The 288,358-nt window shown below is 43.9% G+C and overlaps 4 long non-coding RNA genes and 1 pseudogene across 5 annotated transcripts; 2 read left to right on the top strand and 3 right to left on the bottom strand.

Annotated features, from left to right (window-relative positions):
• The first annotated feature begins 54,845 nt into the window (after positions 1-54,845).
• Positions 54,846-54,942, top strand: LOC144688153 (U6 spliceosomal RNA; annotated as a pseudogene).
• A 26,576-nt stretch (positions 54,943-81,518) lies between these two features.
• Positions 81,519-82,636, bottom strand: LOC144687112 (uncharacterized). The gene is made up of 2 exons (XR_013578064.1): positions 82,414-82,636; positions 81,519-82,011 (listed from the first exon to the last, which is right to left on the bottom strand). It is a non-coding gene; the product is annotated as an uncharacterized LOC144687112 (long non-coding RNA).
• An 8,108-nt stretch (positions 82,637-90,744) lies between these two features.
• LOC144687657 (uncharacterized) lies at positions 90,745-200,715 on the bottom strand. 2 transcript variants are annotated; one of them, XR_013578185.1, is made up of 3 exons: positions 200,566-200,715; positions 133,076-133,154; positions 90,745-91,315 (listed from the first exon to the last, which is right to left on the bottom strand). It is a non-coding gene; the product is annotated as an uncharacterized LOC144687657 (long non-coding RNA). The 2 variants fall into 2 exon arrangements; XR_013578186.1 differs by lacking the exon at positions 90,745-91,315 and adding an exon at positions 106,526-106,601.
• Positions 119,726-142,396, top strand: LOC144687658 (uncharacterized). Its single transcript, XR_013578187.1, has 3 exons — positions 119,726-120,012; positions 139,713-139,874; positions 142,151-142,396. It is a non-coding gene; the product is annotated as an uncharacterized LOC144687658 (long non-coding RNA).
• Positions 161,176-179,481, bottom strand: LOC144687659 (uncharacterized). The gene is made up of 5 exons (XR_013578188.1): positions 179,408-179,481; positions 176,468-176,553; positions 175,781-175,914; positions 165,971-166,095; positions 161,176-162,334 (listed from the first exon to the last, which is right to left on the bottom strand). It is a non-coding gene; the product is annotated as an uncharacterized LOC144687659 (long non-coding RNA).
• Positions 200,716-288,358: the final 87,643 nt, after the last annotated feature.

Below are 288,358 nucleotides of genomic sequence, written 5' to 3' on the forward strand. Positions count from 1 at the left end.
TGTGGCCCACTTATGTATGCTAGAAGCTACACATATTCACACACAGGGCCCTGCAGACAGAAGGAATGTGTCCATGCATGGCACCAACAAAAGCTTGGGGGATAGCCATTCCCTGGTTCATTCACAATGGCAATGCCTTTACCAATCAGAGTTGACCTGCCTGATTTAAATTTAACAGAAGGTTGGCAATTAACTGTTCCCTAATGCATTCTCCATTGCAAAACCTCTACCAATCAGAGTCCACTTGTCAACCAACCAGCACTCACTTCTCATGCAGTATAAATTTTTGTTCCCTTTACCATTGGTATTCTTGCAAAAGCTGTCCTGATGAGTGCAAGAGCAAAAGCTTTGACAGCATGTCTCTCTTTTTCCAGCACTATTCTATAGCTCATTAGGAGGAAGTCACAGTCAGTGCATATCATTAAATTTTATTGAGGAGAAATGAAATCATGGCCACAATAACTACATCTGAAGTTTGCTGAAACAGTTAACTGCACAGTATTTTGATTTAAAAATATTGGTTTACCTTACAGATGAGGTGATGTCATGAGATAGCATGGCAAGTAACAAGTCAAAAAGGGCAATTGGATGCAATCTTTGGCTCCCAGGTAAAGTGCACGCTCCTGGACAATAACCCCTGACCTTCTAGTAAACATCATATCAGCTGGTTGCTGCTAGTTGAGCAACAGCTGTTACCTTCATCTCCATGTGATCTGGTTCACTGATGTCCTTTACGGAAGGAAATCTGCCATCCTTACCTGTTCTGGCCTACATGAGACTCCAGATCCACAACAATGTGTTGACCCTAACCTTGTCCTCACCAATCTACCTGTCATAGATGCATCTGTCCATGACAGAATAGGTAGGAGTGACCACTACACAGTCCTTGTAAAAATGAATTCCTGCCCTCTCAATGAGCATACTTTCCATCGTGCTGCGTGGCACGACAACCATGCTAAATGGGATAGATTCAGAACAGATCTAGCAGCTCAAAACTGAGTATCCATGGGGCTCTTAACAGCCCTCTGAAATGGCTCGCAAGCCACTCAGTTGTACCAAACTGCTACAGAAAAATAAAAAAGAAATAAACTCAGACTGACCACCTGGCATTTACTTTAGGCATCAGAATCAACAACGGCAAACCCGGCCCTGTTGACTGTGCAAAGTCCTCCTTACTCACATCTGGGCCTTGTGCCAAAATTGGGAGAGCTGCCCACAAACGAGTCAAGCAACAGCCTGACATAGTCATACTTACAAAATCATACCTTATGGACAATGTCCCAGACACCACCATCATCACCTGTCCCATTGGCAGGACAGACCCAGCAGAAGTGATGGCACAGCAATATACAGTCTGGAGGGAGTTGCCCTGGGAATCCTCAGCATTGACTCTGGAGCCCATGAAGTCTCATGCCATTAGGTCAAATATGGGCAAGGAAACCTCCTACTGATTACCACCTACTGCCCTCCATCAGCTAATGAACCAGTACTCCTCCGTGTTGAACACCACTTGGAAGAAGCACTGATGGTGGCAAGGGCAAAAAATGTACCCTGGCTGGGAAACTTCAATGTCAATCACCAAGAGTGGCACTATTGACTGAACTGGCTGAGTTCTGAAGGACATATCTGCCATACTGGATCTACAGCAGGTGATGAGGGCGCCAACAAGAGAGAAATACATACTAGTCCTTGTCCTCACTAACCTATCGCAGATGCATCTGTCCATGACCGAATAGGTAAGTGCAGCCACTGCCCAGTCATTGTGAAGTCCCGCCTTTACACTGAGGATACCCTCCATCGTATTGTGTGACCCTACCACTGACTTAAATAGGATAGATTTAGAACAGATCTAGCAACTCAAAACTGGGCATTCATGAGGTGCTGTCGCCCATCAGCAGCAGAATTGTAATCAACCACAATCTATAACCTCATGGCCTGGTATATCCTCCACTCTACCATTAGCATCAAGCTAAGCGATCAACCCTGGTGCAATGAAGAATGCAGGAGGGCATTCCAGGGGCAGCACCAGGCATACCTAAAAATGAGCTGTCAACCTGGTGAAGCTACAACACAGGACTATGGAAGGCTAAACAGCAGAAGCAGCATGCGATAAACAGAGCTAAGCAATCCCACAGCCAACAGATCAGATCAAAGCTCTGCAGTTCAGCCACATCCAATCGTGAATGGTGATGGACAATTAAGCAACTAACAGGAGAAGAAGGCGTCACAAATATCCCCATCCTCAATGATGGGAGAGTCCACCACATCAGTGCAAAAGACAGAGCTGAAGCATTTGCAACCATTTTCAGTCAGAAGTGCCGGGTGGATGATCCATCTCAACCTCCTCCCGAGGTCCCCAGCATCACAGATGCCAGTCTTCAGCCAATTCGATTCACTCCATGTGCTATCAAGAAATGGCTGAAGGCACTGCATCCTGCGAAGACTATGGGCCCTGAAAATATTCCGGCAATAGTACTGAAGACTTTTGCTCGAGCACTAGCTGCATCCCTAGCCAAGCTGTTCCAGGACAGCTATAGCATTGGCATCTACCTGCTAACGTGGAAAATTGTCCAAATATGTCCTTTAAACAAAAAACAGGAAAATCCAATTCAGTATTTACCACCCCATTAGCCTCCTTTCAATCATCAGCAAAGTGATGGAAGGAATTTTCAACAGTGTTATCAAGCAGCACTTGCTCAGCAATAACCTGCATACTGGCACTCATTTCGGGTTTTGCCAGGGCCATTCAGCTCCTGATCTCATTACACCCTTAGTCCAAAGATGGACAAAAGGGCTGAATTTCAGAGAGGAAGTGAGAGTGCCTGTCTTTGACATCAAGGCAGCATTTGACCAAATGTGACATCAAGGAGCCCTAGCAAAACTGGAGTCAAGGGGGCTTGGGGAAAACTCTGCTGGTTGGAATCATACCTCGCACAAAGGAAAATGGTTATAGTTGTTGGAGGTCAATCATCTCAGTCCCAGGACATCCCTGCAGGAGCTCCTCAGGATAGTGTGTTTGGCCCAACCATCTTCAGCTGCTTCATCAATGACCTTCCCTCCAACATAAGGTTAAAAGTGGGGAATATTCACTGTTGATTGCACAATGTTTGGTACCATTCACAACTCCTGAAATACTGAAGCAGTCCGTGTTCATATGCAGCAAGACCTGGATAACATTCAGACTTGGACTGATGAGTGACATTCGTGCCATACAAGTGCGAGGCAATGACCATCTCCAACAAGAGAGAACATAATCATCCCCCTCGACATTCAGCTGGCATTACTATTGCTGAACCCCCTTCTACCCTTCTATTAACATCCTGGGGTCACCATTGACCAGAAACTGAATTAGACCAACCATATGCATATTGTGGCTACATGAACAGGCCAAAAACTGGGGATTCTGTGATGAGTAACTCACCACCTCAAAGCCTGTCCACCATCTACAAGGTATAAGTCAGGAGTGTAACGGAGTACTCTCCATTTGCCTGGGTGAGTTTGGCTCAACGACATTCGAGAAGCTCAATACAAGTCAAGATATAGCAGCCTGCTTGATTGGCATCCCATTCGACAACTTAAACATTCACTCCTTCCACCAGTGAAGCACAGTAGCAGCAGTGTGTACCACCTACAAGCTGTACTGCAGCAACTCACCTAGGCTCCTTAGATAGCACATTCCAAATCCATGAACTCTACCACCTAGAAAGACAAGGATTGCAGAGAACACCACTACTTGAAAATTCCCCTCCAAGTCACACAGCATCCTGACTTGGAAATATATCGCTGTTCCTTTACTGTCACTGGTCAAAATCCTGGAACTCGCTCCTTAACAGCACTGTGGGTGTACCTACACCACATGGACTGCAGCGGTTCAAGAAGGCAGCTCACCACCATCTTCTCAAGGGCAATTGGGGATGGGCAACTAATGTTGGTCTTGGCAATGATGCCCACATCCCACGAAAGAATAAACAAAATCCTTCCTCAGCAACTGGTTGATTTTCTCTTTTAACTTTCGAGTATTCTGTATGGGTAATGGTCCAATCGCACAAATTTAAAACATACCGAGATGTATAGAGATTAAAATGTTAATGGTCTGGGAAATGTAATTGCAAATCTGTATAAGACCTTGTTAAGACCAAAATTAGAGTATTGAGTACAGCTTTTCCTCCACACAATAGGATGGATATTGGGGCAACTGAGAGACTGCAGCATGGATTCACTAGGATTTCATGTGGAATGAGAAAATATAAATACAAAAAAAAAGTTAAATTGGGTATATTTTCATTTTTAGGATATTATGGGGTGACTTGATAGAGGTGCTTAACATTATAAGTGACGGGGTCAATGGAATCAGAATGCTTCCCGGGAATAAGGCATTTTGAATAAGGGGATATAGATATGATTCATGTAAGAAATTTAGGACAGTGATCAGGAGAAACTGCTTTGCACTGAGGTTAGTGAGACTGTGGCTAACGTTTAAAAATAGTTTAGACAGGTGGTGAAGGAAAGGAGGGTAAAGGGACATGGGAAGAGGGTGGGAATTGAGATTAGGGCTGCTGCTATTTATGGATGATAATCACCAACATAGACTCGTTGAGCTGAAAGGTCAGTTTCCATGCAGTTCTTTTGGGCACAGAAGCAATTGGTCCTGTGACACTAGGCCAGGACTGCATTATCTGCCCCTACGTACCATAAGCCTATAAAGATTATTTTGAGCTTTCACCTCTCTTTTTTTAAAACGATGGTCATGTTTTGCTAGACTTCGAATTGGTTTGTGTATTAATTACCAGTGAGTTTAACAACTTGAACAGAAGAGTGTTGAGGAGAGATTGAGCAGAATCTTGTTGAGGCGCTGGCGGTCTCACCAGATGGCTGGAGAGCCGGTGAGAAACTCGCACCGCCTCTTTTTGGGAAGGCCCGCTGAAAAACAAGCCAATCAGGCAGAGTGTGGCATGCAGTAGGCCCTCCCCTGGAATCAAGATCCAGGGCAGAAGTCTTGCCTAGTGAGAGCTGCTGGTAAATAAGAGGCCTGCAACTCTTAGGCTTAGCAGCACCACAGGGGAGGTGGTGGCTGTTGCACAGAGTCCCAGGATCGTGGAGTGACTCAAGCCTCAGGTAAGTAATATAAGGGGTTTGAAGGTCATGGGAGAGGGGCATAGCAGCAAGGGAAGGGGGATGTCTCTCAGCGGCCTCCCTTGTCTCGATGTTGAGTTCCTCGATCAGGCACTGAGTACCTTTGAACAAGGGACCCCCACCACCCCCCAAACCCCGGAGGTGTCAAGTTTGGCTGTGCAGTTTTACCTGTTGCGCATGTTGACAGGCCCACCGTGCAGCTGGGTTAATACCAGCAGCAGCAGGTGAGGACCTTGAGTGGTTATTAACTGGCCACTTAAAGGCTTCAATAGGCAGCAGGCAGGAAGAACGACCATGAGTCCTCCCGTCGAGAACTTAATTCTGATGGAAGCGGGAAAACAGCGGGGTTCCTGTATACCACCACCCCGCCTTATTATGTAACCCCCCTGCCTCCAAATTCACCACCAGAGAGAGTAGAAGATACCACCAGTTACATCCAATTAACTGATAACAGAGTGGTTACCTTCTCAGAAACTTCTCTCATTAGCTGCCTGTCATTCTTGCACCGTAGGTAGTAGAATTTATACCTGGGGAATGATCGAGATACTTTATAGTTGCTGATTAGTATGAATTCATTTTGAAATTAAGATCACAAAGCTCTGTTCTTTCTTAAATGAATGTGACTGTAATGTTTTGTTAACTAGAGTGCAATGATTGTAATAAAGGACTGCCACAGGCTATAGTTTAAAATTTAATAAAAGGCTTCCTTAGGAATGATCAGAAGTCAGACCAGAGCTCCATATGTTTAGCCCTCTGTTAACAAAAAGGGACTTTGTAAAGTGCACCACATGCAGGTCAAGACGAAAGTGTGTTACTATCGTTAGGGCCACTTCCCCTGATTTCTTTCACTCTCAAAGCAGCCTTCAGATGACATACCAGTACCTTACAATGATTTGTCTGTCATTTAGAAGCATGGAACCATTTGCAAGGTCAATTTGACTACTTTGAAGGAGATCATTTAGGAGGAGGTGGCTTCAGTGGTAGGATCTGCTGCGGGCATGATAACCACATGCTGCATCGTGATGGTCAACTGGAATTTAAAAGCACAGTGTAGGACCGGGTTGTAACTGTTCATTACTAAAGCTGTTGCTCCTGTCAGCAGAGGATAAAACAAAACATGAATACATCACCTCCCTGAGTGGAAATATTTGCACTTGTATGAGTTCATAGGCAACTTGATCATCGCCATGGCAACAGTGACAGCCATTGGCCTTGGTATTCCCAAGCTAGGAAGGGGCAAAATCAATCAGGGTTCCTGCACCAAATGCTATCAGATGACCTTTGCTCTAAAGTCCACATTTATGGTTGTTGACTAAGGGTAGGATCAGACTTGACCGCGATGTCTCTGCAGTCAAACAGCCTCCTGAGATTTAATCTCCTATCCAAAGAGCAGGGTAACAGAGGTATATAAAAAAAGTACTTCAATATAAGATAAATTATGGAAATTTACCAATTGCATAGGGGAAGGGTACATGTATCACAACGGAAGATGTAATGGTCAGGGCAATTAGTAGATGAAAGCAGGCTAAATTGGCATTGGCTTAATTTCTGCTGACCCCATGCTCATAAAGAAGTGAGTGACCTGAAGGTTCAGTGTCATGACCATGTAAGCGGTACATTTCCTAATTCCTCTTTAGATTCACATTTGAACCGTACTTCTTGATCAAGATAAATGTTGGCTGCTTACAATCATGGAATCAGACTTGACCAAATCACTGCCTCCCGCAGAAGGAAGAAAACGAAGGGAAGGAGGCAGAGGCAGAGCAGAGGAGGAAACTACAAACAAAGGCCATTCCTGGGAGGAACTGGCGTTTAAAGCACTGGTGGTTGCTTTTTATCTAAACGATTACTTCAGAAAACAAACGGCTAACTGTGTAGTCTGCAATTTTTAATAGAGCAGTTGTGTAAATAAAAACTACCTATGTTTTGGTGATAATCATTTGGACTATTTATGAAAGGTGCTTATATATACTGTAAAGCTATAAGACCATAAGACAGAGGAGCAGAAATTAGGCCAGTCAGCCCATCGAGTCTGCTCCGCCATTCAATCATGGCTGATAAGTTTCTCAACCCCATTCTCTCGCCTTCTTCCCCATAACCTTTGATCCCCTTACCAATCAAGAACCTATCTATCTCGGTCTTAAATACACTCAATGACCTGGCCTCCACAGCCTTCTGTGGCAATGAATTCCATAGATTCACCACTCTCTGGCTAAAGAAGTTTCTCCTCATCTCTGTTCTAAAAGGTCTTCCCTTTACTCTGAGGCTGTGCCCTTGGGTCCCAGTCTCTCCTACTAATGGAAACATCTTCCCCAAGTCCGCTCTATCCAGGCCTTTCAGTATTCTGTAAGTTTCAATCAGATCCCCCCTCATCCTTCTAAACTCCATCGAGTATAGACCCAGAGCCCTCAAACGTTCCTCTTATGTTAAGCCTTTCATTCCTGGGATCATTCTCGTGAACCTCCTCTGGACTCTCTCCTGGGCCAGAACATCCTTCCTGAGATACGGGGCCCAAAATTGCTCACAACATTCTAAATGTGGTCTGACCAGAGCCTTATAAAGCCTCAGCAGCACATCCCCGCTTTTATATTCTAGTCCTCTTGAAATAAATGCCAACATTGCATTTGCCTTCCTAACTACCGACTCAACCTGCAAGTTAACCTTAAGAGAATCCTGGACTAGGACTCCCAAGTCCCTTTGCACTCCAGATTTCTGAATTCTATCCCCATTTAGAAAATAGTCTATGCCTCTATTCTTCCTACCAAAGTGCATGACCTCACACTTCCCCACGTTGTATTCCATCTGCCACTTCTTTGCCCATTCTCCTAACCTGTCCAAATCCTTCTGCAGCCTCCCCGCCTACTCAATACTACCTGTCCCTCCACCTATCTTTGTATCATCTGCAAACTTAGCCAGAATGCCCTCAGTTCCTTCATCTAGATCATTAATGTATAAAGTGAAAAGTTGTGGTCCCAACACTGACCCCTGTGGAACTCCACTAGTCACCGGCCGCCATCCTGAGAAGGACCCCCTTATCCCCACTCTCTGCCTCCTGCCAGACAGCCAATCTTCTATCCATGCTAGTACCTTGCCTCTAACACCATGGGCTCTTAGTTTACTGAGCAGCCTCCTGTGCGGCACCTTGTCAAAGGCCTTCTGGAAGTCCAAGTAGATAACATCCATTGGCTCTCCTTTGTCTAACCTACTCGTTACCTCCTCAAAGAATTCTAACAGATTTGTCAGGCATGACCTCCCCTTGATGAAACCATGCTGACTTTGCCCTATTTTACCATGCACTTCTAAGTATTCTGAAATCTCATCCTTAATAATGGACTTTAAAATCTTACCAACGACCGAGGTCAGGCTAATCGGCCTGTAATTTCCCGTCTTTTGCCTTACTCCCTTCTTAAACAGGGGGGTTACATTAGCGATTTTCCAGTCCTCTGGGACCCTCCCTGACTCGATTCCTGAAAGATCACCACTAACGCCTCTACTATCTCTTCAGCTATCTCCTTCAGAACTCTGGGGTGTAATCCATCTGGTCCAGGTGCTTTATCCACCTTCAGACCTTTCAGTTTTCCTAGCACCTTCTCCTTGGTAATGGTCACCATACTCATCTCTGCCCCCCGACTCTCTTGAACTTTGGGGATGTTACTCGTGTCTTCCACCGTGAAGACTGACGCAAAGTACCTATTCAGTTCCTCCGCCATTTCTTTGTACCCCACTACTACTTCTCCAGCGTCATTTTCCAGCGGCCCAATGTCCACTTTTGCCTCTCTCTTACCCTTTATATATATATAAAAAAACTCTTGCAATCTTCTTTTATATTACTGGCTAGTTTACCCTCATATTTAATCTTCTCCCTCCTTATTTCTTTTTTAGTTGTCCTCTGTTGGTCTTTGTAGGCTTCCCGATCCCCTGGTTTCCCACTGCTCTTCGCCGCATTGTATGCTTTCTCTTTAGCTTTTATGCTGTCCCTGACTTCCCTTGTCAGCCATGGTTGCCTCGTCCTCCCTTTAGTATGCTTCTTCTTCCTAGGGATGAATTTTTGCTGTGTCTCCCAAATTACTCCCAGAAACTCCTGCCATTGCTGTTCCACTGTCTTTCCTGTTAGGCTCATCTCCCAGTCAATTCTGGCCAGCTCCTCCTTCATGCCTCTGTAGTTGCCTTTATTCAACTGTAATACCATTACATCTGATTCCAGCTTTTTCCTCTCAAATTGCAGGGTAAATTCTATCATATTATGGTCACTTCCTCCTAAGGGTTCCTTCACCTTAAGCTCCCTTATCAAATCTGCCTCATTACACATCACTAAATCTAGAATTGCCTGTTCCCTAGTGGGCTCCACAAAAAGCCACCTCGTAGACATTCCACAAATTCCTTTTCTTGGGATCCACTACCAACCTGATTTTCCCAGTCTACCTGCATATTGAAATCCCCCATGATCACTGTAACCTTGCCTTTCTTACACACCTTTTCTATCTCCTGGTGTATCTTGTGCCCCACATCCTGACTACTGTTCAGAGGCCTGTACATAACTCCCATTATGGTTTTTTCACCTTTGCGGTTCCTCAAATCTACCCACACAGATTCTACATCATCTGACCCTACATCATTTCTTGCTATCGATTTAATTTCATTTCTTACTAACAAAGCTATCCACCCCCTCTGCCAACCTGCCTATCTTTTCGATAGGATGTATATCCTTGGATATTTAGCTCCCAGTCCGATCCCCTTGCAGCCATGTCTCCGTGATGCCCACCACATCATACCTGCCAATTTCAATCTGCGCCACAAGCTAATTTACCTTATTTCGTATACTGCGTGCATTCAGATACAACACCTTCAGTCCTGTATTTCCCATCCCCTTTCTCATTGTCGTCCCTTTATCTGATGTGCTTGAAGTTAGATTCCTAGCCCTTCCCAAACACTCTGTCCTATTTTGTGTTCTGGAGAATTTAATAGCCTCCCCTGGGCTCTCCTTTCTTTTCAGTTTTTCATAATTTTCCATGAAGTTGAATCCATCCCCCCACACGCTAACCTGCTGCTTTGTTTCCCATTAGTCATACTTCTTGGAGTTTTACCCTTCCCTTCCCCCCCACCCCACTTTATTGTTTAAAGTCCTGTTGACCACCCTATTTACCCTTTTCGCTAGAACATTGGTCCCAACGGTACGGTCTCCACCTGAATTATATATATCTGAATTATGGTGGAATGAATAGGAAATGTTTCAATCCAAGTTTGGATTGGCTCAAATCCTTGTCGAACAGTGATCCCTCCCGATTAGTTTAACAATGACCCTGTTGGATTTGTTTAATAATGTCCTCTCCAGACTGGATGAACAATTAACCCGTTTACTATCACAGACAGCCAGGGCTTTTAACAACCACAATTTGCAAAAGAAAAGCCAGTTTGCCCTTGTTAAGTTTCTGTCTGAAGAGTAGGTCAGCACAGCTGTAAGCAAAATTATTTTACTGCATGATGTATTGTGGAATTTTTGCCAATTGCAGTGAGGAGGAGTTAAAGCATTGTGACAGAAGAGTCAATGGTCAGATCAATTAGCAGATGAAAGCAGGCTTAATTGGCATTGGTCTTCTTTGGGTTTTGCTGTCTCCATGCTCATAAAGAAATTAGTGACCTAAAGCTTCAGTGTCATGTCCATGTAAGTGTTATATTTCCTAGCTCCTCTCATTTGACAATCTGCTGAGCCAGATTTCCAGACCAACAATGGAGAATACTCAGTGGAATGAGTCCAACACAAGGAAAATGTAAAAGTTCTTGACTGGGCTTTTTCTATGCTTACTTACACTTATACTTACACTTACAGCAAGTATCAGGGGGATAATAAGCTTTGTGTGCGGAAATCCATTTGAAAGCTAGGGTTAGTTCAGAGCGTTATTAAAAAGCAGAAGCAGACACCTCTGGGAGGAACGGCCTGATCCTGTGCGCTTTCTACTGCAGTATGTCTACCCGGCTGTAAAATTTATAACAGCTCTGAAAGGAGGGGAACAAAACGAACATGATGGCAATTACTTCCAAACAGAGATCCAAACTTTGAAAAAAGTTGATTACAGAGTAGCCAAGGGTAATTAAAGAAACAGGCTTCCTTCCTTACAATTGAAAAACATGCCTTAATCTTATGTTATTTTGTTTTTTTTTTAGTTTAGTAAGATTTGGATGAACTCAGCAATTCGTGGGTCTTGTCAATTTGACAGCCACATTTTGGAGATGCAGAGTACACCCGGGCACATGGTAGGCCTCAATTTATGTCCGATATATGAGGAGCTGGTGCTTGATGCTCTTCAGCTGAATGGGCGTTGACTGTTATCTTTCTCTTTCTCTCTCTCTCTCTCCCTCCCCTCGCTACATCATCATTCACATTTTGTTAATTGATTGTTAAATCGATTTTTAAAAAATCAAACTACGGGTGAAAAGCTGAACTTCCTGTAGGCATCTGTGCACAATGGCTTTTCCATTTCACTTTCATGGCAGTGTGAGTGAACAGTGCCAATAACTGCGTCTGTAATAGCAATAGAATCAATGCTGCATTCATTGGTGTAGTATAAAAGGGTTTTAATACGCATGCCCCTGCACACCCAAATTTCTTCCCCCTCAATTAAATTAAACATAAAATAGAATGGTCCAGCACCAGAAGGAGGCTGTTCAGTCCATTGTGTCTGTGCTGGCCTTTTTGGCAGAGCTAACCAATTAATCCGACTTCACTGCTCCTTCAGCAAAGCTCTGTAAATCCTTGCCCTTCTAGTATTTATCCAATTCCCTTTTGATTGTTATTGGAGTGAATAGACTTTTTGCTTACCTGCCTGCTGGTGCAGTTCAGTCTTTCTGGTTTAGATCTTATGCTAGGGATGTACCTTAATTCTGCTGCATTGGGTCTGAATATCTTAATGTTCTATATTCCTCCCTTCAATGTGTGTTAGCCTTGCCATCAGCAGCACTTCATAGTGAGAGTCAACAAGATAATAAAGATGATTAGATGAGCATGTCTGCTGTCATTAGTGCCTTGCTCTGTTCTGTATTCTTGGTCTGACTTTTCATCCCTAGGTTCATCCTTGTTGATCCAGCTATCCTATTACAATATAAATGGAAAATATTGTAAATATTCAGTAGGTCAATCAGTATTTGTAGCGAGAGAAACAGAGCTAACATTTAAAGTCCGTGACCTTTCATCGGAACTTCAGGAAGTTAGAGATTTAACAGTTTTTAAGCAAATAAGGCAGAAGGGGAAAAGAGTAGTGTAGTATAATGGTCTGGCATGTATAGGGTTAATGTGAAACTGCCCACACAGTGATATAAGAGAGCACATGACCCGAACCCAGGGTCAGTCTAATGTTTGACAGCTCTGTGTACCAGCAAACATGGGGACAACTCCTAGTTTGTACCCTTTCCTGTATCATTGTAAATAGTTCTAGGAGTCATTAAAGACTTATTTAACCTATGTATGACTGCAAAGACTTCTTCAGACCCTACCAAACTGTAACCAACACCTTACAATATGTAGAGACACATGGGAAAGTATACAAACAGTCGCTTTGTAGTATAGAGCTTGAATATTGCTGAAAAGAGGAACATGCTGCCAAAGCTTTTTGTCTTGCTAACCAATCAATACCTTTTTTCTCCTTTGATATAAATTGTTGTGGTTGTTTGAAATTTGGTATTCCTGTGTTTGTCCTGATGAGTTCAAGATGAAAAGTTTCAATAACATGTCCCTCTTTTTCAGTAATATACAAGGGGAGGTCTGTGATAGGGTGGTAGGCAGGAGTGATTAAATGTCAAAAGAGGTGATGGTGCATGGCAAAAAGTGGTGGTAATGTAACAAATAAAGAAACATAAGATGGGTTCAGAGGAGCTGTAAATGACACCAGCAGAACCATTACGTGCACCTGCTCTCCAAAAAATAAGAGCACTCGTTATGACCTGAATTTATGGAACCAGTGTTGAGACCTCAATGTTGTAGAGTGCCTAATCAGAAGTTGAGGCACTATTCCTTGAGCTTCCGTGAGCTTCAATGGCACTGTGTTAGAGGTCAAGTGGGACAGCGAGTTAAAATTTCAAGTGACCAGAAGCTCAGGGTCATTCTAGTGCACTGAACCAAAGTATTCATTCTTCCATTCAGGTGACAATGGAAAGAGAGAAGAACATTCACTGAAGTTCCCTGTTCAGGCTGTCCTGTTGTTTGGGGCAGTTTCTGGAGCATGTTGCTACACCCGGTGTGTTAATTCCAGCCCCCAAATGTAAACCTTCTTTGCCGCTGATGTTTTGAAATGGACTGGGGAAACTGCTAATGCATACTGTGAATGTAAGTTTAAGACAGAGATTTTTGAGCAGGGAGGACTTTGAAGCATAGTGGGTTCGTGAGGAGGTTCCAGGAGATCTCTAAAGGTTATTGCAGTTCCGTTTTTTCAGTATTTGATTCGTTATTTGCATATTATGTTGTATGCCCATGTTACGAACAGGAGGGAAAGACAAACAGAACTTCTTTCCTCTCACCAACTGTCCGTAAAGCAGAAGGTGTTTTTGAGTTATTTTTAATTCAGGCTGTGGTGTGTTTTTCCAAACCCTCGGTTTGTGTGATCCAATTTACTAATAATTCACAGCAAACTCAGGCAGAAGGCTAGTTTATTCACATTCAAAACTGGGGGAGGAGTGTTCACACTCCACTACGTGTACCCACCGACAGTAAAGGGGGGATAGATAAAAAGGAAGTGTGACAACTATGGATAATAACAACAAAAGAACCACAGAAATGAATACCAGTTCACGTGATTATCAGAGTCCAGTGAGGAGTTCTTTCATGTAGGAGCTTGAGTTCTACTGACTGAAGACTGGAGTCGTAGAGTTCTATTTACAATTGTCCTGATACCGCAAGATGAAATTGGTACACAGAGGCTGGGTCAGTTCTGTAGGCAATGGTAGGAAATTTTCCAGCAGAGACCGGCTTTGAGGAGCAGGCTGTTGTCCAGCCTGACATTGTCCCTCCTGGTGTTCACTGGTTAGATGTTAAACAGCAGACTGAGTATTTCTCAGTTCTTAAGAGAATATAGAGATTTCAAAATGGTACTTGAGTCAAGTGGCCCTATTTCTCCACAACAATTTCAAAAGGGATGATTACCTAGCATCTGGAACTAGCTTTGATTTAAGGACTGATAATGTCCCAGCCATTAGCTTTTGAAAGAGATACCACCCATTTTGAGGTTCTTGTATTAAGAAATCATTGTCATGGCATAGCCTCAGACTCCGCTAGAGGTGTAAGCTTATCAAGATGCAAATGGCATCCATTGTGCCATCAATGGTCCCCTTTTGAAATGGACCTGGTCTTTCCTAAGTGTGAGATGGGTCAGTTAACAACTCCGCAGGCATAAAGGGTTTTGATCTGCACGTCCCCTCGTTTCATGATTATAATGTCCTTACAATTGGGTGTAGGATTCCATGATGATGAGAGGATTATTCTTTTGTTCTTGTAAATCCTGTGGTCATGTGACTTGTAGCAGCCTTTTTTTGGTTCAGCAGAAAATCCATTTTAAAAATAGCAAAAAGCAAAGTTTTAGATTTCTTTTCATGTCTTATTGACATAACAGCCCATCAAACATGATTTCTGCAATGATAATATTGTTCACCCTTGGGTATCTGACACTGTCTTTTGAAAGATAAACTAGGAATTCCTATGTTAAGACATACAGGGAGTCCCCAGGAATGCGCATATGTTTACAGAGGGTCTCTCTGAGCGAGTATTAATATTTGACAAGGCTCCCCAAAAGTGTATTAATATTTGAGCCAGGTGCAGTGATCTTGTGTGAGACAACTCAAGTGAAATTGGTTGAATTTCTTGGCATGACACTGGTACACAGCCCAAGTCTTGCATGTGTACAGCAGAGTGGGCAGGACTATTGCTCTATAGACTTTCAGCTTGTTTGGGTAGACTTACTCCTCTTTGTTCCTAGACTGATGTTGAAGCGGTGTGCCACAGGGATCAGTGTTGGGACGTCAACTGTTTACAATTTATATAAATGATTTGGATGAAGGGATAGAAGAGACATTTGCCAAATTTGCTCATGGCACAAAGATAGGTAGGAAAGTAAGTTGTGAAGAGGACATAAGGAGGCTACAAACAAATATAGATAGGTTAAGTGAGTGGGCAAAGAACTGGCAAATGGAGTATAATGTGGGAAAATGTGAAATTGTCCATTTTGGCAGGAAGAATAAAAGAGAAGCATATTATCTAAATGGTGAGAGATTGCATAGCTCTGAGGTATAGAGGGATTTTGGTGTCCTAGTGCATGAATCACAAAAGGCTAGTATGCAAGTACAGCAAGTAATTAGGAAAGCTAATGTTATCATTTATTGCAAGGGGAATTGAATACAGAAGTAAGGAGGTTATGCTTCAGTTGTACAGGGCATTAGTGAGACCACATCTGGAGTTCTGTGCACAGTATTGGTCACCTTATTTAAGGTAGGATGTAAATGCCTTGGAAGCAATTCAGAGGAGGTTTTCCAGACTAATACCTGTAATGAGTGGGTTGTCTTATGAGGAAAGGCTGGGCAGACTAGGCTTGTATCCGCTGGAGTTTAGAAGAGTAAGAGGCGGCTTGATTGAAACATATAAGATCCTGAGGGGTCTTGACAGAGTGGATGTGGGGAAGGATGTTTCCTCTTGAGGAGGAATCTAGAACTAGGGATCACTGTTTAAAAATAAGGGGTCTCCATTTAAAACAGAGATGAGGTGAAATATTTTCACTCAGGGTCGTGAGTCTTTGGAACTCTCTTCCTGAAAAGGTGGTGGAGGCAGAGTCTTTGAATATTTTTAAGGTGGCCATTTGGCTCTGTGTGGAGTAATCCAGTCAGTCCCATTCCTTTGCTTTCTCCTTGTGGCCCTGCAAGTTTATTTCTTTCAAATGTCCATCCAGCTTCCTTTTGAAATCATTGATCGTCTCTGCTTCCATCACCCTTGTGGGCAGCACGTTCCAGGTCATCACCACACTGCATAAAAATGTTTTTCCTCATATTTCCTCAGCAACTCTTGCCCAAAACCTTAAACCTCTGTCCCCTAGTCCTTGTACCATCAGCCAATTGGAATATTTTTTCCTTGTCTACCTTAAACAAACATGTCATAATCTTGTGATTATATGGACTAACAAAAGGGATGTTATAACACGCTCACACACAGCCAGTTAGGTTCAACCTTCGCTATGAAGAAGAGCCATATGGACTCGAAATGCTAACTCTGTTTCTCTTTCCACAGATGCTGCTTCACCTGCTGAGTTTTTCCAGCATTTTGTTTTTATGTCATAATCTTGTACACCTCTACTGAATCTTCCCTCAATTTCCTTCGCTCCAAGGAGAACAGCTCCAACTCAGATCCACGTACTTTCTCGGACTTATTGGAATAAAGTTCAAAACTTGTCTTTAGCATTTAGTAAACTTTGTCCACGTTCCTCAGCATGCATGCTTATTCATTAAAGATGCTGCATGTAAAACACTTCAGAGTTAATGCTCCATAATGGGGCCATCAGGTCCAAAGTGAATTACAAACATGATTTTCTTTCTTGCCGACAAAAGACTCAAAAGCCCAGGGCCTTTTATATTCCACAGAGACTGTCAAGGACATTTTAAATGAAAATGAGTATTAAACATGAAGTACGTACCACTGTCACTTTTTTCCCCTACTTTCCACTGTGAATATTATAGGCTGCTGCCATTCTTCACTAGCACATGAGATGGAGCTTTACAAATTACTTATATCTGGAACACTTCTGGGATTTTTCAATTATGTCCTGTAGATGCTTACAAAATTCTCATAATGTTATGAAAAAGTTGTAGCACCAAACTAGAAACTATTGGGTGGAGCAGTTATTGTTATATTTGTCATTAATAGGTCAATTCTGGACTTTAGTTCCATAGTTTACCAATGTAAATGTTATGTACGATTTTAAAAATAGCCTCTTGACATCAACTGAATAAATATTAATATGTGAACTAATGTACAAAAGTTGTTTTCACTTTATCTGTGGGGAGATTGTGAGCATCATTGTTAAAACCTGTTCTGTATTTACACTAGTAAATAACTTGAGAGTTTTATCTTTCTAAGTATCACTGGGATATCATTATGAACTGTTGGAATACTTTAATATAAATAATTCCTCTTACTAATATTAACCTTTTAAAAAAAAAAGTGGAGAAATTTCCTAAGCAGCAAGAAATCCTTTCAATTTGACTTTTCCTGCATGATGCAACCTGGCCATTTTGGCTCCCCCTGCATCTTGACCAGTCTGTTAGTATTGTTGAGAGCCATCGTTGCTGGACAGAGCATCCTGCAGATTGCCATCCAAAGCCGATCTTGGATGGCAGAAAGGAAGCTGAGGGAACTCAATGTCCAGACAGTATATAGCCCTTGGACAGAGCTGCTTTGAATTGTGCCACGTGATCATTACCATTTACTGGAATGGACAGATAGGGCATCAGTTTAATTTTCACCTGAAAGGCAGCAGTTCCAACAATGCTGTGCTGCTCAGGCCTGTTCTGGAGTTTCATCCTACATTGTGATCTGTGGAGTCGTGTGAATCCAAACCTTCTATCTCAGAGGTGAAACTTTTACCAACTTCATCAGCTGACATTTCATTTTATATGTCTAAGATCCCCACTTCTAACATTTACAAGCCCAGTTTTCTTGTTTTCCTTCATAAATTAGCTCATTGACACTAGGCGTCCATTTTAGCTCATGGGCTGGAATATGCCCATACAACAGTGACAGCAGGCAGGGTTTCCTGATTTTATTAGGATTATCATTAGGATGTTGCTTGCTGACTTTCCAATAAAAGTGGTCAGCAAGCAGCCAGCAATGGTCCCTGGCCCATGTTACGAATTCCATGAGAGAAACCTTCGTTTCTGGAGCTGGAGGATTGGGCAACACCCCAAGATTTCCTTTAATTTCTGGATGTGTGCTCCTGCTCCTCCAAGCCTGCAAGCAATATTACTTTTTAAACATTCCCTTGCTGGGCCCCCGCTGGCCATGGTTGCTGTTCGCGTCAGGTTTGGCTTTGGGGAGAAATCACTGCTTCCTCAGTTGAGTTAAAATAGCAGATCGGGCTCCCATGATGTTTTTGGAGCTCGGTCTGTATATTTAAAGGGGATCCCACTGATTTTGGGTTGGTGTCCTAGTCTTCTGCAATTTAAAATTGCAGTTGGCCTGATCGGGGTGAGTAAGATCCCCATTCCATTTTTACCCACTTCTGCCTGGGTTTCTCCTGGGCAACAGGAGTTAAAATCAATCTTTAGAAATCAGCCTCAAGGCTCATCTCTCTACTGCCTTCAGAGCTTTAATGTCTCAGAAATAGACACATCGCACAGGGTGTAGTCTGACTAATGTATTGTACAGTTTAAGCGTGATTTCCTCTGCCACATATTGTAGCATTTTAACTATGTAAGTAGTCTATTTACTTTATTGATTGCTATTCCACAGTCATTGGATATGTTAAAAAACTGACTCTAATAGGTCCCTTTTGAATTTATCTTTAGCTCTTAGGACACATCTCATGGACTCATTTTCACTTCCTGTGGGCAATACTTTACATTTAATAGTGGATAGTGGGCCTTTTTGCTTCATCTGCTACAGCCCATCAGTTGAAGGGACTCCCACGACTCTGTTAGGCAGGGAGTTTCAGCATTTTGACCCAGCACTAATGAAGGAATTATTTTTTTTTGTCCAAATCAAGATGTTTGCATTATAGCAGAGTGTGTGTTGACTTCTAGTCAGTAGATTATACTATGTTTACCATCACTAAACTTACTTCCAATATTCACATCTCTATTTTACCCAGTAATGAAATGAGACTGATCGGCAAATGACCTGTTTTTGGTAACATGATTTGAAAATGTGACCATGTTCACTTATTAACTTGTGCCTTTCAGTTGGTGCAAAAACATAATATCACTGATGCAGGAAATCTGAAATAAAACCAGAAAACGTTGGAAATACCCAGCAGGTCAGGTTGTACCTACGGAGGGAGACAGACACAACGTTACTGCTTCAGGTCGATGCCTTTTCATCAAAACTGGGAATTACTGGGTAACAGGTTCTCAGAAAGTGAAACGGGGAGGATGGATTAATAACAAAAGGGAAGGTTTGTGACAAGGAAGACACCTGAGACTAAATGACAAAAGAGAGTTAGTGATGCAAGGTCAAAAGGAATGATAATGGCAATAGTAGAATGAGGGAACAAAAGATGTGTCCAGAAGAGGTGTGAATGGCAGAATGAAGAACACCTGCCACCTGAAAGCAAGAACAGAAGAAAAATGAGAGTAAAAACCAAAACCTGCAAAGAGAACGGAAACAAAATGGAGTCAGAGGCCATGGTCTGAAACTGTTGAACTCAATGTTGAGTCCGGAAAGCTGTAAAATGTCCAATCAAAAAAACGTCTAATCAAAAGATCAGGTGCTGTTCCTTAAGCTTCATTGGAACATGGCAGGAGGCTGAAGACAGACAGACAGTGTGAGAGCAAAGGAGGGTGGTGACGGAATTTCAGATCGTTTAACTTCTTACTCTATTGTTTTCATTTACTATTTTGCTTAAAATTAAAACAAAAAAGACAACTTGATTTTGATCAATTGCTGTGACTTTGTTTTAAAGTCAATGACTGCTACTGTTATTATCAAGATTATACTTGTCAGCAGCTCCATTGTAGTTTCTCATAATACGTTCACTCTGACAAGCAAACATACAGATGTATTTGTCAAACATTTACCTGCAGATTAATTAGGAAATTAATTAATACATGAATATGTTTCTCATGGATAGTCTTGAAGGATTCGTTTTTTTTTTACAGAATACGACTGAAGTAAGGCACATAATTGCTCCATTTGTTGCAAACCTATTTATATACGATTAAATAGTGTTCAACATACCAGTCTCTCAAAAATAATATTTGCTGAAAACACTGGAATTTGAAGACTTTTATTTTCATGTTATATGAGGGCAACTTGAGAGTCTTTCTTGTTATCAGCCTTAACATTATGAATCCTTACATTTCAACTCATTTCCAGCCTTCCTTAAAATATCAAAGGATACCTGTATCAAAGTTATGCTAATCAGGGAGTCAAGATTGAGTGTGGTCTTTAAGTAGAGCTGCATTAAAGGGCAAGGTGTAATTGGATCAGGATGTGCAGATGTAACTCAGACCCCATCTTAACAGACATTCTGCCTTATTTTTAACATGGTGCTTGATTTAATATTATTTATAGTGAAATTGTAAAATTTAGGACAATTTGGGATGCAGAGGTGAGGGCCAATTTTTAACCCTATTAAAATAACCTGAGGGTCGTAGCAATGCTGGTCCTCTTGTCTTCTAGTGGGCTTTGATCTTAACCTGGTCTTCTGAGCAGATGAGAGGAACAGCCATCAGAAACCAGCTGGGTCCTTTGTCATACATTCCGATTGGACTACCATATCACCTATGCCACTCCAAGCATAACCAATAAAGAGGAAAATAACTAAAAATTTTTGGATTTGTTAGACCCTTTGATAACAGAGGGGCAACAGAAGTTTAACTGCTGCTCACCTCAAAAGTTCCAAGCCTGAAGTCCTTCACCAGTGACCTGCCTGGAGATGACCAGTGGGTGTCTACAGCTCACTAGTCTCATTTAAATGAGGCTGGAAGCCCAATTTCAGGTGCACCCTGGGCCCATCCATGTATTGGCACTCCATTTGCAGTGGCAGGCCAGACAGAACAAATTTAGAGGCCAATATCTTAGAGGCATAACACATTCAGGAAAGGGTCTCCTCTTCCAGAATTCTTCACAGGACCGCCTCACAATAGACCACATTTACTTGGGGTGCTACCTATAACTGTGAAGCAGTTAATCAGTTCTTCCACTCCTGGATCCAGCTGGCAACTCATGTGCGCCTGAGGGCACTGAGCAAAGATTATTTTTAGGAGGACTGAGGAATTTACCTTCCAACAGCTGCATAATGACTGGTTCCAAAATAGCTGAGTAACCTGAGCAAAAACCACCAAGAGGCTTTCCTCACTGGTCATCTGACTTATGAATGAAAAGAAAGCCTTGCATTTAAATAGCGCTTTTCACAACCATCAGATGTCTCAAAGTGCTTTACAGCCAATTAAGCACTTTTTGAGTGTAATCACTGTTGTAATGTAAGAAACATGGTAGCCAATACACACACAACAAACTCCTACAAACTTCAATGTGATAATGACCACATGATCTGCTTTTTTTGATTCCCTTTGAGGGATAAATATTTGCTAGGACACATGGGATGACTCCCCTGCTTTTCTTTGAAATAGTGCCATGGGATCTTTTACATCCACCCAAGCAGCAATGGTTTAATGTCTCATCCAAAGAACGGCACCTCTGACAGTGCAGTTCTCCCTCAGTACTGCACTGGAATGTCAACCTTGATTTTTGTGCTCAAGACCTGGAGTGGTACTTAAACTGTGATTCAGAGGCAAGAGTGCTACCAAACTGAGGCATGGCTTATACACGCTGACATAAACTGAGGCTCTGCCTGTCCTCTCAAGAGCTTGTAAAAGAAATGGGACATTTTGAAGAAGTATAGGGGAGATGCTTGCAAATTGGCTACCTCATTACCTCAACAACTAAACTTAAAATATACTCTGAAGCATTTTGGAATGTCGTAGGATCTGTAAAGCCTATTTGAATGCAAATTTGTTTTTTCCTTCTATCTGATCACACTGATGACAGGCTGGCATCCTTGTCTGTGAACCATGTTAGCAGAAAAACTCCCTCAGAATCTTCTGAGGATTTTCACTGTGGCATGAGGCGATGGCGTAGTGGTATTGTCGCTGGGCTAGTAATCCTGATGACCCAGGGTAATTCTCTGGGGCCCTGGGTTTGAATCGCACCACAGCAGACGGCAGAATTTGAATTCAATAAAAAAAACCACCTGGAATTAAAAGCCAAATGTTGACCATGAAACCTGTTGATTGTTGTAAAAACCAGTCTGGTTCACTAAAGGACTAATGCCCTTTCGGGAAGGAAATCTGCTGTCCTTACCTGGTCTGGCCTACATGTGGTTGACTCTTAAGTGCCCTCTGAGCAAGGGCAATTAGGGATGACAATAAATGCTGGCCTAGCCAGTGATGCCTACATGCTGGAAATGAATTAAAATGATCAAGTTAATAGCCTTGAGTACCATTGTAGCTGGTTGACCATTTTACTCTAGGTCCAGCCTTATCGAGGTTCCTTGCACTGTAATACATCTTCATGCAAGCAGATTAATTGGACGTTCATCTCATTTGTTTTTTGTAGTATCTTTTGTGTGAGACGACTGTTACGCCTATTTGCCTAATAACATTTTGCTCCCTTCAAAGGCCGTTTACAGGTTGTGGAGTGCTTTGGGACATTCTAAGGACATGATAAACTGCTAGATAAATGCCAGTTCTTTATTTCTATCGTTTATATAATGTAGCTTACATTGTTGTTATAAAATATTTGTAATGAATCTAAATGGTTTTATATTCGTTTTTTTATTTATACAAAATGAAATGCATTTTAAATTATTCTTCCATTTGTTAAATAAAACTCAAGAATCATTTTGCCTCACCTTGCTTTCTTTTCGTATTATCTAGTATGACTGTTCTGACTGACCTGTATAGTCACTAAATCCAAATCGGGAATATTGGATTGCTGTTGGTGACACAATTTTCTTTCCTCAAACTGCTGTACTTGTGAAACATATGGTCAAGACAGGCAGTACGTAGCTACCTTGCTACAGTTGGAACAAACTCCCCCTGGATTCAGCCTACTTTGGATGTTCATTTTAAACTGAACATATGTTTGTTTTTTTGAACAGGTTTCCATTTTCATCTTTTATCACTCTGATTGCTGTTTTTGAAGTGTTTCCTGGCTGTCCTTACCACTTGGACCATTTCTCTTATAATATTATTCATCAGGGATTTCTCAAGGTTGGTGTTCTCCTCATTTGTTGCTTTCTGTTTGTTTCATCTGTCAGATTGCTTTGTGTGATGATAGACATAAAAATTAATGAGTCTACTTGCATGAATTTTGTATTTCTATATTATTCTTCCTTATTGATTAAATGTATGTAGTAAGCCTCTTAAAGTGGCTATTTTCTACTGTACTTATCATATTTCTCAGTTACATTGCTACAAAATGTTCTTTGGGTGCATTAATTACAATAGTTCCCTCCCATCCCATTTTATAACGTTCATAATAACATTATCACATATAAATACATAAAAATTGAATAATCGGGGGAAAAATTACACAAGTATTCATATCATCTTCCAATCAATCTAATTCCTCCCATTTCATATGGTCCAAAGCTCTGCACTAGGTTTCATGACCATGGGGAGATGGTGGCATAGTGGACTAGCATTTTAGAGACCCAGGGTAATGCTCTGGGGACTGGGGTTCGAATCTCACCACGGCAGGTAGTGAAATTTGAATTCAATAAAAACCTAGAATTAAAAGTCTGATGGTGACCATGAAACCATTGCTGATTGTCACAAAAACCCATCTGGTTCACTGCCTAGTCTGGTATGGTCTGCATGTGACTCCAGACCCACAGCAATGTGGTTGACTCTTAAATGCCCTCTGAACAAGGGCAATTAGGATTGGGCAATAAATGCATTTATGGCAGCAACACCCACATCCCATGAACAAATAAAAAAAAAATTACTGGCTTTGAGTACATAATCCCTTTGGACCACTTGGCTGCTTCAACCCAGTTAAGATCTAGTTTACTGAGACTCAGCATAAAGAATCCATATTCATTAGCCAGAATAACTTTGCATCTTTGCCCCAACTAACACCCTGAGCTTCACCACTTACTCCCCTGGTCTTCATTGCTCACTCCCTTCAGTCTTTGTTGCTCACTTCCTTCAGCCTTTATTGCTTACTCCTTCTGGGCTTCACCACTCACTCCTCCTGTCTTCACCGATCACTCCCTCTGGTCTTCATTCTCACTCCCTTTAGTCTTCACTGCTCACTGTCTCTACTCTTCACCACTCACCCCCTTTGGATCTCACCACTCATTCTCTTGGCTCTTTACTGCTCACTGTCTCTGCTCTTCACCACACAATCCGTCTAGACTTCAAGGCTCACTCCCTCCATTCTTCACCGCTCCCTCTCTGCGGGCTTCACTGCTCACTCCCTCCAGGCCTCATTACTCGCTCCTTCCAGGCGTCACCGCTCACTCTCTCCAGTCTCCATTGCTTACTTCCTCTGGGCTTCATCTTCCATTCCCTCCAGGCTTCACTGCTCATTCCCTCCAGGCTTTACCCCTCACTTTCTCCAAGCTTTACTGCTCACTCTCTCCAGTCTTAATCGCTCACTCTCTTTGGGCTTTACTGGCCACTCCCTGTGTACTTTACCGCTTACTCTCTTCTCGTTCTTTAAACAAAGGGAAAACAGAGAAACTGATTAGCTTAATGAGAAACTACATGGTATTATGGGGTAAATAGATGTTTTTAAAACATTGAGACATGTGGTTAAATATAAAGTTAAATATAACTTTACACATTTGAAAGCAATAAAAATAATCATGAATAAAGGATGGTTAGATTCAAAACAAAAGTAAACTGAGAGCATCAAGATAAATATGATAGAGATCTTTAAAATAAATTGACATGGAAAGGGAAGGTATAAGTAATCAGTGGAGAACATAATGGATTAATTTTATTATTCAGATAAATATTTTAATATGGTTGTTAATATTTTTGTTCAGTGGAAAACATGATAGGAGATCAACTACTAAGCTAAAGATTCTTTAAACCCGATTAAATAAAATTTCCCTTATGATGAAAAGTTTAAAATGTGCCACGTCAGTTATAAGCATTCTGAAGTTTGCACCCCTCTTCTGTTGTAGAGTGTCGGTTACAGTTCGGTAGTAGTCTTTGTAGTCATACATAGGTTAACTGTGAGGCTTTATGGACTCCTAGAACTATTTACAAATTTCTAAGAAAGTGCACAAGCTAGGAGCTGTATCCATGCTTGCTGGTGCACATGGCTCTGTCCAACACTAGATTGACCCTAGGTTTGGGTCATGTGCTCTCTTAGATCACTGTTGGCAGTACTATGCTCAGTCCCCCATTAACTCTCTATGTACCAGACCCGTATACTACACCTCCCTCCAAGTCTTTATTTTAAGTGATCATAGTTTACTTTATATACATTTACATTGTCATTACTACATTATCACTACCCCATCGCCCCCCTTCAAGTCCTTAAATTCAAGGGTTCAGGTGGTCTGGAAGCCTTAAAAGCCCTTCCATATCTCAGTCACACTACTGCCGGAGGACTGGTAGGCTCTGTTGCTCCTGGTTCTTTCTGTAGGTTTGGAAGTTGTTCTGGCACCTGGGCCTGTTCCTCAATATCTCTCCATTGCAAAGTAGGAATGGGCAGTCTAGGGATGAGGAGGAGATTCCTCCTGTTTCTCCTGACTGCTCTCTGTGGTGCCAACCAGGTAGGAGCGAGGTTGGTCCTCGTCCTTTTTAATGACGATACCTTTTCTCTTCAGTTCTTGAATCCTGACCTTGTCACCTTTCTATAATTGTGGCAGGTGTCTGGTGCAGTACCTACTGTTGCAGGCGGAAGCCTGCTTCTATCTGTAAGACTGCTCTGTTGCTTGGATGTCCTGGTAATCCTTGGCTACCAACCCTGGTATGAGTTTTTTTTTATAAGGATTGGAAGTTGAGTTTCCTGCCCATCAGGAGTTTGGATGGGGCAGGCTGCATTGTAAAGGGGTGGACCTGTATGTGAACAGTGCTGTAGGGAAGGAAGGCTTTTACTGTATGGATCCCTATTTCTCACTGTATGGGCAGTACTGTATTCCATCCCACATTAACCCTGTATGTGCCAGACCATTATACTATATCTTCCAGTGATATTTTCATATGGTCAATAACACTCCGTACAATGTGATAATATATTACAAGTTTTTTTTAAAACAGCTATCCACATCCCTTCAGAAAATAGCATATACATAAGGTGCTGGGTGTTCATAACCTAGTCTAATTGAGGTAGCAATAGCAATAATGTTTGTTTAAGCTTTTGTTTCGTGTAATATGACTTTAAACAAATTTGATACTGGGACCCTCTTACAACATAATTGATCAGCTTGGGTTGGTAAGTAGCAAGTAACATTCATGCCACACAAAGCAATGACCACAAGAGAGAATCTAACCATCTCACCTTGATATTCAATAGCATTACCATCATTGGATCCAACCACTATCAACGCTCTGGAGGCTACCATTGAGCAAAAACTGAACTGGACCGGCCATATAAATACTGTGACTGCAAGAGCAGATCAAAGACTGGGAATTCTGCAATGATTAACTCACCTCCTGACTCCCCAAAGCCTGTCCACCATCTACTAGGCATAAGTCAGGAGTGTGATGGAATAGTTGTTGACTGGATGAATGCAGCCTCAGCAACACTCGAGAAACGTGACACCTTTCTGGAGAAAACAGCCCGCTTGTTTGACACCCCATCCACCACCTTCAAAACTCACTCTCTGTACCAATGACACACAGTGGCAGCAGTGTGTACCATCTACAAGATGCACAGCAACAATTCACCAAGGCTTCACCACAGCACCTTCCAAACCCGCAATCTCTACCACCTTGAAGGACAAGGGCAGCAGACACATGGGGACACCATCACCTGGAAGCTCCCCTCCAACTCCGAGCCCTGGGGAACCCCACTGGAAACAGACTTACAGTCACAGAAACATCCCTACGATCACCCTCTGCTTCCTGCCTCAACCAATTTTGGACCCAACGTGCCACTTTGCCTTGGATCCCATGGGCTCTTACTTTCTTGAGCAGTCTGCCTTATCAAATCTTATCAAAAGTGTTGCTAAATCATCCTGACTTGGAAATATATCGCTGTTCCCCCACTGTCGCTGGGTCAAAATCCTGGAACTCCCTCATTAACAGCACTGTGGGTGTATCGACATGGACTGCAACGGTTGAAGAGGATGGCTCTCAATACCACCTTTTCGAGGGCAATTTACCAGATATGCCCACATCCTGTGAAAGAATAAATGCTCATGGGGAGGATATTTTGTATACTATATCTATTCTCTATCCTCTCATAGCTCTGTCTCTACTTTTCTGCTACTCTAATTGGACACTCCTGTTTTTCTGGCATCTATTTTGTCTCCCTTTCACTCTTTCAATGTGTCCTCTCTGTGTGTGTCTCTATATATTTTCTCAAACATTTTCACTTATCACCATCATTACCATGATTTAGAGGAACGAATTGCATCTAAAAGAGTCCAGATGTGCAGATAATTACAAATTGGTTGCAGTGGCATATATGAATGTGCACAAATTCAATGGGGTCTTGATAATCTGGATTAGTGGATGAAGAAATGGCAGGTGATGGGTAAATGTACGGCTATGAGATTTAAGGGAAGATTGATGTTGATTGTGTGCTGAAGACATAAGTAATTGAGGCCTTGGGACAGGGGAGAAATCTTGGGCTTTTAGTGAGAAAGGCACTAAAATCATCAGCACAATGTTCTCAATGTTTAAACAAAAGTGCACATAGACAATTGGGGTGCATAGCAATTGGCACCGTGAATTCAGAGAGGTGATTTTAAAGCTGTATTTGGCTCTGGTGAGAACATCAAAAAAGGATATTGAGTTATTGAAAGGGGTGCAAAGAGGGGCTACATAGTTGATGCCAGAACTTGAATGACATATGAGAAAAGATCAATTACCCTGAATCATTTCCCTCTTGAAAAGAGAAGACTGAGCAGTTATGTGAGTGTTTAAAACTATGAGTCGTTTGGACAAAATGGACACAAGCAAGCTTTTTCCAAGGAAGAACGAGCCAGATTCTTATCAACAAATGAGGATTCAAGGTTATTAGAAGTACAAGAAGGGAATCCTTTCATGGACCAGAGATGATCTGCCTGAAACTATTGCTTTATCATCACATTTCCTTCCTATTCACAGAATCTCAGTATTTTAACAGCACAGAAATAGGCCATTTGGCCCATCGTGTTTGCACCGGCTCTCCAAATGAGCATTATGCCCTAGTGCCATTGATCTGCCTTTTCCTCATACCCCTGCACACTGTTTCTATTCAAATAATCATCTAATGCCCTCTTGAATGCCTCGATTGAACCTGCCTCCACCACACTTTCAGGCAGTGCGTTCCAGACCCGAACTACTCATTGTGTGAAAAAGTTTTTTCAAATCTCTCATTTCCTTCTTTTGCAAATCACTTTAAATCTATGCCCTCTCGTTCATGATCCTTTTACAAGCAGGAGTAGCTTCTCCATGTCTACTCTGTCTAGCCCCCTCATGATTTTGAACATCTCTATCAAATCTCCTCTTAGCTGCCTTCTCTCCAAGGAGAACAGTCCCAACCTCGCCAATCTATCTTTGTAACTGAAGTTTCTCATCCCTGGAACCATTCTTGTAAACCTCTTCTGCACTTTCTCCAATATGTTCACATCCTCCCTATAATGTGACACCCAGAACTGTACACAATACTCCAGCTGAGGCCGAACAAGTGTCTTATATAATTTAAGCATAACCTCCTTGCTCTTGTACTCAATGCCCCTATTAATAAAGCCCAGGATACTATATGCTTTAATAACTGCTCTCTCCACCTGTCCTGCCACCTTCAATGATCCATGCACATATGCCCACATCTTTCTGCTCCTGCACCCTTTTCAGAATTTCACCCCTTATTTTATATTGTCTGTCCATGTTCTTCCTATCAAAATGCATCATCTCTCACTTCTCTGCATTGAACATCATCTGCCACCTATCTGCCCACTCCACCAACTTGTCTATGTCCTTTTGAAGTTCTACACTGTCCTCCTTGCTCTTTGCTTTGTTTCTCTCTCGGACAATCGTATTTCTCTACCTCTTTCATTATCGCAATTCTTTTTCTATGTGGTCTTTTTTGTCCCATTCACAGTTTCTATATGTAATCTCTCTTTCCACTTCCTTCTCACTGGTGGCTGGCACTAATCAGCATTGAAATTATTCATGTATGGTGACCCAAGATATGGTGCTGAGGAACATTAGGGTTCTGCACACAGCCCTGAGAAAGGAACACCATACTGGTGTATGCATCAAGTGGTGCTAAGTATCCAGAAGAAAGGCCCAGCTAAATGATGTCAACACTAGGAATGAAGCAGAATGGAATCCCTAAGTACCTGGGAGAGAGGCAACCCTGTGACTGCCCAGGTGACTACTCATAGTAGAAATAAGGGTGAAACCGAAGAGGAGGATGAGGAGTAGAGCTTATTATGGGTAAAATCACAAAAATTGCTAAAAGAAAGTGAAGGATTAACAGAATGGGGATGAGAACTGTTAGTTCCACTGGCTGTCCCAGCAGTGGACAGTGAACTGGTATCCTTTTTGACACTTAGGTTTTTTGAGAGATTGTGAAATGCACTGTGTGTGCCTTTGCTTGCTAAAGTAGTTTTTTTAATTGCCTCCTGAGAAAGCAACCAGTCAGCATACTTTGCATCCTTTGGATTCTTAGCAAACATGTGTATGTCTTGCAGCTGTATCAGATTCAGTGGCAGTAAGTGAAATTGGGTTTTATTTTTACTTATTCAGGGGATGTGGGCGTCGCTGCTAGGCCGGCATTTATTACCCATCCCTAACTGCCCTTGAGAAGGTGCTGGTATTTATTGAGGGGAAACTAGATTCACCAAAACTTACTGAACCAAATCCAAATTAATTGTAGTGGACTACAGGGAAAAAGTAGATGATATCCATTTGCCATAAGGTCAATAATTATGGTGAGGGATCGGGTAAAAGAAATGAGAGAAGGAAAGGCTTGCATTTATATAGTGCCTTTCACAGCCGTGGATAATTCCAAAGCACTTTACAGCCAATGAAGTACCTTTGAAGTCACTGTCACTGTTTTAATGTAGGAGCTGTGACAGGTAATCAGCTCACAGCAATGTGACAATGACCAGCAAATCTATTTTATTGGTGATGGTTGAGGGGAAAATATTGGCTAGGACCTGGAGAATGCCCACATTCAAAATAGTGCCATGGGATCTTTTACATCCACCTGAGAAGACAGGTGGGGCCTCATTTGAATGCCTCATACAAAAGATAGTGGGCCATAATTTCTGAGCTCCCCAGAGTCCGACTGCTGCGGGGGCATACCCCAAAGATGCACTGGGGAGCCTCTCTCTGTACTTCACAGGTAAGGGTTTGCACAGCAACTGCCCAGAAGTGCAAACTTCCTCTGGGCAATTGCCTTGTGCTGGGAACTGTCCGAAAATGTGGTTTAAATCATAAACTTCAGATGGTCTGGCTGTGTTATACAAATAGTTACTCAGAAAAGGTTTGAAGAATTAAAACCTCTACTAATTTCTGGGTTTCTATGGTAAACACCCAGACCAACCCCCCGCCACTCCATGGGTCTACCCTCACACGTCTTACTTCCCAAGGGGACTCTCTCCGACACCCCTGAAACCCCAGGGGACTCCCCCCACCCCCTGTCTAACCACGCCCCACCCCCATGGGATTCCCTCCCCACCACCTCCAACTCGACCAGCCCCACCCCTTCCGCAGGCCTGACCCGACCAGAGCACACCCCCCCGATCCCCCACCTCTACCGCAGGCCCGACACAGCCTCTACTCAACTTGAACCACCCCACCCAACCCCAACACCCCCACCACCCCCACCCACCCCTGAGGTCCGAGTCCACAACCCCCCACCCCCAACCCTTCCCCAGGTTGAGCTCCCACCACCCCCAACATCCCAAGGTCCAACACTCACCCCATCCGTGGTCCAAAAGAAATTTAGGCACAGAAGAAATTTAGAGTAAGGAATTGGGCATGGTATGGCAATCCAATGCTGATTGCCACTCCGATGAATTTACGGGCCAATGTCTCTGATAGTGCAGCAACCCCTGAGACAGAATCATTTGGAATGTGAGGTTAATGCTAACTTAATCCTTTAAGTGTCCAAAGTATAATTGACACATACAGTGTCAGGGTTGGTGTCGGGTGGGTGGTGGGGGCGGGGGGGTTGTTGTGGTACGAAGACCTCACACCCTATGTTTTTATAAAATATTTGCAAATTTTATCATGGCTAATTTCTAAAATTTTAAAACTGGACAATGACCTTCTAAAATGGCTAAACTATGTCTGTCTGTGACCCTGAACAAAACAGGCTATTTGGCAGTATCAGGGAAATTCACATCTCATTATCTGTGAAGTGACTCTAATGATCCCTTTTGGGCCGCAGAGACCAAATTCAAAGGGCGCCATAAAAATGTCACCTACATTTCATAAACCAGGACTGGCCAACCAGAGCCCCTATTTGTCTTTTAGGACAAAGGGCTCCACCACTTCCCTTTAAGACTTAATGGTTGGAGCATTAACAATCTCAGGAACCCAGACAAAGGAATACACACTCTTTGCCAAATCCAAAGTGGAGAGGCCGGAGTCACGTGACATGACCCCCTAGCTGGTGAAACCAGTAATATTGCCTTGTGGAGCTGCAAAGCTCCGTCTGCTGTCTTTCCATCTACCAAGCAGCAGCACAGAAACAGGGTTGCCTCCAGGTTTGAAAACCCAGCCTCATCTACACTCTGTGAACTGGAACTTCTGTACCATCGCCTACAAGACTGATTCATCCCTGCATGCCTATCTCATCGTAGAAGTCAACCATACTAGAAAAGTAAATTATCCAGCATCAGTTCAGCCTGCCGACCTTTGTGAAGGAATACACCATTGGAATTTGATTCTGGACTCTGGGCTCAGGCGAAACAATATTTTTTTTCCCTCTGCTCTTCACCCTGTAAATCTTTCTTTCTCTATCCCTCTTTCATTGTATGAGTGAAAAGGCGGCAAAGTTGCTATCCTCCCACATTTGTGTGTATGCAAATAAACTAACCCTCTGAGTTCATTCAATCACAAGTTTGTTTTGCGGGTTTTTAATAGAGATTGAATCATGCCGAAACTATGGGGTTGGGAAATATGCCACTTATAAAGGGGGAAGGGAATCAAAAACACTTTTCTGTTTATGGAAGGGTGGTGAGAGGAGAAATCAGGGCTGTTTAAATTAACCCTCATGCTGTCTGCAGCAACAGACAACTGCAAAGCGAATGAAGATACCTCATTGATCAACAGTTGAGCAGCCTTGAGAAGAAACAGAATCCCAGAAAAGAACCTTGTGAAAGTCACAATAATTTAAAATGTTAAGCCATTAAGGCCATCTTCACATAATGTCGAGACCAGGAATTTCAAAAAAGGACACGTTGGCCACTTAATAACAATGGTTAAGTCACAGTCAACAAACAAAAGGTTTCTTTTGTGAAATTAATGAAGTTGTTGTACGTAGTAATTTTAAGAAATTGTGTTTTTTACCCTCAATAGCCTTTCATATGGTAAATTTATGGAACTCTGCTCTTCACGGAGGCACTGCTAATGGAAGGAAAAAGACAACTTGAGTCTGGTTCTACAATCCTGAGCCCTTCTCCCTGACCAATTACATGACTCACTCCTGACGGCTTTCGTGTTGCTATTACTTGGTTCCAATTCCTTAATTTCATGAATCATTTGTGATTATCATACTGCATTATTAGTTTCCTTGTTTTCAAATTAACCCCTTGGTCTACTTCCACTAGTTTCAGACTTGGAGTGAGAACAGACTGCTTGCAATTTATGATTAGGGCACACAGTAAACTAATTCCAGGCCACCTTTCCTTTTCAGCTTTGAAAAGTAGCAAAGTGAATAAAGCAGAAACACTGTTGCCCCCTTGCCTTGGCGTGCAAGGTTTTAGTGGAAGAGTGCCAATAGGAGTCACATTGGCAGAGGTAAACTGTGATCATTATTATTCCAAGCCATTACCACAGGATTATGCAGCTGTTAATTTTAATGGGGCTGTTGTTGAACGCCAATTCAGTTTGCTACTGCTAATTGCGGTGCGGACATAGTTCCACTGGTTCATCATAGGGTTATATGGTGACTCACACCATGTAGTAGCTGTTGCTTTTCTAATTTTTAGACCTGGCAAGGGATTCGCATTCTTTAAATAATGATGTTTGAACTGGAACACCAATGGGCTCAGGAGAGGTAGCAGGCGTAGTCTTTGAAGAGGCGATAACAACAGTATTAGGAACAAGGCCATTGCAGGAATTTCATTTCAGGCCTTTGATTCTAACCTTGGAATAATCACGAACAGTTGGACTGGGTTTTGATGAGCACAGTTGTAGGCAAGTAGTATGAGCACTTGTTTTCTTATGGAAGAGAGATATCGCAGAAATGTTACTGCCGCTGAAGGATTTGGGATTTCAGCTTCTTCACATTGCTCGTTCTGGTCAAATATACACAAAACTAAACACTGCAAATGCTGAAAATCTTAAAACAGAAAATACATGAAATATACTGCAGGCCATCCAGCACCTATAAAGAGAAATGACGGCTGAATGTTTTGGGCGCGTACTCTTGATCAGAATTGAAGATTAAAAGATAAACCAAATTATTCTGGCAAGTTTGATAGCACCAATTATAGATTCATTCCTGGTGCTGCTACTTGCAACAATACCTTAGTCTTTCCCCACATTTCAATATTTGTGCAATGTGCATGTTTCCAAAACCAATGGTAATGCTGTAACCCCAACACACATCTAGCGAAGTTATGAGGCAGAGTAGCACCAGCTCCAAGGAAATTCCTGGTCAAAGTATGCATTGCAATAGCAACTCACAAAGCTGCTCCAGCTGTAAATAGAGTTGCCAGCTGTGATTAAATGTATTCCTGGAAGTTTCATTACATGACTTGCCCCCATGCTCCAGCCATTAGTTGGCCAACATATCCCTCCTTGTGATGCATGGCCTTCCTGCACCAAATGGAAAACAAAAAGACTTGTTACTTAATTTGATGATGCTTGACAATCAGCCAAAACAGCCTTTACCGCCACAATTTCAATATTTTTATATCTGGTGAAGAGAAATGTTCAAAGAAAATGACAAAAAACAATATTTTTTTATGTCCCTATTATTTTTCTCCAGGGTTGCACAGAGCCATGTCCTGGAGGTTGATCTTCAATTCCTTGGAGACTCCAGGCCAATCTGGAGAGTTGGCAACCCTAGCTGTAAGCCAAGTTGACTAGCGATGTACTTTTGCATTTGAAGCTGTTGCTTCCCTTCTTTCTGCTAGATTAATTCAATCCATGTTTCCCTGCTAAAATAAAAATCCAGCCAACACTTTAAAGTTAATTATAGGGGGCATGTACAGAATAAAGCTTGAAAATATTTGTACATATGGAATGTTTGTTGAATTTGGCACACTGGCAGGTGCAACAGAACCAGATTTAGCTTTTCTTTTGGCTTATCTCTGTTTCCAGCATTGCACAACACAGCATAAGTGCTGATGCAGCCACTTGTGAATTTAATTTCAATGAGGATTTACATTTAAAAAAGCAGCATGCTCCTTCCTCCCCATGGGTCAGGTCTCCCGTAGCTTAATCCATGTCCGATCACTCTGGATAATTGTGACAGATGGTAACAGAAATAATTTTACATAGAATGTCATGGTGCAGTCAATAAAGCCCCACCAAATTAGTAATTAATTTTACTTTTAGTAATGTCATTATACTGCTACATTTTCAAATGAAGCTTGTAAGGTCTGGCCTAGCTTTACAAGCCTGACAAGTTAGAATTAATTATCTAAATCAAAATTCCAAAACTTATTTTTAGTTAGTTAGGCCTTCTTTACACTAAGATCCAAGCAACCAATTTTTCTAGTAAAGTTACTGACGTGTTACGAACTCCATAGAGACTGATAACTTTTAAAGAGAAATTCAATCTTCCACTTAACAGCTGAAAGAATGACATGTCAAGATTTTATGTTTTAAGACTTTTACTGAAACAAATGACTGAAAACACCATTGACTCAACACTTTTTTCTTTTGGAAGCAACTTATACTTTAAACTACAGAAAATAGATTTCCCATTTAACTTTTACCATGACCAAAAATCAACCACTATGGTTACACATTACACTATCCCATAAGTAGACACTTATCCTCCAGGAAACAGTCTAAAATTATTCTCAACTCCCGATAGCTCGCTTCCCTTTTTACTTTCCCAGCTGCCTAACTTCTAGTCCCAAAATTGACTTTAACTGTGAGATTTACACTGTAGATTCTCTAGCCAAGCTAGGCAAATCTTTCCAGCCTCCTTTAAAATCTCACGGACTCAGTCTTCAATCTGAGCATGAGCTCCCACCACTATTCTGTGTGGTGAACAATAAAGTCAGTATTTTCTCTACTTAAGGTTCAGGACTGGCTGCTTCTATCTCTGCTTTCTACCTCCCAGTTGGCTACAGAGCACAAAAGACAAAAATTCAACTGCTCCCTGTCTGTACTATTCATTGATTTAGAGTGAAAACTGTAACCGAGGGGAGATTTCCCCCCCCGTTAGGGGGGTTATGCAGGGGCGGGTGGGAGCAGGCCTGAACCTGATCATTGCCCCCAGTCAGGTCCGAGCTGCCATTTTGCGTGGGCGAGCCAATTAAGGCCCGCCCAGTGTGACGTGCACCCAGAAGCGCTGAGCACTCCCTGTGCGGGTGGGGGGATTCCCCGAGTCGGGGCCTGCGCTCTTTTGCACATGCGCGCAAAAGAGCGCAGAAATCTCCCTGAGGCACCTCTGTGCCTCAGAGAGATTAGTTAAAGTTTTAAACATCTTAATAAAGAAATTAAAAACTTTTAAAACATGTCCCCTCATGTGACAGCGTCTGAACTGGGACATGTCAATGAATTTTAAAAAATTTTTAAATTGAATTTTTAAACACTTCATGAAACCTCATCCCGCCCATGGATGAGGTTCCATGAAAAATGTGAAGGCCGCCTGGGCTCTTCGCCTGCCCGCCAACCATAAGGTTGGATGGACAGCTCATTTTATTAGTTTTTAGCCTGTTTATTAACAGGCCTTAACAGGCCTTTGACAGTTGTTTTAGCCTGTTTATTAACAGGCCTTAACAGGCCTGAGTCAGCTGCACACCCGCCGAACTGAAAACCTAAATGATGCACGGTGATGCTGGGATGCCCACCTGATGTCACCGCGGACCCTGCTCCTGCTCGCCGATCCAAAAATTCTTCCCATAATCATACAGATGGATCCCTCTGTCCTCTTCCCCTGGTAAAGGGAAACACTGCATCTAAGTAGAAATGCTAATTAGTTATTTTTGATCTCAACTTCCTTTCATCTGAGAAGTAAGTGGGTAGTTTACAATGGAACTGTTTACAACTCGACACCTATAACACCTTTCTGGCACTTTGGGAGACTCAGGGTCTAATCATGGTATACGCATGAGTATACCATGGCCATTGTCTCAGAGTAAATATCTTGCACCTTCTTCTCAGTAAAGCATTCTGGATCTTCCTTTGATCACTAACAATCAAACCACCCAGGCTTACTAAAACAAGAACAGAATTACCTGGAAAAACTCAGCAGGTCTGGCAGCATCGGCGGAGAAGAAAAAAATTGACGTTTCGAGTCCTCATGACCCTTCAACAGAACTGAGTAATATTAGGAGAGGGGTGAAATATAAGCTGGTTTAAGGTGGGGGTGGGGGGAGAGAAGTTGTTGGGGGGGGGAGAGAAGTTGTGGGGGGGGGGGTGGTTGTAGGGACAAGCAAGCAGTGATAGGAGCAGATAATCAAAAGATGTCACAGACAAAAGAACAAAGAGGTGTTGAAGGTGGTGATATTATCTAAACGAATGTGCTAATTAAGAATGGATGGCAGGATACACAAGGTACAGCTCTAGTGGGGGTGGGGTGGAAAGACTAACAGGACATAAAAGGTATAGATTTAAAAATAATGGAAATAGGTGGGAAAAGAAAAATCTATATAAATTATTGGAAAAAACAAAAGGAAGGGGGAAGAAATGGAAGGGGGGTGGGGATGGAGGAGGGAGTTCAAGATCTAAAGTTGTTGAATTCAATAATCAGTAACCCAGGCTTACTGTCAGGTAGACTGCAGAACAGGTCACATGGCACCCTTCATTTACCCTGAATTTAAAGACACAGTCCCAAAATACAATCACTACCAACAAAAACCTAGTTATGCTACTTTTGTTCTGTCCTGAAATATTTGCCCTTACCTTTATTATCACTCAGCTACTCGCGCACAATGGGGCTGTGCGAACCGCAGTTAAAGTGCATTCAAATATTTGTCAAGGTTTAATTTCCCCAGCTTTTGAGCCATCACTGTGGCAGTGAGGAGCAGCACATCTGCCACCACCATCACCACACCTCCCCGCCCCCAAACTGGCTACAGCTTAGGTAATAAAATTTCTCTCATGTAAGTTTGTGTATTTTTATTTTCAAACTGCAGTTCCACATGTTCTTTTTGTCGGAACAGGAAATTCCTGGCCAGAAAACCTTCAATATCACCTTTCGGCTAAATCCAAATACAAAGCCAGTTGGGTCATGTAACCGAGGCCAGATTGAATGATGCAAACTTAGATTGGCGGGGTCCCATCGTTATTCCTAATAGATGGCTCAAAATATCAGAAGACGAAGCAAGTAGGAGTAATGCTTCATATTTACAGTGCTTTCTTTATATGTTTCCTATAGCATATATCCTTAAACAGATTCTTGCCTATTAAGAATAATCTTTTTTTGTGTTCTCGTCTATCCAAAAGCAAAATTCAGGAGGGACTACTTTAAGACAATCTGGTTCCTGGGTTGGCCTCTAATCATATAAACTATGCTGTAAGTAATGGTTTCTGGTGGATATGCTTCATGAGGATCCCCTCTTGGGAGATTAATAGAGTGCATCCACTTGCATGAAATGTCATTCTATCACTCTCCATGGAGTAACCCCTCAAAAAAGTTATTCATGTGCAAAAGTCTGCTTTTTAAAAAAAACTACCCAAGGGCCACATGGGAATGAAGTATTTTCCATTAAAAGCATTTCTCCCAGCATTCTACTATTACCCACTTCTTCAAGTAATAACTCACGCTTGTTTTATGACTGAATGTTCTTTACAACTTCTGATTACGCAAACCGCTTTATCAATTAATATTTTGTTAAATTCTAATTCTAAAGATTGTAAAATGAAATATATTTACATTTTCTCAAATTCAAACAATATAGTATGCTATATTTAAACTATGCATTATTATGACAATTTTTAAGATCCCCTTTACAGGGTTATTGCAAGTGTATAAGTAAATTAAAGACGGCTATCTGAAAAATTAATCAGCTATTTGTAAAAATATAAGTACCGCAGTAAGTTAACTTCAAATAAAAAACAGTGAGTTCACATTCCTTGCTTTGTTCTTTTAAAGGTAAGGTTATATATTTCTGTGTGTATATCTGTGTATATGTACATGTATAATATAATGGTCTAAATCTTCCGGCCTCTGAATAGTTGGAGATGGGACGTACGTTGGGAGACAAACATCAGGACCAAGCGGAGGTCTTGACACGCAGAAATACGCAGAAATTGCCCAGAAGTTTAAACTTCAGATGGGCTGATTCCTTGCCCCCCAGAATCCTCCAGCAATGTTTCTGACCCTGAGCTCAGGGCAGACACTTGTGTCAGATACATGGGACTTGCTTGCATATTTACCCTGGTCTAAATCAATGGTTAACCAGGGTAAATCAACTGAGCAACACAACTGACCCCACCCCCAACCACCCCCCTCGACCACTCTCCTTCCACCCCCCCGCAAACCCCTGGGAGACCACCCGACTATCTCACCCGACTACACCCTCAACCACCCAACTACCCTCTCAAACACCCGACCACCCGACCAACCCATCCGACTACCCCCCTCGACCACCTGACTATACCCTCAGCCACCCGACTACCCCCTCGACCACCCGGCTAACATGCCGACCATCCAACTACCTCTCTGACCACTTAACTAGCCCCCCTCAACCACCCAGCTACCCCCTTGACCACTTGACTACCCCCCTCAACCACCCGTCTATCCCCTTGAACACCTGGCTAACAACCCAACCATCTAACTACTCCCTTGACCACTTGACTATACCCTAAACCAGCCCACTACCTCCGAACACCCGACTATCCCCTGACCACTCAACTACATCCTCGACCAGCCACTATCCAACTGATTACCTGACCACACCCAACCAGGCCCCCCAACCACCAGACTATCCCCCCTGACCCAACCACCCACCTCATCCATTCACAAACTCATCCACCTCATGCACCTACCCACATCACTCACCTACCCATTCACTCACCCATTTCCTAATATTGTAAGCTTATTTTAATCCAATACCATCCTTACCTTTTCTAGTTAGCCATGGCTGTGCCAGTTTTGCAGTGGAGTTTTTATTCCTCAAAGGAGTGTATGATTGTTGAGAATTATAAATTATTTATTTGAATATTTGCCATTGCTTATCCACCATAATCTAATTTCTGAATCTACCTCAGCCAGCTAACTCCGTATTCCTCCATAATTTAGGCTGTTTAAATTGTGAAAACCTTTGACCAGGAAGCAGTACAGTCAGGAAAATTTGTAATTTCTTTAAAATGTCTTTGGAACCTGTAGTTGCTTTTAAGAATGTTTGAAAAGGACTTTTAATAGTTTGCATCTATTGTAAAAGTGTCAAAAGTGGAAGCAGAAGGTGATCAGTGCCCAGATGCAAGAGCTCTTGGACGCACGTTGAGATTGGACTAAAAAGGTTTAAAACCTTGAAGGCTGTGTGAATAGTTCAGAGAAGCTAAAGAGCTGGGTGCTTTACCAGAAGTGGCCGAACTGTGAACCGGGGTATTATTGTTTGGTCGGTAGAAAAGAATTCTGGAAAGCTACGCCATCAGGATGTTATGACCCGAGTGAGAGAGATTTTAGAGGCAAGTGCCATATTGGTGTTAACCGTATCCGGGGACCTCGGATGGAATACAGCTGCTGGTGAACCTGACTCAAGGGCTGAGTTGACTGATTGGGAAAGTGAAAGATCCTACGATCCAGAGACTGAGTTGTAAAGACTGTGAGATTGCACATATCATTTGTGCAGGGAGTGATGCGGGTTCTTGTGGTTGCAAATGATGTATCTTTGTTGCATTGACTATTTAAAGTGAAATTTATCTTTTTATTTGAAGTATCATTTGCCTGTTAATTCATGTTTAATTTTTAAAAATTCTTTCACAGGATGTAGGCATTGCTGGCTATAAGCCAGCTTTATAATGCCCATCCCTAATTGCCCTTAAGAAGGTGGTGGTGAGTTGACTTCTTGAACTGCTGCAGTCTGTGTGGTGCAATTTGTGTTGATTCTGATTCATATTAAAGTAAAAGCTACAAAGAACGGAATCTTTTTGGTAATTTCTTCATTTAGGGGTCATTCAGTAGATTTGGTTATTTTGGTTTACGTTTTCTCCATGCAGATTGTAACAAAATTTAAGATTCTGGTTATAGACTCCACCGCATTACTCTCAAACTTAATCTGAAATTCTATCATATGGTCAATCTTCCCTGAGGATCCTTTACAACAAGATTACTAATTAACTCTGTCTCATTACACAAAACGAAATCTAAAATAACCAGCTTTCCTGTTGGCTCCTTGGCATTTTGTTCCAGAAAATTATTGAATGAACTCCATGAACTTGTCTTCCAAGATACTTTTGCCTATAGTCTATATGAAAATTAAAGACTCCGTGAATTTTGCATACCCTTCTCATATGCTCCTCTAATGTCTTGATTTAAACTCTGCCCAACACCATGATCGCTGTAAAGGAGCCTATAAACTACTACCACCATTGCGTTCTGCCCTTTGTTATTTTTTAACTCCACCAATGCTGATTCTCCATCCTGATTTTCTGTCAGGGTTACCCCATCTCCTAGGGGAGAATTTTCCTGTCGGATTGTGGGGGCAGGCCCCGCACGCCAACGCATAAAATGACACGAGGTGACATCAGGCGTGCATCTCGATGTCACCGTGCATCATTCCGATCTTTCTTTCGGCGGGTGGTGCCAGAGGTGGCTGTGCACCCGCCGAACTGTCAAAGGCTTATTAATGCCATTAATGAACCAATTAATGTAATTCTGGAAGCTGCCCATTCAACCTTAAGGTTGGCGGGCAGGCAAAGAGCCCAAGCGGCCTTTGCATTTTTCATGAAACCTCATCCACATGCGGGATGAGGTTTCAGGAAGGTTTTATTAAATTAATAAATACATTTTGCTCAATTCATAAACGTGTCCCAGCTCATGTGACACTGTCACACGAGGGGACATGTCTAAATAATTTTATTCTTTCTTTATTTCAAAGTTTCAAAATGAACTTAATCTCCCTGAGGCAACTCCGTGCCTCAGGGAGATTTCTGCGCTCTTTCATGCACATACGCGAAAGAGCGCAGGCCCCGACTCTCCCTGCTCCCCCTGCCCGCACAGGTAGCGCTGAGAGATACCAGGCGCGCGTCACGCTGGGCGGGCTTTAATTGGCCCGCCCACATAAAATGGTGGTGCCCAACTGATCATGGGTGGCGTTCGGCTGCGCGCCCGCTCCCGACCGGCCCGCCTGAGAGGGAGCAAATTCTCCCCCTAAGAAAGGAAGGGCAAAATGGAAAAGATGTGCATTAAATATTTTCCAGCTGCACACACTTCTTGGCAACTTTTTCATTATGCACGTGGGCCAAAGAATTTATAATGGAAACTATTAACTCAAATTCACCTTCTATAAATATATTCTCTCCACTAGTGATGATACTGTATGTGTAAGGAAACTTACTAATGGGCATGGTGGCTTTGCATTTCCTTCCTTCACCCATGCCCCAATCCCCCCTTCTCCTCTCCCCCCTCTTTTCATGTTAAAAGGGGACTAATTCCTGAAGCAGATGGGCACTTGGATACCAGTCAGTGTGTCTCTTTCAAGATGGTGGCAGCTGCACTGCCTGCATTAATATGGTGGTCTTTAAAGCCGCAAACCAAAGTTAAACCACATAACCAAGGTTTGACGCTTCAGTGCAGTACTGAGAGAATGCTGTCTGAGGTACCATCTTTTGTCCTCAGTAGTGTGTAAAAGCTCCCATGGTATTATTAGAAGAAAATCAGGAGAATTCTAGTGACCTGGCCAACAAGTAACACTCAACTGCAGAACTAAAACAAATGATTTGGTCTCTTATCTCAGTGCTGTTATTGGGACCTTCCTGTTGACACATTTCCCTACAATATTATATGTGGGGAAACAGTGGAATACTGGTAATGTCACTGGAGTTAATAATCCAGAGACCCAGGCTAATGCTCTGGAGACATGGGTTCAAATCCCACCATGGCAGCTGGTGGAATTTAAATTCAATTAATAAAATCTGGAATTGAAAGCTAGTCTCAGTAATTGTAACCACAAAACTATCACCAATTGCCGTAAAAGCTAATCTGGTTCACTAATGTCCTTTAGGGATGGAAATCTGCTGTCCTTTCCCAGTCTAGCCTGCATGTGACTCCAGACTCACAGCAATGTGGTTTACTCTTACATGCCCAAGCAAGCCATTCAATTCAAGGGAAATTAGGGATGGGCAGCAAATATTGGCCTTGTCAGCGATGCCCAAATCCCATGAAAGAATAAAAAATTACAATGCTTCCAAAGTATGTCATTGTGACATCATGAGGTGCAAAAGGTCCTATTTAATTGTAAATACATTCTTTCCTTCTCAGGGTATGAAACCCTAAAAATACACTAGAAGTGTACAAAATTATGAGGGGAATAGATAGAGTGGACAGGATAAAATTGTTTCCCTTGACGGAAGATTCTAGAACCAGGGGACATAGATTCAAGATAAGAGGCAGAAGGTGTAGGGGGGACATGAGGAAGAACATTTTTACGCAGAGGCTAGTGGGTGTCTGGAATTCGCTGCCCAAGTTGGTGGTAGAGGCAGAAACTTCAAACTCTTTTAAAAAGTACCTAAAGTGCAGTAAGCTGCAGGAAAATGGGCCGGGTGCAGGAAGGTGGGATTAGAAAGGGCACCTGTGTGTCCTCGGGCTGGCATGGACAAGATGGGCCAAATGGCCTCCTTCTTTGCTGTAACTTTTCTATGGTTCTATGATTCTATGTGCAGATTTCAGGGTCCTTATTAGTTCTTTAACAAGTGTGGTCAACGTAGTCTCATTAATACAGGAGACGATGATTGCCCAACGCAGTGACAAGATTCCTTTGGACAAAGTTTACTAAAAATATGAACTCCATCAGCAAGAAGATGTGCCAAAGTGGGTTATTGGAGTTGAGCCTAGCCAATTGCAGAACATACTTTTAAATATCAATGTTTGACTTTAGGGAGACGGCAAATATTTAGTTCTGAGATTTTGGTTCATAATAAGTAAACTGTCAGGAGAGAGAATGGTATCAAAGAACACTACATAGCTCATGTGGTAATCTGAGGTGTAATATACCTTTAAGAGAGTATGAGCAGGGTGACCACGTGACTGGAAGACCCAATAGCTATGTAGCGTGACATATTAGCCTAGAGTAGGGACTGGTTGGAGAAGCACACATCATGTTAGTGCTCTGTTGCCTGCGTAAATAAATAGTATGTGCTTCATTTCATATTGGTCTCTGCGTCTGCAGTACATTGTAATTGATTCACCTGCCGACAGATAAGCGTGCAACCGGTTCGCGAGCAAAGCGACCCCAAAGTAAAACATAACAACTGGCGATGAGGCAAAACATGACCAGTCGACGACACCAAGGCGAAAACTCAACTATAGTGAATCAGCCGTTTCTTGCAGGCCGATTGTAAGTACATTACAATTGTAAGCCCTCACCATATTAGTCGAAGCGATCGCTCTCCAATATGCCACATTTTGGACACATCGAACCGTTTGATCAGACCGCCGATGACTGGTCACATCATGTTGAATGTCTCGCATTTTTGTTTTAGGCCAATGACATATTGGGGGAGGAGGAGAGGCAGCCAATCCTCTTATCAACATGTGGCAGTAAATCATATGGCCTAATTTGTAGTCTAACAGTACCCAACACCCCAGATTTCAAGAGCTTTGATGAATCTTGTGAAAGGCCACTTTCAGCCGAAACCCTTGGTAACAACGTAACGTTTTAAATTCAATTCGAGATGTCGCACCCCTGGAGAGACAGTCGCTTGCTATGTAGCAGCCTTAAAATAATTAACAGAGCACTGTGAGCTCGGAACATCGATTAATGACATGTTAACAGACCGATTAGTATGTGGGATTAACGAAGATGCCATTCAAAAAAGGTTGTTGATAGAAACAAATTTAGACTTCAGCAAGGTGCTGGAGTTGGCGCTCGCAATGGAAAGCGCAGTCGGGGACTCAGAAGAAATCAAGGGAGCAAAAAATAGCGCCATTCTTCGTGTCGGGAGGGAGGCACCGGCTAGAAATGGCACGGAAGCGTAGGGCTCCGCAGAAAGGCAGGAAGCAGCCGCCATTAACCAGCCAGCAAAAAGCAATTGCATAACGGATAAAAACCACGTTCATAATAGCAGAATTGGAACCAGACAGCCTACAAACGAATGACAATTTAACAGAACCCAGCGTTTCTAGTGTCATTGCAATGGGCGCATAATGCGATATTGTAAAGAAAGGTTGAGGCAAAATTTCAAACGAAAAGACAGAAGTCGTGAAATTTATATGATGTAGGAGACAGGAGAAACAGAGTCAGATATTTACCTGCTACACAATTTAAAAATGGGTAAAACAGAGCCAATCAACGTGACAGTAGAAGTCAACAAAAAACCCATTTGAATGGAATGGAATGGATACAGGCGCATCCATCTGAATGGAGGAGGCCAATCACTACAGCTGAAAGCTCGGATGCCAGACTAAAGACATATACTAGCGAAAACATACGAGTAAAAGGTATTTGTAAGGTTCCAGTACAATATGGAAGCCAGTTTGCCAACCTACCCCTGATAGTGGTAACAGGGGAGGGTCCAACTTTACTTGGTTGGAACTGGCTTAAGGAAATAAAGTTGGAGTGGACTGAGATTTTTCAACTCAGCATGAAAGATCTGCAAGAATTATTACAAAATTATGCCGCTGTTTAGGGAAGAGCTCGAGAAGATTCAGGGGCTGCAAGCTAAAATCCACGAGGATCCTGGAGCAACCCCCAGATACCTGAAGGCGAGGCCAGTCCCCTATGCAATACGAGAAAAGGTGGATATTGAATTGGACAGGCTGGGAAGGTTGGGAGTCTTACAGCCTGTACAATTTTCCGAATGGGCAGCGCCCATAGTTCCAGTACTAAAGCCTGAGCTGAACGTACGGACGACAAGTTGACCGTTAACAAAGTGGCCAGACTTGATGGACATCCTATACTGAAAATTGATCAATTGTACTCCAAGTTGGCAGGGGGAACCACATATACGAAACTCGACATGAGCCACGTTTACCAGCAAGTCGAGCTAGAAAAGGCCTCTTGGGATTTTGTGACTATCAACACACATAGCAGGTTATACCAATATACCAGGTTGTCCTTTGGAGTCTCATTGGCTTGTACCATTTTCCAACGGACTATGGAAAATTTACTTCAAGGCCTACCCCAAGTGATGGTTTATCTCAGTGACGTTCTGGTAACAGGACTAACTGATGAAGAACACTTGGCCCACTTGGAAGAGGTATTGAAACATTTCTCACAAGCTGGAGTACGCTTGAAAAGGGACAACTGTATCTTCCAAGCAAAAGGAATGACTTACCTGGGTTAGAGGGTCAACTCACGGGGCCTTCACCCAGTAGAAGACAAGGTGAGAGCTATTCGTGAGGCACCAGCCCTGAAAAATGCTACAGAACTCAAGTCCTTCTTGGGAATGGTTATCTACTATGGTCATTTTCTCCCAACTTTGTCAACCGTACTGGTTCCATTATACGGTTTACTCAAGAAAAACCACAGGTCGGCCTGACAAGCCCCACAACAACAGGCTTTTATGGCAGTAAAGCAGTTACTACGTTCATCGGCTCTGCTGGTACATTTCAACCCAAAGAATTGATTTTAACCTGCAATGCATCCCCTTATCCAGTACCCCTGGATGGTGGATGGCTTTGAACGGCCCATTGGCTACATCTCAATAAAACTCAGTGTGGCGGAACAAAGATACTCACAAATAGAGAAAGAAAGCTTATCCATTGTATTTGGCGTTAAGAAATTTTCCAAGGAAAATAGATCCATGGTTGCCACTTCACCATCGTATCCGAAGCTAGATTGCCAATGCCAACATGCTGAGCTGATTACCTCTAAAGGACAGCAATGTGAAAATCCCCACTCCTCAAGAACTTGCCTTGTTGTTAAACTTTCTGGATTCATCACCAGTATGTGCCAAACAAATAATGTGCCAGTTTTGTCTCACGTCAGGGAACAAGTCTTGCAGGGATGGTCGAACGAGCCAAAGTTGGATGAAATTAAGCCCTATTTTAACAGGCGATATGAGCTCACCTGCCAGGATGGCATCTTACTGTGGGGAACGAGAGTCATTGTGCCTCCCAGAGGAAAACAGCCATTATTGATAGAATTGTATAGCGCTTATCCCGGCATTTCCAGAATGAAAATGTTGGCGCATAGCTACTTATGTTGGCCAAGGATGGACTTTGCAATCGAAACATGGTCAAGAGCTGCATGCAGTGCCAACAGGTGCAGAAATTGCCTCCTCCTGCTCCACTGCATCCTTGGGAATGGCCAGGAAGGCCATGGGTCTGCCTCCATGTTGACTACATGGGGCCTTTTTTGGGCACAATGTTCCTCTTACTTATCGACGCTCACTCCAAATGGATGGATGTATACGAGGTGCGATCACCCACATCTGCTGCCACCATAGACAGGTTGCATCAGAGTTTTGCGATGCACGGTTTACCAGAGATAATAGTGTCTGATAATGGAGCAGCATTCACTAGCGGGGAATTCCAAAGGTTTACAAGTCTTGATAGCATAACACATGTCAAGACCTCGCCATATTGCCCTGCATCCAATGGGTTGGCTGAGAGAGCAGTCCAGACCTTCAAGGCTGGAATGAAAAAACTAGAGGGGGACTCTATAGCAAAGAAGTTATCACGCTTCCTGCTTAGCTATTGGACTACGCCACATCCAACCACCGGTATTGCCCCTGCAGAGTTATTAATGAAGAGACGTTTCAGGACTCGGTAAAGCCTCATGAGGCCAAATTTAGGGGGAGGGTAGAGAGAAGTCAGAAGGTCCAGAAAAATGAACATGATTATCACAGTCATAAAAGAAACTTCACTGTAGGAGAAGCAGTTTTTGCAAAGAACTTTGGAGATGGCCCAAATGGCTATCAGTCAATGTAGTGACAGGACCCCTGTCCTACCATATATCGATTGAAGGTTGGCTAATTAGGAGACATGTAGATCACTTCAGCAAAAGGGAAAGAGATCCACAAGAAAATGTACGCCAAACATTCCTGTTGGAGTCTACACCCCAGGTAGAAGGAACTCCTCTTGCTTTGGAAGTACCTGTGGGACCCGTTGAGCCTGATAGAGTCAAAGAATCAAACTTACAGGTTCCTACTTGGGAAGCTAGTGGACAGATAACTCCTGAGAGGGAGGCCTCAGATAAACCATCTGACGTCATAGAACTACAACGGTCAACATGTTTGAAAAAGCCTCTGAGAGACTAAACTTGTAAATAGTTAATATATTGAAAAATATATTTTCAAGTAAAGGGGGAGGGATGTGGTAATCTGAGGTTTAGTATACCTTTAAGAGAATGTGAGCAGATTGACCACATGACTGTAAGACCCAGTAGCTGTGTAGCATGGGCTACCATGTTAATGTTAGCCTAGAGTAGGGTCTGGTTGGAGAAGCACACATCATGTTAGTGCTCTGTTCTATGTGTAAATAAATAGTATGTGCTTCATTTCATATTGGTCTCTGTGTCAACAGTATATTGTAATCGACTCACTTGCTGAGTGATAAGCGTGCAACCGGTTCATGAGCAAATCAACTCCATAGTAAAACATAAGAGCTCACCAAGGAAACTCGGGCATGGATTACAAGCTAGGCAGTATTTTTTCACAGATGTATATGACTTTGCTTATCAGGCATAATGTAAAATATGCCAGTCAGAAATAATCTGTGTTCATTAAATTGATGCTGAGTTCATGAACAATGTGATCTGGGATAAAAAAATGGAGCAGAACAAAATTACACTGCTGTTGATACAGCATAAAGTTTTTGGCATCTAATATAAACTGTTCCCAAGGATTGCTTTCACTGACAAAGAAAATACCAATCTCCTCACAATCCCCAGTCATGAGAATCGACTCCCAGCAACACTCCCAGTACATAATAATAATGCACCTTGAAACTATTCAAACCCCAACTAGAAGCATTTGGATATTTTAGAAGGCCCTTTACACTGGAGCCACCTACTGTTTAACAGAAGAGTAATTTATCACTTCACATGAACAATCTGCTGGCCAAAAACTAGCTTTTTTTCAAAATGATGTTATTAATAGAATAATGGGATTATTTCCATTGGAACAGAGAAGCCTAAGTGGAGATTTAATGGTAGTTTTTAAAATTAAAAATAATTTTGATAAAGTGATAAATCCTCCATGATTTATCAAGCTGCTTGTCCAATATCCAGTCCTGGATGAGCAGAAGTTTCTTGCAGCCAAATATTAAGAAGACCAAACCCATTGCCCTTGGTCCCAGCATGAACTTCGCTTCCTAGCCACCAACTCCATTCCTTTCCCTGATCACTATCCAAGGCTGAACCAGGGCTTCTGCCACCTTGGCATTCTATTTAACCAAGATGTGCTTCCAACCACACATCCACTCCACCATCAAGACTGTCTACTTCCATCTCCTGTCTCCGCCCTGCCCTCACTTATTTGCTGCTGAAATCCTTATTCATGCCTTTGTTACTGTAGACTTGACTATTCCAATGCACCCCTGGCTTGCCTTCCATCTTCCATCCTCCATGAATTTGAACTCATTCAAAGCTCAGCTACCTATATCCAAACTTACACCAAGCCCCATTTACCCAGCTCTCCTGTGTTCACTTACCAGCAGTGGCTCCCTCTCTGACACCCCTTGATTATTTTAAAATTTCTCTGTGGCCTAACTGTCTCTCCCTATCTCTGTAACCTCCTGTAGTTCTACAACCCACTGAGAGCTCTGCACTGATCCAATTCTGACCTTTGCAACATCCACAATTTTCATTGCTCTGCCATTGGCAGCTCTGCTTTCTGCCATCCAGACTCCAAGCTCTGGAATTCCCTCCCTTAAAGTCTCTGCCTCCCTACCTCTCATTTCTCCTTTAAGTTGCTCCTTAAAACCCCCTCTTTGACCAAGCTTTTGGTCACCCATTCTAATATCTCAGTGTCAAATTTTGATTGATAATGCATCTGTGAAGCACCTTGCCACATTTTATGAGGTGAAAGGCAACAATATAAATGAAAGTTTTCATTCTTGTAGTTAGGTGATAAGAGATTATCAATTTAAAATTCTGAGAGTCTGTGAGCAGAGACTTAGAAGGAATTTCTTTACGCAAGAGTTGCTTTTCCATAGGGAATAGTTGAAGCAGAACCCATTGCAACTCTTAAGGAGAAAGTGGATTAAGATTTGAAGGACATGAAGATATAGGGGGAGGGATTGGGACAGGGCAGGAGATTTAATTTTTGATTCCTCAAGCAATCCCAGCGTAGGTACAATGGACCAAATAGCCAATCCTATGTACTACATTTCTATGTTTTTGCCCTGAATACATAGCATTAAACATAACATAATTACAGCCTAAGAAACCATGAATAAAAAGTAATTAATTATTACTCGAGGGAGCCAAATTCAAATGTAGTCTTCATGAAAACTACAGCTAGAATGTATGGATAATTGGACCTGGGCCTGTGTCCCAATTTTGAAGTCAAATATTTTCTTATTTTTGTGCTTCCATTTTAAATTTCACTGTCCCCATTAATGATGGTAAACCATGGGTGGAGTTTAATGCACTCCTCTGTAGTAACTGTAGCTTTAAGGAATGTAGTGACTGTAGCTTTAAGACTTATTGTACTGTCTAGTACCACGTGACAATGTGAGCAAATCAGCCCTAAGCATGGGGAACCTTTGGGGTGGAGTTTTTTTCTAGTTCTGGATCTTGATGGAAGCATGTAACTGCTGCTGAAGCCCAGTAAATAAAGTTCGCTGTTTCTTATGAGAAACCTGTCTGGAAAACCAAGTCTACAACAACTAGCGATGAGGATAAATTGGTTCCAGCACTTTCACTCACCCAGTGAATGTGAATATTTTGTTTTAAACAGAATAAAGGGAAGATATACTCACCAGGTATGCCACTTTTTGGCAGGATCGACCTTTTCGACTCATCCACAGAGACCTTCAGCGAATTGGTAGACCTTGCAAAGGGTCATTTTCAACCCAAGCCCTCCATAATCATGCAGAGGTTCAAATTTAATTCGAGAGTAAGAGCCCCAGGGGAGACGATAGCAACATACGTAGTGAAGTTGAGACAGCTAACTGAACATTGTGACTTCGGGGAGACCCCAAACTATATGTTAAGGGATCATTTGGTCTGCAGTGTGCGTGATGAGGCCATTCAATGATGGTTATTAGCTGAAGTAAATATTGATTTTAAAAGAGCATTAGAAATAACGCTTGCGATGGAAAGCGCCGAGCGGGATTTGCAGGCCTTACAGGGTGTACAAAATGGTGCCGTTTTCCAGTTCCAGCGGGAACAGGCCACTGGGTGTGGCGCAAAAACCAGGGGGTCAGCTGCGAAATGGGAGACAGTCCCTGCTACCCGTAAATTTTAAAAATATGCAGGAGACAGCTCAGCAGCAAATCTGAAAATGAATTGTTACCGATGTGGAAGTAACCACATCCCTGAAACTTGCTGTTTTAAAAAAGTGGAGTGCCATTATTATCATAAAAGAGGGCACATGCTGAAGCAACGTACAGCAAGATTGAGACAGACTCCCAGGCAGCAAACTAAACTGATCAAAGTGCATAATGTGGAAGAACCAGAAACCACTAATTCCGATGTTTATTCTCTATTTAATGTGTAATCACTGTTACTCGGCAGGTCAATGGATTATGGAAGCAGGTACCGGGGGAGCACAATTTCAAATATTTAAACAAGGGTACTCAACAATTGAATATGGAGCAGACTTCAGCCAAATTGAAAATGTATAGTGGTGAAGCCATACAAGTGAAAGTTATTACCACTGTACCTGTTTATTTCAAGCACCAGACAGCACAGCTCCCTGTGATTGTAGTGGAAGGCGAAGGACCAAGCCTTCTAGGTTGTAATTGGTTGAGTGAAATTAACCTTGACCAGCCAGTGAGATTTCAAAAGGAAGCTGGAACAGTCCCTGAGTTGGAAAAGGAACAAGGCAAGGTACTTCAGAAAGAGCCTGGAGAGTCAAAGGATTTTAACAGGATGCAAAAGGAGTGTGTAGCCATTCAGCAACCTGAGGAAGTGAAGACTGTCTGAAACAACGACATGGAAGAGCAGCAGAAGAAACTCAAGGAGACTCTGCTGAATTACAGAATTCAAGATGAAGCGAGTGAGCTTCACAAAGAAAAGGAAAACCTGTTGAAAGACCTTCACACACTACAAGGATCCCTCAGGTCAAAGTTTGTACCTCTGGAAAATTATGAAGAGAAACAGAATGAATTGAATGTAACTCTGGCCAAACTGAAGAACCAGTTTGCAGACAAGATGCAACAACGTTCAAGGTTCCAGGAGGAAGCCAAAATATACAAGAAGGAGACGGACGAGCTGAAGAATCAGCTGAGTGAAACATAAGAGGCTTTAGAAGGAAAAGTCATGGAACTTTTCAAAATGCAACGGGATGATGAAGTCATGGGTAGCTCAACCCCTGAACTGAACCAAGATTTCGCCTAAGAGAAGTCTGGCTGATTGTGACGTCAAAATGAAGGATGACACTAAACTCTGTGGTAGACAGAAGAAAACAAGATGGAAGATGGTTCAGAAAAGACAATGGTACTGCATTTACTAGCATTGAATTTCAAAGATTCATGAATCTAAATGGTATCAAACATGTAAAGACAGAACCGTATCATCCATCATCTAATGGATTAGCTGAGAGACAGTAGTATAAGATTTTAAAATTGGGATGAAAAAATTATCAGGAGGATCACGGGAGACTAAACTTTCATGTTTCCTGTTTCACAATAGAACGACCTCCCACACTACTACAGGTTCATCACCTTCAGAATTACTTATGAAGCACTAACTTCGTGCGAGATTAAGCCTGGTACATCCCAATTTGGAGCGGAAGGTAGGGAATAGTTAAGGAAATCAAAAAGTGACTCATGATTTGCATAGTTGAGAGCGAGAACTTACTGCCAGTGAAACAGTATTTGTATGAAACTTTGGTGGTGGATCGAATTGGTTACCTGGCGTAATTGTGTCTGTGATCAGACCGTTGTCATACCACGTAGAAATGGAGGGCCGGATCACCTGAAAACATGTGGATTATTTGAGAAGAAGGGAGATACCCCAACAAACTGATGTCCCACTTGTAACCATTATAGAACCTACGGCCCCTGTTGTGGTTGATGAACCAAGGATAGACATACCAGGTGTCTCTATCGGAGTAGTTAACACTAAACCGCCTGTGTCTAAGGAAGTACCTGATTTCCTGCAGCTCCAGAAAATGAAGATTCAGGAAGGAATTCTAAAGCCATGGAGCTATGACATTCCACCCGGATCAGGGTATCAACTGAGAGACAACTTATAATCTCATGACCCATATATATATTTGTAATGTCATGGGTGTAGTTGTTCTTGTAAATACAAATTGTAAAAATAAAATTCAAGGGGGAGATTTGTAGCAACTGTAGCTTTAAGACTTCTTGTACTGTGTAGTACCACGTGACAGTGTGAACAAATCAGCCCCAAGTGCGGGGAACCTTAGGGGTGGAGTTTTTGTCTAGTTGTGGATCTTGATGGAAGCATGTAACTGCTGAAGCCCTGTATATAAAGTTCACTGTTTCTTATGAGAAACCTGTCTGGAAAATCAAGTCTATACCATCTCCGAGATGACTTTGGAGATTGGGGGTCATTTACCCAGGTGGGATGGTACAGCCTACTCACCTCTATCCCAATTAAGTCTGGGACAGGAGACTCAGGGACGGCCTTCCTGCTTGTCTCCAATTTGAGGCCTTTAAGTGCGCAGTTAGTGCCCACATTAGGGCCTCATCTCACCACTGTTGGTATTCAATCGCTGGAAGGGGAAGTCACAATGCAGGGAGCCTGAAAAGCAAGCCCTTTTGGGTTCAAAGGCACTCAGTGCCTGATCACGGGTCCCAGCATAAGGGTGTTTGGGTGCCCGCTGAGAGCCACACTGCTGCCTTTATCTCTGACTCCTCTCCCATCCTCTCCCCCGTGACACCCACCCTGGGTGAATGCACTAACCAGAAGTTGCTCCCGCTCCCTCGGTGGCATTGTCTGCAATGGACAGCTGCTGGCCTCTGGTCGGCAACTTTCAGGGGCAGGATTTCCACCTTGAGGTTCCTGTTCCTGGGGTAGGTCTGCTGCTGGACACGTAAATGCCTGAGAGGCACTTCATAGCAGCAGATCTTGCCCAAAGGAGCTCTCCAGCCAGCAGCCAAGACCCACTTGCCTGCATTAAATATTGCCCATGTGTGTAAGCCTGCCAAGTCTTTTTCAATAAAGTCAGTACCTAAAAAAAAAGATAATTTTGAATCTCATCAATCTTTTATGGGTTTCAGGGGAATCATAAAGGGCTAAATTGTGGTTAGCCATTGAAAATGGGCATGGGGATCACAATGTGTGATTAGCCCATTCCCATTTAATTTAACACAGGCAACATGCCAATTTCATGCTGCCTGCTCCTTTGAATACATGCTGCAGGCAGCTAGCACTAACCACGCCGTTCATTGGTTGTGTGCATCTGTACGGGGCCCAAAATTGTGGCTTGCTAACACCAGTTAAAGCTAGATTGCATTGCTTATAGTTAGCCTGTATCTCCTACATTGAAGCAGATGGCGTTTCTGCAGTGAATCTGAAAACTGGCACTGTTGAACCCAATTTCTTGTCCACAATCTTTATTGTGGTCATCTAGGCTGTGGCATAGCTGAATCGGCTTTGAAGTGAATTTGGCACAGTGCAGACATCATTCTAACTGTGTTACATACAATGTATGTGACTCTTGGTTTGGCATTCAGAATTCCAGTAAAAGTTCAGGCAGCGGACCAGATTTTGCTGAACTGGGGTATCTCATGGCATTGTAACCTGACGTATATGTAAGTTTAGAAATGATTCCTCACGACATTGCTGGAATTGCAGGTTGATAATGGCAGAGTGAGGACAACAGGCATCTGGGACCTTGGTGAATAATGGGACAAGCAGTGTATCTGCATAACCAATGAAATTTGAAGATTGAGAAATTGGCAGAGGAAGGACTCAGAGAATGGTAAATTAGAATGGGTGAACTCATTGTCAAATGAGGTGCATAGCGAGGGAAAGGATTATTGAATTAAGAGAAAGATAAAAAGGCAAAAGAAAGGAAAGGTGAGGAAAAAAACTAATATTTTTAACATCTCCTTAAGCAATTCACAATCTAAAAAATGAGACTTGACACACAATGTTTTGCTTTCTGAGCAAGAGAGGTTCATTGGCAGTCATTAACAATTACCACATCATTCAAAGAGCACTCACACTGTTAATTTGTAGATTTAACAAGGTAAGGTTAATAGGCAACTAATATGCAAATCTAACAACTTCATGAACATCACAGAGCAGCACATATACTAAAATTGGAACGATACAGAGAAGATTAGCATGGCCCCTCCGCAAGGATGACACGCAAATTCGTGAAGCGTTCCATAAAAAAAAAACATCACAGAGAGGTTAAACGTGTGATGCCATTTTTATGAAGCTAACAGAGCAGTGCAATTCAATCAGCAACTTGTAATTTACCAATTCACAAGATGTCATTTTCTTGCTAAAAGGTGCACATTAAAAACAGTTTGTGTTGTTTGGGAACTGTCATTTTTTCAGCAAAATCTAGGCCTAAGTTTCTAGGTTTATGCCTTCCACTGTATCTTTAGTTATTGAAATGTAACTCTTTTGTCCCACCATGTTATTCCAAACATTTTGCCAATTGCTCTATGGACCATTTTTTAAACATTTTTGCTTTGGTTTAAGGAGAGATATCTTCATGCACAGCTCTCCCACTTTTTGCAAGTCGTTGGGTGCCAGCCTCCAGTAACCTGCAGGCTCCAATACAAAGTTCAGAGACCAAAGGGTTAGAGGAGTGCAAATCTACAGGATCACCTTTGTGGTATTAGTTTGCTGCAAAGAAGGCCCTTAAATCAATGGCAGAAATGTAGATATTGTTTGTTCTCTGCAACTTTGTTTGTATTTGAGAATATTTGACACCAGGAGAACAAGCCATCTGCAGTTTGCTCTATTCCTCTGATCCAAAAGCACCTTTTAATGAGCTATTAATCTTACCATCAAAACCAGTTAGAAATATCCTGTGATTAAAGCACAGCTGTAAATATAACACCTCCCAAGATCCAATGCCAGCCCATATTAGAGCACATTGTTTGTTTTGAAAAGACTTTTAAGTAGCATAATGAAAAAATAACACGCACGTAATTTTAAACATCCATAGTTTATTAAGTTCTATAATTTTATGACATTGGGTGGCAACAGTTTTATATTTCACAACATGCCACGGCAAGTTTGCCTTCAGGGATGAAAGCAAGTAATTGAGAGGGAATGGGAGTGGTCTTTCATATCAAAAGGGACATATTTATGAAGGTGTCAGATTGGAATCTGGTTTAGATGACATGGAAATTTTTCTATTGAGTCAAATGAGTAGAAACTATTGACTGGAATTGTTACTGGCCACCAGGTTAAGAAGAGATATTGGACTTGAAACATCACAGTCCGATAACAGGAGCATGTAGGGACAAGCTTCACTTTTTATGGGAGACTTTTAAAAATATATGTTCATGGGATGTGGGCATTGCTGACAATTTGTTGCCCATCCCTAATTGCCCTTGAATTAAGTTGCTAAAAGGGCAGTTAAGATTACTGTGGGCCTAGAGTCACATGTAGGCAATACCAGGCAATTAGAACATTAGTCAATCAGATGGGTTTCTACTGCAATTGATAGTAGTTTCATAGTCACTGTGACTGAAACTAGTTTTCAATCTCAGATTTGCTGTCATGGTGGGATTTGACCCATGTCCCCAGAGCATTAGCCTGGGCCTCTGAATTACTGGTCCAGTGACTTTACCACTAGAGTACCCTTTGCTTTGGCTGCTTTGGGAGAAATGGGAGAATTTGTATCCTCTGGTAGGGGAAGCAAGAATAAGGGGAAATAATCTGAACACTTGAGCTAGGTCATTCAGGAGGAAAATCAGGAAGCACTTTTTCATATAAAAGATAACGTAAATCTGGAACTCTTCACCCCGTGCGCATGTGCAACTGAGATAGGTTTTTGTTAGCTAGGGGTATCAGGGGATATGGAGCAAAATGGGGTGAAGTCATCTATAATCTAACAGAACTGTGGGGCAGTTTTAAGAGGCTGAATCACTGTCTTTTGTCTCTATGCTTTAATGGGAGAATGGGAGAAATTATGATGGTGGACAGTTTTTTTTATTCATTCATGGGCTGTAGGCATCGCTGGCTAGGCCAGCATTTATTGCCCATCCCTAATTGCCCTTGAAAAGGTGGTGGTGAGCTGCCTTCTTGAACCACTGCAGTCCATGTGGTGTAGGTACTTCCACAGCACTGTTAGTGAGGGAGTTCCAGGATTTTGACCCAGTGACAGTGAAGGAACGGCAATATATTTCCAAGTCAGGATGGTGAGTGACTTGGACGGGGACTTCTAGGTGGTGGTGTTCCCATCTATCTGCTGCTCTTATCCTTCTAGATGGTAGTGGCTATGGCTTTGGAAGGTGCTGTCTAAGGAGGCTTTGTGAATTTCTGCAGTGCACCTTGTAGATGATAACACACTGTTGCTACTGTGTGTTGGTGATGGAGGCAGTGAATGTTTGAGGATGGGGCGCCCATCAAGTGGGCTTCTTTGTCCTGGAAGGTGTCAAACTTTTTGAGGGTTGTTAGAGCTGCAGTCATCCAGGCAAGTGGAGAGTATTCCATCACACTCCTGACTTGTGCCTTGTAGGTGGTGGACAGGCTTTGGGGAGCCAGGAGGTGAGTTACTCATTTCAGGATTCCTAGCTTCTGGCCTGCCCTTGTAGCCTGTATTTATATATATTATATAATATATATTATATATATTATATAACTGTATTTATATGGCTAATCCAGTTCAGTTTCTGGCCAATGGTAACTCCCAGGATGTTGATATTGGGGGATTCAGTGATGGTATTGCAATTGATTGCCAAGGAGCGATGGTTAGATTCTTTCTTATTGGAGATGATCATTGCCTGGCACTTGTGTGACACGAATGTTATTTGCCACTTGTCAGCCCAAACCTGGGCCAGCCCAGCCAAATACAACCCAGTTAATTACCACCCCATCAGCCTGCTCTCCATCATCAGTAAATGATGGAAGGGGTCACCAACAGTACTATCAAGCGGCACTTGCTTAACAATAACCTGCTCACTGACGCTCAGTTTGGGTTCCACCAGGGCCACTCAACTCCTGACCTCATTACAGCCTTGGTTCAAATACCTTTTAAGACCATTTCTTGGTAGCGTTTGTATTCGGATATAACATTCCTCCTCCCCTCCTCCCACCCCACCCCACCCCCCCAAATCTAATTATTCCTTTAAACTGTCCCTTTAATTACGTGGGCATTGATTCATCATTTGCCCAGTTTCTTTTATGTCAATTCACCTAATTCTCTTCCCAAGTTGTACTTTAGTAATATGAGGGACTGCTTCTTTTACCAGTACATGATTAGATTTTACATGCATACAACTATATAAATTGGAAAGAAAAGATGAAAAGGAAAAGTTAGAGGAGTAGGAAAATTCTGGAATCCCAAATTATCACCTGCCCATTATTTGCTCCTTCTTGTCTCAGAACTTTCACTGATTTAACCAGGTTCAATTTAGTTTTGTTACCTTTTGGATCTTATCTTTGACCCTTTAGTTGAATAAACAATCCAAATAATTGCTACAATTAACAAATGTTAATTTGGTTGCCTTCATGCTGTTACCAAATGAAAACAATTAAAATTTTGGATGCATCATTTTGCCAAATATCAACTCACCTTGAATCTCCGATTGTCATTTGTAAAAGAAATGTGTTCCTTGTTGGTACGTTGGTATCTCTTCCCTCAGAACAGCAAGGAACATCCATTTTCATTACAGAGTTATTAAGTAAAAAAAAATCAACACCTAAAAATGATCAGTACTCCTAAAATGGTTCAGTAGCAATGGTTTGAGCGTTTGGTTTTGCTGAGTTCAGAAACAATGACTTGGTAGTCAGAGAATAAGGATCACTGTGCCTTTAGACAGGTAAACCTTTCTGCTATTTCCAATCTTCTATAGCTGAATCATGGATGTAAAATAATGAGAAATATTTTCACTAGAAAATAAAACAAAAAAATCCCCAGCAATGTGAATGTACATTGAGCTTTCCAAATGACACAGGAATTCCTCGGACATATTAGTAAAGTGAGAGAAAATCTGTCTGTAAGTTTGTAAGATTCTGAAGCTGTATTGTGTTTGAAAAGTTACTAATTGGTTTATGCTAACCACGTGACACTGCAGAGCAAGCAGATTCCAACATTGGTCAGAGCACTGGCGACTGGTTTCATGGAAATTCCCTGGCAAGCCCCTTGTCCTAATATTGAATCTATAGCAGAACACAGACATCACCAAATGCTGCAGGATAAACTTTTCAGTGGTCTGCTGGAAGTGCGTCGTTCGTCAGCCTTTGCAAGTTTTCTAAGTTGGCATCTGTGCTAACAGATGGCCTATGCTGTCATGTATCTGTGTATATGTGGGTGGATTTCCCTCCTTTGAAAATAAGTATTCAAGTTAGGATAATCAAAGTTTTCAGCACAGATGATGCTGCTCAGCACATTGTGTTTATGCCAGTTCTTTTCTAGATTAATCCAAAACTAATCCTAATGCTCTGCTCTTTTCTTGTAGGCGTAGATCTTTCTCCACTTCAAATGTTTATTCAAGTTTCCCTTAAAAGGAGCAATGGCTCAGCTATTCCTTGAGGCAGAACATTCCATGCTCCACAGACCCTCTGTGCATAAAAAATTCTCTTGACATCTCTCCTCATTCCCTGACCTGTCTCATAACCCCTTTCAACCAGAGGAAATAGTTTTTTCCCCAGCTACACTATCAAAACCTTTCCTGTTTTTAAGAACTTCTCTTAAAACTCTTTGTCTTCTCTGTACCAATGAAAGTCGTTCCAGAGTCTCAAGAGTTTTTTTCTAACTGGCATCCTAATTAATCCAAAGGTTATGGCTTTAATGTCCTTTCTGTAATGGGGTTTGCAACACTGTCAGTGTTAGCAGGCTACCATTGCAGGCAGACAATGATATAAAAGGAACAGATGTTAGAATACTGTTTCTTCAAACTGAACTCTGTTGACAAAATATAAACTAATGTTTGTGTGATTGGATTTACGGGAATGAGTGAGAAAGGGAGGCAGATATATGAGAAGATGGTGCTAGCCCTAAGCTTAGGGGAGGCCTTGGCTTCAATATCCAAGACTCTCTTGATGCTTTTATGTGGCAGGAGGTCCATGAAGGTCTACCGCAGGGAATCTTTAAATTATAAATTCTGAGCGCTATTTTCATAATTTGTTTCCTTGTATAGCGGGGCATCTTATCATTCACACAGTGTTACGGACAAGGGGGAGAGGGGGTTAATTTAAACAGCACTAATTTTTCCTCTCACCACCTATCTGTAAACAGAAAGGTGTTTTGATCTGTTTCTCTGATTTTTGATTTGCATTGGAGTGCAACTTTGAACAGAGTGCCAGATTTTGGTGGATTGAGAGAATCTTAAAATCCCTTTCTAAAAATATAATATTGTTTGTAATTAGCATTTACCATTTAACTGAAAAGTACTGTTTAAATTTTAAATCTCATCCATGGGCCCAAGAAGGAGATAGAAGCTATCCACTGGGGAGCAGCTATAGATAGTTAATTAAGGAAACAAGCTTAAACTGTTTTTTTTTTCTGTACCTGGGCTCAGCTAGTCCCTTTAGTTCCACATCATATAAATTAAGACGTCTTGGTGTGACCTTGAATGGAGTGCTGCAGTTTGGTGAGTGGGGGGAGCTAGGTGAGGAGGGAAAGGATGTGCTCCTTTGCTTTTTCTAACCTTTTCATCCTGTAGGAATTAGTTCTTGCTCTACTACAGGGGAAGAAGCTAGCTGTTTAGTGAGTTTCTGGTAAGTGGTTAAGGTCTATTCTATTCTTAAGGTTTAAAATAGTACAGGAATTTGTGGTCAGATTAATAAAATACATAAAAGAAAATAAGTAATTAAGTAGTTAATTAAAACACACAAGGATGGCAGGACACATAGCTGCAGCATGTGGGAGCTCTTGGACACCAGTGTGATCCAGGGCAAACACGTGCGCAATGTTTGTGACTTGAGGAGCTTTGGCTCAGAATCATTGAGCTGGAGGCCAATCTGCAGACATTGTGACACATTAGGGAGGGGGAAAGTTATCTGGACACTTTGTACCAGGAGGCAGTCACAACCTTTAGGATAGGGCCTTCTAATTTGGTGGGTGGTCAGGGACAGGGGGGTGTGACTGCAGGTGAGGCAGATAAGGTGACCCAGAGGACAGGAGTATCAGCCTCTGCAATTATCCAACAGGTTTGAGGTTATTTCAGCTTGTTTGGATGAGAGTGGGGGCTGCAGGGTGGATGAGCTGACTGATCATGGCACTGTGGTACAGGAAGCCATTCAAGTGGGGGGAGCAAAAAGGAATGTAGTGGTAATAGGGGACAGTATAGTGAAGAGGATTGACACTGTTCTCTGTAGCAATGAGTGAGAGTCCAGAAGGCCGTGTTGCCCGCCCAGTGCCAGGGTTCGGGACACTTGCTCAGGGCTAGAGAGGAATTACAGTGGGTAGGGGAGAATCCAGTTGTTGTGGTCCATGTAGGTAGCAATGACATAGGCAAGATGAGGAGCCAGGTTCTGCATAGTCAGTATGAGGAGCTAGGCACCAAATTAAGAAGCAGAACCTCAGAGGTAATAATCTCTGGATTATTACCTGAGCCACATGCAAATTGGCAAAGGGGAAATAAGATTAGGGAGATGAATGCATGGCTCAGAGACTGGTGTGGGAGAAGTGGGTTCCAGTTCATGGGGCACTGGAACCAGTACTGGGGAAAGTCGGGGCTGTACCATTGGGACAGTCTGCACCTGAACCATGCTGGGGCTGGTGTCCTCATGAGTTGCATAACTAAGAAAGTAGAGAGGGTTTTAAGCTAAATAGTGAGGGCAAGGGATCAGTGAGGGCACAGTTTTAAAGTGTTTTGCAAAAGAAGCAAACGCGAGGTGAGAAAAAACTTTTTCACACAGTGAGTAGTTAGGGTTTGGAATGCACTGCCTGGATGTGTGGTGGAAGCAGGTGCGATTGAGGCATTCAAGAGGACATTGGATGATTATTTAAATAGAAACAGTGTGCAAGGTTACAGGGAAAAGGTCAATAGAGATGCAGTGGCAGACATTTAAGAGAACATTTCAGAATACACAGAATAGATACATTCCAATAAAAAAGAAAAATTCCAAGGAGAGGACCTACTATATGTGGTTAACTAAAAAAAGTTAAAAACAGCATCAAACTTAAAGAAAAAGCATATAATTTCACAATGGCAGGTGGCAGATCAGAAAATTGGACAAAATATAAAGAGCAGCAAAGAATGACAATAAGTTTAATAAGGAGGGAAAAATTAAAGTGAGAGAAAGCTAGCTAGAAATATAAAGACAGATTGGCACTAAGTTAAAATGCTCAGAGAACCAGTGCAGACACGATGCTGAATAGATACCTCCTGCACTGTAACAGTTCTGTGATTCTATGACTCTGTGAAATTTGGGAAGATGTAGTAAACCAAAGAGTACAGACAAACCAAGAGAGAAAGGAACTAATATGGGAAATGATAGACCGGTTGTGACAGGAAGGGACAGAGAGTACAAACCTAAGAGTAACTCAGCAGATAAGGCTAGACGCTACAAAAATGATAAAAGGACAAAACTAAAGGCTCTGTATCTAAGCACACATAGCATTCAAAACAAAACAGATGAACTGATAGTGCAAATAGAAATAAATAAGTATGATCTGATAGCCATTACAGAGACATGGCTACAGGATGACATGGATTGGGACCTGAATATTGAAAGGTATGTGACATTTAGGAAGGATAGGTAGTGAAGAAAAGGTGGAGGGGGTGGCTCTGTTAATTAATGATAGCATTAGTACATAGGAGAGGGAAGTTTAAGTTCAGGAAACCAGGATGCAGAAGTGATTTATGTTGAGATGAGAAATGATAAAGGTAAGAAGTCACTTGTGGGAATGGTGTACATGCCCCCTAATTGTAACTGCACAGTAGGACAGAGTATAAAGGAAGAGATAATGGGAGCTTGTCAGAAAAGTACGGTGATAATCTAGGGGATTTTAATCTATATATAGACTGGAAAAATCAGATAGGCAAAGATAGCCTAGGTGAGGAGTTCAGAGATATTATTTATTTTTTCATTCAGTTTGAGGGAGAGAAGAGTAGGTCCAAGGCTAGTATTTTAAACTTAACTAAGGGCATTTACAAAAGCATGAAGGCAGAATTAGCTAAAGTGAACTGACAAATGAGGTTAAGGGATAGGTCAATAGAGATGCAGTGGCAGACATTTAAGTGGATATTTCAGAATAGATATATTCCAATGAAGAAGAAAAATTCCAAGGGGAGGACCTACTATACGTGGTTAACTAAAAAAAGTTAAAAACAGCATCAAACTTAAAGAAAAAGCATATAATTGCACAAAGAGAGGTGACAGGTCAGAAGATTGGACAAAATATAAAGAGCAACAAAGAATGATAAAAAGATTAATAAGGAGGGAAAAATTAGAGTATGGGAAAAAGATAGCTCGAAAGACTGATATATCAATAAATGAGGAAAGAGTTAACAAAGTGAGCGTTGGTCCGATAAGAAGTAAGCCTGGGGAGTTAATAATGGAAAATAAGGAGATGGCACATCAATTGAATAGGTATTTTGCACTAGTCTTCACTATAGAGAATAGAAGTAACATCCCAGAAATAGCTGTATGTGAGGAATTGGAAGGGAGGGAGAAACTCGGGAAAATTACAATCACCAGAGAATTGGTGCTTAGCAAATTGTTAGAGCTGTGAGCTGACAAGTCCCCGGGTTCTGATGGACTTAACCTTAGGGTCTTAAAAGAAGTGCCTGGTGAAATAGTTGATGAGTTGGTTTTAATTTTCCAAAATTCCCTAGATTCGGGGAAGGTTCCGTTAGATTGGAAAATAGCAAATGTAACTCTTTTATTTAAAAAGTGGGGGAGATAAAAAGAAGGAAACTATAGGTCACTTAGCTTAATGTATGCTAAAAAGGAAAATGTTAGAAGCTATTATTAAAGGTGCTATGGCAGGGCACTTAGAAAAATTCAAGGTAATTAGGCAAAAGTCAACATGGCTTTGAGAAAGGGAAATCATGCTTAACCAATTTATTGGAGTTCTTTGAAGGAGATAGATGTCCTGTGGATAAAGGGAAATTGGTGGATGTACTGAACTTAGATTTCCAGAAGGCATTTGCAGAAAATAAAAGCTCATGGTTTAGGGGATAACATGTTGGCATGGATAGAAGATTGGCCACTAACAAGAAACAGAGAGTAGACATAAATGAGTATTTTTCTGGCTGGCAGGATGTAACATGTGGTTTTCCACAGGGATCAGTGCTAGGAGCTCAACTTTTTACAATTAATATAAATGACTTGGATGAAGGGCTGAAGGTATGGGTGCTAAATTTGCTGATGACACAAAGATAGGTAGGAAAGTAAGCTGTGTAGAGGACATAAAGAGGCTACAAAGGAGCATAGATAGGTTAAGTGATTGAGCAAAGATCTGGCAAATGGGCTATAATGTGTGAGAGTGTGAAATTGTCCATTTTAGCAGGAAGAATAAAAAAGGGGCATATTATTTAAATGGTGAGAGATTGCAGAGCTCTGAGATTGGGAGGGATCTGGGTGTCCTAGTGCATGAATTGTAAAAGGTTAGTATGCAGGTACAGCAAATAATTAGGAAAGCTAATAGAATGTTATTGTTTATTGCAAGGGGAATTGAATATAAAAATAGAGAGGTTATGCTTCAGTGTATAGCACACTGGTGAGACCACATCTGGAGTACTGAGTAGAGTATTGGTCTCCTAATTTAAGGATGGCTGTTAATGCATTGGAAGCAGTTCAGAGAATGTTTACTAGACTAATACCAGGAATAGGCAGGTTGTCTAATGAGGAAAGTTTGGACAGACTAGGCTTGTATCTACTGGAATTTAGAAGAGTAAGATGCGACTTGATTGAAACATATAAGATCCTGAGGGGTCCTGACAGGGTGGATGTCGAGAAGATATTTCCTCTTATGGGAGAATGTAGACCTGGGGGGGTCACTGTTTAAAATAAGGGGTCACCTATTTAACACAGAGATAAGGATAATTTTTTACTCTCAGAGGGTAGTGAGTCTTTGGAACTCTCTTCCTCAAAAGGTGGTGGAGGCAGAGTCTTTGAATATTTTTAAGGCAGAGATAGATAGATTCTTGATAAAAAAGGGGGTGAGAGGTTATCGGGAGTAGGCAGGAGGTTACAATCAGATCAGCCATGATCTTATTGAATGGCAGTGCAGGCTCAAGGGGCCAAGTGGCCTACTCCTGCTCCTAATTCATATCTTCATATATATGTATATTCCCAAACCCACGGTTTTTGTGTGATCCAATTTTCTAGTAATAACCCCACAGCAAACTCGAGATAGGATGAACTCAAAGGGTTAGTTTACTTGCACAAACTCAAAATGGGGGAGGAGGATCACAATGCCGCCTCCACACTCAGACAGCAAAGAGAGGAATAGAGAAAATGTTTTACAGTTCAGAGACCATAAAGAAAATAAGTATTGGTTCACATGAGTTCCAAAGTCCAGAATCAAAGTCCAATGAGGTATTCCTTCATGGAGGTTGGTGGGTTGAAAACCGATGCTGGATAATTCACTTTTCCGGTGGTGCTGATGTCACACAATGAGATAGGAATGCAGAGATGAATCAGTCTTGTAGGCAATGGTACAGGCTTCCAGTAGAAGCAGGGTAGATGGGGCCAGGTGTTCAACCTGGGCCAGGGAACCTTCAGTATGACCTGCCAGTTAGATCTTAAACAGCAAATTGAGTTATGCTGTTCAGCAAGGCAACATTACTTGTTCCACAAGCCAGAGGCCCATGTCACATGACTCCCACCTCTCCACCATCTTTGACAAAGGATGTGTATCCATTGTCTGGATTCCAAAGAGTCTTAGCCATTGAGAATTGAAAGGAAGGATGTGGGGCCTTTGTTTTATCAAACAATCCATCTCCTTCTGGCCAGCCTGAGTTAATAAATGCAGATGGCCTTTGTATAGTTCTCTTTGAAGTTGGGCTGTGCTGTCCCCAGGTGATCGTTAGTAGCTCCTCAGAGATAACGAGGTGTGAGATTTCTGAAAATGCAAAGTGGCCTGTTTTGTTCTGAGGTCACAGACAGACACCATTTCAGCCATTTTCAGGATCTTTGTTCAGTATTTAAAATTTTAGAAATAGCCATGAAGATATCTATATATATTTTATAAAAATATAGTGTGAGGTTTTAATCCCTCACACACACACAGAGCAGTTTTGATCTACAAGTTGATGCACATAGATCATGTCATGCGTGCCCTGTTTCCACAAATATGATTGTTTGCCCTTGGGTTTTTGATTGCCAAGTGCTGAACATTCAGCCCATCTTGTGTGTCAGCACAAGTATCATACAACCAGGTTGTGCTGTTATAATTTTATCTCTGAAGCTCTTTGAAAATTTGAATGTGCCAAAGATTTCAGTTGTATGCTACAGTTTGAATATGGCTCATGCTGAATTGTGTGTTAGCATGGTAAGCAGCTATATTTTTATGTGAGGTCTTGTCATGGTTAGGCAATAAATGTGGAATAAGTTGAAAGGTAACACTTTAAGGTGGGCTTATTTTGTGTATCTAACTAGTAAGTGACACTTGAATTGGGTAGTTTCACCTTGACAGCTTCCTTAAGGTGCAGGCCATTTGGGACTGAGATGCGGAGGAATTTCTTCACTGAGGGTGGTGAATCTTTGGTATTCTCTATCCCAGAGGGCTGTGGAAGCTCAATCATTGAGCATGTTAAGACAGAAATCGATGGATTTCAGGATACGAATGACACCAAGGGATATAGGGCTAGCGTGGGAAAGTGGTATTGCGGTAGGTGATCAGCCATGATCCAATTGAATGGTGGAGCAGGCTCGACAGACTGAGTGGCCTACTCCTGCTCCTATGTTCCTTAAGATGTACCATCTTCTTCTCCATCTCCTCCCAGGTCATATGGGTGGTGTACATAGAGTTTACCATGGCCAACTGACCTCTGGAGAATGTATTCTGTCGTGCCAAACAAGGAAACCCTCCTCGCGCACACCTCAGATCACCACACCTCCACTTCTTCTTCCATCAAAGAAAGAACACTGACTCTTTGCCATGTCTTCACTTGCCCATTGGCTGCATGCCCTGTTTCCACAAATAGGATTGCCTGTCCTTGGGTTTTTGATTGCCAATTCTTTGCTTCCATGTAGCTTTTGGAATTAAATACTTTAAATATCTACTGCCTTTGAACGGCTGAAACAATTTTTGATCACGTATGTAGTTACATCGTTTTAATTCCGCAGAGGCTTCTTTAACGGTGGGCATTTACCTTACTGCCCTCTTCCTTTAGTAGGTACAAAAAGGCAGGGAGCTCTATCTAAGATGTAAATTGTCTGCCTTCAGAATAGAACCAATGGTTAGCTTTGAACTGGAGAATGCTGTGCTCACAGCGAATTGCTTTCACCACTTTAGTACCTTGCAATAAAAATGCAGCATACTATTAAAAGCCACTGTTTTATGACACTTGTATGAAATGAATGCTCTCCATCAAAAAATGATTTTTCTTTTTTTTTAAGAAGATTTGTGTCAATGTTGTGTTTATGCAAGTAAAGAACAAGCACAACAATGAATGCCATGCCATGTGGTCTGGATTTATCCTCATTTAATGTGTGCCCATTGTTCACCATTGAGCTATTGTAAACTGTGCCTGTGCAGCATATTGGAAACATCGTATGAAAGAAAGACAGAGAGAAAGAAGTTCACTACTGTAGGAAACACAGCAGTCAAATTGCATATACAAGTTCCCACAAGCAGCAATGTGATAATGACCTGATAAATGTGATGTTGCTTGAGGGATAAATATTGGCCAGAGTATCAGCATTCCTCCCTGACTCATCTTCAAAATAGTGCTATGGGATCTTTGACATTCACTGAGAACACAGCCATTTAATATCTCATCTAATAGATGGCATCTCCAGTAGCACCACCCTCTTTCAGTCCTGCACTGAAGTGTCAACCTGGATTTTGTGCTCAAGTATCTGGAGTGGGACTTGAACCCATAACCTTCTGATTCAGAGGGGGAGTGTTTCAACTGACACACTGGACATTTAATATTTACAAGATCAACAATGAATGTTCACCAAGATGGTCACCCAGGAATCCAATAAGGAATTCAGAAGAAAACCCTCTTCCCAAAGAGTGCTGAGAATGTAGAACTTGGTACCACAGGGAGTGGTTGAAAGTGAGTAGTATAGATGAATTTAAGGGGAAGTTGGACAAACGTTTTAAGGAGAAGGGAATAGAGGGTTATGACGATAGATTTAGATGAGGAAAGATGGGTAGAGGCTCGAGCATAGTAATCACTGGCAAGGACTGGTTGGGCCGAATGGCCTATTTCTGTGCTATATATCCTATGTAATCCTATGAACTGTTGGTACTCAAAATGCAATCATCCTTTCTCAGTTTGAAAAGGAAATTTGTTGTAAAATGTTTAAATTGGGGGGAGTTTAATTCTTATCGTTTACCGTATCATCACAGTTGTGAATAGTGTCAAAGTATAAAGAGGTTAGAAGGGGGATATGAAAAGGAAGTTTCGGCAGAAAATACCTTTACTGATATTATTCGTGATCATGTACAGTTGGCTTCACAGGGATGATAGAGATGGGTCTCATCTGCAAAGCCCTGGTTGGACACTTTGGGTCTGTAAAGAATGGTCCTGGACATAGAAAGGGAGGTGCATAATGCCTGAGCTGTGAGTATCCTTGCCATTTTTGTTCCCTTTGTCTCCTCCCTAATCTTGGAGAACCATTTGAACTTCTATGGGGACTCTTACTATGTACACTTTGTTTCCTGCAAAAACAATTGCAGCGCAGCTATTGTGGAAAACGTCATGGTGAAATAAAACCCATTCAGTGCAAGATATCAGGGCCTCAAAATTGCTTGGTAATGGAAACCCACCAATGTTGCTCCAATTATGTCCCACCACAGGATTGGGGGTCAGGAGGAGTCAGCTCCTATATATGGTGCACTAAGGGGGAATCCTCTTCAGTCCCCATAAAAATAAAAATTAATGATAAAAAAGTCTATTTTCTGAGCAATTCCTTTATGGACCAATAGTTAAGCCACTCAGCGCTTAACAAATAGCTGGAGTGTGAGCAGCAGGTGGCCCATTCACTTGTACCTTAAAATTGCAAACAGAATTGTCGGGACCGAATTTACATATTACAAGTTGCCTTCAACTATTCGTCCATCCATCTCAGGATCTTACTCAAGATGGTGATGCCAGCATTAACCGGCTGATAACCGATCTAAAGATATTGCAGAATGTTATCACTCCACTAATACCACCTAAAATCAACATTCTCAACTTGCAACAGCACCAGCAAGTAAACTTACAGAAAGGCTAACCCCATTATCGCTAAAGTTTAAAATGCTAATTGAGCGTTCCCTTGAGTATAATAAGAGATGATCTTACAATGGTAAGAAATATAAAGAGTTTACATTTGTGAAATGGAAAGTATTGTCACAGCTTAATATTAGTCTATGACCTATTTTTGTTTTCATTTTAAGGAGGTAGTGAATAAAATATCTGTAATGAATAAGTTATCTATTATTAATGTACATAGGTATATCATTTGATCACTTGATTATCTTTGGTGGAATAAACATGCTTAATAATTTAAATCAAAAACAAACTCTGATGCTGTGATGCTCTAACATTCACTGGAGAGAGAGATCCTGTGGAGATGTAGTGTGACTCCACTAGCGAAAAGTAATGAAGTTGTTTTGTAATCCTGGATGTATTCCCAAATGCCTAGATAATAAAGCTAGTGAAGATATTTCAATGTTATAAGGAGCTGAAGCTCAGCTCTGAGTGATGTGCTGATAGCTGAAAAATATATAGATAGAAGGGCAGAAAATAATCACAAATTGTAACTTTTTTCACTTAAATAAATTGACAGGTGCAAACCTCAAACTGAAAAAGAACAGCAACCTGGTGTATAATCATTGTACAATTAATTGAGAAACACTTGTGCAGAGGAAAGGTTAGAAATCTGGGGAGAAATTGAAGCACACATTTGGGTGAAGAGTCTTTGAAGGGTCATTTTCACGTTGGGCATAGATGCAAAACTGGGGTTTGGGTTGCAAATTGGTGGCCTGATGTACATGTCACCTTATTTCCTTCGCAGAAAAGTCAATGGGGAGGAAATTTAGGTGGGCTGTATAACAGGAAGCAGATCCGCAACCATCAGTTTTCCACCAGCATGGAGGTTGCATCCAGTAAGTTGTGACTTAATGCAGAGAAAAAGTATTGTACAAAAATGTGATAAATTGTTTAGTCAAATAACCAGATACACATTACAGGTAAATATCTGATACTGCCAGAATATATACATTGTAGTCTTCTTCATTATGTTTCCAAAGTACTTAAATGGCTGTAAAATGTTTTAAGACATTCTGTGGCCCTGAAAGGGATTATATAATTGTAAGTCTTTTTTCCTATCTCCCCCCCACTCCCTCTCTTTCCTTTTCTCTTTCTCTTTCACCCACTCTTTCTTTCTCTTTCTCTCTTCATTCTTATCTCTCTTTCTCTCTCTTTGCCACTCCTTTCCTTCTCTCCTGCTTTCGCTCTCTCTCGTTCTCTTTCTGTCTTGCTTTCTCTCTATCTTTCTCTCTTTCCCTCTCTTTCTTTTCTCCTTTCTCACTTTCCTTCCATCTTTCTCTACCTTTCTCCCTGTTTTTTTCCTTTCTCCTCTCTCTTCTATTCTTTTTTCCCCCTGCTTTTAATTCCCTTTTATAAATACAAAAATGCAGAAATTCTGTGATTTTATGTTAGCAATTATTGGGCTACTTCTGCTTCTGTTGTGTCAGCATCACAGATTAGTAATATCTGTATTCTGCCAACATTTATATTGTTCGCCTGCCAGGCATGACCCGCTGAAATGGTAGCCCTGAAAATGAAAACTTTTAAATGGAAATAATCTAAAATTGGTCTTGAAGATTTCAAGTGATGGGGCTGTGACTATTCCCGTCAGTTTTTACTGATCCATTAGCAATCCTTCCTGTTTTGACAGGTTTGCACATCAAACAATGATGTGATTGTGGTCTATGATGTGAGAGTTTTGGTCTGTAAACCTTTGCCGCCCTATTAGCTGGAAACCACTTTTAGCTTCCTTTTAGCCTATGATCAATTTTAAAATATTTGGTTCCGTTTCTAAAATGGTGGAGGGAGAATCGAGATTAATAAACATCAGTAAAGCATTTTAAAGTTAAAAGGAATTAGGAACTTGGAATGGTGGATCTGGAGTTGGGCCACTTTTGTGCTCTCTGTGAATGTGTGCAGTAGCTTCCGTGGATCTGTTTAAATTGGCTTTACACCCAATAGTTCAAAAACAGCACTCTAAAATAATAAAACTTTAGTTAATTTTACCCACTTTTAATTGTAGCTATTAATCACAATAATGGATATTTTTACCTTCAAACATTTTCAGCATTTCTAATAGTGTTCTCACAATTTGACAAATATATTTTTCATTGTTAGTTTCTTCCTCTTCCAAATGGTGGACAGTCTTAGATGTGGTTTCTCATGAATCTTGTGTTCAATTTTTTTGTTGTGATGAGCCAAAAGGAGGTTTAGTTTGGGTGGATTAAATTAATCAAATTTATCATTTTTTTCAGCAAGGTGGAATGATTTTATGTCTTAGAGCTTTGCCAATTATTGCTGCAATTCACCCAATTGAAATAAGGAAATCGGAGTGGCAGTTTCTAAAACTGAAATTCATAATTAAACATTTGATTACTGCAGCTGCCAGGCTACACCAACATTTTCAAATGTTACGAACTGAAGTAAAATGAGCCTGACTGTATGGGCAAAGGGTATTGTCTCCTTAGTAACTTCCAAAGCCCCTTAGTTCATAGAACACCCACACAGAAATCTCCACTACTGTGATCCAAAGCTGTGATATCAGACACCGTTGAGAGTTTGTGATACAGGAGGAATCATATCTGCATGAACTTTATACATTTTCATAGATTCATTTTTAAGACAAAGGTAAAAAGTTAGTAGTGATCGGAAAATCAGTGATGGTACAGCACTCTTTCCCCATTCATAAACAGACTAAAAATATCTTGCAAACTGCTTTGCTTTGCAATCCTGTTCTTTGAGTCAGATCAATCACATTGCACTGCTAAACAACGTGCAACCCAGCCAAGTACTAGACTGAACAACACACAATGTGAACAGACTGACAAGATCCCATTTGATATAGCTGTTAATCAAAATGAGTGTTGTGTATTCTGGAAGACAGCATTATTAAGTGAGTCATATGCCAAAGCAAATGTACACCAGTATCTTTAAGTGGAAGCAGTTTGAGGCAAATAGTTTGAGCTTTCTTAGCCAAGAGATTTTTTTTCCACTTCATGTTTTTTTATAACTGTTTTTCATTTTGTTTGACATTGTCCCATTCTTCAGCTCTTCTGTGCCATGTATCTGTTGAGAGGGAAAGTAGATGTCCAGGGTCCTAAACCTCCGACAGTGCCACTCTCAGTTCCCCAAGGGGGATGTCAATTGATTAATTTTCTAACTCCACTTGCAGCTGAGTTTGGGAACTGATTATGCGGGGAATTGTTGATGTGCACTTGTTTTAGTATTCGAAATTCTCTTCCACACAGAGCTGGGTCAGTGCACACATTCAAGGCTGAGTTAGGCTGATTTTTGATCAAGAAGGGAATCTAGACTTATGGAGTGCAGGCAGGAAAGTGGGGTTAAGGCCACAATCAGATCAGCAATGATCTTATTGAATGGTGGAGCAGGCTCAAGAGGCCAAATGGTCTACTCCTACCCCCATTTCTTATGTTGTTATGCTTCATATGACTCTAAATTTTAAGTGCCATCAAGCTGTCAAAAATTTGAACTAAGTTCAACTACGCTGGATCACTGAACTGAACTGTCAAGAGATCACTTTTAATATAAAAGGCACCAATAACAGACATTTGTGGCACCTTATAACAATGAATGCACCTCTAGACAAAAGTGAAAGGAAGAGATTTTCATGACTCTACTTTTGACCATTGCAAGTTGCACCATGTGACCAAATAACACCCTCGAGCCCCCCTCACACTCCCTTTTGGTATCATATTTCTTCCGATCTCATTAAAAAGGAAGTTACATTTTGGAGTGTTACTTCATATCTCATCCAACTCAAACTCCTACACTTTGCCCTCTTAATACAAGTAGTAAAGAATCATAAATATATATATATATAGTAAAGAATCATTCTTAGACCAGTAGCTACAGTTTGGGTCCCAGGCAGACAAAATGATTCTTGCATTCCTTCTCTTGCCTGCCGGGCAAAGGTTTGTTCATTCGTTGTCACCATAGCTTTAGTGGGGCCATTGGCATTATCTTGCTTCTTCTCTGGCTTTCTTCAAGACCCTCTCAGTCCACTGTTACTGCCAGAAGAGAGATGATGAGCGATGGCTCCCCTTTTATATTTCCACTGACCGAAGACAGCATATTTATAAAAAAGGTGTTTTCACTCCTGAGGGCTTTAATTGCTAGAAACAGGCAAGTGAGTTTATTAGAAGTTTGAAAAGAAAGATAAATGTTAATTGTTGAACACTCAAATTTACACAACTACAACCATGCTCACACTCACAGATACTTACACATTCGGGAAAAGAATGCGATTATACAAGTAGCAAGCGTTGATGTTTTATTATTTCAGGAGTGTTTTGCTACACTTGCTTTTCCCCAGGGTGAAGACTTGAAATGATGCAGAACTGTAATCTTTTTTGTCCACTGAAGAAAAACTCTGGTAGTAGAGAACGGATTTGCTGTTTTATGTTTGCAGTAGCAGATTTCTCTTCTTGTACTTCAGTCAAGGTGCAACAGCAGACTCCTGATACAGTTCCTCAGGTAGAGAGTTCAAGGCCAACTCGAGTCTCTGTCTACATGTGGCTTAAGAGCAGGTGTTCTTAAGGAGCGCCCTTTCCCTTTGTTAGCATTGATGTTTCTGCCTGTCTGACCAGTATATGCCTTGTCGGAAACCTTGTCTCTGTCAGGTGACCACAGCATCTCTGCCCATTGTCCTCATAAATAGTTTCTGATGGTTGGGCCATTATCAGACAATGGATTTCACTCATTCATATACGATTTTTATAAAATAGAGCTTCTCATACACATTGTTTCTGGATTTCAAGTTTAAAGCCATAGTGGCTATAACAATATTGTAAACCCAGTATTTATAATTAGTTGGAGAGATGCAGCCATTATCACAGGAAGGGTTGCTTGCATTTTAATGACTTCACCAAGACTTGTCCAGACATGAAAATTAGCTCAATGTTCTTACACTTCCATGGGGAGGATTTTTCCCTCATCAGGCTGGCTCAGCGGGGGCAGGCCGGAGTGGAGCGGTCGGGAAGCTGACCACTGCCCGTGATTGGGGCCGGACCACAGTTTTACACTGGGCGGGCCAATTAAGGCCGCCCAGCGTGAGTTGTGCACAGCAGCACTGTCTGTGTGGTGGGGTGAGGAGGGGGGAGCATGAACTTCACGCAAGTGCATGCTGGAAAAGCTCTCTGAGGCACAGTGCTGCCTCAGGGAGGTGAACAGATTAAAGCATCAAAAATAAAGATTTTAAAAATGTTATAAAACATGTCCCCTCATTCACATGAGCAAGGACATGTTATAAATGAAATTTAAAAATTATTTTTTTTTTATTTGCTGTTGGAAACCTCTTCCTGCCCGTGGATGAGGTTTCTGAAAAAAACGCAAAGGCCACTTGGCCTTTTTGCCTGCCTATCAACTGTAAAGTTGGACGAGTGGTGAAAAATTTCTTTCAATTACCTTTTTAATGGCCTTAATAGGCCTTTTAATTGACCAAAATATCATGCGAGTGCGTGATGACGATGGGATGCTTGCCCAACGTCATCGCGGGTCATTTTACGCTCGGTCGGGCCAGTTGCACATCTGCCCGACGAGCTAAAAATTCTCTCCCATGTACTGGCAAGAAAACAGGTCACATGACCCTCTCAACTCCATTTTGTGTTACAGTGAAGAGTCCATTTCAGGTTTATACTTCATAAGTTCATATTTATAGTTCATCAGTTTGCCTTATGTAAGCGTGACATCACATCTCAAAGTTATTCACCCATCCAATTTTTCTTCTTTCTTCCCTGTTTTTAGCTTCAATTTCTCCTTCAGTTGTTGCCAGGACACAGTTGCTGGGTCTTTGTTTCTAATGTCCGTACTTGGCCATCTTTCTCTTTTTAACTGTACCTAGCAACCCTTTTGATTACTGAACTTCTACTCTTGATCTACCCCACTCATTTTTTGTTCTCTTCATCCAGCTTGCTGGATGGGGATAAAGATAAATGAGTGGGTCAGATCCCAAAAGTTAGACATTTAAATATTTGAAGGTTAGAGAGGGAAGTCTTTCAAGTGTCAGGTTTACAGCATTTCTGAAGGGTGCAACAAGGATTTACAGCCCACACTGCGCTAAAGCAAAGTGCTGTGCGATTGCTGCCTCCAAGGAGTCTCACTTCTCTTTGCTCAAGAATCAAGTTGATCTCTGATTTACACTGCAAAATAGCAATCACTATATTAGCAGTGTTAAACACGCCCTTAGAAATAACACAGAACAATTGAACCAGGATTCCTAATTGAAGCTTTACTTCACAGTATTCCAGGTATGGTGCCAAAATCTCCAAAATACACAAGTTTCTAAGTTTGGCTAATCAGTAATTATAATCAGGACTTTCTTATTTACAGTACTTCAAAAGCCTATTTGTATTGATACAGCTTTTTCCACTTGAACAAATGCCTAAAGTTATAATTTGCAGCCTTTATATGTAGAAAGTGAGTTAAAAATTCCATCGACTTGCACAAGCCTTCGTGAGTACAGGCAGAGATGTTGAGACATAGCTTATGATCACAAGGCACTGCTGCTAAACAAGCTTCCAAAACAAAACTGGTCATGTGGCTTCATTGCCATATCCAAGAAACTTGCATTGATATAGCCCTTTTCATAACCTCAGAACATTGCACAGCACTTTACAGCCAATTAAGAATTAATTGAAGTGTAGTCAATGTTGTAATGTAGGAAATCTGGTAGCCAGCAAGGTCCAGAAATAAGATAATGATCAGCTAATCTGGTTTATCGATGCTGTTTTTGTAATACTGTAAATGACTAATATGGCATATAATCGAATATATAATCCAGATTTGTGATGATGCCCCTTTAAGTGATAAATTAGGAGAGATGATTTATCGGCAAATAACAGGACAGCTATTTTCTATAAGTTGTACTTAGAGAAAATGATGGTGATTCTGCTGATTGTCACCTCTGTTGCTGACACTTTGTCTTATTTTTTCTAAACTCTCAATTGTTCTTAATTGATTTTCCCTCAGAAAATTCTTGCTCGTTGCTGTCCTATTGATCAAGTCGATTGGTAGATTTTCCAACGTTTCAGTGCAACATAAGTAGTACTCCCATTTCTAGGGTCAATGTTCATAGCTGGATGCAAATTGAATCTGCAATGATAATTTAAGTGTGCTAAAAGTTATCTAATTCACTCTGGTTTGTCTGTGGTTTCTGTAGAAACAAATATGTGATCTTTAGATTAAAGGCAACCTTCCAAGTTTATTTAGTCGTTTCTGAGCAAACACCTAGCACCCATGATCAGGACACGGCAGAATATATTCTTTATTCTATGCAGATGCTTGCCATAGTCTGCATAGTTACAGGACCGGGATGTCTTCCTTTTCTGATAACAGCACTGTGGGTGCACCTATGCCACATGGACTGCAGTGCTTCAAGAAGGCAGCTCACCGCCACCTTCTCAAGGGCAATTAGGGATGGGAAATAAATGTTGGCCTAACCGGCAACAGCAACATCCCCTGAAAGAAACAAATAAAAATAGTTACGTCATTCTGAGATTCATTTCCCTGAGCAGGTGAAATGTCATCTGGCAGTGTCAGGTGATGAGTCATACCATCGCTGTGATGTTCCACACAGCCACAAGTGACCCAGAACAAACACATGCCAATGATATATATTGTGTCATTGTCTGTGCTTGTAGTTTAGCCTTTAATATGATCAGTAGCATGGCGTGAGTGAAACCACGATTCACATTTTGCATCCTTTCCAGTTTAAAGTATTGTGATTAAAGAGTTTAATAATATGCATACCAATTCTGATTAGATTTTATTAGATGGTAAGTAAGCATCCCTTTGATAACTCACCTTTAAGAAAATTCACACACAGTTAAAGGTAAAATTTATAGCAGATTGTAATAACCACCCAGGGTCTCCATTAAGCAACTTGTCCAAGGGACTTATTAAACTCCTCAAGACCAGCAAAGAATCCACTGAAAAAAAATAACTGTTTTGTTACCTTCTGTGTACATGGCACACGTAGAGGCTTGAATTTTATAATGTTATGATAGAATATCCCACTAAAAGTACAGCAAAGGACCCGGTTTTTGGTGGACAATAATAGATCTGTCACTGCTGGTGATGACAGGAAATCTCCCAGAACACCCTTTAAGTTTGCTTTTATTTTAAATTGAGAAACTTTAAGTGAAGGTCAAAGGTTTATCCAAAATGGCTGAAAAGAATTGGAAAGTTCAGCTAAATCAACAAGTTATGATTATGTGATGCCAACCTTTCCAAAAGACTGTAGAATGTATGTAGGAGGAAAATCTGATGGGGGCAAAGTGTTTTGAAAGATTGAGATCCTGAGAAATATATATTTAGAAATATTGCCCAGATACTCAAATGCCCAACTCACATTGTAGCAATAAAGACAGAAAACGCTGGAAAAGCTCAGTAGGCCTGGCAGCATCTGTGGAGACAAGAGTCATGTTGGACTTGAAACATGAACTCTGTTTCTGACTCCACCAATGCTGCCAGGAGTTTTTCCAGCATTTTCTGTTTTTTTTATTTCAGACCCCCCAGCATCCACAGTATTTTGCGTTTATTTTAGAATTGGAACAGTCATTTTTCAGTTGTGTTGTAGGTGAACTGACTGTGTAAACTCTAAATACACCATGTTAATTGTCTTTTAGGCCATGCTGTTTCATTGCTTGCATAGAGCTTGTTATTTGGATTACAAGCAGTGCCATCCCATTGAAGGTAACAGCTCATATGTGCAGAGAGAACTGTGGAGAGCTCTTGGCTGTCATGGTTTTGTTCAGATCTGTGCTCACTGATCTTGTGAACAACACACAGAGCACTGACTAAACAAACGAGGAACATTTTAATTGGTGATTCAGTAGTCTCAGTGCCCCATCTCTTTCCTGAGTCCTGTCAGTACAGTACAGTAACAGCAGCAGACACTATTCTGTTAACATTTATTTTTGCATAACAAATGATTGAGGAGCTATACAATGCATTTATCCCACATGCAGTCAAAGCAACCCCACCAATGTCTCTTTTCCACTCATAACACTGTAAAACATTGTTCCTTTTTTTTAAGAGGCAGGAGCTCTGAGCTAGCTGCTTGATGGAGAATTAAGGTATGGACCACATGAACCTGTTCTTGTGGTATCTGTCTAGGGTCAAAAGGAGAAGGAAGTAGAAAAAAATCACAACATTTGGAAGGAGGAAATAGCAGTGCTGTCAGCAATGGTAATTCTGACACATTAGGACAGAAGGCACAAAGCTGGTTATCAGGCAGAATGGAGACTGTCAATGATATTGGCCAGGAAACTGAAAATGGAACTGATTTGAAGACTGGGAGTATTAAGTGGATAAAAACAAAAAGCTAAAAGCTACTGCGGATGCTGGAAATCCAAAACAAAAACAGAATTACCTGGAAAAACTCAGCAGGTCTGGAAGCATCGGCGGAGAAGAAATCAGTTAACCTTTCGAGCCTTCATGGCCCTTTGGCAGAACTGAAGCATAGTTAGAAGAAGGGAGATATATAAAATGGTTTAAGGTGGGTGGGGGGGGGGGGGGGGGGGGGGGTGGGTGGGTGGGGAGAGAGACATTGAGGGTGTGGTGATTGTGGAGATGAGCAGATAATCAAAAGATGTCACAGACAAAAGGGTCAAAGAGGTGTTGAAGGTGGTGATATTTGTCTAAGAAAAGTGCTAATTAAGAATGGAAGACAGGATATTCAAAGTACAGCTCTAGTGGGGGTGGGGTGGAAAGACTAATGAGGTTTTAGTTTTAGATTTAAAAATAATGGAAATAGGTGGGGAAAGAAGAATCTATATAAATTATTGAAAAAAAAGGCAGGGGGGTGGGGGGGAGAAACGGGGTGGGGATGGGGGGAGGGGGAGTTTAAGATCTAAAGTTGTTGAATTCAATATTCAGCCCGGAAGGCTGTAAAGTGCCTAGTCGGAAGATGAGGTGCTGTTCCTCCAGTTTGCGTTGGGCTTCACTGGAACAATGCAGCAAGCCAAGGACAGACATGTGGGCAAGAGAACAGGGTGGAGTGTTAAAATGGCAAGCGACAGGGAGGTTTGGGTCTTTCTTGCGGACAGACCGCAGGGGGATGGAGGTGTAGAGGGATTGGACATCCATGGTGAAGAGGAAGCGGTTGGGGCCAGGGAACTGGAAATTGTTGATGTGACATAAGGTGTCAGAGGAATCACGGATGTAGGTGGGAAGGGACTGGACAAGGGGAGAGAGAAGGGAGTCAAGATAACGAGAAATGAGTTTCGTGGGGCAGGAACAGGCTGACACGATCGGTCTGCCAGGACAGTTCTGTTTGTGGATTTTGGGTAGGAGGTAGAAGCGGGCCGTCCGAGGTTGGGCGACTATCAAGTTGGAAGCTGTGGGAGGAAGATCTCCAGAGGAGATGAGGTCAGTGACAGTCCTGGAAACAATGGCTTGATGTTCTGTGGTGGGGTCATGGTCCAGGGAGAGGTAGGAGGAAATGTCTGCGAGTTGACGCTCAGCCTCCGCGAGGTAGAGGTCAATGCGCCAGACAACAACAGTACCACCCTTGTCAGCGGGTTTGATGACAATGTTGGGGTTGGACCTGAGAGAACGGAGTGCAGTGAGTTCAGAGAGAGACAGATTAGAATGGGTGAGAGGAGCAGAGAAATTGAGACGGCTAATGTCACACCAACAGTTCTCAATGAAAAGATCAAGAGAAGGTAAGAATCCAGAGGGAGGGGTCCAAGTGGAGGGAGAATATTGGAGGTGGGTAAAAGGATCCGTTGAACGGGGAGAGGACTCCTGCCCAAAGAAGTGAGCACGGAGACGAAGACGGCGGAAGAAGAGTTCAGCATCATGCCGAGCCCGAAATTCATTGAGATGAGGGCGTAAGGGTATGAAACTAAGTCCTTTGCTGAGCACTGAACGTTCAGCATCGGAGAGGGGAAGGTCAGGGGGTATAGTGAATACGCGGCTGGGGCTGGGATTGGAAGATGGGGTGAGGACGGAGGGACAAGCAGGGGTGGAGGGTCCCAGATGGGTGTTGGAGTCAATGAGTTGTTGGAGCTTGCGTTCCTTAGCACTTGAGAGAAAGAGAAAAAGTTTCTTATTGAGGCGACGGATGAGGCGAAGAATAAAATGAAACTGGGGGCACGCGCAGCTTTGAAAAAGGGTGCGGCGGTGCTGCTGGAGGGAGAGGTCGAGTGTGTTCATATGGCGGCGCATGGCACTGAGTGTGGATCTCAGAATGCGACGGGAACAGCAGTCCGAGAAACGTTTGAGCTGTTTGTAGTTTTAAGAGTGTTTCGTTGTTGGGCCAGTGCCTATACATGTAAGTGCCTAGTGGTTGTAACAACACTTACAAAAGATAAAATTTGTCTTATTCCACACTAGGTGAGCAATGAAGTGTTCTGAAGAGATAATGGATATCTCTGGAAGGAGTTTCCTGTGGCTCAATCCAAGGATGTAGGTAGCTGAAAAGTGCAAGCAGTTTAGAAATGTTATCAGAACACCACCTGTCTAAAACCTCCGCCCATTCCACAAAAATATTCATCTATAACAATTATGTTTCTTTTAAGTTGTGATGTGCTTTTGGCACATGGATTAAAATGTGGGTTATTGCCAAGTTTATAATGCTGTAAAGCTTATACTGTTGCCAGGTCAGTGTGTGTAGTTTTGAAAACAAATTCTCATAATGCAGCATGGCAGGGTAAATGTTATCAATTAAAAGTATCTTTACATTAGTGTACATTAATATGAATGCAATCCCTGTACTTGATACATGCCATGTTAGCAATCCAATTAGATTCACAAGCCTTAAAAATATTTTCGTAGTGTCATCCTGAATTAACCAGAGTACATTTTTTTGCGAACATGTGCTTTGAGATCATATTGTTGGATTAGTGTGTAACGAAGTGTGAGTTCAGGGAATGAACTCTCCTCTAACACTGTTAAACTGAATAAACCACAGCAACGGGTTTCAACACTTTTACCTTACAGTAAAACGCTGCACGCTGCTGGCGCGGGATTACCTGGTTGGCTAAAACAGAATTAAAAAGAAATCACATTAGAAGGAAAAGGTTTCACAGTAAAGTTTCACATTTGAATGTTGCAGGTGAAGCATTTCCAGCTTTGAGGCGCGTTTAATGAAAGCTGGAAATAAACGTTTCAATTCTGTCTTGTTTCTCTGGTTAACAAGTCCGGAACTTTTATTTGGTTGGTAATTGCTCGTTCGTATGCCCGGCTCATTCTCCACGCAACGGCAAGAACCTAACTCAATCAGGAAATGAGTTGTTTATTCCTGAATGTAATATCTTGTACTAAATTAATCACCTTAAAGCATTTGGGAAACAGATAGCTTTCAGCTTTCACAGTAAACCGAAGCCTCCTTGAGATTAGACTCTGAATTATTTGTAATATTTATTTTAAATATACAAGGCCCTTTTTTTTTAAAAAAAAAGAAAAAATACAAGTTCGGCTTAAAATCAATCTGAGAAAAGGTTTGTTAGAAACAGAAGGATATGAAATACTTCAAGTTTCATACATAACAGGCTTAGAGATGTCAAGGTTCCCCAATCTCCCCACATTGTACCAAACTTTTACATAAGATGATTTCATTTGTGACTGTTTCCATTATCCTTTAATTGATAAAGCATTGGATAATATTTCAAATCCGATCTGTTTAAACAAATATGTTGTACAATCAATCTTACACGAACCTCCTCGAATCATAAAATCAATTTGCAGCTGAATTTGTGAAGCCGTGGTCACTAGGTAATTTTGTAGGCTTCGAACTGTTTTAGGAAAAGCTAAAATCCTATCTTCTTTCAAGTATAACTGAGCATCTGTGTCCAATGGTGAATAAGACGATGCTTGCTGTCACCGACTGTGTCTTTGCATAAATCCATTTTAATACGTTCAGGTAGAAATTCGCTGACTGCAAGCAAACACTGTTAAAGAACGAAATCGTCGCAGTTAAAAAACAAGCTTTGCATTAAACTTAAGTACCGAAAATGCCGAACAGCAATTCCAAATGCACGATTCATAGTTTATAATTAGTGCTTGATAATAATACATCGTTATGTACAGGAATGCTCTAAAGTACTAAAAAAAAACTTACACTGGTCGCATTAAAAATGATTTAAAAAATAAAATAGATATGGAATATAGAGTTTGAAATAATCGCCAAAATCTTAAATCAGAAAGCGTTAGTTTCATATACTAGTTAGATCTTCCATTGATGCTAAATCAGAAATTTCTGCAGCACCAAAACTACTGCAGCGGACAGATTGTAACATTAAGTTACAGAATGGACTCGGTGTTACATGTGTTCTGTAATACTCAGCACTCACTTTGGTAATTATATATACACGGGCTGCGATTGAGTGCACGGAAAATCTTTCAGTTTACTCAAGCAAGTTAATCGGGCGGAAGTTATTCTTGTAGTTTTCCTCTCCCGGCACAGCGCAGAGCATTAAAGGTCTCCGGATTGCGTTAATATTCGTTTTCCTTTTTACTTTTAGCAGAACATTAATGTCAGGGAAGCATGATGTCCCTGGCCCGAGTAGGGGGTTGGCGGGGCGGGGGGGCACATCCTTTCCCTTAGTCCTTTAGAGGGCGCTCTCTGCCCGCACTGAGGAACTTGGCTTTGCCTTGATCTCTCGACTGGACAGACAAATAACACCAAGGGAAAAAAAACTCAACAGCAAACCGACAAATTGTTCGTGACTTTTGTTTTAAATTCGAAATACACGTTCATAAGGATCAAAAAGCACTTACGAAGTCTGCAAAGAAGTGTTCTCTCGTAATGATTTTTAACCTAATAATTATTATTATGGAAAAATAGACTGGCAATTTGCGCTTATTAGTTCTTCCTAGCTTTTTAAAAAATGTAATTTAAAAAGTTCATTTTGATGAGACAGGCCAGGCTTTTGCCAAAACGGGATGACAAAGGAAAAAAAAAGTTTGATGTTTCTTTCAGTATATGGAGGATGTTTACAAGACAGTACCTCAAGAATTTGGTAACAATTTTTAAAAAATCACAAATATGCATTTGAATCCCAAACTAACTCACCATCCAAAATCAGCAACAAGACATTCCCTCACATGACATTTTCCCGAAAATCTTAATGTGCCGATTAACAATGGCCTGTTTAAATTATTCTTTGAAATGATGGTATAACAGATGCCAATGAACACCAGAAATAAACAAATCATACTGAATAAAATAAAATAATTTTCAATGATAGTCCAAACAATTATGTTGAAAACATGCAGGGAAGAGCGGAGAAGGGGAGTCACGGAAAGGGACTTGTACCAATTAACTGCACTTTAATAATAATAAAATATATTTTAGGTAGATACTGCCAAGGGAGAAAACAATCTGGAAGGAAAACATTTACAGGACGAGAACAGTGTTTAACTCTTTGCACATCTCAGCCAGTATATATGAGACAGTACTTGGGTTGGCTGGACATGTCTCTAATGTTGCCGGAGTTAAATTCTGTTTCACGTACCATTTTAACAATAAATAAAATGAAATATGTCTGTAGGAATTACACTGGGTCCAGAATTTACCAAAATACTCATAATTCTGTTTCCAGGGCGATTATTAATAAATAACTATCTCGAGACTTTATCAAGTTACAGAATTCGCGTCACTTGTCTGGTTAGAAACAGACGCCCTTTCGTGTGCAAATAGGAAGAAGATCGATGTGATGCACTGTTTACATACATAATTCAGCTAAGTAGATGCTGTTATTTTATATGGAGTTTGTTTAATGGAAATCAATAACCTATACTTGACTGGGGAGTTACATTATGGGCTCGGGCTTAGACTCTCCACTATTCCAAAGAACTGCTAACATGTTGACACCAGTGTTATAATGTTGAGGGATATTAGAGTATCACTGAAGTATACTGTTTGTGCTCGACCAGTCCTGCTCTGTGCTGTGCATCAGAATCAACACAGACAGTAGAAATGGACGTGTGACAAGTCTAACAAAACTATTAACACATAATGCAACTTGAAAGCATTTCATATGGATTAGAACTTAAGCTGCTTAGATTTCCTAATTAGCATTGTCTATATTGTATATACTATATGTGGTTTTGATCTATTGCACATAAAACCATGTGTAGTTACCAATTGCATCTTCATTTTGTTGAAAGGTAAAAATCTGGTTAATGGATTTAGTTATATCTGTTCCCTCTTTTTAAGTTGACCCAATTGCCACTGTATTTTACACATTTGTTTCTTCCGTACATTTCACTTCTACATAAAAGGAATAAACTTGTGCTTGGGTGAGAAAAGCGAGTGAATGGATGCAAGTGCACAATGCCAAAGCCCTCTTGAATCTGCGTGCTGTGTATGTGCGTGTGTCTCTATGTCGATGCATCCGTGCCTTTCTGACCAAGTGTACCTGCGCCAGCGAGGTTAACGTGTAAAGATGTAACCAAAAAAAAGTTTAAAACAGAATGACTGCCAAAAGCATTTTGCAAAGTAATAAATTGGTTTAAAGCATTTTTTAAAAAATCAGATCTAAGTTGAACACCCAGTCTTTAAAATCCACAGTTTTAAAGTCCTCCTGATAATCGTTTTCTTAACTGAGGTAAACATAAATACTGATAAAGCAAACAATTCTTATCTGTGAATCTAGGTCCGTCTTTATTTCCCCCCCTCCCTCATAAACCTGACCTGAACTATTGGAAACATAATTCCAACCGTGAATACAGAATTACACTGAGGATCTGTGGCTACTTTCACACCTACTATCAGTTCTTCCACAAAGAGCATAACACATACAACAAATACAAGTGAAGGACGGCTCTTTACATTGTTACTGTAAACAGGAGTAAGTGAAAAGCTGACGAAAACATTAGCAGCAACTCATGTTACTTTAAAAAAAATCATAATTGCAAATAGTTTCAGTATTGAATTTGGGAATGGAAATATATTTAAGTAGACTTCCACCCCGCCCCCCTCCCTTCTGTTATCTGCATGCGTTTGTGTGTGGGGAGCGGGGAGGTGGGGGATAGTGCTGCGGGTCGAGGATATTTTTTCAATTGATAAAAATTTGGAATAACATCATTGTTTCTGTGTAATCGCGGGACGATCAGATTTTTGCTCGCACACAGTGCACAATCAGTGAGGTGCCTGGGGCTTTGCACGGTCGTGTGCGACCGAAGAGCTTAAAAGTGCGTGAAAACTACCCTTTGCAATTTGATGAGCTACAGAGAACAGTGCAGCAAGTGGGGAGAAGCTTCCTGCCGCACTGTTATTTCACTAGCGACTCCGCGAGGTATATACAAAACATTGTCAAAATGTGCGGGGCTCCACTGGCCTTGTGAAAGGGAAATACTCCTTCCCTGTGATCAACTTCTCGCAACACATGTTTACTTAGGTAGATTGTAGGACTTTTACTATCAATAAAATACAGCCCCCACCCGAAGCACACTTCGCTTATTAAACATTAAACGCGCTGTCGATAATCAAATTATTTACATTTTTTTTAAAAAAAGAGGGTTATTCCGCGAGCTGGTAGATCTTAAAGGAAATCCAGAAGGAATGTTCGTGTCGACTCGTGTGGAAGGGCGGGTTTACTAAATGAACGCAAACATCGTTTTGCCCGAGTTTGTGTCTGTCTGCCGATATATTTGTGGCTGAAAGCGGGTCGGCTGAAGCGCGCAGTCCAAGTTAATCGAGATAAAAAGCAAAGGATACCAGATAGACTAACTTTGCACTTTTCACCATAAACAGTGCAATTAAAGATGCAACGCATGGTCTTTCCGAGTGTAGCGTTTCCGACACTTAACTCAGAGGGTCGCCTTTTAAAAAACAAATTACGGCGCAACTGTTAATAATGCGAATTCAACCCATACAAGTTGCACAAGTCCAACTATATCACTCCTGCAGAGATGGGCGGTATTTTCTATTCACTAACGCGGTTCTGGCATCGCACTCCCCTCACTGGCCCAATGCAATTTTCTTTTCCAATGTGTTAATTCCGCAAAAGAAATGTGTGTCTGTGCGTGTGTGTGTGTGTGCCGAATGACTGGCTGCAGGCAGTGCTGATGTGTTAGTGTGTTGCACTGTGGTAGTGTTTTAAATAAGTGTTTATAGGGGTGCGTTTAACCTGTGTGTCTGACTGCTGGAAGTTAACAGCAAGGTTCTTTTTCCGCATTCTGACTTTTCTCCATCTTTTTTCCCGATGACACGGAGACTAGAAACTGATAGGGAAGGTGGGGTGCACTCCTGTGTTTTACCCAACTCAACTCAGGAATACAGTTCAAATATTTACCGATTTAAATGATGGAAAGGGTTTTGTAATTCATTCATGGGATGTGGGCTTCGCTGGCTAGGCCAGCATTTATTGCCCATCCCTAGTTGCTCTTTGAAAAGGTGGTGGTGAGCTGCCTTCTTGAACCGCTGCAGTCCTTGTGGTGTAGGTACACCCACAGTGCTGTTAGGAAGGTGACCCTGGAACTCCCTCCCTAACAGCACTGTGGGTGTGCCTACACCACATGGACTGCAAGCGGCTCAGGAAGGATAGCGTGCAGCGGAGGGCTCGATGTTTAGTCTTAACCAGGACACAATTGGACAGGAAGAATCCTGGGAGGAACAAGACTGTCCCAAGGGGGAAAAAAAAAGTTGGAAAGTCGTATCTGTAAACCGATACTTTAGGAAACACAAGCAGAAAATAGTTTTATATATAATATATATATATACTTTTGAAAAGCGTAATGTAATAAAGACAGATAAACCTACACAAACTTGCAGCAGGATTCCCAGAAGGTTGCATGTTGTTGTGTTTGCAGACCCCCCCCCCCCAGAGGTCAAATAGTTTAAGTGACTTTTGCTAGGAGTTTGAGACTGACTGTTGAGATGATTTCGGGCCAGTGAGTGCAATTTAGGAAAGCGGCTGGGGGGAGAGAGAGAGAGAGGGAGGGAGAAAGCGCGCCAGCTGATCTCCCTGGAAGGTCAGCGGAACTGTTACATTAAGAAGGTCAATATTGTGCTGTAACTTTGTGGGTGGGGCCATTCAAGTACACTCAGCCTCAAGTCAGTTTTCTTTGGCCAGTGCACTCCCATTTACCCCGACAATTGCCGATTTAAAAATCTAACAAGTCTTTGCAACATCCTGACGTTTAGTCCCCACTCTTATTTAGTCTCAAAACTGACCCTCCAAAAGGTTATGTACAGCGGTATGTTATGATAATGGCAGTAAAATCGCAAATAGTGAAATCCTCCCTCCACCACCCTCCAAGCGTGAAATCAATTTTTCGTGAAGTTTCGGAATTAGGACTAGCACTGAGGCGCGGCCTTTCAATTCTGTTTTTTTCAAAGAAATCCTATTTAATTACTTACCAGATCTCAAATTTACAAGAGAATCGATTAAATGTAAGGTCCTGAGAAAGGATTTTAGGAGTAAAGTGTTGCTTTGCACGAAATGTCACCCATTTCTGATGACTTGTTGCTGGAGATAGCAGATTTTAAACAGACGCAAAAAATATTTTTAAAATGTTGGTATCTTCATAAGGTTCGTCATTTGTGAGGGCAGAATACTGCTGATGCACCGCATCGAGCTCAGATGTAGAAAATGATCAAAGATTGCAGAGTGAGCATTCTGGTAGCTGTGATCGATATAAGGGACGCAGGTAGGAATGAATCAAATTGACTGTGTTGAAAGATGACACGGTTTCAAACACGCTGTTATTTACTTCATGTCGTAACATATTCTAGAAATGATATTATTTCATTGCACGCGTTCATTTTTTTTCATCGGCCGAACACTGTTAGTGGACCTGGGGCTATTGATGACATCAGTGTGTAGCAACCTGAACGAATGTCAACGCTTGAAATATAGGAACTGGGAAGGGTCATCAAGGTCTTATAGGTCACAGGGACACTTAACACATGACAATTTTGAAGACATTATAAGAGATCCATAAATAATGAGCAGTTTTATGACTGAAGTTTCCTCCAGGCTAAATGCTACCTAGATTAATGCTTAAATAGCTATTATGCCTTTTCTTCATTAATAGGAAATTAGTTCACGGGGCCGGAGCAGTTGAAGGGTTTAAAACTACAATGTATTGTGCTGGAGTGCTCAGCATTTTATATTTTCATCGTATTGGAGGAGAATTTCCCAACAGTTATTTATTTGGATAGGAAAGGCGGTTTTAAGGGTTTCTTAAATAGTTTTAAACTAATTATATATATATATATAATATTGAAATCCCACTCTGTGCACCACATTGACCATCACCAGTCATAGAATGTGATGCCTGGAGCTGCTAAATCAGGAGTGCTACAGATGCCTTTGAGGCTGAGCGAAGAGCCAGCATAAAAGAGAAGAGGAGAATGACAGATCCAACTGCCTCCAGAAGCTCCTATACCTTCACCTGCACCCACTGTGGGAGAGTCTGCCAGTCACAGATAGGCCTGACTAGCCACCAGTGGGCCTGCAACTGATGAGAATAAAAATAAAACCTTCCTAAAAATCTTCGTCTGTGAAGAAATGATATATATAGAACTAATGTGGTTAATAATGGAGCTGAATACAGTATAGAGTGAATTTGGCAACTTTTTCAAAACAATTCATTTGAATCTGGATGACCAAACTGCATCAAGACTGCAGTCAAAGGTGGTGGTTAAGTTTACCATTTTATAAACCTCAATGTATTTGAATTAAGGACTGAAGAGCAGTAATCAGTTTGTTTCACACACAAATATAGCATTTTCAATTTTTATACATTTTTAAAAAAGTTTTTGTTTTTCCTCTCCATAGCTCACTCCTTGTGTGCAAGTGTATTTATTTCAGCATGCTATTGGGCTGGGAAGTGTGCCAGTGGATAAATTGTTCTCAGCCAAGGGCTCAGTAAGGCAGGACAGTTTTGACCTCAGTGAAGCTGGACTGAGCAGAAGGTTCATCATTTGTGAAGACAGAATACTTGATGCACAGCAGTGAACTCAAATGTAAAAAATGGTCAAAGATTGCAAAGTGAGAATTCCGATCGTTGTCATGGATATAATGGACACAGGGAGGAATGATTTGAATTGACTGTTGAAACATGGCACATCTTTGAACACTTATTTATTTCATGTCGTTGGCATATTCTAGAAATGATATTATTTTATTGTACATGCTCATTTTTTTCAGCTGTAGAACACTGCAAATGGACCTGGGTCTATTGATGGGATCAGTGTGTAGGAAACTAAATGAATGCTACTGCTTGAAATATAGGAACTGGGAAGGGCCATCCATCAACAAGGTCTTATAGGTCACAGCGACACTTAACATATAACCATTTTGAAGACATTATACGAGATACATAAATATTGAGCAGTTTTATGACGGAAGCTGTCTCCAGGCTGGTTCCTAGTGAAAAATGTAAACTTGTGCTTGTTGGATCAGGATAAGGTTGGTTGTTGATAGGCCAAATTAGACCCATAACAAAATAACGGTGATTTGGGCAAGGCTGCAAAGTGCTCCTGGCAATTATGGAGTCATAACCCCAGCAAGTGTCAGCATCTTCACAAAGGAGTGGTGGTGGTTGTTGGGGGTTGGGGTTCATAGAAATGTGAGGAAAAATGCATTCACATCTGTAATGCAAATGAACAGACTGGGTATGTTTAAATCCTTGTGACTATTTCATCCCAAAATTTATTCCTACTGTCTCCATATGTAGCTCAGTGTGAAACTCTGTTTGCTAACACTCCTGTGAATGTTAAATGGGATGTTTTGCCATGTTAAAGTCTCTATATAAATACAATTTCTTCTTGTTGTTGATAAAAGTCAATTGCATTTAAACCACTTACATCAAATGTTTTTCTTACACCAACTACTGCAGACAATCATTGGGGAAAGACATAGATGAAAGCCCATTTGATAAGACTGCACAGCAATATTATGTCTGACGTGGAGAAAGTATTTAAATAGCACCTTGCACTTCCTTAAGACATCCATTACTTTTTCTTTGGTAATCGCTATTGTCAAATTTTGCTCTGAGTGTGCTGCAAGGCTGTGGCACAATCAAGGGGTTCAAGACATGATGCAAGCCAGCTATTATTACTAATAATATGGCATTTTAAATGAATGTAGTTGTAACTCTTAATGTTGGTTTGAATGGTTGCTTGTACAGGTGACAGGTATGGCAACAGGACATCATTTTCATATAAATGTCCATAATGGAACAATATCCAGATGGCAGTAATGGAAGTCAAGTCATATAAGCTTTTTCAGCGGCTATTTTGTATCTATTAAGCTATATTATTTTTTAAATTAGCTGAGACTCCACAAATCCCTAAACTGAGGCAGCCTGACCGAATTTAGTTATGAAATTAATTAACAGGAAGTTGCTACATTTGGCATCAAACAAAGATCAAAGTCAGTTATGAAATTCCTCTGGGAACATGCCACTGGATACCTTTGCTAGTTTACACCCTATCATATCCCCACGTCAACCTCACTCAATGAAGTATGAGAATGGTGATGTAAAATTGATTCCATTATTTTTCTGGAAATCTTTATTCTTGGTGAAAACCACCCCTGCTCAAAACCTTTGGAGGAACTTATAATGTCACCAGGAGATGAACAGGTCAAAACTTATCTTTAACTGAAATTTAGTCCAGAGCTTAGATTCTATGACAACGGTGCCTATAAATATCATAACTTGGGGAACTCCAATTCACTTTATGCAAAAAAGAAACATGAGCAACCACTCTGTTTTGCTGTTCAGGGATTGGCTTGTTGGAGAGGATATGCTAAGGCTTGTAGCCAATAATTAGTCACCCCCAGGCACTTGCACTAATTAATAGAATTACTGTCATGCAAATTAAATGCTACAGGAGGAGCTGGTGCTTTAAGTATCATTCCAAAAGTAGCATCTCGAAGGATTAAAATTCTGACTTGTTCACATAATAAAGCAAATCCCCATCCAATAGTTTCGTCCTTTAGAGTTTTAGATTTTTTTGTCGTTTTATTTAATGAAAGTTTTGCAATTGGAAGTGTTTCATTGTTGCTTACATTTGTCAGCAAAAAACTACAAAATATTGAGAAGATAACATTGAATGATAAACTACAGAGTGATTGGCATAATAACGCTGAGTTAATTTATGAGTTAACTTATGCAGCTTCAAGTGACCACTCTGAAAGGCTCAGAAATAGAGATTCCCTTTATATTTGCAAACACAGCAGCAGCAATTCTTGTTGAATGAGTTTTAACGGATAACATGGCCAAACAGATCCTGACCTGAAAGTGAACAGCAAAGAGTGATGTAATCTACAGGTGCAGAGTATTACACTCAGTTGAAAGATAAACTTTCCCAGTGAAAATGATTGTATCAAGATCCAAATCTAACCTAATGGATGATTCAATTTTCTTTTGCAATTAGTGTGACAAATCAACTGCTAGAATAAAGGTGCCACTTAAAAAATTTTGGAGAGGTTTTATCTTGTGGCAGATGTTTTTTTGGTTAAACCAGGGGCTTAGAGTGACAAATAAAAGCTGTCCAGAAAGACTTGTGTATCCGGAGATTGAATTATTTGTTTATGAAGTTCTCCAATCCTATTGACAAATATGATCACCACTAATACATAATATTGTAGATTTTCAAGGCAACTAGTTTACATTGAATAAAAACAGAAAATGCTGGAAAGGCTCAGCAAGTCTGGCAGCATCTGTGGAGAGAGAAACAGAGTTAACGTTTCGAGTCTGTAAGAAGTCAAAAGGACTCGAAACGTTAACTCTGTTTCTCTCTTCACAGACGCTGCCAGACCTGCTGAGTTTTTCCAGCATTTTCTGTTTTTATTTCAGATTTCCAGCATCTGTAACATTTTGCCTTTAGTTTACATCATCTCTGTAAATATTTTTGTCTGGAGGATTCATGATGCTATAAACCTCCAAATTCCAATCCCACTCAAAATTTACTTGCTTTGCAGAAAGTTTTAAGTTCAAAGTACTTTAGGAAATGATCAAAAGGACCATAAGCTCTAATAGAAATGATCTGTCACATAAATTCAGGAGGGACCTGGTATGTTAAAGAATATTTCACCTACTGCAGGAATCAGAACCTAGATCCTGGTGTATACATCAGCAAAGCTGAACAATATTTCACTATAAGTAACGTGGGAAGAAGTTTTTCTGGAGGCTTTGAGGTCATCTGTCATCCTTCTACTTAGACTGTTTTTGTATTTGTACAGTCATCGGTAGAAAAGTCTGGCACCCTTATAAGTGCCACCTTTTCAAAGTTTCAACTCCAAGGCAGCCAGCTGGTAGAAATGGAACATAGTAGGATCTCCAAAACAAAAACAGAATTACCTGGAAAAACTCAGCAGGTCTGGCAGCATCGGCGGAGAAGAAAAGAGTTGACGTTTTGAGTCCTCATGACCCTTCAACAGAACTGAGTAATATTAGGAGAGGAGTGAAATATAAGCTGGTTTAAGGTGTTGGGGGGTGGGGGGGGGATAGAAGTTGGAGGGGGTGGTGGGGGGGGGTGGTTGTAGGGACAAGCAAGCAGTGATAGGAGCAGATAATCAAAAGATGTCACAGACAAAGGAACAAAGAGGTGTTGAAGGTCGTGTTATTATCTAAACAAATGTGCTAATTAAGAATGGATGGCAGGACACTCAAGGTACAGCTCTAGTGGGGGTGGGGTGGAAAGACTAACAGGGCATTAAAGGTATAGATTTAAAAATAATGGAAATAGGTGGGAAAAGAAAAATCTATATAAATTATTGGAAAAAACAAAAGGGAGGGGGAAGAAACAGAAAGGGGGTGGGGATTGTCACCTTGAAACTTACAAGTAGTGACTGATTCAAATGAGAGAAGATGTTCATATTTTTTCTTGTGGAATGATCCCCAGCTCTGCTGCAGTCAAATTCATATTGGATAACATTTTTGCCAAGTGGCAAGTGGATAATCAGACACATAAGGAGCTTGCGAACTTGCTTTGTTCTTCTTTTCTTCTGGACATTGTACCATAGGCATTAATAAAAAGATGGTTGGTGCCCCTTTAAGGCTCTCCTTAAAACCTGCCCCTATGACCAAGCTTTTGGTCACCTGCCCTCATATCTCCTCACGTGGCTCGGTGTTGACTTTTGTTTTATAACACTCCTGAGAAGCATCTTGGGACATTTTACCACATTAAAGTTGCTATATAAATGCAAGTTGTTGCTGTCTTCTCTGAGTGATGCCCTTGGATCCTGAGCAATGTCCTTAAACTAATAATTTGACATGGCTATAAAAATAAAACTGAAATATTAGGTCAGACCATAATTTTAATTATGGAGTAAAAAGCAGGAATCCATAAAAAAAGGCTGCTTTTATTTTTAAATGTTACAAAATTTGAGATATTAACAATTGTCACATTGTGGGTAAGAATTACCTCCTATTATTCGTTGCCCAATTATAATCTGCTTACATAAATATATTTACATATGTAAATTGCTTCATTGGATAAAAGATCTTCAATCTGGTCCGGGCACTTCATTTGCATATTTTGACATAATTCAGTTTTGCAATTAACTAGAGTCAATCAAAACTGAAAAGTCTGGCAAAAAAACACTGACAAAATTAATTGAGGATTAAATTATTTCCTATAAATTTCCTACATTACAACAGTGACAAAAAGTGCTTCATTGGCTGTAAAGCGCTTTGAGACATTTGATGGTTGTGATAAGTGCTATATAAACTCAAGTATTTCTTTTTAAAGATGTGATTACTTCAGTATTGTTTATCTTCCATTCTTTTAAAAAGGGCAGATCAAACAAAGAAACATAAATTTTTGTATTTGAGAGATTGCAATGTGTGGTAAGTTCTGATCATGCCAGTGGAGGTTATTTAACTGCATCAAAGCCCCCATGATCCACAACATGCGATTTAAATTGAGGTACTGTATATGCAGTAGGAAATGGCAGGCAGGAAGTTTTATCTGATAGGATAGTCTATACATTTTGTTGGGCAAAAAGTTTGACTTGATAATTTTCCAATGAAAGGAATAGCTCTGCCTCAACTTTGAGTATACTAGTTGATGTTCCATAATACTGCTCATGATAGGTCGGATGATACAATATTTCATAGCAGCATTAGTTATATTTGATATCAGACCCAATGTATGATTTTACTAGTGAAGTTCAGTCATATTTAAGATGGTACTTCTCTTTAAGTGTATAATTGGTGTGATATTCTGGGTCACCTAGAGGCTAATTGTTCTTAATCAGACCTTCAGGTCAGTAGCAGTCAGGTTAACTTACTTTTACATATTACTTCTCAAGTGTGACTCCTGAAGTCAGTTAGAATAGACTGGAGGTTATTTTGGAGAAAGGGTGTAAACTGGCATTAAGTAGGCACAGTGCTAATAAGACATGCCTGTGTGAAAGCCTGGCTTTAGCACAAAATTTTTATCCTAATTGCTGATGTTCATAATTTTGAACTTGCCTGGAGGTGCGAAAACAGTCTCAAATGCTGATTGGACACAATTTTTGTGTAGCAGTATATGTGAACTCCGTGCACCCACTTCCATGAAGGTGTGTGGTGTGCTGGCTGACAAGCAGCAACGGATTTCGGATGTCTCAAGAACTGACGGAGCAGATCCATGGGTTCTCAGACATAGCACTGGAAGTCTTGGTGGAGGACCTCCGGAGGACGGGGTGTTGTTCTGTACATGCAGGGGACCTGGAGTCCACCTCACCCTCCTGTCCCTCACTCCTACAGCAGCTGTTCTGCCTGACCTCATGTCCTCCTCCCCTTCCTCCTGCAGACCAAGGGGGAGCCTGAGCAAGATGCTGATGGCCAAGTACTCCCCTTCTCCTGATAACAAAGTGTCCAATAAGGTAGAGCAATTCAGCATGAACCATTTTTAGGCGAAGTTCTCAAAGAATTTACAGAATAAATATTGGTAGGAGTGTTGGTGGAGCCTTGACAAAGTGTTCCAGAATGTCTCCCAATGTGTTCAACCTCCAGCAAAAATGTGTCCACTAAATGTGATATAGCTTTAAATAGTTCTCTCAATTCCCAGTGGTGACTTGTTTGCTCCCAATCAGCTCATCACTATTAGGAGAGGTTGTTTAAAAAAATGCTATGTACCAAAATGCCGTGTAGCCTCCTTACTGAGCATTAGCAGGCAAGTTAAGTGGCAATCAGTTCTTTAATAATTCTTTAGGTGGCCACTCCTAGTGCATGCTTCAGCCCCTTTACCAAGATAGCACATGGAATAAACCAGCTTTTCAGCTTAAGACCCCATCTTGGTCACCTCTGATGTTCTTTAGCACTTAAAGTAGCCAGGGAAAATCATGCTCTCCCTTTCTGTTGGAGGAAGAGCAAGTGCCGGTGGCAGCAAAAGAATAGGAACCAGCTGACTGGAGGAATAGCTCTTTTTCAGTGCTTTAACCAGTGCTCCTTCCTCACCCTGACTGGTTAAATCCTGCAGGGTGATTGTGTATTCAACAGATGGAGTAATGAGGGCTGGAAATGGAATGTTGGCTGTTCCTGATGGAGCCATCATCTTGGAAGACACGCATAAATGTTGGAGTAGTGAGTAAAGAATTGTAAGGAATGTGCCAATATATTTTATGTGATGTTGCTGATTTGTAGTTTATCTGTCTGTGTGTTTGGGGGACAAAAATGATATGAATGTATGAATATACAAATTAGGAGCAGGAGTAGGTCACTCGGCCGAACCTGCTCCACCATTCAATAAGATCATGGCTGATCTGAATGTAACCTCAACCCCACGTTCCTGCCTACCCCCGATAATCTTTCACCCCTTTGTTTAAGAAGAAGAATCTATCTAGCTCTGCCTTAAAAAACATTCAAAGACTCTGCTTCCACTGCTTTTTGAGGAAGAGATTTGCAAAGACTCATGACACTCTGAGAAAAAAAATTCCCCCTCATCTCTGTCTTAAATGAGCTGCCCCTTATTTTAAAACCATGACCTCTAGTTCTCAATTCTCCCACATAAGGAAACATCCTCTCCACATCCACTTTGTCAAGACCCCCATGAGTTTTGATAAAGTTTTCATTATGTCCTTGCTTCACTCCTCTTATGGCCACCTGCACCACAATGTATTAGACAGTCTTCCTGGCTTGAGCCAGTGACCAGTAGTTGTGACGCCATCCCACTCCGTCTCCATTGCTCCCACCTTTTCCTGTGAGCAGATACAAATTGCACATATTTTGGAATTTGGAAACACAGACTGTTTCACCCAAGTACTCAGTCTACATTTACAATGTATAAGTGCAGCATGCCAGTAGCTTGTATTGACATGGTGCTTTGAGGATGCAACTTGCAAGATTTGTGTGTGTGACGCTAGAAACATTTCAGTGCTTCCAATAAAGGTTACCCTGAAGTAATATATGTGAAAGAGATGAAAGGTTGACTGGTCTGTGATGGAGTGACATAGCTCAAGAGTAAACTCACTGTTGGATGCATCCCAGAGTGAAATACTTCAAGTAGGCACATTCTAGGTGGTTTTACCTTTTCAATCTTTCTGACTTTCTCCTACAACGCTGGAAGTGAGAAAATAGATAATTTCATGTGACCATCTTTAATTCGGCATGTCTGACATTGCCCCATTGGGAGGGTACCCCTCTGTTTCACGTAGGGTAATGCTCCTTTTGCTGCAATTCCTGTAGTAGCATCTTGAGGCCAAAATTCTAAATGGACAGTGTTGATTCTCTGTCTTCTGCTCTCCATTGTTCAAACTTTGAATATTTCTACTTTGGTCTTTAGATGCTTGATGCATCACTTGATGCTCCTCTGCTAGAGAGCCTGCTGCTCTCTCTTTCCAATCAGAAAGTTCTGTGTGCTTGTAGCAGTCAGTCGGCTGCCTCCATCTCAGCTGTGGATGTCGGGGGAGCACCAAGATATAGCGGCAGGGTTAGGAAGGTTAAGAAGATGTAACTCTTTCAGATTCAAACAATTAAACTAAATTAACAAAATAAGGGATGAAATAAACACAGCCCCTAAGTCAGGTCAGCTGTAAATCCAAGGACAAAGTTTAAAGGAAACTTACAAACATCAAATCAAAATGTGATTAAAGGGGTCAATAAAACACCCCTCTCCCTGTGGTACCCACCAGGCACGGAGGGCCTTGAGAGTGCCGCAGACACCGCGCGCTCCCTCTCCAGGGACACCCGGCCGCAAACGTAGCTGCGGAAGAGGGCCAAACAGTCGGGCGGGACGACCCCCTCGATCACCTGCTGCCTGGACCTGTCAATGGCCAACTTGGCCAGGCCCAGGAGCAGGTTCACGAGGAGGTCCTCCTCCTTCCCGGCCCCTCTGCGCACCGGGTGTCCGTAGATCAGGAGCGTGGGGCTGAAGTGCAAACAAAACAGTAATAAAAGGTTTTTTAAGTAACTGAAAAGTTAAGATGTAACTCTTTTGGTGTTAAACAATTAAACTAAATTTACAAAATAAGGGATAAAATAAACACAGCCCCTAAGTCAGGTCAGCTGTCAAACTAAGGACAAAGATTAAAGGAAACTTACAAACATTAAACCAAAATGTGATTAAAGGGGTCGATAAAACACCCCAGTTCCTGCAGTGTCCACCGAGCACGGAAGGCCTCGAGGGTGCCGGCAGACACCGCAGGCTCCCTCTCCAGGGGCACCCGGCCGCGAACGTTGCCACGGAAGAGGGCCAGTCGGGCGGGACGACCCCCTCGATCGCCCGCTGCTTGGACCTGTGAATGGCCAACTTGGCCGGGCCCAGGAGCAGGTTACGAGGAGGTCCTCCTCCTTCCCGGCCCCCCTCCGCACCGGGTATCCGTAGATCAGGAGCGTGGGACTGAAGTTCAAACAGAACAGTAATAAAAGGTTTTTTAAGTAACTGAAAAGTTAAAAGTTAAGAAGATGTATCTCTTGTAGAGTTAAAACAATTAACTAAATTAACAATAACAAGGGAGAAATCAAGCACAGCCCCTAATTCAGGTCAGCTGTAAGTTAAGAAGATGTAACTCTTTCGAGTACATTCACAGTTCTTGGTTTCCGGGAGTGGGACATGAACCCACAACCTTCTGATTCAAAGGCGAGGGTGCTATGAACTGAGCCACAGCTGACACCTCTGTTAAGAAGATGTAACACTTTTCGAGTCAAAACAATTAACTAAATTAACAATAACAAGGGATAAATCAAGCATAGCCCCTAATTCAGGTCAGCTGTAAAACCAAGGACAAAGTTTAAAGGAAACTTACAAACATTAAACCAAAGTGTGATTAAAGGGGTCAACAAAGCACCCCAATCCCCGCGGCGCCCACCGGTCACGGAAGGCCTCGATGGTGCCGGCAAACACCGCGTGCTCCCTCTCCAGGGACACCCGGCCGCGAACGTAGCCGCGGAATAGGGACAAACAATCGGGCGGGACTCCCCCCTCGATCGCCCGCTGCCTGGACCTGTTAATGGCCAACCTGGCCAGGCCCAAGAGCAGGTTCACGAGGAGGTCCTCCTCCTTCCCGACCCCCTTCCGCACCGGGTGTCCGTAGATCAGGAGCGTGGGACTGAAGTGCAAACAAAACAGTAATAAAAGGTTTTTTAAGTAACTGAAAAGTTAAGAAGATGTATCTCTTGTAGAGTTAAAACAATTAACTAAATTAACAATAACAAGGGAGAAATCAAGCACAGCCTCTAATTCAGATCAGCTGTAAGTTAAGAAGATGTATCTCTTGTAGAGTTAAAACAATTAACTAAATTAACAATAACAAGGGAAAAATCAAGCACAGCCCCTAATTCAGGGCAGCTGTAAGTTAAGAAGATGTAACTCTTTCGAGTACATTCACAGTTCTTGGTTTCCGGGAGTGGGACATGAACTCACAACCTTCTGATTCAAAGGCGAGGGTGCTATGAACTGAGCCACAGCTGACACCTCTGTTAAGAAGATGTAACTCTTTTGAGTCAAAACAATAAACTAAATTAACAAAAACAAGGGAGAAATCAAGCACAGCCCCTAAGTCAGGTCAGCTGTAAAATCAAGGAAAAACTTTAAAGGAACCTTACAAACATCAAACTAAGATGTGATGAAAGGGGTCAACAAAACACCCCAGTCCCCGCGGTGCCCACCGGGCACGGAAGGCCTCGATGGTGCCGGCAGACACCGCGTGCTCCCTTTCCAGGGACATCCGGCCGCGCACGTAGCCGCGGAAGAGGGACAAACAATCGGGCGGGACTCCCCCGTCGATCGCCCGCTGCCTGGACCTGTTGATGGCCAACTTGGCCAGGCCCAGGAGCAGGTTCACGAGGAGGTCTTCCTCCTTCCCGACCCCCTTCCGCACCGGGTGTCTGTAGATCAGGAGCGTGGGACTGAAGTGCAAACAAAATAGTAGCAAAAGATTTTTTAAATAACTAAAAAGGGAGTGCAGCCTAAGACATCATTTATATGCATGGTCCACGGACTCCACAAGACCGCAAAAAGGGCAAGTGTCTTGGGAGTCCGTGAACCTAAACATTCTCCTATTGTAGGGGACTGCTGCATGCAACACCCTCCAACTCAGGTCCCCGATAGAAAGATGGAGAACACCTCCGTAGAGGGCCTCCCATCGGGGGCCTCCGCCGCCGGACGGCAACAAGGCACGCCAGGGCATGTCCGGGCGGCGGACCAGGGCGAGAAAATGGAAGGTGTGCAGCAGTAGTCCATACAGAAAACCCCTCCGCACCTTGCCAAATGGCACGGAGGGCATGTCCCCGAGGCGGATCATATTATTGCGGGGCACCGGCACCCGAGGGAGGGTTCGGGGCTTGGGGCCAATGTGGAATTCCGTCCGAACAGGGGAACGTTCAGCCGGAAGATCACCGCGCACCTGGGCCACCTCGAGACCTAAAATGACATTGGGTCCGAGCACGACCGTCCTTAGGTCTTGGATGGCATCGGCTACGACCTGGACACTCACTGACGCGCGCCGCACCAACTCCTGCGGGAGCATCCAGCCCAGTCCTCCGCCACCCAGCACGTCCCCGATCCTGGTCACCCCGGCAGCCACAGCCCTCCTCTCCGCCAGCCACTGAAAGGGACGGAGGGGCGGATTCCTGAGCAGCGGCTCTCTGACGATAGCCGCTACTCCTGACGGGGGAGAGCTGCGTCGCGAGGCGACCACGTTCCAGACTTTGATCAGGTCCTGGTAAAAGACGGGAAACGCCTGGAAGGAGCCACCGAGGCCCCTCTGTTCTATAAACAGGAGCTGCACGTCAAAAAATTCTTTCGAGTTATCAACAGTCACAGATTGCAACTCTTTTGAGTACAATCACAGTTCTTGGTTTCCGGGAGTGGGACATGAACCCACAACCTTCTGATTCAAAGGCGAGGGTGCTATGGACTGAGCCACAGCTGACACCTCTGTTAAGAAGATGTAACTCTTTTCGAGTCAAAACAATTAACTAAATTAACAATAACAAGGGATAAATCAAGCATAGCCCCTAATTCAGGTCAGCTGTAAAACCAAGGACAAAGTTTAAAGGAAACTTACAAACATTAAACCAAAATGTGATGAAAAGGGTCAACAAAACACCCCAGTTCCCGCGGCGCCCACCGGTCACGGAAGGCCTCGATGGTGCCGGCAAACACCGCGTGCTCCCTCTCCAGGGACACCTGGCCACGACGTAGCCGCGGAAGAGGGACAAACAATCGGGTGGGACTCCCCCCTCGATCGCCCGCTGCCTGGACCTGTTAATGGCCAACCTGGCCAGGCCCAGGAGCAGGTTCACGAGGAGGTCCTCCTCCTTCCCGACCCCCTTCCGCACCGGGTGTCCGTAGATCAGGAGCGTGGGACTGAAGTGCAAACAAAACAGTAATAAAAGGTTTTTTAAGTAACTGAAAAGTTAAGAAGATGTATCTCTTGTAGAGTTAAAACAATTAACTAAATTAACAATAACAAGGGAGAAATCAAGCACAGCCTCTAATTCAGATCAGCTGTAAGTTAAGAAGATGTATCTCTTGTAGAGTTAAAACAATTAAGTAAGTTAACAATAACAAGGGAGAAATCAAGCACAGCCCCTAATTCAGGTCAGCTGTAAGTTAAGAAGATGTAACTCTTTCGAGTACATTCACAGTTCTTGGTTTCCGGGAGTGGGACATGAACCCACAACCTTCTGATTCAAAGGTGAGGGTGCTATGAACTGAGCCACAGCTGACACCTCTATTAAGAAGATGTAGCTGCACAGCCTGGGCATGGGTGTTAATCACTTGTACATAATGTTTACTATTATAAATAAACTCCCAAGAATGTCTCCCTGCCTATTGTTCTGATGAGCAGTGTTCGTGTCACTCCAATGTGAAATCTTGGTTCCTGCACAAGATAACGGCAGGCGTCTCAGTCCAGGGCCCCTTCCCTGTGCAGTGTGAAGCCTTCAGACCAAAGTCATGGTCCGGCCTCACACTCCCTGGACACATTACTGATGCCTGCACCTCTAATGCTTGTCATTGCTGCCAGAATGTCATGAGCAGGCATCAGAGTTCCGTCATTCTCTCTGTGTGCTCTCAGCACCTTTAAGGTGGTGCTGGCCCCCCTCTCATCAGCATCGGTGACCAGCGACGTTGTGCCCCTGAAGGGATCAGGTGCTGAAGGCAGACAAAGGATCAGATGCTTTTAAAGTTTCATGGCTGTGTCTCCATGATATGACCCCGATCACAAGCAAGCTGCCCTCAGCCAAACAGGAGTCAAACATTCACAGAGGCTATATGAAGATCTATGGAGTGTCTGCACTGCATGTCATCATCTTTCTCCTGGAATCGGGCAACTATTAGGGCCTCTGCTGCGTCTCCATCACGTGAGCCTTATCACAGAGGGTCTGTGCACTGCCATAAGCCAGACAGGAGTCAAACGTTCACCGATGCAATGTGAAGATCCATGGTGTCTCCTCACTACATGTGGTTATCATCCTCCACAAATCGAGCAGGTATGAGGCCTCCTGAGCACGCCTGTCTCATCTGGCCAGTGCGATGGCCTCATCACTGTCATCATCACCTTTGAGGACCTTCTCAGCCTCATCCCTGCTGACATACTCCTCATTGGAAGAGACGTCCTGCTCCTCCATCTCCCCATCAGCCAGCTCCTCTCTCTGTTGTGTCGCCTGCTGCGCCTTATACAACCTGGCGCTAACGATGCTTGACACCCTGTGTGGACTATATTAGACTTCATCAGACCAGTCCAGGCACTGGAACCTCATTTTCAGTATCCCAACGCTGCAACTCCCACCTTGGTGGAGCAAACCATGAGCCTCATTACACCTTCGCTCTTGTGCAGTCTGAGGCTACCTTACAGGTGCCATTAACCACGTCCTCCATGGGTTGCCCTTGTCCCTGAGGAGCCATCCATGCAGAATTCAGGGATTTGAGACCAACTGTGAATGTAGGAGTCGTGGACACTTGCTGGGAACCACGCGCAGAGCTGCAGGATGCATTTGTGGTGGTCACACACCAGCTGAACGTTCAGTAAATGGAAGCCCTTGTGGTTGACATAGTTGACCCCTTGTTGTGACAGAGACCTGAGCACTACATAAGTGCATTCAATGGCACCCTGCACCTGAGAAACCTGAGATCTGGGCAAATCCAATCACACTTGCATCCTGGCTCTCCTGGTCCCGGGTGAAATGCACAAAGTTGTGTGCCCTCATGAAGGTGGCATCCATGACCTCATGGATGCATTTGTGGGTGGAGGCTTGTGATATCCCAGAGAGGTCACCTGTGCAGCCCTGAAAGGAGCCATTGGCATAAAACTTGAGTGCCATGGTCACTTTCACGGCCATGGGCAGTGGATGCCCTCCTTGTCCCTGCATCCTGCAGTAGCTGTTAGATGTGACCGACCAGTTCCCTAGACATGCGCAGTCTACAGTGACATTGGTTCTCGGTCATCTGCAGAAATGAAAGGTGGCGTCTATAGAGCCTGGGTCTAGCTAGGCACTGACCAGCGATGGCTCTTCAGTGGCATGTGTGGGACCCCCAGCCACTCCTTCTTCCTGAGGGAGTTGCTTCCCCCTCTGCCCAGCCAGATGCCTCCGTCGGTCTTTTCTCCTTCGCCTCCGCTCTCTGTATGCCGTGAGGCAGATAGCTAGGTCACCAGACTCCATGATCCTGATACATTCCTTCTGCAGGATGAAAGAGAGAGATGTGTGGGTGAGCTTGGGTATTATGTGAACCTCTCTTGGTTAACCTGAAGGCCCCTTAATGCATCCCAGAGAGTGCTGGCCACCACTTGGATGGCCAGAGTTTAGTGCACTGCATGGCTGCCTGAGACCCCACCCACCTCTGCCCCACTCCACCTGACCAATTGGCAGCAGCTTTGCCCATTAGACTGCATGCTGTGCTCTAAGCTCAGGTACAGGCATTCTCCTAACCCCCACCTCAAGGCTACGCAATTAGCTTGAACCATGGGGGAGACTGGACAAACCTGAATGATAAATTGCAAGGTGCTGTGAGCGCCTCCACTAGAGACTGTTCCATGGCCAGCTTTAGCAAGGAGATTTTACAACATGCCCAGTCATCCAACTGTTCTGCAGTCCACTAAAACGCTCATAGAGTTTGCAGTCTATGCCCGAGGGGCAAAAGGTTCAGGAGCATTTGGCGGCACTTTCATGCCTCTGCATTGCTTGAGTGGGCAGGTAAGACCTGACTCCAAGCACGCCAATGTGGCTGCGTCTGAACTCTCAGCTGCGGAGGAATGGTCATTTTATAGAAGTGTATTCAATGGCACTTAATGTGTGGCCGCTTCCCACACCCTCTCACTTCCCCACCCCACACGTGCTAATGCACTACCTTCGACTGCCATTCCGCCCTTGCCCCTGCATCGCGCTGTCAGCCAGCCAGGTAAAAGCGACTTGCCTGTGCTCTCGCCTGAATGTGCAGCCCCTCAACCTTGAAGTCCATCAGGCCACCCTGGTGAGCGCTGTGCAACGTTACTGTGCATTCACCTCCGAGTTCTCCTCAATGTGCAGCCCGCCAAGTGCACGCCTTTTATATACTGTTGTGAAACACGTTGATGTGCTTGGGTGATCCAGTGTTGGGGGGATGATTCCGGCGAGCTGGGCTTATAATGATATGCGATGGCGGGCAATGGGGCCTGCCATTGACTGGCAGATCAGACGATTGCAAACTGGTTTCACAATGTTGAAACCTATTTTTGGCCTACTTGCCATATTGTCTGCTCATGCCACCAAACATGCCTGACACCAGCGGACACGGAGACTTCCGTCCTTTGTTTCAAACTAAAATGCGCGTTGAATGCTTTTAGGACAGTTTTGAAGTCTGCGGAGGTCTCTTCTACCCCCTGTCTCAAGAGGACATCAATGGTGACAGGTCCTATGGCATAGAGGAATGAACTAACCTGGTGCTTCTTCTCTTTGGCATGCAAACCTGATGCTGCTTGCTACCTAAGAAGTGTTTCTTCCACAACTCCCAATGTTGGCCTCTCTGTGGGCCCTTGAGGTATTTGGACGGCCGCGGAAGGGGCAGTGACTGTTCGACTGATGCTAACATCGCTACTGATTCTCGGTGTGCCTCTCACCAAGGTAAGTTTTCAGATTTTTGCTACTAACAGGTGGTCTTCCACTTTCCTTGCCGTGGGTGTTATGTCAATGGCACCAAATCATTATTAGATTGGTGTCACCACTGCTGCTACCATGTTTTGTGGGTTTGTATTGTGGCCTAATCTATACTGGGAAGGTTTCCCTCTACACATGAGTTAAGCTAGAATGATTCAGGCAGGTTACTTCAAAACTACTTTATTAGCACTATATACAAGATAGACCACTAGGTAGGTACATCTCTCTTGAGTACAGACTGTTCCATCTGCTCCACTGAATCTCTAGCACATGACTGCCGCTGTCACTGTTACATCATGATACACATCACTAACTCATTACCATAACTATTAACTTATTATAGTACAGAGACCCCCAGGGAGTTGTTGATTGGGTATTCAATGTTGGTAATGCTTTGGATGTCAAGGGGAAGTGGTTGGACTCTATCTTATGTCTCTGCCTGGCAATTGTGTGCCGCAAATGTTACTTGCTACTTATCAGCCCAAGCCTGAACGTTTTCCAAGTTTTGCTGCTTTGGGCATGAAGTGCTTCAGTTTGAGGGGCTGCAAATGGAATAGAACACTGTGTGATCATAAGGGAACATTCCCACTTGACATTCTGATAGAGGTAATGTCGTGGATGAAACAGCTGAAGATGGTTGAATCTGAGGAACTCCTGTAGTGTTGCCCTTGGGCCAAGATGATTAGCATTTAACAATTGCACCCATCTGTCCTTGTGCTGGACAGGACTCAAACCAGAGTTTTCAACCTGATCTCCATTGAATTCAATTTTGCTAGGGCTTCTTGCTGTCCCACTGGGTTAAAAGGTACCTTCTTGTGAGGGACAGTCACATCACCTCATCTCTGGAATTCAGCTCTTTTGTCCATGTTTGGACCAAGGCTGTAATAAATTTGAGAACTGAGTGGGTTCTGGCAGAACCCAAACTGAACATTGGTGAGCAGGTTATTGGTGAGTGAGTGCCACTTGATAGCACTGTTAATAACATCTTCCATCACTTTGATGATTGAGAGTAGACTAATGGGCCAGTAATTTGCTGGTTTGGATTTGTCCTGCCTTTTGTGAACAGGGCATATTCAGGCAATTTTCCACCTTGTTGGGTAGATGCCAGTTTTGTAGCTGGTCTAGAACAGCTTGGTTAGGGGCGCCAGTAGTTCTGGAGCACACGTCTTCAGTACTACTGCCGGGTTGTTGTCAGAGCCCATAGCCTTTGCTGTATCCATTGCACCGAGCTGTTTGTTGATATTATGTGCAGTGAGTGGAATTGGCTGAACACATATGCAATGGAGGGGACTTCAGTAAGAGCTTGAGATGGATCATCAACTTAGCACTTCTAGCTGAAGATGGTTGTGAATGCTTCAGACTTGACTTTAGCACTGACCTGCTGGACTCTGTCATTGTTGTGGACAGGGTTGATTGTGGCATTCCCTCCTCCTCATTAGTTGTCAGATTGTCCACCATCATTCACTAATCGAAGTAACAGGACTGCAGAGCTTTGATCTGAACATTGGTTGTGGGACTACTTAACTCTATAAATCACATGCTACTCCCCTTGTTTAGCATGCATGCAGCCTTGTGTTGTAGCTTCAGCGAGTTGGCACCTCATTTACAGATACGACTGATGTGCTCCTGGCATGACCTTCTTTCTCTTCTTTGAGCCAGGGTTGATTGCCTGCCTTGATGTAGTGGTAGAGTGAGAGATACGCTAGTTCAAGAAGTTACAGGTTATAGTGGAATACGATTCTTCCACTGCTGATGGCCCACAGCACCTCATGAATGTCAAGTTTTGAGCTGCTAGGTCTGTTCTGAATCTAACCCATTTAGCACAGTGGTAGTGCCACACAACACAACGGACTGTCAGGTTAACTCTTTGACCTTCGGTCACTCGGTATAATGTGAAGTTTGGTCAAATTTCATCTGAGTTAGCCCACTTTGTGTGTTGTCTGAAAAGGATTGTTCCAATGAAAACTTAGAATAAATCATATTTTTGAACATTTTCTTATTTTTGGATACTGATCTGTAAAATATAATTTTGAGTTAACTTTTTATATGTGGCTTCTATTTTAATATTTGGCATTTTGCCACAGCTGAAGCCTTTATCTGATTTTCAATCTGATGGGCACCAGAAGAATGCCAATGCCAAACCAACTGTTTCCAACTCGAACATTGGGATCAACACTAACTTTCAGTAAAGTTTCATTCCAGCATTATGCTGCCCTCCCGGTATGTAGCACTTTTAAATACTTCAGTATATAAAAAGGAGCTGAGAGTGCAACTTACTGCTGAAAACAAATGTTATTATGAGTAACACTGAGGGTCACCTTTGTGGCAAGGATGACTGGACCTGGGACCTGCATGCTGTAGCCCTCTGATAACAGGTAATGTCTGTGGTTTTCCTGATCCATTCATAGCTCTTGAACTATTAAGAAATGAAATGGCTTAGCAAATGTAAATTGCAATTAAATATAAAATATTAATAGCTGTCAGTACATGAGGAATGGCTCATAAGTAATACCTCCTCAAGCTTTTCCCTGGAGTGTTCCTTTAGCCGTGCTAAATTTCAACCATTTTGATATCAATACCGTCATTCCATATCATGACTTTTTTTGCATGTTGAGATGTTTGACTGTAAACCTCATAAAAACATCGATAATTTAGTCACAGTGTCACATTTTTCTTTAAAACTTAGCACTGGAATAAAATTTACAGAGTTAATTCCAACTTTTATAAAATGCACAACTTATCAAAACCTGGAGAGCACCACAATTGTGTAAATAATGCAGGTGTGACTGTGATAGTCACTACAGATTCAAAGAAGCAGGCAATTTAACATTATGTCAGTCTGCTTGGCCCATAACAACATAGTGGTTTGCTTTGGACCCTGTCACTTAACTCACAATATCACATGTTGAAATGGAATCGGAGGGTCAATCAGCAATGTTATGTATGGATTGGAACATATGGCTCTGTTCATGATGCCTTTGTATTTCCATGACATCTGACCTAACGAGGTCAATTTGACTTCCCCTTATGATATCACAAACAGAATGAATAAATCTCTCCTTAGAGAATGAAAGGAGAAATTGTTCAAGTACAACACCACTACAGTGCAAGCCCAATAATGTATGGAGCATATCTTTGATTTCTTTCATCTCCCTGAATTCTGCAAAAAAGGTACAAATTTTACCTAGTGAATATAGCTAATGTTCCTTTCTTATCATACTGTTATGATCTCCATAGAGACCAAAAACAGTTTAAAGAGAAATTCGAACTTCCACTTATTAGTTGAAAGGATGACACATCAAGGTTTCACATTTAAAAAAAAACTTGTACTGTATCAAATTACTAAAAAGCACTATTGACTAAGCACAATTTTCTTCTTGTAGGCAACTTAAACTACAGAAAGAATTAATGCCTTGTTACTCATCACACATCACACACTCCACAGTTCATGCAGCTCAGAGCAAACAGTTTTCAGTTGTTCCCAGTTTCCAAAAGGGTTGTTTCCTTTTACTTTTCCTAGTTGGTAGTTTCTAATCCCAGAGGTGAAGTTTATACTGTAGATTTCCTCCTCTACCGCAAAGCTGGGCAAATCTTCCAGCCTTTTCAACTCATCATGAATTCAACCTTGAAATTGAGCGTGAGCTCTCACCCACGTTCTGCGTGGTGAACGATACAGTCAGCATTTTCTCTGATAATGGCATAGGCCTGGCTGATTCTACTCCTTGCTCTCTACTTCTCAGTTAGCTGCAGACCCCACAAGACAAAACTGCAACAGCAACTGCCAACTGTGATATTTCTGGGTTTCTAGAGAAGTGTGTAACCTGATCTCAAAATGGTGTCCACACCCTCCTCTCCATGGCAATGGAAAGCACATTAGCCTTGTATCTAAATCAAAATGTTAATTGATTATCTTTGATCCCATCTTCCTTTCACCTCATAAGTAAAGAGATAGTTTAAAGCACAACATTTTATAACTTGATTGTTATAACACCTTCCTGGAACTTCAAGAGACTCAGGGACAGCTCATTATAGACTTAAAAGCAGTTGTCATATATTCCCCAAGTGTAAATAGGTTGCATCTCCCTCTCAAAACAAATTTGAGTCTTCCTTTGATCATTAGCAACTAAACCATGCAGGCTTATTGTCAAGGGATGTCATATGACCCCTTTCATTCACCCTAAGTTTAAAGGTACAGTCCCAAACTATAACACACTTATAAACCAAAAGATATAGTCATAAAACATAATAATCTTACAAACCTCATAATTGTAACAGTACCAACTTCATGGCAAATTTATTTATTTGTATTGCTGTAGATCTGGCACCAACTTGCTAGCAGATGCCAGGTATACTTATTCTTCTGATATCAGTGCCCCTACTGTTCTGCTGCCAGATTCATGAGGAATAGAAGTTTTAAGTGTGAATTTGTATTGTGTTGTCCCAGTGGAAAAGCTACAATGTGAATGATCTTTGGTATTTTACTGGCACAAATGCACTCCCACTGTGAACAAGGTTGAACATGTTTGGGGCTGATGGAATCAAGTCAAGCACACTGACTGGGTGCATGTGCCCTGAGTTTCAGAAGAAAGTGGACTGTTCTAAGTGGGACAACACCAAAAGAGGAAAGTGTGTTTAATTTCTGCAGTGATCTTTTTCCTGTGTGTAATTTAATTTTGAACTTTTAGTGTAACCCATTTCTATAACCCCAGTGATTTAACAGTGTAAATACTTTCAGGGCGTGGATAAATTATGAGTTCAAGCTGTTCAATTTACTAATGTACAATTGGACAGCTAGTTTCAGGAGTCTGACAGTGAGGCGAGACAGTTTCCAACTCCTTTGGTGAAATTAGCCCTCAAATGACCTTCAGTGTAATTGGAGGAAAAGTAATTGTCAGAATTGACATGTTATCTGAAACTGAATCAAGAACACTAACATGTTTCAAATCCAGCTCAACGTGGAAGTTTATGAATGGAGAATCCATTCTCACTGAAATCTTTTCCTTTCTCGATTCATTTCCAAAGGAAAAAGCTAGTGCCTGTTCAAGCAACAAGAGCAGCTAAAATTAAACAGTCAGTGGAAGTCAATTCATCACAGTGTCACTAATGTCAGCCTCAGTTAGTAACAGATATAGCAAGAAACTAGGCAATGTTATAGAAGGCAAAAAACGGTGGGAAGCGAACCATCTATTAATATTGCAGGTTTGCCTAACTAGGATGCCTGTGCCAGTTAAACAGCCATGTGGACAGTCTAGTATCCTACAGGCTCCTTCAATAAGTGAATTATTAACCCCATAGGAGATGGTGGTGTTCATTTCAAAAAAATCTTACAGCATTCTGACATTTGTATTTGTTTCTTTTCAAAAAAAAGCAGTAAAACCATTGAGTTGGAAATATTATGGAATAGTTCACTCTGGAACATATTTTCACAAAACATCACTAAAACTTTGTCTCATTCTAAACTTCACATTCTCAGTCCTATTGCTCATAGAGTCATAGAGGTCTACAGCACAGAAAAAGGCCCTTCAGCCCATCGAGTCTGCGCCAGTCAAACAAGTACCTAGCTACTCTAATCCCATTTTCCAGCACTAGGCCCAAAACCTTGTATGCCATGGCATCGCAAGTGCACATCCAAATACTTCTTAAATGTTATGAGGGTTTCTGCCTCTACCACCCTTTCAGGCAGTGAGCTCCAGATTCCCACCACTCTCTGGGTGAAAAAATTCTTCCTCCTGCCCCTTACTTTAAATCTATGCCCCCTGGTTATTGATGCTTTCACCAAGGGGAAAAGTTCCTTCCTGTATACCCTATCTATGCCCCACATAATTTTATACACCTCAATCATGTCCCCCTCAATCTCCTCTGCTCCAAGGAAAATAACCCCAGTCTATCCAATCTCTCCTCATAACTAAAACTCCCCAGCCCAGGCAACATCCTGGTAAATCTCCTCTGCGCTCTCTCTAGTGCAATCACATCCTTCCTATAATGCGGATTCCGGAACTCCGGGCAATACTCTAGCTGTGGCCTAACCAACGTTTTACACAGTTTCAGCATAATCTCCCTGCTCTTATATTCTATGTCTCGGCTAAATTAAGCAAGTATCCCATATGCCTCCTTAACCACCTTGAACATGCACACCAAGATCCCTCTGATCCTCGGTACTTCCCAGGGCCCTACCATTCATTGTGTATTCCCCAGCCTTGTTTGTCCTGCCCAAGTGCATCAACTCACACTTATCCGGATTAAATTCCATTTGCCACTGATCAGCCCGTCTATATCCTCCTATATCTAAGGCTATCCTCCTCACTGTTTACCACCCCACCAATTTTTGTGTCATCTGCAAACTTACTGATCAACCCTCCTACATTCAAGTCTAAATCATTTTTTATACCACAAACAGCAAGGAACCCAACACCGATCCCTGTGGAACCCCAGTCACAAAAACACCCCTCGACCATCCTTGACCTCGACCTCATTGCTGGGAGCAGGTGAGATGGTATTGTTCTTGAGCAGTATGGAATCACTTTGACAATAGTAAAATTATGATAAGCTAGCATTCTGCCCTAACAGCTGAGATTCTTTCATACTGAAAAGATGGTTAAAATTAAATTGGAGTCAAAATCGGTATTGACAATTTTTGCTCTGTCTTATGACTTTTTTCATGAAATAACCTCAATCTGCTTGTGTGGATCAGATCAAATTGGTGCGCCTCATTAATATGTACCTCCACTCTTGGTGTGTTTGTAGGGAAGGAAGGAACTTGCCTCTTTACTGCATCTCTCATGACCATCAAGACACCACAAAGTGCTTTACAACCAATGAAGGACTTTTGAAGTGTAGCCAATGTTGGAAACGTGGCAGCCAATTTATGCACAGCAAGCCCCCACAGATGATGATGATGAGATAAAGACCAGATAAACGCCTACTTTCTAATTAAACTAATTTAAATGTGAAAATTATGTCTGACCATTATAATTCATTAACATGCTATTCTTAACAATATAACCCATTATTTATTCCAACTTTTATTTGATTTTCAAGTTAATAATGAAAATGTGAAACGGACCCATGAAATATTTCCTTTTCCTTTGTCACGGTTTACCCTGTTAGGCAAATTGCAAATTAACTCTCTGGAGGTCTGGCATGTAGATGTAGTTAATCCTTCGTTGCATTGTGGCTGCAGCAATGCTTGCAATACCGCCATTTTTAATCAAGTTCAGGAAAATATCAGACAATACAGCAATAAATCTTTAACTACCAGACACAAGAATCTTTTGAACAAGAACAGCACATTACAGGAAGGTAGTGGGATGTGAAATGCTTTCTTGAAGTACAGTGTAGGGCAGTGAAAAAAGGACAATTCAACCCTTTCTGTGAAGGAAAAATTGCAAATGACAGTATATCATATGGAGTTTTATCCTGTAAGGGCCAAAGGTCATAGACTATGACTCCATCAATGTTCATTGCATGTTGCCGGTAGTTATCTAGAATAGAAACCTAGAACATTGAACAAAACAGCATTTTTGTTAAGCATAAAAGCATACAGCACCTAAGTTATTCAAGAAGTGTTTATTACCCCATGGTGACCCCTGGTTCATGTACAGTTGGGCACTTGATATGGGAGTTCAGTTATTGCAAGCAGAAAACTATACATTACTGGGTAAAGACATCCTTCAAAGTGCAAGATGCTCCACCAATAGCCCTGCTTTGGCTTTAAATTATTCATGAACATGGGAGCACAACAAAGTTCAGCTTTTCTTTAAAACAGTGGTCTGGTGGTTTGTTGTATTATTTTTCTATAATTTGCAATATTGTGTAGCTATGGCTCATTTATTTATACAGCAGCACACATCCATTTTCAACATAAAATGAAAAAAAGTAACACTGCCTGATTTATGGTGCCAAACTTGCTTTCGGCATGCTTTAGAAGTTTGTATTATCTCTATTAATACCAGTCACAAGGTCATTATTGCAGACAGACAGTCTTTACACAGTATAAATATTTACCTAAGAGTGACCCAACTTAGATACGTCCTCTTTATTTAATTTCAGCCGCCTTTCCTCCAGTGTCTTGGTGGTCCAGTTTTTTCCCCTCTTAAGTTTCTTGCACAGATTTTGTGTTGCTCTTCTGATTATGAAACTGCTTACTCTTTTGATTGATTGTGTTGAATATTATTTCTGTTTCATGTATACTATACATTACAATCTATTATTTTTAAGAAGTGCTGCTCCGCAAAGGTTAACTATCAATTTAATTTCCCACATAAGTGGATAATTGTTATAATGTAACGAAAATATTTCCTTGGTGGGCTAATGGATAAACTGAAAGGATATACCCTTATGCCACTGAAGAATGTTAGACTATAGAGTTGTAAAGATATTAGGCAAAGTGTATACTGTTAAAATAAGCACTTTGTGCTCATCTAAATGGACAATGGAACTTTATCCCACTTTCTGAATCTACTGTGCTAACAATTTAAGTGGGGCACAAATTGCTCATAAAAAAAACCCACTTCCTCGGCATTACGTGACAGTGGCTTTTGCAACATCTTTTAAAAATTTCTTCATTTTAGCCCAAAATCTGATCGCTAATATCAGGCTTGGGACAGAATAGCTTTAAATTGGACAGGCAAAGATATCCTGATCACAAGATTGCAATTTTCCCAAATTTCACAGACGTTAAATACATCTTGGATTTTTGCCCAAATTCGGTCCCATCTGTACGCATTGGTCACTCGGATTACTCTTTTAATAGAAGTAACTTCAGAGGTTTACCTGATTCCACCAGTTTAGTGCTTCACATTTTTTTTGCTAGCTAACTTAAAGATACATTTGTGTCAATTGGTGCTGACTTATTCAGTTGAGGTTGGCCCTGCCTCTTTTTTCTCCCCTCAAAAAGAAAAGTTTCCATTTATATAGAAGCTTTACAGCCTCAGGATATTCCAAAGCACTTTGCAGTCAATTAAGTACGTTTGAAGTGCATTCACTGTTGTAATGCAGGAAAAATGGCAGCTAATTTGGGCACACCAAGCCCTGTGAACACCAATGTGATATTATTGCCCTGTATAATGTCTTAGTGATGGCCTGCTTCTCTTGGAATACTGCCATTGGATCCTTTATGTCTACTTGTCTGTGTGTCAGCTGTAGCTCAGTTGATAGCACTCTGATGTCTTAGTCTGAAGGTTGTGGGTTCAAGTCCCATGAGACTTGAACACAGAAATCCAGGTTGACAGTCTGGTGTGGTGCTGCACTGCAGAAGGCGCTGCCTTTCAGATGGGATGTTAAACTAAGGTTTTGCAAGTGGATGTAAACGATCCCCTGGCACTATTTCAAAGAGTGGAGGAGTTATCTTTGTCCTGGCTAATATTTATCCCTCAATCAACATCACAAAGTACAGATTATTTGGTCATTATCACATTTCCAATGTGGGAGCTTCCTGTGCACAAATTGGCTGCCATGTTTCCTACATTACAACAGTGACTACATTTCAAAAGTACTTTGTTAGTTGTAAGGCAATTTGTCACATCTTGAGGTCATGAAAGGCACTTATAAAATACAAGTCCTTTTGCTTTTTGCCTGAGCGGGTAGCCAGACCCTCGGTTTAATATTTCATCTGTACGATGGCACCTTCAACAATGCAGCACACCCTCAGTATTGTACCAAAATGACAGCCTAGATTTTATGCTCAAGTCCCTGGAGTGGAACTGTGACTAGCATATCTTGTTCATCTGCTTAATAAAGTTTTCCTGTTATCTAACTGAAGAGATATTGTAGTCTAACAGCTCATTGGCTGATTTATCTTCAAGCAGGATTTTTGGATCATTTTGTTACTTAACAGCTGTCATTTTTGCCCTTCTTAACTTGAAAGTGTTACTAGTAAGTCACTTTGAAACAATGCAACCCCTTATCAATCATTGTGCAGTATGGCATTCGGGACAGGTGTCCTGAGCAACATTATACTTCCAGTATGCCAGTCAGCAAGGCCAAAAGTGTTTCTGCCAATCAGCATTTGGCTTGCATTATACAAAAATAAAACAGTTCCAAAGTTAGAAAAGCAATGAAAGTGCTGCTGGAGGCAGTTTTGGCATTTATCTGAATTATATCCTGTTTGGAAAGGAAGTGAGATTTTGATAGCAGAATACCACACGCAGAATATAATGATGATTGTCCAAATGGACTCGGGAGTTATTGGAAGCACAACAAGAGAAAGCAAGCCTCTGAATGGCCTCTTGAGTTTTATCCAATTTCAAAAGGAAGTAACATTTTAATGGTAAAATTAAAAAAATGTGCTTTCAGTCAACTGAATCAAGTGTTGGGAACAAAATTGATTCCATATATCTCATAAACTATACCCAGATGCAGCTAGACAATTACTGTGGGGTTTGCCATTTCCCTCCTCCCTTCCCATTGCATTGCTGGTGACCAGAAAAACATTTCCACATCTGACAAACAAAACACCTCCTACGTCCTTGTTGTTTGGCGGGATAGCTTTGCTACTGATTCATAGATTTATTTTCACTTGAGAGATGAACAAAGGATTGAAGAGATGGACATAATGGTTTCCATGTATCATGCATCCAACGTTAAGCAAACCAAAATACTGTTGGTAAAATATCTATTGTTCCCCCCTTTCACAGAGTTAAACCTCATTATATATTTTTTATTCTCTCACGGGATGTGAGCGCCACTGGCTGGGTCAGCATTTATTGCCCACCCCTATTTTCCCTTCAGAAAGTAGTGGTGAGCTACCTTCTTGAACCACTGCAGTCCATGTGGTATAGGTATACCCACAGTACTGTTAGGAAGGGAGTTCCAGGATTTTGATCCAGTGACAGTAAAGGAATGGTGAGTGGCTTGGAGGGGAACTTCCAGGTGGTGGTGTTTCCATCTATCTGCTGCCTTTGTCCTTCTAGATGGTAGCAGTTGTGTGTTTGGAAGGTGCTGTCTAAAGAATATTGGTGAGTTCCTGCAGTACATCTTGTAGATGGTACACACTGCTGCCACTGTGTGCCGATGGTGGACACAATGAATGTTTAAGGTGGCGAATGGGGTGCTAATAAGCAGGTTGCTTTGTCCTGGATGATGTTGAGCTTCTTGAGTGTTGGCAGAGCTGCACTCATATGGCAAGTGGAGCATATTCCATCACACTCCATTTAATGTTGAGGGAGATGATTAGATTCTCTCCCTTGTAGGAGATGGTCATTGCCTGGCACTTGTGTGGTGCAAATGTTACTTGCCACTAATTAGCCCAAGCCTGAATGTTATCCAGGATCTTACTTCATATGGGCACAGACTGTTTCGGTATCCCCACTTTTGAACTTATGAGGGAATGTCATTGATAAGACAGCTAAGGTGGTTGGGCCTAGCATACTACCCTGAGGAACTCCTGCAAGCGATGTCCTGGGACTGAGATGATTGACCTTCAACAATCACAATGATCTTCCTTTGTGCTAGGTATGACTCCAACCAATGGAGGTTTTCCCCCCTGATTCCCATTGACATCAGTATTGCTAGGGCTCCTTGATGCCACACTCAGCCTGTGGATATCCTTAAAGGAAAGACTGAAGGATGATATTCTAAAGCAAGTCTTAATGATCAGGACTTGGCTGCTCTTAGTGATGCTGATGAGAGGCATGCTGTACTTTTTAACCTGGGGAGCTGTGACTCCTTCTTTAAGAGTATGTGTTTCCAAATTAACCAGTGTCTTGGACTGTGAACCACAACAACAAATGTAATATTTCTGAGATATAATAAAACTATATTTTTGAATTTGTTCTTGGAGTGCAGGCAATCCTGAAAAAAAAAGTTTATATTTTCCATGCCTTGTTGCCCTGAGAAGGTCGTGGTTGATCATCATCTTGACTTGCTCTAGTATTTGAGATGGTGATGCTTCATATTAGGTGGAGGATTTCAAGATTTTGACCCAGGAATGATTAAGGAATGTTGAAGTCAGTCTGATATCTTTCTTGGGAGGGGAACATGATTCTCTCCCTATGACAATCCTCCTCTTGTTCTTGAGCTCGAATGAGGCATCATCTTCCGACAATTGATTTTGCTGGCTGCAGAGTGATAGTCTGCAGAGCACACAGCTATTTTTCTGTAATTAGGTGGTATAATCTGTCGCTCTGGCAAAACCAGTTTTCAGTAAGGCGGGAGATGACTGGTGCCCTTGTTGGTGCTCATAAAGTATTCTTTGTTTCATAGAAGGCTCTATCAAGTCGGAATCACAAAACATTCAACAGGAACCATGGCTGTGCTGTGTCTCCGCTCAGCAGCTTCCAGTCTTTCGCCCAACAGTTGTGTCACTTTGCCAAGTTTGAAAGATGTCATCCATTTCTTTTTCCTCTTCTACATCACTAGAACTCTCCATATCTGAATTAGAACTCGCCTAGATGGACCAGGGGGCTCATGGGTGTTTAGACTTGACACATTTTAAGATTTGATATGATAGTTGCAACAAATGTATTTCATAGTTAGTATGTTGATGGTTTGTGGATTCTTTGCTGCCTTGTCAGATGTCACTTGCTCCCTCAATGGGCTCCCAGTGCAGGGACAGGCTGAGTTTGACCAACTCCGCAAATGTGTCAGTGCTTGTGGTGAAGCTGAACACTAGGTGATGGTTTGTGATATAAAGCAGGCGATATACAGACAAAGTGAGCGTTAGTCTTTATTACGAAGGCTTTGAAAGAATATCAGGGTTGCGGATAGCTGGTGTGTATGAGCTTGTCCTGATTGGACATTTCTCAATGGTTCCTGCCTCTGGCACAAGAGGCTCATCATTCTGTGCTGCTCAGCCCCCTCCTCCACATTCTCCTCCATGGATGAGGAGTGGCAATCTACTATATATCCTCCTGTTGCAAGGCCTTCCCCCTCTGCAGTGCTAGAGTGTGCAGCAAACCACCGTTATACAAGAGAGTCTTGCTGGGGCATACTGCAGAGATCAGACTAGGCACTAAAATCTCAACTTGAGGAAGTGGCAAGCCTCTAGGGGTGTGGTTGTTGAGGGGAGGGAGTGGGGGTGGGTGGTGGTCTGATGTTAAGCTCACAGGAACAGATTGTGGTGGAGGTTTATCAGCAAGGAATGCAGAGGAGCATTGCTGCTGGTGCAAAAGAAAATGTAAAGGGCTGGGGAGACTGACTGCAAGGGCAGCACACAAGAGAGGGAGAGGCCAACACCAGCCAGTCTTTCTGAGTCCCTGTGCAGAGGAGAAGCAGCTCAGAGGGAGGAAGGACCAGGTACCAGAGGCACCACCGAAACAGCAGCAGGAGAGCCAAGAGGACCAGTCTCTGCCTGGGCAAGCTGTATATGGGGACCAGCAACAGGTGGTTGCATCAAGAATGGCCCAACCGGAGCTGAGAGCGAGCAACAGTTTCAACAAAGCCTGTGGCTCTTAAGGGAGATCATTACTGACCTGTGTGCCATGATGCAGGATGAGCTGAGACCCTTGGGACTTGGTGGAAACCCAGTGCCTGTTGCCCTCAACCATAAGCTTCTGGATCTTTTCAGGGATCCACTGGCGACATGTGCTGGGCCTCCCAGGCAGTAGATCATTTCTGTGCTAAAGAGGTGATCAATGTCCTGTTCAGAAGGCCAGTGACTATGTGTATCAACCATGACAGCCAGGCAGAGAGGGCCGTTGGCCTCAGTGCTATCACTGAATTCCCCCAGCTGCAAGGTATCATTGACTGCATGCATGTGGCCATCAAGGCTCCCAAGGACTTGCCAGTGGCCTTTATCAACAGAAAGGGCATCCATTCTATCAGTGTACAACTGGTCTGTGATCACTGAAAGCGGATAATTCAGGTGTGCGCCCTGGTCCCGAGGAGCAACCATGACACCTAGCTCGACAGTCACAGGTGCTAGAGCTTTACCGGCCCTCCGCATGCCTTCAGAGGTGGGTCATTGGGGACAAGGACTACCCATTGAAGAAATAGCTGCTGACACTGGTGAGGAACCTTCACACAAGCCAAGGAAAGGTACAATGCCGCAGTCCAGCAACAACCTCCCCTCCACTCTCTTCCACCTAAAGTCAATGACGAATGAAGGCAACCCGCAATCTCCGGATGGTTGACTTCCAAAGGCTTTGTCTCAGTGATGCCGACTTTAACCAGACAGGAATCTGATGACCTGTGATCCCCATGCGCTGCTCATTAAATGCCAACTCTGCACAAAATTGTGCACACTTGCATATAACTGAGTCTATAGTTGCTGCTCAACTCAGTTGCCTTCTCGCTGCCTCATTGTGGCAACGCTGCTGTGGAGGTTCCTGCCGTTGGTAGAATGTGGAACCGGTGTTACACTGTCGGAACTCCGGCCCAGCGTTACCCCCAAACTCCCAATTCTCTGCCCAACATCCCCCACCATGCCTCCCAACCCACTCCTGAGAGCCCCATTAAATTCTACTCCTTATGTTCAACTGCGAAAAACAGAGGTGGACTAGTTTGAGGCAGGTTAAATTCCTGTTCTAGACCTTTTGTATTTTAATCTCTGACACATCCCAAACTCAGTTGTTTTTAGGAATTATGATTCAGCCCGCAGAACTAAATAAATGGTCATTAATGACGAAGATAATTAAGAACAGAAACCACAATGAACGGAAAGAAACAGAGTGGCTGAATGAGTGGACTGTCCACTTAGAGTGACACTGATTAAAATAGTTTCCAATCACTTTCTCAGTTCTCTAATCCCGAAGGCACTCTGTGCCTTTGGCTTACAAATAACAGACCAGATTCAGAAGATACACTGATATCATTAAAGAAATGGGTGATGTCAGGCAACATTCTGTGGATAAAAGCAAAATACTGCGGATGCTGGAAATCTGAAACTAAAACAAAAATAGCTGGAAAAACTCAGCAGGTCTGACAGCGTCTGCGGAGAGGAATACAGTTAACGTTTCGAGTCCGTATGACCTCTAAACATTCTGTGGATGCCTGTCGAAAAGAAATCTGCCTCTTTCTTGGAGATGGTATATGTGAGATCTCCTACAAGGTGGGGAAGTAGTTTGGGGCTGATATTTAACTGATGTAGGACCACTATTTAGATATTTTAATAAAGCTCTCACTGTTAACGGTGGTAGTGCTTTTCAAATGTGAGTCAGATGCTCCTTGAGCAGCAATTGGAAAATAGGCTTTCAAAATTGTTTGGCTGCTTGCCACTTTGCTTTTTAATGTGAACGGTCAGTGGACAGACAGAAATTGCCCCTCTATCTTGATATTACTCTCCTTTTGGTGACCCTTTCTCTTTTCTGTTTAATCCTTGTTTTTTTTTTCCTAAATGAAACAGGATAAGGGACCCCCGCATTCTTCTACCACGTGAGTAAATGTCCATTCCTCTGAGCTGTTGGTTGCCTGCATTGAATGTCGTGGAGTCTTCCTGACATGAAGCTCCTTTATATGCTGCATGTACATAACACGAAGCTGCACAAAAGGTAATTTTGTGTTTCTGTGTTTCTTCAGGCCCTAATTCTATGTGGAAAATACTGGCACCCACCCTGTAAAAGACACAAAACTGAATTATCAAGTCAAAATGCCCCCAGTTCACCAGGTAAGTGGAAGAATGTCAAAATGCTGATAGCCCCTTCGAGGGTTACACAGCAATGAAGGCTGCGGTCACTCTAATCCCTCAGTAGCTGGGGGAAAAAAAAGCCTAATAAATAAGGGTTACTTGGTGTAACCCTTTCCAAGCCAAAGAGAATTTGAATAACATCTTTAAAGAGGCTACAGAAGAGAGTGGGGTTGTTTCTCTTTTCATTCCATGCAGACATGAAAGTTCAAGTTCATCTCGTCCTGTTTCAAACCTGGCTTTGTTGTTGATCTATGCACACCTCAGATTGGTGGTGCAGGACCAGGGAGATATAACAGGGCATACCGCGGATCCCACCGCTGGGACAAAATGCGGGTACCGTGACTACTCAGGCAAACAGCAGGACTGCAGAGGGGATTTTACCAGTGGCGGCCAGTTAAAAGCCACTGCCAGGATTGCCATCCCATTGAGGACGGCAGCCTGCCTGTCCGAGCTGCCAGCCCAATCAGAGTTCGCAACCTCGGCAGCACCAGCGATGGAGGTAGACACTGCTGGGGCTGCAAAGAGAAGGAGCCTCCATGTTGAGGTGCCCTCGAAGGGCCGGGAAGAAATTCAGTTAATGTGCCAGGGCCAATCGGAGGGGTGAACCCTCCTTTGGCTATTGAGTGTGCAGAATTTAAGACCCCTCCCCAGAACCTGCCCAATGTACCTGGTGGTCTCTCTTCATGGTAGGGGCCATCCCAATGCCAGTAAAATGCCAGTGGGGGCATAGAGGGGCCAGGTATAGGCCAGTTAATTCGTTTAATTGGCCAGCTGTCCCTGGTCAGTGGGTGGCCAAGCAGCTGCCATTCCCGCCTTTCGAAAAATCCGCTGGTGGTGGGATGGCGTTGGGTCCCCCCACCCCACACATACTCCGCCGCCATTTAACTGTCCCTTCTGCCTCTCAGCCCATCTCTAGAGGGCTGGTAAAATCCCAGCCATTTATGCTGTATGGTCATTTTTTGTGCTACTTTTTCTTCTATTTTTTGTGTGTTCACCTCGTGCCAATGGTTAAGATCCTGTGTAAAGAAGGAAAACCGTAGGGTCAAGTTCTTGGTGTGTGAAAGCAAACTTCTATTTCATAAACAACCGTACGAATATTACATTTTATCAAAGATACAATTTTCAGTGACAATTCAGATAGAGAGACATGGGGCGGAATTGTCCCAGATTTGCACTAAGTGCGGATGGGGGCAGGAAAAGGACGTTTTACCCGCTGGCCGCAGTGGCCGGTTTTCGCACCGTATCGTCCCAATCTCACCTCATTAATCATGCATCCCCGGGAAACATGCTGTTTCGATGGTGGACGGGCTCCGATTCACCCACTATGCCGTCACCTCGCCGCTTCATCATGCCGGGCGCCACAGTTAAAGTGCAGCCATGCGCACACCTCGCAGTGCTCCCAGCCCAGGACTGCTACAAAGAAGACGTGGCCCCAAAAGGCAAGAAGCCTGCAGCCCCAGGCTTAGTGACGCATCCCTCGAGCGCCTTTTTGATGCTGTGGAGGCCCTCCATGATGTCCTCTACCCCCACCCTGGTCGCTGGAGGGGCAGCAACATTACCACTCCGGCTTGTTAGGCGATGACAGTGGTGATCGGTGCCAATGCTGCACAGAAGTGGTTGGCCATCCAATGCAGATAGAGGATGAATGATCTCATCCGTGCTGCCTGGGTAAGGCAACCATCTTATTACTCTAAACTCTTGCGCTCGCACATTCACTGGCAGCTCACTCACTGCCAACTCAAGGGACATCTCCACTCGCTCTCTGACACACACCCTCAAATCTCCCTCTGGCCTGATCTCCTCTGAGGACTGCCTCCTCAGCCCTCACCACCTTGAGGTCACTTGCACAGATCAACTTGTGCCCCCAAACACACCCTGGGATACCCACTTCCCCAGTACAGCCCCCACCCTGCAGCCTCTTCCCTTGCCTGAAGCCACTTCTTCCCATTCTCCAAGCAAGCCCTAGCCCTGCAGCTATTGAGAAGCCACCCCCACCTTATGGCTGGTCTAGTAGGTAGAGACCTGCCCCAGAGTGATGTGGTGCTGTCTGCGAAGCCTGGTGCTGAGGATTGCAAGTGCTGCCCAAACAAACCTCGATGTCCCGAGTGAAGTGCAGCTCGCCAGATGCACGTCACTTACGTACAGTTGTGAAACACATTGGCGTGCAATCACGCCAACGTACTCAGATAACTCAGCATGGGAGGATGATTCTGGTGAGCTGAGCTTATCAAGATATGCAGGTGTATTATAATGAGGTCCTGACATCTGACGGCGGGAAACGTGGCCCACCATTGACAGGTAGAACAAACTGACATTGTGAAACCGATTTTTGGACTTCTTGCCATATTGTCCGCTCATGCCACCAAACACACCTGACGCCAGTGGGCACAGAAAATTCCACCCATTGTTAAGGAAGGCTAGTTAGCCCAACATCCTTGGGATTCTTTTGGAGCCAGTTTATCAATATTTGGGCTGCCACAATACTAACCTACAGCATAGATTAATTGTGGAAATGGTTCCAATGATTGAAGCTACCCTTCAGTACCTTGCTCAGATAGCCGTTCTCAATGTATGAGCCTAGACAGTGAGCGTCAGCAGGTTACTCCAGTAGTGTTTGAAATCTCGAGGTTGAAAATCTGTGACCCAGGCATCCTGGCATAAATGCCACTGCATGGCTTCCAGCACTGAACCTGTCAAACTTTGTGAGGTCAGATGGGAGGTCACAAATTTAAAATGCTATGTGGGTGATCATCCCACTGTGAATACATTCAAGCACCTGCCAAGAGAAAGAGACCAGCAATCCTGGTGTGGGCTGGTCTCAGCAGAGGAGAGATGCTAAGCATTTTTTACATGCTCCATTGACTGCATCTTAGGAAGTCCAAGCTTCGTCCCATACCCTATCTCCAAGTTGAAACCCATATGTGATATTAGACAGGCCGGTACACTTGATTTCACTTGCCACTCTTCAGCCTGGGTTGGGTCCTGGGAACTGCCAGCCTGGGAGTTCCTAACTCGTGACCGCTCCCCTCTCTTACTTTATTGAGATTGTTTGGGGCAGGTGAAGGCTCTGCTTTAATGTACCTGGGTCCAGGCCTAATTCACAATCCTATCCCTGCAGTCCCATTACAGAGGGAGTGCTCCAGAATATCTGCCGATTTTCAAGATCCTTACATTTGTATGCACACTTTTGTTTACAAAATGTCAACTATTTGCTGTTATCAATTCATATGCAAACTCGTTATGTAATTATAGAATAATCTTCCGACTGGGTAACACTGTAGTTTCCCCATAAATTATCCAACATCCTTTCTGAAGGTTTTGCAGCTTTCATTTTTTCAACTGCTTTTTCTTTCAGTAATTGAAATTTCTAATGCTGAAATAAGAGGTGCACAATCAGCGAGGGGAGAACTTGGCCCGAGTGAGACAGAGACTGAATGAGTATATCTGGAAATTTGGTTCAAATTGGGAACTTGATCATGGGGGAAAAGAAGTGCTATAGGTAAGGTTTACTGCAAGAAATACGACTTGGAATAGAGTGCTGGGAGTTAGGGAAAGAAGGGAAAAAGGTGCTCTTTTGCTTTCTGCTTTCTAACTTTCTCAGCCTTCAGGTAGTGGTCGTACTCTGCTACAGAAAGAGAAGCTAGTTATTTGGTGAGTATCTGAAGTTTATTCTATTACTATGGTTCAAAATAGTCTAGCAACTGGTGATAAGGCTAGTAAAGTATATTTAAAAAAGTAGAATATATAATTGAATAAAATAATGAAATAGTTAATTAGTACACATTAAGGATGTCAGGACAGGTGATGTGTCACAGCTGCAGCATGTGGGAGCTCCTGGATGCCAGTTTGATCCAGGTCTGCAGTAAGCATTTGAAGTTTCAGCAGCTTCAGCTGGAGGCTGAATTCCAGACACTGTGGTGCATCAGGGAGGGTGAAAGTTACCTGGATTCTTTGTACCAGGAGGCAGTCACACCTCTTAGGACAAGATCTTCTGATTTGGTCAATGGCCAGGGACAGGAGAGTGTGACTGTAAATGAGGCAGGTGAGGGGTCTCAGAGGTCAGGAGCCTCAGCCTTTACAATTGTCCAACAGCTTTGAGGATTTTTCAGCTTGTTTGGATGAGAGTGGGGGCTGCAGGGTGGATGAACTAACTGGCCATGGCATTGTGGTACAGGAAGCCATTCGAGTGGGGGGAGCAAAATTGAATATAGTAGCAGTGTGGGATAGTATAGTCAGAGGGATTGACACCACTTTCTGCAGCAAAGAATGTGAGTCCAGAAGGCTGTGTTGCTTGCCCGGTGCCAGGGTGCAGGAAATCTGTATGGGGCTGGAGGGGAACTTGCAGTGGGAAGTGGAGGACCCAGTCGTTGTGGTCCATGTAGGTACCAACAACATAGGCAGAATAAAGAAGGAGGTTCTGCATAGTCAGTATGAAGACCTAGGCACCAAATTAAGAAGCAGAACTTCAAAGGGCATAATCTCTGGATTATTTTCTGAGCCAATTGCAAACTGACATAGGGCAAATCAGATTAGAAAGATGAATGTGTGGCTCAAAGACTGGTGTGGAACAAGTGGGTTCCGGTTTGTGGGGCACTGGCAGCGGTACTGGGGAAAGTGTTGGGACGGTCTATACTTGAACTGTGCTGGGACCGGTGTTCTTGCGAGCCACATAACTAGGGAAGTAGAGAGGGTTTTAAACTAAGTAGTGGGGAAAAGGGATCAAATTTGGGAAGATGTGGTAAATCAAAGAGTAGAGACAAGACAAAAGAGAAAGGTATTATTATGGGAAATGAAAAACAGACCATGACAGGAAGGGATAGAGAGTACAAATCTAACAGTAAATCAACATATGAAACTAGAGGTAATAAAAAGAATAAAAGGATAGAAATAAAAGCTCTGTGTCTGAATGCACGAAGCATTCGAAACAAAACAGATGAACTGAGAGCACACACGGAAATAAATAATTACGATTTGATAACCATTACAGAGACATGGTTGCAGGAGGACATGGATTAGGACCTGAATGTTGAAGTGTACGGGATATTTAGGAAGGACAGGAAGTGAAGAAAAGGTGGAGGGGTGGCTCTGTTAGTTAATGATAGTATTAACATAATAGAGAGGGATGACCTAAGTTCAGGAAATCAGAATGTAGAAATGGTTTGTGTAGAGATGAGAAATAGTAAAGGCAAGAGGTGACTTGTGGGAGTTGTGTACAGGTCCCCTAATAGTAATCATATGGTAGGGTTGAGCATAAAGAAAGGAATAATTGGAACTTGTCAGAAAGGCACGGCGATAATCATGGGAGACTTTAATTTACACATGGACTGGAAAAGTCAGATGGGCAAAGATAGCCTAAATAAGGAGTACATCAAATGTTTCTTAGTAGTTTCTTAGAACAGCAAGTTCTGGAGCCAATCAGAGAGCAGGCTACACTGGACCTGGTATTGTGTAATGAGATGGGAGTAATTAATGATCTCATAATGAAGGCGCCCCAGGTAGCAGTGACCATAATATGATTGAATTTACATTCAGTTTGGAGGAGAGTGAGGAGTGAGTCTCAGACTAAATTTTTAAACTTAAATAAGGACAATTATGAGGGCATGAAAGCTGAGCTGGCTAAAGTGAATTGGCAAATTAGGTTAAGGGATAGGTCAATAGAAATGCAGTGGCTAATACTTAAGGGGATATTTCAGAATGCACAGAACAAATACATTCCAACATGCAAGAGAAAGCCCAAGGGAAAGACACACCATCCGTGGTTGACTAGAAATGTTAAAAACGGTATTAAAACTTAAAAGAAAAAGCATATAATTGTACAAAGGCAAGTGGCAAGTCAGAAGATTCGACAGCATATAAGGGACAGGAAAGAACGACTAAAAGACTAATAAGGAGGGAAAAATTATAGTATGAGAGAAAGCTAGGCAGAAATATAAAAACGCGGTAAGAGTTTTTATAATTTTTTTTTTAAAAGTTAACAAAGTGAGCATTGGTCCTATAGAAAGTGAGTCTGGAGAATTGATAATGGAAAGCAAGGAGATGGCAGATGAATTGAACATTTATCTTGCATCAGTTTTCACTGTAGAGGATAACAAGGTAACATCCCAGAAGCAGCTATAAATCAGGAAATGGAATTGGGCAAGGAAATCAGGAAAATTACAGTCACCAGAGAAGTGGCACTGAGTAAATTGTTGGAGCTGCGGACTGACAAGTGCCCGGGTCCTGACGGACTTCATCCTAGGGTCTTAAAAGAAGTGGCTAGTGAGACAGTTGATGCATTGGCTTTACTTTTCCAAAAGTCCCTAGATTCAGGGAAGGTTCCATTAGATTGGAAGATAGCAACTGTAACTCCATTATTCAAAAAGGGAGGGAGACAGAAAATGGGAAACCACAGGCCAGTTAACTTGATACTTGTTGTAGGGAAAATTCTAGAAGCTATTGTTGAAGAAGTTATAGCAGGGCACTTGGATAAGCTCAAGGTCATCAGAAAGAGTCAACGTGGTTTTGTGAAAGGGAAAGCATATTTAACTAACTTTTTGGAGTTCTTTGAGGAAGTAACATGTGCTGTGGATAAAGGGGAACCAGTGGATGTACTGTATTTAGATTTCCAGAAGGCATTTGATATCAAAGGTTATTATGGAAAATAAAAGCTCATTTCATAGGGGGTAACATATTGGCGTGGATAGAAGATTGGCTGGCTAACAGTAAGCAGAGAGTATGAATAAATGGGTCTTTTCCAGGTTGACAAGGCATAACGAGTAGTGTGTCACAGGGTCAATGCTGAGACCTCAACTGTTTACAATTTATATAAAGGACTTGGATGAAGGGATTGAAGAGATGGCTGCCAAATTTGCTGATGACACAAAGATAGGTAGGAAAGTAAGTTGTGAAGAGGACATCAGGAGGCTACAAAAAGATATTGATAGGTTAAATGAGTGGGCAAAGATCTGGCAAATGGAGTATAATGTGGGAAAATGTGAAATTGTCCAGTTTGGCAGGAAGAATAAAAGAGAAGCATAATATCTAAATGGTGAGAAATTGCAGAGGCCTGAGGTGCAGAGCGATCTCGGTGTCCTAGTGCATGAATCACAAAAGGCTTGTTACAAGTACAGCGAATAATTAGGAAAGTTAATAGAATGTTATCATTTATTGCAAGGAGAATTGAATACAAAAGTAGGGAGATTATGCTTTAATTGTACAGAGCACTAGTGAGTACTGTGTACAATATTGGTCACCTTATATAAGGGAGGATATAAATCCGTTGGAAGCAGTTCAGAAAAGGTTTTCCAGACTAATACCTGGAATGGGTGGGTTGTCTTATGAGGAAAGGTTGGGCAGGCTAGGTTTATATCTGCTGGAGTTTAGTAGAGTAAGAGGCGACTTGATTGAAACATACAAGACCCTGAGGGATCTTGATAGGGTGGATATGGAGAAGATGTTTCCTTGTGGAAAAATCTAGAACTGGGACTCACTGTTTAAAAATAAGGGGTTAAAAAAAGAGATGAGGCAAAATTTTTTCACTAAGGGTTGTGAGTCTTTGGGACTCTGTTCCTGAAAAGGTGGTGGAAGCAGAGTCTTTGGATATTTTTAAAGAAGAGGTGGATAGATTCTTGGTAAGCAAGGGAGTGATAGGTTATCGGAGGTAGATGGGATGCAGATTTCAGGTTACTATCAGATCAGCCATGATCTTATTAAATGGCGAAGCAGGCTCGTGGGGCTGAATTTCCTACTCCTCCTTGTTCGTACGTTAAAATAAAGGTGTAAACAAAATATAAACATAAAAAGAAATGTCATATAAGAAATAAGGTAACTACATTTATTGACCAAATTATCTTCTGTGTCTTTTAATGCTTTATTTAGGTTTTTATTTGAGTGCCTCAGCATCCCCAAAGCCTTCGACTTGGACTTGATTTTTTTTGGCCAGACACTGTGAGCTGAATTTGGTTTGTGCTGTCATGAAAATGTGCTTTATGCCAAATAATGATCTTCAACTCATTGGTTGGAAACCTGAATTGAAATTTTAAGAACAGACCTGTATAAAATACAGAGAATAAAATCATTTAATCTCTCAGCCCAATATGGCTAATCCTGATTTGCATTACTGTACATTCCACATTCCAATTCATTGGAGTGCAGTCAGTCTGCAAAAATCCATCAAAGGCAATGACTTCAGGGGAGCGTGAAGGACTCACATCATCTGTCTTATTAGCAAGGCATCTATGGCAATCATCTGAGGATTCAATTGTTGGAGTTGGGCCATTAAGATTACTTGCTTGGACAATGGGACCCTGGCTAAGTTAGCTTTGAGACATGAACTAATCAAGTCACCTTAGGAATATACAGATATTTGGCAGAATCATCCATGCCTGCTGGCATCAGGCGTGCTCAGCAGCATGAGCGGACAATATGGTGAGAAGGCCAAAAATCGGTTTCATGATGCCGTGAAACCAGTTTGCGATCGTCCACTCAGCCTGTCAATGGCGGGCCGCATTTCCCACCATTGAACGTTGGAAACCTCATTGTAGCACATCTGCATATCATTATAAGGTTAGCCTGCTGGACTCATCCCCCCATGTTTGATCGTCTGCCCACCACGCCGACGTGTTTCACAACTACACATAAGTGACGTGCACCTGGCGAGCTGCACTTCGCTCAGGACTTCGAGGTTTTGTTTGCCTTAGTTGAAGGGCCAGTCACAAAGGGACACCAAGTTCACGGTGAGGGGCAGGAGGTTTAGGGGGATGTGAGGAAAAACGTTTTTACCCAGAGGGTAGTGACGGTCTGGAATGCGCTGCCTGGGAGGGTGGTGGAGGCGGGTTGCCTCACATCCTTTAAAAAGTACCTGGATGAGCACTTGGCACGTCATAACATTCAAGGCTACGGGCCAAGTGCTGGTAAATGGGATTAGGTAGGTTGGTCAGGTGTTCCTCACATGTCAGTGCAGACTTGATGGGCCGAAGGGCCTCTTCTGCACTGAGATTCTTGATACTTTTCTTAGGGAGGCACTTGCAGTCATCAGCACCAGGCTTCGCAGACGGCACCACAGTACTTTCAGGGGGGCTCATGGGCAGGTTTCTATCTACCAGACCAGCCATAAGGCGGGGGTGGCTTTTCAGCGGCTGCTGGTCTAGGGCTTGCTTGGGGAAGGGGGAGAAGTGGCCTCAGGCAAGGGGAGAGGCTGCAGGGTGAGGGCTGCACTGAGGAAGCGGGGTATCCTAGAATGTGTGTGGGGACACAAGTTGATCTGTGCAAGTGGTCTCAAGATAGTTGGGGCTGAGGAGGCCGTCTCTAGAGCAGATGAGGCCATTTGGAGATGTGAGGGTGTGTGTGAAAGAGTGAGTGGTGATGTCCCTTGAGCTGGCAGTGAGTGAGATGCCATGAATGTGTGATGGGCTTGAGTGTGTGAGTTTCAAGTGATGAGATGGTTGCATGGTTGAGATCATTCATCCTCTGTGCAGCATTGGTACTGCTCACCACTGCCATCGCCTAGCAAGCTGGAGTGGCAATGTTGCTGCCCCTCCTGTGGCCAGATTGGGGATAGAGGACATCACAGCGGGCCTCCACAGTGTCAAAAAGGCACTCGAGGGACGTGTAACTAAACCCGGGGACTGCAGTCTTGCCTTTCAGGGCCATGTTTTCCTTGCAGAGGTCCTGGGTTGGAAGTCATGAGAGGTGTGCACGTGGCTGTACTTTAAATGTGGCATCCGGTGTTCTGAAGCAGCGAGGTGGCAGTGTGGCGGGTGAATCGGAGCCTGCCCGCCATTGGAAATGGCGTGTTTCCTGGGAATGCTTAATTGATGTAGCAGGTTTGGGACATTAGCCACTACCGCCCACTTAGTGCAAATCTGGGATGATTCTGCCTATTGTCTTTTTTTAACCCCCCCTCGCAGTTAGAGAAGAAGGTCACATTATAAGCTAACCCTTTGTATGTTTAAAGCACTTGTTTTCTTAGCAGAACTGAGGACAAGCAGCTTAGGGAGGAGACCTAAGTGGGGTCCCTCCTGCCTCCTTTTTTTCCAACCCACCTGGTAAGCCTTGACTCCTGTTTACTGACCGCGATTGTCCAGGGACACATTATAGCAGACAGAGATTTCTTAAAAAAATCCAACCCAGCACTACCGTCTCCCTAAATCAACCAACTCCGTTGTCTACATCTTTAAATTGGAAGCAGCAAGGCCATAAATTCAGCCTGAAGTGAGCCAAGTCACCAAACTACAGACTCTATACTCTTAGTTTTTATGGGCTCTGTTATGAATTATTTCATTATGTCTGTGTGTGTTAAATTCACGTCTGTGGAAATTGTAACGTTGGGCAGAATCATCCCAGATTTGCACTAATTGTGGTAGCAGGTGGGAACGATGTTTTACCCACTGGCCGCAATGGCAGGTTTTCACGCCGTGTTGCCCCAAACCCACCACATTAGTTATGCATTCCCGGGAAACATGTCGTTTCAATGGCGGGCGTGGACTCATTCACCCGCTACACCATCACCTTACCGCTTCATCAAGCCGGGCGCCATATTTAAAGTCCAGCCGTGCTTACAGCCCACGCCAACTGCTAGGAAGATGTCCGTGAAAGGCAAAAAGACTGCAGCCCCCAGGTTTAGCAATGCATCACTGGAACGCCTTTTGGATGCCATGGAGGCCTGCCACGATGTCCTCTACCTCCACACTGGCCACAGGATGAGCAGCGACATGACCAACCGGGCTTGGGAGGCAGTGGCTGTGGTGATCAATGCTAATACCGCACAGACGAGGTTGGCCATCCAATGCAGGTAGAGTATGAATGATATCTGTGCAGCCAGGGTATGGCAACCATCTCATCACTCTAAACTCACACACTCAAGCCCATCACACATTCACTGGCATCTCGCTCACTGCTAGCACAAGGGACATCACCACCCATTCTCACACACATACCCTCACATGTCCATCTGGCATCATCTCCTCTGGAGACTGCCTCCTCAGCCCTCACCATCTTGAGGGCACTTGCACAGATCAACACACCCTGGGATACCCTCCTTCCCCAGTGCAGCTCTCATCCTGCAGCCTCTTCCCTTGCTTGAGGCCACTTCTCCCCCTTTGCCAAGCCCCAGCCCTGCAGCTATTGAAAAGCCACCCTTTTGATTGATCTGATAGGTAGAGACCTGCTGTAAGCCCCCGATAAAAGTGATGTGGTGCTGTCTGTGCAGCCTGGCCCTGATGACTGCGAGTGCTGATCGAAGCAAGGTAGGCAATCAAACCTTCAAGTCCCGAGCGACGTGCAGCCCGCCACGTGCACGTCACTTATGTGCTGTTGTGAAACACGTCAGCATGTTTTCCCGCCGACGTGGGCAGACCAAGAGGGTTGGGGGGGAACAATTTCACTGGGCAGGCCTAATTACGAAATGCTGATGTATTACAATGAAGTTCCCGAAGTCCAATGGCAAAGTACATGGCCTGCCATCGGCGGGCTGAGCGGACGGTCACGAACTGGTTTCACGCCATCGTCCCGAGTATAAGTATCGTCCTGAGAATAAGCATTGTCTGCTCATGCCACCGAACATGCCCAACGCCGGCGGGCACAAAAAATCCCGGCCATTGAAGGTACAGGATGTTCCAAAGCTTGTTACATTGATTCTTGTCTAGTAACAAGGGTGTGACCCTCTGGGAGTGTTTTGATAGGTTATCAGATCAGTTCAAGAGTCAGTGAACAACTCTTCTGAGGCAATCAATTTGAGGGAGTCTGCCAGGCTGCAAGTGCAAGACACAAAAAGGGACAGAAATAGGTCCCAGTTAAGTTAAAGAAAGAGCTGTGGATGCAGGCTTTGTGTAAACAGTGCCATTGGGGCAAAGCTACCCCTTTGGAGCTGTGGTGTTCTGCTTGGCACAACCATAGATATGGAAGTGTGCTTTTAAACTAGTGTTTGAGTGACTCGGGAACCCAGGGAAAAGGAATCTCAGAAGGCAAGATTGAAACCCTGTGACGTGGGCCATTGTTAAAGCCGTCCAATTAGGAGTGATATTTGGAGAGAATTCCAAGGCAGGATCATCAAAGGTGGAGATTGGAAACCCTCGCAAGAAGGCAAAGTTTCAGTGACATTGGTTGACTCACATTAGGGCTAATGTCTGGGTGATGTCTTGAGAAATCTACAGAATCTGTTTTTGGGTGCTTCTGTCATTTACTCAGTAGTGTGGCATGTTTGACCACAGTTCATCTGTGAATTCACTTGTACCTCATACTTACCCTGAATGTTAGAGTATGAGATACATATTGTAAATTGTTCTATCTTTCTGACCTGGTGCAGGAAAGTATTTTTTGGTTTGTTCAAAACACATGGAATCTTGTGGTTTTATTCTAAAAGCAGGTGCCTTGAATCTCAACCTTTATCTACTATAAACAAAATATTATTTGTCCCTCACTGGATCTCCCCCCACGCCCCGGCATTTGGCCAAGGATTGTAACAACTCTAACTTAGCCAATCTATCCTTCCCCATTCTGGAGTGTGTGTGTGCGCGCGAAAGTTGGTATGTATATATTATTTTGCTTGGATCGGATTAAGTATAATAAAGCTAACCTCTTTCTTGGTTAAACTCAAGAAAACATGTCCTATTGGCTCTTTTATGACCACAGCGCGTAAATAATTAAGTACTCCTTGAATTGGCAAGTATATCCTTTTCACACAAAAAAACATGTTGCGGTCAAGCAAGGAGAGGTCAGAGAGGGGAACCATTCAACTCCCTCCTCACCTGGTCATAACAGTGTGGTCTGAGCCTCTGTGATGCACCTAATTTCCCCCTAGAATCAATACCATTCAGTCAACTGTTACTCATGAACATATACATCAAGGCTTGGAATTTCCTTTGAAGGCATAATTGGCAATTTACACTAAGATTTACTTAAAATTCATACCTATTTTGCAGGCAGCAATTTACACTTCATGTACTTACCTACCTCCCCCTTGATAGCCTCAATTTAATGTGGCTCCACCATCACTTCAGGCAGTGCATTCCAGATCATCATAAGTCGCTGCGTGAAAAGACAATCACCTTCAGTCGGTGTGTTCTGTTTCTTGATCCTTCCACCAATGGAAACAGTTTCTCCCTATCTACCCTGCCTGGACCCCTCATGAATTTGAAGACCTCTATCAAATCTACTGTCAATATTCTCTTGTCTAAGAACAACCCCAGCTTCTTTGGGGAAAAGAAAAACATGACAGGGACTTGAAGCAAATGCATCAGCTGCACACAAAATAATGTATGAAGGAATCCAACCTCTTGACTTCAGGTGGAATGAAATTTTTAACAGGAATATTGTAATTTGATGACCTTGGGGAAATGTATGTTAACTGTTCCTTAGCGAAAAAACATCTCCCGCTCATTCAGCACAAGGCCAGAAGTGTGATTAGGCAATGCATAAAATTCTTGCCAAAAGAAATTTTTGAGCCCTATCTCTCCCAATCTATGTTCAATCATTCTTCCATGCTCCGTGCGAATTTAAAATTCTACACACCTCCTATCTGTAGACTTGCGATTAGATTTATGTGGTTTTGCAGCTATTTTGATGGTTTCTTACAAACATAAGGATGGCTGCAAGGAAACCTTTGATGTGGACTGGTTACAGCAAGTGGAAGAGGTTTATCTTCTGGAGGCAGAGATGTAGGAAGAATTCCACTTTACATGGAATCCCTGTCATTTCAGATTATCTGGATGATCTTGGAGAATCTGGAGTGGAGCCCACTTTGGTTAAAGTTCATACCAAGCTATTTTAGTGCTTGATGCCTCAGGATAAAGAAACCCAGCAGGGGTTCATTCCATTCTGTCATGGTTATTGAAAAGGGTTTGGATTCTCAGATCTCCTTGTAAGGAATTTACTCCTCAATGAAAGTTGCAGTTGGTCTGTCATGAACTCTTGCATCTTTTTGGAATCTGTAGTTACTTGTAATTTCAATTTTAAGTGTTGTTTTAACTAAAACGGTCCAAATCCACCAGAATATAAAAGGAGATGTTTCCTTCTGGGATAAACAGACTTAGTCTAGAGGGCATTAGATGATTATTTGAATAGAAACAATGGGCAAGGATACGGGGAAAAGGCAGGAAAAGGCACAAAGTCATAATGCTCATTCAGAGAGCAGACACAATGGGCTGAGTGGCCTCTGCCTGCGCTGTAATTCTGTTACTAGACACAGGATGAGTGCAATGACATTGTGGTGGGATAGACAGTGTGTTCAGAACTTTAATTCCCTGATAGGAGCAGAGAGGAGCCACACAGAGATTTTTTAACAAGGAGGGAGGGAAAATTACCTGCTGTGTTACTCTGAGTTGCTTTTGTGCATTTCACAGCAAAAGATTGCAGAGACATGAGACATATTTATTAGAACCAAACAAATGCTTCTTATATTCATGCCAGGAGTAAGACCGCCCACTTTCTGATTGCTTGGACCACAGAGCTGCCAGCCAGCACCAGTGGCCAGGACTGGGATTACAAGCAGTTCCTGGATTCTAAGTCCTGGGGCAGAATCTTTTGCTTGGGCACATGCCCAACATGCAATCAAACGCAAAATAGTGTGCAATGATTTTGGGTGAGCGTCCCAATGTCATCGTGCGCTTGCACGATATTTCACTTGACAAGAGCGCATGAGTGCCAGAGCTGCACCTGCCATTAATTAAGAGGCCACTTAAGGCCATTAAAAAGTAAATTGATGCCGACTTTTTGTTGCCCGTATGATTTTGTGCTTGTCGCAAGGGCAAAATGGGCAAGCAGCCAGCTGACAATTTCAAACACCTCGTCCATGGGCAGGATAAAAAGGGTCAGCAGCATTGCCAGTGTGAGTAGTGAGGAGTTTGGTAGATAGCTTGCTGCTGGTGACTTATTGGTATAAGGCAGGGTCATCTCTATTTGGAGCTTCATTGTTAGCATTTCCAGGCTTCATCTCAGGACTCCTTGGTGTCTCCAAGGACCCTGGAGAATTCAGACCATGTGGACCCTTCCAGGTATCAGACAGCCTTCTGTTACCGTGGTAATGGGGATTGTGGTCTCCACTGGTGGCACCTCTTCTGAGGATGAAGAGAAGGGCAGAAGGGAGGGGAGGTCAGGTGTCCCTATGCAGCTTCCTGGGATGTGACCTGTGGAAGGAGGGGCGCAGGCACAGGAGCGCAGGGCCAGCTGGCAGTCCAAGGCATTAGGGGCCACAGAAGATGCCACTTTCCTGCTGCCAGGGTTTACAGGCAGCGATGCAGCTACCTCTATATGTCTGAGGTGGCCCTCAACTTCTATGCCTCCAAATCTTTCCAGGGGTCGGTGGGGGATCTGTGTGGAGTCTCCCAAGTCCATAGTTGCATCAAGTTGATGACAGAAGCTCTGTTCAGGCGTGTCCTGACCTTTGTTCTGACTTTCATTCATTTCCGTATGGTCGAGGCCAGCCAGGCTGAGTGAGCCAGAGGCTTTGCAGTGATTGCTGGATTCTGCTGCATCCAGGCTGCAGTCGACTGCACATATGTGGTTGTTAAGGTGACAGCGGGTGAGCCCGATGCCTTCGTCAATAGGAAGGGATTCCACTCCATGAACGTCCAGATAGTGTGTGACCATAGGAAGCAGATTCTGAGAGTCTGTGCAATGTACCCTGGGCAGCTCCCATGACGTGTACATCCTGAGACACTCCCAGGTGCCAAGGCTATTCAGTGCTCCTGGATGGATGGCTGCTGGGTGACAAGGTGAAAAGGTGGCTTATGATGCCTCTTCGCCACCCAAGAACAGAGGCAGAGCAGTGTTATAATAGGAGTCATGCCTCCAGAAGTGCGGTGATAGAGAGGACCATAGGTCTTCTGAAGACTTGCTTCCGAGGCCTGGACCTTTCAGGGGAGCACGACAATACTGCCCAGAGCAGGTGTCACTGATCATGGTCACATGCAGCACTCTCCACAATCTGGCACTGGCAAGGGGGGACCCACTGGAGGAAGAGGATCTTGACGCAGCTGCACAGGCCACAGATGATGAATCCAGTAGTGAGTCCGAAGAGGATCACGGTGAGGAGAATGCTGAGGGCATGGAGCCAGACCTCTGTAACCTCCAGGGAGATAGGGACACCAGGGGTGCCTTGATCCAATTCTCCTTCAGCTAGGCTGCCAAATAAGTGCTACCACCTCATGCCAGGGCTGCTGCCTCCATCCTGGATGTCTGAAATTGCCCTTTCCTTTGACCCCAAAGTCCACTCAGTGTCTGTGCAATAAAGCTTTGAGCCACCCAGCATTACATACTGGCCATACCCTGCACCACATTAAATAAAAAAGGTGAAGCACAGTGGGGCCATTACGACAAAAGAAAATTTATCTCATGTTGACAGTCAAAACAAATTAACAGACACTTCTCTGGTCTTCAACCCCAGACCAGTTAAAATAAACAAAACATTGCACAACAGAAGATCACCGGTGACCAGTCTCTCTTGTGCTCATGGTGCCTTAAACTTAGGCTTGCGAGTACTGCGTCTTAGTTCTCCCCCCTTGCTGGCACTGGCATTGGGGACAGCCTGCTCATTCTGCTGTCTTGATGGCCTTGCTGACCTTGGTGGTCGTCTTCTGGCCAGTGGAGCCTGTGATGGCCTTGCCTGGGAGGGAGCAGCCAGTGCCACGGCTGGCATCTCCCCAGTCACCGCAGCCTCATCAGATGCCACGGTCACTGGCAGAGGGTCAGAGGAGCTGCTGCCATCATCCAGAGTGCCCTGAGAAATCTGCAGAGATGACAGGCAACTCATGCGCCAACATGAGGTCGCTGTGGACCTCCCTGCTCGCCATTGATGGATGGGCATCTAGCTGGGATACTGGGTTCCTCATCCATCTCCCACACAGACACTGAGGTCAATGCCTGTGTGAGGGCTTGCAGGTCCGAACACAATCCCAGGAACCCCTGATTCTGTTCCTTCAGCTGCCTCTCCATGAGAGTCGCCACTCTCTCAATGGAGGAGGCAGTGCGCTCACCCATGAGGGTCAACGCAGTGTTCATGCTCCGTATGGACTCCTCCATAATAGAGGCCATGGCAGACCCTCATGGACCTCCGTTAGATCCTCCCGCACATCTTTTTGGACATCCAGCATCTGCCGCCTAACGGCCAACTCCAGAGGCTCATCAGCCTCATACACTTTGGAAGGAGTAATTTGACAAGGAAATATTCAATGAACGGCATGATAGGATAGGGAGCAGCAGTTCCCCTTAGTTGAAGGGTCAGTCATGAGGGGACATAAGTCCAAGGTGAGGGGCAGGGGGTTTATGGGGGATGTGAAGAAAAACTTTTTTACCCAGAGGGTGGTGACGGTCTGGAATGCGCTGTGTGGGAGGGTGGTGGAGGCAGATTGCCTCACATCCTTTAAAAAGTACCTGGATGAGCACTTGGCACATCATAACATTCAAGGCTATGGGCCAAGTGCTGGTAAATGGGATTAGGTAGGTAGGTCAGGTTTTTCTCATGTGTCGGTGCAGACTCGATGGGCCGAAAGGCCTCTTCTGCACTGTGTGATTCTGTGGTCTGTCTTCGTTTGAGCATCGATGTCGTCCCCAGCAGTACTCCGACTGCTGGTGCCCTGGGCACTCCCTACTTCCGCCTGCACCTCAAGCGAGTGTGAAGTGTCCTTACCACTGTGCGCTGACATTCTAGCCAAAGATCTAATGCCCGCCGAGGCGCTGGTATCTGCGCTGGTTCAGAGAGCAGGTGTGATGCAGGTGTATTTGGAGTATGGCGGTCCTCTGGTGTCAGGGACCCTCTTCGGGTTCCTGCAGTTGAGTGCGTGGTGGAAAACCTAAGGGCGACCAACGACATGTTTAATTAGTTTAGTTTAAGTTATCACACTGTCACTGTGCATGCCAGACACCCTGCTGAGGCCATGGGGACCTGCATCATGGTGCCATCGTCTTTCAATGATCAATGGGGAATCCAGTTTTGAGGCTCCTATCAATGAACAGACTACACAAGAATGTTTGCACCAACCGAAACTCTCACCTTTGTGCCCTGCACTCTTACCTTCATCTGACACCTCAGCCTCTCTGCAGCCGGGTGACCAAGGTACACGCCAGCTCCCCAGCAAGAGTGCCCTGCTCATACATGGTTAGGATTAGGAGGTTTGGGGGGGCCTCAGCTTGTCCGTGACCTTTCAATGTTGTTATGGATTGTCTTCTCCTGAAAGAGCAGAGGAGCATTGATTAGTCCTCTCTCTACCTGCAGCGCCATTGCAGCCTGGCCAACCCCCACCTGAGGAGCACTTTGCAGGGCACGTCCAAGTTGTGGCCTTGCAGCTACAAGGCACTCAGCTCAAGCAGCCAGGGCTCACCCCCTTGGCCAGCTCCAGCATGATTGACAGTTGGCACTCAGACTCTAACAATCCTGAGCTCCATTGGGAGATGACCAGCCCAAAACAATTCAACACAGTGACCCGCGCCGGCATGGTGCTCACCCTTCCTGAGCGTAGCAGGTCGTTAAACCTTTTGCGGCACTGCCCCCATGTGCGCCGCACAATGTTGTGGCCGCTGACCAGCACTGCCGCTTCCTCCCAAGCTCTTTTTGTGAGGTGCAGTGGCCTCCTCCTTCCATCCCTGGGGACAAGGGTGTCCCTCCTGGCAGCCACCTCCTCCAGAAGGACTGTGAGGTACTCATCAGAAAGACGGTGCGGGGGCCAAGTGCCCACCTGACCTGCCCCTCCCACCTGGCATCTGCAGCCACATTTGTATCCTTAATTTTTACTCTCCTGCTGACAACAGCGGAGATGTCTTCGTCGCTGGCAGCCTTCCAGGGCCTGACTGTACAGGTTTTAAACCGGCCACCGGGACGCCATTGGACCTGGTGGCTGACAGGCCCCCGCCCCCGCCTACCCCTTCGCGAACATTGGGGAGCCACCATTCACGCTCGGCAGGCCTTAATTGGCCCGCCAGTGTGAAACCATGGTCGAGGGCCAATCATGTGCAGTGGGCCCATTTTCTGGCCGCTTCCGGACCCACCAACCACGCCCACCTGCCGACATCAAAGTTCTGCCCCTGGAGTCCAGGACTAGATAAGTGTGGGAATCTCACAGAAAAGAGAGAAGTGAGGCCTGGAGGAGTGGCGAGAGGCGGGTGGGGATCTTGATGGAGGGACGAGGGTAGGGGGGTGGCAGCGTAGGTGGAGTGAGCACCTACAGACCTTGGGGAGGCACCCTATGTGGAAAGTGGGCCCTGGAAAGAGATGCCCCTTTCCCTCCCCAACTTTCTATCTGAGGCCCGAGCATGGTCACCTCCCAGGCTTCCCTTCCCACCCCTGACCTCCGCCCAGCTGTCTCAAAATTAAGGCTGTGTGGGAAGCTGCTTAATAGGACCTCAGTTGGGGCCCTATCTTAGCTCACCTGCCCAATGTAAAGTGGTGCAGATGTCATAGTTGATTGGGAGGGGTCGTGGGTCGACCATTCAGGAAATCTTTCAGGCACCCCCCTCCCCCCACACCCCCCCTCACCCCAGCCTGCAAACCTGCCGGCAGGGAATCGTAAAATTCTGCCCTACATTTTATTCTAAAACCATTGTTTATTTTTGCATGGCAGTTTAATAATTAATTCTGCTTTATAATAGAAACAGCCAATTGAAAGAAATCAAGGATACGTAGTCTACTGTCAGGAAGTTGGTCTTTTCGTAAGAAGTGTTCAATCAATACAATTGACTTCCAGGTAGAGTAGCGGAGGCATAAAGCCCTGGGCTCATTTGGGAAACAGTTGGATGTGGTGATGGAGAGTTTGTAAGGTAAGATGCAACATATAGCCTTTTCATTCTGTATAGATCCTGTGATATGAAAGCAGAACTTATACAGCCTGTTGGTATTCCCCAAGATAGATAAAATTTATCCAATATCACAAGGCATTTATAATTACAGAACTTTAAAAATGTTGATCCCAGAAAATACACATTATGGATTCAACACAGAAATAAATCTGTTTAAGGATTTAGAAGATATTACAAACGTTAAAGTTGTATTTTTTAAAAGTGGACACCAAACGCTGTTTAAGATGACTGTAACATATATGGCAGTATGCAGCTCCAGACCTTCCTGGAACTCAAGCAAATACATATGGACAATCACAGCCAATTGTGAAATTCACACATCCTTTCGTTAAGGGTGACCATCAACAGAAAGGAGCATGGGCAATAGAAACATTGAAACTCAATGGGTGTTGAACAAATATGAAATGGATCTCATCGACCTTTCATAGTATTGTGAAGACTTCTGATACCAAACACAAAGACCATGGCTGTCTGAAACCCCTGAGGTGTGAAAAGCCACAACATAGGATGTTTACTGGTCTAACACACCACCTTCTTTGGAAAAGGACTTTGGACTTGAAACAGATCACATGGGTAAAGCAACCATGTTTGTTGCCTGCTTTTAAAATATAACAGTGGAAGCTGTTTTGAGACAGATACCATCAGAAACACCATCTGAGCCATCCAACTAGCTGCAAGACAACTATGCAGCCAAGGTAATATACAGCTATACCTTGAAAGTGGGAGGACTCTTCCCCCGAACTTGTTCCAACTTCAAGTTCACATGAAAGCCAACCTCCTAGCAATTCAACTACAAGAAGCCTCACAGCTTACTGAGAATCATCTGTTTTTATAAGTCCTCCACTCCAGTTAATTCGTCAATTCATCAAAAAACCTATAGGCCTGCTACAGAAGAGACTGAAATAATTTCAGATTGTAATTGTATTGTTTTCTTCTTCATCTGTATCTAGTCTTTGTGTGTGTGATAGTGTGTGTGAGACATCACGTTTTAAACCCCTGGGTCAAGTGTGATAAATAATCTTCTTTATTTTTAAACTCTCAAAATCTAGCTGTTGGAAATAATTTAAATTGGGACAAATCACTTTGAGGGTTAGAAATCACACTAGCTTCACAAATTAAAACATTTTGACCATGGACTAAAATAAAACACACAATTTCTGTCCGTGACACTCATAAATAATGGTGCTTTACACTTAAGCTTCTGAAACACTCCTCATCATCTATAATGTGCGAGCAGGTCCAGGGAATTTCAAACTCCCTGTGCAACCATTTTTAGAGTTTTCAGGTCACTACTGTAATGCTGAAATTCCTTTAATATTATAGGAACGAAGCTACTTAGATATCAGGTGCAGCTTTATTGGAGTAAATTCAACTGAAACCAAAAAAGCTATTTAAAAATCCTTTTAAATAAAAAAACACATTAAATACGCTCACCCACACTCCCCAAGCTGCCAAACCTTAAAAAGAAATATTTAAACATGTGCCTTGTATGTTTTTACCTGCTCCAAAATAGATGTTGGAACCTTCAGTGAAAAATTGAAAGTGAGATTTGAAGGACTCTGAAAAGGTATGTGGTAACCAAATTAAATTGATTTGGTTAACTTCTGACAAGATTTATCTCATTAGTAATGCATGCACCTGATCTTATTCTTTGTGTTTGGGATCAGGAGTCTTCACAATACTATGATATTATTTGAAAGAGAATTGGATAAGTATTTGAAAAGGCAGTATATAATGAGATAAGTGGAAGAAGATGGGGTCAGAATAGACAAGTACAGCTAAAGAGGGAACACTGTGATAGGCATGATGGGCTGAATGGCATTCTTCTGTGATGCTGTTTCAATTGCTCTGTAATTTTTTGACAAGTGAATTCATCTTTCACGTTTTAAGAATTATCACATGTTTGCCTAAATGCAATATTCTCTGTTCGCGGTTCTAATATATGTTAACAGTACATGTATGACTGCAATATCCTAATTAATATTCATTATTATGAATTAGATTATTTTACAATTAAAATGGATAGTCTCATTCTTTCCCAACAAAGCACCCTATTTCCAGTTCATTTCATTTTCACTGTTTACTGCTCTCTGTAACTACTGGTTGTATCAATTTCAGTCTTTGCTACGTCAAGTGGCTAATAACAATGGAAGTGATGGATTATTTTGTGTAAATCAGAGGTAGTCAGAGTAGATTTTGAATTTAAAGTACAGACTTTGATTTTGCTTGGTTTACAGGTACAGAATGTTGACCGAGTCTTCTTCACATTTGTTTAGTGATGTTCATTGCAAATTTTTGAAAAGAAATAAAAAGCAACATTGTTATCAGGTACCATGGAATTGGATTATTACATTTTGCCAGTCATGGCACCTCTGCTACTGACATTATGAATGCCCTCCCTGGTCAAGCGTGGTTAAAATGTAGACCTGCAGTATTTGTGTGGCTCACAGACAGGTTCAACTGTGTATGTAGTGCCATGTGAACCAGACATAATAAAGTTGTTCACCAACCTTTCTAATGTTGTGTGTGTGCCTTACAGTGATATCCGTGGTTACGTCTGTGAACACTATAATAACATAGTTAGGACATTGTGCATTATGTACTTAGACAGATTGAATATGCAGCATTTGCTTTCCAGCTGAACGTTCCTGAGATGCCAGTATCATTCATCATCATTTGGTAAGTACAAATTGACTCTATCTCTTCTTCCTTGCAGCAGGAACACTTTAACCTTTTCTGCTGGCTTTGTTTATTGTCATTTTCTTTCTTCCTCATTACTTCTCCTGTACCATAATTTTCTCCATGTTTGATGGCCCAACCAGTACGGGGAATCTCCATATTACTGTCACTGACACCCTTTGCCTAGACCACGAGGCACTACAAAGGCGCACAATGGTGATCCCTTTCCCTTGTACGTGCTTCCTCTCATCTTCTAAACAACCTGGCTAATGGTAACAAAATTCACCTCAAAGGGGAGGTTTCAGTGCGAGCATCACGTGTGACTGGATATAACTTGAATCTCCTATTTCAGAATCCAAAACAATAGAGCCTTCTTTTCAATTGAGAAGCTTAGTTTAAGAGCCCAATAGGCCTACAGTGTGGGACACTACTGGGAGGGAAAACAATGTGAAAATTAGAAGTACATCTAAACACAGTGATTTTTTTTTCTAATTTGATGACAAGTTTGAGTTTGAAAGCTGGGAGATTGTAAGAGCAAGGTATGACCTTCACAGTCAGGAGTCATGGAAACAATAGAAGGCAGTGTAACAGGTCTTGATTTCAACAAGATTGGAATGCAGGGTTATACGGATTGTATTTATTGGATTGCTTACCTTTAGAATCTTTAAAGAAAGAGGGTTTTCTCTTAATTTAGAATGTAGTTGTCAGTGATGGTTGTCAGAATGAAATTTTATGACGAACCTTCACACATATGAGAGTGCAATTAACACATCACCAATTCTGACATATCCACAGAGAGTAAACATTTCAATGTTAGAACGTACTTTGTGGGGATAAATGATAATTTATTGCAATAAATCATCAAGTTTTATTATACACCCATTTTGTTCGCAGTCGTGAAAATGGAATGCGTGTGAAAATGTCTCACCACTCATGCCACTTGTTGTCCCCTCCCTGTGTTGCATATCTCAAGAGAACTTGCACGCACATAATGTAGCAATGCCAATAACAGAATAGGTGCAGAAGCCTGTCAGAGTCAACGCCATCAATGTTACTGTTTTCAACAAAATCATCAGGATTTCATTTTCTCAAATTTTAAAATAAATTTGATGCTAATATTGTTCCATTTTGTGTTTCTCAGTAGCAGTGCTCTCTACCTGTAAGTTAAAAGCTTGTATATTCAAACACTACTCCAGATGTTTGACGAGTATGATAAAATGCTATAGAATTCCAAGTTCTTTCTTTAAACAGTAATTGTTTCTTTAATCGAATATTACAGTTTAAAATTAATTGCTGTGTGTTACTTTTCATTCATGAGAAAGGCTTTGTGTTTGCAAAGCTCATCTTTAATTTGTTTTCCAAACTCATGGGGCAGAATTTTACGGCCCCATTTCGGTGGGGACGGGGCCGTAAAATTCGGCGAGACGTTCTAAACCCCATTGGCTTTGGTGGGAATGTAAAATCCCACTGCCGTAAAATTTCGTCCATGGAATGAACAGAGCAGTAACATGAATTTTTATAGCACCCTCAATATAGAAATTTGTTTTGTCACGAGGCCATGCCCCCTTATTCTTTTTGAAAATATGATTTTTCAACTTTCAACTGACTAGAAAGTTTGCAATTTGAACAGAGACAGCCACTTAAAAACACAAGCCACATTCAAAACATAAGAGCCTTCTTTTCAATTGAGAAGCTTAACTTAAGGGCCCAAGGCCTACAGTGCAGGGCACCACCAGGAGGGAAAACAATGAGAAAATTAGAAGTACATAAAAAAAGTGATTTTTTTTTCTCTAATTTGATGACAAATTTGAGTTTTGAAAGCTGGAAGATTGTAGGAGCAAGGTACGACCTTCACAGTTAGGAGGTCATGGTCAAGGTCTGGTTCTAATTTTTAGACTATGCTCCCTAGTCCTAGGCTCCCCAACCGGCGGAAATAGATTCTCCCTGTCAACCCTATTTGTTCTCCTTAATATCTGGAAAACTTTGATAGCCTTCTAAATTCCAGGGAGTATAAGTATAGTTTGTGTAATCTCTCCTCAATTTAACCCTTGGAGTCCAGTTTTCATTAATTCTGGTAAATTAAGGCTGCACTCCCGCCAAGGCCAATGTGTCTTTTCTAAGTTGTAGTTCCCAAAATTGCCCAGAATACTCCAGGTGTTGTCTAACCTGCAGGGCTTTGTCTAACTGAAGCGTAACTTCTACCCTTTGTATTCTAGCCATTTTAAAAAAAGACCAGTGTTCTTTTAGTCTTTTTGATTATTTTCTCCACCTGTTCATGACATTTTAATGATCTGCATACCCAGACCCCCAAGTTTCTTTGGATCTCCACTGTTTCTCGGTTGTTCACCATTTAGAAAGTACTTTGTTCTATCCTGTTCTAGGCATGATCGTTGATTCACATTCCATGGATGACTTCACGAGAGTTCATTTTACACTCCCACCAACATTGCATTTTACCACCACGGTCTCTCTGTTTACTCTGTCTTTGCTGTTTTCATGTTGTTATTTCTCTGTTTCTTTCTCTTTCTTCTCATTCTTTACCTCCTTTTCTCTTTCCCTGGCTCTTTTTGCCTCTATGTAATTTTCTTACATTTTAGTTGGAGGGGGTGAGGAAGGAATTACCAATGGCTGCAGGCTTCATTTGTCCTGTGGCTGTGGGGAGAATATGGCCCTCAGCACTCTCTTCTGAACTCCTCCCTTAAACACTGATGATTCCTCTCACCCTTATGCTTCCATTACGTCTCTTACTCTTTTACCATTCCACCTCCAACAATCCTCTCGGTCTTGTCACTTGTACTGTACAGTCCCTTTTGAACTACCTGTTCACCCTCTTCCAACTCACATCACTGTTGCTTTGCTGTCACTTATCCCACCCTTAACCCTCCAGTCAGTTCCTCTCTTCCAACCCATTTCCCCAACGTGCAGGTTGTGAGAGGCCAGAAACTCTGTCACCCGCAATCAGCATCCCTTCCCCTCTTCCCTTATCTTTCAGTCTGTTTCCCTTAAAGAGGTTTTGTTTCTCGTCAAAGTTAATCTCCTTTCCAGAAATAGATAATTAAATTAATAAGGGATGAACCCAATGACTGGATGGCTTCCTCCTTCCACTCCCTCTCCTTAATTATTTTGCTTCCTATATTTTGAACATATGTCAAACCTCCTTTGTCTTTTGGGACATGGTTGTTATTTTTAAATTCATTGCACTAGATGGGTCAATCGAGTCATCAACAAAAGTAGTTGGGGAAATTTGTGTAAGAGGATGTCAATGGAGCTTGTTGAGTCTCCTCCAGATTGGCCTTCCCCCTCATCATAGCCTCCTTGCCAGTTGCCTGGGTTTGGCACTCCAATGGGAGTACCTGATTTGTAGAGCCTGACATAAAGTAACGCCAGCAATGGGGCCCAACATCTGTTGCATGCTGTAAAGTGAAAAATTAACCTCAGTTATTTTCCTCATAACTACTGAATATAATGTCAACTTTCAGAGAATGGTACTGTGATGTGGAATTTATTTCAATTTTTCCATAGCAATTAAGCAATATTTAAGCAGAGCTCCTCATTGCTGAAGTCATAAAGTTGGAACTCTAGCCAATGCTTTTTCTTATTAGCGTTTAACCAATTGCACCACTATCCAGTACTTCATGGATGCTTGTCTCTGTGCTGTGCCTTTTGGCTAGGAGACTGTATGAACGAGCCATGAATTCCTGTGTGTTTTTTTTATCTCCTCTGCATAACTGGCAGAGTGGTCAGTTACTCCATCTGCATTGGTGCAACTAAGTTGAGTTTGTACTGAATAGCTGTAGTGTGTAAACATTACAATTTGCCTGCTGTAAGTCTGTTGCAGCACAAAATCTTCCATCTCCAGAGTGCAGTTGTGCGGCAAAGTACTGTAACATGATATTTGGCCTTCTAACCAGCTTGGCAACTACGGAAGCTAAAATGCAAGGCAATAAATAAGCAGCCGCTTTCGTTCAGGTCCCTGCTTTAGAACTGAAGCAGATTTTAAGTATATAAAGCTTTGGAAGAGCTGTGGATTTTTGTGTTTGATTCTGTGAAGATTTGAATATTTGGGTTAGGACTTGTAGGAGAGAAGATGAAAGAATGAGGTTACATTGCTGTTAGTGAGACATTGGGGGGGGGGGCGAGGTTACTAGTTTGTTTTGTATCTTCACACACACTTCTTTTGCCCTTTGGGAGTTGTTGGAAGGATCAGCAGGCTGACTATCAGCCTGTTGAACAGCAGCACAAACACTCCTTCTGTGGCCAACAAGTCCTGGGAATTGAACCCGGAGTTTCTAGTTCAGAAGTGCCACCTATTGAGCCACAAGAACACTGGTGAGTTTACTCTGAGCTTCTCTCTCATTCCTTTGCTGAATTTGGCAGTGAGGTTATGAGGAGAGCATCACAGAATTGCAGAATTGTTACAATGCAGCAGGAGGCCATTCAGCCCATCATGTCTGCACTGGCTCTCCAAATGAGCAATTCACCTAGTGAAATTCTACTGCCTTCTCCCTGCAACACTGCACATTTGCTGCTTTTCAAATTACTGTCTAACAGTCTTGAATGCCTCGATTGAACCTGCCTCCACCACACTCTGCATTCTAGATCTTGACCACCCGCTGTTTGAAAAGTTTTTCTACTATCGCTTTTGCTTCTTTTGCCAATTACTTTAACTCTTTGCCCACTCAACCCTGATCCTTTCATGAGTGGGAAAAGTTTCTTCCTATTATGTCCAGACCCCTCATGATTTTGAATACCTCTATTAGATCTGTTCTCAGCCTTCTCTTCAAGGAAAACAGTCCTAACCTCTCCAGCCTGTCTTCATACCTGAAGTTCCTCATTCCTGGAACCATTCTCGTGAATCATTTCTGCACTCTCTCCAGTACCTTCATGCCCTTCCTAAAGTGCAGCACCTAGAACTGGACGCAATGCACCAGCTGAGGCCAAACTGGTGTCTTACACAAGTTCAACATCACCTGCTTGCTCACTTACTCTATGCTGCAATTAGCAGGGCAGTCCATGTCCAAATGCAACAAGACCTGGACAATATCCAGGCTTGGGCTGACAAGTGCAAGTAACATTCACGCCACACAAGTGCCCAGGCAATGAGCATCTCCAACAAGAGAGAATTTAACCATAGCCCCTTGACATTCAGTGGCATTACCATCACTATCAACATCCTGGGGATTACCATTAACCAGAAACTGAACTGGACTAGCCATATAAATACTGTGGCTGGCTACAAGAACAGGTCAGAGGCTAGGAATCCTGCAATGAGTAACTCACCTCCCCAAAGCCTGTCCACCATCTAAAAGGCATAAGTCAGGAGTGTGATGGAATACTCTCCACTTGCCTGGATGTGTGCAGCTCCAACAACACTCAAGAAGCTTGACATCATCCAGGACAAAGCAGCCCACTTGATTGACACCCCATCCACAAACATTCACTCCCTCCACCACTGAAACACAATGGCAATAATGTGTACCATCTACAAGATGCACTGCAGGAACTCACCAAGCATCCTTAGGCAGCACCTTCCAAACCCACGACCACTGCCATCTAGAAAGGCAAGGGCAGCAGGTACGTGGAAACACCACCACCTGGAAGTTCCCCTCCAAGTCACTCATCACCCTGACTTGGAAATATATCGTCGTTCCTTCACGGTTGCTGGGTCAAAGTCCTGGAACTCCTTCGCTAACAGCACTGTGGGTGCACTTTTACCACACGGTCTGCAGCAGTTCACGAAGGCAGCTGACTGCTATTTTCTCAAGGGCAATTATGGATGGACAATAAATGCTGGCCTAGCCAGTGACAATAACTGCACTCTCAAAATGTCCTGCCACCTTCCATGACTTAAGCACGTATACACCCAGGTCCCTCTGCTCCTGCACCCCCTTTAGAGTTGTACCCTTTATTTTACATCGTCTCTCCATGTTCTTCTTACCAAAATGAATCACCTCACATTTCTCCACATTGAATTGCATCTGGCACCTGCCTGCCCATTCCACTAACTTGTCTATGTCTCTTTGAAGTTCTACACTATCCTTCTCACAGTGGAACGCCTCCAAGTTTCGTATCATCAGCAAATTTTGAAATTGTGCCCTGTACACCAAGATCTAGGTCATTAATATATATCAGGAAAAGCAAGGATCCCAACACTGACCCCCAGGGAACTCCACTATAAACCTTACTCCAGTCTGAAAAACATCCATTAACCACAACTCTGTTTCTTGTCACTCAACCAATTTTGTATCCATGTTGCTAATGTCCCTTTTATTCCATAAGTTATAACTTTGCTTATAAGTCTGTTGTGCGACACTACTGTCAAATGCCTTTTGGAAGTCCATGTACACCACATCAACAGCATTGTCCTCATCAATTCTCTCTGTTATCCCATCAAAAAAACTCCAGGAAGTTTGTTAAACACGCTGGCTTTCTTTAATTAACCCACATTTGTACATGTGACTATAACGTTGTCCTGAATCATTATTTTTAAAAGTTTCCCCACAACTGAAGTCAAACTGACTGGCTTGTATTTGCTGGGCTTATCTTTACTCCCTTTTTTGAGCAAGGGTGTAATGTTTGCAATTCTCCAGTCCCCTGGCACCACCCCTGAATCTAAGGAAGGCTGAAAAATAATGGCCAGTGCCTCTGCAATTTCCACTTTCACTTCCCCCTTGGGTCCTTCTCATCCAGTCCTGGTGCCTTATCGACTTCAATTACAGATAGCCTCTCTGATACCTGCTCATTATCAATTGTAAATCCTTCCAGTGTCTGAATTCTCTCCTCTTTCACAATGACCTGGGTAGCATCTTCTTCATTGGTAAAGACAAATGCAGAGTATTCGTTTAATACTTCAGCTATGCTCTCTGCCTCCATCAGTAAATCCCTTTTTTGGTCCCTAATTGGCCCTACTCCTCTGTTTACCACCTTTTTATTATTTATGCGCCTATAGAAGACTTTCTATATTCAGGCTGATTCTCATTTGTATTTTCTACCTGATATCTGTCATAAGCACACTTTTTCTTCTTTATCTTAATATCTATCTCTTTTTTTCACCCAGGGAGCTCCGGACTTGTTTATCCTAACTTTCTCTTTTGAGGGAATATACCTTGACTGTTACTGAACACTTCCTTCAAGGTAGCCCCTTGTTCAGTTACAGTTTTTCCTGCCTACCTTTGGCTCCAATTTATTTAGCCCAGATCAGTGCTTACCCCAGTTAATTATTCTTCCTCTGGATTGCTCTTTATCCTTTTCCATAGTCAGCCTAAACCTTATGATGCAATGATCACTGTCACCTAAATGTCCTCCTACTGACGCTTGACCTACTTGGCCCACCTCATTCCCAAGAACCAGGTCTAGCAGTGCCTCCTTCCTTGTTGGACTGGAAACATACTGCTGTGGAAATTTTTGTGAACACAGTCTAGGAACACTTCCCACCTCTCTGTCCCTTACATTACTACTATCCCATTCTGTATTCAGATAATGAAAGTCCCCCATTATAAGTACTCCATAATTTTTGCACCTCTGTAATTTCCTTGCAAATTTGTTCCTCTACATGCTTCCCACTAGTTGGTGCCTATAGATTACACCGAGCAATGTAATTGCACTTTTTTGTTCCTTAGCTCTAGCCAAATAGATTCTGTCCTTGACTCCTCTGAGGCATCTTCCTTTTCCACCACTACAATGCTATCCTTAATCAATACCGCCACTCCTCCCCCTTTTCTTCATTTCCTATCTTTCCTGAATACTTTGTATGCAGAAAATTGAACACGCAGCCTTGACCTTCTTTGAGCCAGGTCTCTGTTATAACCACAACATCATATGGTACCACATGGCAATCTGCACCTGCAACTTACCAATCTTATTTACCACACTTCATTCATTCACATATATGTGCGCAATAATTCTAATTTAGACTTTATTACTTTCTCCCTTACTCTGACCCCACCTATCAACTTACTATTCCCTATTCTAGTGCTATCTATCTCTCCCAGTATTCTGTGCACCTTGGTGTCCTTCTCTAATTTTATCTTCAGGTTTCCACATTCCTGCCAAGTTAGATTAAACCTTCCCCAACAGCACTAGCGAAACTCCACACAAGGAACTCAGTCCGGCTCTGTTTAGGTGCAACCCGTCTGGCCTGTAAACGTCCTTATGTGGCCCTCAGCAACTTGCAGTCACTCGTGTAAATGGGACTTCCATTAAATTTACTGGGGTTGAACAAGAGAATTCATCTCCATTAGCTCACCAACTCGATGCAAGTAGTGGAAATCTGTTACACATGGATGTCAGCTTCTGCATGAAATGGTAGAGCGAAGCAAGCAACTGAACCTCTGTGCTACTTGTTGAGCTAATTGGTGAGTTTGTTTGCATTTCTTGTTTGCATGAATAACTTAGCTTGATAAATGGATCCCAATGGTGAAGTATGAAACTAGATTCAAATCATTTTCTAGATAGTTCCTTTGTTTACAGAATGCAGCATTACATAGGTCTGCCTTCTCCCTACTAAACCAGTGTCACAGCAGTCCCTCTTTATACTTTTGAGTGAAAATTAAATAAGCAAATTAACTAATAAACTAATTAACAAATTGACAGCCCCTTAAAGGGGCACTGTAACAAAAAAACAAAACTTTAAATAGAAGCTTATATAATTAAGTTAAAATGTTGTTACTGTGGCTGACGATGCACTCCAGCCCCCGTGGTGCCAACCTTTCACAGCAGGCCTCAAGTGTACCAGTGGACACTGCGCGCTCCCTCTCCAGGGTCACCCAACTCCAAACGTAACCGTGAAGGAGGGGCAGACAATCAGGCCGGATGACCCCCTTGACTGCCCACTGCCTGGTCCTGTTAATGGCCACCTTAGCCAGGTCCAAGAACGCTTATATTATATTCTCTTTTAATAAAAACAAAAAGCCAATGAAATAAACTAATAAATGACAGCCCCTTGTGGGGCACTGTAACTAATAACAAAAATGTCAATGGAAACTTAGCTAACTAAATCAAAATATCATTCCCTGGGGGTGACAAATGCACCCCCAAGGTGTCCACCGGCTGTGGAAGGAGTCTCTCTTTATGTGCTCAGGGTACTTAATCAATCAATATCAATTAACATTAACAGTACAATTACCATAACATTAACAAGCTGAACCTTGGATGTGGTTAATGAACACAACTCTTTTTTTTGTGGGCAGGGGGGCGGTGGAATCAGTGTATTATTATATCCAATAAGTAATCTGTTGTCAAGAGATATGTTTTCTGACCAGGCCTCCAATCAGATATTATTCAGGCATTGCATTAGTAGTACCCACCTCCTAACATTACTTTGCTGACCCCACTTGGTCCCCAGCAAAGGTGGGTGAGGTGGGGAGACACGGTCAATTTTAAATCCGGGTGACCAATGGTAAACCCACCTGTTGCTCTTGAAATGGGGCTTGAGCATTTTATCTCCTAGACCTCATTTAAATTCTGCTGGCTAACATTGTACCCATTCCCAAGGTAAGAAATCTGGGTGATTTTGACTGCTCAGTTTGCACTAAGCTGCTAGTGTTAAAATCACCCTAGTATTTCACAGCACTATCTAACTATTTACAAGGCATGTGAGATAAATTTAAAGGGCTACTACCACTTAGAGATAACTGACCATACGTGGGAACAAAATGTTGCTCGCCTTTAGAAAGGCTGTTAATATTTTTAATGTTTCTGCCTTTGCAGCGTTTGCTTGGGTAACAACTGTACCTGACAATACCCAGTGCTTAGTACAACAAATGGGGAGGCAGAAAGCCAAGTCTGTGAAAGAATATCGCAACACTCTGACTGTGATTTTAATGGTTGGAAATGTTGGAGTGGAGTGGAACCAAGGCGGTAGCAAGCAGGAAGAAGGTGGCAGCTTCATTTGAGACCTCGGGGGTGGGGTGGGGTGGTCAACCCTGTCAGTTTGAGAGTTGCCCCAGGACCAGGTAAGGATCCCATGCTCAAGATTATAAGCCATGGCCAATAGTGGAAGTATCAAATTCCCAGTGGTGATGGCAGAAGAGCTAGAGCCTTGATGGACAGCAGCTGCTTCCAGGCAGAGGATCCTTCGGGAAGAGGACCTGTGTTTCCTTTAAGCACACATGAGGAAGGCAACAGGAAACCACCTCATGTATCCTTTAAACAAGTCATATTGCTGACAGCTTATTGAAATTGAAAATCAGAGGCTCCTACGAGCAACTGAAGAAGAAAGCGTAGGGGCTGTGAGGCGTGGAGAAATGAGAGGGGGCATGCCCTTAGGCAGATCACCATTACCAAATAGGAAGACACCCTCTCCATAGGTCAGCACTTCTGTACGGTTGGAAGCAGTGGTTTGGAAAGAAGAATTCAGGGTACAACTGGCTGGTATGGATGCTGGCAACATCAGGCTTATAGCCATGATACCTACAGATATCTGTGCAGTTTGTGGCATACCTTGTCATTGGCTACCTGCTATCTTGGAGCCTGCACAGCCAGTTTGGCAAGGCAAGTGTGCCTTTGGTGGCTGGTGTGGGTTGGCCATCAAATTAATATCAGTGGAGTCCAATTTGAATACAATTAAGTCTAAACTGGGCAGCACTTCTCACATTAATGCAAAACCTGACCGGAAAACTGAGAGGGATGTCAAGTAAGTGGATACCTGGTGTAAAAGTTTATCTGAGCAGCTGCACTCAGGGTTAATCACCTATAGAAAGCCTATCTAAATGAAACAAAACTAAGCCAGCGGGAAAAATATGTCTTCACTCCGAGGTAGCAGGTAGCCAGTGGCAAGGTATGCCACAAACTGCACAGATACCTGCAGATATAAGCCTGGCAGTGCCAGCAGCCATACCAACCAGCTGCACCCTGAACTCCAAAAGTCCGCAGGAGAAGATTTCATTTGCACTGCAACCAGTGAAATCATGAATTTGTTCCTGAGAAACAAACTTACAATTTTGCATCTCATAACACACACAGGAGATCCACGTGCAAAAACATTGATATATCCAGCAACAGATTCTAGAAGCAGGTTTCAAGATTATTTATGCATTTATCTCCTGCCTGACTGTCATAAATGAAACTGATTGTAATTGTTTTTGTATTTTTAACAATTCAAATTAAACACTGAATACAAAGAGGTTTTTTGTGATTTTGAGGTTTGCTTTTGATTTTATTGTCCCTTCCTCACTTCTGGAATAAACTGTACATTTATAGTGTAATGTAGACGTAGTTTTTATTTTCAGGCACTGCCTTTCATTTAAGCAAACCAAACAATATAAGTCACTGGGGGAGGATTTCCCCTGTACACTGTGTGCAGTGAAATCTGAAACTCATTTAAAAAGTGCAGGTTTGTGACTGTTACACACAAGTTGAGGAAATCTTACCCCCAGTCTAACTTGTGGGGAGGGGAGGAGACAGTCAGCTAACATCATTTTTTTTAACATTAATAAAGTGTCTGCACTTTTTTTTTCCCTTCCTAGTCTTTCCAACTTTTTAAATCCCTTTCTGCATTTCGAACTCCACATGTCCTCCCCCGACTGAATGGCTTGGAGCACAGATGTTTTTGTGGATGTTCCCAGTGACGTTGAGCTGATACCAGACATAATTTATATGGCGGGGACAAGTTTCAGTTCTAAGTTTTCCTTCCCGTCTACCCACTGACTGATGTGAGGAACTTTCTATCCTGAGGTTACCTACTCAGTAAGTTAGCTGAGAAATGATTGAACTAATAAAGGGTAACTGAATTGAGGCTGTTGCTTGATCCCAGTCCCTCTAATTGGCAATTTGATACTCTCACTTTACCATGACTGAGCAGTGCAGATCTAAAGGATATCTCACACAGTTCAAAATGGACTCTATCAGACCCTACAATTTGATTGCAAATCAAAGGCCCTGTCGGATTTATAGTCTGATATACAAAATGATGTTCATTGTGCAAATCCCTCACAATATTACAGGGTTTTGCAATGAAAAAGGCAACAGCCTACCACAGATTATGAAAGCAGGTGTGAGTACATTGTCTCTTCCCATAAAGCCGTTCCAGGCTGGCCACTCATTCTGTTGACTCACATTGAGATTGGCTAGCTTCCAACAGTTCAGTGAACCCAGTCAAAGTGCCCTTAAAACATGTATTGGGGCTGAAGCTTCCATTGATAATTTTAGTGAAAAAGTCAGTGTCAATAAGTAACTAAAACGAAAGATTTTTATCTATATGGCACCTTTTCATGGCACTCAGGAATGCCTCAAGGCACGCTCATGCAATGAATTACTTTGATTGCTTTTATGTGAGCAAGTACAGTAGCCATTTTGCACATAATATGAACCCCCAAAAATGATGCGATGACTGATCGAGGATTTCACTTTTAGTGATATTGGTTAGTCAGGACACAAGGAGAACTCACTAATTTTCTTTGAACAGTGCCTATAAAGTCCATCTTTAAGCAGGAAGATGGTTTAATATCTCAGCACATCACTCCCCCATTACAATACTGGGGATTTCAGCCAAGATTATCCACTCAAATCCTCAAGTGGAGTTTGAAACCAAAACATTTAATCTCAGGACATTCTGGAACCCGATTTCCAGTAAAAGTAGCATTGGGCAGTTTTGCTCTATATTTACTTCAGTTTTCCAGCACTTTACTTTTACTGAGAGTATTCTGGTAATTTAGGGCTTTAGTAGTATTATTGGGTACTAATAACCACTGCTATCTGCCCAGCATAACATTGTATCATTATTTTCTAACAACAGAGGTCACTGTTTTGTTTCTTGTTACCATTGACAATAGTTGCTGCAGCATATCCATGTTCAAGGATTCACTAGAGAAGGCAACATGTTATTCATTGCTGCTATATTGAGCATGTCTGTAAAATAATAAAGGTGTGATTCTTTGAGCGGAATTTTCCATTTTGGAGACTAAGTGCGGTGGTGGGCAGGTTTCGCAGTGCGTTTCCCACTGGGCAGCATGGCGGGCACTCGTGCCTGATTTTGTGCTCGGATGCTAATTAATTATGCATCGACAAGTAGCTCTCTGAATCACATGGCAGGACAGGAACTGATTCGTCCACTCCGCGGTTACCAAATGGGGTTGAAGGTCCAGGAACCAGATTTGAACGCCAACTGAACGCACGCATTTCACTCTCTCCAGCCCAGCTGTGTGGAGGAATCATCTCAAAATGGCTGCGCCCAAGAAAAAAGCTGCACCAAGGTTCGGTAATGACTCCATTGAAGCCCTTATCCGTAGAGTCCATCAGCACCGGGATATCCTCTACCCGAGGGATGGCTCCAGGAGGCCCACCAGCCTCACCTCACAATCCTGGAAGGTGGTTGCAAGGCAGGTGAGCTCGTTGAGCACCTGCCCAAGAAATGCCAACCAGTGTAGGAAGAAGATGAATGATCTCATCCGCTCCACCAGGATAAGTCAACCTTCAGCTCACTGCAATCTCACATTCTCACAATGGCATCATGCACTGAAAGGGTTACACTGCTCAGGAATCTCACACAATATTAACGAGGACACATCAGCACAGGTTGTCTCATAGACGCTAACATCACCAGCATCTCATCTACCATGCTGCACAAACTCCATCCTCTGCCCCTAGGAGGGCTCAGCACACAAAGCAGGCATGCATGCTTCCCAACCTCTGCTCCATCCATTCTCATCGCATTCCGGGTGTGTGAGGTACCTTGACCTCCCTTCAGGATCATTCCGGGTGCGTGAGGTACCCTGACCTCCCTTCAGGAGCCCCTTCTCCTCAGGGAGTCAGGTAGGGGGAACTCATAGTGAGGAAGACCAGCAGCTGGAGGCCCCAGCCATCCACCCAGGTGACTCTGAGAGTGTCCAGCCAATGCCAATCCACTCTGCCTGTGATGCCATCATCTCCAGCTGTACAAGCTGATGTCAAGAAAACAAGAAATTGTAATATTTTCCTTCTGTTAATAACTCTGTCATATTTCTATATACTGGAAGACAGGCTGTTGGGGGTTTGTAAATATGGTAATTGGAGTAAGAGCCAGAGTGATTGCAAGAGTCTAAAGCCAACAGTAAGAAGTGGCGGTGATGTGTTAATGAACCACGAGGAACTTCAATCAAAGTTTTACATAAAACAATAACAGGAGTAGTTTTGAGTTGAGTTGTTTTAGTTCTAAGGGGGATATATGCAGGTTGTAAAAAAATAAGTAAATAAGTTAAAGATAGGGTAAGTTTATTTTTTAAAAAAACCTAAGAGCTAAAGTAAAGAGGAATCGAATCAGGCCTGGGACGAAAGCATTTCTAGAGAGACAGATTGAGACAATAGAGTGATCAAAGGGAAGGAACGCATTTAAGGAAACACTATGCAGGGGGTAGCTGTGTAGATCTCCCAGAAGACAGCAGGATAGCTGGTCAGAACTCTCAGAAGACAGGGGAGCAAGGCCAGATCTGAAGACCCAGGTGCTGTCAGCCTCAGAGGACACCCCAAGGAAAAAAGGCACTGTGTGGTAAAAATTACTGGAATTCTATAGATTTTGAAAATCTATAGTTGCTGAACCGAAAAGGGTAAGGTTAGCTTTGGGGGTAGTGTCATTAAGGTCTTGTGGAACCATTTTAAAGTACTATTTACTATGTGAAGCCATTCTTGTGTTTAAGTGTAATTGTGTTTTTTTTGCTTTATTCTTTCAATAAACTCTTCTATAGAATCATCACAAGTAGTCAGGGATATAATTTCCTTATTTCAAAACCTCTCCTCATACTATACAAATTGCAAAAAACGTTTTGGCAGCTGTTTCAAGTTTCTCTCTGGGATTTGGGCAGCTCAGCATTTACCATCAGCTATGTCATAACACTGAAGAGGGTGCACCTACCCCACAGCAGGAGACCTAAAGCAGGCCAGGGCTCTCCAGGTCTCAGCCCTCTTGAGGATGCCTGCCAAAATCATCAAAGACAACAGGGCTTAGCAGTCAGCAGGCTGCCTCCACCTCTGCAGCGGATGTCAGGGATGCACCAGGACGTAGCAGTAGGATTAGAAAAATGAAGAAACTTAGACATCACTTCTGGGCCATGGGTGTTCAATCACTATAAACCATGCACCTTTGTAAATACATTTGCTGTTCATAAGAATGGTGTTGTCATTTAAAAGCGTTGTGCATATGTATTAATGTGCCCTCTTATTGTGAGGCTGAGCCATGCTCCCACTCAGTGATCGCCTCTTTGTGAGTCTCACATTCATGTAATGTGTAGCTGACTCATGATATTACTAGACCCTTGTGTTATGTCAGGGAAATATGCCAATCTCTTTACTGGAAATGTTTGCAAAATGCGTGAGTAACCTCTACTCCTTACAAGACAGCATGCTCAATAGCCCTGGAGGGTTATCTGTATTTGTTTCTCAAAATGAGAAGGCCGCCTTCATTGGTAGTGCCAAAGCACAAGACCTCCAGCCATGATGGTTTCCCCAACCATACGCACATCTCACTGTCTGCTAAAAGTTTCTCATTAAGGTGGTGGCGACTCTATCAGTCCTTTGATGCAGCGCTTGCACTGTTGTACTGGCTGTTGCTTCCCAGAGTATATGGATACAGGGTTCGCCGCTGACCTTTCCAAAGATTAGGGCCTAGTGAATCATGAGGGTTGAAAGGGCAAGTCCGAATGGTGAGATTGCCCTTGATGTTACTGGTTGAAAGGCCTTTCAGTGCATTGACATAGTACTAAGGAACAGAAGGAATGTAGTCATGTCCCGTTGCCTGCACCTTTCTCCTCCTGGAATCATGTGGCTATCAATGCGGCATGAGCACGTCATCCACATCATGCTTCTTCGATGGCGTCCTCACATGGAAGCTGCCCATCATCTCCCTCTTCAACTTTCTGCCCTTCCTGCTCTTCATCGTCCGAGGAAGTCTCAGCCTCCTCCATGTCTCTCTCTGGCAAGGGATCCTCCGCAATGGAGCACCCGGTTGTGAAGAACCCAACAGACCATGGCTATGCTGGAGACCCTCTGTGGAGAGTACTGCAGAGCCCCACCTGAGCTGTCCAAACATCAGAAGTGCATCTTCAGGATGCCAATGGTCTGCTCGATGATGGATCGTGTCGACCTATATGCCATGTTGTATCTCTTCTCTGAGGCACTCTGAGGACGATGCATGGGTATCATGAGCCATTGTTTGAGCGGGTGCTCCTTATCCCAAAAGAGACAGCCCTGTTATTGCTGAAGTCTTTTGAGTATGTGAGGCACCTGGGAGTGATTCAGGATGTATGAGTCATGGGAACTCCCAGGGGACTTGGCACAGACATGCATGATGTGCTTCTGATGATCACACACCAGTTGAATGTTCAGGGATGGAACCCTTTCCTGTTAATGAACATCAGGGCCTCTGCCATGGAGCTCTCAAAACCACAAGTCGGCAATCGATTGAACCTTGTACTCTAGAGAAGCTTGAGATGGCTGCAAACGCCAGAAATCTAGCAGCCTGGCTAGCTTCATAAAGTGTGAGAACTTCACATAATGATGAGCCTTGCTGTCACCTCCTTGATATATTTATGTGCTGAGGACTGTGAGATGCCACTTAGGTCTCTGGAATGATCCACAGGCATAAAAATTGAGCACTGCAGTGACCTTCAGGGGCGCTGGCAGAGGACATTCTCCCAGTCCATGGGGTGTTAGATCTTCCCACAGAATGTGGCAGATATGATCCACTGCATCTCTTGACAAGGGTAGACATATGTGGCATTGTCTTTTGCTCATCTCCAGATAGGAAAGTCTTCTTTGGTAGGTCCTTGGTCATGCAAGTCTCCTCCATGGGATGGGTCTAACCTCCTTATCTTCTGGGTGTTGCTGGGACTTCCCTGGACCATGGGCCTCAGGCCTGGCCTCCTCTTGAAACTGCTTTAGGTGCCAGGACCTTCTCCCCAATCAGATCACTGCCATCAAGAAGGCAGGATTGAGCACAGGCTTCATTATTCAATCCTCCTTATCTCTGAGGACTGATAGATGCCACAGATTAATGAATACTGGGCAAATATAGTAGACTTCCTACTTGTGAACAGAAAGCCACTGTCATGCCCTAGGCTGCGTCTGCACTACTAGCTTTTTGCTGAAACAGCCTTGTAGCTGAGGTGCAAACTCATAGATCTAGGCAAGCAAGATGCCAACCCTGATACTTGACATCTCAATTGCAGTGAGGTTGGAAAAGATTTGGGCACATTCATGACATGTCCATCTTACCAAGGACATTCCTGCAATCTCTGGTATACTGATTAAGCTCAATTTACACTTCAGCAATGACTGGATGCCCTTTGGCCCGTTCTCCATGCCAATTAAAGAAAGCTTATTCGAGGTTTCCATTGATGATCTGGCCGATATGCAGCAGCTGTGCTTCCTTAATGGTTGCCTGCATTTTCCATTCTTACATACCTCTCTGTTAAACTCCGAAATGGACTGAAAAACACATAGCTCTCTGTTAATGCTCAAATAGAGCAATTGTATTGTGAATCCAATGATTCCTTCAGTCTCTTACTAAAGCACTCCAAAAGGCAGTGGCTCCAATTGCACCTTCTCAAGGACTGCCTTTAATCTATCACCCCAACCTCTTGGCCCCAGGCCAGGGGCTAAGACAGTCTTTCAATGTGCTCTCTCATTCCCTCATGACTGTTCACAACACAGTCTCCCTTTCCCCCCCTCCATGAGCCACTGTGCAACCTATCTGTCTTGTGCCACACTAACACAACCTCCAAACCGCTCCACCTCCCATTGTGGAATCTGTGTGCATCCCTCCCACTCATACAATTCGATTCCCATCTATCCCCTTCTGTGTCTGCATTCTTGTCTTCCATATCAGGCTCCAGCTTCCCCACCCTCGGTCTCCTCTCTGCCTGTCATCATTCCCCCCGCCCCATCAAACTGCACCATACCCCATTGACCCCTATATCTCTGACATACTTCCCCCACCACCCACCCCGGTTGCAATGCTGGTTTCTGTTTCAGAGTGCAGCCTTACCTGAGACCCGCTGCACACACTGGGTGCTGTCCTCCTGGTGTACAGAGGAGCCACCATGAGCAGACCAACCCTACACACCCACCAGTGTGGCGTTACACTGGCATTGCTGAGAAACCGGAGCAGCGCTGTTGCAGGTAAGCTCTGAATGTTGCTCTCATCTTGAAGTCACGAGCGGTGAGCTGCATGCCACTCATTTCCAAACATGATTGAGACCAGTCTAATTTCCCACTGGCAAGATTGAGAGGGGAAACATAATTCCAGTGAATAGCGTTTTTAATGAGCAATCATGGCATAGAAACGCATGCAAATGGCTTTCCTGACATGGGTTAGCGGGAAACCCAACCCGCCATCAGCCCACCGTGAAAGTGGTGAGGGTAAAATTCCGAACTGTTTCACGCCGGCGGAATCCAATTTTTGGTCTCTCTCCGAATTTTCCACTCCCGCCCGCTACGAAACTCGCCGATGGCAGGATTGGAAAATTCCGCCCTTTGCTCTTGTGACACTAGAACATATTATGAATGACGCGAAGTATGAAATGTCATAGGTGATTTTCTTAAAATATGACTCACCTATTTACTTCCTTGCTTAGCACTTGGTCTTGTAGATTAATTTATTCTTTTCTTTGGCTTGATTACATTTGACCAACTTTTCATCATGGTGGTGCTTTGGCACTAATGTGCAAGCATGCAGCTCCAAAATTGCAACGGAATATTTACTGAAAACAAATGCAGCAAAAATAATTTGTTAGAATGCAGCATGGCTGTGAAGCAATTGCTGACAGAGGGATGTGTAGATGAAAGGACTGAAGAAACAAATGCCAATGTAAAGAACATGCATGATTCCAATCACCCAAATACAGCTTTACTTGGTAATTATTTACAGAGTTGACAGATGCCTTGCAGGGATCTTGTGCTATGGTTTGATTTGGTGCCTTTATATTTCACTAGACAATAAAAACTGCTCATTTTACCTGCTGTTAGATCAGTTGTCTGAGAGTTTTTTGCCTGTTTATTTGTCAATTCATTACAATGAAGACAATGGGATTAGCTGAAAGAATAAATAGATGTAAAATAAAACAAATAACAAGCTCAGTCAGGATCTATTTCTGCAACTGATTCAATTTAATTTTTAATTTTACATATCACACGTGCTGTTAACTCTAGTTTTTATATTCAACTATAAACTTTAGGGAATTCTAGTACACACTCTTATTGAGCACCTATGAAGTACAATTTTTGCAAGTATGTAGAAATGCATTGCATCGGCATCCATCCTCTCGGGAGACAATGGACTGTACCCAGGTTGAATGTCACTTCCGTGTTGAGCATTGTCTGTTGTGGCTGTACAGGCTGATTCACGAGTGGCAGTCCTTCTGCAGCTGGCACAGGTGAATAATGTGGGCCTGAGGTCAACTGATGTTTACTTCTTCTGGCCATTTCTTTCCACCACCTGGCCATTTCTTTTGTCCTCTTTTTTTTTTCTGAGCCCTTCTTGACTGCTTGTCTCCAGGAACTCCAGTTAGCAGCAAGGACTTCCCATGCATCAACTCTGATCCTGGTCAACTTGAAGTCTTGCTTGTAGGCATCCTTGTATTGCAGGTGTGGGAGATGTGGTGGTCCCGTGTTGATAGCAAGCTTGCCATAGAATATGGCTTTGAGGATGCGGTCATCATCCGACCCAGCCAATGGAGTTACCGCTGACTCAAGAGGGCAAACATGCTGGGGATTCCCACACATTGGTTCACTTCGATTTTCGGCACTCTGTCTTGCCAGGAGATGCCAATATTCACCTGAGGGAGTGGAAGTGGAAGCTGGTTGGCTGTTTTTCTTGACTTGGATAAGTTGTCCATACTTCACTGCTGTAAAGGGGGGTCCTGAGAGCGCAAGCCTGGTACACATGGAACAAAAACAGAAAATACTGGATAAACTCAGCTGGTCTGACGGCATCTTTGGAGAGAGAAATAGACTTAACGTTTCGAGTCTGAGCTCTGAAGAAGGGTCATACGGACTGTCAGGAAAATATAATAATTCTCATAATGTTATAGAATTTATTGTAAAATAGTGGTGTGTGTGTGTGTGTGTGTGCGCGTGCATGTGTGAGAGAGAGGCTTAATTGGATTAAAGGCAGCTGGTCTGAAGGCTTTGATGTAAACATGATAAACATGTTTGAAGTTCAGAGTGTAAGGTGTAAAAGGACATTTGCATTTTTTAATAAACCAGACTAGATTGTTTTTAAAGGAGGGGTGAAAGGTGTCACCTAGCCAGGTGAAGTTTAGAAACAGTGGCCAGCAATATTCCCTCGGCAGGCGGGCTCAGCAGGAGTGGGCGGGGTCGGTTGGGGAGCCGATTGCTGCCCGTGATCGGCTCCGCACTGCAATTTCATGCGGGCAGGCCAATTAATGCCTGCCCTGTGTGGATGGTGAGCGGCAGTGCTCAGCGCTACCTGTGCGGGCGGGGGAAGGAGGGAGAGCGGGCCTGGTGCGCAGTTCGAGCATGTGTGCGAAAGAGTGCTTCAATCTCCCTGAGACATGGAGCTGCCTCAGGGGGATTGAAGCGCTTTTTAAAAAAGTTAATAAAGGCAGTAAAAATTTTAAAAACATGTCCCCTCGTGTGACTCTGTCACATGAGCTGGGACATGTTTTTAATTCCAAAATAAAGTTTTTATTTAATGTTTATTTGCTTTAGGAAAGCTCATCCCGCTCCTGGATGAGGTTTCCTAAAAAATGTAAAGGCCGCTTTGAATTTAATTAGCTTGTTAATGCAGCCCACCGAACAAAATACCACGCAACTGTGCAACGACATCAGGACGCACACCCAACATCATCGCGTCATTTTACACTCGGGCGTGTTGGGTTCGTGCCCACATGCCGAGTAGAAAATTCTGCCCAGTGTGTTTATTTTTCCCAAAGATTACTGGTAAAATTTAGTGCTGTGAGGGATTATTATTAGAGAGGCAAAGTCCAAAGACATAGTGAAGCAATGAGTATTTGCATTCAAATGGGAAAATATGTATAAAGGAGCGAAGGCTGTGTGTAAGGGTAGACACTTTAAGATTTAACAAGTGTGAAAAGCCTTCAGCATCTAAGCCTCAAGCTGCTGTCTTCAAAGAACTGAAGTTAAGAAAACTCACTTTGAATTCGACTGGTTCAGGGTATCGTGTTTCTTTGCTTGGGTCTTTTAAAATCTATGTGTCTTACTGCTGTCTTAACAAAAGTGTAACTGGGGGTTAAATTATTTAGGGGATTTAGAAGTTATTATAGTAGTAATTTGTAGACATATGTGTGTGCTTAAAAATCATTTCTCTTATTAATAAATGTTTAATCTAGTTTTGTGAAAACCTATAAGACTTGGGCCTGAACCTTCTGGTCAGTGTGTGGGGGCGGGCCCCACTGGCCAACATGTAAAATGATGCGCGGTGACGTCGGACGTGTGTCCCAACATCACTGCGTGTCATTGCGATTTTCAGTTCAGCGGGCGCGCATCGGAGTCGGCTGCGCGCTTGCCGAACTGTCAAAGGCCAATTAAGGCCATTTAAAAACCAATTCAAATCATTAACAGGGCTGCCAGTCCAACCTTAAGATTGGTGGGCAGGCGAAGAGCCCAGGCGGCCTTCGCATTTCTCATGAAACCGCATCCACGGGTGGGATGAGGTTTCATGAAGGCTTTATAAATTAAATTAAATTTTTTATTGAAATACATAAACATGTCCAGCTCATGTGATACTGTCACATGAGGATACATATCTAAGCAATTTTTTAACTTCTTTTTTACCATTTTTGGGAATGAAATTAATCTCCCTGAGGAAGCTCCGTGCCTCAGGGAGATTTCTGCGCTGCACAGGCCCCAACTCTTCCTCTTCCCCCCACAGGGAGCACTGAGCACTTCCGGGTGTGCGTCACGCTGGGCGGGCCTTAATTGGCCCGCCCATGTAAAATGGCAGCATGCAGCCAATCGTAGGCGGCGATCAGTTGTGCGCCCGCCCGCACCCACTCCTGCCCAGCCCGCGCGACAGGGAGAAAATTCTCCCCTTGGTGACCTTATTGCTACTGAATTCCATGCACACATCTCAAAATTTATACAAATTGCAAAACAAGCTCTGGCAGTTGTTTCACGTTTCCCTTTGGGATTTGAACAACTCAGCATTTACCATCAGCTATGCCATAACAGGACTCGAAACGTTAACTCTGTTTCTCTCTCCACAGATGCTGTCGGACCTGCTGAATTTTTCTCCCATTTTGTGTTTTTGTTTCAGGTTTCCAGCATCTGCAGTATTTTGCTTTTATCCTGGTACACATGGAGCTTTGTATTTTTGGTTAGTTTGCTTTTCAGTTAGTATGTACAATAACGTGGATATTTTAGGTGAAAATATTAGTAACAGATGGAAGGAAACAGTAAACATTCCAGAACAACTGTTTACACTGAGAGTGAGAATGAAGACTTTTTAAAAAATCATAAGGTACAATTGGAGGGGGGGGTGTATTTGCTCACAGAATCTCCTGTGCATGAGGAATGGTAGAAGAAGAGTCTCATCTCCATGCAAAAATCGAGCTGGACAGCTGAATATAAAAATATTAAAATCAGAAGTATGTGTGTGTGGTCAGACCATTAATCTTCTATAATTGAGATTCAGGCAGGAATGCAGAAGGTGTGGGAGAGAGATGGTCATAGAATTGCTGAGATTCCAGCAGATCTTTAAACACAAAGAGAGAAGACAGGTATTGTCAGGAACAGTCTGTCATTCTTTCATTACGACATCCATTGATGGACATCAGTTAACTCAGAAAAATATACTGAGTTAGGGAAATAATTACACACAAGCCTAATTTATCAGACAAAACAAGGACCAATGATTGATGCCCTTTTTATTTGGTCTAAGTAGCATGTTATCATCATTTGAAATGTAAGTAAATTATTGTTTTGATTTGCAAAAATTAGCTCACATTTAAAATCAAGTAGAATTATGGTGAAGGAGACTATGCATTCACTTGATTTCAAACCAACATCAAACCCTCAGGAAATATAATATTGAGTGAAAATAAATTAATTTACATTTTGATATGCTATTGAAATTTATATATATTTTACTTTATATGTATAAATAAACACACTGGATTAGCTGACGGCCCTGTGTAACTGCATGGATGCACAGTCCTAACACGCCACTGATTATTTACTATTGGTCAGGCACATTGTCCAGGGAGATCTCTGGTGTGGATCAATGTTTGTCTGAACAGGTTCACTGAAGACTATTAAGGCAACTTTCATCTCATTAATTGATTCACATGGAGTTTTATGAAAGGCAATGGGGACACTTGAGAAATATGAATGCAGACTATGAAACAGAAATAGGAATAGTTGCAGGGAGGAAAGTAGATTGGCCAGAGTAAAATACAGATGGAGCTTACTAAAATAAACCATCTAATTACCTTCACAAATTCACCTTGCGAGAGCTTCCATATTTTAATCCACTGTACCTACACAGAGGCACATAGGCATGTTGGCACCATTATTTTCTGGCAAATCTCCTTTTAGGCAATACCTGTCGCTTTCCCTGCAGAAAATATCTAAATTTAATGCATGTTATATACTTTTGTTTTATGCTACTGCCATATGCTTACTAATGGCCTTCACAAAAAGGCTGTGGTAGCTGGGCCAATGGGGGTTTTCAAGACAGAGATGAAGAGTTCTGTGGCATGGGAAGGGAGTCAGGGATATACATGGTGGATAAATGGAGCTAAGGTTCAGATCAGCCACACAGAAATACAGATTACAGTTATATTGCACCTTTCACAACTCCAGGGCATTCCAAAGCACATTATACTCAATGGAGTAGATTTGACGTGTAGTCACTGTAGTAATACAGAAAACACGGTAACCAATTTGCACACAGCAAGCTCCCACGAATAGCAATGAGATGATGACCAGACAATCTGTTTTAGTTCTGCAGGCAGAGTTGGTGACACTAGAGCAAAGGTTCTCTATGGCCTTGTTGCACAAGTTATTTCATGAATCCAACCTCATGTGGACACTGAAGAAAAAGAGGGTCCTGAACGGAACAAGTTGCTAGAACAACCTGAACATTTCACAAGATATAATGCAGCCACAAAGTTGTTGTGCATGAGGGTCTGCAGACTGGCATTGATCAGAATGCAAGAATATTGGCATCTATACTGGGCATCACTGTTGTGTTATTATAATGATATAATACCTTGGGCTTATTTACCATATAAGACACAAGGCTGGTGCTCATAAGGGATTGGGTAAACACTTTGCGGGTTCATTTATTAAGACGAGGCACAGGAGAACAGTTATACATAGAAATAAAGCTTGAAGGTATCAGAGCTGTGTGTGTGTGTGCTCTGCTCAAAGCAAATGTGAAACAAAGACTAGATCACATGACACATTTCCCTTCTAGCGATGCCATGTTGATATCCCTTAAAGGCATGTGACAACATCCCCTTTCTTTTTAAAGATACCTCCCCCCCCCACTTCCAAAGAAGTATAACTATTTACAATACATGTCCATGGGCAGGATATTGAATTCGGCAAGCGGGGGAGCGGGGCCTGCTCGCTGACGCATAAAATGACGCAGAATGACGTCGGGCGGAACTCCCGATGTCACCCTGCATCGTTTCAATTTTCAGCCAAATCAGCTGTGCGCCCGCCGAACGGTCAACGGCCAATTGAGGCCATTTAAAAACTAATTGAAGTAGTTAAAGGACTTGCCTGTCCAACCTTAAGGTTGGCGGGCAGGTCGGGAGCCCTGGCGGGCTTCAGAAAACGCATGAAACCTCGTCCATGGGTGGTATGAGGTTTCATGTAGGTTTTTAAAAATTTAATAAAAGTTGAATTAAAAGTGATGGACATGTCCCAACTCATGTGACAGTGTCATGTGAGGGGACGTGTCAGGGAAATTTTATTTGGCTATATTTCACATTTTCGAATTTGGCACCAGTCTCCTTAAGGCAGCACTTAGCCTCAGGGAGATGAGTGCACGCTTTTGCGCGCATGTGTGAAAAAGCGCATTCTCGGCTGAGGGAATCACCCCCCGCCCGCACAGGAGCGCAAAGCGCTTCCTGGCGGACGTCACGCTGGGCAGGCCTTAATTGGCCCGCCCACTTAAAATGGCGGTGCACCCCCGATTGAGGGCGCCGATTGGAGGCGCGCCAGCATGCGCCCGCTCCTTAACTTTCCCCCCAACAGGGGGAACATTCTTCTCCATGTTTAGTTACCATTATGTAAGTGTATGTAGAACTGATGAATCTACGAGTCTCTAAAGTGTACAGGCAATTTGCTGGTACACCAGATCTTTTAATGGTAATCCTGGCTGGAGGTTTCTTTAATTGCTCACAGTGATCTGTGGGATTGTCATTCTTGGATGTTGTTCCTGGTTGCAATTGGGATCTTGTCCTAGATGCAATAGGACTGTACAGTGATGGAAGAGCTGGAATGGATCTGATTTGTCATCGGTTAGCCTCATCGTCTGTATGTAATGACTTCACTGGACCTTGGTTCCAAACAAACCTTGGTTGTCACCTTGGTTGGTTGCCACGTACCTTCTGTGGGATCCTGGATGTGAACTTACTGTTCCAACTGTAAGCTTGGCAATTCTGTACCTGAATTTTTATTGTGCATCTTGGTCATCTTCACTTGTGGTTTTAAAAAGTGCTCTCTAGTTTCTGAAATAGTAGAATGGATAAGAGTGGATAAACTGGTATGCATTGGTCTGCCGAACATGAGCTCTGCCAGTGATGGAATAGTTGCACTTAAAGGTGTCACTCTCAGATGTAACATCACAATGTGCATATCTTGCATGGTCTGTCCACTTTTGAGAATTAGGAATTTCACCAAGTGAATCATTCATTCAGCTAGGCCATTAGATCTAGGGTAATGGGTAGAAGAAGTAGTGTGATTGATATTCCGCCTCTCTCACCTATTCTGAAATGGCTTACCAATAAATTGTGAACCGTTATCCATAATGATCTCTCTAGGCATACCAAATGACTGAAAATGGCATTTAGAGTGTGCGCGAGGCTGAATGTATTCTGCATATGTCAAATGATGGAGTACTTGATAAAGTAGTCGATGATGACGATGAATTCAGTGCCATGGACATGAAAGAGGTTGGATGCAATTTGGACTAATTATGGGAAGGAACGCCGTGTGGAATCAATGGTGTTCTGTGCTGACTGCGCAAATGCTCTTGACATGCCTCGCACTTCTTGATGACAACAACAATGTCATTGTCCATACCTCGCCAATAGACTATCTCTCTTGCGAGTCTTCTCACCTGATCTATGCCCATGTGTGAGTGATGAAGTTGTTGAGGGGTATCAGGTTGTAAAGATTCCAGCATGATGACCTGCCTGCCTGCCTTTAAAAATAAAATCCCAGGAGTTGCTTAGCTCATCCCAATAAGGACAAAATGGTCTCATGTTCGCGGACATGCAGAATTGGATCAGGATATCCTTCGATGATGACTTTCCACAGTTTCTGTAGTGTAGAATCTTTCACTGTTTCTTCTCATAGCTGCTGGCATTTCTGTTATGCAAAATGTACCAGATCAATTTGGAGAACGTCTTTAATTTCAGTATCAATGAAGTCAACTTGTAGATCTAAGGATATATCTTCAATTTTCGCTGGGTTAAGCAATCCGCTATGTGTATTTTTTAAAATTCAGTCACGGGATGTGGGCTTCGCTGGCTGGGCCATCATTTATTGCCCATTCCTAGCTACTCTTGAGAAGGTGGTGGTGAGCTGCCTACTTGAACCACTGCAGTCCATGTGTTGTAGATACACCCACTGTGCTGTTAAGAAGAGAGTTCCAGGATTTTGACCCAGCAACAGTGAAGGAACGGTGATATATTTCCAAGTCAGGATGGTGACTGACTTGGAGGGGAACTTCCAGGTGGTGGTGTTCCCATCTATCTGCTGCCCTTGTCCTTCTAGATGGTAGTGGTCCTGGGTTTGGAAGGTGCTGTTGAAGGAGCCTTGGTGAATTCCTGCAGTGCATCTTGTAGATGGTACACACTGCTGCTACTGTGCATTGGTGGTGGATGGAGTGAATGTTTGTAGATGTGGTGCCAATCAAGCGGGCTGCTTTGTCCTGAATGGTGTCAAGCTTCTTGAGTCACACTTATGACTTGTGCCTTTTAGTTGGTGGACAGGTTTTGAGGAGTCAGGAGCTGAGTTACTCATTGCAGGATTCCTAGCCTTTGACCTGGTCTTGTAGTCACAGTATTTATATGGCTAGTCCCATTCAGTTTCTGGTCAATGGTAACCCCCAGGATGTTGTGTGGGGGATTCAGTGATGGTAATGCCACTGAACATCAAGCGGCGATGGTTGGATTCTCTCTTTTTGGAGATGGTCATTGCCTGACACTTGTGTGGTGTGAATGTTTCTTGCCACTTGTCAGCCCAATCCTGGATATTGTCCCGGTCTTGCTGCATTTGGACATGGACTGCTTCAGGAGTCGCGAATAGTGCTGAACATTGTGCAAACATATCATCAGTGAACAGCCCCACTTCTGATGGAAGGAAGGTCATTGATGATGCAGCTGAAGATGCATGGGCCTAGGACACTACCCTGAGGAACTCCTGCAGTGATGTCCTGGAGCTGAGATGACTGACCTCCAACAATCACAACTATCTTCCTTTGTGCTAGGTATGTATCTGATGTGATCATCAAGTTACCTGGCTTGTTCCTAATCTCACAGCAGTAACCTTGAATCTTTATCAAGAGACATTGCTGTTTTGGTGGCGCAGTGGTCAATCACCTCCAGTAGCTTGTGGTCAGTCTCTACCACAAATCTTTTCCCAAAGATATAGGTGTGAAAATGCATGATTCTAAATGTTAAAGCTACTGTTTCCCACTCGATGTTGGAGTAGTTGGATTGCATTATGGATAGAGATTATGAAGCAAGTGCAATCGGCTTGCCTTTTTGTAGTAAGCATGCGCCCAGAGCTCTCTGTGAGGCATCTATATCTAGGGTAGTTGTCTCCTTAGGATCATAAAATTGCAATGTCAGTCCTTCTGATAATGATTGTTTCAGTGCTTTGAGGAGGTATTGGTGGTCTTTGTGCCACAGGAAAGGCACATCCTTTCTCAACAATTCCCTTAGTGATGAAGATTTTTGAGTGAAATTGGGAACGTATGGAGACAAGAAATTAAAGGGACCCAGGCATCTTCAAAGATTGTCCTTATCTTGAGGAGTTGGCATGGCCTTAATATCATCTATTTTACTTGGATTGTGACGTGTGCCTGCACTGGAATAAACAGAACCGAAGAAATTGATCTGCTGCATATTGATGTCGCATTTCAGACTGCTGAACACTCATCCTTCATTACATGCCACTAACATCAATAAGTGCAGATTATAGTCATGTTCTTGCTTCATTCATCCTACAACAGATATGCCACCTGCGATACAGATGCATCCTGGTACAGTGCATGTAGTGTAGCCCATGTGAGCTTGAAACAGACCCTGTTTAACAACGCAAAAGCAAGTGATTGAAAAATAGTATCATACAAATGGGGTACGAAATGTAATAAGCTCTTGGGACTTTGCCACAAAATGTACTAACCAGTAACCATGCTTGGCATCAAGCTTCGAGAAGAATTTTGCACCTGAAAATCTCAGATTTAACTCTTCTAATGTGGTTATTTTGTAAGGACTGTATTTAAAAGCTGTGCTTCAAAATCGGGGATTAAGGCATACTCTCAATGACACATCCTTCTTTATGACACGTGATTGAGCTGCACCAATTTGTGTGTTCTTGTACTCTTATAATGACTCTGTCTTTCACAATTTTATCTAGTTTGACCTTCAATTTGTCTTGTATGTGGATTGAAAACATTCCAGTATGAAGACTTGCCTCCTTTAAAAATGAACCTTCAGGAGATGTCCAGCTCGTCCCAATAAGAACAAAATGGATCAATTGATAGACTAGCATTCTCCTGCAAGTTTAATGTTGCAGTTCCCTTGAAACTGCCAATTTTGTCAAAACATTTAGAATATTTCAATGTTAAGTCATGAACTGAGGTGAAAGCAGTAGTTTCTGAAGTTAATCTGCCTTTTGGTGTCTGACTGATTCCATGGATTGTTACTAGTGTGAGATCACAACATGCTGGTAGGCCTGCAATCACTGGGCCTTTAGTTTCCATGATGTAGAACATCAGTGGCACCCTGGAGGATTGATTGTACTTGCACTCCAGGACTATGGAATTAGTGAACCATTGTATGCTGTAAGTTTCACAGTAGTTGGTTTCGCTATGGCTTTCTATGTCTGTGGATACATGTCTTTTAGAATTCGCAGAAGTAGTATGTTGGCATGCGCCCCTGTGTCAATCTTGACCAATAATGAATAGTTGCCAACTTTTTTATGGCAGATAATTCGAATCTTGGCAAACCCTTCAGATGGTGTGATGGTATCCAAGAGATTGATGGTGTGAAATGTGTTTACTGCTCTTCATCTCATCATGCACATCATCCCCATTTTCTGTTTTGTCAGTCACCCCATTTCTGATGGGATACTGGATGGTCACTCTTATTTCTTGAAGGTACCCGTTGCATGCAGTCTGTTTGGATTAGTGCACAGCTCTTTGTAGCTGCATCAGCCTTTGCTCTGGTGCACTGCCGCTGCCAATGGCTTTCTGTCACATGGCTTGCAGAATTTATGAAAAGCTGGGCATTTTCTTGGTGCACACAGAAGGCCACACATTCCACATGGCTTGTTAGGTTTGGGTGTTCTAGTAGTGTGTCAATAATTGGGGTTGCACTTAGAACCTGTAAGCTTTGTCAATCTGCAAGGATCACTTACGTCCATCCTTGAGAAGCTCTTCGATGCTATACATTTTGGGCTTGTCTAGTAGATCATTCTGGAATGCTTCCATGGGAGTGGGTGCGATCACCAATCAACAATTCTGTCTGCTAGCTCTTCCTTTGAAAAATCACAGCGCATACCCTTTTCTCTGCATCTGCTGATAAAGTGGTCTATGGATTCTGTGGGCACTTGTCAAAATGACATGAACTCTAGTCAATGGATACGGAAGTTTAATCTGATTCTGAACCGGTCTTCCGTTGTAGTCCATATCTTTTGGAGATCCTTTAGCTCTTCTTCTGCTAATCCTGATGTGTTCAGCCTATGTAGACCTTAACCGCCAAATGTTAGGTAAATTTTTACAGCTCGCTTGTTAGGTTCAGACACACCTGAATCAAGAAACCATAGCTCTGAATGCAGTTTCAACAATTTGAATTCGGATAGTAGGTCAGCTGCATCCCAATTCAAACTGGGGAATTTTATGGACTTTCTGACAATATGTCTTTGACCTTCCTTTTTCTATAGTACCTAAGTTGAGTGTCGCTGTGACTGCCTTTGTGCACTTTTCTGAAGCCCTACCCATGAAGCTGAGTTACAGTGGAAATGTACAACGGAGTAATGGCATCTTTGCTTTTTTATTCAATTGACTATTCAGTGACTCCCAAAGCCACCCATTATAATCACAACTTTCTCTGGCCTGATTTTAATGATGGTAGTTCTGTTATTTTTTGTTTGGCTCTTCCTTGCTTGCTATCAATCTGGCCAAACTGAGCGAACCTGGTGCTGGTCCTCTCGACGTGCTGTCCCACTCACTGAACTGACAGTCTATGCATTGCAATCTCACTATGAGGGATCCATCTGCATTCCAGTTCTTTATTAGAGCACTAGCTCAACGCTGTGTCTCCAAGGCTTTTCTTTGCAGTTACCACACTGCGTTTTCAACACTCTCCGATGCTGCGACTTCGTTGTGGTCTGACCAAAACATCAAGGACCTTCTCATGCCATGTAGCATGATCCAATGCTGGTCACCACATCGTACCTGTACTTAAACTTGCTGCCACTTGTCTGACCACCACTGATCACCATGTTGTGTTATTATAATGATATAATACCTTGGGTTTATTTACGATACAAGACAAAAGGCACCAAATGCTCATAAGGGATTGTGTAAACATGTTGTGGGTTCATTTATGAAGACTAGGCACATGAGAATAGTTATACTTAGTGTAGTAATTGTAAGTAAAACCTTTCATACTGTTATAGGGATCATGTGACTATACAGACAAATCAGCCCTAAGCACGGGTAATCTGAGGGGCAGAGCTTTCAAGCCCTGGTCTCAGAACAAGCATATAGCTTTATCAGGAGCTCTGTAAATAAAGTTTACTGTTTGTTAAAAGAAACTTGCCTTGCACTCCAAATTTATTACAACTGGCGATGAGAATAAATAGCTCCAACGCTGCACCTTGCCTCTTGAGTGTGAGTATTTCAATTTTTAATACTCACCAGCAATGCCACTCTTCGGCAGGGTTAATCCGTATAACTCATTCACCAAGGATTGGAGTCAGTACATAGAGTGCCTAGGTTTCTGCTTTGTGGCGAATATAATAACAGTGGGGGAGAAACAGAAGGCAATTCTCCTAAATATCTGTGGGAGGAAAATTTATAATCTAATCTGATTGACAGCTCCAAACGCGCCAAATTCCAGATCTTTCACCGAGCTAGTAGATCTTGTGAAGGCACATTTTCAGCCTAAACCATCGGTGATCATACAAAGATTCAAGTTCAACTCTAAAGTAAAGGCCCCCATGAGTCAATCACAACATATATCGCAAAGTTAAAACAGTTATTGGAGCACTGTGACTTCGGGGATACTCTAAATGGCATGTTGTGAGATCGTTTGGTTTGCGGCATGCACGATGATGCCATTTAGCGCTGTTTGCTTGTAGAAGTTGATATAGACCTGAAGCGCGCCATGGAGGTAACACTAGGAATGGAAAATGCTGAGAGGGACTCACAGGCTTTGCAGAGTGTGCAAAATGGTGTCGTTCTGCAGTTAGGGCGGGAACCTGCCGCCAGGCCTGGTGTGAAGATCAAGGAGACAACCATAAAGTGGGACAGTGTCCCTACTGCTCAAAAATAAAGAAATACTGGAAGCAGCTCACCAGTAATTCGGAAATTAAAACGTTACCGATGTGGGGTAATTATGTTCTGGAAACCTGCATATTTAAAAAGGGCATGCTGTAAAACACTGCAGGAGAAGATCAAGACAGCCATTCAGACAGAAGGCCAAGTTAAATGAAGTGCACAATATCGATGAACCAGGAGCTGCTGATGCTAGTGCTTATTCCCCATACGACCTGAAGGCCAGGAAAACTGAACCAATCACTGTTACCCTTCAAGTAAATGGAAAGCCTCTGGTCATGGAGGTTGATGCAGCAGCATCGACCACAGTGTTGGGAGAACACATCTTTAAATACCTCAGTGAAGGTATCCAGCTATTGAAAAACTCAGCAGGCCTGACAGCATCTGTGGAGAGGGAAACAGAGTTAACGTTTTGAGTCTGTATGACCCTCCTTCAGAGCATACAGGTCATACAGACTCAAAATATTAACTCTGTTTCTCTCTCCACAGATGCTGTCAGACCTGCTGAGTTTTTCCAGCATCTTCTGTTTCTATTTCAGATTTCCAGCATCTGCAGTATTTTGCTTCTAACCCAACCATTGAGCTTGGAGCAAACCACGGCTCAGCTAAAAATGTACACTGGAGAGGCAATACAGGTGAAAGGCATCACCTCTGTGCCTGTATCCTACAGGCAACAGACAGCCCAGCCGCCAGTGATTGTTGTAACAGGTGAAGGATATAGCCTTCTGGGCTGTGATTGGTTGAAAGAAATTAAACTCAATTGGTCAGAAATTTTTGAAGTCAAAACAGGAGGAATTCCTAAATTGTTAAAAAAAAGTATGACAGAGTATTCCGAGATGAGTTCGGGAAAATAAAAGGTCTATAAACTAAAATATACGTGGATTCTGAAGCATCACCTCGGTTTTTTTAAGGCAAGACCTGTGCCTTACACCCTAAAGGAGAAGGTGGATATGGAATTGTGCTGTTTGGAGAAATTAGGAATAATTCAGCCAATCCAATTTTCAGAAGGGGCAGCATCCATAGCCCCTGTGATGAAACCAGATCAAACCATTCGCAACTGTGAAGATGACAAATTAACTGTGAACAAGGCTACTAAATTAGACAAAATACCCAATCCCAAAGATTGAAGATCTGTATGCTAAACTTGCAGGAGGAAGATCCTACATTAAACTGGACATGAGCCATGCATACCAACAGCTAGAGCTGGACAACACATCAGTAGGATATGTCACCCTAAACATGCACAAAGGCCTGTACAAATATATACGCCTACCCTTTGGTGTGTCATCTGCCTGTGCGATTTTCCAAAGAACCATGGAAAGTCCATTACAAGGATTTCCCCGAGTTATAATATACCAGGATGACGTCCTGATCACAGGATCAACGGAAGCAGAACATTTGGCCAACCTAGAAGAGATGGAAAGAGCAAACCTTTTAAGCAAGCATGAAGAAATTATTCAAAGGAACGTTAGAAAGACAAATGTCAAGATTTCTTTTCAACTTATTGCACTACTCCTCATGCAACTACGGATTCAACACAGTCAGAATTGCTAATGAAACGCTGACTTCGTACAAGATCGAGTCTAGTATTTCCTAACTTAGAGGGGAAAGTGGAGAAAAAACAGAGTAGTCAGAAAGTGAATCATGATGTTCACAGTAAAGATTGGAAATTTATTATGGGGGGTACAGTTTTTGTACGAAAGTTTGCAACTGGACTGAGATGGATACAATCACCTCAAGTCATATCGAGTGGAAGTGGAAAACAGAATTGTTAGGAAGCATGGGGATCATTTCAGAAGTCGAGACACACCCCAACAACCATTTACTCCATATGAACTCGGAATCAACCCTTTGACCTCTGAGGTGCCAGATCAACAAAGAAAAGACATACCTGATGTCTCTGTTAAAGTAAATAATTCTGAACTGCCATTGTCTAAGGATATCCCTGATGCCGTAGTACCTGGTCAAATCGATCCAATGGAAGAATCTCAAGTTGTAGAGCTGCGTCACTCTACCCGAATCAGAAAACCACCTCAGAGACTTGATCTATAATTACATGAATTGTATATATTTGTGTATGATTGGGGTTAAGATATTTTTGTGAATAAGAGTGGTAAAACAAAATTAAAGGGGGAGGAATGCCGTAATTATAAGTAAAACCTTTCATACTGTTATGGGATCGTGTGACTATACAGATGAATCAGCGGGTAATCTTAGGGGTGGAGTTTTCTAGCCTTGGTCTCAGTACAAGCATGTAGCTTCATCAGGAGCTCTGTAAATAAAGTTTACTGTTTCTTACAAAAAACCTGCCCTGCATTCGAAGTTTATTACATTTAGGTATAAAGCTTGAAGGCATCAGAACTGTGTGTTTGCGCTCTGCTCAAAGCAAAAGTGCAACTAAAATCGGATCATATAACATGTATGCCTTCTAATGATGTCATGCTGATATCCCTTAAAGACATATTACAACAATCACTGCCATGCATATCATGATTAAAGTTGAAGAATCTCTCAGGAACTCTCTTGGTGAGGCGGGAGTGTCTAAAATTTATGATGTGTTAAAGCCTAGCTTCAAAGCCTTTGGAAAAAAAATTGGAGACATCTATTAGAAAAATATTCCGAGACACTGTTCTGCTCAGTGGTCACTGCTTACCGTGATCGATGGCTGCTACCAGGACAACCTTAAGTAGCAACGGGTGCAGAGGAAGAGGCATCCGGCACTCAGCTTGCCACAAGTTCCTTGGTCGCTGGACAAAGGATGGGACAGGTAGGCAACCCTCCTCTCTGCACCCCCACCCCTCCCCGTCATGCCCACAAGAAGCATAGGCCTTGTTTTATCCCTATCAATACAGGTGAGCCCATTAGTGATGCTACAAGCTGGCTCACAAGAAATCTCAGGTGAAGTCTTTATTTTCCATTAACAAAACTCCTTCTGCAAATAGGGAAGAATGCTGCAGGACAAATGAAAAACCCTGTCGCATATTACACCATATCACATTCAGCAGACACATTATGTGATAGCAAACGCAAGCAACTTTTAGAAGTGAGAGCGAGGAGTGAGATTAACTGCCCTTCACATCATGCAACTTTGTCTTGCAACAAGAAGCCTTAGAAAACCTGACCTCAGTACAGGTCAAAGGAAAAATCCTCCATTAGCTAGTGTTATAACGGACGTGGAGGAAGGTGGGTGCACTTGGCAGAAGCCTTTGGGACCTTGCTGTTGGAGACAATGACTTTGGCCAATTATCATCAGCTCATGCCAACCAATAGTAGGACCTGGACAATATTCAGGTTTAAGCTGACAAGTGGCAGGTCACATTCATGCCACATAAGTCCCCACAGAGCGCTACAAGAATCATATTTTAATGCTCAGTCAAGTTTTCCACTTCAAAATTCCTTGAACTCGGTTATACTTTTCTCTCTGCCAAAATCTTCTGGCTTTATCACGCTGATCTAACTCCTGTTTCATACTGTGGAAATTAAACAGCAGCTAAGAGGTTTTGCTGCTTTCCATCCAGTTAATCCTTAACAAGTAAACACTGTGCATTAAGGTATTGTTATACCTGCTTGCTCCTAGAAGCAAACCACTGAGCAGGTGCAAAAATTAATACACATTATTATTACACAGTAGAAACTTATTTCATCTTTATCTTGTCATTACTGTGTTGAGTTATATTGCAAAACGTCATCGGAAAATGGAACTCTTTGTCAGGTGTCCCAACAATTCTTGCCAATTTGTCCTAACCTATCCTGTTCTCAGTGTTGCCATTTCTGGTTGGATATGTCCCTAGAGGTTACATCACCTGACCTCTTGCTCCCAATTGTTTCACTCAATCAAATGACCTTTTTCACATCTCAATTATTCTTATAACTAATAATCCAAAATGTTCAAAGAAAGTTGAAAGAAGATGCAATTTTTTCTTAATATCCCAACATTTTGCTCCAGGGTTACTTGCAGTAATGTACAAGAGATGAATTTAAGCTCTGGCCAGGAACATTGTGGAGAATTGGCAATCCTATCCCCAGTACTGCAGATGGAATTTGTTGTTACGAACATTGTTAGAGGATATTTTGACATTTTGATGTATTTTGATCCAATTGTATCTGCACCCAACATAAAACATGCTTAGCAAAAATTATACTTGTAGCTGAAAGTTGCTTCTTACAGGACTTCTGACAAGCTGGATTTATGTAGTTTTGTTCCTACCATCTGTGTTAACAATCATGTTTTGAAAAATATGGCCTGTTATAACTTGTGCCACATGGTTATCATTTACAAAAGAGTTCTAATTACTTAGGACCTTAAAAAAGTAGCTGAAGGCTATTCGAACTTTTATAGTTTAAATAATTTTCTTCATCATTGTTGTTTTCTTCACGATTTGTTATTTTTATTATTTTTTTGTTTTATTATTTTAGTCTCATCTGCCTCACCCAGACACAAAGCTCCTGGCACATCAAAATGTCTGCAGCAAATCTGCTGTGGCAACCACCCATTTTCTTTCTACTGTAGTTTAGTCAAATTGTCTCCGAGAAAGCCCATGGGATTAAATGTTTCATAAGTTAAAAATGAAATCAAATCGGATTTGAATGATCTATTGCATACTGTAACTCCATAAATGAAGTCTAAAAAGGAATCAGTAATCCTGGCCATTAACGATGGTGCATAGCCCAGTGTCTCCTGCAAAGGAAATTATAGACTGCTCACTGTTTACTTTGTGCAGGAATGTAGCTGCTGGTGTGGTTTAAGTTCGAAGTCCATGAAGATGTCTTACTTACAAGTAAACATAATATAGTGAAGATCAACTAATAGCATTCACCTCACACTCAATTATTTCATTCCATTTGGATCAGTTTTTGTAGTCCAAATTCATTATTATCCAATAATCATTTATTTACCTACCTACGGTGCATTGTTTGCATGACTGAGTTAAATGCACCCTTGAGTGTTCTTTGCTGAATAAACAGTTCCCATCCTTCAATATATGTCCAGTAACAAAATAGCCCTCTCCTCCTACAAATCAAAGCATTGCATGTTTATGTTTGGGTAGGCTTGCAATTATTTGTAAGTGTATGTATGCATTTTCTGTGCAAGTATTGATACTCATATGTCTTTGAGTTTGTATCAGGTTACGTACAGATTTCTACACCTGATGTTTTCATTTGCATTTATCCTGAGGGAAAAATAATAAACTCATGAAGAAGGTAAATTTCTAAATTAAATTTCTAACTTTAGGTGGTCATCAAATGGACTCAATTTTTGTAGCACATTTGGAAACAATAACTTAAATGAAGAAACATTAAAAAAAGTGTTGACTGAAAAGTTTTGGCTCCATGGCGACGCTGGAGCTGCGAAAGCCAGTGGCTTGTCGAGTGGGGTGTGCAGCAGTTCTGCTCAACCCACATGGCGCCCCGTGCTGGGAAGGGTACTCACGGGTCCATGCTGTGTCCGCACCAGAAGCTTCCCTACTGACCAGATGGTGTTGTCATTCTAGGTGATGTATTTCACCCATGTATTTCAAATTTGGATATTGCAGGTCCACGGAACACATTCGTTTGTCACCCATCAAAGAAAATGTGTTCAGCTGCAAGAGGGACCCCCCTACAAGCGTTACGGAAAGGACCATCCATCCAACTTGCAGTTAACATGATTTCGATTAACTTCCACTATTGCAAAGTCTGTGGAAGTACTCTGAAGCATTTTATGGAGGTGCTGTGGTGAGTTGCTGGATTTGGCAGGGACCGTCGCTGCATCCTCACAGGAAGGACAGAGGATTTGGTGACCTGCGCACATAAAGGCTGAAGCGGGTATGGGGACAGTGGTTGCAATGCCTCTAGTTCAGCAACATGACAGGGAAATGGAGCATAGGCTGCAGAGAGAGGAAGCTCTGTATGGAGGGAGGGAGACGTGGAGGCAGAGAGGGAGCTTTGCTCTGGACAGACTGACTATCGGCACTCAGACTCTGGTTCTCTTAGGACAGCATCCCTTCAGCACCATCGCTCCACTATACCGGCGTTCCCGTTCAGCTGTGACATCACATTAAATCGTCTTCTTGACCAGATGCTGCAATAAAAGCCACCGACAAAAATATTGTCACAACATTGTTATCCAACAACACATTCAATGATACAAGCAAAAATGAACTATTCACCCTTATGCATTCTCTTAGTGCCAGTTTTGTGAAAGCTCTTGCTTGTCCTAGTGCTCCTACGCCTTGCGACCCCAGTGACTGCAGCATGGCTGGTGAAAGTCTGCTGACTTGGGGGAGACTGAAGATGGCCTTGGAGGATAACCTCGAGAGGCTCTGGGCCTGTAGAGCCTGACTTTGAACTGCACCACTTTGGCATGTGTGGTAACAGTATGGGCTGGCTGACAGGCAGCAGCAAAAGGCACTGGTGGAGTGGGTGTGGCAGGAGCACGAATGTTGTTTCCTGAAAGAGGACAGCAGTTTAGTGCTCCACAGGGCCACCGCCACCTACCCAGGGCAGTATCTCAGCAATCCTAGTAGCCTGTTGGAGCACAGATTGCTGGTGCCATGTGAGACTGCAACCCCCTTTGAGCAATGTTGCCATGGCGATGACAATCTGAGCCTGCATGGCAACAAGCATAGATCTCATTACCTCGATCTCCGCTTCCACTGCAGCACTGAGACAGTGGGTGGCTTCTGCTGTTCTTCTGTGGAAGCTGAAAAATCGGCCACAAGTGCAGTCATGAAGTTGGCCACTGGTTCAATGGTGGTAAGGATGGGCTCTAAGCTATGTGCGATGTGCTGTGCCAGAGTGGAGTTGGCCTCCACCTGGCTCCATGACAGTGATAGGAGGCTGTCTGTCAGGCCTGCCAGTGTACCCAGCACCTTGGTGTGCAATCTCATCAGTCTTCTCGTCTAGATTGTCCCATTGAGATTCTAATCTGAATTCCCTGTAGCAAAACCCTTCTGTAACCTTGCCCTTTGGTGAGTTGACACACAAACTATCCTTTCTCCCTAGTCTGGCTGCAGCCCACTCATGACTGGTGACCCACCATAAGTAGATTCCATCTCTTATTAGCTCCTAAGGTCACTGCAGTGCTGGAATCTGAGCTAATAATATCCCTTCATCAGTGCACTCTGTTCCTCCTGTAACTACTGTGGTTTGGCAGGCAGACATTCTTGGGTACCTGAAAGTACAGAAAGAGGAAGGGAGGGTGGGTTGGAAGGAAGAGGTCCATGGCGACAGCAATTTCAGCTTGCACATCATGTCACATAGTAGAGTGAGGATGAGCTGGAAGTTGAGAAGGAATATGAGGCAAGAACATACTGTCGTCCTTAATGTCATCAGTGATGTCAGATGCTTCAGGCTCTGCTGCAGCCAGCTCCATGGTATTGTCCAGCAAGACCAAGTGGCAAGTAACATTTGTGCCAGACAAGTGCCAGGCAATGACCATCTCCAACAAGAGAGAATCTAACCATTGCCCCTTGACATTCAATGGCATTACCATTGCTGAATCTTCCACTATCAACATCCTGGGGGTTAACATTGACCAGAAACTGAAGTGGACTAGCCATATAAATACCATGGCTACAAGAGCAGGTCAGAGGCTAGGAATTCTGAGGTGAGTAACTCACTCCCTGACTCTCAAAGCCTGTCCACCATCTACAAGGCACAAGTCAGGAGTGTGATGGAATACTCCCCACTTGCCTAGATGAATGCAGCTCCAACAACGCTCAAGAAGCTCAACGTTATCCAAGACAAAGCAGCCAGCTTGATGGGCACCCCATCCATAAACAATCACTCCATCCACCACCGATGCAGTGTACCCTCTACAAGATGCACTGCAGCAACTCACCAAGGATCCTTAAACAGCACCTTTCAAACCCATGACCACTACCATCTAGAAGTAGAAGGGCAGCAGACAGCTGGGAACACCATCACCTGGAAGTTCCCCTCCAAGTCACTCACATCCTGACTTGGAAATATTATCACAATTTCTTCACTGTTGCTGGGTCAAAACCCTGGAGCTCCCTCTCTAACAGCACTGTGGGTGTATCTACTACATGGACTGCAGCGGTTCAAGAAGGCAGCTCACCACCACCTTCTCAAGGGCAATTCAGGATGTGCAATAAATGCCGGCCCAGCCAACGATTCCCACATCCCATGAATGAGTAAAAAAATGATGCAGAGAGCCATCTCCTCCATCAGGCTCAGAGATGCAAATATCCCTATCTGCCACCTGTTTCCTCTGCTCCTAGTGGTTATTGGCTACCTTGACCTGAAGGAGAGGGAAAACTGTCATTGATTGTGTTGCACTGTTTTTGAGTGATATGCCTGCCATATCTGAATAGTTGATGGTATGTGGAAGTGATGGGATCTGAGTATGAGACTGGCATAACTGACATGTGTGAAGGTGAGTAGTTGTAGTGTCTGAATATTAGGCCTGTGTCCCAAGTGCCAGGGAGTGATGGGGGTGTGGTGCATTGAGAGAGATTAGTGGTATGTTGGGTAGGAGATGTCATGTGAGGATGCACTCACTGACCTTGATCACCCATGTGAGGCCATTGAACTTCTTGTGGCACTGATTCCAGCTTCTTGGGGCTAGACTCCAGGTATTGACCTCTCTGGCCATCTCCTTGCACTCCCTTCTGAAGAGTTTCCTTGCGGGCCTTCTGGTGTTGGCTCAAGCCATCACTATAATCATTTAAATGAGGAAGGGGTATGAAGTTTGCGTGCTCCTTGCTTCAATGTGAACGGGTGTGGGCAGATTGCAAATCATGACCCCAGCACTGGAAAACTAGCCTTAACGAATTTTTTGCCTGATTAATTTAAAAGAGCTACAGTTTGTTAGAGTGGAGCACAGCATAGTACACTTATCATATTTCATTGAAAATTGTAAATCAGCTTTGTAACTTTTGGATGATGTTATTGGGCAAAAAGCTGTAATTTTATAGCGATAACCTCATTGTGATAAATTCTAATTAACTCACAGCTTTAACACTTGATTGCTGACAACGTTGAACAACAGACTGCTTTCCCTCAACTTTGTTAAGTAATGATTAATAGTAAACCTGAACATAAATTGTAATATTAATTTATGAAAGAGCAATCAATTAATATAATCAATGTTTTCTTTGTAATCCAGAGAGAAAAGAAAACAGAAAGTTGGCAGGATTGACATTTTCCATAATAGCAGAATATTCATTTCAAAATTGAAATGGTAAAGAATGGGAGATTTACTGATCTGACCTATGAACTTCTGCCATTTGATGTCTTCCTGTACTTGGCAATATTCAGGCTAAACTATGTTTGGCAAAGGCCAGCTTGTACTAATGCTAAACATAGCACACAATGCTGCACACTGATGCTGGCTGAACTCAGCACATGAAAAGGGGTGGGATAGGAAGGACCTTGTCAGCAAAGTGCTCGGAAAGTGTATTTTTACTGCATTCAGTAGCAGGGATTCACTTCTTCCTGTCTCCAGGACAGCACTTAAAAAGAATTGAAATTAGCAGCTGGGAGGGATGGGAGAAAGCCGGAGATGGGCTTGTTTTGACCATGTGACTGATAGAAAGGCCTGCAGGCACAAGAGCCCTGCTGGGCAAACTTTCCATGACCCTTTGTAATAGAAACTGCAAAGTATTTTTAGAGAAGTGAAACAGAGCTGTTGTAAATTGTTAAATGTTTTGGCTCAAACAAACAGGATCAAACGAGTACCTTTTCAAACAAACTGTTTAAAAGATATCTGCATCAACATTTCGGCTTCCCCCACCCTCTCCTTTTGCTTTAACTTGATCTTCCCGGATTTGTTCTTTACATTTTATGAAGAAGTTTTCAATTGGTAAAACAGTTCACATGAAAGAATATTGGGGAAAAAAGGTAATAATGATTTGGAGCTTTTACTCTTTGTTTTTCCTCTTGGAATTTATCTTCACTTTGCTTCTCCATCTTTGCCTATGGTTTGTGCTCTTGACTGATATAAACGTCTTTATTTCTACTTGTTGCTCCAAGTCCAGTAAGCATGGGTCTTTGCAAACTGTGTCATCGCTTGTTTGAACATTTCTTTTCTTTCTTTTTGGCTTCCAGATGGGAAAAACAAGACTGCGCACCGCCTTCAGCAGGTGAATGGCTGCTTGGGTGGGCCTCCGCGGGCCATTGTGGAGGTGCTTTTGGAGGCAGAGTAAGCTGTTTTTCTCCCAGCTGACTCTGACATCAAGGCTTGCAGCATCACCCAATGCACCCAACCCACCAATAATGAAATAGCCACCAACCCAGATAGAAGCTCTCTGCTACAAATGTAGATCTGCAAGTGGACGGAAGTGAGTGTCTTTCCACAAGAGCAGAGTTAATCAGAAACTCCATGTATGTTGTGTCTTTTTTATTCATTCACAGGACGTGGGCGCCATTAGCAAGACCAGTGTTTTTTGTCCATCCCTAATTGCCCTTGAGCAGGTGGCCTTCTTGAGTTGCTGCAGTCCATGTAGTGCTGTTGGGAAGGGAGTTCCAAGATTTTGACCCAGCGACAGTGAAGGCGATATAGTTCCAAGTCAGGAAGGTGTGTGGTTTGGAGGGGAACTGCTTCTGCCCTTGACCTTCCAGGTAGTAGGGAGCATGTGTACACTTGAAGACACCTGATGCGCGGAAAATGCACGGTTTGCACGTTATAGACAAGTTTTGTCTCTCTTTAAAGATTGTATTCCAAATGACAACCCATTCTTATCATTGCTATGGGATGGAATAACTCCCCTCGTCAACCACCGGTGGGAACCATGGTGCATGGGGAGAGGGGTCAGACAATCCCACGGGAACTGTAAGATCAGTTCCTCGATGGCAGGAGCTTTCAATCTCAACCATCGTGGTGGGATAATGGCAGTCGCCGTTCCTGCCAGAGGCCGTCAGGAAGCCCTTTTACATCTCACTGCCAGTACGCAAATGAACCCCCGACTGGAATTTTCCACCACTGTCCAATCATTCCCTCCTCTGCCCACACCATCCCCCCCAACCGCCGGCAGCACGATTTCACACTGGTTTGGAACCCCTTCGGACCAACGTGGCGTGCATATGTCAGGAATTGGCTGGATGAAGGCCTGGGGCAGCTTGAGCAGACTGGACGGGATGGAGGCCTCTAGTGACCATGGACCCTGGAAGATCATGTGCAGCAGTGGGTGGGTGGAGCATCCTCGAGTTGATGGCAGTTCCAGGACATGGATTCTTGAGCTGCAGGTGGACAGCTGAATGTGGTACTGTTGGGTGGCGATGGTCTGTGTTTTGGTGGGGTGGGAGGTGGCGCCATTCGATTGGGAGGGGAGCAATGAAGAGGTGGGGTGGGTCTGTGGGCCTCAAGGGGGGGCAGGGGAAGTTGTGGGTGGTAGAGGAAAGAGTGGGATGCTGCAAAGGCCATGGAATGGGTGAGGTGGTTTAAGGAGCGGGAGGGTGGAGTGCAGGTTGGCGGGGCAGGGTGTGGAGGTGTGAACGGGCAGTAGAGAGGGGGAATGGGGTTCAGAGGGAGGGGTCTGTGCTGGCAATGGATGAGTCCTGGGGGCATACTCAGGGAATCGGTGAGAGGAGGGGATGTGAGGGTTAAAGGAGGCAGTGGGAGTTGATAGGGTGTGAGGGTTCGGGTTCGGCGATGATGGCTGAAGGGGCGCAGAGGGTTGTTGAAGGGGATATGGAAGGAAAAGCAGATTCTGGGGGTCGGCAGAATGAGGGGGCGGGGCAGATTTTACTGTCACGTGGCTGGGCTCCTCGGGAAAGTTGGGGATGTGGACATTCACCTGCACAGGATGGAGGGTGATGGGGGTGGGTGGGGTTCAAGGGTAACTGTGGGAATGTCAAATGTTACACATCGGGGGGAAGTCAATGGTTATGGGGGGGGAAGGGTGTGGGTCACGGGAGGAGGGGAAAGGTATTAGACTGCACTATCCATCCTGGATAGAACCAGTCCCAGAGGCTCGTCATCTGACTCGGACTTTGCAGATGCCTCTCCCCCAGCAGTCCCCTGAGTGTCAATGAGCTTCGCTGTTTCTGCCTCCTTCTGCCCCAGAAATGTATCCGTGCAGTGACCAACAGAATGTGAAACCCTTCGCTAACTAACTCTTGAACCCACTGAGGTGTGTGTCTCTGGGCTGGTGGAGGGTGCAGCTGATTGCTGTAATGATTCCACAGGTGAAATGTTTTGTTTGCCACTACCTGCCTCACTCAACTGTGGGCTACTGAATGTGGTGGACTCAGGCTCAAGGACCGGCCTCACCCTTTTCTTGGTCTGAACAACGGTATTGGAAATGGCGTGGAGACAGCAAGCTGCACCGACACCCAGATTTAGTGACACGTACCTGGAGGTACTGCTGAATGCAGTAGAGGAGAGTAGGGATGTCCTGTACCCCAGGGATGGAAAGAGGCCCACCTGAATCACCAACTCTGCATGGGGGGCAGTCTTGAGGGTGATGAGTGCGAACAGTACACACCAGAGGGCAGCCCTGCAGTGCAGGGAAAAGAAGAACAACCTCATCCACGCCATCAGGGCGCCAGCAATTGTGAGAGGAGAGAGTGAGTGACTGCGTGGACTGCCTCCAACATGGTACCACGCATTAGCCTTAGGTTTGTAAGTAAAGACATTAAGTTTTGTTACTTGCTGAATGGAGGCTGGACGCCAGCCTCGCCATCTCCACATGCCTGGTCTCGATCCTCCCTGCCAGCATGGCATCCCGCACTTCGTATGGTGTCGGGTGCCAGAGTTCAGCCATGCCCCCTCCTGTCCTCTCTCGAGCTTGTTGTGTGCCAATTTGTCCTGCACAAAGAGAGAAAATGGTTTGAGAGCGCTTGGGATGCAGGTGGCGTACACATGCTGCCAGTTGACGGCAGCAACCCTCTGGCTACTGTATGCCATGTGAAATCTCCACTGCAGCTAGACCACTGGGGCTCTTTGGCAGCACCCTCCAGAATGGTGACCTCATGCACATAGAAGGAATAGGTACGAGGAGGCATGGCATCTGCTGCGCTTGCTGGTGTCCTCTATGCCAGATCCCCCTACGACACCCCCCACCACCAACAACAATATTAGCTCTCTCTGTGGTAGGGTCAATGACCCGCAGTCACCTCTGTACCTGCAGACTAGATGGACTGCAGTATGACTATGAAACATCATAGCTTCACGTTAAGGAGCCCTTCATACATGGGCAGCACCAATGGTAGTCTGGCCACTGAGGCCCAACACCCAGTTCCCACTCTGTGAGGTAACTTGGAGCAGTAGATGGTTTCACTTACCCTGATGGCGTGGATGAGGTTGTTCTTCCTTTCCCTGCACTGCAGGGCTGCCCTCTGGTGTGTACTGTTCGCACTCATCACTCTCAAGACTGCCCCCCATGCAGGGTTGGTGATTCAGGTGGGCCTCCTTCCATCCCTGGTGTACAGGACATCCCTACTCTCCTCTACTGCATTCAGCAGTACCTCCAGGTACGTGTCACTAAATCTGGGTGTCGGTGCAGCTTGCTGTCTCCGTGCCATTCCCTATACCGTTGTTCAGATTCAGCGAGAGCAGCAGCTGTCTGGGTGCCTTTTAAATATGGCAGCCGGATATGACGGCAGTGCACGTGACATCCTGCCCACCCTATTGTGTAAAATGTTGGGAAGCCCCCAGCTGCATAATTAATGAGCCCAGCATCTCGTGCATCGGCGTGATTTCCTGCTGGGCTCCATGGCGGGAAACACTCATTTCCCGGCCCGGCGAGGAAATGGGGGCGGGAGTGGGAACAGGAAATCCTGGCCACAGTATATGAGGCTTGCAAGACTGCAAGTTATAGAAGCTGATTGCATTTGGGACATCCAGTTAATGACAATATATTGGAACCTTATTTTTCACTCAGTTTTTTGGTTATATTAGATCTGATTTATGTACCACCTTTGTGCCTTTGTTTATGAACATACGAACATATAAATTAGGAGCAGAAGTAGGCCATTCAGCCCCTCAAGCCTGCTCCGCCACTCAATAAGACCATAGCTGATCTGTTTGTGTTTTGAATTCCACCTTCCCATTGACCCCCAATAACCTTTGATTCCCTTGCCAAACAAAAATCTATCTACCTCCGCCTTAAAAATATTCAATGACCCCGCCTCCACCGCCTTTGGAGGCAGAGAGTTCCAAAGTCACACAACCCTCAGAGAGAAAAAAATTTCTCCTCATCTCTGTCCTAAACCCCTAATTTTAAAACAGTACCCCCTAGATCTGGACTCACCATCAGAGGAAACATCCTTTTGACGTCCACCTTGTCAATACCATTCAGGATCTTATATATTTCGATCAAATCATCCCTCACTCTTCTAAACTCCAGTGGAGACAAGCCCAGTCTTTCTAACCTTTCCTCATAAGACAACCCACTTATTCCAGGTATCAGTCTAGTAAATATCCTCTGAATCACCTCCGACGCATTTACATCCTTCCTTAACTAAGGCGACCAAAACTGCACACAATATTCAAGATGTGGTCTCGCCAATGCCCTGCACAACTGAAGCATAAAATCCTTATTTTTATATTCAATTCCTCTCGTAATAAAGGATAGCATTTCATTATCCTTCTTAATTACTAGCTGTACCTGCACATTAACTTTTTGTGATTCAGGTACTAGTACACCGAGATCCCTCAGCATCCCGGAATTCTGCAGCCGTTCTCAGTATACTCCATCCGCCAAATTTTTGCCCACTCACTCAACCTATCTATTTCCATCTGTAACCTCCTTATGCCCTCTTCACAACATACTTTCCTACCTATCTTTGTGTCATCTGCAAATTTAGCTACTATGCCTTCATTGCCCTCATCTAAGCCATTGATATAAATTGTAAAAAGTTGAGGTCCCAGCACAGACGCCTGCAGGACCCCACTCGTCACATGCTTATTTTTTATTCATTCATGGGATGTGGGCTTCGCTGGCTGGGCCAGCATTTATTGCCCATCCCTAGTTGCCCTTGAAAAGGTGAACCACTTGAACCACTGCAGTCCCTGTGGTGTAGGTACACCCACAGTGCTGTTAGGAAGGGAGTTCCAGGATTTTGACCCAGCAACAGTGAAAGAACGGCAATATATTTCCACGTCAGGATGGTGAGTGACTTGGAGGGGAACTTCCAGGTGGTGAACTTCCCATCTATCTGTAGCCCTTGTCCTTCTAGATGGTAATGGTTGTGGGTTTGGAAGATGCTGTCTAAGGAGCCTTTGTGAATTCCTGCAGTGCATCTTGAAGACGGTGCACACTGCTGCTACTATGCATCAGTGGTGGAGGGAGTGAATGTTTGTGGATGTAGTACCAATCAAGTGGGCTGCTTTGTCTTGGACAGTGTCCAGCTTCTTCAGTGTTGTGGGAGCTGCACTCATTCAGGCAAGCGGGGAGTATTCCATCACACTCCTGACTTGTGCTCGATTCCTAGTCTCTGGCCTGCTCTTGTAGCCACAGTATTTATATGGCTATTCCTGCCAATCAAAAAAAGACCAATTTATGCGTACTCTTTGTTTTCTTTGCTCCTTCCTTTATTTATATACCACATTTTTAAAAAGCGTCAGTTTAATTTTGGATTTTCATGCGTTGAATTGGAGGCGGGTGACTTAAAAAAAAATGCCAGTGGCCTGTATGCCAGTCTGCCACCTCTGTTCTTGATCCTCCTGACTTTAGCTAGGGCAGGGGGAGGGTGGAAAATGAAGTCACCCGCGTCTTTAGTTTGGCGCATTTATGTAATTATGGAACTCATTCAGATTTCTGCTTCTAATGTGCTGAGATTTTCATGAGTGTGGGCGGCCATGTGGAGCTGTGGAAAGCTGGACAACTCCAGCACTGAAAAAATATTATGGGCAGAATTTTATGCCTTGCGGGCGGGTGCGTGCCCAACCCAATCGGGCATAAAATAGCGCAAGAAGACGCCTGGTGAACGACCTGACGTCATTCTGCATGCATACAACCTTCAGGTCAGAGGGCACGCGCGGGAGTTGGAGCCGTGCCCACCATCAATTAAGAGGACACTTAAGGCCATTAAAAACCCGATTGAACCCGATTTTATGTTGCCCGTACGATTTCGCGCTCGTCGCACGGGCAAAACGGGCAGGTAGGCAGCCCACATGTTGCAGAACCTCATCCAGGGGTGGGGTAAAAAGGTTCAGCAGCATTGCCAGTGTGAGTAGTGAAGAGTTCAGGAAATAGTTTGCTGCTGGTTGCTTATTTGAACTTGACGGCTTCATCCCAGTTCTGAGCTTCATTATTAGCATTTCTAGGCTTCATTTCGGGACTCATTGGTGTCTCCAAGGCCCGCAGAGGATTTTGAACACGTGGATCCTTCCAGATACCAGGCAGCCTCCTGGTAATGGGGATTGTGCTCTCTACTGGTGGCACCTCCTCTGAGGAGAAAGAGAGGGGCAGAAGAGAGAGGCACCCAGGTGTCCCAATGCAGCTTCCAGGGGAGCAATCTGTGGGAGGAGAGGTGCAGGCACAAGGGGTGCAGGGCCAGCAGGAAGTCCAAGGCCAAAAGGGCCGCAGAAGATGCCTCTATCCTGCTGTCAGGGTTTACAGGCAGTGATGCAGCTACATCAATATGCCCGAGGTGCAATGCCAAAGGAGGCTCTGTCTCTCTCTCTCCTACCAGGGCCGTCGCCTCCATCCCGGATGTCTGAAATGACTCTTTCATTTGAACCCAAAGTCCACTCAGTGCCTGTGGAATAAAGTTCAGAGCCACTCACTTCCAGTATTAGATGCTGGCGTACCCTTCGCCAAAAAAATACAAAGGTGAAGCATACTCAGACCATGATGACAAAAACAAAACTTATCTCATTTTACAATCCAAAAAAAATTAACACCACCTTCTCTGGTCTTAATTCCCAGACCAGTAAACATAAACAAAACATTACACAACAGAAGTGAACCCGCCTCCCAATTCCCACCTCCTTAGCAAAATTCCAGGCCCTGGCAACATCCCTGGTCTGGAACTGATCCTGTCATTCTTTAGGAAAACAGAATGGGTGATAAATTGCCTCTCATTGTGCAGCCTGATAGGGAGTTGAATCAAAGGCTGCAAAGAAGCCCATCTACCCTGCCAATGATTCCTTCATTTCCCTAGACAGTGATGGAGACTGGTAGGCAAACCAATGCCTTGCCCAGCGTCTTGGTGTGCATACCCATTCAGTGCTCTGCATACTGCCCCATCGAGGTCCTCATCTAAGTCCTTTGCAGTAGGATCCATCTGCCACCTTGCTGTCTGGCAAACAACTTCATCTTCCGACTAGGCACTTTACAGCCTTCCGGACTGAATATTGAGTTCAACAATTTTAGATCATGAACTCTCTCCTCCATCCCCACCCCCTTTCCGATCCCCCCCCTTTTTTTCCAATAATTTATATAGATTTTTCTTTTCCCACCTTTTTCCATTATTTTAAAATGTATTTCCATCCATTGTTTTATCTCTACCTTTTAGCCTATTTCGATCCCTTCCCTTCACCCCACCCCACCCCCACTAGGGCTATCTGTACCTTGTTTGTCCTGCTTTCTACCCTTAATTAGCACATTCCTTAGATAATATCACCACCTTCAACACCTCTTTGTCCTTTTGTCTATGACATCTTTTGGCTATCTCCACCTATCACTGGCCCTCTATCCAGCTCTAACACCTCCCCCCCACCCAAACCAGCTTATATTTCACCCCTTTTCTATTTTTACTTAGTTCTGTTGAAGAGTCATACGGACTCGAAATGTTAACTGTGTTCCTCTCCGCAGATGCTGCCAGACCTGCTGAGTTCTTCCAGGTATTTTTATTTTTGTTTTGGATTTCCAGCATCCGCAGTTTTTTGCTTTTATATAACCATGATTTCACTCTGGCCTAGCTGCAAGTACTCATGCCCAGATGATAAACCACTAACTCCATACTAGCCTCCAGGGCATGTGCAATGCTGGTGGCTGTGGGTATCAAATCAATTGACACTGCCTCTTTGTCAGAGCGGTGCTGTTACTCTCTCTCCTGGGGCTCCTGTGACTGGGCAGGCAGCAGCTCTTGAGTGTTTGAAAGGAAAAACTCGGAAGGAAAAGGTTGGGGGTGAGGGAATGGGATGGAAAGCACAAGGTTCATGGTCACACCATTAACAGCTTTCTCATCAGGTCAGGTAGCAGGGAGATGGTGCACTGGGAGTTGAGAAAGAGCATAAGGCAGGAAAATGCCACCATCCTCAATATTCTCAATGGCATCGTGGCTGACCCCATGATCCAAAGCACCATCTACCCCATAGCGCTCAGGACATGCAGGCACCCTTTACTTCTACCACATCCCTCTTCCCCACCACCATCAGTTCTGCTCTCCTATTTTGTGCCACCTAGTCCTGCAAGAAAGAGGGTAGAACATCAATGGTTGTGTAACACTGTTCAGGTGACGTGCTTGCCACAGTTCAATAGCTGGAGGCAATGACAGTGGGTTTGAGGCTGGTAGCATTGCTAGGTGTGTGAGGATGGGGTGGGCTATCAGGATGTTAGGCATGAGTCCTGAGTGACAGGGTTTGCTGCTTGTTGAATGATGGGGGTGTGATGTATTGAGCAGTGCGAGAGGCTGGTGTTGTGGGAGATGGAAGATGTTATGTGAAGGTGTATTAACCACCTGGCTGAAGTCATCAGACTTCTTGTGACATTGCTGCTAGGTCCTTGGGTTGACCTTCCTAGCCACCTGCTCCCACTCACTTTTGTGGGTTGTCCTTGAGGGTCTCCTGTGCACCCGTAGAATCATGGTGTCTCTACCCCTGCATCACAAATGCCTCCTCCAGCGCTGTATCCTTCACCATTGGATCCCTCTGTCTGCCCTGATGTTCACTTTGTAATAGTTTACATTGCATCAATATTTTCACAGCTTTAGACCATAAGACCATAAGACATAGGAGCAGAAGTAGGCCATTCGGCCCATCGAGTCTGCTCCACCATTCAATGAGATCGTGACTGACCTGATAATCCTTAATTCTAATTTCCTGCCTTTCCCCCAAAACCGTTGGTTCTCTTAATGATTAAAAATCTGTCTATCTCAGCCTTGAATATACTTAACGACCCAGCTTCTACTGCCCTCTGTGGTAAAAAATTCCACAGGTTCACTACCCTCTGAGAGAAGAAATTTCTCCTCATCGCTGTCTTAAATGGGTGACCCCTTAGTCTGAGATTATGCCCTCTGGTCCTAGGCTGTCCCACAAGGGGTAACAGCCTCTCAGCATCTACCCTGTCAAACCCCCTAAGAATCTTATATGTTTCAATAAGGGCACGTCTCATTCTTCTAAACTCCAATGAGTACAGGCCCAATCTACTCAACTTCTCCTCATAAGAAAATCCCTCCATCACTGGGATCAGCCTAGTGAAGCTTCTCTGGACTGCCTCCAATGCCAGTATATCTTTCCTTAGATAAGGGGACCAAAACCACTCACGGTTTTCTAGGTGTGGTCTAATAAGTGCCTTGTATAGTTTTAGCAAGACTTCCCTGTTTTTATGCTCCATTCCCTTTTAAGATACAGCCTGCCTTTGAGACGGCAAAAAGCAAAATGCTGCGGATGCTGGAAATCTGAATTAAAAACAAAAAGTGCTGGAAATACTCAGCAGGTCAAGCAGAACCTGGGAAGGGAAACAGAGTTAACGTTTAAGGTTGAGATGACCTTTCATCAGAACTTTAAAAAGAGCAGAACAAAAACAGAATTACCTGGAAAAACTCAGCAGGTCTGGCAGCATCGGTGGAGAAGAAAAGAGTCGACGTTTCGAGTCCAACATGACCCTTCAACAGAACTGAAGTATAGTTAGGAGAGGGGTGAAATATAAGCTGGTTTAAGGTGGGGGGCGGGGGGAGAGAAGTTGAGGGTGAGGTGGTTGTAGGGACAAGCAAGCAGTGATAGGAGCAGATAATCAAGAGATGTCACAGACAAAAGGATCAAAGAGGTGTTGAAGGTGGTGATATTATCTAAGAAAAGTGCTAATTAAGAATGGATGGCAGGACACTCAAGGTACAGCTCTAGTGGGGGTGGGGTGGAAAGACTGACAAGGTATTAGTTGTAGATTTAAAAATAATGGAAATAGGTGGGAAAAGAAGAATCTATATACATTATTGAAAAAAAAACAAAAGGGAGGGGGAAGAAACGGGGTGGGGATGGGGGGAGGGGGAGTTTAAGATCTAAAGTTGTTGAATTCAATATTCAGCCCGGAAGGCTGTAAAGTGCCTAGTCGGAAGATAAGGTGCTGTTCCTCCAGTTTGCGTTGGGCTTCACTGGAACAATGCAGCAAGCCAAGGACAGACATGTGGGCAAGAGAGCAGGGTGGAGTGTTAAAATGGCAAGCGACAGGGAGGTTTGGGTCTTTCTTGCGAACAGACCGCAGGTGTTCTGCAAAGCGGTCGCCCAGTTTGCGTTTGGTCTCTCCAATGTAGAGGAGACCGCATTGGGAGCAACGAATGCAGTAGACTAAGTTAGGGGAAATGCAAGTGAAATGCTGCATCGCATGAAAGGAGTGTTTGGGCCCTTGGACGGTGAGGAGAGAGGAAGTGAAGGGTGTTGCATCTTCTGCGTGGGCATGGGGAGGTGCCATAGGTGGGGGTTGAGGAGTAGGGGGTGATGGAGGAATGGACCAGGGTGTCCCAGAGGGAACGATCCCTACGGAATGCCGCCAGGGGGGGTGAAGGGAAGATGTGTTTGGTGGTGGCATCATGCTGGAGTTGGCGGAAATGGCGGAGGATGATCCTTTGAATGCGGAGGCTGGTGGGGTGATAAGTGAGGACAAGGGGGACCCTATCATGTTTCTGGGAGGGAGGAGAAGGCGTGAGGGCGGTTGCGCGGGAGATGGGCCGGACACGGTTGAGGGCCCTGTCAACGATTGTGGGTGGAAAACCTCGGTTAAGGAAGAAGGAGGACATGTCAGAGGAGCTGTTTTTGAAGGTAGCGTCATCAGAACAGATGCGACGGAGGCGAAGGAACTGAGAGAATGGGATGGAGTCCTTACAGGAAGCGGGGTGTGAGGAGCTGTAGTCTCCAACAACTCATCGACACCAACACCTATCTGGGACCCTCCACCCCTGCTTGTCCCTCCGTCCCCACCTCATCTTCCAATCCCAGCCCCAGCCGCGTATTCACTATACCCCCTGATCTTCCCCTCTCAGATGCTGGATGTTCAGTGCTCAGCAAAGGACTTAAAGTTTCATACCCTTACGCCCTCATCTCAATGAATTTCGGGCTCGGCATGATGCTGAACTCTTCTTCCGCCGTCTTCGTCTCCGTGCTCACTTCTTTGGGCAGGAGTCCTCTCCCCGTTCAACGGATCCTTTTACCCACCTCCAATGTTCTCCCTCCACCTGGACCCCTCCCTCTGGATTCTTACCTTCTCTTGATCTTTTCATTGAGAACTGTCGGCGTGACATTAGCCGTCTCAATTTCTCTGCTCCTCTCACCCATTCTAATCTGTCTCTCTCTGAACTCACTGCACTCCGTTCTCTCAGGTGCAACCCCAACATTGTCATCAAACCCGCTGACAAGGGTGGTGCTGTTGCTGCTGTCGCGGAGGCTGAGCGTCAACTCGCAGACACTTCCTCCTACCTCTCCCTGGACCATGACCCCACCACGGAACATCAAGCCATTGTTTCCAGGACTGTCACTGACCTCATCTCCTCTGAAGATCTTCCTCCTACAGCTTCCAACCTGATAGTCGCCTAACCTCGGACGGTCCGCTTCTACCTCTTACCCAAAATCCACAAACAGAACTGTCCTGGCAGACCGATCGTGTCAGCCTGTTCCTGCCCCACGAACCTCATTTCTCGTTATCTCGACTCCCTTCTCTCTCCCCTTGTCCAGTCCCTTCCCACCTACATCCGTGATTCCTCTGACACCTTACGTCACATCAACAATTTCCAGTTCCCTGGCCCCAACCGCTTCCTCTTCACCATGGATGTCCAATCCCTCTACACCTCCATCCCCCACCAGGATGGTCTGAGGGCCCTTAGCTTCTTCCTTGAACAGAGGCCCGAACAATCCCCATCCACCACTACTCTCCTCCGTCTGGCTGAACTTGTTCTCACACTGAACAATTTCTCCTTTAACTCCTCTCACTTCCTCCAAATAAAAGGTGTGGCTATGGGTACCCGCATGGGCCCCAGCTATGCCTGTCTCTTTATGGGGTATGTGGAACATTCCTTGTTCCAGTCCTACTCCGGCCCCCTCCCACAACTCTTTCTCCGGTACATCGATGATTACTTCGGTGCTGCTTCATGCTCTCGTCGGGACCTGGAAAAATTTATTAATTTTGCTTCCAATCTCCACCCCTCCATCGTTTTCACATGGTCCATCTCTGACACTTCTCTTCCCTTCCTTGACCTCTCTGTCTCGATTTCTGATGATAGACTGTCCACCAATATCCATTACAAGCCTACCGACTCCCACAGCTACCTCGACTACAGCTCCTCACACCCCGCTTCCTGTAAGGACTCCATCCCATTCTCTCAGTTTCTTCGCCTCCGTCGCATCTGTTCTGATGACGCTACCTTCAAAAACAGCTCCTCTGACATGTCCTCCTTCTTCCTTAACCTAGGTTTTCCACCCACGATCGTTGACAGGGCCCTCAACCATGTCTGGCCCATATCCCGCGCATCCGCCCTCACGCCTTCTCCTCCCTCCCAGAAACATGATAGGGTCCCCCTTGTCCTCACTTATCACCCCACCAGCCTCCGCATTCAAAGGATCATCCTCCGCCATTTCCGCCAACTCCAGCATGATGCCACCACCAAACACATCTTCCCTTCACCCCCCTGGCGGCATTCCGTAGGGATCGTTCCCTCCGGGACACCCTGGTCCACTCCTCCATCACCCCCTACTCCTCAACCCCCACCTATGGCACCTCCCCATGCCCACGCAGAAGATGCAACACCCTTCACTTCCTCTCTCCTCACCGTCCAAGGGCCCAAACACTCCTTTCAAGTGAAGCAGCATTTCACTTGCATTTCCCCTAACTTAGTCTACTGCATCCGTTGCTCCCAATGCGGTCTCCTCTACATTGGAGAGACCAAACGCAAACTGGGCGACCGCTTTGCAGAACACCTGCGGTCTGTTCGCAAGAAAGACCCAAACCTCCCTGTCGCTTGCCATTTTAACACTCCACCTTGCTCTCTTGCCCACATGTCTGTCCTTGGCTTGCTGCATTGTTCCAGTGAAGCCCAACGCAAACTGGAGGAACAGCACCTTATCTTCCGACTAGGCACTTTACAGCCTTCCGGGCTGAATATTGAATTCAACAACTTTAGATCTTAAACTCCCCCTCCCCCCATCCCCACCCCGTTTCTTCCCCCTCCCTTTTGTTTTTTTTTCAATAATGTATATAGATTCTTCTTTTCCCACCTATTTCCATTATTTTTAAATCTACAACTAATACCTTGTCAGTCTTTCCACCCCACCCCCACTAGAGCTGTACCTTGAGTGTCCTGCCATCCATTCTTAATTAGCACTTTTCTTAGATAATATCACCACCTTCAACACCTCTTTGATCCTTTTGTCTGTGACATCTTGATTATCTGCTCCTATCACTGCTTGCTTGTCCCCACAACCACCCCACCCTCAACTTCTCTCCCCCCGCCCCCCACCTTAAACCAGCTTATATTTCACCCCTCTCCTAACTAAACTTCAGTTCTGTTGAAGGGTCATGTTGGACTGGAAACGTCAACTCTTCTCTTCTCCACTGATGCTGCCAGACCTGCTGAGTTTTTCCAGGTAATTCTGTTTTTGTTTTGGATTTCCAGCATCCTCAGTAGCTTTTTGTTTTTAAAAAGAGCAGGTTGGCTGTACCGCATGGTCTGTAAACAACAATGCTGGGTACTCCTGCTGACCCCAAGGCTGTAGGTAGCATTCAGGAGTATAAAGCAGCAGGGGTGTTAAAGCTAAATTCATTCAGAAGAGGTGGGACATACAATTGTGTGTTGCCACCTTGATCTGATTACGAGCAGGTAGGTCGCAAATCCTGACCCCTGTGCCCAAACATGTGGCTAACCAATTTCTAGCCCTATACCTCCATTCCTGTGGATGTTAAATAAGTTTTACAACCTCTCCTCCACCTTTGGCTTAGTTTCTTTAGCAGTTCATGTGTGGCCTCCTAGCTCCTTGAACTTCTCAACAGCTGCTGGTGTGAAACCGCAAGCAAAAATACTGAACCAAGGAAGCCCCAATCTCTATACGGTAAATGCAACAATACTTGCAGACATCTCTTCATGATATGCCATGTGATGACCATTCAGCAACTTGAATTAAAATCACCCCAGTCAAAATCACCCCTGTATATCTGTCTCAGAACTGCATAAGATAACTCGCCATTCACGGGTTGTCCATTACATAGGGACATTTATCCACACACAGTCATATCTCGTAGTCTGTCTGTCATTGATGGTAACCTGGCCAAACCTAATGGAATGATACCTAGGCAGTAGGGTCACATCTATGGAAATCTGAAACAAGACAGAATATGCTAGAAACAGTCAGTGGATTAGTTGGCATCAGTGGAGATAAGGGACAAACTTATTTTCTACCGGGCAATGACATAAAAGATAGATTGTTCTCTTCACAGGCCAGTTTGTGTTTCCAGCATTTTCTATTTTTTTCTATTTTAGGATATCAATGAATGCCCCTTAAGTATAGTGCACCTGAAGTGATCCTTTTGAATTCTAGCATCTGCCACCTTTGGGATTCCAGCTTGTAATGTACAGTCAATGTGCCTTGAAAGGTCCTCTAACAGTATCTATTTTAACTGAGTGTGCTGTGGCTGGCAATAATCCAATAAATAATCCAGCAAAGAAAAGAATACTTCATTTTTGTAACAGGTTCTATTACCTTTAGTATTTAATTGAATGGTGGAAAATAGCTCAGGACTATGCCACATCTAAAAGCTGTTTGAACAGGTCACAAGATAATACTTGCAACATGGGACATTAGTGAAAGAAAATTATTATTCTTTGCCTCTTATGTGTTATTTTGCTTGGTTATATAAAGCAACCCAGGTGCAAATGTTCAACACGTGGAATAGTTTAATGTAATTCAATCAAGTTCATTGTAAGCCTATAGTTTTTTGTTGACAGAACTTGCGGCTGACAGCAGTTATTGACATATTTCATAAACTTCCCTGCGATTCTTTGGTCATTTATTGCAGTACTTCTTACTCATGCTGCTTAGTGTAAATGTAGTTACTTTAAGGGGCTTTTATGTGGTGGTTATAAATGGACAATATAGCAATCAAAATAGTAGCTGTTTGCACCTATGTAATTTTGCACAATTGCCTTCCAGAATTCATACCATATAAAGGACAGAATGAGATGGATGAAAGGGACTAACTAGGTATGACTAGAGAGAAGGAAAGAAATGGAATGAAGCCATGAAATAAAATAATGCCTGAAGTTCTTTCCTCTTATCTCGATAAACTTTAACTCTACCTTGCCGAGTAAGATGACACTTTTGCAGAATTTGTTACATTTGGTGACATTCAGTGGATATTTTTTCCTGGCCAATAATTTCTGCAACCCTGAATACAATTTAGTTTTGTAACAGTGATGATTGCAGTCCAAGGTATACCCAGAGAATGCTCCAATATGAACCACATAGTTGTAATACACTCTAAATCTGTACAGTAAGTCCTCACTTAAAGTTGTGTTTGTGTTCCTGAAAATCACGGCTTTAAGTGCAACAACTTTAAGTGAAACATTGGTTCCCAGAGGAATCAATGTTAAAGCTGTAGTTTGGCTCTATAGGGCCTTCCTGATTAAAAAAAAACAAATATTAAAACATTATTCCCTTTAAGTTGCAATATTTTACATTGCTAAATTCCTCCATTGGTGAATGATATAACTTTTAAAATAAAATATGTTAAAATTAAAAGAAAAATGTAATATTCTACTTAACAGTACCCCCAACTCTGCTACCGAAACTCCCACTTCCTGACCCTTCTGGTCGCTGCAGACCCTCTCCCTCCCCAAGCCTCCGAGTTGTGGTCTTTCCCCAATCCCCAACCTCTCAGTTGTGGCCTCCCCCCAACCTTTGAGTTGTGGCCTACTCCTCTCCCCGACTCACCCTTTGGCTGAAAGCCCCACTCCCTGACTCACCCTCTTGTTGCTTCTCTCTTCTGGACCTGCATATTCCCATTTGAAGATCCAGATCTGATCCAAAGCTAGAGCTCCGATGTTGTGGAAGTACGAATCCCAATGGTGCAGAAGTGCCGAGCTGAGGTCACTACTATAATCCATGGCCAGGATTTCCTGGCCCCGCCACGGCAGGTCCCCCCCCCCCCCAAACCCCGCGGCAGATGGGGCGAGCCATTCAAATCTCCATTGGCTTTGGCGGGACCAGGAGATCCCACCGGGGGGGGGGGGGGGGGGGCAGGAAAATCCCACCCCATTTTTTTTTTAAGTGGTCCCCACCAGTGAGGCCTCGGGAGAAGGGCAGAGAGGCAGGAGCGTTTTTTTTTAACATCCTTGGATTGTAGTGGCCCCAGCTTGGTAGCTCTGCACCGTTGGAACTCACGGTTTCACAACATCGGAGCCCCAGCTTGGATCAGTTCTCGATCTTCAAACGGGAACACGGATCCAGGAGAGGGAAGCATTGAGAGGGTGAGTCAGGGGGTGGGAAGTTCAGCCAGAGGGTGGGCCGAGGAGGTGGGAGGCCATCACTTTGAAGTTGGGGAGGAAAGGAAGCTGCAACTCGGGGAGCGGGGCGTGGGGAAGCCGTTCCAAAATGGCACCAATCGGGCTTCGTGGAAAACGACGTTAAAACGAACCTGGTGACACTCAACGAGATTACTAGCCCCATTAACTTTTGGATGTTAAAGTAGAACAATGTTAAATGTGGTAATGTTAAACAAGGATTTACTGTATTGTGGAACTGAGTTCATCATTTTAATAAGGGATATGGCTGTTTGTTTAGACATCAAGGAAGGAAGCTACAATTCATGGAATTTACATAAATAGAGATAGGCCAGAATTTTCCCGCATGCCCACGTGTAAAATGACGTGCGGTGACGTCGGGCGAGCATCCCGACGTTACCATGCGCCATCGCAATATTTGAGAAGGCGGACACTATAAGTTCAGATGCGCGCCTGCCATCAATTAACGGGCCAGTTAAGGACCTTGAGGCAGCAATTGATCTTGATTTTTCGCAGCCGGTGCGATTTTCAGGATGTCGCACAGGCGCAACGGGCAGGCAGGTGGGAGACATCTGTATAAACCTCATCCACGGGCGGGATAAGAGGGGCGAATGGGGTCACGAATGTGAAGATTGAGGTATTTAAATGTGAGAGTATCTTTTACTTGCCTGAGTGAACAGGAAGACTTCAAAACTCATACCAGCTGCTAGGACAGGAGTAAAAGCCTTGGTCAGGACTCAACAGGAGAAATCATTTCTGGGGCCTGCAGCTTTCAGGAAGCCTTCCCTTAGCCTGGGAATGGGAGTTGTGCTCTCCACTGGAGGCATCTCCTCTGAGGAGGAAGGGAGGGCAAGAAGGGGGAGGAGGCCAGGAGTGCACATTCAGCCTCCAGGGGAGCCACCTTTGGGAGGAGAGGCGCAGGCACAAGGGGCGCTGGGCCAACAGGAAGTCCAAGGTGGAAGGGGCCACAGAAGATGCCACTATCCTGCTGCCAGGGTATACAGGCGGCGAAGCAGCTACCTCAATATGTCTGAAGTGCAGTGCCGAAGGAGGCTCCGTCTCTCAAGGGAAACAGTGACCTCCATCTGTCAGATGATAGGCCCTGAGATCTCCGCTAACTGTGTGGGTGGGCACCTCATGCCAGTGGCTCTAAAGGTCACAGCTGCCCTCAACTTCTATGCCTCTGGCTCTTTCCAGGGGTCAGTGGGTGATCTTTGTGGAGTCTTCCAATCAGCTGTCCACACCTGTGTCAAGCAGGTGACAGATGCTCTATCCAGATGTGCATTGACTTTTATCCACTACCGCTGGGGCAAGGCCAGCCAGACAGAACGAACCAGAGGCTTCACAGCCATTGCTGGCTTCCCCCGTGTCCAGGGTGCTATAAACTGTACACATGTGACCATCAAGGCGCCAGCAGGTGAGGCCGGTGGCTTTGTCAACAGGAAGGGCATCCACTCCATGAACGTGCAGATAGTGTGTGACCACAGGATGCTGATCCTGCAAGTCTGTGCAAGGTATCCAGACAGCTCCCATGACGCCTACATCCTCAGACATTCCCAGCTGCCGGGGCTCTTCAGTGCTCCAGCCCGGCTGGATGGATGGCTGCTGGACGATAAGGGCTATCCCCTCAGAAGGTGGCTCATGACACCTCTCCACCATCCAAGGACAGAAGCTGAGCAGCGGTACAATAGGAGCCTCCACAAGGGCTGTGATGGAGAGAACCATTGGTCTTCTCAAGATGCACTTCCGATGCCTGGACCACTCAGGGGGCGCACTCCAGTACCCCCCAGATCATGTGTCGCTGATAGTGGTTGCATGCTGCGCTCTCCACAATCTAGCGCTGGAAAGGGGCGACGCAGTGGACAAGGAAGATGTGGATGCAGTTGCTGCGGATGCACACGATGAGTCCAGCAGTGAGTCCAAGAATGAGCACGCACAGGAGAATGCTGAGAGGGTAGATGCTGACCTGGGCATACTCCAGGGAGGCAGGGACACCCGGGAGGCTTTAATCCAAAGAACCTTCAGCTAGCCCACCACAGATGGACCTTCAACCCACGCCAGGGCTGCAGGCTCCATAATCGATACCTGAGTGCTAAATCAACCCGGATAATAACATTAACTAAGGCCCTTGTCAATAAAGCTCAATGTCAAACAACTCACTCATAACATCATGGCTTCCCGTACACTTGCAGAAGTAAGGAATCACCCTGAGGCAAGGCAACATGTCAAAATTTATTGACTAAACAAAAGTAGATTCATAAAGCAAAACAAAAATGATATTGGACATCACACTGAACCTTCAACTAAGTACTATGGGCCAACATAAAAGCACCAGTGAGAAACCTGTGGTGTGCCTAAGGTGCTTTAAATTTACACTTACAGGTGCTACGTCTAGGTGCTGTCCCCTTGCTGGCACTGGCATCTGAGACAGCCTGCTCTCTGTGATATTCTGTTGGTCTCGATGACCTTGGTGGACGTCCTCTGGCCTGCGAAGCATTTGATGGCTCCGCCTGGGAGGGAGCAGCCAGCTCCACAGCTGGCTTCTCCCCAGTCGCTGCAGCCTCATCGGATGCCACGGTCACTGGCAGAGGGGCAGAGTAGCTGCTGCCCTCATCCGGAGCGCCTTGAGAGGAGCCCACAGAGTCAACAGGCAGCTGCTGCGCCGGCATGAGGTCACTTCAGACTTCCCTGCTCACCGTAGATGGATGGGCACTGAGCTTGGATACTTGGTGCCCAGACCATCTCCTATACTGGCACTGACCAGCTGAGGTCAATGCCGATGTGAGGGCTTGCAGGTCTGAGCGCAACCCCAGGAGGACCTGATTGTTCTCCTGGAGGAGCCTCTCCATGAGAGCCACCACTCTCCATGGAGGAAGCATGGCACTCAGCCATGAGGCTCATTGCATTGGTAATGCTCCACGTGGACTCCTCCAGCACGGGCACCATGCCACGCATGGTGCCTACCTGGCTGAGGTGGTGTGACGCTGGAGAGTGCATTTGCTCAGGGCCCTCAGGGGTGAGAGGTGGGCCCACTGCCTCCTCCTCCTGGCCCTGCTCCGGTGATGCTAAGAGGAAGAAAAAGGACATTTGATTAGTTACAGTGCAGACAATGTCAACTTGCATGCCACTCCTCCAGTTCATTATGTGCTCATCCTTCCATAATCAAGAGTAAACCCATGTTGCTAACTTCAATCACAGAGCATTCAGCAGTGCCATGGCTTCTGTGACATACATAGTGACCTCAGTGCTTGCCAAACATACCTCCCTGTGGCACCCCAGTCTCACCGCCCAGCCTCTCAAGGTCCATCGCCTGCTGCTCGAAAGCCGTAAGAATGGCCAACTGGGCCTGCCCTCTGCCAGTCTGCATCTGTTCCATCACATTGTGTGCAGTCTTTTCCTGAAAAGGAGAGAGTAGCATTGATTATTTCAGCCTGCACCTGAGATCCCATCGCATCCCTGCCACCCCAGCCAGAGTGGGACATTGCGGGACTCCAGTTCTTCCTCACCCTGCAGCTGCCGCACACTCACCCAAAGAAGCCAAGGCTGACCCCACTCCCATTGGCCAAATGCTGTCTCTTTGACTTGTGGCACCACAAGGTGCCACTTTGCTAAGCAAGGAGGCACAAGCACTTGGAGCACAAACACCAGAAGGTGGATTGGTGCCCCGCCAACTGGAAGCTCCCCTCCCAGCATTTTAGCACCCTGACTTCAACATGCTTCACAGTTCCAGCACTCTGACTAGGTGCAGATCCTTGACTTTCACCCCCATTCTATACTATGGGTGTCAGTGTCTCATATGCTGCGATGCAGAACACATCCTAGCTCAACCCTCGCAGTGAGAATTGGGCATGGGCAATACCTGCTGGCACACCCAGCGAGGAATCCACGCTGTGAGGGATTTAATGACATTACTGTACTCAGAGTTGGAGGGGGCGTGTGGGGGGATGAGGTGGGGTTGGGGGGAAAGGGTGACGGCTGCATTAAGTGACTTGAGGCAACATGGTACTTACCTTTCCTGAGCGCAGGAGATCATTGAACCTTTTGTGGCAGTGGAGCCATGTGCGCCGCACCACATCATGGGAGCTAACACTCTTGGCCACCTCCTCCCACTCACATTTGGTCAGGTGGGGGCGTCCACCTCCTGTACCTCGGAAAAAGGACCTCTCGCCGCGCTGTCACCTCCTCCAGGAGGGAAGCTAGGCACTCATCTGAAAAATGAGGGGCACATTGCCCTGATGGCCTACCCTCCGGCCTGGTCTGCCCCAATGGCCTACCCTCTGGCCTGGCCTGCCCCGATGGCCTACCCTCTGGCCTGGCCTGCCCCATTGGCCTATTCTCTGGCTTAGCCTGCCCCGTTGGCCTATCCTCCGGCCTGGCCTGCCCTGTTGGCCTATTCTCCGGCCTGGCCTGTCCTGTTGGCCTACCCTCCGGCCTGGCCTGCCCCAATGGCCTACCCTCCGGCCTGGCCTGCCCCAATGGCCTACCCTCCGGCCTGGCCTGCCCCGTTGGCCTACCCTCCGGCCTGGCCTTCCCCGATGGCCTACCCTCCAGCCTGGCCTGCCCCGATGGCCTACCCTCCGGCCTGGCCTGCCTCGATGGCCTACCCTCTGGACTTGCACCACCAACGTTGCCCCTCTGCAGAGCCCTTCGCCCAGCCATTGCGAGCAGCCTTTCCAAGGCTACCAGGCTTTCCTTTATGCAGGCCGCCAGGTCACCATTGGACCCGGCAGGCTGAGCATGCCTGCCGCTGCCATCTGCCCACTTCCATTATGCACGAGAGTCATGAAGTTCACTGGGCGGGCCTTAATTGGCCCGCCCGCGTAAAATGGCAGTGTGGACCCAATCGCGGGCATCAATCGGGTCTGCGCCCGCTCCCGCCCAGCCCACCCGACATGGGGAAAATTCTCCCCATGGAATGTTTCATTATCTTTGCAGCATTGAAAAATTGAAAATGAAGTAAGAAACCAACCCTGGTATTACTAAGTAAATTTTTCTCTTGCAATGATGGTTATTTTCCTCTCATTTTCTATAGCAACAAGAAAAGAACAGTTGATCCCAGTCAAACTCCACTGTAATCTCTCTGATGTCAGGGTTCTATCCACATTTTCATCATTAGGTTGCGCATGGATCTTTGGCTCACCTCATTTCTTATACAGTGCCTGCATAGAGACATTGTAACTGGGGAGGGTTATCAAGAAGAATTTCTATGGAAATACAGGAAACCTTTAAGCAAATTTTTACATGTTTCAGCGATCGGAGAACTAATAGCTGTAATATCCGTTTATTACTGAAGGGAACATAAGAAGTAGGAGCAGGAACGGACCGTATGGCCTGTCGAGCCTGCACCCCCATTCACCACGATTACGGCTGATCTTGGGCTTCAACTGCACTTTCCCACTCACTCCCCATAATCCCTTGATTCCCTAAGAGACCATAAATCTGCCTATCCCAGCCTTAAATATACTCATTTGTGGAGCATCCACAAAGGAAAACAAGTGCTTGTACCTGAAGGTCTTCACCAGGATGTATTGTTTACAGTTACACCAGAGGCATATGGGCATAGAGCAAACATGGTGTCTGGCAAGGGAAACTGTGTATTGGCCAGGGATCAACAATGATATCAAGAAGGTAGTGAGGATGTGCGAAGCATGCCAGGGTCACTAACCACATCAACATAAAGACCATCTACATCTTTAAGAGATTTGATTGTACCCTTGGTCTAAAATTGCAACAGATTTATTCACTATCCATGGTAACGACTTTCTCCTAGTCACTGACTACTTTCCCAAGTTTCCAATCACCAGACAATTGAAGGATACCTCAAGTGCGCCTGTGGCGGACACAAAGTGCAATTTTTAGTTTGTTTGTTACGCCCGAAGAGATCATATCAGACAATACACAGGATATACTGGAGAACCTTTTTGGGACATGTGTGCTAAATGGGGCATAAACCATGTGACAGCTTCACCGCATCATCCCAGATCTAATGATTTCTACGAGCGAATGGTTTGCAGCTAAGGCATTAATCATGAAGTGCAGGGAGACAAAACAAAATCCCAGCATTGCCATGTTATGCTTAAGAGCCTTAAGACATGGGCTTACCATCACCAATGATAATCATGTTCAGAAGGCAAATTAAGACAGACAACCTTGCCAAGCCATCACCTGTCCTAGTTCTCAGATATACAGGTGAAACCTCTCGAAAAACAAGGGAGAATGAAGACAATACATGATGGCCATGCAGGTGTGGAGCTGCTTAGGCTGAACATCAGACAGAAGGCTTGGGTCATACATGCCACCCAAGGAACCTGGTCACTTGCAGAAGTATCCAAAGTGTGCAGTGAGCCTAGATCCTATGAGGTCACAACACTGAATGGAGCGGGGTTAAGGAGAAACAAAAGCTAGCTAAGAGAATTGTACAACTGTATAATACCCAGCATTCCAACTGCATCAAAAACACATCCAAAGATGAATTCGGAAAGTGAAATTATGGAAGACCTCCATGAAAACAGTCAACACTCCGATAACACACCTACAAGTCACAAATACCTAAGTGACAAGTCTAGATCCCAGGAAGGTCATACCATCATGAGATCCGAAGAGGATTAGCAAGCAACCACACATTATATAGACTCTTGATTTCTTAAACTCTTAAACAGAGATCTATCTTTTGTGTAAATAATTTCCACAACTGCCCAACTGTGCATGTATTTTTACTCTTAATGTATGTAAAGTTACATTGGAAAAAAAGGGGATGTTGTGATATCACTTTAAGGGAACATGCAAATGAGCAAGTAGCTAGGATGTAGAGCAGCATGTGACCAGCAGCGAGTAGTGTGTGTAGAATTGCAGCTGTGCTGTTCTCATGAGTAATAGTTGCTGAATTCATAAAGTAGATCTGTTTGCTGAGCCATCGTATAGTGCATCTTGAAATAAACCAAACCTATGTCAAGTTTACCAGTCCTGTGTGTGAAATTGGTAAGTTTGCTTAAAGCAAACATAGAAATGCAGCCCTCTGGGGAGAGAATTCTAAAGATTTACAGCCCCTTGAGTGAATAAATTTCTCCTCATCTAAGTCCTAAATGATCAGCAACTTATTCTGAAACTGTGCCCCTTTGTTCTAAATTCCCCAGCAAAGGGAAACTACATTTCAGTGTCCAACCTGTCAAACTGCTTCAAAATCTTGAATGTTTTAATGAAACCACCTCATTCTTCTAAATTCCAGAGAATAGAGACCCAAATTTACTCAGCCTCTCATCATAGGACAACCCTCTCATCCCAGGGACCAAACTAGTGAACCTTTGCTGTACTGCCTCCAATGCAAGTATATCCTTTTTTAAATATGGAGATCAAAACTGCACAGTTTTCTAGATGTGGCCCCATCAAATCCCCGTAGCAAGATTTATTTTCCTTGTACTCCAATCCTCTTGCTCTAAAGGCCAACATGCCACTTGCTTTCCTAATTGCTGGCTGAATCTACATGCTGACTTTCTATGTTCCTTGTACAAGTGCACCCAAGTCCCTCTGAACATCAACATTTACATTCACACCTTTTAAAACACATTCTGTTTTTCTATTTTTATGACCAAAGCAAATGACTTCACACTTCCCCACATTATACTCCATCTGCCACCTTGTTGCCCACTCACTTAACCTGTCTACATCTCTTCGCAGCCTCTTTGTGTCCTCCTCACAGCTTGCATTCCCACCTAGCTTTGTATCGTCAGAAAACTTAGGTTATTCTCTGTCTTTTTATCTAAGCCATTAATATAGTTTTAAATTGCTGAAGACCCAGCACTGACCCTTGCCGCACTCCACTAGTCATAGCCTGCCAAATGGAAAATGCTTATTTACCCCTACTCTCTGCTTCCTGTCTGTTAACCAATTCTCAATCCATGCTAATGTATTACCCCCAACTCTATGAGCCCTTGTCTTGTGTATTAGCCTTTTGTGTGACATCTTATCAAATACCTTTTGGAAATCCAAATACAGTACATCTACTGATTCCCCTTTATCTACCCTGCTGGTTACTCTACTAAATTTTCAAGCACTATTTCCTTGCATGCAGGCTAAATGCTAACATAGTCTGGTTGAGCTAAATGGCCTGATTTTTACGTTGTAGTTTTGATAGATTTCTATGAGTTCACATTTCCTTGGAAGTAGAGGGAATATTTCACTAGCTCTATTAGTCAGCGTTATTTTCATTCGGCAAACTATAAATATACAAGTAAATGCTGAAGACTCATCTTGTCTCCCATTACTATATTCTGCTAAGTACATTTGTGACTCCATTCCTCATGGTTGCTAATCTCCTTCCAACTCAAAGGGTTTTGACTGGTGCCTGAATTTGAGGCATCCTCTACTGCCATGCCCAAGTAACTGTTACTCATATATAAGCCTTGATTGTGAATATGAGTAGGACATTTAATGGAAGGGAGTATCATAGCCAATCTGGCTCCTGCCATTATCCGATGTGCACACTTCAGGCAAGGGATCTCTGAGGCAGCGAATAGGAGTGAGACAATCAATTGATTTGTACCTCTTTGACCTGAGAGACACTGAGTTTGTGGGTTAAGTTGATGTGGCATCATATTGGTGCCAGAAGTAGGGACATTATCACAGTATATTCTACATGTCAGAATATTAATTTACTCTGCCTTAAATACTTTTGAGTTTACCTTCTTTCTAAATGGTTTTTCTCCAAAGGTCTTCACCATTTGCCCATTTATCCACTGTCTGCCAAGTTGAAGCAACATTAACATTTCCCGAAATTCTGCTTGATGTTAAATTGATGATGAAAGGAGGGCAAAGGTAGAGGATATTCACTGAAACGAGTTCAAAGTAACTTCAGTTATGATATTTTACAAGGTTTGTGTGTGCCTAATTTAAAGTTGCCATCTATTACTAGTTATTTCAGGTTTGTCCAGGGCTTAAAATGAAATCTGGTTACTTTTCAGTTCTTTTCGTCATTTTCAGAAGGAATAAGCAGTGGAATATGTAGATAAAAGGAAATTGTACTTGTGTTAGCTTTGAGTTGACTCAGACTGGGGGTACTTTTCCACTTGTTTGACTTTTATGAAGAGTTACGAGGTGTAGGTATTTATTTCTAGAGTTGACTCCAAACACCAAACATTCAATAGCAGCAGCGAGGAAACTGCTAAACAGTTCAGTGTGAATGTCAAAGCAACCCCGTGAATAAAATCATACTGAGGGTAAAATGTGAAGTGATTCTGTGGAGGAAATTTATTTAAAAAATCATTTTGAATAACTTAACTCAAATGGAACCTCCTGGAAGTGCTCCTGCATTTAATAAACACGTTGACACTCTAGCTTTCCTCATTAAGTGATTGTAACCCCAAGTTCCCATAAATCATGGCCCAGGTTATCAGCACCTCTGATCTTAACTGTACTAGGGCGCCCAACTGTCTACAATAAAGAACTTGAAACAGCAGGCTATAAAGGATTAACTCACTGCAACAATTTATTTTTCGTAAAAGATGCCAAGTCTTTGCTTCAAACTGCAATTAAAGGTCTCTTAAGGTGAGCAAACAGTTCACCTTCTTCGAGATTCAAATGATTTAATGATTGTGAAGGGAATTTGGAACAGTTTGGAGCTTAAATGTTTTGCCCAAGTAGTTAAAAGTGTTACTAGCGACTGATTTTTTTTAAAACTAGAGATGCCGACCTGGTCTACAGATCAAAGAACAGCAGCACATTGAGTAACCTGACATCAGACACGCCTCTGAGGAAAATGAAAAAAATATGCATGGCTCCATGGAAACATCACTGTACTATGCTTACAAGCTATAAAAAAACTAACAATATATTACAACTATATAGAACTGAATTTCCAAATAGGAATGATTTCCTGTTTTAAACCAATGACATTATACAGCTGAATTTATGGATGGCCCAAAGAAGCACAGCCTTATTAAATGTATTTTGGATGTTTAATCATGAGGACTTCTGAACCTCAAAAGTCTTTAGTCAGTTAATCATGACATAATAAATGTTTGTGAAATAGTAATTGCAGTTTTCATTTCTGACTCTTTATTCCAGAGGCTATAATCTTCAAAGGCCATATCTGCCTGAGAAAACATGCTATCTTACAGGTCCTGTTATAAAAAAGAAAGTAGTTGCTTCATTACAAAATTAAAATAATCATTTCTTTGTTATGCAATGTGATTGTTTATGTAATGACTCTCTTCACACACAATATCCCAAATCTTTGATTTAGTGTGCGCGTGTGTCCGCGAAGGAGTTGGTATTCCATATCAGGCGTACAGAAACAATCCCTGTGTGGACTTCTCAGCAAATTGACTTGCAGGCTCTTGAACATTGTAACTGGTTTTCAAGTATGTCAGATACTTTGCTGAACAAAAAAAATAATAATTGAATCGAAGTGTATCAAGTACCATGTTCGGGGGTGACCTCAAAGAGACTTCCCTTTGGAGTTTTCTTTCTTCTAATAGAAACCGTCAAGTTCGAGGGGACTACTTTCCCTGGATACTTTAGGTGCTAAACAGTCCCCAAGGAGGCCAAGATGGCGTCTTAAACTGAGATGCTAGCTAAGCACACATTTAGTGCAAGATGCCAACTTGGTAAAGGTGTTGAAGCTTGTGCTTGGAACGGCCACTTAAACTGCCTGCTGGTGCTCATTAAGAAGGCTGCGTGGTATTCTAGTAGATAGCCCTTGACCTAACGCCCTCTCCTAACACTGACCAGCTGATTGGGAGTAAACAAGTCATTGGAGAAGATTTCAAGCACTACTTAAAGGTAGATAATCTTTTATTGATCACATGCTGCTGGAGGTTTGAAGAAAACTTTTGAAACACATCAGCAGAGATTCTGGGACACTTTATCAAGACTTCACCAACACTGTCGATGTTTATTCCTGAAATAGAAATTCTCTGAGCACTTCACCAAAAAAGAGTAGGTGCTGTGCTTTTCAACCTTAATGGACGCCTTGTAGGAGTCACCCCAGAGAAAGGGAGAGCTTATGGTCATTGGCATCTTGCTAGGAGTCCCTGTCGGTGTGAAAGAAGAATGGGAGGAGCACAAGAGGCCAGGTGCTGCAAGAATGAGGGACAGGAGGGTTGGTGGGGGGGAATCTCTTCCCCCCCACCCCTGCTGCAGGTACAGGGCATCTCTCACCCCCTGGCCTCCTCCACCAGGATTTCCACATCTGGAAACTTATGTCCACTCACACTTTGTCCCTGAGCGATCCTGAAACATGCTGCTGTGTGCAGCACACTCCACATCTTAAGTATAAATGAGTGTGTGAAACCCACATATACTGCTGCACAAAAATTGGGTCTAATCCAGGTCTTCAACTTCAAATTATGGTAATCAGCAGTCGGGATCAAAATTGTGTGCTAAAACCACACTTTCAAACAGGCTTATCTTATTAGCAAAGTACGCATTTAATGCTTATTTTCACCTTTTCATTAAAATAATCCTTTTGGGTATTTTGCCATAATATATCCTCATCTTGGAGGATGGCGTGAAGTGGCATATAGAGTTATTCAAGATTAAGATGGGGAATGGGGCGGAAGTCCTGTGTCTAGATAATTAATGTTCCAGAGTGTAAAATGATGTGTTCCTCGCTGACCTGTTCGGTGGCAGGGCGGGAAACCCTACTGTCCTAAAGAATCTAGTCCACAGTCATGGCTCAACCTGAGCAGTTCAAAATCAGAAATATTTTTTCATTTAAATAAATGCCACACACTCCTGAAGTAAAATTCAAACTCCAGGGGCGGAATCTTACACTGGCGGGATTTTATGGTCCCGCCGAAGTCAATGGGCTTTTGAATGGCTCGCCACATTTTATGGCCATAAAGTTCCACCCCAGGATTTTTCAGTCCAACGAGAAAGGACACACCAGTGGACCTGGTTCTTGGGAATGAGGTGGGCCAAGTGGATCAGTAGGAGAACATTTAGGGTGATCATTGTATCGTAAGGTTTAAGTTGGCTATGGAAAAAGACAAGAACAATCAAAAGTAAAACTAATTAACTGGGGAAAAGCCAACTTCAATTGAGCAAGAATGGACCTGTGCCAGATAAATTGGAATCATAAGTTGACAGACAAAACAGTAACTGTACAATGGATTGCCTTTAAAGAAGAGATGATTTGGGTACAATCAAGGTATATTCCCATGAAAGGGGAATGTTGGGGCAAACAAATCCAGAGCTCCCTCGATGACAAAAGAAAAAAAGCGTGCTTATGACAGATATCAGGTGCGTAATACAACCAAGAGCCAGACTGAATATAGAAGCTTCACAGTGAAAGTGAAAAAGCAAATAAGAGAAGCAGAGAGTATAAAAAGGGACTGGAAGCTAACATAAAAAGGAGTCCAAAGTCTTCCATAGACATATAAATTGTAAAAGGGTGGTAAAAGGATGAGTAGGGCCGAGGCTGTGGACATAGCTGAGTTATTAAATAAATACTTTGCATCTGTTTTTTCCAAGAAAGATACTGTGCATGTCTTGGTGAAAGAGAAGGTAGTTCAGACACCTGAAGGGTTTAAAATTGAAAAGAAGTAGGTATTGGATAGGCTGTCTGAACTTAAAGTTGATAAGGTTCCAGGACAGGATGAGATGCATCCAAGGATACTAAAGGAAGTGAAAGTGGCAATTGCAGAGGCATTGGGCATAATTTTTCCATCTTCCTTAGACTCAGGGGTGGTGCCTGAGGACTGGAGAATTGCTGACGTTACACCCTTGTTCAAAAAAAGGGTGTAAAGATAAGCCCAGCAACTATAGGCCAGTCAGTTTAACTTCGGTGGTGGGGAAGCTTTTGAAAACAATAATTTGGGACAACATTACTAATCACTTGGCCAATTGTGGGTTAATTAAGGAAAATCAGCATTGATTTATTAAAGGCAAATCATGTTTAACTAACTCGCTGGAGTTTTTGATGAGGTAGCAGAGAGGATTGATGAGAAAAATGCTGTTGATTGTCATCCCTCTGGACAATAACTCCTTCTCTGCCTGGGTCTCTTATCTGGATCTAGATTTGATCTTTTTCTTTCTTTCTTTTCTGTTATACTTGTCTTGATCACTTGTCTCTCTCTTGATTGGATTGTAGGTTTATCCCTCTCTTTGCATTTCACATGTTCCCTATTCTTGTCTGTTGAGTTCGCCCTGGTTCCTTTGGAGAATGTTGTCTGTTTTTTTTTACTTCTGGAATGATTACTCCTTGTAGCCTCTCATTCGTGAACTCTTTGATAATCCTGGACGGCTATTTCTGGAAATAATTGTTTAGGCAGAGTGTGAAGCTGTGAGGAAACCATTTGATCAATATCTTGCTTTCCCTCAAAATCCAGCAGGTCTTGGTGTAGCAATAAGGTCAGTGTCTTTCAAAGTGGAATAGGCAGACATTGCATCTGCATCTAGCTCTTGACTTGTTTGACTGCTAGCATCCTTAACTACCCCTTTGGGGTGGATGCATAAGTGCAGATGTACTTTCTAGAAGGTCACCTCTGCTGGATGAAACTGGTATTGTAACAGTGTATTCTGTCACTTGAGTTTCATCTTCCATCTTCTCAGCAGAACCACAAAGCGATGAAGGATCGTTATCATACTCGAGTACACATCAGGTCGGTGGTACTGTTTCCACAGTCCCACAAATTAGCTCTTTCAGCCCTAATACTACAGGAACTATTCAAGTTTGTTAACAAAGAAAGCAATTCAGAGCAGATGCAGTAAGAATAAAGGAACAAATTCAAGCCAACGTAAGTGCATGAAAGTCACATTGCACCAAATATTTGTGAACTCTTTGAGGTAGATGAAGTGGATGAAGATAAGACAGTACATTTTTAGATATTGACTTTCAGAAAATATTTAATGAGGCTTCTTTAGATACATAGATTCAATGTAACCTGGTGGAATTCATAATTAAATTGCAAATTGGACATTGATGTCTAATCAATGATAGTAGTTTTCACTGGACAATTGTAACTACTGGATTACTATAAGGTTGGTTTTGAAATCAAGAATACTCAACATTGATTAATGACCCTCACTAAAGTATTTTAAATAGCTTATATAAGTTGGCAGATGAGACCAAGATGCGTGGAAAATCAGCATACCTCAAAGATTGATATCATAGAAAGAGATCAAAAGGAACATGTCAACAGGGTTTAATAATGTAAATGGATTTTAAAATAAGCCCAGGAAAGTGATATGAACTGTTTGTGAAGTATTGTGAAAATATTCCTGCAATAGTTCTTCCAATTAAAGCCATTGCAGGTAGATCTCTCCTGATTTTAATTTCAATTGACTTCAACATTGAGATGTAAAGTGAATGCCAACTTGCTATTACCTGTTTCACTTTATTCCAAAAAGTCAAGGGGCGGAATTTTCTGGCCCCACCCACAGCCCGGGCCGTCCGGTCCTGTTGAAAGTCAATGAATCTTTGGCTGGCCCACCGCATACCCCGTGGCATACCACAGTGGGGCTGGAAAACCCCGGGCAAGATTTAACCTGACGTATTTATTGAAAAAGACACATGATGGGATCGGTAAGGGTATTGAATTTTTAATTAATAAATTATACTAGAAGAAAAGGGAGCTAAATCGAATCACATTTGGGGAAAAACGAAAACCAAAGGGATATCATCTTCTGAGTTTATGTAAAAAAGCTCAAATTAAGCGAGACATTGCTGGTTCCCATATAATTTTTATGAGGGCTTAGTTTTATTATTTACATTATTTGAAAGCCCCATGAAGATAATACCATTCAATCAGCAATAATTATAGTGCAGAGGTATACTTCAATTTTTAACTTGTGTAAAATGAAACACTGAAGACAACTTCACCTTTTTCCCCTTTGAGTGCAATTTGTCTTTTTGAGTAACAAAGCATTCGGCTTTGCACCAATTTTGGCTATAAATCTAATCCACATGAAATAAAAAAATATTAAGCGTAAGCAGTGAACATGCTTTTGCTTGGGTCCCCTGAAGGGACATGAAAATAAAAGTCAATCGAGTAGAAAAACATTTTGAACTATCTTGCGATCGAGCCATGATTTCTATCTTCAACTTTGCTCCCAGTGGTTACATGCTAAATGTGTTAATACCAGTAATCATAAATTACAGTCAATTCTTTCAACTTATTTTCCGTTCACTTTACATCAATGTCACTTCTTCACAAACCAGATTAATAGACAACTGGTTCTCAGGGCAGAAATTGGTCTTAGGATCATTTTCTCAAGGGACCCAAAGATTGATAAAAATTAGTCGTTTTTATCTTTGGCTGGCCCACTGCATACCCGTGGCAGGTCCAGCCACAGTGGGGCTGGAAAACCCCGGCCAAGATTTAACCCGACCTATTTATTGAAAAAGACACATGATGGGATCGGTAAGGGTATTGAATTTTTAATTAATGTTAAAATATTAATTTTTAATATTAATTAATTATTAATATATTAATAATATATTAATTATTATATATAATTATTGTCTGAATAATTGGGATGAACTACTAGCACCGATTACACCTCCATTGGCAGCTCGCCCAATGGGGGTGGTTACACAATTATACATGGCTTGTTTCAGCATGACGGCAGCCCTCAGGTAAGTTCTGGAAGGGCTGTTAGCACAGCTGCTACATCATGGAGTTAGGGGAACACACCCCCTTCTGCCTCCACAGAAAAAGATTTTTTTAAAAATAGTATCTCAAATTTGCTTTCATTGGCACCTACAGGGTCCCTGAAGGATCTTGAATGGGGCAGGCCCAATTCCTGCCATCTTCATGGGCAACTGATTTTGAAAAGCGTCCTTCAACAGGTATTAGTCCCCTCAATAACACACTCAAGGGATATAATGTTTACTTTTGGCATCTTTCCAGGATGTCTACAGAATGGACTGCACAAATATAGTAGTGGGAACAATGAAGTGTGAAGGTTTGGACACTGGCTGACCCACTGCTACATTGGCATGCATTACACTCAAAATTGGGTGTAGGACGGGCGCAACACATACCAACACAATGTGCCTCTGGGTACTGTCTAAGAAAAGGGTGCCAGTCAAATTACATGCACAGCTCTGACTGAATAACTCTCTGATTTCTGTGTCCTTGTGTTACCTCCCAAATCCCTCTTCATCTCCAGGCAGCACTCATGACAATGCAGCTTTGAATTGAAAATCACCCGTGGATGTCAGGATTGGGTGGGACTATGGAAAGCAGGAAAATGTCTTCTTTGTAATTATTGGCCTCCCATTCAAATTCTCAGAAATCACATGTTTCAAAAGCCACATGTTTCTTTGATTTTGTCAATAAATCATGAATTGTGGAACAAAACAGACATTCCACTGACTTTTTTAAAAAGAGAAATATCATCTCCTTGAAGGAATCATGGTGCTAAATCTGTCCAGTACACCAATATGTTCATCAACAGGCAGCTGATTAACAGTGCCAATGTCAATAATTATCAATTAAAATGCGAGCTACAACAATAGCTTTTACAATTGCACCCTTCATTTTCCGGGCTCGCGCAAAACTAACTTGCACCAAATCCCACTTCCCTATCACCCCTGTGCTCTGTGACCTACATTAGCACCTGGACCAAAAAATCCTTGATTTTAACATTTTCATCCTTGTGTTCAAATCCCTTGATGGTCTCACCTCTCTGTAACCTCCTGCTCCCTACAACCCATGCTCCTCCTCTTCTGGCATCTTACCCATCCCCAATTTTCTTGATTCCACCAATGGTGACAGTGCCTTCAGCAACCTAGACCTTAAGCTCTGCGATTCTTTGCCAATAACTTCACTGCCTTTCTACCTTTCTCTCCTTTTCTGTGTCACTCTTTACAAAGTGAAGAGCTAGAAACAGTGGAGGTTCACAGAGACACCGGGATCCATGTACATCGATCATAAAAATGTTACGAAGAGGTACAGAAAACAATCAAAAAGGCTTTTGGAATGCTGGCCTTTTTATGTCTAGTAGACCAGATTACAAAGGGCCAGAAGTTATGCTGCAGCTAAACAAAGCCCTGGTTAGAATAGATCTGGGCACCATATCTTAGGAAGGATATATTGTCCTTGGAAGGACTGCAGTGTAGATTTACCAGAGTGATACCGGGATTCCAATGCTTAAATTACAAGGAGAGATTGCACAAACTAGGGTTGTAATCCCTGGAATTTAGAGGGCTAAGGGGTGATTTGATCAAAGGGGACTGACATAGCAGTTTGGCTGAAGAGTATAGGGGGCATAGTCGAACAATTAGAGCCAGGCCTTTCAGGAGTGAAAATAGGAAACACTGCTACACACAAAGGGTGGTAGAAGTTTAGAACTTTCTTCCGCAAATGGCAATTCACGCTAGATCAATTGTTAACTTTAAAGCTGAGATAGATAGATTTTTAATCATCAATGATATTAAGGGATATGGGGCAAAGGTTGGTATATGGAGTTAGGTCACAGATTAGCTATGATCACACTTAATGATGGAACAGGCTCGAGCGACTAAATGGCCCACTCCTGTTCCTATGTTCTTTTTGGTCTGCAGTGTAACGGGTTAACAGAATGGATATGCTAATCTTTGGGACACATGATGATATGGCACTGACTTCAGGCACTCGTGTGCTGGGTACTGTAGGGAGCAGACGGGCTGCCCAGAGGGGCAATACATACTGTACATAGTGTAAATAAACTAGTTTTTAAGCAAATACTCAGATATGTCTTTGGCTCCTCCTTACTACCAACCTGGCTTAGCACCTTCTATAACATGGTAGCAGTGGTGGCAGCACCAATTTAGTCTATTGTTGTTGCCACACGATGAACACCCGTGCGTGGTCCAAGATGACTGTGGTTAGGCTTTACCAACATGCCTCGTCAAGCATCCCAGCAACACCCACACCATAGATGGAGGGACTGCAATAACAGTCACTGCACCTACCCTGCTCATTTTCAAATCTTGAAGATTTACACGGAGATTGCTATGGGAAGACGTGCCGTGGGAAATATCCACAATCAATGCAGATCGGTTCTTTCCCTCCTTTTGCAGGTCCCCGCTCGGTAATTCCACCCAGGCCAAAACCTGCCAAACTGGTGCAAAAGGCGGGAAACCACTCTGCCGCCATTTTGAAATCTTGGCGCTGTGGCGCGAGGTGACAGCACAAGCGGCAGGATTTCTCAGAAGAGGTCGCTGAGTGTTTCAGATGCGGCAGGATGGGACATTTCCAGTGCTTCAGCTCAATTAGAATCTCCAACAAACAGGGCAAACAATGGCACCGTGAGCAGTTAGCGCCTATCTTACGCTACCGAGGCGAAGTTCGCCAGCATTCCCAGGACATCTGGTCCATCAATTTAGAGGTCAGAGGGTTCCCGACACGCTTCAAACTTGACACAGGTGGGGACATACCATGTGCTGGCTGACCATCTTGCATGGCTCTGCACAATTCGCCTTCAGCCTTCCACTATGTAACTCCAGGGGCTGGGTCCAATACACCTACATGTTAAAGGCCAGGTTACCACCACACTGTGCCATAAGATCATGGAAACCATTTATGTCATCCACAACCAAGCCTTCTCCCTGCTTAGCAGGAACATATGTGTACAGTTAGGCATCATACAAAAAGTTGATGAGATTCTTCCATCTGACACCTGGGTCACCTTCCGTCAGGAATTCCCACAACTTTTTCACGGGCTGGGGAAGCTGAAGACTGAATATCGTATTTCTCTCTCCCAGACGCCAGGCCAGTGTGCTTGTTCACTCCCTATTGCTGAAGGTTAAGGAGGAACTTGACTGCATGTTACACGGGTGTTATTTCCCTAGTCACACAGCCAACCCACTGATGTTCCGGTCTGATCACCGTTCCCAAGCCTAATGCCCGCCTTCATTTTTGTGTGGATCTTATGCAGCTTAATAAAGTGGTGCAACGGGAAGGCCACCCAGTGGTGTTGGTAGATTACTGTTTGGCTAAGCTCGCCAATATTGTTCTTTTTATGAAGCTCAATGCAAACAGTGGCTTTTGGCAAATATCCCTTGACAAGAAATCTAGGCTTCTGATGACCTTTATCATGTCCTTTGGTTGATTTTGCTTTAACCATCTCCCTTTAGGGATTTTGACAGAGATATTCCAATGTACCAAGTTGACAATCTTCGAGGGCAAATGAGGTGTTATCTGCCATATGGACAACATCCTCATACATGGCTCTACAAGAGCCGAACACGACCATAAGGTAAGAGCAGTCCTCAAGGCTCTCCAGGGAGCAGACCTCATGCTGAACTACAAGTGTGAGTTTGCCAGAACCAGCATAAAATTCCTAGGGCACATCATCCAATAGCATGGTATTACGATCGATGCTCGGAAAACGAAGGCCATTACTGAGTTCCCCCAACCAACATTTATCACCGATGATCAACATTTTCTGGGGATGGTAAACCAGGTGGGAAAGCTTAGCCCTAACTTGGCCATGCTCACGGAGCCTTTGAGAGATCTCCTGCGAAAGGACCAACAGTGGTCTGGGGCGCAGAACAATCAAGGCCTTTCATTCCATTAAAGTTCGCCTAGACTCCTTGGATGTCCTGGTGCACTACTTCCCCATGTTGCCCACGGTCATCGCCACAGTCACTTTCTGTATGGCTCTTGACGGTGTTCTCATACAGCTGGAAAAGAAAGGGTGATAGCAAACTGTCCATTTTGCTTCAAGAGCCCTCAGGGAAACGGAACGGTGGTATGCCACTCTTGAGAAAGAGAAGCTGGTGGTTACATGGGTGGTCGAGCTCATATCTGATTACCTGATGGGGTTTCCCTTCCAGGTGGAAGCAGACCACAAACCCCTCTTAACACTTCTCAATTCCACGGAGATTGTTAAGATGCCTATCTTTATTCAATGATTTCACCTCAATATCAAAATACAGCCGTCTATGTCCCAGTCAAGTTGCAAACCCTGGCTGGTGCTCTCTCCAGAACCCGGGTGACCACGCTGTTGCCCTCGGTTCTACACTGGTGTCAGAAGTAGAGGGACTTTTCTCCACTGTTATGAGCATCCTGCCCATATCCACCCCAAAGCTCCAGGAAACTCGATGTGCCCAAAAAGAGGATGCCGGATATGTTAAAGTGCATGAATTCTGTCTCCAAGGGTGATCCAAATACAGCCCTGCCAACCGTCCTATTCACAAATGCTATGAGCAGTGAGCCCATTTGGCTGTTGTGGACGTCCTCCTAGTTTGTGACGATCGTTTGGTTATTCCACGCGCCATGTGACAAGATATTCTTCACAGTCTCTATGGAGTCACCTCAGCATTGCTAAATGCAGAGCAAGAGCCCTACAATCAGTCTGGTGGCTAGGTATCACACAAGCTGTCCAGCATTTTGTCCTATTCTGCCACGTCTGCTACAGTCACACTCCGACACAAACGGAACCCCAGGTGCCATCTGTCTTTCTTCGTCATCTGTGGCAGAAGTAAGGCCTCGCCCTCTTTGACTTCCATGACAAGACATACATGATGGTTATTTATTATTATTCTCGAAGATTAGAGTTAATCAGGCTTAACACAACTGCAGTGGAGTTCGTCATCAACGAGTTGCAGGCCATCTTTTATACCCATGGGGTCCCAGGTGAAATTATTTCAGATAACGGGCCACAATTCACCAACGACCATTTCCAACAGTTCATAATGGGATCTCTCATGTCACAAACTCTCTTCTTCACCAGCAAGCCTCACTACACTCACCCCCACCATACCACAGGGTTTCGACTACCATGAGATCTGGCCAGAAGTTCCCCGAAACACTCCAGATGCTCTGGGAGGTGTTGATCCATCCCAGGTGCCACTCCCAACTTTCTAACTCATTGGAGAAGTCATGAGGACAGACAGGAAGTGTGATGAAGGCTACCCAGAGACTCAAACTGTAGCTGGGGGACATGGGGGAGTGGGGGGGTGGGTGCCTGTGGTGGGGTTTGGTGATGGGGGGCAGCAATGTAAATAGCTTAACAACAAAGGTCATGTAAATAGTTAAAGAGAGAGTTTCATATTGTTCTTGGGGGGGAGGTGTAGTGCAAAAGGTTAACAGAATGGATATGTTAATCTAAGCTGCACATGATGATGTGGCATGGACATCAGGCAGTCGTGTGCTGGGTACTGTAAGGAGGAGGAGGGCTGCCCAGAGGGGCGATATGCCTTCCTGATAGCCCACAATATATATACTGTAAATAGTGTAAATAAATTACTTTTTAAGTAGATACCCTGGTACGCCTTCAGCTATTTCTTGCTACCATCCTGGTTTAGCACCGTCTATAGCAGAAGCTTTTGGTCAACTGTCCTGCTGGTTTTTTTTACATGGCTCAGTGTGAAATTTTGTCTGAAAACTCTTTTCTGAAATGCCTTGCGATGTTTTACTCTGTTAAAGGTGCTGTTGAATCCAAATTGTTGAGTACAACCAAATTTGAAATAAAAACAGAAAATGCTGGAAAACCTCTGCAGGTCTGGCAGCATCTGTGAAGAGAGAAACAGAGTTAACGTTTCAAGTCTGTGTGCCTCTTCTTCAGAACTAAAGAGAAGTAGAAATGTGATGGATTTTATACCGTTTAAGAGGGGGTGGAATAGGTGGAGCAAAATAGAAGGTCAGGGATAGGTAGGAGCTCAGGAGAGATTGATAAAGATGTCATGGACACACGACAAAGGGAGCGTTAATGGTAGTGTTAAAGACTAAAGAATGTGCTGATAGTGGCATAAAATTTGAAACTCGTCCTGCGAGAGGGGTGCATAAGGTAAAGTAGGAGTCTAACGTACCATGTTAGAGTGGTAGGACACAAGTGATTTTCTACAGTATGATTTTCCCAATTTCAGCCATACATTCATGGAGAATGAGTAGGAGGGATTACACTTTGCTGCTCTGTGGAACCTCCTAATAGCCTGTTACAGATAAGCTTGAGCAAGTGTCACCTACTGGCTCTCAGTTGGAATGTTGTGTGGTAAGGATAGACCAAAAAGAAAAGAGGAAAAGCACAATGTAAAGCAATTCCAAGTTGAAGACAGCTTCGTTACGCGGCTATCATGTGATATGGCAGGTTTGTCTCCCATTGGCCACCGAAATAGGTGAACTCTCACAACCCTGTAGCACAGTGCACTGAAATAAACTGAACATTTTTCCAGTGGATTTACAGTTTAAAATATCTGGCTGATGCTAAATACCTTTTAAACCACGTTTCTGTATAAATAATAACCATGTGAGAAAATTGTGCTTTTATTGCTTTGGCAAAAGTTAGTGTAAATATATCTACAAGCTTATTGAATTGCTGATAATCAAGAACTGGATTTATCCTGAGCACTGATATTTCAAAGTTGTTATCATGGAAAAGTACATGCCAGAAGAATGATATAAAAAGTACATACCTCTCTCAGTACAGTTGCTTGACTTTTATATTCACGTTCCTCCAGAGCACCCAAGCAAAAATACTATAATTGCCTTTGCCTAATATTTATTTTTATTAGATTTATAGCTAAAAGTGGTACAAAGCAGGCTGCTTTGTTAAACATCAGACAAATTGCACTCAAAGGGTAGAGGTGAAGCTGTCTTCAGCATTTTGTTTTAGTCAACAGGTTACACAATGCATCAACCCTTTGAATGCTGAATCTCCTTTCAAGCTGCACATAGGCCTGAATTTTTCGTGCAGAAGGAAAGGCTTTCCGTCTGCGCTCAAATGCCACCAGAGGCCCAAACCAGTCCTCTGACATTTTCGTAAGGGGGAACGGAGGAAGTTTATAAATTGCACATCAGTGGTTCATGGAAACAGCTACCCATATAAATCAATAGCTGCCTCCACTCGTGATTTTGGTGAGGTAGGTGGCTGAAACCTGAAGTGTGCAGATTAGACCTGGTAGGAGCAGGTCTGAACCTTATGGATTGGCTTGGATACCAGTGCACCCTTTTGGAGAGGTAAGGTAGCTCTTTGGATATGATCCCGGGGCACAGTTGGTAGAGGTCAGGTGCCCTCTGCTGGAGGTAAGATGTGTTTTGGGAGAGGTAAAGTATCCTTTTGGAGAGGTCAGGTGCCCTTTAGGATTGTTAAAATTAGACATGATTGTGCGTAAAAAGTGCATAAGCTCATTGAAACCATCAAAGATGTTAAAGAACTGTCGACATGTCAAAGAACTGTCAAAGTTGTCAAGGGATGTAACTCTGCTGGGCTTTAAATTAAGAAAAAACTGTGAAGTGCTTGCTATTTCATTCTGTTGACATAAGCCTGAGGGCTATAATTATAGGATTTGTGCTGCATGACTGATTTTACAATCTAACATTATCACATTGGGGTGCCTATTAAGTGAGCAGTACAATTGACAGCTCCAAGTGGTTATAGAATGGAGATGTTTGTTTTCATAAGATATTAAGCACTTAAATGAAATATTAGTTTTCATAAGAGAATAGTTGAAGGAATTTCAATGTATTGAATATGTTTTTGTCAATGAGTGTTTTTTTTAAAAATAGTCATGTCATCAATAGAGGCATAGCTTTATTTTATGTCAGCATGGCTCCTGAGGTTTGCTCACAGATTCTAGATGAGTTGGCATGGAGGGGGTAAGGGCAATGAGTGGTGAATGGGGGGCATTGGTTGTCATGAGTTAGCACTAAGTTGGCAAAGGGATTATAAAGGGCCATGGGGATGAGTGGGGGGCATGGGTTGGCAGAGCAGGTATGAAAGGCCACAGAGGGTGGTTACAAGGGAATAGGTTGGCATGAAAAGTATGGGGGTGGGTACAGGGGCATGAAGTGGCATGGGTTGGCAGGGATGTGGTATGGGGAGTGTGTGGAGGGGTGTGGGGGGGTGAGGGCTGGAGGGACATTTTTTGTTTTATTGATTTCGCAATCTTTCACATGGGGCCAGTGCACAGAGGCTGGTCTTCCAGCCAGCCCGCCTCTGCCACCAGCAGCCTCCACAGTTGTTCTGGTTGTGATGAACTTCTAATCTAACTGCCCCCCCCCCCCCCCCCACCAGCCCCTTGCCACACTCCAAGAATGAAAGTCCAACTTCCAGACCTCTTTCTCCCAGGTTGTGAGCGCAGAGTTAGTAAATAGCTTGACTCTCCACTCCCGACCTGGGGGTGGGGCGGGGGGGGATGATCTGGGCCATACTCTTCACACTCTCGTACCTCAGCTTTGCATCTTCCATTTCCCAGTGTGCGCTGGTGAGAAACACTAATGCTCAAACCAAATCTATTCCCCTGCTTCTATAGTTGACTTTTGCTGCTTAACCAACAATGATCACATAAAATAAGGATAGAATGAATGAAGTTAAAATAGGACTGAATTACAGCTGTGTTAAAGGCAAAATACTGCGGATGCTGGAAATCTGAAACAAAAACTAAAAATGCTGGAAACACTCAGCAGGTCTGACAGCATCTGTGGAGAGAGAAACAGAGTTAATGTTTCAAGTCCGTATGACTTTTCTTCACTCTGAAGAAGAGTCGTACGGACTCGAAACGTTAATTCTGTCTTTCCCTCACAGATACTGTCAGACCTGTTGAGTTTTTCCAGCATTTTTTGTTTTTGTTACAGCTGTGTTCCCTGGTCAAGTTATCCCCACCCTCTAACCCTGTTTCACTTGAAGGCAGGTGGCTGACTGTAAATATTTTACAATACTGCTGTTAGCATTTCGCTTTGTTACCATGTGCCTTTGTACTTCCTTGCCTTTTTCATGATAAAAACCTAAATAAAAATAGTTTAAAATTGTGCCAGAGACATTATATCATGAAGCACTCAAAACCTTTAAGCAATTTTGAAGCAACAAATCATTTAATCCCACCAATTGGTCAGGTTTCTCATCCATGGGTTAATTTAAGCGATGTCTTGTTTCTGACAATGATCCCACAGCAATGTTTTAAAGGATACAGAGTCTTTATCTATCAACCAAAACCACCAAAACAGATTATATGGTCATTATCTCATTGCTGTTGGTGGGAGATCATTCTGTGAGCAAGTTGCCTACTGTGTTGCCTACACTAGAATAGTGACTATGCTTCAAACATACTTAATTTGACTGAAAAATGCTTTAAGAAAATGCTTTGGGATGTCCTGAGGTCATGAAAGACACTATCTAAATGCAATCTTTCTTTAAACTTTATTTCCAATGTTAATAGCTCACCTTGCCAAGAGTGCTAAAAAGAAAGTTTACATAGTTCATGGAGGGTCCAGTCAGCTGCCTGAGAATTCTCTGAAGCCAGTTTCATACCAGTTGCAGTTATACTTGCCAATCTGACTTCACTCCCATGTTACCTTACACATTCTACACCGATAAGTGGCTGATAATAAACAGAAAATGCTAGAAAAACTCAGCAGGTCTGACAACATCTGTGGAGAGAGAAACAGAGTTGATGTTTTGAGTCTGTATGACTCTTTCTCAGAGCCGCTTCATGCTCTTGCCTGGACCTGGAAATTTTTAAATCAATTTCACTTCCAATTTCCACCCCTCTATTACCTTCACATGGTCCATCTCCGACACTTCCCTCCCCTTCCTTGACATCTCTGTCTCCATTTCTGGTGATAGACTGTCCACCAATATTCATTACAAGCCCACCAACTCCCACTGTTACCTCAACTAAAGCTCCTCACACCCTGCTTCCTGTAAGGACTCCATCCCATTCTCTCAGTTCCCTTACCTCAGTTACATCTGTTGCGATGATGCCACTTTCCAAAACGGTGCTTCTGACATGTATTCCTTCTTTCTTAACCAAGGTTTCCCACCCACTGTGGTTGACAACGTCCTTAACTGTGTCCGACTCGTCTCCCGCTCCTCTGCCCTCACACCTTCCTCTCCCTCTGAGAAACATTATAGGATCCCCCTTGTCCTCATTTTTCACCCCACTAGCCTCCGCATTCAAAGGATCATCCTCTGCCATTTTCACAAACTCTAGCATGATGCCACCACCAAACACATCTTCCCCTCACTCCACCTGTCAGCATTCCGTAGGGACCGTTCCCTCTGGGACACCCTGGTCCACTCCTCCATCACCCCCAACACCTCAACCCCTTCCTGCGGCACTTTCCCATGCAATTGCAGAAGGTGCAGCACTTGCACCTTTACCTCCTCCCCCTCACCCTCCAAGGGCCCAAATACTCCTTTCAAGTGAAGTAGTGCTCCACTTACACCTCCTTTTATTAGGCCTGCTGAGCTTTTCCAGCATTTTCTGTGTTTATTTCAGATTTCCAGCATCCGCAGTATTTTGCTTTTATCTTAGTGGCTGATAATGCTGGCAAACTGCTAGCATTATGACTGACCTGTTGCTTTGTGGACTGTCTATTTTCAGACCAGCTCATTGAGACCTGTCAGCTTCATGGCAGGTCTGAGAATATTTACAAGTTCTCTAACATTCCCCAAGGTTTGGTTACTGCTTTCAAAGACCAGCACAATATACAGTATAACTTTTTAAATTGATTGATGAATAAGTGCTTAAAATAATAATTCAAGAAATTCCATCCAGTTAACAATTAAGTACTAGTGAAAATATTCATAAAATCATTCCAGCTCCTTTTGTTTCTGCTTCCATTTCAGTTATTAATTAAATGGCTGTGTTATAGTTTGTCTTTCCCTAACACCTGCTACTATTTTCTGTTGTGCATCATCTGATCAGTAACCCTCTTATGCATATCTTTACGGTTCACTCTTACTGTGCAGCCTTCTCTTTGATTATTTGATTGTTTTGTTTTGTTTTATCTGTTTTATTACCCCTTCCCCACCTCCCCTTTGTTTGTTTAAACTCACTTAAGCTCCTAGCCCATGGAACATCAAACGGGTATTGTAAAACTGGTTATGTTAATTAGAAGGCCGCTCTATCAAAGGAATACTCTAGAGGAAAGCTCTTCAGTGGTCTTATCCTGGAGGGTTTGTGAGAGAAATACCTTGCTAAAGACAATAGCAACAATAAGCCTCCCCCACTTCTTCTCTAAAGGCAAGGGGCTGGGGCGGGTGGGGTGGAGTAAATATGCAGTACTGCACGTTTCCATGACTCAGTCCTAGTTCTGACTTGATGGTGAGCCAGTCGGGGTTTGAATATTAATTGACAAAAGCAACTAGGTGCCTTTTTGCAGATTAATGTATTGTTTTTCCTATTTTAACACTCATCCCTTGGATGAATACTGTGAAGTCGTGAAAGGATTCGCCAGGCTGATTAGCAGTTTGACAGGCTGCAACATGAATGTGCCCTCCATAGCTGTAACCATCTTTATTCCAACCAATAGTGTGGTCAGGCTTAAATCGCGAGAGGGTCATATGGGCTCCCACATCATTGTTTGGAGAGGGTTGGGAGAGGAGGGAAGGGAACAGAATGGTGCCCACTCTCACTGGACATGCGTATCCTCTAGGATGTCAACCAAGAATTCGTTGGTAGAATTGTGTATATCTGGAGAGGGATCTTAAACTCCCCCTCCCCCCATCCCCACCCCGTTTCTTTTCCCCCCCCACCCGCCTTTTTTTTCAATAATTTATATAGATTCTTCTTTCCCCACCTATTTCCATTATTTTTAAATCTAAAACTAAAACCTTTAGTCTTTCCACCCCACCCCCACTAGAGCTGTACTTTGAATATCCTGTCTTGCATTCTTAATTAGCACTTTTCTCAGACAAAGACCACCACCTTCAACACCTCTTTGACCCTTTTGTCTCTGATATCTTTTGATTATCTGCTCACACCACACCCTCAATGTGTCTCTTCCCCCCCACCCACCTTAAACCAATTTATATTTCTCCCTTGTTGAAACTATGCTTCAGTTCTGCTGAAGGGCCATGAGGGCTCGAAATGTTGACTGATTTCTTCTCCACCGATGCTGCCAGACTTGCTGAGTTTTTCCAGGTAATTCTGTTTTTATTTTGTGAGGGATTTCAATGGTGTATCTTCTAACTGGGAGGCAGGACTGCTACCATTAAACCAATGCTCGGTCGTGGAGGTAGGCACAAGAGGATTCATGAGGACATTGTGAGGATATTATCCTGTCTACCTTTTAAGAAAAAATACTCTTATATGAAACTCATTAGAGCAAGAATGAGGAATTAAGGGAATCATTAAGAATTATTATTATTCATTTTTGCAGCTTTAGAGGTTTTTCATTGGTCCGACTAGGCTGCAGACACTGGCTTAACGTGGGACCATGTTGGTAGAGGAGAGAGGGAACAAGGCATGAGTTATACTGTTTGTACTCTGCTGTCAAAATGATGGTGGTGGGTCTTTTCTGTTAACTTTTGATATATGTTTCCTGTACCTTACAAACAGACGATAGCAAAGGAAAGCTTGCATTTATATAGTTCCTTATCACATCCTTCATAAAAGCATTCAATAAGTTACTTTGAAGTGCAGTTACTGATGTTATGCAGACAAATGTGGCGGCCAACATGCACACAGCAAGAGACCTCAAAGAGCACTTCCTCACACCCTGTTCCCTGTAAGGACTTCGTTCCATTTTCCCAGTTTCTCCTTCCCTGTTGTATCTGTTCTGATGATGTAACCTTCCAAAACAGCACTTAAGATATGTCTTTCTTTTTCCTCAACGGAGGATTCTCCCCCACTATGGTTGACCCCCACTCTCACCCCATCCCCTCCTTCTCAGAACCGTGATGGGGCTACCCCTGCCGGCACTTTCCACCACACTAGCCTCCGCATTGAAAGGATTATCTTCCACCTTTTCCACTACTTCCAGCATGATGCCACCACCAAATACATCTTCTCCTCCTCTCCCCTTTCAGCATTCCGAAGAGAATGTTCCCTCCGCAATGCCCTGGTCCACTCCTCAATCACCCCCAACACCTCAACCCCTTCCCACAGCACCTTCCCATGCAATCACAGGGGATGTTACACCTGCTCTTGCTCCTCACTGTCCAAAGCCCCAAACTATCCTTCCAGGTGAAGCAGTGGTTTACTTGCACTTCTTTCAATCTAGTCTACTGTATTTGCTGTTCACAATGCGGTCTCATCCACACTGGGGAGTCCAAACGCAGATTGGGTGGCTGCTTTGTGTAACACCTCCATTCAGTCCACAAGCATCCCCCCGAGCTGCTTGCCATTTTAATTCACCACCTTGCTCTTATATTCTCATTTCTGTCCTTGGCCTGCTGCAGTGTTCCAATGAAGCTCAACATAAGCGTGAGGAACAGCACCTCATCTTCCGATTAGATACTTTACAGCCTTCTGATCTCAACATTAAGTTCAAGAATTTCAAACCATGAACTCTGTCCCTCATTTTGATTCATTTTTTGCCATGTGCCAATCTGAATCTTGTTATTTATGTTTTTACTTTCACACAAGTTGTTTGTCATTCTGCCATTCACACTCACTCTGGACAAATGCTTTGTTTCTTTATTACAACCATTACCAGTCCTTTTGCCTTTTGTTCCATGACATCTTTGTCATCTAACCTCTGTCACCCTCTACCCTATACAAGACCTTCCCTTTTGTTCACCTCCCCCCTTTCAGCAGTATAAAACCCATCACATTTCTACCTTCATTCAGTTCTGAAGCCGGGTCATATTCAACTTGAAATGTTAACTCTGTTTCACTCTGCACAAATGCTGCTGAGTGTTTCCAGCATTTCTGTTTTTGCTCCCACAAAGGGCAATCCAACAAATGACCAGCTAGTCTGTTTCGTGGTTGTGGTAGTTGAGTGAGAACTCTTTGATGCTCCTCAGAAAGCACCGTGAAAGTATGGAAAATGAAAATGAGCCTCAATTTAACACCTCATCTGGAGAATGGCTGTTCTGACAGTTCAGCACTCTCTCCTTACTCCACTGGACTGTCAGTTAGCATTGTGTGTTTAAATCATGGAGGACTTGAACCCACTGAGTGATGAATTGACATGCCAGTTTAACTAGCATCCTGGGGTGTAATGCTGGTGGGAGAGTGACAGGATCAGATCTTTCGTCTGTTTTACATCCTACCTGATTTCTTTATATGGACTAAAGTCCATGACACAACTCCTGGCACTTGCATTACTAAATCCAACCCCTTTATCCCAAATGACTGGTGAGTTATTGACCTAGAAGTCCACCACTTTTTGCTTTATTTGTCCTTGGGATAAGTGTCACTGGCTAGGCCAGCATTTATTGCTCATCCCCAATTGCCCTTGAGAAGGTGGTGGTGAGCTGCCTTCTTGAACCGCTGCAGTCCTTGTGGTGTAGGTACACCCATAGTGCTGTGAGGAAGAGAGTTCCAGGATTTTGACCCAGCGGCAGTGAAGGAATGACAAAATATTTCCAAGTCAGGATGGTGAGTGGTTTGGAGGGGAACTCGCATGTGTTCCCATGCATCTGTTGCCCTTATCCTTCTAGATGATAGAGGTTGTGGGTTTGGAAGGTGCTGTTGAAGGAGCCTTGGTGAGTTGCTGCAGTGTATCTTGTTGATGGTACACACTGCTGACACTATACATCAGTGGTAGAGGGAGTGAAAGTTTAAGTTTGTGAAAAGGGTGCCAATCAAGTGGGCTGCTTAGTCCTGGATTGTATTGAGCTTCTTGAGTGTTGTTGGAGCTGCAGTCATCCAGGCAAGTGGAGAGTATTCTATTGCACTCCTGACTTGTGTCTTGTGGCATTCTTGTGGGATGGGTGACAGGCTTTGGGGAATAAGGAGGTGAGTTACTCACTGCTGAATTCCCAACCTCTGACATGCTCTCTTTGCCACAGTATGGCTGGTCCAACTCAGTTTCTGGTCCATGGTAACCCCCCAGGATGTTAATGGTGGGGGATTGAGTGATGGCAATGCCGCTGAATGGTAATGATCATTGCCTCGAATAAAGGAACCAGATTTAATAGCTCAGATGAAAAAAATGGGCTTCCGGATGCTGACCTTCTGACTCTGAGCTTAAACAGCTGGAGTATAAAAGCAGCTTTCTGGCTGTTCCACCAGGTAATCTCAACCTGGAGCAAACAGCCAATTGACAGCAGTGCAGCTGCATTAATACTGTTTGCCTGATGTTACTGTGATTCCAATGCAAGGTGGTTAGTGTGTCTATAGTCTTATTCGCTACAATCAATTATGTGTTTACACTGGTGTGCTTTCCTCAGCTCTATGATTAGAGGTCGGACAGAATATCCCAAACCAGAATCTTAACACAGGTTGGGAATCAGGTAGATGAAAACAAAGGGCAGAGGGACAAACATTACTGAGCTGGGAAGCTTGAGAGACCTGGGAGATTTTAAAGATTTTAACTCTCAGACCTCATCTCCTTACTCCCCAAACCTGATCAGATGGCTGCCTAAAAGTAGTTGGTGGCTGGTGTCAGAGGTTAGGTGGCAGGAGAAAGCTGACAAGGACTGCTGGCCCATGGCACTCGAGGACAGAGCTTTGGGAAGATTGTGATCAGGAAGGTGTGGTGGAAGAGGGAGGGCGGGGCGGGCCCTAGACTTTCCTTATAGGGTTCCGAGAAGCAACCATGACCCACTGGCACCACAAGCGAAATGTGAAAAAGAAATGAATAAAATTTAACCACTTTAGGGCTCTTCTGGAACTGGCTTAGCTTTGCAGCTTCCCCACTCAGGCTACTGGTTAGAACAGCATTTCGTCCCTGTGACCGCTATTTGAATAAGGACCCAGTGGTGTCTTTCCTGCCTGCTCAGAAAAGCAGCTTAATATTTAAAGACCATGAGAAGAGGGCAGGATGTTAGCAGATAAATCTCCTGAACAAGTTGAATTTCCCGATTACTTGGCTCTGCTGAGTCGGCAGAGTTAAAATTGCCCCTAGAGTGTCTTTAGGATTTTCGGGCCAATGATTCTCTGAAAATAATTTGAATAAGCTTCAGATGGTGCAAATCACATCCTTATCTATTGCCCACTGCATGGATCTGAATACTTTAAGTCACACCTATGTATAAATTATATTTTGACAGTATTAAAACTAACTTGTAAGTACAAGTTATTTTCAAAAAAATGCCTTGTAGAATTGCTTTGCATAGTTATGATTTTAATTTTTAAATTATTCATTTACAGGATGTGGACATCACTGGCTGGGCCAGCATTTATTGCCCATCCCCAATTGCCTTTGAGAAGGTAGTGGTGAGCTGCCTTCTTGAACCACTGCAGTCCATGTGATGTTGGTACATCCACAGTGCTGTTCATTCCTTTATATTGGCTTTTTAGCAGTTTTATACAGCTGAGGCTTGCTAGGCCATTTCAGAGGGCATTTAATAGTCAACTACATTACTGCAGATCTGGAGTCACATGTAGGCCAGACCAGGTGAGGACAGCAGATTTCCTTCCCTGAAGTGAGTCAGATGGGTTTTTATGACAATGGTTTCATGGTCATCATTGACTTTTAATTCCAGATTTCTATTAACTTCATTTGCCATGGTGGGATTCGAACATGGGTTCCCAGAGCATTACCCTGGATTACCAGTAACAATACCACTACAGTGCCACCATTGCTCCCTACCCCTATGATAAATGATAATATTAATCTTGTGATGTAGTTTATGAAAACAAATCATTTCTACTTAATACTGAAAGCTCCTGCTATTTTTTTATTCCTTCATGGGATGTGGGCTTCGCTGGCATTTATTTATGGGCCAGCATTTATTGCCCATCTCTAATTGCCCTTGAGAAGGTGGTGGTGAGCTGCAGTCCATGTGGTGTAGGTACACAGACAGTGCTATTAGGAAAGGAGTTCCAGGATTTTGACCCAGCGACAGTGAAGGAACAGTGATATATTTCCAAGTCAGGATGGTGAGTGACTTGGAGGGGAACTTCCAGGTGGTGGTATTCCCATCTATCTGCTGCCCTTGTCCTTCTAGATGGTAGTGGTCGTGTGTTTGGAAGGTGCTTTCAAAGAAGCCTTTGTGAATTCCTGCAGTGCATCTTGTAGATGGTGCATACTGCTGCTACTATGTGTCGGTGGTGGAGGGAATGAATGTTTATGGATGTGGTGCCAATCAAGTGGGCTGCTTTGTCCTGGATGTTGTCAAGCTTCTTGAGTGTTGTTGGAGCTGCACCCATCCAGGCAAGTGGGGAGTATCCTATCACACTCCTGACCTCTGCCTTGTAGATGGTGGACAGGCTTTGGGGAGTCAGGAGGTGGGATACTTGTTGCGGGATTCCTGGCCTCTGACCTGGTCTTGTAGCCACAGTATTTATATAGCTAGTTCAGTTCAGTTTCTAGTCAATGGTAACCCCCAGGATGTTGACAGTGAGGGATTCAGTGATGGTAATGCCATTGAACACCAAGGGGCAATGGGTGGATTCTCTCTTGTTGGAGATGGTCATTGCCTGACATTTGTGTGGCATGAATTTTACTTGCCACTTGTCAGCCCAATAATTTAATATTATTAAATTATGTTCAGATTCCAAACTACTTTCAACGTGCCGACTTTCCAATGACAATTGAAAGTTTGAAGTTGATTATTATGTCACCAATTTTGCTACAGGGATATCTGCTTGAAATAGCTCATTAAAGAAATACTTTTAATGTGAAGATATTCTATTTGTTCTTTGATTCCATATTATCTAAGTACGTTAACTTGGAATGCTGAGTGTTTCCTAAATTTTACTTCCAGTCCTACTTTTAGGTTCCTTTGTTACCCCATCAGTTTTTGCTCCACCTCTTCAAAGGCCCTTCGGTATCTCACTCAAGTAGCCATTCTTCATGCAAGGCCTCTTGTGGATCCCTGATTTTCTTTGCCCCACCATTGTGGCCTGTGGCTTTCTAGGCCTATGCTCTGGACCTTACTCCCTAAATCTCTTTGCCTCATGATTTCATCAAAGAAACCTACCTCTTTGACCAAGCTTTTGTTCACCTGTTCTCATGAGCCTTGGCGTCAAAGTTGGTCTGATAACACTCCTGTGGTGCACCTTGGGACTTTTTACTATGTTGAGAGCACTATATAAATACAAGTTGTTGCTGAGTTTACAAGTGAGTATTAACTATATAGCCATGAGGAACATCACGGCCCATCCTCACATGTGCAGTGTCCAATGGGAGGAAGAACCCTGGCTGGACTCCTGAGCCCATGGCTGATCAGGTCTATTATAGCACTGCTCTAACTATCCCAGCTGAATCAGATGTTGGTCCTTTATCACTCTTGGTACATTGAGCAAATAGGTATTTCTCAGTCAGTTATTGCGACACAAAGTTTTCTAAATCCTTAGGCTTATTCACATTAGAAAGCTTGTGCTAGGGCAAAACTATTACTGGTTTTTTTTGTGACTGAAATTTGTAAGCTGACATAAGTGTGAAAGCACCCTCCTCCTGCTGTCAGTTCCATAGCAGTACACATGGTGGAAATTTCAGGCAGGCCCAAAGTGATTCCAGATTCATTGTTTGGCCTGAGATGCTCATCTTCTACCTTGAATGCCTGTGGAGCTGGATCCAGGGTCTAAACTCTCAGCTGTATAAACGCTGCAAATTTTGAGGCTGACTTCTGCAGTGTGGATTTATGTAAATCCAACTTGCTGCCATTCAGGTTTGCAATTTATCTCCCTATCATTTTTATGGCAATCAAACTGACAGAGGTGGAAGCTATCACACTGGTAGCCATTATTTGCCACACGGAATTCTGATACTAGCAGCTATGGCCAGAACTTTCCAGCCCCCACATCCCCTCACCCGCTGCGGAAGGTCCCCCGACAAAGGGGCCGGCAAGCCATTGAAATCTCAATTCGCTTCGGCGGGACAGGAAGATCTGGCTGACGTGAGGGGCTGGAAAATTCTGGCCTATATCTCTGTTCTGCAGAAAAGTGCTTGACAGGCCAGTTTTGAAAACTGAGGTATATCGGCGCTCAATCGTTTGAATACTCTACAACACCAAGGTGAAAATATACTCCTCACTCAACAGACACTGTGTTATTAGTGAAATTGATCTTGCCTTCCTCGGTGTTTTGTGACAAGATATTAGTTACACTGGACTGAAACAGGCTGTCTGATTTCCTTGCACTGGATGATTAGTGAGATGGTGGCAATCCCTTTGACTGAACTCACACCCTTGAGATGTTTCTTTGCAAATCGAGGCAACAATGACAAAAGTTCATGGATTTCATGTGGAGGAGCCCCGCTAACAAACCGTCCATCAAACAAACTCCTTCCTGCCACAGACGGTGCCTCTGTGGAATGCTTCACTGCCTGAGTACCTTGTGACTAATCGTGTGGCTATGTAAACATTCATGGGAGCAGTTACACAGTAGCATTACATGAATAGAATAAGTGTTTGCTGAGTATCAGAGCCTTCAGTCTTTTACATTGCTTCTGCTATTTGGCTATGGTCCAATGCTGTTTCTTCTATTGTGAAGGTAGCAAGTGAGGCACACTGGATTTCTGAATATTGCACTGCATGACCAGCATTGTGACTTTGGTGCATTAAGTGACAGTATATAGATTAATTTATTAATAAAGCTGTTTAAAGCTGTCAGGCATTTCACTAGCAAAAAGGTAAAAAAAGAAATCCAATTTAAAAGTTAGCCATTGTATTTTATTTTTTCTGCCAACTGTTTCACATTTAAGCTGAGCTTTAGGAAAGATTTGCTCTAAATGCTTGAAAGACATTTTCTCTACAATAAGAGTTATCTGCCTTTCACTTGAATTGTCTGTCAGTTTTGTGCATTCTTGGTTGTAACAAGGAGGCCTTTATGCATACCAGATTCAATGATACAGTGAAACCAAGGTTTAGTGAAAGTTACCATGTACCGAAAAGAATTACCTTCTCCATCTCATGAAATGATTACCCTCTTATAGTCAAGATTAGTGTGTTAATCTTCCATTACATTACAATGATTATGTAATAATGCACCGTCAAAATAAATCAGCTTTAACTGAGAGGTTCTGTGTCATGACCTTGATAACTTGGGCAACAACCTAGTTTGAATGTAATGTAAATATCAAAGCAGAAGAAAATGCAGGTGGAGTTTTTGCTTCAGGAGCAATGGGGAAAATGGGAGAAAACTGTGTTTGAAATCGTCCTGTTTTCTGAAGTGAACTTATGGTTCAAATTTCTGCCTAAAGTTTAAGAGGGCCGAGTCCTCCATCTGTGACTACCCTGATTTTCAATTACTGAAAATGACTTTACTAGTCTCATTGGTGTACACTCCTCAGTTTATTAATGAAGCATTTCTTAATATTTGCAAACATGTAAACTGTGCCAGTATCTGTAAAAAGGAGTTCAATTTGAACTGTAAATGGGTGCAATTGCCATGCTTGTTGCTTTAATCTGGGGGCTGTGGCCACTTTTGTGGACAGGACCATCTTTTAGCACAATGTTTATTAAACTAGCATTAAACCAGATCGTGGAAACATGACTTGCGCTGAATGGAAATTGCACTTGAACTTCCACTTTTTGCACTGTTTTGGTTGACTTCTGCCAGATCGCGCAAAAGAAAAACAAATCTGCAAGCTAACAGAAACTCTAAGCCATTATATTTTTCACTTCAAAAATTAAAATTCACTGAACTCCCTCTGACCTAAATAATATTAGGTGCTGGTCAGTGAATTAATTGCAGTGCTGCAGTTGACAGATAAATTGCCCACTGTCCTTCTCACACATTCTATTCTTGACATCGTCTGAGCTTTTTGAGTAGGTTGTTTTGCAATTAACCACCCACTATCCTTCGTTTTGCTTTTACGGTACAATCAATAGCTGGGATAACTCATCAGATTCAGGGCTTTCCCTGTCAGTATTGCTGCATCTTCCAATACAAATGAACTATTTGAGGTAAAACTGAGACAGCAAAGCCCTATATCAGTCAGAATTTGACATGGAATAGTATTCAAGAAATGAATTTAAATTATAGTGATTTAATGGCCGCTTAAATTTGCAAGGGTCATTTTCTACCATTTATTGGAGGTGCTAAGATTACTGAAAAATTTAGGAGTTTGTTGAGGTTTCCCTTCCTTTTTTTCTGTTTGCCCCATTAAAGGAATAAAGAATTCACATTTACATAGAGTCTTTCATAACCTCAAGTCATCCCAAAGTGTTTTACAGCCAGTTAAGTACTTTTTAAGTGTAGATATGGTTGTAATGTAGGAAATGTGGCAGCTAATTTGCAAGATTCCACAAACAGCTATGTCATAATGACCCATCATCTGATTTTAGTGAAATTAATTGAGGGATAAATATTGGCTGGGATGCTGAGGAGAAGTCCCCTATTGTTCTTTGAAAAATTGGTATGGGATGTTTTACATCCATCCACCTGAGAGGGAAGATGGGACATCTGTTTAATGTTGAATTCATACCTAGTTGGCATTATATTCATTCTCACGCTAAAAATGAATGCAGTTTACCTCCTTCCTAGATTACCAATTGTACTCAATGGAATTTCATTTAAAAAGTAATAAATTATTTCTTCAAGGTTAGAAAGATGGTCCTGTCCACAAAAGTAGCCACACCCCCAGACTGTAATGTCTAAAATAAGCTTTAGGATTAGCTGGAATTGGAATGTTATATAGTATAATAATATATAGTATATAATATATAGTAGTCTTGAAGTGAAGGAGAAGGAAAGTTACTTATTAAAGGTATTTCATCCCAGCTCTAATCCTAGCGATCTGCTACTTTGCTTCATTCTTCATACTCTTGGGCTGTTCTCTGAAGGAGAACTCAATGGAGTCAGTTTTCATTTGTTATCATCTTGCATTAAAGGGGGAGTAACAGTGCTCAAATGGATAATAGCATTAACACCGACAAAGAAGCCAGCGGCATTTTGAAAGGGTAGCTGGAAAGCCAGCCTGTTTTGGGAGATAGGTGTAGTAATTATAGTTTTGGGATATGTTGGACTTTAGCTTTAAGAATAATCCTGTGATGTAAGATCACACAATCTGTGTAAACCAATGTGCAAGAAGCTCAGGGAACCTCTACAGAGAGAGTACTTCTTAGTTATGGAGTTTGTTAGATGTGTGAGGTTGCTGCTGCCGTCTTGTAAATAAAACCAAATGTTCCCACTAAGAAAAGTTGTCTGAAGATCAACTCGATAACAAACTGGCGATGAGGATGGGATTAGAGTTGGTGCTCCTCCTTGCCCAGCGATTGTGAGTGTCTAATTTCATTAAAAATAACAGAAGAAATACTCATCTGAAATGCCACAGTTCAATTGAATTTATCCCTTTGAGCCAGCCATGGATGATTGGTCTCAGTATATAAAACGTCTTGTGTTCTTCTTCCAAGCGAATGAAATCACAGGGGAAGAAAAGAGCAGAGTGATTCTCCTGAGTACTTGTGAGAGCAAAAACCGACAATTTCATTCGAAGCTTGACGGCCCCCAGTGCCACAGATTCGAAGACTTTCAGTGAATTAGTAGACCTCATTAAGGGATATTTTCAAACCAAGCCCTCAGTCACAATCCAGAGGTTCAGGTTCAATTCAGAAAGCAGAGCTCCAGGGGAGACAATGGGTGGAATTTTCCCAGAATTGCACTAAGTGCATTAGCGAGCTGACAAAAATGACAGGTTTTCATGCCGTATCGTCCCAAGCCCACCTCATTATTTATTCACTCCCGCAAAACACACAGTTTCCATGGCGAGTGGGCTCTCATTTGCCCACCTGCCATCACCTTGGTATTGCATCACACCGGCTGCTATCTTTAAAAGGCAGCCGCCAGCAAAGTGCTCATCGCCACCAGCTCACCACTGCTGCCTGGGAAAAAACAACGGGTCCCTCGAGCGACTGCAGGATGCCGTGGAGTCCACTGGGATGTGCTCTACCCCTGCTCTGGCCACAGGATGGGTAGCAAAGTCACCAACCTGGCTTGGGAGGTGATGGCAGCAGTGGTCAGCGTATATCCCCTGCAGAGAAGGACAGCCAGCCAGTGCCACAAAAGGATGAATGATCTCCTCCATTCCGCCAGGGTAAGTCACTCTTTTCATCACTCCCAACTCAGGCATTCACAAACCTATCACACATCCACAGGACCCTCACTCACTGCCAGTGCAAGGGACATCACCATTCACTCTTTCACACACACCGTCATTGCCCTCATCCCATCCATAGCACCACTCACCACCCACAAAGCCCAGTCATACTTATCATCTGGCCCGGCAGGCATCCTGATACACTCTCCACATCTCTATCCATGCAGGACAAACTGGCTCACGACAGGAGGGAAAGGTCGCAGACAGGTGGAGGAATGCCGGAGATCAAAGTTCTGACAGAATTCGAAAACAGAACCATTCAGCTGGCCAACGATGACCCGGACTGGTCCTGTGCTGACGGTGAGGTCGGCGCTGCTCTACCAAGTGAGGATCCAGCAGTACAGCATCCATCAGACAACAATGCCATGAGTGATGTGTCCTGTTTCACAGGCCACTGCCATTCACTAATTATCTGCCCTTGCTTTCACAGGCACATCTGGGAAACAGCCGACAGAGTCCATGACCCAGGGCCTCCAATCAAGCCCTGAAGAAACCTCTGAAGAGGAATCTGAAGGCTCCCTCCCCGAAGTCCCATCACAGCGCTCACCCATACCCTCCACCAGCGCAGAGACACACACCTTGGTGGGACCTAGCTTTAGAGTAGCCTCGGGATCACAATCTGGTGAGCACATCATAGTTTCTGATCCATAGCAGACGGAGGCAGAACTTCACAGCGCTTGGAGGATTGCTGGAGGCCAGAACGTTGCAGAGTCCAAGTCAGATGATGAGCCTCTGGACTGGATCATGTCACAGTTGTTGGAGTTGCAAAGGCAAGCTCGGGAACAACAGGAAGGGATGCCCGTTGCACTCCTCAGATTGTAAGGCATGATGGAGGAGTCCATAAGACCATAAGACATAGGAGCAGAAATTAGGCCAATCGGCCCATCGAGTCTGCTCTGCCATTCAATCGAGTCTGCCCGTCTTTAGGCTGAGGTGATAGTGCTGACATGCCAATGCACTGAGGTCAACACTGGTAGGATGGCGGCCGCCATGGAGACCTTGATCCAGGAGTTCACTCCTGTACTGCTATGTGGGCTTAAGTCCATTGCTGATGCCATAGTTGGCCAGCACTTGCCCCTGGACACCGCCACCCCCCCACCTCAGCAGTCATCTCCGGGGCTAAGCATCAGTTGCCCCTGCCCCTCCGGTGCCCCTGAGGCCTGTAAACAACAGGCGAGCTGTGGAGAATGCTGCTGTTCACTCACCTCTGTTCCCCCAAAGTGAAGGCCACCAAATGCATGTTGCCTGCGTGCTGTTGTGAAACACGTCAGTGTGCTTTCCTGCCGATGGGGATGGACGATACGGCAGGGTTCCAAGAGCCTAGCGGGATTGCCTTTTAATTATATGCTTATCTATTATAATTAGCTCCCAGCCGACGGATGCGGGAAGTGTGGGAAATGTTAATTGTCAATTTAAAGAAGTAGAATGTTACTTTTGTCACAGAAGTGGAGACATAATGAGACATTGCAAAGCAAGATTTAAACAGACTTTCAGACAGCAAACGAAGTCCAGTGAAATCTATTGTGTAGAAGAGCCTGAAACTGCGAATTCAGACTTTTATTCACTATTCAACATGAAAGTTGAGAAGACAGAGCCAATATTTGTTACAGTACAAGTGAATGGTAAACCATTAAAAATGGAAGTAGACACAGGAGCTTCCACCTCTGTAATAAAAGAGCACACTTTCAGATATTTAAATAAAGGTGATCAACAATTAAAATGGGAACAAACATCTGCAAAGTTGAAAATATACACAGGCGAAGAAATCAAGTAAAAGGTATCATCAAGGCAACTATTGATTATAGAAACTAATCGGCACAGCTAATAGTGATGGTGGTAGAAGATGCAGGGTCAAGCCTTCTAGGACGTGATTGGTTAAAGGAGATTAAATTAAATTGGTCCGAAATCTTCCAGTTGAGAGCAGACGGACTATTAGAGCTACTAAAAAAAATGACACTGTCTTCAAGGATGAACTGGGAAAAATCCAAGGCCTACAGGCTAAGATCTACATGGATCCAGAAGCAACCCTTCACTTCTTGAAAGCAAGACCGATGCCATTCACCCTGAGAGAGAAGGTTGACGCTGAGCTGAACCGGCTAGAGAGGCTGGGAGTCATAAAAGCGGTTCAGTTCTCAGAGTGGGCAGCAGCCATAGTCCCTGTCCTTAAACCAGACCAGACCATCCAGATCTGTGGGGACTATAAACTAACAGTCAACAAAGCAGCCAAACTGGATAGGTACCCTATTCCCAAAATTGAAGATCAATATGTCAAACTAGCAGGAGGACAACATATACAAAGCTTGACATGAGTCATGCATACCAGCAATTGGAGCTGGATGACGCCTCCCAGGAATTCGCCATCATAAATACCTACAAAAGGTTACATCAATATACACGCCTGCCCTTTGGTGTTTCCTCAGCCTGTGCCATTTTTCAGAGGACAATGGAGAGCTTACTATAGGGACTACCTCAGGTGTCGTCTACCTGGATGATATACTGATAACCGGATTCACAGAAAAGGAACACTTGGCTAACCTAGAGGAAGTCCTGAAACGATTTTTACAAGTAGGAGTGCACCTGAAGAAGGAAAGATGCACTTTTCAAACAAATGAAATCATTTATTTGGGCTGCCGGGCAGATGTCCAGGGGTTATACGCTGTTAAAGAGAAGGTTAGAGCAATAAGATAGGTGCCTGCACCCAAGAACACCTCTGAACTTAAATCATTTTTAGGGATGATAAATTATTGTGGGCAATTTCTACCAAATTTATCCACAGTTCTGACCCCTCTACATTTACTGCTAAGAAAAAAACCAGGGTTGATTTTGGGAGGCATTCCAAAAAGTAGCCTCCATGAAAGTAAAACAGCTCTTACAGTCTTCAAATTTGTTAGTGCATTATGACCAGACGAAGGAATTGGTGCTAACTTGCGTTGCGACCCCCTATGGAGTGGGAGCGGTACTATCTCGTAAAATGGATGAGGGCACATAGAGGCCAATAGGTTATGTATCCAGGACGCTAATCAGAGCTGAAAAAGGATACCCTCAGATTGAAACGGAAGGTCTGTCGATTATTTTTGATGTAAAAAAATTCCACCAATATGTTCAGGGCAACATTTCATGATAGTATCAGACCACAAACCACTTTTGGGTCTGTTTAGCAAGGGAAATGCTATACCTTCCATAGCCTCCGCAAAAATGCAAAGATGGGCCCTAATTTTGGCTGCATTTAAATACACTTTTGTATATAGACCAGGGATTCATACAGCAAATGCCGATGTCCTGAGTTGCCATACTTTGTAAGAGAGTGATGGAAATGTCCTGTTCCACAAGAACTCATCATAGTGATGAATTTTCTAGAATCCTCGCCAGTCTGTGCCAGGCAGATAAGAAACTGGACAAATCGTGATCCAATCCTGTCTTGAGTGAGAGACCAAGTGTTACATGGTTGGTCCCAGGAACCAGCCTCTGATGAATTAAAGCCATTCTTCAACCAAAAACACGAGATGAGCAGTCAAGATGGTATTCTATTATGGGCACTGTGTAGTAGATCCCTCAAAGGGAAGGGAACCACTTTTACTAGAGCTTCACAGTGCCCATCCAGTGATCTCCTGAATTAAGACCATAGCACAGTTATCTTTGCTGGCCAGGGATAGACAGCGATATTGAAAAGGTGGTAAAGCACTGTGTGCAATGTCATCAGCTACAAAAGTTGCCCGTGGCTGCTCCATTGCACCTATGGGAATGGCTTGGTAGGCCCTGGGTGCGATTGCATATTGACTAAACATCAGTCTTTTCCTTGGAACCATGTTTCATTGGAACGCAGATTGTAGATGCTCATTCCAAGTGGTTAGACATTTATGAGGTAAGGTCGTCAATGTCAGGCACTACTACAGAAAAAAATATGCCACAGCTTCGCCATCCACAGATTGCCAGAGGTAGTCATCTCAGATAATGGCACTGCATTCACAAGTGCTGAGTTCCAACGATTTAGCAGCCTCAACGGTATCAACCATGTGAAGACTGCACCGTACCAAATAGACTGGCGGAAAGAGCAGTACCAACTTATAAGGCAGGAATGAAAAAGTTAACAGGTGATTCGCTGGAGACCAAGCTTGCTCTTGTTCTATTCCACTACAGAACAACACGCCACACAAAGCCAGGAACAACGCCTGCAGAGTTACTGATGAGGCACCGTCTTTGGACAAGACTTAGCTTAATACTTCCCAATTTGGAGGGGAAGGTGGAGAAAAGTCAAGGGAACCAAAAAGCAAATCATGATTTGCGTAGTCGTGAGAGGCAATTTACCGTTGGAGATGGTGGACGGCCGAAGTGGTTACCTGGTAAAGTAAATTTAGTGACCGGATCATTGTCGTACCACATGGAAGTGGAGGGCCAGATCACCTGTAAGCATGTGGATCATTTAAGAAAAAGAGAGATAACACAACACAATATTGTTCCACCTGTAACCATTATGGAACCACTGATTTCTATTGAAGATGCTCAACCAAGGACAGACATGCCTAATGCCTCTGTCAGAGTGAAAGACAATGAATTGCAAGTGCCTAACGAGGTACCTGATGTTAATGCAGATCCAGAGAATGTGTTTCCTGCAACAGAGTCTGAAGTTGTGGAGCTGCGACGTTCCACATGGATCAGGAAACCACCTGGAAGACTGAACTTGTAATTTCATGACCTTTGTAAATATTGTAATGTCATGAGCTAAATATCCTTGTAAATACAAAATGTACAGAAAAGTTAAAGGAAGAGGAATGTAGTAATTATAGTTTTGGGAAATGTTGGACTGTAGCTTTAAGAATAATCTTGTGATGTAAGATCACATGATCTGAGTAAACCAATGTGTAAGCAGCGCAGGGAAACTCTATCGAGAGAGTACCACTTAGTTATGGAGTTTGCCACTGCTGTCTTGTAAATAAAACCAAATGTTTCGACTAAGAAAAGTTGTCTGAAGATCAACTCTATAACAGTGGGTCTTTTTTTAAAATGCAAACTGGGATCCTAGGACCCTGGTTGTCATTTTGGGTGGGAACTGGTCAAAGCCTGCACCATGCACACTGCAACTAATTACACAGATGATGGAGCCAAGGATGACCCACCCGTCAGGGGAAATTTGAAATTACATTTGTGGGGACTGGGGGAGTGGGAGTGCCTCATGAAAATAATCTGTGTTGCTGCCACATGAGATCCTCTAACCTCTAAATCTGTCATTGGTCGACAGAAAATGCTTTTAATAATGTAAGCACTAGAAACTGACTCATAGATTCTGGCTCCTGAAAATATGAAGACCATCATGAAAGACCGTCGAGTGAGAGAAATATTGAAACAAAAATTTGAATAGATATAAAAGCCAAAAAGTATCAGCTGGAAAGCGATAAAATGCTATATAACGTAAACTAATTCAATTTGGTTTTTGTCAGTATGTCTGACTGAGTTCAGTTGGTTGTGTAGATAGGATTTTTGCAATTTGAATGGAACCTAAACTATATATAAATATTTATTTTGATTTTATATAAACTCACAGAGACGTTTGCAAAACAAGATCACACTGTGTGACCTAGGTCAAGTTTACTTAATTTGGATTCTTTGCACTTACTGAAGTATTGTTTGTGCTGGAAACAAATTGGCAATTGGAGTCCATTTAAGCCAATGTTTGAAACTTCCTTTTCTCTTTTAAGATTTCTTTTTATCGCCTGTATTATACAGACAAACAACCTTGTAACTACTCTGAAACTATTCATTAGGAAGGCTGGAAGGTGCGATTTGACTTGATTTTGCCTTTTAAAAGGATTTTTCTCCATTCAGCAGCTCCTCTGGCTCTGCTGGTTTGAGGTTAGAAACTTAGCATGTGGAGAATTGAAGTCATAAATCTGTCTTTTAACACCATCAACAGGCACAGCATGTTGCTGCACCAATGTGCACTGCCACTGCTGTACACATTCGGTGTCTTACTAAAACTCCAAACATTTGCTTTTTCTTCATTGAATGTGTTGCTGGGTAAGGCTATGATTTAGGTCATTGGAGATAATTGATAAATTATGATAGCTGGAACTAATGCTCTGAAAACACTTTCTTTGCTCACAATTAATCCATGAATTCATAAGATATGATTTCTAATGAAGATATTGGGAACTATTTATGCAAATACCAAATTTCAGTGCCTTAGATCTGTTTCCTATTGTATGTGTTTAAAATGCATAATAACAGCATGAATAGTGCAAATGGGCACTACTTACCTCATTGACTCCTCAGATGCTGAAAAAAGGATGCAACATATGGTACTTAAAAGTTTACCTTTTGAGGCCAAGTTTCTGTGTGATCCTGTGCGGCACACAATGATCCCTGTGCTATTTGGGGGGTGAAGGAGTTGTTGCTTAAGAAAGGGACACAGAAAGCTGTCCACTGCACAGTGGACTTTTGTTTGAATAATCTTTGGGGATCAGGGATTATATAGGTGGGTTAGATAGGATAAATTGTACACAGTATGTGACAGGAATGGGCTTGGCTTTTACTTAGTTCATATTTTCTTATAATACATGATCAAGAACAAAAGCGTGCATCTTATCTATTTTGAGATTTTTACAGTGAATGAATGATTATTGGCCGCCATTATGGCTGCTGACTTACTTAGAAAGAGATTTTCTCTCACCTCCATAGTGATAATAATGCTATGATTTGTTGCAGAAGTCTTCCTGCCATTCGTCAAGTTTAGACCTCGTCTCACTGAGGCCCACAAACACACAAGACATAATTATTGCATTGGCTAACTTTAGTTAAAATGTATAACTCACTTTTTCTGCCCTCTTGCTTGCTTTACTGCTAAAATTAGTAAGGGCAGAAATTTTGCTGGAGAAATTCATTCGCAGCATTCTTAAATAATGTTACTGCTGGTCCCCAGGGAATTGATGTCACTTCTATATGAATTAGTTTCTCCCCCTTTCACTCTATTGTTTATTAGGCAAAGATTAGGCATGAAGAACGAAGTGATTAAACCTACTATAATTAGGTTTGAACCAAGCGAGCACATACAAATTTGCAAATTGAAGTACATTGCAATGATAAATTTTGGAAAAAAACTGATGCAAAACTTGTGCAGGCGTCAGTGTTCATGGCTGGCTACCTTTTCAATTATTAAATGAATCATTGATTTCCTCCTTGTACCAACACAATGTTTTTTCCAGAATGTATTAATGAGATGCATTTGCATGAAAAAGCCTCCAAATGTACTGACTTCACTGATAGAAATCAGTTGTGCTACAGTAAAATGGTGACATTTGAAAATGGGATCAAGGGCAAAATACAATATTTGCACTAATCAAGTCTTCTGATCTTTCCTGTAATGCATTACATGAATAGTTCCTAGCACTTATGTAGCAACAGACGCAGTAAATAGTCTTCAGTAGAATGGCTCATGTTGGGTTGTTCCTTGGATATCAAAAAATGACTGTAACTTTAGATATGAACCTCTTTCGACAACGAATTTGGGCATAGTGGAACTTCATATTTTGCAAAATCTTGCCTATTAAGTGGTGGCTATGAAGGACAAGCAGTTGAGATAACATCCTGTTTCATTTTTAAAAATGAAGTAATAGCATTAAGAAGAAATCACATTAAAGAATGCCCAAAGCACAAACTAAATTTGAACAATTCACTTATTCTCAGAAGAAATCATTCTACTGTGACTTAGTTTGAAGGAAAAGGGTCAGTAATTGTTTTGTTTTTTGGCATGCTGTTATTTGAAAACTACATTTAATTCTACTTCTTCCGTAATAAGGAGTTCATATCGTAGCAGGCTCCAAAGCGGTTCTTAACTTCCTTAAAGATAAAATGACAAAGGCATGTTGCCTATCTAACAAATGGATTGTGTCATAGAATCATAAGCCGCAAAATTGGCCTCAGTAGTACCCATAGTTTTGATGCTATGGGTGCCATTTTAGTACCTGTGCCACAGGCCACCTTGCTGAGGTGTTAGGGTGAGCATTGGGATCTTGCGCCAGCAGTATGCAGATTACAAGCATGAGAGGGAAATGGAGGAGAGGCAGCAAAGAAGAGAGCAAGCTACTCTAGGTAGGTAGTGCAGGAGTCCCTTGGAGTCCCGCTCGCCAATTCATTTTCCGTTTTGGATACTGGTGAGGGCATTGGTTCCTCTGGAGGAGTGCAGTCAGAGCCAAGTTTGTGGCACCACAGGCGACTCTGCTGTACAGGAGGGGAGGGAGAAGAGGGGAAGAGCAGTAGTGATAGGGGATTCATTAGTAAGAGGAACAAACATGACTCCAGGATGGTATGTTGCCTCCCTGGTGCCAGGTTCAAGGATGCCTCAGAATGGCTGCAGGACATTCTTCTTGGGGAGGGTGAACACCCAGAGGTCATTGTCCATGTTGGTACCAATGACTTAGGTAGGAAAGGGGATTAGGTCCTGAAAGCAGATTTTAGGGAGCTACGAAGGAGATTGAAAAGCAGGACCTCTAAAGCAATAATCTCAGAATTACTCCCAGTCCCACGTACAAGTAAGTATAGAAATAGGAGGATAGAGCGATTCAACATGTGACTGGAAAGCTGGTGTAGGAGGGAGGGCAGCAGATTTCTGAGGCATCAGGACTGGTTCTGGGGAAGATGGAACCTGTAAAAGCCCGGTAGTCTACACCTGAACGGAACTGGGATGAATATCTTCACAGGAAGATTTACTAGTGCTGTTGGTGGGGTGTTTTAACAAATTCCATTCACGGAATGGGGCATCATCAGCATTTATTGCCCATCCCTAATTACATTTGACAACTGAATGGTTTGCAAGGCCATTTAAGAGTCAACCACATTTCTGAGAGTCTGGAGTCACATGTAGGCTAGACCAGACAAAGACAGCAGATTGCCTTCCCTAAAGGGCATTAGTGAACCAGATAGGTTTTTAAGGCAATTGTTTCATGGTCATCATTAGACTTTTAATTCCAGATCTGCTGTGGTGGGATTCAAACCCAGGCCCCCAGAGCATTACCTTGGGTGTTTGGATTACTAGTCCAATGACAATACCACTACGCCACCACTTCACCCTTGAACTGCATTCAAGAGAACCTTTTTTAGCCAGCACGTAACAAGCCCAATGAGAGGGGATCCAATTCTAGATTTAGTCTCAGGAAATGAAGCTGGGCAAGTGGGTGAAGTAGCAGCTGGAGGCCATTTTGGAGAACGCGATCATAATACAGTTAGATTTAGCATCATTATGGAAAAGTACAATGATAGAACAGAAGTAAAAGTTCTAAATTGGGGAAAGATAAATTTTACAAAGCTGAGAGGTGAACTGGCGAAATTGGACTGGATACAGCTGTTAGAAGGGAAAAGAGTGTGAAACCAGTGGGAGGCATTCAAAAGTGAGATTCTACAGACATAGTGTAGACATGTCCCCACAAAGAAAAAGGGCAGTACAAACAAATCTAGAGCCTCCTGGTTATCCAGAAGCACACAGGGTAAGATAAAGCAGAAAAAGAAAGTTTACGTTGGATACAAATGCTTAATACTGTAGAAAGCTTAGAGGTGTATAGAAGTTTCAGGGATGAAGTAAAAATCGACATTAGGAAAGCAAAGAGAGGATGCAAAAAAATATTGATAGGTAAAATTAAAGAAAACCCAAAGATGTTTTACCAGTACATTAAGAGCAAGAGAATAACTAAAGAAAGGATAGGGCCTATCAGAGACGTACATGGTAACTTGTGCATTGATGCTGAAGATGTCGGCAGGGTTCTCAATGAATACTTTGTGTCTGTTTTCACTAAGGAGAGGGATCATACAGACATACTAGTTAAGGAGGAGTGTGAAATATTAGATACAATAAGTATAGTGAGAGAGGAAATACTGGAGGGACTGACATCCTTGAAGGTGGATAAACCACCAGGGCCAGATGGATTGTATCCCAGGTTGTTAGAGGAAGCCAGGGAGGAAATAACAGGTGCTCTAAGGATCATTTTCCAATCTGCATTTGATACAGGTGAGGTACCAGAGAATTGGAGAACTACCAACATTGTACCAGTATTTAAAAAGGGTACGAAGATAAGCCAGAAAATTATAGGCCAGTCAATCTGACTTCAGCGGTGGCAAATTATTGGAATCAATTCTGAGAAGCAGGATAAACTGTCACTTAGGAAGGCATGAGTTGATCAGGGATAGTCAGCATGGTTTTGTTAGGGGAAGATCGTGTCACACTAACTTAATAGAATTTTTTGAGGCATTAACAAGGAGGATTGATGAGGGTATTGCAGTGGATGTTGTCTACATGGATTTTAGTAAGGCATTGACAAGGTCCCACATGGCAGACTGGTAAGGAAAGTGAGGTCTCATGGGATACAGTTGGATCCAAAATTGGCTCAGTGACAGGAAACAAAGGGTAATGGTTGATGGATGTTTTTACAAATGGAAAGTGGTTTCCAGTGGCATTCTATAGGGCTCAGTGTTGGGGGCCCTCACTGTTTTTTGTATATATTAATGATTTGGACTTAAATATGGGAGGCATGATTGGGAAATTTGCAGATGATGCAAAAGTTGGCTGTGTAGTTGATAATGAAGAAGATATCTGTTCTCCAGAATGATATCAATGGTTTAGTTGAATGGGTGGAAAAGTGGCAAATGAGATTCAATCTGGAAAAGTGCGAGGTAATGCATTTGGGGAGGACAAACAAAGCAAAGGAATACTCAATAAACGGGAGAATATTGAGAGGGGTTGAGGAAGTGAGAGACCTTGGTGTGCATGTCCGCAGGTCCCTGAATCTGACAGGACAGGTGGATAAGGTGGTAAAGAAAGCATATGAATGCTTTCCTTTATTGGCTGAGGTATTGAATACAAAAGCAGAAATGTAATACTGGAACTGTATAAAACACTGGTTAGGCCACAGTTGGAACTTTGTGTACAGCTCTGGTCATCAAATTACAGGAAGGACATAATTGCTCTGGAGAGAGTACAGAGGAGATTTACAAGAATGTTGGTAGGGCCTGAAAATTGCAGCTATCAGGAAAGATTGTATAGGCTGGGGTTGTTTTCCTAAGAACAGAGGAGGCTGAGGCGTGACCTAATTGAGGTGTACAAGATTATGAGGGGCCTAGATAGACAGGACCTGTTTTCCCTAACTGTGGAGTCAATTACCAGGGGGCATAGATTTAAGGTGATTGGTAGAAGGATTAGAGGGGGCATGAGGAAACCTTTATCACCCAGAGGGTGGTGGCCGTCTGGAATTCACTGCCTAAGTTGGTGGTTGAGGCTGAAATGCTCAACTCATTTAAAGGGTACTTGGATCTGCATCTGAAATGCTGTAACCTGCAAGGCTATGGACCAGGAGCTGGAAAGCAGGATTAAAAATGAGTGGCTAGTTTCTTTTTTTCCTCTTTTTTTGGCCAGCGCAGACATGATGGGCTGAATGGCCTCTTTCTACTCCATAACTTTCCTTTGGCTCTTTCTATGGTTAATCGCAGGGAGGGTTGTTGGGGGGCTGGTGGGAGAAGTGGTGGGGTGGGGTGGGGAGAAGGGATCTCAGCAGAAGGCCTAAGGTCTTTTTCTCTGACCCCAGTGTAAACGAGGAGCAGTGTGTGAGTCATCTGCTTTTACAAAGAATGTGTTCGCAGAACTCTGCCATCTCTTGCAAGTGTGGCACTGCCAACGAATGTGAAGACGACCATAGCCCTGAAATTCTTCACCACAGGACCCCCTTCCAGGATGGAGCTGGTGACATATCTAATGTCTCTCAGTTCACTGTCCACTGTTGCATTAGAGAGGAGATAGACGGTCTTATGCCAGGAGAGGGGAGCTCATTGTGTTTCTCCAAACAGGGAGAAGCAGGTGGAATGTGCATGTGGCTTCACATGGATAGCGGTCTTCCCATGATGCAGGGTGCCATAGACTGTACACATGTGGCTTTGCGGGTGTCACATCTAAATGCTAAGATGTACAGCAAGTGCAAAGGCTACCAAATGCTGAATGTACATTTGGTGTATCATTATACTCAGCACTTAATGTTGGTGAATGCCCGCTATCCTGGCAGCAGTCATTTTTAAAATTCATTTACAGTGTGTGGGCATCGCTGGCTAGGCCAGCATTTATTGCCCATCCCTAATTGCCCTTGAGAAGGTGGTGGTGAGCTGCCTTCTTGAACCGTTGCAGTCCCTGTGGTGTAGGTACTCCCACAGTGCTGTTAGGGAGGGAGTTTCAGGATTTTGACCCAGCAACAGTGAAGGATCAGCGATATATTTCCACATCAAGGTGGTGTGTGGCTTGGAGGGGAACTTCCAGGTGGTGGTGTTTCCATCTATCTGCTGCCCTTGCCCTTCCAGATGGTAGTGGTTGTGGGTTTGGAAGGTGCTGCCTAAGGAGCCTTGGTGAGTTTCTGCAGTGCATCTTGTAGATGGTACACGCTGCTACCACTGTGCATCAGTGGTGGGGTTAGTAGGCAGAATCGTGCCAGGTTTGCACTAAGTGCAGTAGTGGGCGGGTAAAATGACGTTTTACCCACCAGCCACAATGACGGGTTTTCATGCCACATCGTCCCAAATCCACCACATTATTAATGCATTCCTGGGAAACATGCCGTTTCCATGGTGGCTGGGGTCTTATTCACCCGCCCGCCATCACCTCGCTGCTTCAACACGCCAGGCGCCATATTTAAAATCCAGCCACAAGCACACATCTCAGTGCTTCCAGGCCACCACCGCTCCAGGGAGGATTTCCACGGAAGGCAAAAAGACTGCAGCCCTTACATATAGCAACATGTCACCGGAACGCCTTTTGGATGCCGTGGAGTCTTGCCAGGATGTCCTCTACTCCCACTCTGGCCGTAGGATGGGCAGTGGCATGACCAACCAAGCTCGGGAGGCGGTGGCAGCGGTGGTCAGTGCCAAAGCCCTTCAAAAGAGGACAGCCACCCAGTGTCACAAGAGGATGAATGATCTCTTTTCCGTCAGGGTAAGTCACTTTTCTCATCACTCTCAACTCACACACTCACAAACCCATCCACTCTCAACCCTCAATGGATAAGACATTGTGATGTGCTCACCAGGTTGTGATCCCAAGGCTACTCTAAAGCTAGGTCCCACCAAGGTGTGTGCCTCTGCGCTGGTGGAGGGTGTGGGTGAGCGCTGTGACGGGACTTCAGGGAGGATGCCTCCAGATTCCTCTTCAGAGGTTTCTTCAGGGCTTGATTGGAGGCCCTGCCGTGTTTCCCAGATGTGCCTGCGGAAGCAAGGGGACATAATTAGTGCATGGCAGTGCCCTGTGAAACAGGACACATCACTCACAGCACGGTTTTCTGATGGATGTTGCATTGCTGGACCCTCACTTGGTAGAGCACTCATCGTCAGCATAGGACCAGTCAAGATCTTCACTGGCCAGCTGGATGGCTCTGTTTTCAAAGTCCGTGAGGACCTTGATTTCAGGCATTCCTTCACTGATCTGCAACCCCTCCCCTGTTGTTGCGTGCTAACTTGTCTTGCATGAATAGAGATGGAGAATGTGTAAGCAGGAGGCCTGACAGGCCAGATGATAAGTATGCCGGGCATGTTTGGGTGGTGAATGGTCCCATGATGGGGTGAGGACAATGAAGGTTTGTGTGAGAGAGTGTATGTGATGCCCCTTGACTGGCAGAGTGAAGACCTTGTGGATGTGTGATTGAGAGTGGGTTTGATTGCCTCCACCTCCACTGTGGATATTCAGGGAGCAGCAAGATGTATTGGCGGGGTTAGGAAAGTTAAGAAAAATTATTTGCACAGTTGGCATTACCATCACTGAGTTCCCCCACTATCAACATCTTGGGGAGGGGGTTACTATTGACCAGGAACTGAACTGGACTATCCATATAAATACTTTGGCCACAAGAGCAGGTCAGAGGCTAGGAATTCTGTAATGAGTAACTCACCTCCTGACTCCCCAAAGCCTTTCCACCATCTACAAGGCACAAGTCAAGAGTATGATGGAATACTCTCCACTTGCCCGGATAAGTGCAGCTCCAACAACACTCAAGAAGCTGGACACTGTCCAGGACAAAGCAGCCCGCTTGATTGGCACCCCATCCACAAACATTCACTCCCTCCACTACCGACACACAATGAATAGCAGCAGAGTATACCATCCAGAAGATGCACTGCAGGAACTCACCAAGGTTCCATGTACAGCACCTTGCAAACCCATGACCACTACCAGATCAAAGGACCAGGGCAGCAGATAGATGGGAACACCACCACCTGCAAGTTCCCCACAAAGCCACACACCATCCTGACTTGGAACTACATGACCATGCCTTCACTGTCGCTGGGTCAAAATCCCAGAACTCCTTCCCTAACAGCACTGTGGGTGTACCTATGCACATGGACTGCAACAGTTCAAGAAGGCAGCTCACCACCACCTTCTCAAGGGCAATTAGTGATGGACAATAAATGCTGGCTTAACCAGTGATGCCCACATCCCGTGAATGAATAAAAGAAAAAGAAGTGTCAAAAGGAACTATCAAGCTGTCAAGGCAATTACAAATCCTGCCCCTTTACAGCTTTGAAAAAAATTTGTCTGGATTGTTTAAAAAAAAAAGATGCTTGCTATTTCACTCTGTCTATTGACATGAGCCTGATGGTTACCATTACTGGACTAGTGCCACGTGACTGATTTCACAACCTTCTATTATCACAGTGGGATGCCTGCCATTTCACAGTTTGATTGACAGCTCCAAGTGCTTATATACTCTTTGAAGTGGGACTATGAATTCCACTGCTTGTTTTTAATAATGGATTATGCACTTGAATGAAATGTTTGCTCTTATAAGGGTTAATGTAGTTGAAGGAATGTAAATGTAGTGATTGGGTTTTTATGAATGACAGTGGGCGGAATTTTCCGTGCCCCTGGCGTCCAGCACATGGCAGGTGTGAGTGGACAATATGGCGGGAAGGCCAAAAATTGGTTTCACGATATTGCAAAACCAGCTTGTGATCATCCACTCTGCCCGTCAATGGCGGGGTGCTTTTCCCGCTGCTGGACATCGAGAACTTAATTTTAATACATCTGCATATCATTATCAGCCCTGCTTGCTGGAATCATCCTCCCATGCTGGATCATCCGGGCACATTGGCTTGATTGCAAGCTGACGTGTTTCACCACTGAACATAAGCGACGAGCACCCAGTGAGCTTCACTTCACTCTGGACTTTGAGGCTTGTTTGCCTACCTTGCTTCGGGCAGCACTCGCGGTCATCAGCACCAGACTTCGCAAGCAGCACCACATCACTTTTAGGGGGAATCAAGGGCAGGTCTCTACTTATGAGACCAGCTTTAAGGTGGGGGTGGCTTTCAATGGCTGAAGGGCTAAGGCTTGCTTGGGGAAGGGGCAGAAGTGGCCTCAGGCAGGGGAAGAGGCTGCAGGGCTAGGGATTTATTGGGGAAGGGGGGGGTATCCCAAGTTGTGTGTGGGGACACATGTTGATCTGTGCAAATGGCCTCAAGAGGGTGAGGGCTGAGGAGGCAGTCTCCAGACGTGATGAGGCCAGATGGACATGTGAAGGTGTGTGTGAGAGTATGAGTGGTGACATCCCTTGAGCTGGCAGTGAGTGAGCTGCCGGTGAATGTGTGATGGGCTTGAGTGTGTGAGTTTAGAGTGATGAAATGGTTACCTTATCCTGGCTGCACTGATGAAATCATTCATCCTCTTTCTGCACTGGATGGTGAACATCTTCTGTGCAAGGTTGGCACTGACCACCACTGCCATCACCTATCATGTCAGAGTGGTGGCACTGATGGGCCTCCTGTGGCCAGAGCAGAGGAAGAGGACATCGCGGCAGGCTCCAACAGGTCCAGAAGGTATCCCAGGGATGCGTCACTGAATCGGAGGCTGCTTGCCTTTTGGGGCCATGTCTCCTGTGCAGCATTCCTGGGCTGGAAACGCTGAGAGGTGTGTGCACGGCTACACTTTAAATATGGTGCCTGGCATGAGGAAGTGGCGAGGTGATGGCGTGACGGGTGAATCAGAGGCTGCTGTTCAGCAAAATGGTGTGTTTCCTGAGAATACATGATTAATGAGGCGGGATTGGGATGATACGGCGTGAAAATTCAGCATTGCGGCCGGCGGGTAAAACGTCATTCTTCCCGCTCGCTACCTCACAAATCTGGATGATTCTGCCCAGTGTTCTTTTTTTAATTAAAGTCTGCAAAAGGCACTTAGAACTTAACATTATTTCATCCCAACATGGGTCCTGAGGTCTGCCCATAGTGGACACTGAGTGAAATGGCATGGTAAGTGGAAGGCCAAAGGGTGGTGGGTGGGGGGCAAGGGTTGGCATGAGTTGACACTGATTTGGCATGGGGCTACAAAGGGCCATGGGATTTGGCAGGAGGGCTTAGGTTGGCATGGAGGGCATGAGCAGTTATGGCAGTGGACAGAGGGCATGAGGTGTCATGGATTGGCATGGATGGGGCTTTGGGAGTGTGTGGGGGGTTGAGGGGGTGTGAGGGGTGAGGGCTGGAGGGCTGTTTTTTCGCTTTCTAGTTTTTTTTTAAAAGCCTCAACACAGTGCCAGTGCACCGAGGCTGGTCTCCCACCTTCTGAAACCCGGCAGCCTCCTCACTGGTTCCGGGATCACCTGACCCAACTCCCAGAGAACCTTGACTTCCTGGAATGAAAATTCCAACTCCATGGCACTTTCTCCCAGCTCAGGTTTGCGGAGCCAGGAAATCTCCAGACTCTGCGTCCCTGACCGGGAGTGAAAATTCAAGCCTAAATTTCAGAGCTGGAATTGAAATTGAGATGGAAATGGGGAATTCTGTGATGAAATCTAGTGTGGTATGATTAGTTGGGAAAAAAAGTTTGCACTGGATGCACCTATTCACAGAAATGCTGCTAAAATCCAGTCAGAGACATTCCACGTACAATGTTGTGTAGATCATAGTAACCTTAGTGCAAACAGAGCAAACATTCTTGTGAATGATTCCAAAATACCATCAGAGAAATATTAGTTTAACTTTATCTTTGTGTGGTAAATTTAGTAATGTCACTGAAACCAATTGAATCTCTCATCTCACTCTATGTCAGGTCTTGCTCGCGATTAGATCCTTATCAATGATTTCACCTCACTAAAAGGAAGCTGTAATAATAAGCACTACGGATACACCCAATGAATTTTTACTGCTGGAGGGTCATGGTTTTGTTAGTGAGAATATCCTTGGCATTTTTTAGGAATGCGAGTACTTTTAAAAACTGAATTAAAAAATAGGTATAACATTCAGGTCACAGCACATTTATCTTCAAGACATGGAATGGAAAATGTGCATTGCTAACTTATGCATAACTATGAAAGCAGCAGTTCTCGTCAGTATATTTTCCAATTGCCTTTCTGTTGTAATGATGGCAAGTTCTAACAGGGGTAGTCATTATGAGCAAGCGACATATAGGTGAGTCATGGTAAGAAAAGAGCTATTGCTGAAAACACCCATCCTCATCTTCAGGGAAGCAAGATCTTTGCATAAGTGTTTGGAAAATGTGAATTGCTCATTTTAATTCTGAAACAATACAGGGGGTCCATTTTTTCTTGTGAAAGGCAAACATTTTAGTTATCTACTTTGTGGCTGCTTTTTCTCAGGGGCCTCAGCTGTTGCATTAGCTTCTGTACATATGTTGTGAACCAGCTTTACCTCACTGCTGCCACCTCTTACTCCAACTGGAGGCAGTGGTGTAGTGGTATTGTCACTGGACTAGTATTCCAGAGACCCAGAGTAATGCTCTGGGGGCCGGGAAATGGTGAAATTTGAATTAAATAAAAATCTGAATTCAATAAAAGTCTGATGATAATCACAAAACCATTGATGATTATTGTCAAAACCCAACTGGTTCACTAATGTCCTTTGAGGAAGGAAATCTGCTGTCCTTACCTAGCCTGGCCTACATGTGGCTCCAGACCCACAGCAACGTGGTTGACTCTTAACTGCCCTCTGAACGAGGGCAATTAACAGTGGGCAATAAATGCTGGCCTAGCCAGCGATGCCCACATCCCATTAATGAAGAATAAAAAAAACTACCTCTGTTTTCGGTCTGACATCAAATCCTGGGAAAGTTGGAATCATCTTCAGCCTGATGTTAGCAATCTGAAGGGTGAACTTGTTGATCAAAGCTTCAACGACGGTTTGCATTTATATAGTGCCTTTAACATGAGAAAGTGTCCCAGAGTACTTTCCTGGAGCGTCATGGAACAAATTTGACAACAAGCCACAAAAGGAGATATTAGGCCAGTTGACCAAAAGCTCAGTCAAAGGTTTTAAGGAGCACCTTATGGCGAAGAGGGAGGAAGAGAGATGGTGGGATATAGGAAAGAAATTAAAGAGTTTAAAGCCTAGGTAGCTGAAGGCATGGCTGCCAGTGGAGAAATTAAAATCGGAGATGGTCAAGGGGCCAGAGTTAATGGCATGCACAGATCTAGAGTGTGGGGATTATGGGGCTGAAAGAGATTACAGAGATAGGGAGAGGTGAAGTCATGAAGGGATTTAAAAATAAGGATAAGAACTTAAACCTTGCAACTGATCTATCCATTTCTTCACAGGACTGTCTGTGTCCTTATTTCTCTTTGTGCTGCCAAACCCTTCATTCAAACCCTTACCACCTCGGTGAATTCATCTCACCAGTTTGAGCTCCATCCTACGTAAGCTGTAACCCCTGGAGATCCTATCACATACCGATTCCTGCACACCTTGGGCTGAATTTATTCAGAGTGGTGGGAGCCCCCAGTGAGGAGACAGAAAACCGAAGGCAACTCCACCTTAGTGGTTTGAGGGGGCCCCCTGATCACATTTTAGGCCCATCCAGCAGTAGTTGCCGGTGGGGCTCCTGTCCCCTCCTGCCCCTGTCCCACCTCCAAGAGCTGCCGGTCAATCAGAGGATCAGCAGATCTGCAACTCCAGTGACACCACTAGGAGTGGTGGCCACAGCTGGGACTGCATCCAGCTGAGGGGTGCCACCCTCGCAATTAGCTCACAGTGGTCTGAGGTCGCCAGGTCCAGCAAGGCTGGGCAGCGGTTACTGAGTGCGGTGGAAGGGTGGGGGGAGGGCGCTGTCAAGGGAGTGGTCTTTGCCACCACGACTCCCTCTTGGGGCACAGAGCAGCCAATTAGGAGAAGCCCCCCTCCTCCAAGTCTGCAGGGAGGCCACCAGTGTTCAGCAGGCAGTGTCCCCACACACTGGAAAGACCACCTGCCATGGGTAAGTTGTCAGCGGCAGTGGAAAGAGGCCCAGAATTGCCCAGTTAATAACTAAATTGGTCTCTGAGTGGGTGGGGCACCCTGCACTTTCCCTGCCATTGGTAAAATGTCATGGTGGCAGGAATGCAAGGGGCACTCCAGCCCATGCCTTCCCTCACCATTTTACTGGACCCCTGCCTCCCAGCTTGTCCCTAGAAGACTGGTAAATCCCAGCCCACTGTTCTCTTTTACCTCTATTATCTCTCCATTTTCCAGCACACCATCCTTCTCATTCTTATTCTGACGGCTCTATTCCATCTTACCTCTACCAGTTTCTCCAGATCTAAATCCCTGAACACACATCCAACTCTGCCTTACTGTGTATGTGCCTCTATCCCTTTGACCCATACTGCCTTCATCAACTTCATTTTTGCACTTAAAAATTCTCTTCACGTCCACTTTTGGACTCCTTGTGACCTTTCTTGCCCCATTTTTAAAAGCCTCCTCCACAATTAAAACTGAATTTTTAATATTAATTGCATCATCTGCCGCCCCCTAAATTTCCTGCTATTGCCTGGTTGACATCATCCAAATCCTTAAGGTGCCTTGAATTATTCTGATGCATGGAAAGCACTAAATAGGTGCAAGTTGTGCTTTGATGAAAAGACTTAACTGGTTCTATTTTATTTATTTGGTGCTTGTTTGAGCTGTATGATTTTTTTTTGTGTGTGTGTGGATTATTCGCACAGCAACAGGGAATTATTTGTGGGCACCTGTTGGTTCAAACTGCTGAGGGATCTGTCATGGGGAGGAATTTTCAAAATTAGAGTTGGTGTTAGCTGTTGACAGTATGGAGTAAATGAATCAAACAGATGATAAGAATATATCCCTGGTAGTTACAAGTTATAATACATTGTATAAAACACTATTTACATAGCTGTTTCTAGAATAGGTGCTTCATTTCCCAAATCCAGAAGGAAATCCTTGGTTTGCTAATCATATTCAAGTGTGCACAAGGTGACCAAGCAGTGAGGTTTTTTTTAATTCATTCACGGGATGTGGGCTTTGCTGGCTGGGCCAGCATTTACTGCCCATCCCTAGTTGCCGAAAGAGTTAATCAATGTTGGAAATATTCAACACATTTGTTCCCTATTTATCAATCCAAAATTTACTGTTTAGCAAAACTTACACTTGCTCAGCAATAGGATATTGTAGCCTTCCTTGGCAGGGTACAGAGTGTTTACTCTTGGACTTTTGATCTGTTGGTGAATACAAGGACACTTAGCTTTATGCTGGAGTCTGTCATCTCCTATTGAAAATTTTCACATGAACCATTAGTCCTCTACAAATCACGAGAGGCAAAACATTGGATTTGACAAAATAAAGCATATAGTTATATTGAGAGTACAAAGCTGCATCCTTGCAAAACCACATTGATGCTGCTGTGATGTTATCAAGAAATATATGTACTTTCAGAGTGAAAATAGACAACTTGTCTTGAACTGAGATCTCTTTGACTAACGCTGTTTAACTGGATTACCTCTACACGGCACCCTTGAAGAGTTGTTTATTCCACGTTTATGCTCTGGATATGAATTGTTCCAGTTGTCCATCAGCGTTCTGCATCAGTACAAGAAGTCCTTACAGGATATTGGCAGCAACAGGTTCACCAACAGCTTCTGTGCATGAAACCCTGTCTTTGATGGTGTTATCACTTTGAGCTCCATCCTGCTGTATGAAAGGTGGCAAATGTAGAGTTAACCATCACTTGTTTAATCACAGCCTGTGAATCATCTATTAAGCAATAGTAAATTTCAAAACCCTAATACAATTTGTCTCTATCTTTCTATAATCACAGTAGCTATCTGGGTCAAATTTATGTCATGCCACCCCTGGTTACAACTGTCCTTGATCACAATCTGGTAACAGGTTTCTTAAAAACAAGATTTGTTCTGGAAAGAAAAACAATAAATTGCACTAATACTTTCTATTTCAAGTATGTTTACCAAATGCTACTTGTCATAATTGCTTTGTTTAAGGTTCCTTGCAATCACATTTGTTCTTAACATGGTGATTGGTTGAAGAATTGTCTCAAGAAAGAAGCTATTATTATGAATCCTGATTCAACAGAATTCATACTTTAGGTTATAACAGATAACCGGTAATCCTTGCCTCAGAACATAAGAGTTCAATTGTTAAACATTCTCAACTATAAACATTCAATTCAATAAGAGACCAATTCTTAGCTTACCAGCTCATGGGCAGAATTTTGCACCTCACGGGTGGGCGCGTGCCCGACCCGATCAGGCGTAAACTAGCGTCAGGAGATGTTGGGCGAGCATCCCGACGTCATCCCGCACGTGTGCAATCTTCAGGTCAGCAGGCGCGCTAGGACGTCGGAGCCGCACCCGCCATCAATTAAAAGGTCACTCAAGGCCATTAAAAACCCAATTGAACTAGATTTTACATTACCCGTGCGATTGCACACTCATCGCACAGGCAAAACGGGCAGGCAGGCAGCCCACATTTTGCAAAACCTCATCCAAGGGTGGGATAAAAAGGGTCAGCAGCATTGCCAGTGTGAGTAGTGAGGAGCTTAGGAGATAGTTTACTGCTGGTGACTTACTTGAACTTGACAGCTCCATCTCTGTTCCGAGCTTCATTCTTAGCATTTCTAGGCTTCATTCCAGGACTCATTGGTGTCTCCAAGGCCCCCGGGGGATTTTGACCATGTGGACCCTTCCAGGTATCAGACAGCCTTTTGTTACCCTGGTAGTGGGGATTGTGCTCTCCACTGGAGGCACCTCCTCTGAGGTGGAAGAGGAGAAGGAGAGGAAGCCAGATGTCCCATGCAGCTTCCAGGGGAACGGCCTATAGGAGGAGAGGCTCAAGTGCAAGGGGTGCAGGGCCAGCAGGTAGACAAGATGGAAGGGGCCGCAGGAGATGCCACTATCCTACTGCCAGGGTTTACAGGCAGTGATGCAGCTACCTCAATGTCCATGGTGCAATGCTGAAGGAGGCTCTGCCTCTCCAGGGAGACCATGACCTCCATTTGTCAGATGATTGGGCCTGAAATCAGCTCTGACTGTGTGGGTAGACACCCCATGGCAGCGGCTCTGAAGGTCACAGTGGCCCTCGACTTTTATGCCTCTGGCTCTTTCCAGGGCTCAGTGGGGGATCTGTGTGGAGTCTCCCAATCAGCTGTCCACAGTTGCGTCAAGCTGGTGACAGAAGCTCTGTTCAGGCGGGTAATGACATTTATTCACTTCTATACGGATGAGGCCAGCCAGGCTGAGGGAGCCAAAGGCTTGGCAGCGATTGCTGGATTCCCCCACATCCAGGGTGCCATCGATTGCACACATGTGGCCATCAAGGCGCCAACGGGTCAACTGAGTGCATTTGTCAACAGGAAGGGGTTCCACTCCATGAACGTCCAGATGGTGTGTGACCACAGGATGCAAATTCTGCAAGTCTGTGCAAGGTACCCTGGTAGCTCCCATGATGCTTCTATCCTGAGACAGTCCCAGGTGCCAGGGCTCTTCAGTGCTCCAGCCCAGCTGGATGGATGGCTGCTGGGTGACAATGGCTATCCATTGAAAAGGTGGTTTATGATGCCTCTCCGCCACCCAAGAACAGAGGCAGAGCAGCCTTATAATAGGAGTCATGCCTCCACAAGGGCGGTGATAGAGAGGACCATAGGTCTTCTGAAGATCCGCTTCTGATGCCTGGACTGTTCAGGGGGAGCACTACAATACCCCCCAGAGTGGGTGTCATTGATAGTGGTTGCATGCTGCACTCTCCACAACCTGGCACTGGCAAGGGGGGACTCACTGGAGGAAGAGGATCATGACACAGCTGCACAGGCCACCGATGATGAATTCAGTAGTGAGTCAGAAGAGGAGCCCGGTGGGGAAACACTGAGGGCGTGGAGGCAGACCTTTGTATCTTTCAGTGAGGCAGGGACACTGAATGTTCCAATGCTCCTTCAGCTCGGCTGCCAAAAATCTGCTTCCACCTCATGGCAGGGCTGCCGCCTCCATCCCAGATGTCTGAAATGACCCTTTCATTTGAACCCAAAGTCCACTCAGTGCTTGTGCAATGAAGTTTAGAGTCACTCACGTCCAGCATTACATTCTGGCGTACCCTTCACCAAAAAAATACAAAGGTGAAGCATACTCAGGCCATTAGGATAAAAACAAAATTTATCTCCTTTTGACAATGCAAACAAATTAACGTAATCTTCTCTGGTCTTCATTCCCAGGCCAGTAAATATAAACAAAACATTACACAACAGAAGATCAACTGTGACCTGTCCCTCTTGTGCTCATGGTGCCTTAAAATTATGTTTGCAAGTGCTACGTCATGGGGCTCCGCCCTTGCTGGCACCGGCATTGGAGACAGCCTGCTGACTCTGCTATCTTGATGGCCTTGATGACCTTGGCGGTCATCCTCTGGCCAGTGGAGCCTGTGCTGGCCCTGCCTGGGAGGGAGCAGCCAGTGCCATGGCTGGCATCTCCCCAGTCATCGCAGCTTCATCAGATGCGATGGTCACTGGCAGTGGGGCAGTGGAGCTGATGCCGTCATCCAGAGCTCCCTGAGAGGAGCCTGCAGAGATGACAAGCAGCTCGTGCGTCAATGTGAGGTTACTCTGGATCCCCCTGCTTGTCATTGGTGGACACTAGGTGCCTCATCCATCTCCCACACTGGCACTGACCACCTGAGGGATTGCATGTGTGAGGGCTTGCAAGTCTGAGCGCAACCCTTGATTTTGTCCCTGGAGCTGCTTCTCCATGAGAGTCGCCACTCTCTCAATGGAGGAAGCAGTGCATTCGGCATGAGAATCAACGCAGTGCTTATGCTCCTCCACAAGAGATCATGGCACTCAGACCCTCATGGATCTCTGCCAGATCCACCCACACATCCTGCTGGACATCCAGCATCTGCTGCCTGATGGACGACTCCAGAAGCTCATCACCTGCCTTTGACTCAGCATGGTCCTGGTCTCCAGCAGTCCTCTGACTGCCGGTGCCCTGGGCACTCTCTGCCTCTACCTGCACCTCAAGTGAGTGTGAAGTGCCCTCACTGCTGTGCTCCAAAATTCTAGCCCGCTCACTGAGGTGCTGGTATCTATGCTGGTGTCTGGTTCAGGGTGGGGGCGGGTGGAGTGGGGGGTTGGTGGGCATTACAGGTGCATGTGAAGCCTGGTGGCCCTCTGTTGTCAGGGATCTTCAGGGCCTGTGACTGAGTGCGTGTTGGTGAATCTAGGGGGGAGCAATAACATGTCATTAGTTTAAGTCATCACACTGTCACTGTGCATGCCAGGCACCCTGGTGAGACAATGGAGATCTGCATCATGGTGCCATCGTCTTTCAATGATCAATGGGGACTCCAGGTTTGAGGCTCCCATCAGTGATGAGAATACACAAGGATGTTTGCACCATCCGAACCTCTCACCTCTGTGCACTGCACTCCTACCTTCATCTGACACCCCAGCCTCTCCACGACCAGCTGACCGGGGTGCGTGGCGCCTCTCCAGCTCTAAGGCACCCTGCTCAAACCTCTGCCTGTAGTGACCTCTCTGTGTTGTTATGGGCTATCTTCTCCTGAAAGGACAGAGGAGCATTGATTAGTCCACTCTCTATCTGCAGCACCATTGCAGCCTGGCCAACCCCACCTGAGGAGCACTTTGCAGGGCACATCCAAGTCGGGGCCTTGGAGCCGCAAGGCACTCAGTCCAAGCAGCTGGGGCTCACCCCCTTGGCCAGCTCCAGTCTCATTGACAGTTGACACTCAGACTCTAACAGCCCTGAACTCCACAGGGGGAATGGCCATCCCTTAACACTTCAACACACTGACCCATGCCAACACGGTACACACTCTTGCCAAGTGCAGCAGATCGTTAAATCTTTTGCGGCACTGCACCCATGTACGCTGCACATTGTTGTGGCTGCTGATCTGGGCTGCCACCTCCTCCCAAGCTCTTTTTGTCAGGTGCGGTGGCCTCCTCCTTCCATCTTTGGGGGCGAGGGTGTCCCTCCTGGCAGCCACCTCCTCCAGGAGGACCGCGAGGCACTCGTCCGAAAACTGGAGAGGGGTGGGGGGGAGCGAGTGCCCACCCGAATTATCCTCCCACCTGGCGTCTCCAGCCTCACCCGAGTCCGTAGCTTCGGTCTTCGGAACGCTGCAAATACGTTCTTCCCTGGCAGCCTTCAAGAAGCGGCCTGTGCCATTTTTAAACCGCCCGCTGGGTTGCCATTGGACACTGCGGCCGACAGGCCCCTGCCTGGCCTTTCCTGACCATTGAGAAGATAAGACAGCGTTTCATGCTGGGCGGGTCTTAATTAGTCAGCCAGCGTGAAATTGTGGTCGAGGGTGGATCACGGGTGGCGGCCCGTTAGCCAATCGGTCGCGGGCCTGCCAATCGCGCGCACCCGCCAAGGGTAAATTCAGGCCCATGTTTTTCCCAGGGAGCTCATTTCTATCAGGACAATTTGGGTTCAGAAAATAAAACTGCAGATTCAGATACATTGCTGCACCAATGGCCACACGATGAAAATTCTCTTGATCAGAGGGACAGTCGTGCTTTGAACCTCATTGTCAGTCTCAGCAGAAATCTGCAAAAATACTGGCGATGCCAGCAGGGATTTACACCAAAACGCAAAAAATCTGCATTTAATTCACTAAGTGCACTTAGATTTCAAGTAGTACCACCACTCCCCATTTACTGCAGATTTTATTGTTTTAAAGTAAAACAGTGATGGAATTTGATAAGTTAAGATTTTTTCTGTTAGGGGAGGGGGGCCATTAAACAAATTAATCTTCCCTGAAAGGGCATTTCCTTCTCCAAAATAATTACAAGAAGTTGTAGCTGCTACTAACTCCATCCCTCTCTCTGGCAATCCTCTGAGATTAAGTTAGTCTGTTCACAACCTTTGTGTCACATTTGGTTCAAGGAGAGCTCCCAACATCATAGTTGTGTCATCACTAAGAATGCCTATTTCCACCTCCGAAACATCGCCTGACTTTGCCCCTGCCTCAGCTCGTCTGCTGCCAAAATCCTCATTCGCGCCTTTGTCATCTCTAGATTCTATTTCTATGCATTCCTGGCTGGTCTCCAACATTCTACCCTCCGTAAACTTGCGGTCATCCAAAACTTTGCTGCCATGTCTTAACTCGCAGCAAGTCCCGTTCCTCCACTGCCCCTGTGCTCGCTGACCTACATTGGCTCCCAGTCAAGGAATGTCTTGATTTTAAAATTATCACTCATGTTTTCAAATCCCTCCATGGCCTCACCCCTCCCTATCTCTGTAATCTCCTCCAGCCCCACAACTCTCCAAGCTATCTCCGACCCTCTAACTCTGGCCTCTTGTGCATCCCTAACTTTAATTGCTCCACCATTGGCATAGGGCATAACATGCCTTAAGTTATCTAGGTCTCAAATTTTGGAAAACCTTTCTAACATCTCCTTGCCTCCCTACCTCGTTTTCCTCCATAAAGCACTCCTTAAAACCTACCACTTTGGCCAAGGTTTTGGTCAGCTGACCTCATATCTCCTTTTGTTGCTTGGGGCGGAATTGTCCCAGATTTGCACTAGCTGTGGTAGCGGGCAAGAAAATGAATGTTTTTCCCGTTGTCCGCAATGACCATTTTTCATGCCGTATGGTCCCAATCCCGCCTCATTAATCAGCATTCCTGTGAATCACGCCATTTCGATGGTGGGCAGGCTCTCATTCGCCCACCTCACCATTTCATCATGCTGCGGACAACATAGTTAAAGCGCAGCCGCATGCACACTTCTCAGTGCTTCCAGCCTAGGACGGCTGGATAGAAGACATGGCCCCGAAAGGCAAGAAGACTTCAGTCTTGCCAAGCGACCGCCACCATCAGCCAGCCAGTCCCTCAGCTCCATCCAGGTCCTCACCTCCAGCCAAGAGGATACCTCTTCCATTGAAGAGCTGGAAATATGCAGCCTGGAAGACCAGGCACAGCGCTTACCCACACCCTCCACCAGCCCAGCGACACAACCTCGGCGGGACCTAGATCTAAAGCGGGCTCGGGTTCACAATCTGGTGGTCACTGCACGGACATGTGTCCGCAGTGGGAGGAGGCAGGTTCAGCCGAGCTCCCTGGCACTCGGAGTTCTGCTGAGGAAGAGCCATCTGTGGGGTCCGAGTCAGATGACAAACCTCTGGATTTCACCTTCCAACTCATTGTGGAGTCAGTGGAAGGCGAGGACACATCATGCAGAGCTGTTGGAAGCCCTCAAAAGAGTGGCACACGAGTTGGAAGAGTGTGTCGGTCTGCTCTCTGATGAAGTGGTGCCCAAATGTGTGCATATGGAGGTCTCCACGGGGAGGATGGCGGACGCCATGGAGACCCTGGTCCAGCAGAAAACGGAGATATGTGCAGACCTGCGCTCCATCGCGGTAGTCATGGGTGAACTCCAGCAGTGGAGACGCAAGAGGGAAACAGGGCACCTTGACATCTCCCCAGGTGCTCCTTCCCCTCAAGGAGTCAGGCTGGGGCCCCCGGGCACCCGTAGGGAGGAGGAGCGGCAGTTAGACACCCCTGGGTCACCCACTCAGGAATCTCAGAGTCTGTCCTCTCCAACCGAGTCCTCTTTGCCTGTGATCCCTACAACCTCATTCTCTGTCACCGCAGAGGGAGCAGCTGGCCCACAGGAGGACAACCAGAGCAAGCCGGGACTCTCAAGGCCTCAGCTCCCCAGAGGAGCCATGCTGAAGTCATCAGAGGCAACAGGGCCAACCATTGCACAGGCTGTCTCCACTCCTGCTGTGGATGTCAGAGCAGCAACAAGAAGTCTAAGGCATTCAAAAGTTCGGAAATTCTGATCACAGTTGCTTGCATGCCTGAACATATTTTGTCACTTTACAACCTGGAAATATATTTACTTACACCAAATAATGTCTAATGGTTCCTTTCAGCTTCATTGACAGGTTTCACGAGTCCTCCCACTGCATCCCTCCCTGGCACCCCACTAGAGGTTCAGTTGCACGCAGCTTGACCACGAGTGATTCTGGACGAAGCGGTGTGTGTGTGTGGCAGGGCCTTTCGGCGCCTAGTGCAAGCACTCTCCCACGCACACGGATCCTTCCTGAATCACACTCATTTCAATGTCATGAGCATTTTGAATGCTGCCTGCTGGGGTTCACTTTTAGTTGACCATCTGAGCTGACCTGCATCATCTACCCACCCACTGATCACACTCCCATGCAGCACCTGTTCTTGCCCTCCACGAGTTTCGTTTCACTTCCGATTTGGCCAGCATGGTACGTGTAACATTTGTCTTCAGGTCCCCCGTCCTTTCTCCTCCCCCACTCACCCATTTCCTTTCCCCCATCACTGTCAACCCCCCTGGTATCACCTTCCACCTCCCCTCTGTGACCCACCAGCTATAGCCCTTTTCCTTCGGGGATGTCCAGGACCAAAATTTTCCGTTTGGCCGGCGGGCAGAGCAGAAGCGCACGTGGGTGGGCGCAGACCCGATCGGCGCCCGCAATTGGGGCCGTGCTGCCATTTTGTATGGGCGGGCCAATTAAGGCCCGCCCAGCACATTTCCAACTCCCGTGGATAGCGGGAGTGTGCGGGCTGCGGCTGGTGTGCACAGACCGCCGGGTCCAATGGCGACCTGGCAGTATGTTTAAAAGAAGGCCTGGCAACCTCCTGTAGGCTGCTGAAAATGGCCACCTGGAGATCCAACCGCAGTGGGTCTGCTCAGCAGGGCACTCTGGAGGGAGGGGCAGAGGGGCAGGACAGGCTGCAGGGTAGGCCAGCGGTGGGCCAATGTGCCCCTCGCTTTTCTGATCATTGCCCTGCTGCCCTCCTTGAGGAGGTGGCAGCATGGCAGGAGGTGTTGGTCCCCCAGGATAGGAGGAGAAGGCCCGCTCACATGACGAAGCGTGCCTGGGAGGAGGTGGGGGAGGTGGTGAGCTCCCATGACGTGGTGCGGCGCAACTGGATCCAGTGCCATAAGCGCTTCAGCGATTTGTTGTGCTCTGGAAGGGTGAGTACCATGTTGGTGTTGGGCATTTAACCCAGCAGGTAGCCTTAGCATTTGAGGGCCCCCCCAAGTCTCACTGTCGTGTCTGCTTTGAATCATGTTGGGCATTTGTTGTATGCTGGGTGGGCAAGCAGATAGTGCCCATGCTTACATCAGCATCAGTGATCCATGAGGAGGTGGGTTCTCCCCCGCACCATGTGTTGCTCTTAGTTGCACATGACTAGTCTGGGGGCAACCTGCAGGAGATACAGCTCGGCGCATACTCAGAACTCCAACACATGTCCTATTCATGGTGATGAGATTGTGGAAGGGGAACCTCAAGGTCTCGTGGCCAAGAGCCATCTGCTGCCCTCAACGCTGCACCAAGTTACGCCTCCTTGCTATGATAGCTAAGACCGTGTGTTTTCTAAAGTAATGGACGCAGAATGTGTCCAAGGTGGCCGTTGTGGGGGGTTGGGAGCAGGTGCACTATCTTTTTGTGACTGATCAGCAGTAGCGTGGAGAGGAGGCACTGGAGGCCTGATATGGGCCATGTGGTTGGGGTGCAGTGTGTGCGTGCAGAGTCCATGTGCCGCAATGAATGGCCTTCTCTGTTTTTCAGGAGAAAAATGCTCACAATGCCTCTGAGCGTTCGCGGACTGGAGGCAGCCAGGCCCAGTTGCTGATTTTGAGCCGATTCCCTGGAGCTTGAGAGACGCCATGTGCCCAGGTTGACAGGTGTCGGTGAGGCTGGGGAACAGCCAGGTATTTGAGGTCCACAGTGACATCTGCTCTGTCTTCCCATCCTCCAAAGCACTGATGATTGTTTGAATTGTTATTGTTGCAACATTGCTCGGTCACAGTCTGATAGAGTCAGACGTGTGGGTCATAGACAAAGGTCCCTTGGCCCTTCGAAGATGCACATGTCCAGCACCTTCCAAAGTCACCTTATCCCATTTCCCACCACTATCCCCAAGGCCTTTATGCCACGGCATTGCAACTGCACATCCAAATACTAATTACATGTTAGGAGGGTTTCTGCGTCCACCCTTTCAGGCAGTGCGTCCCACATTACTCTGTGCAAAAGTTGCTCATTACCTCACCTGTCAACCTTATGCCCCTTACCTTAAATCAATGCCACCAGGATACTCATCCCTCCACCAAGGGGAAAAGTTCCTTTTTGTCAACCCTATCTACCCCCCTCATAATGTTATAAAGCTCAATAATGTCACCCCTCAATCTCCTCTGCTCCAGGGGAAATATCCCCAGTCTATGCTATGTGTCCTCATAACTCTAACTCTCCAGCCCAGCATGCACCCTGGTCAGCGACCTCTGCACTCGCTCTACTCCAATCACATCCCTCCGGTGAAGCACGTATCACAACAGCACGCAGGACTATAGCTGTGGCCTAGGCAGCAGTTTCTGCACTTGGAACATTACCTCCCTGCTCCTATATTCTATTCCTCAGCTAATAAAGGCAAGTATGGCATTTACCTTCTCAAACGCCTTATGTTCTTGTCCCACTACCTTAACGGGCCTATTGACATCCACAGCAAGGTCCCTCTGATCCTCCTTACTTTCCACAGTCCTACCATTCCTCGAGTATTCCCGTACCTTGTTTCTCCTGCCCAAGTGCATCACCTCACACTTATCCACATAACATTCCATTTGGCATTCCCTATTCCATCTGACCAGCCCGTCTGTATCCGCCTGTACTGTTTGGGTCTCCTCCTGACTATTTTCCACCCCACCAATATTCGTCTCCATAGGTTCTGGAGGGTTGAGTGCATAATGGGCCAGGGGGAAAGGGATGAAGTGTGTTACTGTGTGCACGCTAACTAATCCACTGTCCTTGTTATTTTCAGCATCATCACAGCCTGTCGGACCAGGAACGATTGCAGATGTCCCCTCTCACACCTGAGGGCCCTCAACTGTCACCTGTGTCACACCATTTCTGTGAGGTAGGCACCAGCGCAGATATTAGCACCTTGGTGGGCATTGTAACATCGCCTAGTGTCCCAGGGCACAGTGAAGAGGGCACTTCACAATCGCTGGAGGAGCTGGCAGAGACAGAGAGTGCCGATGGCGCCAACAGCCGGAGGACTGCAGGGGACCAGGCACATGCACAGCTGGTGCCTGATGATGTGCCCCTGGAGTTGTCCGCGATGCAGCAGCTGCAAGAAATGCAGCCAGGTGTGCGGGAGCATCTGGGAGTGTTGCATGAGACTATGCTTCGCTTGGTGTCCGTGGTGGAGGAGTCCACGTGGAGCATCAGTGATGCAATGAGCCTCATGGCAGAGCGTCATGCTTCCTCCATGGAGAGAGTGGCGACTCTCATGGAGAGGGGCTTCCAGGAGAACCAGCAGCTTCTCCTGGGGTTATGCTCGGACCTGTAAACCCTCACAGCGCCAGTGGCCACAGCTGGTCAGTGCCAATGTGGGAGATGTTGTGGACGTCAGGCTTCCCAGCTCGGTGCCCAACCATCGACGGTGAGCAGGGAGGTCCGGGACAACCTCACATCGGCGGAGCAGCTGCCTGTCGTCTCCGTGGGCTCCTCTCACGGCGCTCCGTGAGGGCAACACCTGCTTCGTCCCTCTCTCAGTGACCCCTTCATCGGATCAGGCTGCGACAACTGGGGAGATGCCAGCTGTGGACCTGGCAGCTCCCTCCCAGGCGGGCCGAGCACAGGCTCCACGGGTCAGAGGACGTCCGCCAAGGTCATCAAGGCCAACAGGACAGCAGAGTCAGCAGGCTGTCTCAGAAGCCACTCCGAGCGATGGGGCAGCACCAAGACGTAGCACCTGGAAACATCAGCATAAGGCAACTTTGGCACACCACAGGTTTCTCACTGGTGCTTTTGTGTTGGCCCTAGGTTAGGGAATTATTATTTGCTTATGGTTGAATAAACGTTTTGCTTTCGTTTTGTTTGACCTTATGATGGAGAAAATTAAAACCAGATGTGTTACCATGGCTGAGGGTGGCTCCTTTGTGCTGCATTTTTATGTTTTACATACATGTCATGAGTGTTTGAGTGGACATTGAGGTTTATATCCAAAGCCCTTAGTTGCAGCTGATGAAGTGGCAGATTTAGCACTTAGGTGCCGAGTATGGAAGTGCCAGGCAAGGCTGGTCCTGCTGACCCATTTGTGTGGAGCTAGCTGAAGGTTCATTGGATTAAAGTCTCCCAGGTGTCCTGCCTCCTTGGTGTAGTCCCGGGTCAGCGTTAAGCCCCACGTCATTCCCCTGTGCTTCCTCATCCTCAGAATCAGTGCTGGACTCATCGTGTGCAGCCACATCCACTGCGTCAACGTCTTCATCGTCCACCGCGTCCCCACTTTCCAGCGCAAGATTGTGCAGAGCGCAGCATGTAACCACTATCACCGAGACACAATCTGGGGGGTACTGGAGTGCGCCCCCTGAGTGGTCCTGGCACTGGAAGCGCATTTTGGGAAGACTGATGGCTCTCTCCACCACAGCCCTTGTGGAGCCATGGTTCTGAATGTAGCGCTGCTCAGCTTCTGTTCTTGGATGGTGGAGAGGTGTCATGAACCACCTTCTGAGGGGATAGCCCTTGTCACCCAGCAGCCACCCATCAAGCCGAGCTAGAACACTGAATAGCCCCAGCACCCGGGAGTGTCTGAGGATGTAGGCGTCGTGGGAGCTGCCTGGGTACCTTGAACAGACTTGTAGAATCAGCATCCTGTGATCACACACTATCTGCACGTTCATGGAGTGGAAGCCCTTCCTGTTGACGAAGGCACCGGGCTCACCTGCTGTTGCCTTGATGGCCACATGTGTACAGTCTATAGCACCCTGGACACGGGGGAAGCCAGCAATGGCCGCAAAGCCTCTGGCTCGCTCTGTCTGGCTTGCCTGGTCCCAACGGGAGTGGATGAAAGTCAATGCACGCCTGAACAGAGTGTCTGTAACCTGCTTGACACAAGTGTGGACAGCTGATTGGGAGACACCGCAAAGATCACCCGCCGAGCCCTGGAAGGAGTCAGATGCAAAGAAGTTGAGGGCAGCTGTGACCTTCAGAGCCACTGGCATGGGGTATCCACCCACAGAGTTAAGTGAAATCTCAGGGCCAATCATCTGACATATAGTTGACTGTCTCCCTTGACAGTCGGAGCCTCCTTCGGCACTGCACCTCAGTCATATCGAGGTAGCTGCTTTGCCGCCTGTATACCCTGGCAGCAGGACAGTGGCGTCTTCTGCGGCCCCTTCCGCCTTGGACAACCTCTTGGCCCTGCGCCCCTTGTGCCTGCGCCTGTCCTCCCAAAGGTGGCTCCCCTGGAGGCTGATTGTGCACTCCTGGCCTCCTCCTTATTCTATCCCTCCCTTCCTCCTCAGAGGAGCTGTCTCCAGTGGACATGTCAGAACCCATACCCAGGCTAAAGGGAGGCCTCCGGAAAGCTGCAGGCCCGATAAAGATTCTTGACTGAAGAATGCTGACCTGAAGGTTCAAAGTACACAGAAAGCTGTTGGAATTCGTTCTGAACGGCCACAGATCACACAGGCACGTTTAAAAAACTTTCGGCAATAAATACTTCACAGACCAGATTGACAACCTCACTGAGCCCTCTTACCCCACCCATGGATGAGTTTTATTAAAAGTCGCTTACCCGACTGCCCGTTGCGCCCGTGCACTGACCTGAAGATTGCACGGGCGCCTGAAAATCAGCGTCGATTGCTGATTTAAGGGCCTTAACTAGCCCATTAATTAATGGCGGGCGCGCATCGAACTTCATCGCCCGCCTGCCCAACAAAATATCGCAATGGCACGCGGTGATGTCAGGACGCTCGCCCAACGTCACCACACATCATTTTACACGCTGATGTGCGGGGCCCACCCACCGCACATCAAGCAGAAAACTCTGGCCCAGGTGAACGTGCACGTCCCCTTCCTCCCTGAAAATCCCACCCGCATCCATATTAACCTCCCCAGCTTGATCCTTCCCATCCTCAGGGTCTGTGTCTGCCTCCGAGTTCCCACCAATCACCCTCGCTGTCTCTTTGACCAATACTGTTGCACCCTCAGCCACCCACCCTACCGCCTCACTCTGCCCTCGGTCTTTCTCACTATTCCCTCGTACCAGGCCCACCCTCAGTTCTCTCTCCAGGAGGCAGTCATGGGCTTATCAGAGCCCCCCCTTGCACGTTCACCTGCACGTTCCGCCCCCCTCCAGACTCCTTCCTCTCTTGGAACTCCTCCCTGCCTTGGAACTCCTTCCCACCTTGCCCCTGGACTCCCCCCCAACCTTTAGTCCTTTCCCAGCCCGGACACTGGCCCCCCTTATTCCTTCCCCCTTCCTGACTGCTTCCGACACTCTTTCTCTTTTCCTTTTCCCAACTCCTCCCTCTACAATTACTCCTCCCCTTCTCTGCACTCCTTCCTCTCCCTGGACTACTTCCCCCCCTGGACTCTTTCCCCTCTCTCCCCTCCAAACTCCTTCCCTTACACTTTCCAACCCCCTGACACCTACCTCCCTAGTTGCTGTCTTCTCCCTTGTTACCCCCTCCTCCCCCCGTAGCCCATCCCCCCTGATACAACCCCCCCCCCCCCCCCGCCCCCGGCACCTTCGTTCCCCCATCCCAAACTCACCCCACCCTCCCCGACACCTCTTCCTCTCCCCATCAATCCTGGACTTTCCTCTCCACCCCGTTACATCTTCCTCTTCCAAACACAGCTGGACCTTCCTCTCCACCCCTCGACCATCATCCGTTGAAAGCAGATCCTCAACGGTGAATTTCCACTTTCCGTGAGCTGCTTCGCAGCAGAGCCATGTCCACGAGTATCCACCCAGCGCCATATAGATGTATCTCCAGGGTCCCATTCCTGTCGGGTTTGAGCATCTTCGGCTCCACAGATGTCCGCGATGTGAGCAAGACTTTGGTGGTAAGTCCTGACTTCTGCATGTCACACTTGTCAAGGTATATTCTGCACTGGCGTGTTTTCCTGCTGATGTGGGCGGATGATCCAGCATGGAGGGATGATTCTGGCGGGCTGGTCTTCCAATGATATGCAGATGTATTACAATGATGTTCCCGACGTCCGACAGAGGGAAATGCAGCCCGCCATTGGCGGGCAGAGCGGACAATTGCAAACTGGTTTCAAGACGTCTTGAAACCGATTTTTTACCTTCTTGCCATATTGTTCGCTCACGCTGCCAAACATGGACAATTCCGCCCTCAGTGTCATCATTTGTGTTAAAACGCTCCTGTGAAGCACCTTGGGACATTTCATTACACTAAAGGCAATATATAAATATAAGTTATTGTTAACACTTGATTCAGAATTGGTTAATTGTGTCCAAGCTCTCATCAGCTTCAGCTACCAATTGTACCTGTTTGTCCCATAACTGAATCAACACTACACACCTCGGAAGCCTTTTCTTTAACATTAGTATTTTTAGGAGCTGACACATTTGTTGGCTTGGTATCAGTTTTGACTTGTCTCAGCTGCATGATGATCTGAATATTTATTCTTGCACGCTGAGCTGATTGACAGATGGACCTGAATCACCAGGCTGTGGGGACAGCAGGCAGATGTTAGTCATCTCTTCCATTTGAATTTTTTAGCCAGATTGTGTGACCAATTTGGCTGGTTCAACAGATAGTTAAGGTGCTGGGCACCTGAAAGTTGATGGTTTTTTAAAATCAATTTTAAAACTTACTCCATGGTAACTCCATGGAAGTAATGGAAACCAAATACATTGAGGCTTAATAAATATCTAATATATTTATGGATTTTGCTCATTAAACAGCAATCCATAGACTTCTACATGTGGAGCATTAAAAAGGAATGTTGAGAAAAACATATCTTGAGCAGAAGGGCTGCTCTGTAAAACTATAAGCAAGACAGATGGTAAGGAAGGCAGCCTTCTCTGTAACCCAATATTTTAGAATTTCCAGAATCAATCCTCCCTTCAGCTCTTTTTCCAGTGTCACTGCTGGTCAGTAGCTACTTCCTTCCTATCTGGTAGATTTTCAGGTGCATTCCAGATGCTTGTTTTTCATGCCAAGTACAAAGGATCACTTGCAATGGTAAGAACACTCATGTTTATGAATTGAAAGGTGAACTTGTGTGTGTTGTAGTCTGCAACATCAGACAACAGGGTGAGCTGATGAGGGACACTTGGGAAAGAATATTGATCACCGTAGTAAACTCCTGGGACGTAATTTTATGCTGGTGGGATTTTACGAGTCCGCTGAAGCCAATGAAGTTTTGAATGGCTCGCAGCATTTTACAGCCCCACCCCCCCCATGCCAGGCCTGTAAAATTTTGCCCCTGATCTTTCTGAATGGACGAATTGTACTTAGTGTCAACAGCATATCCGAATCAGGTTTATTTTTAAAAATGTACAATTAAAATAAGCTTTCATTAGAAAATGTAACACACTATACTTAGCTCATCGTAATAACAATCTGAAAACTTCAGTAACTTTCACAACCTGGAACATGTCTGTAAAGGGAAGTTTCGTGCACAGAGTCTACAGAATCCTTTGTTAACTTTCACAATTCTACAACAACTTGCATTCCTTTAATGCAGAAAAATGTCCCAAGGCATTTCAGATGCATAAGCTGACAAAAATTGGCACCGATTCAAAGAAAGAGATAATAGGAAGGGTGACTATAAGCTTGGGTCAAAGGCGTAGGTTTTAAAGAAGGTTTTAAAGGAAGAGGGAGGGACCAAGAGGTTTATGGTGGGGCACAAAAAGACAACTGTTGAACCAGCAAAAGGCTGGTTCTGAGCATGAATCTGCCAATCAACATTAACATCAAACACTCTGGGCAAGAGTTTCTAGCTTTACCATGGGCAAATAAGGGCCCAAAAATATCAGCGCCGGCTGGCGTGCTGCTTTCATGACCCTATCGCTGGTATCAGCTGTTTTTGCTGAGGGGTTTTGGGGATTAGCAGGATAGCTGATTAGGCTGGTTAACGAAAGGAATTTTCCAACCAACCTTCAGTTTCCCAAAAAAGCAGAGGGAAATTTTAACTGCCTGGAGGCAGGCACCCAGTAACAGGCCAGGGGGTGGGTGTGACAGGGCCCCAAGCAGGCCTAGAGGCCCTCCTTGCCTGCCTGGATATGTGGTTCACAACATTCTCTGACTCCTGTCTGACCCAGGGCAGCTCACTTGTGCTCTGTGATCAGGGTCATATCATGGAGATGCAGCCATGAAACTTTAAAGGCATCTGATCCTTCATCCACCTTAAGCACCTGAGCCCTTCAGGAGCACAACGTCACTGGTCACCGATGCACCGAGGGCCAGTCCCACCTTAAAGGTGCTGAGAGCACACAGAGAGAATGACGGAACTCTGTGACGCCTGCCCATGACATTCTGGCAGCAATGACAAGCACCATTGAGGTGCAGGTATCAGTAATGTGTCCAGGGAGTGTGAGGCTGGAGCATCACTTTGGTCTGAAGGCTGCACAAAGCACAGGGAAGAGGCCCAGGACTGAGGCATCTGCCTTTATCTTGTGCAGAAAGGTTTCACATCTGAGTGACACAAACACTGCTCATCAGAACAAGGAGTCATAGACAGGGAGACATTCTTGGGAGTTTATTTACAATATTAAACATTATGTACAAGTGATCAACACCCGTGCGCAGGCTGTGCAACTGCCTTTTCCGAATTGGACGTTATTGCTGTAGCTGCAGTTGTGTGCCGGGTGTTGTTGGAGCTGGAGGGAGCCAGGAGTTGTTGCTGAGATTTTGCTGCTTACTGCCTTTTACCTCAAGACTTCTTTATTTGCCTGTTTTGCTGCTGCCCAGGGACACTTGAAGCATGCAAGACCTTACTGCTGGTGTTTTTGCTGGGGCTGTAGGGGCCTGGAGCCTGCAGGGCCTGAGGCCTGAAGCCTTGGAGGGGAGAGTGTGTGAGAGAGAGAGCGAGAGAGCGGAAGTGCTGTGGAACGGGGAGGCCAGGAGGCAAGGAATTGTGCTTTTTGAAATAACATCAGAGGTGGGTGTCGGAACTTTTGTTCAGTGGGGACTGAAGACCGTGTATATCTTGCAGAGACTTGGGGAGAAGGGGTGTGTTTGTCGCCTAAGATCATGCCTACCCCTCCTCACTCCACCCATGTCTGAGTCCAGGTAACTGGTCCTGCCTGGTGAAGAGAGACAGGGCTGGCTCCTGTGTGCCAGGCAGTGTCGGCTGCCTGGTGACGACATCGTCCTCCTCCTACGGGAAGAACAGCGAGGCCCCCACCCACGCTGCACTCCACCGAGAGTTACCCCCCACCCTGTACCCTTTACCCTTTCCCTCCTGTGTCTCCCTGTCCTTTTCACTCTCTCTTCCCTTCCCTCTCTACCTCAACTTGCCATCAGGAGGGAGAGGTTATGCCATCTACCCCCCCCCCCCCCCCCCCCCCCCCACCACTCTCCCCCTGGGGCCACATCTGAAATGCTTCTAGGGTTGGTGAGCCTGACTCTATTCTACCCCCACCTGCCTGGACTGAAAGTCATGCATGCAGGGACCATTTATATGGAGAAGGGTCTGCCAACTCAAACTTCCCAGCAAAAATTGGCCCAACGGCTTTGGTGCAGGGCTGAGGCAGAGCTGTATTGTTGAAGATGTCTTCCTTCAAATGAAATGTTAAACTGAGGCAATGCCCATCCTGTTCAGCTGGATGTAAAAGATCCTAGCTCACTATTTGAAAAAGAGCTGGGGAGTTCTTCCAGAGCCCTGGTCAACATTTACCTCTCAACCAACAGCACCAAAAGCAAATTGACTGGAAACTTACCTCATTGCTGTTTCTGAGACTTTGCTTTCTGCAAACTGGATGCCATGTTTTTTTAAATGGCAACAGTGATTCCACTTCAAAAAGAATTAATTTCCTGCACAGTGCGTGTGATGTCCTGAGGATGTGAAAACTGGCATTCATGTACAAATTGTCTCTTTTCTTCATTCTCCATTGAATTCTTGTTGCTTCTGAATGATCGTGTTCCTTGTCACTAAATTCAGCCACTAGTTCTGGTTTCAGTCATATACTTTCAGTGTGCTGAGCTCCATCTTTTGGACTATCTACTGGACAACCTGTGATGGGCAGCTCATATGAGTCTCCTGTTCTTAGCACTGTAATAAAAGGGTAACTGTTAGCCCTGCATCATGCAACTTCACTGTTGGTCATATTAGATTGTAAATTTCAGATTAGAAGTACTGCATGTCTGCTCTTGCAAAGTGGCCTTTTTCTGTACCTAAGCCAAGTGTTTCATGAGCAAGTCCAAACTGTAACAAGTTTATTCCAAGAAAAAGCTAAATAGTGCATAATCAAGTCTCCTCCTAAATTTCCTTTGTTAGGTGTGGCTTGTTTATTACAATGCACAGTACCTTTAAATTTTTGTGTGTTCACTTTGTGGCTGCACATGCAAAGTATCAACCAGAGTACAGCTTGTGAATGGCCTACACAGTACCTTCATGTTTGCTGTGTGGCCACACATGTGCGCAGCTTAAAGGGAACATTAAACATAATTGAAATAGTAGTTCACTTCTTGTGGCTTCTTGACTTGTTCTTGTCCTTTTTCTTGCCTTCGCGTATATAATCAGTTCTCTCAGCCCAATCTCCTCACATGCCCTGTTTGTTTTACATTCCACCCTCTCTACGCCCTTTACAAGAAGAAAGGGAAGAACTCACATTTATATAGTGCTTTCTATAGTTTCAGAACATTCCAGAGGGCTTCACAGGCAATAGATTGTTCCGGAAGTGTTGTGTAGGCAAGCGCAGTAGCCCGTTTGTGCAAAGTAAGCTTCTGCAAACTGCAAACAACTGAATGATCAGATAATATCTTTCTGCTAGTGGGGCTCAGTGTTGGCCTGGACATCGGGAGAACTGTCATGAGATTTTTTTTTTATTCACCAGAACAGACTAGCGTCTTGGTTGAACATCTCATCTGAAACACAGAACTTCTAACAATGCAGCATTCCCTCAGTACTTGCATTAACTGTCAGCTTGAATCTTGTGTACTGAGTATGATGTAGAGTTTGAACCCACAACCTTCTGCTTCAGAGGTAAGAGCGCAACTAACTGAGGCAAAGGGACAAGAAATTATTACTTACAGATAAACATAACTCTTATACTAAGTAATAGATGTTACTGTAACTTTTCTCTCAAATGCACAATATCTTGAATAAAACCTTACATGGATTTGTAGCCCTACTTTTATCTTTACTGTCCATTAAACTTGTTGTGTCTTATGGGAATTGGTTTTGAGACTTTCCTCTTTGCTGAGATATATCACTTACTCCTTCAGAGGGTCAGCACAGACATGATGGCCAAATGGCCTCATTCTGTGCTGTAACCATTCTATGATTCCTTTTTGGTTGCACATCTGCAGCAGTTGAATTAACATTGTTTCCTATGGCCACACTTTTATCCCATTGAACTGTTTTGAGCGTTGACCTCTCAGCTTCTCTTTCTTGCCAACATGGTGCTGAAGTGCTGAGCTTTCTCCTGATGTCTCTCTCCCTTTCTTCTTGCTCTTGCATCTGGAACTTGGGAAGATCGCTGAGCACACCCCCATCTCACCATGTGAAGTTCAAGTTCTCGGTCTTAAACTTTTCGAAGTTCTTTTAATAGTCTCCACTAAATGGCATCATCATCTAGAGTTTCTGCGTTATTTCTTGTCAGGGCCATTGTGCCTCATTGTGATAATCAATTTCTTATTTCATGTTGTCATGTTACTGGATGCCTTGCCTCCAGTGAAATTTCCTCAGCTGTTGCATTGGAAATGGTTGTAAAATGCCTGTCAGTTTCACCACCTCATCTCAAATACGATATACCCCCATCTCTGTTTTTAGGATTGGGGAGCTTGGGTATAGGCTGTGGCCCTCAGTTCATCACGTGGAATCCTTAGTCTCAGCTATTCCATTAGGAAAGGAGCAAAGTAAAAGCCAAGTGTTCCCTTATTAGGAGGGAAAATTCAAGGACAACGCTGTGTCTTGTATTTCCTAATGGTCTCTTGTCGGATGGAGTTGGCAAAGATCTGAGTTTAGATTAGCTGTTCAGTTCCTTGCCTAGATATGATGTGTCACATCTGGGGAACTAAACAGGGAGGAGAGGAAAGTATGTGATCAAAGATGTTGGAGTGGGGGGGTGGGGGGGGTGGTGGTGCGGTGCACGGTGAAAGCAGGGGGAAATACAACCATATAACAAAAATAATCAATCCAAAATGCATTGAATTAATCTTAAAAATTGACAAAGAAGAAAAGTTGTAGAAGTAAGTGATATTATTCTTGATCATTTTGAGAGGCAGCTTGTGCGTTGTTAATACCCAGAGACTGGCAAATGGAACTTGTAAAACATTTTTACCACATTGTAAAAGTTCACAATGCACTGTGTACAGCGGAGTAGGTTTTAAAATTGCCACCTGTGTTTGGAAATCTGGTGTTGTGGATCAGTCGCCCATTATAGAAAACACCTGATTTTCAGTCCTATTGGCAATGAAACGGGTGGATTACACCAGCTGCAGACCTGGATGACAAATTGCAAATCTACTCAACACCCCTTGGAAGGTGAAGTTGATAGAAGATCCAGTGTAACATCTAAAAGAGAACTTTTGGAGGCTCCCATTGCCTATTCTACAGTGTCAGTCTGCCTATAAACACCCTTATATGTGAATTTCGTCCCTTAATCCTGGGGTGCTGTAATTCACAGTTGAACTCTGTCTGTATTCCATTGGAGCCATTATCTGGAATGAGCCAATGACTACAATTTAAGAACAAACAAAATATTCAGAAAATACATAAAGATTTTCTCTTTATCTTCTTCCTAATAACAGTACTACACCAGGATTAGTTATAATGCAATTAGAATGATAGAATTATGCAGCGCAGAAGGCCATTCAGCCCATCATGTCTGTCAGCTCTTTGAAAATGCTATCCAATTAGTTCCACTCCCCTGCTCTTTTCCTGTCGGCCTGCAATTTCCCCCCCTTCAAGTATTTATCAGGTTTCTTTTTGAGCGTTTCTCTTGGGTCTGCTTCCACCACTCTTTCAGTAAGTGCATTCCAAAGCATAATAACTTGCAGTGTAAAAGAAGTTCTACTCATTTCTTCTTTGCCAATTATTTTAAATCTGTGTCCTTTGGTTGTCCACCCTTCTATTCATGGAAATAGTTTCTCTTTATTAATTTTCTCAAAACACTTCCAGAGGTATTACTCATCACTGAACCCCAAACTGACGACAATGCAGAGACCATAGGGACTGAGACAGATATCAAGATTTTTCATTTACCTGTACTCTGAACAACCTGCCCAGTATGATTCTTCTGGACCCAACAGTTAGTTAGGTATTCTGCCCAATCGCTTATGTGAACCTAGGCAGTGAGTGCCACCATGAGAAGCATCATAGCTGAGGCTATGGTCTAGTGGATAATGATTAGGAGCAGGAACTCTTGTCGGTTTTGTTATTTGCCATAGCCCAATTACCATGCATCCAGCTGAGAGCAGTTGATTTAGCTCAGCAGGTGAACCTGAGACCTTACTAGTCTCTCTGTTTCAAGACAGCTCCACGCTGTGTATTTATCCACGGGGACACTTTAGTTTTTCAGATCAGAACGTCTCTTCTGCTGCCCTATCATGACTAAAATTTTGCAGGAGAGCTGCTTGATGCCACACACATGCAACCTGACACTAATGCATTGCCACCTAGCCATACGGCAGAGACAGATGACATGCTAAGCTTATTGTCTCAATTGCGCTGATATTCAGGCAATGGCAATAAACAGGACTTGTTGGATTAGTGGAATCATTTTTCTTTATTACTTTAACGTAACTAATTAAAAGCATAGAATCCACATGAAGATGCATTAGAGTTAAAATTTTAAAAAGGCTAGCTGTTGCTTTTTAAGTGCGGGAAATTATGTGACTGTTTATGTCTTAGCTTTAAAGGAATAATGGACCAGTTTCTCTGCTGCCTCAGTGAATTTGACCAGTTGGTGTCTGAACAATACAGACCAAGAAGGCTTGGGGTTCAATGCCCAATCTGAGAGTTATCCAATCTCAGTTGGGGTGGCAGTGCCACCAGCTGGCATTTTTTCAGAGTTTCTGCTTCTGAATGCTACCCTGTTGGACATGGATATATGTGAGGGCTCAACTGTGATACCGCTGATGCTCATTGTTAAGGCTTATAGTGAGTGCTTGGGTAGAGGCACCTTTGGAGGTATATCCCAGGAAAGCATCATTGTCTTCATCAAAGAAGGAGAATATTGGAGCATTGACATTGGGAGAGAGAGAACAGCTACTGTGGAACTTCTGTTATCAAGTGGAAGGGAACCCCTGGCAAATAAAGGACATTGGTACTACCCCTAACTTTAACCTGCATTTACGATCCAGCAATACTCAAAGAGTACAGGTGAAGACAAGTGCAATACAAATAATGAGAGAATCATTATGTTGTTTTATTCATCAAGAGAAGGAAATGTTTTAACAAAAAACTTACAAGGTATTAATGGGCTGTGCAATGTGGTCATGTTTCCTGCAAGACTTTGTCCTGCACAACTTCAGGCAGAAAATAGGAAAGGTGGATAATTAGAATATTGGTAATGGATTTTCCAACATGGAAGAATACTTTATCTACAATTTTAATCCCTCTGGGTCGTTATATTGTTCTAGATTTTATTTGAAAACTGCAGGCTGAATTTTACTAGCTTTTTGGGGATTGGTTTTGAGGCAGGAAGGCTGGAAAATTGGCACAGGAAGCCATTGGAATGGTGCCCGTGCCTTCCTATTGCCATGCCATTTTGCCAGTAGTGAGAACAGGGCCAGATGAGCTTCCACCCAAGCCCCAGTTAAGGGCCGCTTCCTGCCTTTGTAGGCATTTTTCCCACATCAGGAGGACCTGCTACTGTGGGGGGAGACCACCAGATAAACCCTAGTGACCTTCCAGTGGGCTATGTGGGGAGGCCCTCCCTTTTGGGAACTATTGCCACATGGAGGGGCACCCTGGCAGCAATAGCTGCCCTGCGGCCATGCTGCTGCCTGTCACAGAGATTTCTCCAGGGTTCCCTGACTGGCCCCAGCTGCCCAGGTACCACTTACCTGTCTTCAAGGGTGTGCAGCCATTGATGCACCCTCATTTTACAGGCACAGCTCCAGCAATGGCCACTACTATGGGTGGAGCTGCTGAGATTGCTGAGTTGCCCGCCCTCACTTGGCCAACTGCCTGCTAAGTATCACCACCACCCTCCAAGTGACTTGGTACGATATCAATTCCTTCACTGTTGCCGGGTCAAAAACCTGGAATTCCCTTCCTAACAGCACGGTGGGTATACCTAAACCACGTGGATCACACCAGTTCAAGAAGGTGGCTCACCACCATCTTCTCAAATGCTATGAGTGATGGGCATCAAATGCTGGTCTTGCCAGTGATGCCAACATCCCCTGTAAGAATAAAAAAAGTGGTGTCATGCATCTCATACCTCTCATTTCTACCTGTTTTATAATGTGTCTTAACATATTTGAATAAAACTGGTGTCCAGTATTGCAAGATATTACCCCGAAGCCAGTTTAAGTTGTTCGTTAACTGTTGCTGTTAAACTATTATTGTCACCTTTATGGGTTTTGTTAACTTATTTTTGTTAACTTACTTTAGTACTTACTTTACAAATCTACCTTTGTGCCATTTGTTCCCTCCCTTTACAATGGCTTTCCCATTGGTGAATTTACTTCTTGGAAGAAGAGAAGGAGAAGGGGCAATGGAGTGTGGCCAGGTAGTGAGGCTGCATCATAGATGCTTGGCATCAACCTGCCAATACTCCACATTAAAGGACATAGTCAGATATCTTCGACTGAAAAGCAGTGACTGTAGAAATTGCATCTTACAACTGAGCTAGAAAGAAGAATGAAAGACCACCATGCACAGCCACAGGATGTACCAAAGTGCTTTAAAGCCAAAGTACTTTTGAAGTGTAGTCACTCTTTTGATGTGGGAAATGTGGTGGCCGATTTGTTCCCACAAACAGCAATGGCCCGAATTTTGCAGTGAGCGGTGAATGTATACCATTCATTACACTTACACATGCCAACAGACTTGCTGGAGCCTTTACACTGAGACTTGCACTAATTGGAAATCCAAAATGGCACCATGCCTTCGACAGGGGATCTGAAACTTGTGTGAACAGAGCAAGCAACTGTACATCTTCTTAACCAATCAGGTTGAAGAATCCTTACTGAGACACACAGACCACGAAATTCAATAAGGTCAAAAATGGGTGCAGGGATTGTGATGCACGATTGACCTGTGATAATTGCTTCTGATTCAGGCAGCATACAAACTTGGTGCTACCTGCCCTTTTAAAGATTGTAGTGCGCAATCAGGAAGTGCATTGCTGAATGGCTGTATGCTAGAGTAGGTGACACAAAACATTGCGACACTAGCAACACTTAAAGCCAGTCTGCACTACTTAAAGCCATGCAGCCTGGCGAGTAGCATTGTGGCTGGAGCAGGTGCTGCAATTGGTTGTAGAAGAGTGTGTGAGCAATTAAAAACACTGAATTATGGCACAACATGGCAAGGGGTGGACTCCAAGATTTTCTGATGCTACATTGGTGCCAGAGGTGCAGAGGAGTCGGGTTGCCATCTATCCATGTGTGGCAACAGATGATATGGTACTGTAGTTTTACCACAGTGGTAGGATTTCCAAAGGTGCAAAGGAGTCATAGATGGCACCCATATGGCAGCATATACTCCATTCATCAATGTTTCCTGTTGATATACAGCCAACTTTCTCTCAATTTATAGCTGGTTTTCAGCCAGTAACACAAATTGATGCGAGTCAATTCTCAATTCCCTGTTATGGCTGCCATGATACCTTTGTTGTAAGAAATTCCAGTACCAGCACTCTTTAATCCAGAAAGAGAAATCACTGGGTGGCCCTCCTGAGATGTAGACTACCCACCACAGCCTTATTGCTTTCCTAGGATGTCAGCTGAGCACTACCATAATGAGATCCAGAGTCGATATTAAAGATGCAGTGAACTGGTTAATCTGAAGGCACCATAATGTGTAGTTCAGTGAGTCTCTCCTGTTGGTTTACTGTGCAACTTTTCCTTATGCTATTGGACGCTGGAGCAAGGGAACCAGAAAGAGGAGTAGCAGCCTGAAAAAACGGAAAAAAGACCCAGTACCATCTCCAAGATACTTATCTCAATCTGGTATGAGAGGCCTTGTCCTGACTACTATATCTGTGTGAATGGACCTACCTGTAATCCCTTCCAATTGTATGTCAGCAGGAATCCCTATGTATCAAGTTGGCCCTGTTTAATATGAAATGAAACACCTATGACATTTTGGTTGCATTTTTACTGTATTCCTAATATTCTTTCAATGACAATGTAAAAGCTGGCATTCATGTCCAAGGAGCATGGAATTCTTTGATAATTTTATGAATGCGAGTAAATCCATTTTTATATGTGTCACTTTTTTGAAACAAATGCCATGGATTAGGCTGTAAATTTAAGTTTTGCTTTTCTGTTCTGTCTAGGTTTCCCTGAGTCATGTTATTACATCCTGCCTGAGGGGGAATCAGTGTGCAATTTATGTTAGGCCTCTGCTAGTGTCTCTCTGTTACTGAGTACAAGGAGGTTTGTGAACACTCTTAGACTCTTCTGTGGGTCCCTTCTCTCACCACCAGCCTGTAGGTAAGTGCTAGTTCACATTTGCCACCACCCATTGGCATGCAGATGGCAGCAGCTCACTATTGTGGCTTCATGAATTTGCACCTGCAATTTGGCACAGCCCACAGAGGTTTCAGAGCTCTATGGTTGATTTTGTATGATTTTTTCCTGTGAGTTGTGCTAACTACAGCACCATGAAAATCTGACAACCCGTTCAATCTTGGTGGAGCTGAAGTAAAAATCACGTATTATAAACCTGGGAAGATTTCTTTTGGCTGCCAATGTTTAATTAAAGCAGAAAAGTGTTCTGAAGGATTGTTTAATTTTGTGCAAAAGAGCAATTGGGGGAATTTTGCCCCAGGAAGAACTCAGTCCAATTCCAGCAGCAAATGCTGCATCAAATCTACAGTTGGCCTAAGTAAATATTCCTTGAGGTTATATGATCGGAATTGTGACCATTCACAAGATGCAAAGTTCTAGCTGAGTTTCAAAACTGCTTTGCAAACGTCGATAGATAGCTATTTAAGTTATACATAGCCAGCTGAAGTTCATCCCATTGCAATGAATTGAAGGTAAAACTGACAAAAAAGTGGCCAGTGATCTGTCGTTCATTTTGACTAATCTCTGTGTAATAAAAGGAAAACGTGACTTCAGGCTGTGCCCAAATACTGTTTATTCATTAGAACTCTGTAAAAAGTCCACATTTTATGCAAGAATAATGAATATTTTTCAAATCAAAATTGAAACAAAGAGCGGAATTTAATGCCCTCACCCGAGATGCATCTGGTGGTATGGGAGGGTTGCCAACCCTCCAGGATTGGCCCAGAGTCTTCAGGAATTGAAGATCAATCTCCAGGACACTGCTGTCTGCAACCCTGGAGAAAGGGACATTAAAAAAGATTCTTTTTAAAAAAAAATTCTTTGAGCATTTGTCTTTTACTAGATTTAAAAATATTGAAAATGGGGAAAAAAGGCCGTTTGGTTGTCAGTCAAGGATCATCTGATTGGGTAATGAGTCTTTTTGCTTTCCAATTGGCGTAGGAAGCCAGAGCGTCATGAGGATGGCAGATGAATTGGCTGATGAATGATTGGAGGGTGTGGGAAAGTCATGTGATGAAACTCCAGGACTACATTTAATCACAGTCGGCAGCTCTAAGGCAGGGGGGCATTTAATTGGGTGGGAGGGTGGCTGGTAGGGAACCCACTGCCTTCCCATCTCTGCCTTGATTAAGCCTGGGGGAGAAAGGCTCTTGGATTGCATTCCTGCTCCACTGCCAGTTGAGGCTTTTAACTGGTTAGTTAGCGCCCATCACTGCTGGCATTCACCTAGGAGTGGGTGGGGCAGTTGGGGTTGCTTGTGGCCTTCCGGCGGGGGTGTCTCGTTCAAAAGCACTCAGTGCCTGATTGAGGGACCCGGCTTTGGGGAGAGCCCACTGAAAGCCAACCCTATGTCCTTGCTGCTGATCCCCCTCCCTCCTCCCCAACAACTCCCATGTCTCCACGCTCTATCACTCACCTGTGGCCTGGGTCCCTTGGCAATTCTGGATCTCTGATTGGTGCGTTCTGGCAGCTACCACCACATTGCTGCTCTCACTGCCGAGCAATGCACAACTGCCAACCTCTAATTGGCAGACGGACCTCGGGG

This window comes from Cetorhinus maximus, chromosome 12 (genome assembly GCF_964194155.1).
Source record: "Cetorhinus maximus chromosome 12, sCetMax3.hap1.1, whole genome shotgun sequence".
Classification (NCBI taxonomy): Eukaryota; Metazoa; Chordata; class Chondrichthyes; order Lamniformes; family Cetorhinidae; genus Cetorhinus; species Cetorhinus maximus.